At 48.1% G+C, this 243,793-nt stretch overlaps 1 protein-coding gene across 4 annotated transcripts; it reads right to left on the bottom strand.

Moving 5' to 3' along the window:
* Positions 1–1,957: 1,957 nt before the first annotated feature.
* PSD2 (pleckstrin and Sec7 domain containing 2) lies at positions 1,958–150,186 on the bottom strand. 4 transcript variants are annotated; one of them, XM_073356046.2, is made up of 15 exons: positions 149,815–150,186; positions 101,631–102,246; positions 75,183–75,671; positions 69,212–69,406; positions 59,071–59,151; positions 58,237–58,349; positions 47,802–47,860; positions 34,596–34,685; positions 32,474–32,517; positions 26,790–27,004; positions 25,232–25,302; positions 11,163–11,320; positions 9,121–9,265; positions 6,121–6,264; positions 1,958–3,687 (listed from the first exon to the last, which is right to left on the bottom strand). In XM_073356046.2, exons 2-15 carry the CDS (start codon positions 102,191–102,193, stop codon positions 3,481–3,483), a joined length of 2,574 nt encoding a protein of 857 aa, XP_073212147.1. In that variant the 5' UTR covers positions 102,194–102,246; positions 149,815–150,186; the 3' UTR covers positions 1,958–3,480. The 4 variants fall into 4 exon arrangements, with proteins under 4 accessions (XP_073212147.1, XP_073212148.1, XP_073212146.1 ...); XM_073356047.2 differs by having other exon boundaries at positions 26,790–26,980; XM_073356045.1 differs by lacking the exon at positions 149,815–150,186 and adding an exon at positions 133,724–133,790 and having other exon boundaries at positions 34,596–34,686; positions 47,800–47,860.
* Positions 150,187–243,793: the final 93,607 nt, after the last annotated feature.

Here is a 243,793-nt window from a genome sequence, read left to right as displayed (position 1 = left end):
TATATATAAACTCTCCAGTGGGGCGTGAACCCAGTGCCTGCAGCATCAGCCTCACATGCTCCAACTAAAGGATTAACTCCAGTAGTTGTCAGAAACAAGCAGGTTTTTATCCTCCCTGGGGCCAGTCACTAGAGGGAGACATAATTGCAATGGGGCAGTCATGACCCCCTGATACCTGCTTGTCACCCCTCTGGGAACCACAACCCGCATGAGGAGGACTCCTGAGCTGTCGTTTCAGGCTGTCTGCAGCCAGGAAGGCAGTGCTGCATTGGTCTATGCTTAGTTCACGCTTTCAAGGTTCTCACCACAAGTATAGGGGCTAGAAACATTTTTTTCCAATGGACAGGTAAGACAGGTAGGATGATTAACACCCCCCGCCTGCAAAACCTGTTCACACCTGTCATCACTCCCAGGTTGATGATGCATTAAGCCATCAGCTTCTTCCTACCCAGCTGAGCTCCCTTCACAGTTCTTATAAACTTTGCTACGTCTTGTGGGACGAGTGGACATCTGAGCCAGATGTGAGGGGCGGGGGCCCTCAGCTAGCTAGATAGCAACATTACCCTTATGATGGCTCCCTCCTTATAGGTCACTGGGACAAGGATGGAGCTGAATTGAGGTGGAGTAGGTTTGCCCATCACCAGCTAGAGCACCTCTAGGCTCCTGCCCGGTGAAATTCCAGGGCACTGCGGGCAGCCTGCAGGGCTGTTTTATTCTGTGATGGTTTTTGGTTTCATCAGCAAACCTTCCCCCATCACTTCCCCTACAAAAAGATAGGGGCAGATTAGCAGATTGTATGGACCCATCACCCTTGCATCTTCACTGTTGCAAGGGATTTTGCACAAGCCTGGCCAATGCACAGAAATTTAGCTATGGCACATGACTCCCTGGAAATGCATGTGATTTAGCTACCATGTGTGATGCTTACTAGGCCATGCATGGGATGCAGCCACATGCCTCCTGCTGGGAGATGCACAGGATGTGCCATTCATGAGAGGCATTGCACTGGGACTCAGGAGATTTGGCTTCAGTTCCTGGATCCCCACAGATTTTCCGTGACACTGGACAGGTCAGAAAATCTCTCTGTGCCTCCATCCATAAAATGAGGGTGATGACACTTCCTGAAACTGTCCTGTCTTTTTAGACACAGGCTCTCCAGTGCAAGGGCTGTCTTTCCCTATGTGATTGTATGATGCCTAGCACGCAGTGGCCCTAAAAAGGCCAGTTCTAAGGCTGGGTGAGCAGGTAAGGCACCCTGGGTGCCTCCTTCCAGGGTTTGGGGTTCCCCCCCCGCCTCCATTCTGATTGGTTGGCTGGTTTTGCTTCACTGATTGGTTGGGCTTTTGCAGGGCGCTGAAAACATTTCCCACCCTGGCTGGCAAAATAACACGGGCCACTCCTGGCCCTAATCTTGGTAAGGGTCTCTAGGCACCAATAATAAATAACAATAATGCAGCCACTTGATTCGCACAGGGAGAGGCATGGGCTGGAGCCACAGAGCTCCCATCAAACATGCAGCCAGTTCTGAATCCACAGAAAATGCAGCTGTTCAAGTCTCGCTGACCCCTATAGATATCTACATGTCTGCAGAGGGAACTGGGACTTGCGAAGTGACGAAAGCATAGGTTGATCATATTAAATGGACACCCTTCCTCCCTAGCACTGATGGGGCATCCTATTCAGGAGATAGGCTAATGATCCCATTGTTCACCCCAGGAGGAAACACCTAGGCAGAAAATCTGGCTCCTTTGAAGCCATGGGACTTTTGCCATGGATTTAAATGGGGCCAGAATTTCATCTAAACAAGTGGAGTTTAAGGCTACAGCGGTGACACTTCTGCGTGTGACCATGTAATTATATCTAAATTCAAGAATTCAGTACCCGGGAAGACACTGGAAATCATTACACACTATGAGCCTGAGTGAGAATGTTATTTCAGACCAATTCTCTTTCTCAACAGATTCAGCTTTATTATTATTTCTTTGTTTGACATGATTCTTAGTGCATCCTTTCAAAGAAACTATCAAACTGTACAAAGAAACAAAGAGACCAAAAGAAGAGGTGAGGTAAAAGAAGAGGTAAAATTGGGTGGGGGCTTTTTAAGTGGTAAGAAACATTATGGAAACTCAATAGTCTATAAACGCTCAAAAGTTGACAAGAGTCCAAACAAATCTCTTTTTTTTCCTTAAAAAAAAGCTGCAAAAATAGAAACTGTAAATTACTGTAATTAGCAGCTACAAGATCCTTTAAAACCGGAACTTGGTTCCTGTGAACATGCCTGGAAAACGAAATGAAAATAAATAAATAAAGTGCCATGGCCTTTGAAATGCAGTGGAATCATCTCTATTACAACAGCAAATAATTGGACCACAGACAACAGAATGAAACAGAAACACAATATCCCGTTGAAAGAGTACAGTATGCTCAGCAAAATGGAGTTCAGTACAATACAAGTGGACAGGAGATAGGTTTCCCACCTGCCCCAGTCACGTAGCGAAGCTTGTATCTGCAGGACTGCTGCTCAGATGGGGCCTCCATCCAAAGCTGCTGAAGTTATGGACACAAAAGAAGCAGTAGGTCAGCTATTTAAGTTTAATAAGCGTCAACAGTAGCGCAGTGTGGCACAGCAAAGCCATATGGAACTTCATTGCAAAACGAAAAAGAAACAGAGGCGACTGCATTTTTAAAAACATTCTGCTATGTTATGAAGCCCCCTGTAATCTCGAATCGCCTTCCTGACGATGCTTCCCAGCCATCTTGCCTTCGCAGTGTTGGACTTAGACATCCAGTTTCAAAACCCTTTTAAAGTTTCCTTATATATATTTATTTATATATATTTATATGTATAAAAACCAAGCAATAGTGCCCGGGATATCACTATTGCCATGCACAGATCACTTTTTGCACATCCATGGTAATAACACTTTTTGATTCTCAGTAAATATCCCGCCGAACCTGTATTATTGCAATATGGAGAATTTTGCTCCTTGATGTTGTGTTTCTTCCTGCTGTTTCATTGTAAGTGCTGCTGGTGCTGCAGACCTGCTGCTGGTTGTTAAAAAGGAACAGATTCTAGACTCCAAGAACTGGTTGTGTCTCCATGTTGCCAGAAACTGCAGGAGTCTGGGAACTCCAGTGACGTAGGGGAGAGCTGCTGGAGAATGAGCATCCCAGCCCTTGTACAAAGAATGTGTCCCTTTATTGCATGCACACAGGGAGCAGGAGTAAAAGAAACACTGAAGGGGGTAACAGATGTGAAGAGAAAGTAGAGAGTCAATGACACTGAAATGTCAGGGCACTGGAAAAAATTTAGCAAAGTGTAAACTAAAGCTTCTTTGATTTCTTCCGCTGGATCAGAAACCACGTCTTGTATGTCTACCGGTTTTGTTCATATGATTTCCTAGGTATAATTGTGCTCATCGATCTAGTCAAGGAGTACTAAGCCTCACTGATTGGTTTCGCCCGCACTAGCGTTACCTGTTAAGTGTTCTGCTCTATAACGTCCTTTTCCACCTTGCTGTGTACAGACAAGTGTCCCTGGCTCAGGGAAGGGCTTGAATGTGTCTTCCGCAAGGAGATGTCATCAGCTTCCACCATGAAAAGGCTGGCTTCGATTTTCTCCAGATCATCCGTTCCAACTTTTATCTTCACGCACAGCAAGTTAATGTACGTCTCGTAGCGGCTCTTCTGCAGAGGGAAACAGAACAGGACAAACAGCTGGGTAATAGGGAAGGAGTGGGGCAAAGATATGCTGAGAACACTGAAGGTATCCAAGAACAAGCTGGGGCAATCATCTATCACCGGCATACAACAATGCACCAGGCGAACCCATTTGCTTTCAGGCAGGGGAACGACATGGATTGACTCAACCTTGTGGCATACAAGCAAAGTGGGAATCAAAGCAAAGAGTGGGATCATTGTTAATAGCAATATGCTTATTCTGTGACCAATGTGCAATAAGCCTTCACCTACCCATAGGTAAATACACCAACACTGCAGTAAAATTATCCAGTAACCATAACAGTGTTTGACTCTAAGACTTGTGATGGTAACTACAATCTGTAGGAGGAAGTATTAGCTCTAATATGATTTTAGACTTAGCTGTGTGCCATTAACTGGTTCATGATTACCCTTAAATAGTGGCTTATTCTCATATTAGTATAAAAAGGAGGGACTGCTCCATTTTCCTTTTGTGCTTCATATTTAATTTCAAGGCTAGATTAGGTCAGTTTTTGCAGTTCCTTGTAATGTGTAGGTCCTTCTGCACCATCTTCACTGCTTTTGCTGGATCTTCATAACCTCTGCGAGCTGCCCAGACTGGAGCGCCATGCTCCCAGGGTGACATTCCCTTGTTTGATGAGTTAACTGATACACGGCGCTGGCTCTCTGCATAGGGGTGAAGTTCAGATGAGGATGGGCCATTCTTCACTCTAATGTCACTCTCAAGTGCTCGGTATTTTCTACCCTAATCCCTCTTTGGGCATCTTTAGTTACTGACACATGTGGCTCCATCCATCAGGGTTTTCCTTACTGGACCTATGCCCAGATACTTTTTCTTAGAGAACCCTGCATTTCAGAACCCAGCAGCGTAGGTGAGAGGTTTAAGTTAGTGGTTCTCAACCATGGGATATGAAGAGGTCTTCTAGGGAGTACACCAACTCATCTAGATATTTGCCTCATTTTACAATAGACCACAAATAAAGCACTAACGAAGTCAGTACATATTAAAATTTCATACAAACAATTATCAGAGGGGTAGCCTTGTTAGTCTGTATCCATAAAAAAAATGAGGAGTCCAGTGGCACCTTAAAGACTAACAGTTTTTGTAAGCTTTTGTGAGTAAAAAACCCCACTTCTTCAGATGCAGATAATGACCTGTTTATACTGCTCTATATACTATACACTGACAAGCAAGTACAATAGTTGTATTTCAATGGATGTATTTTATAATTACATGGTAAAATGAGAAAGCCAACAATGTTTCAGTAATAGTGTGCTGTGACACTTTTGTATTTTTAAGTCTAATTTTGTAAGCAAGTAGTTTTTCAGTGAGGTGAAATTTGGGGATATACAAGACAAATCAGACTCCTGAAAGGGGTACAGTCATCTGGAAAGGTTGAGAACCACTGGTTTAAGCCATTTTTGCCAACAAGGAAGTGTGTCCTTTTCCACTGAGGCAACCGACATTCTGTTTGTGATTGTGGGTCTAATAGATTGTACACAAGGCTAAGAGACCTGGTTTCTGGTCCTGGTTCTGACACTGACTTCCTGGGTAATCTCGGGTCACACCCAGTAAAGCTGGAAGCTCTGGCTCTCTGTGTGCTCTTCCAAGATTGCAGAATTTGTAGGTAGCCTGGAATCCTTGTAGCAGCTCTTGTGCCACTCCTCCTGTCAAATGTAGGGTGTCTGGCTGGTGGAGTGGGGCGTGACCATGGTTTTTCTATACCCAACTATTGACTGGTCCCCTGGAACTGCTGGCAGTTAGTGTAAGTGAGACCAGTTAGACCCAGGACTGGGGGTCTGTACAGGTTTCTTAAAGCCAACCTTAGCCCCCACTCTGGTCCAGACAGAGGGTCTGCCCATCTCCTTCCTGCAGGACAGAGGGACAGTTCAGGTGCCAGGACAGTAGGCTGGGGTTTGATTTCTCTCTTTTTTGTCAGTTTTGAAAATTAATAAAGAAAATCGTTTGTTTTAAATTTCAGTGCCCAAAAGAACATTGCCATCAGTATATACTGCCCTGCCTGTCTCCATGGGCCTTGCCGAGCACGCGCACACATACACACAGACACACACACACAGAACCACACACGCACACAGACACACACCCAGATACATGCAGACACATGCACGCACACACAGACGCACACACATGCAGACCCATACAAATGCACACAGACAGACACACACAGACCCCTCCACACACACGCACACAGACACATGCACATGCACACAGACCCTCCCCCCCCCACACACACAGACACACACCCATACAAATACATACAGACCCCTGCACACACACGCACACAGACACACACACACAGTAGCTATACCAGGCTTATCAACTCCCATCAGATTTGTCCAAGGACTCATTTATCACAAGAAAGACGAAAACTCCCTTACCTCGAATATTAGGTAATGCTCTTTCAGCCTATATTCTTCAGCCTCTTTTGACTTGAGGCTTTTCTCTACAGGATGTAATTTATGCTCTGTTAGTTCATCTGCAATCTGCTTCATCTTATTTTCATGGGACCTCAGCTGTTCCTCCTGTGGAGAGAAGCAAGTCAACTGTTCAGATGTACTAATATGCAAAAACAAGGGCAATGCCAGATTGCAGACGTGGGATTCTTCTTTTCAAGGACGTGCAACATCCAGCTGGAGTTGGGCTTGTGCTCAGTCCTGGAGCCAAATTAATGCATTCAATTCCCAAACTCACCTGAGAAGTAGCAGCCAAAATTTGGGCCCCTGAGGAGGATCAAAACCCATCGATCATTACTCTACCTCTGTAATGCAAACGTGAACTGGGCCGTGTCATTTAACACCTATCCAGAACGGACTGTTTCCTGAACTGAGGTCCAGCTCCTCAATGGGATTTAGGCTCCTGGCATCCATCGAGGAGCTGCCTGTGTCTTGCTCCTTCAGCAGAACTAGGCAGCCCCCTCTGAGCTGCAGGATATCTGTCCTTGTGACATGGTATCTCATTGGCTAAAGGTGATATCCCCCTCCGCGGGGCTCACTCCTGTAGAGGCCAGATTATTGCTCTGTCTCCTTGTTGCTGAGGTGTGTTTGTGTTGTATTCGCTGCTCACTGGAGAGCCCTATACAATGCTACAGTGTGTATTCTCTGTAGAGCAGTGCCAGCTACATGATATCTGCTTCTTATAAAAGCACATTTCAGAGAGCAGATACCTGCCCCGGGAGTAGCTGAGCATTTTCCAGCAGCACTGCCTCCCGGCATTGCCAGACCACTGAACCAGTTTACCCAGATCAGCTGCTCCACTTTCTCCCTGGGGCTCTAATCCCTGATGAGATGGGAGTTTGGAGTCGCCTCAGCTCCTTCGTGGGCTGGCGCTTGCAGCACTGAACAGGATCCTGCAGGCAGAAGTAATGTGCTGGTTTCAGTTCAGGGAGGAAGATCACTGGTAAAGTCTGCGAGAGTTTAGTTACTCTGATTGGCACCATACCAGGAGCAAAGGCCCAAGAACCCCAGGGATGGTTTCACAGAGCAGAAAGGCGGATGATGGCAATGGAGGGGGAGTGGTGGCTGCAGGCAGGACCAGGCTGCTAACAAGGGTCTGTGTCACTCTCGGCTAGGGCTGGCCGGAACACCAGTTCAGGTTCACAAAGGAATGGAGAGCTTTGGCATTTTGTTTTTGTTCTGCACTGGAACCAAACTGAGGCCTTTTGGAATTTTTCATGCAAAGACACGAGAGAGGCCCCGGAATGGCCAGCTGGTTCAGACACTCCTCAGGGAGCTGGGCAACTCATGTTAAAGGGCCTGTTCTGCCTGATCCCGAGCAGGGACTTGAACCTGCATCTCCTACGTTCTAGCCACTGGCTAGAGTCAGCCCCATCTCTCGCTGTCTCTCCTTTTCTCACCTATTTCACTTTGTATAGCTGATAAATATTCATTAGGACAGCAGAGACTGGCACCATAGCCCAAAGGTAAGGGAGCCAGCTGGGACGTGGTTCAGGTCCCTGCTCCAGAGCAGACAGCTGGAGGACTTGAAGCTGGGTCTCTCCTATTGCAGGTGCGGGCCCTGACCACCAGGCTGTTCTGGGGTGCTGCCTCCATCTCTGCCTCCATCTCCAAACTTTCCCATTGCCCGCAGAAAGGTCTGGTGTTGGTGGCACTTTGCAACGAAAAAATTCCTGACCACCTGAAGAGCATGATTCCGAATAGCCCAATGGGCACAGGGCCAGAGGGAGCAGGACAGAACTAGACAGCAATGGCTACAGGATGCTAAGACTGGCTAGAGCTGAGCCCATGGACATGGGAGACAGGCTGATGCAGCATCAAGGCCATGGCAGCAAATGATGGAAGAAAACAGCATGAATAGGGGCAACAAGAATGACTCTGAAATGGATCCTAGACATTACAGATGGAAAAACCCTGCTGGATCACCTTAGAACAAAATATGGCATCTGATTATTAAACTAGTTCTCAATGGGCATCTTTAAGTGCTAGTAACAATAATGTAGTCGGACATTGGCTCTATAAGATATTGACTTGAAAATTAAATGGGTCTATCTTTCAGATGCCATTCCCACAAGAGGCAGAGATGACTTCTGCATGCTGCATGGATTGCCAACCACAGGACAGCCAACAAAGCTGCCTGAAAAATAACCAGATAACCACTCCTGGCTGCACTTTACAAAAAAAGTTACCAATTACTGGGCATTGAGGGCCCAATTTGGCTCCATTGAAATCCACATGAGTTTCGCCATGGAGGTCAATGGGAATAGGGTTGTGCCCTTTGCCCCTGGAAATGGTGAGATATTGGGAAATGCACTGAGCAATGGGTGACACGCTTTCTGAGAAGGAAGGATTTGGGGGCCAGAACAACCAGCCATGAAGCCAGCAGGTTGAGTGTTCTCCTTGAATGTGGCCATGTGCACCAGTGGGCTAATCGGTCACCCTTTAGTAACAACAGGATACTCCGCTACCAAAACACATGCCCTGTGGGTATCTTATTCCTGCTCTGGGGTGGAACAAAGTGTGAGATGCATGACTGGCTGAGCACATAGGCATACCCAGGTTTTCATGAGACCGTGCCCACTCTAACCATGTCCACTGCCCTTCCAGCCTCTATAGACTTAGGCAGGCACCTTTCAGCGTATGCAGGTTGATCCAGCAGTGGCATATAGGTGCACACATTAGGAGTCAGGATCGGACCCTGTGATTTGCCATGGTGTGTGACTGGCCCTCAATCTCAGCCCTGCAGATAGGTGGGTGTGACTCACAGGAAAACATTTATCTGTTAATTGCATGAAGGCTGGGAATGAACCTGAAACAAGCAGCAGATCTACCCTGGCCACATCCAAAAGCATACCCAGCAGCCCCCAGAATCTCATGCTTGGCACTGACCTGCTTTCCAGCCCCTCCCCCTCGTGCATGCATTACCTGGCACAGCTTAGTCATTGAAGATGGCAAGAGGGGACGGCAGAATTTCTTCATGGAGCATATGGCAGCTGGGAAGGCAGGGGCAGAGAAAATGGCAGCCACTAGGTTTATTCTCAGTATCCAGGAGAGCATTTCTTCTTTGCTTCTGTGACGGGGAGAGAGAGTTTGTTTCTATCACTGCGCTCAGCCCTGCATGCATTACAGTTGGTTCTAAGGCAGCCCGTTCTCATGCAGCCTTGCTTTGAAGCCCTGTTTTTCTGCGTTCCTTGGATTTGTCAGGTTTGGAACTGAGCAGATTACCAGCTAATTGGAACTGGTTCCTTATTGTGTACGGGATTGTCAGTTTTGTTTCCCTTTCCCCCTGTAAATTGTCCCAGTGAAAGCCACTAAAACTCTAGCTCTCTGCCTCCAGTTTGTCCACAAAGACTGACCTACGCCATTCGGTTTTATCCCCAGGCCATGCAGCAATGCCAGCTTCCCATCTATGGGCTCTGCCCTGGTTCTGCACAGTCTGTCTCCTGGGCTGAGAGGGGAATTGAGTCTACGGTCCATTCAGTTCCTGGCTTTTCTGATGAGACAGCGAACAAAGGCGTGGAACATTGCGGATTGTGGTGGGGATTTTAATGCTGTGGAATCCTGTTCACTATGGACTCACTCCAACCGAGCAGTCAAGAAGATCGGTTGGTCTCAGCCCTGGTGATCGCTACCAACCTGGGCTAGATCCAGACAGACGACCCTAGGGGTGACAGACTCCATTTTCCTATTAGCAGTTGCCAGAGGCTTTAATCACATAGAGCCTAGGAGAGGCAAAATCGCCACAGGATTTGAGCACCTACTGAGGGGTTAGAAACAAATAAGCACAGCCGGGAGTGTGAGCTCTGGCTTACCTGATCACCCACGGCTGGGCCAGTCCAGTGAGAAATACATTCCATTTCCCTTCAAGTGAGGTCATGGAAGCAAGACACATTTGTAACTGAATTGGGCCTTAAGCATGGAATGTCCTGCCAAGTCATCCAAAAGTGCAAACCTAACAATGAGCTCTGCTGTAGACCCTGCCTCCTGCCAGGTGGGCATGCATCCCGGCGACTGTGTGCTGTCCGTGGTAGCTGAGGGCAAAGCACAAGAGGGGCAGAGAAGTGCGCCACATCCCAGAGCCTTATCCCGATGCTGCAGTTCCCCAAGGCCTGATTCTGATCTCACTTGCACTGGTTTTATGCTGCTGTAACTGCAATGGAAGTTACGCCTGATTTGCACTAGTGTAACAGAGATCGGAATCAGGCTCCTGAGTCTGTGCAACTGGGCCGGGACCTCTGGCTTCTGTTCTGACTGGAAATACACTGTAAACAGCCTGATTCTCCCAGGCCTTGATTCTCATCTCCCTTGCAGCAGTGTAAATCAGGAATAATGCCATGGAATTTGGTGGAGTTACCCCAGTGTAGAACCAAGTAAGTGAGACCAGAATCAGGCATACAGCATTGTGGCCCTTCGCCTTTTGGTTCTGAAAGGAACCAGCAAGTGCGGAGGCTGGAGAAAATGGCCCCCCTACACAAATGAAAACAAGACCAGAATAATGAACTGACAAGGAGTTGGGGCCTAGTCAATAGTCCTGCATGTGACTGTGGGCTCAGCACAGGCCTCACCAGATCTGGGAACTGATAAGCCCAATGACTGGAGTGGGGCACTCATGTCCTACAACCCTAGGGCTAGATCCTTCCTGAGCTCCTTACTCTTCTTCTGCTCAGTCCTCAGGTGGCTAAACCCCATCTGAAGTCAGTGGAATGGTCCTTAAGTCAGGGCTAAGGAACAGCTGAGTAAGGAGCTCAGGATCTGACTCCTACACATCAAGGATTGTCCACTACTTTGCACCATCATTTTCCCCTGTGCAAGGTGATTTAAAACACGACCATTCAATTTGATCCCTTATTACACCCCCAAAAACTGCTGGTTCCCAGAAACCAGCCTTGAGTCCCAGCTTGGTATTGTTCACATAAGGAATAAAATCAACCAAATGGGAGTCACCTGGACTGCGCTACGGTACTCACGGAGCTTGGAAGAGAAAAACTCTCCAGTCGGCTGTCTTCAGCTTGAGCACGTTGGATTTTTTGCTGTAGTCAGAGGCTTTGGTGGCTAAGGCATGGTGAACTCGGATGGCGTTTTTCAGATCCACTTCAGAGAGATCTTTGTCAGGTTTATATTCATCCTGTCACAAAGGAGCATTCATAGGATAATGACAACTCCGGCATCTGTAGGTTTCCTTAACAAACCTGCCCTTTTCTCTATCCTGTGCCATAATGACAGAGTACCGAGACCAGGAAAAGGCTCCCCTCTACAGTAAGTGCTCGGGATGATAATGCTAATAATTAACAAAATTCTGGCACCTTCTTCCATCATTACATTCACCAGGAAACTGTCAGGTGCCACATACCCACAGCCTGTCAGAGAACGGACAATATGGAGTTACATCCTGAAATTTTTACTCACATGAATAAAGCCCCTTGAAAGTGAAAGGAACTGATTTTCAGCTGCTGTAAATTGGCTTCAGCCCATGGGCTTCTGGAGCTACACTGATTTACATCAACAGAGAAGATCTGGCCCAACGCTTTCCCTTGCAATAGGAGGAAGCGCAGTATTAACCATTTGGAGCTGAAGGGATCTCTCCATTCAGATGTGCATTGAGAGTCCCTGCACTACGTTCAGACACAACCCAAGAAAGCTGACTGGAGGTCAGGTTTGAATTGCTTACCCTCCCCTCTGTGTCTTGCAGCTCTCTAAATATTAGCCCCGAGATGTTCATGCCACTTTAGTTGGCATGTTCCTTTGTGTAATCCAATACAGGAGCCCTGGCAAATTGCAACAAAGTCATTTCACTCCCTTGGGGCTCAGAGAGTTTTCCCAAATGCAGGCGATTTCAAAACTAATGAAAATAATCATAATAAATAATTAATATATCCGCATTGCTGTTGCCACTTTTGTCCTCAGATCACACAGTGCCTTACAAAGATGAGAAATTAACCCCTGTGCATTTAAATTCCCCTTCAGTCCTCAAAATAAGGCGTATATGGACCTTGACCGGTGCTGCTTGACCTCTGCCCAGGGATGAATTTCACCCTTTTAATGCATTAAGTCCCACTCACAGTGCAGCCCCTTTAGACCACAGCTGTGCACGGCAACACTGTACAGCTGTTTAGGACAGGAAGTGAGGAAGTAAACCGTATCCAACTGAAGCTGCCGGGAGTGTTCGGGAGGAAGAATGTAGTTACCCTGGCCAGAGTGTGGTAACCCCACTGTTCTTATGAGAACAGCCAGGAGATCTTGGATGACAGAGAAAAGGGATCTTGGTTTTATGGCTCAACAAGAGATGACACCTCCAGCAGCACTGAGTCCCCAGCACTTTGCTGGGACACTGAATAAGAAAGAAAGGAGCCACCTCATGAGTCAGCAGCACCTACAGCAGCGGTGCCCAAACTTTTCCTGTCACCCCTCCCCCTCGCCAGTAATGGACTCTGTCCATGCCCCCCCATTACTGCACGGTTGGCTCAGAAGGTGGAGCCGGGACGGAACTGGGGATGGGGAGGAGTTGGGGCTAGAGGGGGAGCTGGCCTCGGGGCGGAGCGGGAATGAGAGCAGAGTTGGGCTGGAGGTGGAGCAGGGAGTGGAGTGGTGCTGCGGCTGGGGCCAGAGGTGGGCTGAGGGTGGAGCGGAGGGTGGGCTGCAACTGGGACTGGAGCAGGGCTGGGTGGCGGAGTGGGGCTGGGTGGCGCTCCCTCCCTGCCCCCCGGGGCTAGCCTGGGCCCTGCTGTGTGCCCCCCCCCGAACATGCTTTCGTGTTCCCTGGGGGGCATGCCCCACAGTTTGGGGCCCACTGACCTACAGTATGATATGCTCTTTACAGGTCTGCTATCTAAATACAGATCAAATCCACTTAGCTTGTGAGTGCTCATGGAATCACACACCGGGGTGTGGTTACAGGGAAGCTAAGGGGATGCCTACACTGCAGTTATACACCTGTAGCTGGCCTGTGCCAGCTGACTTGGGCTTGCTGTCCTCAGGCTAAGGGGCTGTTTAATTCCAGTGTAGACATCAGGCTCGGCCTGGAGCCCCAACTTTGGGACTCTTCCACCTCACAGGGTCCTGGAGCCCAGGCTCCAGTCCGAACCCACATCTAAACCACAATTAAACAGCCCCACAGCCTGAGCCTGAGTCAGCTGGCATGGGCCAGCTGCGGGTTTTTAATTACAGTGTAGACTTACCCTACGAGCAAACAGGAAACACAGACAGGCAAAAGGCAACATAAAGGGACAAAGGCTCAGATCCTCAAAAGCATTTAGATGCCTGTCTCCCATTGATTTCCAAAGAATAAACATCTGCTGAGTAGGGACATAAAGCTGATGGGTAATTTCCGACACTTAAAAACTCATTTTCGGTCTTTGTTAAACTACGGCTGTGAAACATGGACATTCAAACAATTGATAATAATGAAACTACAATCCTTCCAGCTGTGGTGTTATAGACCGTGGACAGACCATGTCACCAAGGGAAAAGTATTGGAGATTACTGGAATTCAGCAAATGCTTGTCAGAGATCTTGTGAAAAGAAAAGTTCAGTGCGCAGGGCACATTTTAAGGGGTTCGGTGGGCAATGTGTGCTGAAGGGGCACTGGTGGCAGAAGAACAGGGGGCAGAAAAAGGAGATCTTGGATGGACAATGTGGTATCCTGGGCGGATCAAAAGGACCATTCATCCACAAGGAAATTGGTAGAGGATTGCACAGAATGGGCTGCCATGGTTGTGACCCGCTGCCACAAGGAGATGCCACACAAGAAGAACTCCCATTGGTTTCAGCAGGAGCTACATGCCTTTGAGGAGCCAGGCCTACTCACTGGGGAAGTCTAGTGAAACACTGAGATTAATTACTGGAGGAGGGGATGATGCAAATGGAGGATGGTCTGCATACAGCTGGCTTGGTAGGCCATATGCCCTCTTCTTTAGGTGCCTCTCTCCTCTTCCCATAACAATGCCTTTGAGTAAAAGCACTACAACCTCCTGGTTTTGCCATCACACAGTTGCTGTAAATGGACATAGCTCAGTAAAGGCATTATTAAAAACTTGGCTTTGGGCACCAAGCCTGAAAATGCTTTCCACACGTGCTTACCATTAAGTGCCCCTGATGCCAGGGGCACTGCTCCTGTGCTGAGAGTTGGGGGCAGATGTATCCATGGCCAGGCTCAGGGCCTTAGCTGGAAAAGGGGCTGCCAAGGGTCCATTGGTGGTTTCCATCTTGTAGTGTTTAAGGCCAGACAGGACGTCCAGATCAGCTAGTCTGACCTCCTGGAGATCACAGGGCTCTAAAGACTACCCCCAGACCGAGCTAACAATCAGATTGAAAGCACAGTATCTCCGCCCTCGGGAGACTAAACTATTGTGCACCACAGGCAGAGAACAGGAGGGACCAAGGTGCACCAATGTGCGAGGCTCCCTGAAATGGCAGGGAATTGATTAGGTGAGATATAATCTATATGATCCTGGCAAGTGACCCAGAGGCCCCATCTCTGGTGTCTCAAGGTGACTCTCACAACACATCACATTAGAGGCCAAAATATATTTTTCCCTAGCTCCCAGAGCTACCTATTCAACATGGGATGAAAAAATAATTCTGTGTTCTCTCTACCACTGACATCATTGCCATTCTGTGCTCAGAACCCAGCTGCTCTCCTATACCTGCAGTGGCTTTGCAGGGCTAACAGGAGTACCAGCATCTTTGTGCTTGGGAAGTAGCAGCAGTGCCAGACAGTGAGCAGATGCCAGATGTTGAGTGAGCAGGGTCCATTAATACAGAGCTGTGTTTCTGACTGTAAAAGTGCCTGAAAGCAGCTTTTCTGAAGCAGTCAGCACAAAAATATCTGGTTTGAAATGTTGCTACGTGTATGAGCACATACACCACGAGGCCTCGTGTGATGAGATGCTAAAAGGAACCATGCCAAGAAAAGTCTGGCAGCAAATTCCTACCTTGAGGTGGCTGACTCCTTAAAGGTGAACCGCAAAGAAAATCTCAGTATTGCATCACCTTGGGGCGGAAGGAGGCAGGGACCTGGCTGCATACTGCTGAATGGGATGCAATATTGAGGGGCTTTTCCCTACAGTGGTGACTTAGTGTGTGGCAATTTGATTTTCCTAAAGAATTCTAACATCACAGCACATCATGGGGCTGGTTTAAAATGATTGCAGTTTTTTTCCACCCTAGAGCTGCTGAAATCTCATGTAACAAAACCATGTAACAAACCATGGCCATATCCATACAGAGCTGTGGTCGACAACAGGAATTGAATCCAGGACCCACAGCATCAAAAAGGCCAGTGTCTATGGTCTGAGCTAAAAGAGCACAGGTTTGCTCATAAGTACATTGTATTTTGTTATAGGAAGGGATACAGCTGATCAGGAACTGTCACTATGATTTTCCAATGTAAAATGCGGTGTCTCCAAAATTGAATTTTTTTGTGGGAAATTTTGCTGAATTCCATGGGAAGTTTTGCTGAAAATTTTCAATGTTCTGTTAGGAAAATCTAAATGCAATATTTTGTTTAGCGTCAGTTTGACCTGAATTGGAATATTTTTAAATGAATTTAACCAGAAAGGCTTCCTTTCAAATTAGATACTACAACTTTCAGATACTATGGTAATAAGTATGGTATAAGAACCTGCATAGAATAGAAATCAGTTTAAAAAAATTAAACTGCATTTCTCTAGTGCATTGCTTTATGGGAGTTGTCATTTGGGCCCCCATTGTCTCTGATGAGCAAGGCTGCTGGGAAGATTACACCTCCCACAACGCAATGTGGAACCAACTGCTCAGTCGGCCAGATAGACAACCAGAGTGAGACATGACCACACACAAGGCCAATGTACTATATATACATTTTCATGAACTTCAAAAGGTCCAGGGAGCTACCCAAGTGTTCAGATGCTTCTCCAATACTTAAAACCTTTGGGTCTGCAAAACTGGGTTGGGAATCTCACAAGAGCAGGATCTCTAGTGAGATTTCCAGTAGGGCCGGAAATATGGCAAGAATAACTTCTTTGGTTATTGACACATCTGCTTCCAGTCCCTGCAGAAACAAGTGACAATGAAATTACAGTGTGTGTGTGTGTGTGGGGGGGAAGTCAAAGGGATAATCTTAAAAAGAAAGTGCGACGCTGTTCTGAAAAGGGGACTGTAACGCGAATGTCATTGGCTTCCACATTTATTGTCCCTTGCTGATTTCAGCATCAAATGTGCTTACTTCACAAGTCAAAAGATAGTTTTTCCGACTGCTGGCCCTGGGGTTTGAGTGTGAAGCTAGGTCATTTCTGGCTTGTGCATCATCATCGATGGTAGGTTCTGCATTTGGAAGTTAGGGCCAGATCCTGCCAAGTATTAGCTCTTTGGGGCCACTCTTTGTTATACGTGTGTAAAGCAGTTAGTACAACAGGGCCCTGATCCCTGACTGGGGTACATAGATGCTATCACAACAATAATAATAATAGATAATAATGGAATCCCACTGAAGTCATAGTGTCTCGATGTCACCCTAAATATACACATAGTCATATGTCTTTGTAAGACTGGCTAAGTAATAGACAATTTTGTCAGTGATGCATGAGGGAGACTAGAGTGCTCTGTCTCCCATAGCTCTGCTGGCTCTACACAACGAAGAGGAGTAATGTGCAATACAAGTTTAGTTATAGAGGGCAAATCAGACTCAGCATAGATCGGACAAGGTTTGTAAAATGCCATGTTCACACAGACACCGTCTAGAGTTGGACTACACGATAATCCTGATTCACCAAACCCCTATGCTTCTGTTTGACCTTAAACACAAATGCAATCCCACCCCAGTTCAACAAAGCACTTAAACCCTGATCCAAGGCCCACTGAAATCAATGGAAAGACTGTCAGTGACGTCAATGAGTTCAGGCCCCTAATACCATTTTGAACTTGGATTTAAGGTTAAACACGTGCTTAATCGCTTTGCTGAATTGAGGCCTGTAAATCCAAAAATTTAGTAGCAATCCTACTCAGTAAAAGATTTAAGGGTGGCAATTTTGCAACAGAAAAGCTTCAAAAACAGACTCCAACGGGAAACTGCTGAGCTTGAATTAATATGCCAACTAGATACCATTAAGTTGGGTTTCAATAGAGACTGGGAGTGGCTGGGTCATTACACATATTGAATTTATTTCCTTAAGTTAAATATCCTCTCACCTTCTTGTCAACTGTCTAAATGGACCATCTTGATTATCACTACAAAAGTTTTTTTCTCCTGCAGATAATAGCTCATCTTAACTAATTAGCCCCTCACAGTTTGTATGGTAATTTCCTACTTATCTGTATATATATATATATATATATATCTTACTATATGTTCCATTCTATGCATCCAATGAAGTGGGCTGTAGCCCACGAAAGCTTATGCTCTAATAAATTTGTTAGTCTCTAAGGTGCCACAAGAACTCCTGTTCTTTTTTCAATCAGTGTTTTTATTTAAATTTCAGTGAAAACTGATAGATATTCAGATCGAAGCATTCCTTGCAGCCTTTGGAGGAGTTTCACGCAAACATTCGTGCTGGTTGGTGCATCATCATCAGCGTTGTTGTAGCTGTGGTAGCACCTTTCTCTTGCAATTTCATACCTCCCTTTTTGCACTTGTGCTTTAGTTACAATTTCCAGCAATACAGCCAATCTTACACTGAAAACAAGCTGAAATGCCAGTATTTTTCACTTCCAAAATGACCTAGTTTTTGTTTGGAAACTGGCTTTTTCCTTAATGATAAATAGGCCAAGAGTTGGTGAGAATCTCTCTGAATTTCAGCAACCTTTTCTGTTAGAATGGGGTCAGTTTCCAGTTTGAAATGCCCCCAAACGATTGAATGATAAGGAGTTTATTTCATTTTATCCTAAATATTTTACGGGCCTTTATTTCGTGGGAATGAGCTTCAGGGTATCTCGTAGTTTATCTCATCCACTTTCCCTTTCCCTATTCTATTCAGAAATATTAAAATGCTTTAGAAAGACAATGTGGGTGCGGTAATACCTGTAATTGGACTAAATTCAGTTGGTGAAAGATTCAGGCTTACCCAGAATTCTTCTTCAGCTATGTGTAAGCTCAGAAACTTGTCTCTCTCTCACCAACAGAACTTGGTCCAATAAAAGCTATTACCTCACCCACCTTGCCCCCGTAAAATCCTGGGAACAACACAGCTACAACAACTCATTGGCTCACATTCTCCGCCGTGCCCAGTTTGTGCTGGGTGTAGCTGAGGACGGTGCTGGGACCATCGGGGAATCAGCCAGCCATTCCTCTTTGCCTGGTACGCTCTCTACAGCGACTCCACATCTGCTGGGACTCCAACACAGGAATCCCTAGTTTGGAAGCTTTTTGGCCCCTTTGCCCCAACTGAGGAGCTGGATAGGAAGAGAGAATCAGGTCTGCTGAGCCTGATTCCGCTTTCTCACACAGTGATGAAAGTCAGGAATAACTCCAGTGTGAGGCCAGAATCAGGTGCTGTTACTATGGAGATGTAGCTCAGAGAGAAAAGGGACAAGAGCTTCTCATGATCCAATCTGCTGATGGGGTGTGGATAGGCTTCCCACTGACTAAGACTCTGAGGGTACATCTACACAGCAACCACCCCCACCCCAACCCCCAGCAGCGAGTCTCAGAGTCCAGGTCAACTAACTTGGGCTCATGCTGCGGGGCTAAAAGTAGCACTATAGACATTTGGGCTCGGGCTGAGCCTGCGGGACCCTCCCCACTTGCCCGGTTCTCAGAACCTGGACTCTCTCATCTCTCCTCACAAGCCCGAGTCAGTTGTTAGAGGAGCTAAGACTCGCTGCTGTGGCTCTGATTTCACCATGTAGACATACCCAGAGGCTCATCTCTGCCCTCGCTCTCCCGTGCTGGGAACAGAATTTGTGCCTCCTGGGCTAGGTTTCCTGAAGTAATGCCCAGCCTGCTGATTCTGTGGCTTAGAGGAGTTTTACTTACCTTCCAGCCTGCTCTCACCCTTTTACAAGGAATTTGAAAACTCGCCCTTTTAAACATGCTCAGTACTGTATCTGAACAAGGGAGCGCCTCTGTAACCTGAGTGCCCACCTGTACAGGCATCGGTCAATTACTGAGGAAGCACCCCCTCTCCTGCCTAGGCCAGATCACCAGATCCACTCTGAGGAGGAAGGGCTGCAGGATCAGGCCCTCTGGACGGTCTCCAAACAAGCAGCTCTTAAAAGCAGTCCTACATAATAACACTTAGCTCTTCACACACAGCCATTAATCCTCTCAACACCCATGTGAGTGAGGTAATTATGGTTTATTATCCCCATTTTACAGCGGTGAAATTACCTGCCAAAGGCCATACAATGAGTCAGCAGCACGGCAGGGATTAGAGCTCAGGAGCTCTCCGCTTGTTCCTCAAGACCCACTAAAGGATCAAGAAATTGCTTCTCCAAACTATGCTCGGACATGCCAATCCAGCAATTAACAGGAGGGAGTCAACAACATGTGCTATCACTGAACCATTAGATCTATCTATCTATCTAGGACAAGGTGCAAGAGGTAATCTCTTTGATTGGACCAAGTTCAGGTGGCGAAAGAGACAAGCTTTTAAATGACATATAGTTCTTCAGGTCAGGGGTAGCTTGAAAGCATGTCTCTTCCATCCACAGAAGCTGGTCCAATAAAAGAGATTATCTCACCTACCTTCGCTTTCTCCTACATTGTGACCAACATGGTGACAACAACTCTGAAAACAACAAAGGAGGGTGTGTCTCTCATTACCATACTAACTGCACACCAGGGTCCAATGGGACTCTCTGTTCTTAGTACCTCATACACAGGACCAGATCCCTACTCCCTGGCCCAGCCTCTTTGTGCTGCGAGAGTGGAGTGAGCAGCTGGGGCTCGTCATTTTATAAGAAAATCCCTGGGTGACGTAGAGTCAGCTACGTTGGCTTTGTCCCACCTCTTTCTGGCTCCCCTCCAGTGCTGGTGGTATGATAGGGGCATGGCTGGACCACCTGAAACGCCAGTGATCCAGGACCAGTGGAAAGGCCCTTCGGTTTCCATTGCAGCTGGTGTAAATTAGAGCCACCCTGAGGCTGCTCTAACTTATGTCCCAAGATCAAAAGAGAGTGGAGAATGCTCTAAACCTGTTGCCATCTTCACTGATGGGTCCTGAATTGAGTGTAGCTTGGCTAGATGCGGCCCTAAAGGTCCACTTGTGTCCCTGACTGTGCATACACAGCTCCCCACTGCCTCTCCTGACAGCTAGTCTGGTGTTGCTGAGGGCAGAATCTGTGTTCCTTATTGTCATCATGGTCTGGAGGCTGGTAATATCCTCTTCACTACCATTTCCCACGGCTTTGTAGCCAAACATATCTTACCCCATTGTTATCTACAGCCAACTTGCTGCAATGTATACTTATTAATACCTTGGCAACATTGCCTATTGGGTAAAGCATAGAACTGAGCATCAAGAGATCCCAAATCTTCTAGAAATGCCCAATGTGACGGTTCAGTGACTTGCTTCAAGGTCACAATTGGGCATTTGTAGAAGAACTGGGAATCTCTTAACTCTCAGTTATGTGTTTTAACCACTAGGCAATACCTCCATTATATTAATATGCATAGATTGTTCAAGTACAGCAGCACAGTGGTGCAGGGTCAGGTAACTGTGGGGCTGCTGCTCTTAATATGTGGCATCTCAAAAGGACACCAAATGCTCTTTATAAATATAACTGGTTTATAAACTATCCATGGAGATCACTTCGTACTCTGTGAAATGCAGCTACCTCTGGGGTGAAATGTGGCAGCTACTTAACAGCACACGGCAACTATCTGCAACCATTTAGAGTGAATGTGAATAAGAATGCCATAGCAAACCACAACTGCAGCAAAGAATTGTAAATAGGCAGATTTCATTTATCCCTACTGGTGCCTACCCAGGACTTTGGGGTTAATATCGCTTATGAACTGCCATGGGATCATGGATAACTACAAGTGGCCCTGACCTCAGCTTTTCCATCCCTACCAAAAGAGAGCATCTTCTCTAGCATGGTGACCCTTCCCTTAGTTCCATGTGGGGGACTGGCTGAGTACTCACTAAGAAGGAGGTAGCTAACATCACCTCTTCCTGCAGTTGCCACAATCTCCCTCCCCAAGAGCTGCTCTAGCCAGACTCTGCTAAGCTGGAGATCTGCTGCAGTCCCAGCTGATGGCAGCATGGATGCAAAAATCCAAACTGGCTGAGAGCAACAGGCACCAATCAATTACCATCAGCCCCTGCCAGATCTCCGAGAGCCCTGTCACACATACTCCAGGATCACCACCAGCACCACACAGAGATCGTCAGGGTGTGAGCATGGGGCTGAGTCACAACTTCATGCTGCCCTGAGGGGCCCTCGTGCCTCTCTTATATAATTCACAATTTGTTTACTTCTGTTGTGTTGGAGACATTAATGCGACACACGTGGTTGCCTACCCACAGGAAGTGCCCGAGAGGCAGACAGGAGGATGCCACTGGTGACAATACCAAAGGGCACCAGGAGTGGGGTTCTACAGCTGTTCTCTTGTCATGGATGGTTATAAACTGTTCAGGAAGGACAGGCAGGGCAGAAAAGGTGGGGGAGTAGCACTGTATGTAAGGGAGCAGTATGACTGCTCAGAGCTCCGGTACAAAACTGCAGAAAAACCTGAGTGTCTCTGGATTAAGTTTAGAAGTGTGTGCAACAAGAGTGATGTAGTGGTGGGAGTCTGCTATAGACCACCGGACCAGGGGGATGAGGTAGATGAGGCTTTCTTCCGGCAGCTCACGGAAGGTACTAGATCGCATGCCCTGATTCTCATGGGTGACTTTAATTTTCCTGATATCTGCTGGGAGAGCAATACAACGGTGCATAGACAATCCAGGAAGTTTTTGGAAAGCGTAGGGGACAATTTCCTGGCGCAAGTGCTAGAGGAGCCAACTAGGGGGGGTGCTTTTCTTGACCTGCTGCTCACAAACCGGGTAGAATTAGTGGAGGAAGCAAAAGTGGATGGGAATCTGGGAGGCAGTGACCATGAGTTGGTTGAGTTCAGGATCCTGACGCAGGGAAGAAAGGTAAGCAGCAGGATACGGACCCTGGACTTCAGGAAAGCAGACTTCGACTCCCTCAGGGAACGGATGACCAGGATCCCCTGGGGGACTAACTTGAAGGGGAAAGGAGTCCAGGAGAGCTGGCTGTATTTCAAGGAATCCCTGTTGAGGTTACAGGGACAAACCATCCCGATGAGTCGAAAGAATAGTAAATATGGCAGGCGACCAGCTTGGCTTAATGGTGAAATCCTAGCGGATCTTAAACATAAAAAAGAAGCTTACAAGAAGTGGAAGATTGGACAAATGACCAGGGAAGAGTATAAAAATATTGCTCGGGCATGTAGGAATGATATCAGGAGGGCCAAATCGCACCTGGAGCTGCAGCTAGCCAGAGATGTCAAGAGTAACAAGAAGGGTTTCTTCAGGTATGTTGGCAACAAGAAGAAAGCCAAGGAAAGTGTGGGCCCCTTACTGAATGAGGGAGGCAACCTAGTGACAGAGGATGTGGAAAAAGCTAATGTACTCAATGCTTTTTTTGCCTCTGTTTTCACTAACAAGGTCAGCTCCCAGACTGCTGCGCTGGGCATCACAAAATGGGGAAGAGATGGCCAGCCCTCTGTGGAGATAGAGGTGGTTAGGGACTATTTAGAAAAGCTGGACGTGCACAAGTCCATGGGGCCGGAGGAGTTGCATCCGAGAGTGCTGAAGGAATTGGCGGCTGTGATTGCAGAGCCATTGGCCATTATCTTTGAAAACTCGTGGCGAACCGGGGAAGTCCCGGATGACTGGAAAAAGGCTAATGTAGTGCCAATCTTTAAAAAAGGGAAGAAGGAGGATCCTGGGAACTACAGGCCAGTCAGCCTCACTTCAGTTCCTGGAAAAATCATGGAGCAGGTCCTCAAAGAATCAATCCTGATGCACTTGCATGAGAGGAAAGTGATCAGGAACAGCCAGCCTGGATTCACCAAGGGAAGGTCATGCCTGACTAATCTAATCGCCTTTTATGATGAGATTACTGGTTCTGTGGATGAAGGGAAAGCAGTGGATGTATTGTTTCTTGACTTTAGCAAAGCTTTTGACACGGTCTCCCACAGTATTCTTGTCAGCAAGTTAAGGAAGTATGGGCTGGATGAATGCACTATAAGGTGGGTAGAAAGCTGGCTAGATTGTCGGGCTCAACGGGTAGTGATCGATGGCTCCGTGTCTAGTTGGCAGCCGGTATCAAGTGGAGTGCCCCAAGGGTCGGTCCTGGGGCCGGTTTTGTTCAATATCTTCATAAATGATCTGGAGGATGGTGTGGATTGCACTCTCAGCAAATTTGCGGATGATACTAAACTGGGAGGAGTGGTAGATACGCTGGAGGGGAGGGATAGGATACAGAAGGACCTAGACAAATTGGAGGATTGGGCCAAAAGAAATCTGATGAGGTTCAATAAGGAGAAGTGCAGGGTCCTGCACTTAGGACGGAAGAACCCAATGCACAGCTACAGACTAGGGACCGAATGGCTAGGCAGCAGTTCTGTGGAAAAGGACCTAGGGGTGACAGTGGACGAGAAGCTGGATATGAGTCAGCAGTGTGCCCTTGTTGCCAAGAAGGCTAATGGCATTTTGGGATGTATAAGTAGGGGCATAGCGAGCAGATCGAGGGACATGATCGTTCCCCTCTATTCGACATTGGTGAGGCCTCATCTGGAGTACTGTGTCCAGTTTTGGGCCCCACACTTCAAGAAGGATGTGGATAAATTGGAGAGAGTCCAGCGAAGGGCAACAAAAATGATTAGGGGACTGGAACACATGAGTTATGAGGAGAGGCTGAGGGAGCTGGGATTGTTTAGCCTGCAGAAGAGAAGAATGAGGGGGGATTTGATAGCTGCTTTCAACTACCTGAAAGGGGGTTCCAAAGAGGATGGCTCTAGACTGTTCTCAATGGTAGCAGATGACAGAACGAGGAGTAATGGTCTCAAGTTGCAGTGGGGGAGGTTTAGATTGGATATTAGGAAAAACTTTTTCACTAAGAGGGTGGTGAAACACTGGAATGCGTTACCTAGGGAGGTGGTGGAATCTCCTTCCTTAGAGGTTTTTAAGATCAGGCTTGACAAAGCCCTGGCTGGGATGATTTAACTGGGAATTGGTCCTGCTTCGAGCAGGGGGTTGGACTAGATGACCTTCTGGGGTCCCTTCCAACCCTGATATTCTATGATTCTATGATTCTTGAGCTGGGCTTTGTGCTTTACTTCATCCATGGGGAGACACAGTGAGCAGAGTTGTGTGGTTGCCCCCTTAGGAAATACATACACGTGTACAGTCTGCCAGGAAAGAGGGAGAGAGACTCCAGCATCGATCCCTACTAAGGACCAACTCAGTGAAGCACTGAAGCCTGTGCCTCACTTTAAGCATGTGAGTTTCCCATTGAGGTCAACAGGACTATTTGCATGCGCAGAGTTAGGCCCGAGTGAATACCTTACTGAATAAGGGACAGACTGCAGATAATGACAGGGCAGGAAAAGACTACTCTGACCCTCCACCGACCTCATCTGTGAGGGGCTACCCACTGCATCAGGCCCCACTAATATCCTGTCTGACCTGGCTGGGAATATTGGCAGTGAAAGAACTTCAGCCACCTCCCTTGTGAAGACCGTCCCCGCAAAGGCCTAGCCTCATTTCTCCTTCCTTAACCTCAGAACATTGCTCCTTGTATTTCCATTTTCTAAGGCTGGGAAGCCTTCACTACAGCATTCCCCTGAGGATATGGAAGACGATCAAGTCCTCCACCCCGAGTCATTTGATTAGATACAGTTAATTCCCTCCAGCTCTTCTTACGGGCGCCTCCTGCTCCTATGCACAAAACACCCTGGAAGTTGGCACCTGCATCGTGAGCATGGGCTCAGAATCGCTGCCTCCTTTTCCAGCATTTGCATCCTTTTCTAGGAGTCTTCCCTTGTAGCAACATTTCGTACAGCATGAAAGAATAAATATCAGCATGGGACGGAGTTGGCCATTTTTACCTTCTGCAAATAAAGAATGGTCCCTTTAAGCACAGCATAAAACTTCTTCCATCCTCTTCTTCCTCTCGGGGCTAAAACAAAGAAAAGCAGCTCATTACATGGGCCTGTTAACTATAGCTTCCTCTTCCTCACTGGTAACGCCGAAGGGCACCTGCCACATTACTTGTTCTGTAGGGTTGGAGTTGGGGGCCTGGACAGAGTAGCTCCATGGCAATGCCTGGCACTACAGAGGGGGCGTTCATCCTGGGCAGGCGGCAAAGGAGGGGGGCTCTGCGATGATGGGTGAAGATGACAAATGTGCCCTGGTGCTTAGTATAGGGCTGCTCAGAGAGGGGAGACCTTGGGCCATAACCTTAGGTATTCCTGGGGTTTTAATGGGTCTCAGTGACTAGGCCATCCATCTCCATTAACAGAAATAATCCTCAGTGGTTTTACTAATTGCCGGTAATCAACTAACAGATTCCAAACACATTTCCCTGTATCTCTCCTGCGCTCCCATTTCACCGCAGCATTACTTGGCATCCAGTTGCTAATGGAGCTCAAGCATGTATAGTGCAATGGCAGAATGGAGATGGGCCAAAGCCGCACAGTTGAGACCCTGCATCCACACTCTCCCCAGGTTGAGAGGTCTGTTGGGTCTGGGGTTTCAGCTGGGCTCATGCTAGAGAACGGATCTGGGTCTGGACCTTCTCTATAGCTCAGGGTGCTGGGATCCAGAGTTTGGGCTAAGCCCAGTATAAGGATGGGGCCAGCTGCAAAGCTCGGCCGTTCCTAATGCCTGGGGGCAGCTGGTGGCAGCAATCTGATTTTGACCCACCCCTTTTAGAGGAGTGTTTGGGGCTTTATTGGGGCTCTAATTATGGGGCCAAGCGTGGGCTGGGATGGAGATACACAGCCCCACTGCAAGCCCCAGGATGTGGGGACATGTGCTCATTGCTATACCCCTGAGCATACAGAGCATTTGCACCTTTCTGTGACCAGCCAGGTCTGCGTGCCCCACCTACTCCCCTATCCCAGCTGGTTAGCATCGCAGGGAGACAGAAGAGGGCAGGGGCTGCAACTATGGCCCTCCCTGAATGTGGTGCTGCCAGGGGAGAGCCCCTGGCTCGTGCAGGGACAACCATCACAACTCCCTTTGATTGCGATTTTACCACACCAAAGAAAAAGCAAAACCAGAAAAGGGGAGTGAAAAGCACTGAAATTAGGTGGGGAAAGTACTGAGCTGGATGGCAGAGTTCACCCCCTTGCACCAGGGGAAATATACCACAGCATAGCCCTATGCACCACTGAAATCCTCAAAACAGGACTGAAGTGGTGCATTGGCCTTGACTTGGCCCTCTGCACTGGGACACCCAGAAGTCAGTATATGGGGTCCTGGCTACCAGCCATGCAAACCAGCTAGGTTTATCTCTCTGCATACTTGTCTGCGGCATTCACCCAGCTCTGGTCTTGATGCTAGACCCAACTCTTACTGCATGTCCTGGTGCTGTCCTCTCTGCCCTAGGTGTCCCTTACTGGCATGTCACGCTACATGCTGCACTTCTCTTCTAACACATACTTCTCTTCCCATCTGTATCAGCATGGGTTTTCCGGGTGAGGACGCCGTGCTTATAGGTAATTGCATTCAGTGCCTGGGGAATGTCCAGGAAAGGATTGCTGCCGTCTACGATCCGCGTCACTTTCTTTGCACTGGCTCCTAGTTTGTCGTCCACGAGTTCCGACAGTGATTTTCTCAGCTCGTCCTCGTCACTTGGAAAGAAACCCAGAGAAAACCTTGAACAAAGAACATTAGTCTTTGACACTATGTTTTACCTGCTAGAGGGACCAGGCCTTGGTTCGAGCAAGTCACTCATTACAGTAGCGGTAGAATACAGCGGTAGAACCAGGTTGTTATATATTGAAAATCATGGTGTGCCAAGTATTGTAATATGTGGGGTCAAATTCTCCTCTTGTGAGCACTGCTGCAGCCCTGTTGACTTGAATGGCATTGAACAGGGCATAACGGCGAGAGGCATTTGACAACCCGTGATTGTTCTCATTGCAGCTTTGTGACATTACTTAGTCAAACAGGAGACATCATGGTTAATGCTAACAAAGCATATGTGGAAGGGAGATTTGGCCTAGTGCTTCAGGGCTTAGGCCCGCTATTAGAGTCCTGGGTGAGATCTAATGTGGGAGGCAAATTAGCCCAAGTCAGCTACTGTGGGGTTCTTACACCTTCCGCAGAAGCATCTGGGTACTAGACTAGACAGATCTCCAGGCTGGCGTAGAGTGGGCTGGAGAACATGGGGCTAAGCCAACCTGATTATGGAATGAGGCTCACCAGAGAGCAGAAAGTGACTGGAGCAAGAGGAATGAGAGCCAAGCTCACATGGTGATGGAACCCAGCTGGAGAAAGGGCTGCAGGGAATCATAGAATATCAGGGTTGGAAGGGACCCCAGAAGGTCATCTAGTCTAACCCCCTACTCAGAGGAAGGAAAGCTCTCCAGGAGGGAGCCCCTGGGAGAGACCTTGATGGAAGCAGGGACTGGGAAAAGCTCTCCATGCAGGGAGGCATGGGTAAAATCTTGACTAACCAGGGAAGTGACTGCAGGGTCCTACACTGCAATTAAACACCTGCAGCTGGCCTGGGTCAGCTGACTCGTGGCTCGGGCTGTGGGGCCATAGAATTGTGGCGTAGCTGTTTGGGCTTGGGCTGGAGCCCGGGCTCTGGGACCACCCCAGAACAGCCAGTGCCTAAATGGCACAACTGGGCCCACTACAAATTAGGCTGGGGCCATATCAGAGTTCAGATGTAAGCTATGCAATAATGGGCAAAAAGAGACTTCAGCTAGCAGGAATGTCACCAGGGCATCAAAGTATAAGAACATCAGAACCTAAGAACGACCACACTGGGTCAGACCAAAGGTCCATCTCTCCCAGTGTCCTGTCTGCCGACAGTGGCCAGTGCCAGGTGCTTCAGAGGGCATGAACAGAACAGGTGACCATCGAGTGAAGTATCTGCCCCCTCCACTGGCTCCTCTAGCAAATGGCCAATGCCATATTGTCATTGCACCAAGGAGTGTCATGGGGGCACTGGGGCTTTGGGTCAGGGTGGGGGCATGGCCCTTGTGCCCACTACATTTCTCACCTGGACCTCATGGATCTCCTTCCAGGGGCTGGGTGGAGCTACTTGGATGTGATAGTGTGTACTGCAGTAACACTCTTGTGAGGCACTGTGGAGAGGGATCTAGCTAAGGGCATGGGCAGAGGGGGTCAGGTGCCCGGAGTGGTGGGGAATGATCTGGTGTAGTATCTGACTCATCAGTATCTCTGAGGATGCAGCAGGTAGCCTGGCGCAGAGGGTCTATGTTGCCCATGTGAGTGTCTGTGCTCAGCACTATGGCTGTGTGATGGTACCTTATGCTCCCTGCTCCAGGCAGTACTTGTGTTAGTGCAAAGGAGGCTAGAGGTCTCTCATGTTGCAACCAGCCTGTCTGCAATAAAGCAAGGAGCCCTGCAGCCAGGCAGCATCTGCTTCCCCTTCCTCCAGGATCTCAGGCTGATACAGAGGGAGGAAGGAAAAGAGTGCATGGAAATGGGGGATGAAGGGGTGGGAGGAAGAGATCTATGAAGTACCAGCTAAATCGGGCAGGAACTGAACTGTCCCAGCCTTTGGAAGGCTGGTGCCAGGGGCTCTGTTCTCCCTACTCACTGTGTGCAAAAGAGGCTGTGCGCATGGTAATCCAGCGTTTTGCAATAACACGATAATCGCTTCGCTGTCTTCAGCTGAACTAGCTGCACTTTCTCTGAACTCTCTTATATAAAATTTCCTGCCAGATGCCAGTGCATTTGAGCAGCCTTACTGGAGCTAGAGGGCTCCCTCTAGTGGCTGATTTACAGCAATACTTTGGCTTTGCTGACCATTGCCTGCAATGAAGTCAATCAGGTTGCTTTGACCTGGTGGGATTTTGCTCGCTCACTCCCTCTCTCTCTCTCTCTCTCTCTCTCTCTCTCTCTCTCATTTATTTAGGATTGGATTTTCAAAAGCACCCAATAGAGTTCAGAGCATAATTTCCATTGATAATCATTGAACACTTAGTGGGATAGGGCCAGCTACATAAGAATGGCCATACTGGGTCAGACCAAAGGTCCATCTAGCCCAGTGTCCTGTCTTCCGACAATGGCCCAGGCCAGATACTTCAGAGGGAGTGAATAGAATAGGGCAATTATCAAGTGATCCATCCCCTGCCATCCAGTTCCAGGTTTAGGACTGGTAGTCAGAGGTTTAGGAAGACCCAAGCATGGGGTTGCCTCCCTGACCATCTTGGCTAATAGCCATGAATTTATCTAATTCCTTTTTAATTCCAGATATACTTTTGGCCATCACAGCATCCCCTGGAAATGAGTTCCACAGGCTGACTGTGTGTTGTGTGAAGAAGACCTTCCTAATGTACTTCCAACAGTCTCATCAGCAGAGCAGGGCAAAATTTTTCTCATGAAACTTTTTTTGGGGAGAAAGACTACGATTCGACAGCACTGCAACATTTTGTGAATTCATCTTGGTTTCTCTGAATTGTTCATTTAGGAAAAAATTCTTTTTCTGGTTTGAAATGACTTTTGTGTAAAAATTTACTTGTATTTTATTTTTGAAAAATTCAGAAATATTAAAAAATGGTCAAAATCCAAACAAAATGTCTTGTTTCACCCAAAACAGTTTCCCCCATTACTTTTCAATGCGCCAAATTTTTTTAAATAAATATTTTCTGCCTGCGGCAAAATGACTTCCCCCCACCCAACTTTTTCAAATTGCCAACGAACTGAAAAATCCATTATTCACTCAGTTCTACTCATCACCCCATTGCTTTTCAGGAAAAATAAAACCGGAGAAACATTTTCCAGTGTAGCCAGGCAACTGCAAGGCATGTGCAGCTGGTGTTAGGAAATGGAACCTCTCGGCCACAAGTCACTTGTGAGCATCTGGCTGCAGCTGGTAGTGACCATCTGATGGCCCCTTTGTGAAATGACTTAGTGGGTCTCAATCCTGTTCCTGATACATAGGTGGGCGCATCATAAACACCACCACCACCAGAGGTGGATTAGGGGGTTGTGGGGCCCCTGGGCCAGCGCAAGTGGGGGCCCCTCCCTACCCCTGCTGCCTGTAGTCCTGCCCGTTCCTCCTGGTGCTCCTGCTGGGGAAATAGGGTCAGGGAGCGAGGGCTTGCCCTGCTCCCCTCCCACCCAGTATTTTGTGCCCAGACTCTGCTCCCCAGCAGGACCGCTGGGTGGGTGGAAGGGTTGGGGCATTGTGGCGCCCATTTTTCCGGGGGGCCCCCAATTGGTCAGGGCCCTTGGGCACAGTGGCTAATCCACTTGGGCACAGTGGCTGGACCACATCGGCCCAGTGGCTAATCCATCACTGACCACCACAGTTGGTAATCAACTGGCCCTATAAAGAGACCAGGAACTGACTGGGCCAGGACGAAAGCAGGTCTCTCCCAAAGGACAAAGTGCATGGGGGGGAGGGGGCGTGGACTGCCCAGAACATAGCAGATCTGTGGGTAAATAAAGGGGTTGCTGCTAGGGTAAGAAGAGCCCTAAACACACATGTTTTGTTTTGTTTTTTAAAAAGGATGTTCAACCAGAGTGAGGTCAGGGCAAGACCCACTTCATGGCTCACTTGATTCTGGCCCATCAACCGACACATGAGGTCTCAAGGAGAGGCCAGTGCAGCCTGAAGAGTGTATTTCTAGCACAGCTGTTCCACCCCACCTCCAGCTTGGACAGCTAATATCTATACGCAAAGGATCTTCCCTGTTTTTATCTTGGCTGTTTTTTACCTGACACCCACATCCCCTACAGGCGTGCGAGTTTCTAATGGGAAATCAACCAAGGCTTGGCTTACTGAGCAATATATGGTTCTCTTCCTTTTTTCAATTACACTGTTTGCGTAGCTTGTACAGTAAATTTCCATAATCAAACGACTGTATGCATTGTAATGGGCTGGATGACATTGTGCTCAGGGGGTTGCAGCAGTAATTAATCCTGGTGGAAGGTAGAGAAGTTCTGGCTTCGGCAGCTGTGCACATTTTCCACATGGCCCCATGGTGGCTCTTGATGGGACGTCACCCTGAGCTTGTTTCTGCTAGTTAATCCCTGAGGACAACTGCACTGGGAGTGAGCGCTGCACACACCGTCCTCCACTGCCTGGCATTAATGGCCTGATTTGCAGTGGTGCCGCAGGCTCTCAACACCCATCAAAGCCCACTGGAGCTGCACAAGCTAAGGACTTCTGAAAAATCAGGCTACAACTGCATCAATACAAGAGCCATCAGGAATGGGAGGGGTCAGAAGGCCAAGAGCAATGGGATGGGGATGAGATGGTGCTTAGCAGAGGATGAGACAGGAGGTCTGGAAAAAGAGACGAGATTTGTAATGGGCCTCCCATGAGCAGAACCATGCACCTCCGTGGAGCCTCCCTGAGGTCAATGGGCCTCAGGGATCCAACCGCCTGCAGCTCATTGCAGGAGTGGGGCCTAATGTTGTAACAGATGGAGTTTAAAACAGGTAAAGGGACTGCGGCTGGAGTTAAGGTGTTGCAAAATTATTATTATTATTATTATTGGAGATGATAAGGATGACATTGCTGACCAGGGTAAGTATGGTATTAATTGCTCTGAGACATGTCACTGGCCCTCATGGGATGCTCATGGGTGCCTTCTGCATAGTGATGGATGGAGTGAGAGGCGTGGCTCTGGGGTGAGGAACTGCTGTATTCACCATGGTGCAAGAGGAGAGCACAGCGGCTGTCATCCAGAAGGACAGCAATGACAGCACATGTGTGATACATAAATAAACCCACCCACCAACAGGGACAGGAAGACTGGTCAAAGCCCAACTTCTGAACTGAGCAGTGAATGTTTATCGTACTGGGGAGCTCAGATCTTGTTTTCTTGGTGTGATGGTCACCCCTCCACATGCAGCTACGTCAGATACTCCAGCAAGGCAATGTGCCTCTAAAGGGGTAAAATCTCCCTCATGCAGAGGGCCAATGTTATGCCTTACCTGTTGCCTTTGCCTTTGTCTTGCGCCGGCCCTAAATGGGGTTGAATTTTACCCGTTCAGAAGCACACGTCCTTTCTGGAGCATTACCAGTCCCTGCGTATGTTAATACTGCACTTTCCTGAAGCTTCTTGAGCTAATGATCCAAGAGCTTTGAAAGAGCCCTTTCGGGTCAGAGGGCACTGAACAGGGATACTTACATGGCCCACTCCAGCTTCTCATTTTTGATGGAGTTATACAGCGTCTGAAACAAGGGCACAACATTAGCTCTTGGCAGCGCCTCCGGGCAATGGGTCCCCTTTGTGGATGCCTCCCGGGCGAAGGCCCTGTATAAGGCCTGTGCTGCAGAGCGCTCTCAGAGCGATGCTTGGTTTCTGCCCTGTTACAGGAGAGCTGTTTGGAGCAGAGGCACAGGCACCGTTTCCACAGGCACTGACTTTGACTTGTCAGGGTGGGTGCTCCACCCCCACTCCACCCCGAAGCCCCGCCCCTTCCCCTGAGGCCCCGCCCTCGCTCTACCTCTTCCCGCCCCTGCTCTGTCCCCTCCCGCCCCGAGGTCCTACCCTCCCTCGGCTTCTTCCCGCCCCAGCACCTCCCACCTGGCACCCTTCCCACCTGTGGCTCACTGATCTCGCACCTCCCCCCGAATGCCTCCCGCCAGCTGCCAAACCGCTGATCAGTGGCTGTGGGGCTGGCGGATGCTGAGCACTCACTATTTTTTCCCGTGGGTACTTGAGCGCCGGAGCACGCACGGAGTCGGCGCCTATGACCATTCTGGCGGTGCCTTTCTTGCAGTTATGTAGTGACGCTGGTGTCGGCAAGGGGTAACTGCAGTATTGCTCAGAGGGAGCAGCTTTCATTGGACTCCAGGCTCAGATCATGGGCATGTTACGGGGAGTCATTGCCCCCATAGGGGCTGAAGGAGTTTAATGCCTCCCTGCCTCCCCCAAAGGGCGAGAGCACGACTGGGGTGCTGGCATTTGGAAGGGAGGTGTCAAGGATTCTCCAGGCAGGGATAGACTCCTGGTAATTGTGAATTCCCTGCTGCACCTGTCAGCAGCAGAGCCGGGAAGGCCAGCCCTGCCTTGGGGCCCTGTGTCCCAAGCTGTGACTTTTGTTCATAAAGCACTGGGCTACATCTGTGAACTGGAGTGATTCCTGCATGAACTCCTGCCTTCTCAGAGGCTGTTGGAAGGCTCCCCGCCCAAGGTGAGGGGTGGGCATTTGGAACGACCCAGGTCTAAGAGGGGAGTCCCCACCTCTAGGGTGAGATGACAGAGCCCATCTGAGCCATGGCTACACTGCAGTTCCCACTGGTACAGCTGCACCTATTGGGACTTACAGGTTTGAAAGATACTACCATAGATGAGACGTCAGAGGGGACGTCAGTGTCTGCAGTAGGGGATTTTAGACCAGAATTCCCATTGCTATCACGACTAGCTTAGCCATGGGTGGGAGATTTGTCTGCAATTCCCTACTGCAGGGGTAGTCACCAGGCTAGTGCCTGAAAACCAGGGGATCTGCATTCTACTCCTGGTAAGTCTCTCTGTGCTCCATGCTCCCCATCTGTGAAACGGGGCAGTGATGTGTAACAGCCTCACTGAGGAGCTGGGAGACAGGACTAGCTAGCACTTGTAAAGGCCAAAGTAGTGTTAAGGCAGAGCTGTGCCAGTGGCTGGGTGAGACCTAAGGAATTCCTGGCTCTCTTCCCTGGGCAGAACCTACAAGGAGCTCCGAATACAGGGTTGGACTCACTGGCAGGGAATGTAATAAGGGAAACTGAAGCCCCACATTATTTTGGGTGCATTGCTCTGTGTTCAGATGCAGTGGCGCTGTGGGCCACGTATCTAGTGAGGCAGACAGCTACACTTTGGTACACTACGAGGATAGCGAGAAATCACAGAGTACAAACAAAAGATGGTCCCAGGAAAACGGACCTATTCTGACATGCCAAGTTATCACAAGCTTCTTGTGCTTTCTTAGTTTAGCCAAGACTGCTGCAAAGCTTCAACACTACCCTGGAATGAAAACGGAAGGTACGTTTGTACTCTGACAGTCGGGACCGCCAGAATTAACTCAGCGGCAAGGGCTTGAGGCGAGGAATCGAGCTAACCAGGTTCTATTCCTGGCTTTGCTTTGTATGAGACACTTGGCCTTTCTGTTTGGTTCCCCTCCTACCAATGGGCTATTCAAATGGTTAGCTTTTCAGGGCAGAGACTGTTTTTCATTATGTGAATGTACAGCACCTAGCACAATGGGCCCACCTTGGAGATGGTGCCTTTAGGTGCCACCCTAATAACACTAACATTGATATCACATTACCTTCAGCAGATCCTTTGCAAAGTCCTTCCCATCATTTAAGCCATCCAGGTTTGCTATAAATTGTTGGCATGACATCTTCTTTCCAATATTCTGCAATGCAAAGAAACAGAGCATTAAACCCCTGGATAGCTCCCAGTTTAATCAAACTGCTTTGAGCAACTGATTGTGGCTATTAGAATGGGACCTGATCAAACAGCCTAACGCTGAACACCCGTGAATGTTGTGGCTCCTCTCTTCTATAGAGGTTCTTCTGTCAGGCTCATCACTGTGGTATCTGATGTTTGCAATCTGAACCTGGCTCCACATTTTTCAAATCTACCCTTCTCCCCACACCAATTCGGCAGTGTTCCCAATCCAAATCTGGAGCCGGCCTTCTAACATGGGCTTACCTCTGGCAATCACACATTACTAAATCCAGATTGAGAGTCTGACACAACAGCCGAGTCCCAAAACCCAAACCCAGGTGCTCCTACTGTAGCAAATAACACTGGGCTTGATTCCCTGGAGCCAAAGTAGCACAGAGTGGCTGTGAAGTGTCTGACTGGAGGGATGGGTGGGTTATTTTTAGCAATTTTTAGGTAGATGTCCAAAAATCTGGGGGGTTCTCTTGGTATACTCTGTAGTGAGTACTGTAAAGTATATATAGTATGTACTGTAAAGAGCGATCTGTTTGTAATGTTCCCAAGGGTGCTTTCACATCAGACCGTTTCAAACAGTCCTATGTTAAAGTGCACTAGGGAACCTTTAGTGCACACCAGCAGGATCAACACAGACCAATTAATGACCAACATGTTTGTGTGCTTTGGAAATCACACTCCCCTAGTCCACATTACTGTTCCGTGTAGACAAGCCCTTAGACACAAGTACCCAGTTTTGGTGTCTTTTCAGTATTTCTTGGTTAAACACTGCTTTCATTTGCTTTGTACTGGGGGTGTTTTTCAGTTAATACCTAAAACCAGAAGTCCTAACAAGGCTTTGCTATACTATCAAAGTAGATAAAGCCAGCACCCACCCTGGGATGGAATGAGAGGGGTGGCTCTGGGGTGAAGAACTGCTGTATTCACCACGGTGCAAGAGGAGAGCACAGGGGCTGTCATCCAGAAGGACAGCAATGATGGCTCATTATGTGTGATCTGTGGGACCCTGCTTACAGTGACCAGGGTGAATCAGTGCAAAGTGAGGTGGGTTCTGGCGGTCAACAGGGTGGAAAAGAAACTCTAAAAACAAATGAAACAAGCACCTTCCCCCCAACCCTAGAAATGCTCCCCATGCACTAGAAATGAACCCTCAATTGGCGTGAAAGCCCATCAAAAAGCAAAGGAGGAGGCCAACTAGGATGTGCTGACTCCCTGGCAGATTTATCGCTGTGCACAGCCTTCACCGCTCTGCAGCACTGGTTGTTTGCAGCTCTGATGTTGCTTTGTCCCATATCACTAGCTAACACCATGTGGGCAGGCTTTGAGATTAACACGGCTAGCTTTGCCCGCTGCTGCCCCATTAGCCGTGTTTGAATTGAGGACATGTTTCTCTCTGAGTGGCTCTGGTTGCTGGTGCCACATTTGAATGACTCTGTCTGATATTCCCAATTATGCATACTATCACTAGCAGGGTTTGGCTTAGTCAACACGCAGGGGAGGTCAGGGGGGAGAGCAATAAAGCGCTGTAACAAATCTGCAGCCTCCTAGGGCTTTGCAGTCGACACCGTGGCTACGCAGAACTCCCCAGCAGCCGCAGAAACACAACTCACTCTTCCAAAAGGACAAGCCCATCTTTGCAAAGGTGGGGGCCTACATTCAGGCCCTTCAGTACATATTCATGGAACTTAATAGGGCCCAATTTTTCCAGCCAGCCGACCACCCAGCAGCCCCTATTGAAGTCTGAGCTAATATTGAAACTTAGGGATCTTATTTAGAAGCCTAACTATAGACACACATATTATAAAGTCTTGGCCACGTCCCTGCTAATAAGTTAACTCTGGGCAGCCTAGGAGCTAGAATGCAAAGCCAAGCAGTGCTGTTTCTCTCCCATAGAGGGCAGTGGGACTCATGCCCACTTGCTAGCCAGGGTATGGCAGTGCTGCAAGCCACCACCTTAACAGAATTGTGTGGATGGAGCTTGGGGGAGAGGCATAATGGACCTCCAAGAGAGGGACCTGGTGCTGGTGATCCTGAGGTGTGGAATATTCTCACCCAGAGAGGGGACGAATATCTCTGCCCACTGCGGGTGGTACCAAGTATCCTTGAATCAGCTAGTGGAGTTTCCATCTGTTCCTGCTTATACGCACAAACGCCCCATAGCCCGGCTCCGGTAGGGAGCAGCGCTGGGGTCAGCAGCCATTCTCTGAGCTAGGCAAAGGGAAGAACACATACCACTGCTCTGTCCCCTAGGCCAGGCTCCCATCAACATTAACTAGTATGGACAGGCTCATTAAATCTCTCTAGTGTAATGGGCCAGCATTATCCCTGGTGTCAGTGGGTTCTCCTGCCGCTGAGTAGTGCTTGCTCACGGCAGTGTGAGATCCCTGCCTCTTTAGGGTCCCTGAGTCGAAGCCAGGTGGATGTGGACACCACTTGTGGTTTGTTTCCTTTAGAGATAAGTCACAACCAGAATCCTGAATCCGAACCCCAAAGCTGTGGAGGTGCCTGACATCCAAAGCCAGGTTTGATTGACACACACATCCCCTGTGTTTAGAATGGGCTTTAGAAAACCACCCAGACCCCAAAGACCATTAACTGTGGAAGAGTCTTGCAGCTGGAACCCATCACTACTTCATAGAAGTTGTACCACATTCGCAAGAAGTAAATACATGTTGTTGCCCGCAGCATCTTCAGGGGCTGAATGCTCTCATGGAAACCACTCCAAAGGGTATCAGATAGTGAACATGGATGCACCAATCAGCTGCAGCTACACTAGAAAAAAACATCATTCAAAATGAGACCAAAGGAGACATTCTTGTGCCACGAAACCTGATTCAGCGAGGTACTTACGCACACTGCTTAACGTGATGCATGGAGTAGTTCCATTCAATATGAGCTTTCACATGCTTACAGTTAAGCACTTTCTTATGTACCTTGCTGAATAGGGTTCTCATTGCATAAAGGGTTGCCTGCAGAGCTTTGAAAGAGATATTTCCCTGAGCAGCTGACTAGCCACATGCACAAGGTCAACTTGCCTTTCTATGAAGCCTCAGGCACTGGCCAATGGCAGAAGGAATCTGGGCAGTGATTACTGCTATGTTCCCCTAGGAGAATGAACTTTTACCCAATGCTACATGCTCCTGGACACGGGATGAGAAGTGAAAGATCAGGTCTCTGTGTAGCTCACTCATAGAGTATTCGTTTATAGCTCATTCATATAGAGTTACCTCCCTGATGCGTGTCTCCAGCATCTGATGCAGTCAAGCATCAGTGACTCCTCTTTGCTTCTCCCACAGACCTGGTACTATCTCTTGATGGAAGGCTGGCTAGGTGCCCTCATTAGGTGGCCCAGTAGGTGACAGAGCTCTGAGCAGGAGGGTTAGCCCCGAGGTTTAGATGAGGAGGGGAAAAGCAAAGGTGCAGTGCAGCCTCCAGATTCAAAAGGCTCCTGACTCAGAAGGAAAATGAGGCACTGTGACACAGCAGGGAGCTGAAAACACTGCAGCTCTCTAAGAGCACTGCCCTCCTCGCTTGTCTCTGGGAGGTCTGATCGCATTTGATGAGCTTTAAAGTGATGCCTGAAATTGGCGAACACATCATCTGGAAAGTACAGCATCCTATTACATTCCTGGCCTTTGAAAACTCTTCTCTCTGTGGCTTCACAGTGGGGTGTGGCTTAGTTTACCCAGATTGATTTCTCAGCGCTCACAGATGCTGCCTGGGGCAGTAACTACTGGATGACAGTGGTATGCTCATGAAACCTAGCATGGGATGGCTGTCAGGAAAGTGTGTAAAGTAGGATGTCACTATGGAAGTGACAATACAACCCGTTGCAGACCAATCATAGCCACCAACACTGTTCCCTCTAAGCTGTGCGCGTGTGTGTGCGCACAGATCCTAAACCCTGTGCACACGGTGAAACACCGCACGCACAAAAATTTGCACAGAAGCACAAAAATTTGCACAGAAGACATTTTTTGCACACACGGCCTGTCAAAAATTAGAGGGAACATTGGCTACCAAGTGGCACTACGTGGTTGTGATGCTGGCAGATCAGATGCCAGCTCATGCCAAGGTCCCCATGTCTCCAATGGACACTAAGATGCACAGCTGGAATCTGTGTGGCTCACAACCAACTCTGTGGTTAATAGTGGTAGAATAGGTATCAGAATCATAAGCAAGTGTTTGGACTCTATTGAATGCTCGTGAGCTGCTGCCTGCATTAATCTCACTTGTAATGTCTGCATTCCATAGGGTAATGTAATGTTTGAGTGGCTATATTGTGAGCTTCTCTGACTGTCTGAATCGCCAGGCGGGAGAGAGAATTTAATTAGTGTGAAGAGTTGCTCTTCTACAGAAATTATTAGCTCCCTTCCCCGAAAGAGGAGACCCCCTCAATACCAGATGGGCTCGGGTTGGATCTTACAATTGGAAACTCCCTACATCTGAACTGAGAAACCATCAACAAAAGGACCAAAGACTCTGATTGTTTTCTACTCTCCTTCCCATGAAGATGAGTCCTGCAAGTGGATTTCTCCCATCAGCTGAGATTGCAGCTCAGAGTCCATGGCAGGAGGGGGATAAAAAACCCCAAACCAAAGGAACTAAGGATCTCTCTGGTGCTTGGACTCAGGGGTGTGTGGGGGGCGGGGGGGAGGGAGTCTAAGTGTTTCTAGGCATGAGCAAGAGATCCCCAGCTGCCTAGCCTGGGTTAGCCCTAAAGGTTAAATGGAGCTTGCTGATGACAGAAGCCTCTATTACCTTTAAAACCTTAGACTGTAACTCATTTGTGTGTTTGTTTGATTGCTTGAACCTTGTAAATAACTAATTTCCCTTTCCTAGTTAATAAATCTTCATTAGTTTACTATAATACTGGCTACATGCTTTGTCTTTGGTATGAGACCTAAAGCACAATGGACCTGGGGTCAGTGATTGGTCCTTTCGGATCAGGAATAACCTGAATATTGCTGTGATTCTTGGTGTAAGGGGCCATTGATCACAGAGATAAGCTCACCAGAGCGGCGAGACAGACCAGAGAACCCAAGGGGATGACTGTCTATGACTCCTTGGTCAGGCTTTTAAGGGGCCTGATGTGCAGCTGCATGGTGAAATCTAAGTTTAGAACTCATGGCCAACTTAGGGTTTGTGCCCTGGGTTTGAGCAGTTTGCCCTGTGGTTGGTACCCAGTGGCCCTCTGTTCTAGCTGGCATTGCACCATCTGTAACGTGTCATTTCTTCTTCACAGCAACTCGTAGAGCAGCTGCAGACATGGCAGATTTGGATCAATGCTGATGTTGAGTTAGAAGGGATGGGATAAAATGGCTCTCTTGGCCTTTCCCAAAATGCTCAGGGAAAGCAGTGGAGTGATGCTGATTTACTCCAGCTGAGGATCTGGCCTCTATAGCTCTTTTCAGCAGTAGCTCTGAAAGCATGACACTACAGCAGGTCAGGGTCTCCATCCCCATTTTATAGGTGGGGAAACTGAGGCACAGAACTGGGAAGTGACTTGCTGGAGGTCCCATGGAAAGGTGATGGGCAAGCTGGGACTAGGACTCAGACCTCTGCATTGGACCCTGCTGCCTCCCTCAGCAAAAGCACTAGCAGCAAAAAGCCTGTGTTGTGTGCATGGCGTTCTGGTGCACCCAAGGAGAGAAAGATGAAAGAGGGCAGTGAGGCTCGGACGTGTAATTACGGTAACTGCATCTGTCCGTATTGTAGGGGATGAGGGGGAAACCCCCCTTCCCAAGGAAACTAGTGAGGTTTTCACCAAGATTAGCTTCTCTAAGGAAGAGTTCAGGAGCAGCCTGGGAAATACAGACCCACAAACAGCCTCAAAGGCCATGAGACTGGGGCTCCAGTCACAGAGGGGTTCTCAGCAGCTGCACTCCCTGTGCCGCCTCATGAGAGGCTGAAAGGTTGGGAGGGAAGGATGGATGGGTGTGTGCCTAGTGGATCTAGAGCTATATGGATCCACTGTCCAAACCCCCTTGCTAATGGGGAATGCAGGGACCATGGATGTTATTTCACCCCGAAGGCTGTGGTAGCCCTGACAAAGTGGCTCTGCTGTTGTGTGGCCTGGGTGTGTGGGGATTCCACTCCTTGGAGAACTTCTGGGCATGGTCCATTTACATGGGCTTTGTGCAGGAGTCAGGATTTGGCCCAAGGACTAGTCGGCATTCACTCACAAGGTCTGCAATAAACAAAGTGCCTGAATCGCCTCCTACTTTGTTTAAACCAGTATGACATCAGTGACATCAGTATGACATCAGTGACTCCACTGGGTTGATGGAGTTGCTCCAGATTTACATCTACCTATCTATGGAAAAACTAAATGACGCCCAAATACTCAATGGGTTTCATATCCAAATCACATTATTGTGCATGCAAATGACTGATTAGGTGAATTAGGCACATTCAATCACCCAGTTTGCATGCACAACAGTGGTCACTGCTGGTGCAAAGTAGCTGTGAATTTTGTGCATGCATTTGCATACCTAACATTTTGAAAAAAACAGCCCCATTATTTTATGATTCATTAGTTGCTGTGTGGCATTGGCATGCCACAATGTCAAACAAAACCAACCTGAAGAAGGTAGAGTTCCTGCCCCAAACTGCTTACAAGATAGGCTGGAGAAACAAAACCATTTGGACAGAGGGTCCAATCCTGTAGGCTTCAAGCAGCCAAAACTTCTGTTGCTTTCATTTGGGGCTTGGCCTGCATAAAGCTTGCAAGATCAGGTTCCAGCTTCATCAAGCCTAAACTCAGATCCTGGATGACGCAGGGGAGTAAGGTCCAATCTCAAACAGGTGCTGATTTCCTATTGTTTTAACACTGCAGAACTGCCAACCCCAGACATTCAAAAGTCATGAATCAGGCACCCCAAGTCATAGAATCATAGAATCATAGAATATCAGGGTTGGAAGGGACCCCAGTCCAACCCCCTGCTCGAAGCAGGACCGATTCCCAGTTAAATCATCCCAGCCAGGGCTTTTTCAAGCCTGTCCTTAAAAACCTGTAAGGAAGGAGATTCTACCACCTCCCTAGGTAACGCATTCCAGTGTTTCACCACCCTCATAGTGAAAAAGTTTTTCCTAATATCCAATCTAAACCTCCCCCCCCAAGTCATGAGATTGGCTTAACAATCATGAGATTTTAGAAGAACACTAATGTGGGGGAAGGGCTAATTTTTGATCTTTTTGGGATCACGATTTCAAGCTTTGCTCTGCAACCACTTTCTTCCATGAAAGCTGAGATTACCCTGTCATTACATGACTTCAGGAGCTGGGGCTTTAAGAAAAAAACCACATGAAATATCATGAGTGTTGTGATAAAACTGCAAGATGAGGCAACACGGTGATACTTATTCATTATTGTTATGTTCTGGCCAAAAGCCTTGACCCAGGTGTAATAATAACCAGCAGTCATGCATGAGAAGGTTGTGAGATCATTGCAGACAGAATCCAAGAGGTCTCCTGCACACTGTAGCTAGCTCCTTTCCAGAAGATCTCAGGACCTGAAGCAGCCAACAGCAAAGTCACATTGTGGTGTTGCCAACTCTCATTTTATCATAAGGCTCCCATTATTTGGTATTTCTCTTAAAGCCCCAGCTACAGGAGTCATGTGATTATGTGACAAACTCAGGTGTTATTACAAAAAAATGTTTTGAGATCCTTTTGGTTACAGAGAAAAGCTTGAAAACATGATCCAAGTGCACCCAGCACTAGTCAATTCCAGGCTCACTGCACTGCACCTGCTCCAGCAACCAGCTGGGGTTAACCCCTTCCTAGCAAGTGGGATTTCACGATATCTCCCACCTCGCAGCAATGTGCAGTAATATGTTGAAACACATCTCCATTATGTCAATAAATAACGTAATAGGTGGTGTTGTTACAGCACCTGTAACCAAACAGTTACGAAGAAGGAGGCAGATCAAATCACATATTCTGCCTCCCTTAGCATTTATTTTAAAATGAGGAATGTCTATGAATCTTCAATGTATTATTAATGATGTCTTTAGAAAGGTTGCTGCCCCTAAAAGACTGTTGTACTGAGTGATCCTTGGTCAGAAGAAGATTTTTGACTCATTGAAACCCACGGGAAGGAATGTAGACTGTGGGAAACATTCAGCGTGTTTTTAGGCTCTGCTGTGATGAGGTGTCAGAGTGGGTGCTGTGAATATCAGTGAGAGGAACCCAGATGCTGATGCATGATCAATAGCATTTTAGTTTGAGGAATCCTTTTGCTATTGAAGTCTATGGGAGTTCTGCCACTGATTTCATTCAATAGGAGCAGGACTGGGCCTCTGGGATGTAGCAGGGAATCACTCCCCCAACCCCCACCAGAAATACATGCAATTCAGGTACTTTTTAAACTACATTCTTGTAATGCACAATCACGTAGGTATCCACACAAACAAAAGGACTTACACAGGAAAAAGCCAAATCAAATGCCAAAACTTCAAGCAAAGCACTACAATCACTGCACTTACCACCTGGCAAAGGGTTAAAGAGCAGAAAGAGAGGATCCAGGAGCAGAAGGAGGAAAAAAGGAGGAGAAGAAGGAGAAGAAGAAATTAATGTCACACACGCAGAAAAATATAGAAAAGAACCTTCACAGCGAAGAGAAACCTCCATAGCCCGGGAAACTCACATTGACCCTCATTTCTAAAGCCGATCACAAAATATCAATTGTTGTCCCTGGGCAGTTAGAAAAAAATATTTCTTTTGAAATTTACTATGAGCATTTTCCCAGTGAAAAACCGCAAATGCAAGTGTTTTGGATCTTTGAAAAAATTCCAGTTTTCTGTACAATTTTGGAGGGATTGGTTTTTCATCAAAAAACAGGAATATTTTGACTGAAAGGGAATTTTGTGTTTTGGCTGGAAAGCCATTTTTGGTTGAGGGGAAAAAAATGCTTTGATGAAAAAGAAAGTTGACCAGTTGTACTCAGTTCATGTAAAGGATTTGTGAGATGTTCTGTTCTTGCAGAATTCTGTTCCAAACCCAGATTAAAGACCATGAAACACCATGCTCAGTGCATATTTATTTTCCTGATGGGCATCTGGAAATCTAGCCGGTGGCTAATGTAATGCTATCCATTCTGTACGGCACATACACTACTCTTGGGAACCTATGATTCATTTGCCAGTGGGTCAGTCCTGCCAGCCCTGGGAGATCCCAGAATGTTATCTATGGTGGCCTTGTAATGCTGGGCGCTACACACATTCTATTAGGGACTCTTGCTAACGGAGGGCAATGAGACATTCGCTGTTTGTGCTGCTTGTGTCTCTGTTGCACTGTAATTTCTTTTTTCTCTGTAGCTTACTTTAGAGGTAGCTCTGACATCAGGGCTTCGAAGCCCCTCTTTTTCTCTAGCGTCTAGTCATTGTGCTGCCAGAAGCTTGGCTGTGTCATTGCTAAGCCAAGTGGGGCGCTAGCCGATGGCTTGGATTGGATTCAGAGCAAATCGTTCAGGTTGCTTATGCATTTCAATGTCCTCATGACAGCGGGGTACCTGAAAGTTGGGCACAGCAGCCCCCCATGGAATACAGCTGAGCGTGGAGCAGAGAAAATGGCACCTGCAATTGCCCCGGCGGATGGGAGGTTGAGGGCGGCCGCTAGGGGCCAAGGGCTAAGCAGGATCTTGCCCGTTATTTTTGACCTGTGTCCTGTGCCCCTGCTTAAATATCCTCCTGCCTAGCTTATCTGTTTCATGGCAGTCTCAAGCCCTGTGGTATGTTAGTTGCTCCTCAGGCCCTTCTCCTGCCCTCTGCTGCAGGATGCACCTCCATCCCAGAAAGGGGTGCAACCAGAATTTTCCTAAGGAAGGGGCCCTTTCCCTTCCTCTTTCCCTTCCCTTCCCTGCCCCCATCCCCATGCTCTCTCCCCCACACTCCCCCCAGCCCCATACTCTTCCCCTGATGTTACTCTGCACCCAGCTCTGAGCTCTCCCTGCTGCACACCCAGCCCCGTGCTCTCTCCCCCACACTCCCCACTGCCCTCAGCCACATACACTCCCCCTCTCTCCAGCTCTGCACACCCCTCACTCCAGCGGCTCAACACTGAGTCCTGAGCTTTTCCCCTCACACCGCCCTGCAGCCAGCTCCAAGCTGTCCCCTAGCACCCAGCCCTGCGCTCTTCCCCCCGACCTTATTCTGCACCCAGCTCTGAGCTCTCCCTGCCCCACACCCAGGCGCAAGCTCCTCCACAGTGATGCAGTCAGGCTGAAAAGCACCATCCCCACCAGGGGCCAGGCAGTTCTGGGAGCCCCAGCCCCCATCCTCCTTCTGCATCTCCGCTTCCCGAGGAAGCACCAAAAGGATCCAGTCCTCCCACCTTCCTGCAGACCGGGGGTGTCTGGAGCCCCTTTCTCCACTTCTCCCTGGGGGCTAGGGATGTCTGGGGCCCCTGGGTGCCAGAAGGGCTGCAAGAATGGGGTGTCCTACCCAGGCAAACGGGGTCACAGCCCCACTCAAATTTAATCCACGCCCCCCATGGCACCCTGAAGCCAAGACAGCCTTAAGCCTCTCTCTCAACCTTATGCTGGTCTGCGATTGAAGCTGAAAATCCATTGGGCTGCTAGCTCAGTCTAGACTTCTCTGGCCTCACTCCGTCTGCAGAGCATTATTTCCTTGTCCTCCCAGCTTGAGGAGCAGGAAGAAACCTCCTCTCAGCACACGGGTGGAGCTGGCCACAGAGGAGACTCTGTCAGAATTGCAACCAAATCTGATCTGGCCCTAAAAACGCACAAACTCAAACTAATAATCATCCCACAAGCAGCGTGTGCGTGAAGGAGGGAGTGGCGGGTGCAGCAGAACAGCGACCATCGGAGCGGGCTGCTCGGTCCGTGGCCTGTTAGACCCTATGGATGCCATCGGGGGTAGCGCTCACTCCTCTCCCCCCAGGCCCAGAGGCAGAGGGTGGCTGTGATGCAGCCATCAATGAGCATTTGCAGCCAGATGGTTCATTCTAGGGGCGGCGCTGGTACAAACGCCTGGTCCCCACCGCCGCACGCTGAGAACGTGGGTGTGAGAACTCACCACTCAGCTGGAAGGCCAGAGCACCAGGCTGATGACTGCACTCCAGGCGAGCCCGGCCTGCTCCTGGTAACGCCTTGGTCACACCCCTCACCCCCAGCACCTGCATTGTCTGCTGAGACACACTGCACTGCACCCACAAGCTCTGCAAGGGGGGCGGCTCATCTCCCAGCTGGATTCGCCCCACTGAGGAGGGGCTCACATGGGAGCAGGACATGGGGGCTTGCTTGCAGAAAGCTAATTAAAGATCTAAGGGCCAGGCTGCGCACTGTGGGCACAAAGTTGCCTTTCTTTGGGGGTGCCTTCGGAGGCACAATCCCTTTCCTGGCATGCTTTGCTATTACTGGGGGCTAGTGTGTGGGAGGAGCTGGCTCATGGCCACACCTCTCTGGCCCCCTGCCTGGCCCCTTGGCATAGCTGCCATCCATGGGGCTGCACAGGGGTGAAGCTGTGCTTGGCCTTTGCCAGGCTGTGCATATGGGGTGTGCAGGCTCTCTGGGCTCACTCTAGGGATGAGGGCAATCTTCCCCTCAGCGAACACCAGATTAAAACACATGGGTAGGGTGACCAGATGTCCTGATTTTATACAGATAGTCCTGATATTCAGGGCTTTGTCTTATATCGGCGCCTATTGTCCTGCAGCCAGTGTGCCGATTTCTCAGACTTGCTATCCGGTCCCCCTACCCATGGATGTAGGAAGGTGGGGAATCCTGACCCATGGTGGGAGGGGACAGGGCCAGTGACAGCCAGGTGAGCAATTGGCAATGTGGTTCTAACTGTAACAGCTGTGCAGAGCACAGACCTGCGTATGAACAGCCCCTACAGGATGCCCAGAGATCCATGCATGTCAAGGGGAATCCAGGGCCTAGGAGGCTGTACTCCTTGCCTCTTCCTAGGAGAGGTGAATGAGGACTGATTTGAGACTCACTGTCCATAGGCATTTCCTCACGCTGTGCTCCTGTGCGACATACAGGCTTGGGGTCAGCTCAGCAATGCCATGGGGATAGCCGCTACGGGGCAGACTAACAATGCTGACAACACCCTATGTCCGAGGATCGTGCTCCTGCTGGAGTCAGAGGTAACAGGACCATCCCCTTCATGGGGTAGGATTGGGATGCCAGTCATTTTTCCGTACATTTCCTGGACTCTCTGTTTTCATATGCTACTCCCCTACAGTCAGTTAGGTTTCCCCTCTCATACATGGCCTGGCTGTGAAGATGTTCATTTCTGACCTGATCTCTCCTCCCAGCAGCCAGGAGCAGGCTCACCAACCTGTGATGAACATGTCCCCCATGTGCAGCGCTAGGAATCCTTTGCCACCCGGTGAAATCGCCTTAAATACCCTCTTGCCGTTGTCAGACCAGCCTTGCCTCCAGTCAGCGGTCCCCTATACCCCGCTATCCCGCTGCCGTACGCTTTGCCGTAGGAGGTGACCCAATGCATCTCATAGTGCTCAGTGCATGGTGCTGTGTGACATGAGCTGGGAGTGGTTCTCAGTCCAGGTCCGAGTGAGCAGGGATCAGATTCATTCACGGAGGGAACTCTGCTGACGTCACTAGAGAACCAGCTGGGGTGAATTTAGCCTCAGGTGCCTCCATCGTAACAACCATCCCCCAATCAATGGCAATCTCAGCTCGCCCCCAGGAGCGAATGGTCAAGGGGAGCTGATATACCTCTCCCCCCGGCTCCAGAGGGTCCTTCCCCAGCAGGGCAGACTGGGAACAAAGGTGCACTGCCACTATCTGGGCTGGACCTGTACTATACACAAAGGGCCAGATCCTAGCCCCATTGAAGCCAATGGGAGATTTGCCATTAACTTAAGTGGGGCTTGACACAAACAGAGGCTCTGTCTCCAGGGCTATCTTTCAGGCACCACTGGGCATTCACCTGGAGAGTCCCACCTTGAGAAATGCCAGAGCGCTCTCTTCTGCCCCACCCTGCTTCTCCAGGTGCTCCGGCAGCATGGCCCACAGAATGGTAAAGACTTGGGAAGGAAGGAAAGAAGGAAGGAGGCCTCGATAAGCTCTACTTACATGGCCATGAAGATCTGTGTTTAGCAGCATCAGGGCACAGGTCAGTGTATGAATCCCATCTGAAACACACAACAAATGCAAACAGCTCTCAGCGCTCTCCAGACCATTGTCCTCAGAGCACCTTGACCCCTCTGTTGTCTCAGCTCCCCCAGTGCAAAGGAGAGACAAACTGTGGCTTTTTGTGAAAGTTTTTGTGCTGTCGGATTTAACAGTACACTCAGCAGTGCTGCTGGGTCCAGTGGGAGGGTATATAGTGGGTCTGTTACATAAGAATATAAGAATGGCCATACTGGGTCAGACCAAAGGTCCATCTAGCCCAGTATCCTGTCTTACGACAGCGGCCAATGCCAGGTGCCGCAGAGGGAATGAACAGAACAGGTATCATCAAGTGATCCATCCCCTGTCGGACATTCCCAGCTTCTGGAAAAACCCAAGGCTAGGGACACCATCCCTGCCCATCCTGGTTAATAGCCATGGATGGATCTATTCTCCATGAACTTATCTAGTTTTTTTTAACTCTGTTATGTTTTTGGCCTTCACAAAATCCTCTGGCAAGGAGTTCCACAGGTTGACTCCAGGTGAAGAAATACTTCCTTTTGTTTGTTTTAAACCTGTTGCCTATTAATTTCATTTGGTGACCCCCTAGTTCTTGTGTTATGAGAAGGAGCAAATAACACTTCCCTATTTGCTTTCTCCACATCAGACATAATTTTATAGACCTCTATCATATCCCCCCTTATTCATCTCTTTTCCAAGCTGACAAGTAACAATCTTATTAATCTCTCCTCATACAGAAGTTGCTCCATACCCCAATCATTTTTGTTGCCCTTTTCTGAACCTTTTCCAATTCCAATATATCTTTTTTTCAGATGGAGCAACCACATCTGCATGCAGTATTCAAGATATGGGCGTACCATAGATTTATATAGAGGCAATATGATATTTTTTGTCTTATTATCTATCCCTTTCTTAATGATTCCCAATATTCTGTTCGCTTTTTTAACTGCGGCTGCATTGGGTGGATGTTTTCAGAGAACTATCCACAATTATTCCAAGATCTCCCTCTTGAGTGGTAACAGCTAATTTAGACCACATCATTTTATATGTATAGTTGGGATTATGTTTTCTAATGTGCATTACTTTGCATTTATCAACATTGAATTTCATCTGCCATTTTGTTGCCCAGTCACCCAGTTTTGTGAGATCCCTTTGTAGCTCTTCATAGTCTGCTTGGGACTTAACTATCTTGAGTAGTTTTGTATCATCTGCAAATTTTGCCACCTCACTGTTTATCCCTTTTTCCAGATCATTTATGAATATGTTGAACAGCACTCGTCCTAGTACAGACACTATTTACCTCACTGCATTCTGAAAACTGACCATTTATTCCTACCCTTTGTTTCCTATCTTTTAACTAAAAAGAAAAGGAGTACTTGTGGCACCTTAGAGACTAACCAATTTATTTGAGCATAAGCTTTCGTGAGCTACAGCTCACTTCATCGGATGCATTAGCTCATGAAAGCTTATGCTCAAATAAATTGGTTAGTCTCTAAGGTGCCACAAGTACTCCTTTTCTTTTTGCGAATACAGACTAACACGGCTGCTACTCTGAAACCTATCTTTTAACTAGTTACCAATCCATGAGAGGACCTTCCTTTTTATCTCATGACAGCTTACTTTGCTTAAGAGCCTTTGGTGAGGGACCTTGACAAAGACTTTCTAAAAATCTAAGTACACTATATCCACTGGATCCCCCACACTCAAAGAATTCTAGTAGATTGGTGAGGCATGATTTCCCTTTACAAAAACCATGTTGACTCTTCCCCAACAAATCATGTTCATCTATGTGTCTGACAATTCTGTTCTTTACTATAGTTTCAACCAGTTTGCCTGGTACTAAGGTCAGACTTACAGGCTTGTAATTGCCAGGATCACCTCTGGAGCCCTTTTTAAAAATTGGCATCACATTAGCTATCCTCCAGGCATCTGGTACAGAATCTGATTTAAATGATAGCTTACATACCACAGTTAGTAGTTCTGCAATTTCACATTTGAGTTCCTTCAGAATTCTTGGGTGAATGCCATCTGGTCCTGGTGACTTATTACTGTTTAATTTATCAATTTGTTCCAAAACCTCCTCTAATGACACCTCAATCTTGGACAGTTCCTCAGATTTGTCACCTAAAAAGAATGGCTCAGGCTTGGGAATCTCCCTCACATCCTCAGCCATGAAGACATTGCTCCACAATGGCCTTATTGTCCTTGAGTGCTCCTTTAGCATCTTGATCATCCAGTGGCTTCCAGGATCATCCAGTGGCTTCCTGCTTCTGATGTACATTTTTTTGCTATTACTTTTGGAGTTTTTGGCTAGCTGTTCTTCAAATTCCTTTTTGGTCTTCCTAATTATATTTTTACACTTCACTTGCCAAAGTTTATGCTCCTTTCTATTTTCCTTACTAGGATTTAACTTCCACTTTTTAAAGGATGCCTTTTTGTCTCTCACTGCTTCTTTCACTTTGTTTTTTAGCCACAGTGGCACTTTTTTGGTTCTCTTACTGTAAGCAGTGTCAGGATGAGCTCCACCCTAACATCTGGTGGTGAGTTGTGGAAAAGAACTTCAGGGGCCGATCTCATTTGCATAGGCACACCCACCCCACCTAGAATGAGGCCATAGCTGCCCAAATGGTCACTTTGGCTGCTGTGGGATCCCCAGTGTCTCTGTTATTGGGGTAGGAAGAATAAATCGTTATTCCCCTGATTATGGGAACTGTGCTTGGAACTGTACTTGGCCTTTTGTTATGATGGAGGGACTCACCATCAACTAAGTAGTACTCACTAGGTAAGGGTCATGGGTTCCAAAACTCTGTGAATTGAGAGAGGCTGAGGGCAAGTATTAATACTTAGTGGCATGGGCCCCTGGGTGCGGGCCTTGCTTGCTAATTGCACTGCCTCCTCTCTCCACTGTGGAATATCAGAGCTAATTTTGATTTCATTAGATGTCTAGTTACAGGCTGCTGAGCTCCCTTTGGGCTAATAGTGCACCAGCACTGAGACTCCCCTACTACAAGCTGAATTCACCAAAGAGCTGAACTGACTAAGAGCTGAAATCACTGAGCGTTGTGTTAAGTAGTGGAGAAGCCTGAAGATATATTGTGGAGCAGTTTGCGGGATGGCTGGAGTGCCTGGTGGACAGGCTGGTGGAGCAGTTCATAGGACGGCGGGAGCTGCTGGTGGGACACAGAGCAGTTTGTGGACCAGCTGGTGGAGCAGTTCATGGGAAGGCGGGAGCTGCTGGTGGGATGCGGAGCAGTTCGTGGGACGGCGGGAGCTGCTGGTGGGCCGCAGAGAGGAGCTGAGCGAAGCAGTTTGTGGGGCAGCTGGCAGAGCGGAGTGGAGCGAAGGCCTATGGAGCTGTGGGGCGGTCAGCTTCAGATCATGTAAGGTGCCTCTTACCTCCACCCCCATCTCCATCCAGGTCGGGAGGTAAAGCTCTGTAGATAAACTTTTGAACTCTGGGGCTGCCCTGACCAGGGACAGAGACTTTTGGGTCATTGGACTTTTGGGACTTTGGGTGATTTGGGGTTGCTGGACTCAAGAACCAAAGGGAAAAGGGCATGCCCCAATTTGCTTGGGGTGGGTTTTTTGCTCATGGGTTGTATTATGAATCCTGTTGGTGGTGTTTCCCCAACATAATGCCACATTGTTTCTCTCTGTTATTAAAAGGCTTTTTGCTACACTCAGACTATGTGCTTGCCTCTTGGAGGCCCCCAGTGGGGGTGGTATATATTTGTCCCAGGTCACTGGGTGGGGGCTTGAGCCGGTTTGCATTATGTTATTGGAATGGATCCCCTAGATATTGAACCCGGCCCTTGTTGCTGCCAACTCTGACTGGCAGAAGGGTTACATTACTATGTTTTTTAATTTGGGATATACATTTAAGCTGAGCCTCTATTATGGTGTCTTTAAACAGTTTCCATGTAGCTTGCAGGGATTTCACTTTTGGCACTGTATCTTTGAATTTCTGTTTAACTAACTTCCTCATTTTTGTGTAGTCTCCCTTTCTGAAATTACAAATACTTTGCCTCAGTCTTTAATAAGACTAAAGAGGATCTTAGGGATAATGGTAGCATGATAAATGGGAATGAGGATATGGAGGTAGACATCACCATATCTGAGGTAGAAGCGAAACTCAAACAGCTTAATGGGACTAAATCGGGGGGCCCAGATAATCTTCATCCAAGAATATTAAAAGAATTGGCACAAGAAATTGCAAGCCCATTAGCAAGAATTTTTAATGAATCTGTAAACTCAGGGGTTGTACCGTATGATTGGAGAATTGCTAACATAGTTCCTATTTTTAAGAAAGGGAAAAAAAGTGATCCAAGTAATTATAGGCCTGTTAGTTTGACATCTGTAGTATGCAAGGTCTTGGAAAAAATTTTGAAGGAGAAGGTAGTTAAGGACATTGAAGTCAATGGTAAATGGGACAAAATACAACATGGTTTTACAAAAGGTAGATCGTGCCAAACCAACCTGATCTCCTTCTTTGAGAGAGTAACAGATTTTTTAGATAAAGGAAACGCAGTGGATCTAATTTACTTAGATTTTAGTAAAGCGTTTGATACTGTGCCACATGGGGAATTATTAGTTAAATTGGATAAGATGGGCATCAATAGGAAAATTGAAAGGTGGATAGGGAATTGGTTAAAGGGGAGACTACAACGGGTCCTACTGAAAGGTGAACTGTCAAGTTGGAGGGAGGTTACCAGTGGAGTTCCTCAAGGATCAGTTTTGGGACCAATCTTATTTAATCTTTTTATTACTGACCTGGGCACAAAAAGTGGGAGTGTGCTAATAAAGTTTGCAGATGATACAAAGCTGGGAGGTATTGCTAATTTAGAGAAGGACAGGGATACCCTACAGGAGGATCTGGATGACCTTGTAAACTGGAGTAATAGGAATAGGATGAAATTTAATAGTGAGAAGTGTAAGGTCATGCATTTAGGGATTAATAACAAGAATTTTAGTTATAAGCTAGGGATGCATCAACTAGAAGTAACGGAGGAGGAAAAGGACCTTGGAGTATTGGTTGATCATAGGATGACTATGAGCTGCCAATGTGATATGGCTGTGAAAAAAGCTAATGTCGTCTTGGGATGCATCAGGAGAGGTATTTCCAGTAGGGATAAGGAGGTTTTAGTACCGTTATATAAGGCACTGGTGAGACCTCACCTGGAATACTGTGTGCAGTTCTGGTCTCCCATGTTTAAGAAGGATGAATTCAAACTGGAACAGGTACAGAGAAGGGCTACTAGGATGATCCGAGGAATGGAAAACTTGTCTTATGAAAGGAGACTCAGGGAGCTTGGCTTGTTTAGCCTAACTAAAAGAAGGTTGAGGGGAGATATGATTGCTCTCTATAAATATATCAGAGGGATAAATACCAGAGAGGGAGAGGAATTATTTAAACTCAATACCAATGTGGACACAAGAACAAATGGATATAAACTGGCCACTAGGAAATTTAGATTAGAAATTAGACGAAGGTTTCTAACCATCAGAGGAGTGAAGTTTTGGAATAGCCTTCCGAGGGAAGTAGTGGGGGCAAAAGATCTATCTTGCTTTAAGATTAAACTCGATAAGTTTATGGAGGAGATGGTATGATGGGATAACATGGTTTTGGTAATTAAATATTCATGGTAAATAGGCCCAATGGCCTGTGATGGGTTTTTAGATGGGGTAAGATCCAAGTTACCCGGGAAAGAATTTTCTGTAGTATCTGGCTGATGAATCTTGCCCATATGCTCAGGGTTTAGCTGATCGCCATATTTGGGGTCGGGAAGGAATTTTCCTCCAGGGCAGATTGGAAGGCCCTGGAGGTTTTTCGCCTTCCTCTGTAGCATGGGGCACGGGTCACTTGCTGGAGGATTCTCTGCTCCTTGAGGTCTTCAAACTACAATTTGAGGACTTCAATAGCACAGATATAGGTGTGAGGTCTTTTTTAGGAGTGGTGGGTGAAATTCTGTGGCCTGCATTGTGCAGGAGGTCAGATTAGATGATCATAATGGTCCCTTCTGGCCTAAATATCTATGAATCTATGAATTAAATGCTACCGTGTTGGGCTGCTGTGGTGTTTTTCCTGCCACAGGGATGTTAAATTTAATTATATTATGGTCACTATTATTATCAGCTGTATTCACCTCTTGGACTAGATCCTGTGCTCCACTTAGGACAAAATCAAGAATTGCCTCTCCTTTTGTAGGTTTCAGGACTAGCTGCTCCAAGAAGCAGTCACGAAACTTTATCTCTAAAGTGAATGATTTCAGTGGTCACAGCATAAAGGCCAGCTTGCTAATGTTATCTGGCTCTAGGGTCAGGTAACCCTTCTATAACAGCACTGTAATACCCCCCAGGATCACTGTCTCTCTCATTTTTTATATATCCTAATGTTCGATCGCTTTTCGGATCCTCACTGCATATTGGGCAGAAGTCATCACTAAGCTGGTCACAGCGATGTCCAGGAGTTTCTCCTGAGTGTTAAATTAGTACCCGGATGTGGGTCTGAATGATTCAGAATCTTTCTTCCAGTCTGGATGACTCTGCATTTGTCAGCTTTGAATTTCTGTGGCCACATGGCTGCTCATTCACCTTCCGTGGGTAGGCCCCTCAGAAGTCCCTCTTCAGGTTTGACTAACCTCAATAATTTGGTGCCAGCTGCTATTTTTGCTGCCTCATTGCTCACCCCTGTTTCCAGGTCATTAATAAGTATATTATGGGACACCAGTCCTGGTATAGAGCCACGTGGGACCCCAGTGCTCACTTCTTCCAGTGTGAAAATGGACCATTTATTCCTGCTCTCTGTTTTCTGTCCCTTGGATTGTTTCCAAACATGACCATTAACCCTGTGGCTTCACTTCATTAGTGACCTCTTCAGAGGGACTTTGTCACAGGCTTTTTGAAAGTTGAAATAAATGATATCCTCCCATTCTTCCTTACTCCCTATTTTGTCAGAACAAACAAAGAGTTTGAGCAGAATATGAGCCAGTCACAATGTTCTTTTGCAGAAGCCAAGCTGGCTTGACCCATCAACCATGACCCTCTCGGTGTTTGTAATTGTCATTACTGTTTGTACCTGCTCTGGGATTCCTTCGCTGGCCCTGCGTATTCTTTTTACAGATAGGTGCTGTCCCTCCGGCCCCCTTTGGAGAGTCGCTGCTTCAAAAGAGATTGTGTACTTCTGTCATCAGCATCTTCTCCAGACCCTTCTGAATGCCTAGATTGGTACCATCTGGGCCCAGGGACCTGTTGCTGTTGCCTCCAAGAACACAAATTTCTTGTCTACGTGACACTTGTCAGAGAAAATCTTGCTGTGAAAAACTGTTTTATCTTCAAAAACACAACTCTTAGGGGCCAGGTTACCTCTGATCCAGCACCAACTTATTTGCTGTTTTGAAATATGTACAGTAATGTGTCTCATGATCATCCATGGAAGGGACATTAAACTCCAAATTCTTTACAACAGCAATTGGCATTAATTGAACAGTCATACCTTATGGGATAGTTTGGGGTCCAGTTATGAATTCCATGCAGTTTTAGGAACAATACTGGTACTTGTAACAGTCATTGTGAATGTGATCATCCATCCGGTAGCAGGAAGCTGGCAGCTATGTCTGGAGACTGTGTGACAGGGCTATCAAGGTCCATTAACATTCACTAACTCTGCCCTGGTAGAACAATGAGGTTGCTACCAACAGAACCATTGACTTTTGATGACTCTGCCCCAGCAATTCCTAGGGGTTTGGAGCATGGAAAATCTCCAGCGGAAGTATAGAAACAAACAAACAAAAGGGTCACAGCCTGCTTTGAAAAATGACATGCTCTGTAAGGAAATGGAGCCATTCCACCACTCAAACAGAACCTCCCTGGGGAAGTGGGGCTTTGCCTTCATCCAAGGACACGATCCCAACCCCAAGGACTCAGTAGCAGTGAGGATTCAAGAGTGGGGTTGTGTTAAAGATGTTTGTTGATTTGCCTAGATTGGTAAATGTCCTGTGCTCTCTAAGGGCTTGTTTACACTGGAAATTAATCCAAACTAACTAAAGATGTGAATTTAAAGTGGATTAGTTAAACCGCATTAAACCCCTGTGTGAGCACTTGCATTCAGCATTAAAATGGCCTTAATTTGTTTTAGCTTAATCTGAATTCGGATTAATTTTCCTGACCGTCCCTTTGTAGACAAGTCCTAAGAGTAAAGTGTGCATGTTTAAGAAGTTCCTTGCACAGCCACATGTCCCTGAAGAATAAAATTATAAACCAGACATCCCACGGGGCAGCGGCAGGAGGGAAGCGCTGCATGGGAGCATGCATAAGCAACTGGAGAGCCTTGGGAGGTTCAGCACTGATCTAGAGGTCTCGATAGTAGGACTCTGGAGTCTCCCATCCCAAGGAAGGAGTTCAGACATGCAGTCTGCACCCTGGGAGTGTGCCTAGAGGAGAAAGCAGAGACCGTGCCTGGCCTCTACACAGACCTAGCAGGCTGGAAGCAGCTGGGATCCAAAGGTTGGGTGACGGGTGGCTGGTGACCATCCACAAGGGGCAGACTCAGCCAGGACCATGACCTTACACAAATTGATTATAATTCACTGCACAGCATAGCTTTGTCATCATGTAACTGTAATCTTGTCTTGAGCTGGCGTTTGCCCTTCTAGGCAGCTGACTGCATTCCACTGACTGTACAGTTCACCCCATGTTTCACTTTCAGCCATCTCACAAATGTCCGAAAACCGCTCATCTTTTGCAAGCTCAATTTGGCAAGGAGCTATCCCAAATTGGAGACTGGATTTGCCAGCATTTTAATTAGCGAACGTACAATTAATGTAAGAATGTTCTCCCTTTGGATTGCCAAAGTTAGTCAGGAATTGCAGATGAACTTGAGCTGTTTCTAATAATGTTATTATCGTATTGTTAAAGGGACACGATGGTCAATTTAGGCCCAGCATTTAGAGTCTGCCAGTCTTACTCACATTGACTCACACTTACTCACACAAGCAGATTTGAAAGCACGATGTGAAGTTGAAAGGATTTGGCCCTTAGATTTTATAAAAATACAGCTTTGCAAAATCTTTTTATCAACAGAAATATTTCTGTGCAATCAAACAAGTGAAACCACTAGCCGGTTAGTTTGCGTTTAAACATTCCCTTACAGGGATTGCAACCAAGAATCCTACATGGTGAAATGCTGGCTATTCTCCCACCACCCAAAGTCTGCTCCACCTCCATTCCTGCCATCGACCTGTAACTTCACTTGAGGAGATCTCTTTTTCTGACCCCTGTGCTCCTCTCAGCAGAAGACACTAGTGCTCAGCACAAATGAGAAGCTGTCAAACTCATGTTTGCAGGACTGCGCTATAATGGGCTGTCCAGACTTCGGCTTGCAAAGTACGCCCAGGCATTTCATTGTGCACTCCCTTTGATCTTGTAGGCATCACCCACACACCTTCTGTTTTCTCACATCTTCGTACAGGGAATTGCCTGAATAAATATTTCAAATGAAACAATATCCCCCTCCCCCAACTGTGTTTTTATAGGGTTTGTTGAAACAAAGAATACAGATCATGGGAGCAGCAGTCATAGGAGGTTGCTCAAATTAAAAGCTTAGCTGTTTTCTCTACAAAATGGGACAACAAATATACTGACAAGACCATTGCACATGAAGTTGTATCATGGTAAGGAAATCACCGTTGCCAGTAATCTAGACGTGGATTCTCAAACATTTTCCCTAGTGTGGATGACATCCCAATGCAGAGATTCTCCTATGGGCCTCTCCCTTTCCATCTGCAACCACGTGAACCACCTCCTCTCCCCCACATGATCATGCCACTGATTTGTAGCATCTGCCACAATGTCTGCCACGGGGAAGTCTTAGGATAATGTATCTGTGGATTTTAGTGGCCCTTAGTGAGATAAGCCTGTTGGGTCAGACTCTATATGAAGGTTCCATTTCTAAATCGTTTATAAAAGGTTAATAAATATCTAATAGAGGTTTTAATAACCAGAGACTGCTATAGGGGCCCACAGGTTGCTTGTAAGCATGGCTTAGAACCATCTTGTTCTGCTGTGTTTATAACCACCTACACCACAGATTACTCCTGCATGTCACATCCATTAATCAATTATTAGCTATGGACTATTTATAGATGTTCCCCTCCCTGAAGTGCGACCCTGCTTTGTCCTTCAGGAAGGAGTTGCTCACACTGTCTGAGTCAGCACTAGCCAGCTCTTTGCAGATTACCAGCAAGTGGCCTCCAGGTTACCAGCAGACCCTAGGCTGCGCTTTAGGATCTCTGCTCTTGGTTGTACAGCAGACCAGCTGGTGCACACGCATTGTCAGCACTGTCAGGGAGGGTGAGGTGTCTGAGAGGAGGTGGGGAGGTACCTTCCGACGTGCTCTCTTCTGGGTTGCACTGGCAGTATCTCCGGGAGAAGTGGATAAGCACGCGCTCCCGTTCCTGAGTCTCTCCCATCAGAGGGAACGCTTTCAAGAACGTTCTGCAAATAGAAAAGGACATTTCAGCTTACAGGTCTCAATGGAAATCCACAGCCCAGGGCCTCACCTGAGCTGTGCGGGGAGCAAAGGGGCAACAGCCTTTCTGCAAGGTTATGGAGCAGCTGGGGAGCGGCTCTGTGTACTCTAGCTCAACCCCCTGGCCTGTGTGCTTCTGTGTGACCTCACTCGGAGAAGGGCAAATTCTTGCCTGCCCTGCCCGTGATGGCCTGTTCCGACTAATATCCTGCATGCTGGGCTCTGTGCCAGCTCAGCTCCCTAAATCCAGCCCTGTCTCTTGCACAGGAGAATGGTGCCAGATGGGGTTGTACAGCTGGGGCTGGGTTTGTCTCACAATCAACTGGGCGTTACTTTAATTTGGTGTTTTCCACAGAGAGATGGGTCCTAACTAGAACCTCAGGCCCAAACCCCTTCAAGCTCTGGCCAACTGAGACTCGTGCAGCTCAGACCCCGTTTCCAGTGGGAGCATATTGTGCCGATCATTAGATCACAGTCAATATTTAACCACAGCTGGGATTCCTGTTACACCAACACATCTGTCAGCCTCCAGCTGTCATTATACACACAATCAATCGTCAAACCTTAAGCACATAAGCGGGGCTGCACTAAATGGCAAATAATGATACTACACGGCAAATTGGAAACACTGGGCTTCTAGATCAATTCGTCATGGGGTAGGTCTTTAATGAAAACAGAGAGGCTCACCTGAGTGCTTTGTCCAGGGTGAGCCCAGTGAAGTCAAAGAAACTGAGATATTCTTCTGCTACCAACTTGCTAAATTCATTGCTGTAATTAAAGAGGGAGCAATCAGCTGACCCATAGGGGAAGAACACTCTCTTTATAACAGGAATCACACAGTCTCTTCTCCTGGCCAACCCAACTTCCAGCAGGTACTTGCAGAGATTCTAAAATCCCCCGCCTTTAATCCTTGGGGGAGATTTTCACAGGCACAAAGGGCAATTCAGTGACCCTCAATGGGTGTTTCATGAGAGTTGAGCACCTAGCAGCCTTTTGTGCCTGTGAAAATGGAGTTTGAGGCCTAACTCCACCAGTTGCCTTTAAAAATCTGCCCCTTTATTGCCTGTGTTGTGAACCCTGGTTGCCTACACAGAGACAAAACAGTCAATGGTGAGCATTGAATCTAGGGCCCTCAGCACAAGTTCTTGCCATTTGAGCGGAAGGAGTCATTCAGCTATGGGTAGTACAGTAAGAAGCAGGATCTTTGCTGGGTCCAGCCACTAGAGGGAGACATAGACAATGATTTAGACAAAGCAAGTGGATTAGACTTGTTGAACTGTTTTGATGATGTCATAGTGATGGAGTAACTCTCCCTAATACACAGCGGGGACCAGCTCACTGAAACACTTATTACGTGTCAGGGATGGAAGGAAATGGTGGGCAGGGAGCAGGGAAAGACAACAAGGCCCCCCCTTTGGGGATGGAGTGTGTGAGAAGAGAGGCCGGGGAAGGGGAAGAGTGACGAGGGGGCTGAAGGAGAACATGGGTTTTGGAATGGTCCTCTCGCCCGAGGTGGCATCTCAGCTGCACCTCTGGCCCTGGCCATCTATAACACTACTTGGAGATCATAGGAATTTTCACCAGCAACGATTCTCTAGGCCATGTTTTAATCTTTATGGAGAAGGTAAGTTCCTAGATTTATAGATCCAAAGGCCAGAAGGGACCATAAAATTGACCTTCTGTAAAACACAGGCCAGAGAATTTCATCTAGTTACTCCTGTACTGAACCCAATCTCTTGTGTCTATCATTATTTGTATTATTTACTATCTGTATAACCATAATGCCTAGGAACCCTAGTCATCACAGACCAGAACCCCACTGTGCTGGCGCTGTCCAATCAGAACAAAAAGACAGTCCTTACTCCAAAGAGTGTCCAGTCTAAGTATAAGACAGGAAACAAGAGATGGATAAAGATGGGCCCATGGGGGCATACAAGGAAACAATGAGACAATGTTGGTCTGCATGAGGGCAAGGCATCTCTTCCAGAAAAGCATCCAGTCTGGCTCTGAAGGTGTCAAGAGATGGAGAATCCACCACTTCAGTTGGTCATGTGTTCCAGTGGTTAATCACTCTTACTATTAAATTAGATAACTTTCTCAGTTTAATTTGTCTGGCTTTAACTTCCAGCCATTGGTCTTCCTTGTACCTTTCTCCACGAGATTAAGGAATCTTTTATTACCCAGTGTTTTCTTCCAGTAAAGGTTCTTATACGCTGTAATCAAGTCACCACTTGGTCTTCTTTTTGGTAAGCTAAACAGGTAGAGCTCCTTTTGTTAACTCTGGCTGCTAGTGCTGCGCCACACATTGCTGCTGACAGGCCGAAGAGCTTCTGAAGTTGGGTTTGAGGGGAAGGAACCCAAATGAAACTCTGGGAGCCATCAAAAAGAGCAGGTTGTAATAGATATCAAGCCACAAATCCTCTCTGCTCCAAACGACAGAGGAAAAGCATCTTTCATAGATATAGATAGATATTAAGGTCAGAAGGGACCATTATGATCATCTAGTCTGACCTCCTGCAAAATGCAGGCCGCAGAATCTCACCCACCCACTCCTGCGATAAACCTCTCACCTATGTCTGAGCTATTGAAGTCCTCAGCTCATGGTTTAAAGACTTCAACGTGCAGAGAATCCTCCAGCAAGTGACCCATGCCCCATGCTACAGAGGAAGAAGAAAACCCCCCAGGGCCTCTTCCAATCTGCCCTGGAGGAAAATTCCTTCCCGAACCCAAATATGGCAATCAGCTGAACCCTGAGCATATGGGCAAGATTCACCAGCCAGATACCCAGGAAAGAATTCTCTGTAGTAACTCAGATCCCACCCCATCTAACATCCCATCACAGGCCATTGGGCCTCTTTACCATGGATATTTAAAGATCAATTAATTGCCAAAATCATGTTATCCCATCATACCATCTCCTCCATAAACTTATTGAGTTTAATCTTGAAGCCAGATAGGTCTTTTGCCCCCACTGCTTCCCTTGGAAGGCTATTCCAGAACTTCACTCCTCTGATGGTTAGAAACCTTTGTCTAATTTCAAGTCTAAACTTCCCGATGGCCAGTTTATATCCATTTGTTCTTGTGTCCACATTGGTACTGAGCTTAAATAATTCCTCTCCCTCTCTGATATTTATCCCTCTGATATATTTATAGAGAGCAATTATATCTCCTCTCAACCTTCTTTTGGTTAGGCTAAACAAGCCAAGCTTTTTGAGTCGCCCTTCATAAGACAGGTTTTCCGTTCCTCGGATCATCCTAGTGGCCATTCTCTGTACCTGTTCCGGTATGAATTCATCCTTCTTAAACATGGGAGACCAGAGCTGCACACAGTATTCCAAGTGAGGTCTTACCAGTGACTTGTATAAAGGTACTAACACCTCCTTATCTCCTATCCTTATTGGCCCATCTTTATCTTAGCTGGGGATTGGTCCTGCTTTGAGCAGAGGGTTGGACTGGATGACCTCCTGAGGTCCCTTCCAACCCTGATATTCTATGATTCTATGATCTCTACTGGAAATACCTCTCCTGATGCATCCCAAGACTGCATTAGCTTTTTTCACGGCCATATCACATTGGCAACTCATAGTCATCCTGTGGTCAACCAATACTCCAAGGTCCTTCTCCTCCTCCTGAGTTACTTCTAATTGATAGTCTCTAGCTTATAACTAAAATTCTTGTTATTAATCCCTAAATGCATGACCTTACACTTCTCACTATTAAATTTCATCCTATTACTATTACTCCAGTTTACAAGGTCATCCAGATGTTCCTGTATGGTATCCCGGTCCTTCTCTAAATTGGCAATACCTCCCAGCTTTGTATCATCCGCAAACTTTATTAGCACACTCCCACTTTTTGTGCCGAGGTCAGTAATAAAAAGAATAAATAAGATTGGTCCCAAAACTGATCCCTGAGGAACTCCACTGGTAACCTCCCTCCAGCCTGACAGTTCACCTTTCAGTATAATCTGCTGTAATCTCCCTTTTAACCAATTCCTTAGCCATCTTTCAATTTTCATATTGATCCCCATCTTTTCCAATTTAACTAATAATTCCCCAGGTGGCACAGTATCAAATGCCTTACTGAAATCTAGGTAAATTAGATCCACTGTATTTCCTTTGTCTAAAACTCTGTTACTTTCTCAAAGAAGGAGATCAGGTTGGTTTGGCACGATCTACCTTTTGTAAAACCATGTTGTATTTTGTCCCATTTACCATTGACCTCAATGTCCTTAACTACTTTCAAAAAGAAAAGGAGTACTTGTGGCACCTTAGAGACTAACCAATTTATTTGAGCATGAGCATCCGATGAAGTGAGCTATAGCTCACGAAAGCTCATGCTCAAATAAATTGGTTAGTCTCTAAGGTGCCACAAGTACTCCTTTTCTTTTTGCGAATACAGACTAACACGGCTGTTACTCTGAAACTTAATTACTTTCTCCTTCAAAATTTTTTCCAAGACCTTGCATACTACAGATGTCAAACTAACAGGCCTGTAGTTACCCGGATCACTTTTTTTCCCTTTCTTAAAAATAGGAAATATGTTAGCAATTTTCCAGTCATACAGTACAACCCCTGAGTTTACAGATTAATTAAAAATTCTTGCTAATGGGCTTGCAATTTCATGTGCCAATTCCTTTAATATTCTTGGATGAAGATTATCTGGGCCCACCGATTTAATCCCATCTGTCACTTACTCTTTATCATCTCTCATCCTTTTATAGGAACTACACTTCAGAATGGAAGGAGACAGTGCAAACGGCCCCCACAAAGCTGCTGTTAAAGATTTGTATAGGCCAAGATGCACTGTGACATCAATGATCCATACTCTGACTGCAGTGAGCCACTGTGTTCGTAAGATATTAATGCACTTTTCAGGTGCCTGAAAGCTCCTGGCACCGATATGCTCCTGACACAGCTCCTGACAGCCTGCTACTGAACTCTCTTCATGGCTTAATGCTGTGCGACTGGGAGGGACATGGCTTGACAGAAACCACGTATTTTAACTTGAAAACCAAGCCAAATTGACAAGGGAGGCACTGAGTGAGAATAATCAGGGGATCCCATTGTGTCACTTTTAGAGGCTCCATTTTCTTCTGACTATAAAGCATGTTCCTCCCTGTGCTGTAAAGCATCTAGAAGATTGTCAAAGAGGCAATTGCAGTTGAATATAGTGTTCCATCTCCAGGGCTTGCCTATGAAAGACATTTCGGTCGGGGACGGAGGAGGAAAAGGAACGCCACACAGTAGCAAAAGGCATATTTTGAAAACGCCTTTTATGTCTGATTAACTCATCCACTGTTTGCTAGTGTCATTGCATTTCATATGAATTTTAAAATGATCTGCAGAGCCATTATGTACAATGTAGCCAGCACGTGTGGACCACAATCTATTTCCTAAAAAGCCATGTCACGCCGCGGGCTATGGAACATCGGCATAAGATGTTCAGCAGAACATCGGGGGCTAATTTTACACCTGGGCTGCCTAGAATCAGGCTCCTAACGCTCTGTCTACACTACACTCAGAGATCTGATTGCTGCATGTGTAGAGACAGCCCAGCTAGATTTGATCTAGCCTAGCTCCAATAACAATAGCCATGAAGTGGTGGCAGCGTGGGTTAGCCATTCAAGTACATAGCCAGGATCCCAGGTGGGCTTGGACATCCCTCATTCCCATGGCTCCACTGCTATTCTCATTGGATCTAGCTAGATCAAAGCTAGCTCGGCTATTTCAACCTGTGCTGCAGTCACCCCACTGAGTGCAGTGTAGACAGACCCTTCCTCCCTGTGTGAGTGGTGTATGGGGGCCATAAACGAATGCTGAGGGCCAGGGGAGATTTCCACCATGCAGGCAACACATTGGGCTGCTGTAGGTGACCCACAGTGTACGGGGTGTTCTGGGGCGGAGCTGACAGGTGTTGCAGACAGGAAGGGGAGGGGCATAGCATTCTGAAGCCTCAAAGGAGGGCATGGATCAGCGTTCACATCACCTGGGCTGGGTAAGCTAACGATCAACCAGCGGACCAAATTCGGTGCTGAATCCTGGTCATGTGCCACCTGAGGCACTTTATGCATACGCTAAGAAGAAGGAGCAGCCTCGAATCAGACGGTAGGAAGGTGTCAGAAGCTGAAAGCTACCTTTCCCCACGCACCTTGGGGCAGCAGAGAATCTCACCCTGTATTCAGGCACCAAAATAAGTGACCTGATCTTTCAAAAGTGCTGGTCAGTTGCCATGATCTTCAGCCCTGATCCCGAGCTGAGTGGTAACTGCTGGTAGACTTCTGAAAATCAGGCAACTTATTTAGGCACCTAACTGTGGGCTCAAGGGCCTAACTTCACACCTCCAGTTTTGAAAATCCTGGCAAAGGAGTTTTGTATAAAAACCAGGGCATTTCCTGTGGCTGCAGAGATACCCAGCCCTCGTTCAGAACTCTCAGTGTGGCTTGTTTGCTCTTTGCCTGTGACGCTGTAGCCGAGTGAGGCCTCCGTTAATATTTGATATTAATACCAAAAATTAATGAAAGAATAATTGATGGATGTTTGCAAGAAATGGGTAATTATCTCAGCTTAACAGCATATGCCCTTTGGAGCACCAGTAATTCATATAATGACGTCCTTTTTCAGTCTCATGAAAAATGTGATGCTTCACGCTAATTATCCTACACTGGTATAGCGCCTTTCATCTCAAAGGATCTCAAAGCAGTTTACAAACTGATATGCCAGCCACACAGGGATCATTCATCCATCATTGTAATGCTGCTGCGTCTGGAGCGAAACACTGTTCAACAACATAACACAACGGCTGAGGTCAGGAAGAGAAGAATGCCTGCAGTGAAAATTGCAGGGTTAATTTAGGGAGGCAGAATGTAATGATCTACATTGGAATTTGTCCAGGACATTGGGCTAACATCTGCATTAGCACAAAGGGGCCTTGTAGTGCTACTTAATACAAATAATGAATGATGGTATTATTTTTATAAGTCCAGTTTGCAAGGAAATTCAAGCAATAGAGGACATCACTGCCCCAAAGCCCTTACAAGTTTAGACATAAACCTCAGAGATAACTACAGACAAAAGACGGATAAGAGGAAAGGGAGAACAAGGGTTATGCTTAAGGCCCCAATCATAGAATCATAGAATCATAGAATCATAGAATATCAGGGTTGGAAGGGACCCCAGAAGGTCATCTAGTCCAACCCCCTGCTCAAAGCAGGACCAATTCCCAGTTAAATCATCCCAGCCAGGGCTTTGTCAAGCCTGACCTTAAAAACCTCTAAGGAAGGAGATTCTACCACCTCCCTAGGTAACGCATTCCAGTGTTTCACCACCCTCTTAGTGAAAAAGTTTTTCCTAATATCCAATCTAAACCTCCCCCACTGCAACTTGAGACCATTACTCCTCGTTCTGTCATCTGCTACCATTGAGAACAGTCTAGAGCCATCCTCTTTGGAACCCCCTTTCAGGTAGTTGAAAGCAGCTATCAAATCCCCCCTCATTCTTCTCTTCTGCAGGCTAAACAATCCTGCAAGTGGATCCAAAAGCAGAGCTTTCTACTCCTGATGGAATCTCATGGACTGAATAACTGAAGGCAAGCAGGGCTGTGCTAACGGTTCCTTGGCAGGATCTGAAGCCAGGGTCACGGAATTGTTGGTTTATCCATGTGGGCAACTTGCTGGATCTGCTGTGTTTTTGTTTGTTTGGATGGCTTTGGAATCTGAACTGGACTTTAACTTTTATTTTTTGTAATGAGAGCTTTGGAGACATTAGTGGCCACAGCTGGTTAGGACCTTGGCTTTCCACGTCAGACAAAGGGAGGCCGCGCCAGTGTAGCAACATTTCTGAGCCTCACCCTGGGGAATTGGCTCAGCGTTAAGTTAGAGGGAAGAGAGCCGCCCAGTTGCATCTCCAGCTCCACTGCCTACAGTGCCTGAGATTTCCGTGGAGGTCTCCCATCCAGTGCGTAATGTGTGCCAGGGCTTCCCAGGGCTGAGCCGTGGCACCTCTGGGCTCGCTGCATCAATGTAAAAAATTGCTTGCGCCCCAGCACCTCTTTCATTACAAATTAAGCACTGCTCCCATCCACATGTTGCTGTGGCTTATCTTGCCTCGCTTACAAGATATGACAGAGCCCCACCATAAAGCAAGTGGCACTTGATTTTACTGGCATTTGTATTTAATTTGAATGTACAACGTTGCGGATCCCGTGCTGCAGGCACAATACACACATTACATACATTAGAAACAGCTCTTCAAAATAGATCAGAGAGATTTCTAACGAAAACCACAACTCTTGCACAGTCATTCCTGCCATATCCCACTCCCTTTCCCTTCCCTGGGAGAGGATGCAGGTCGTGGAGCGTGTCCTTTGGGTCGTCAGATCTGGCTTTGGATGAATCAAGGCAGGACACACATTCAAGAGCCCAGGACACCCATCACTGGGAAAGCCCTGCATCAGCCCCTCTTCATTAAACCCAGAGACTATTCACTCCAGTGCCTTGGAAGATCCCAGCTTCTGCAGCATCACACAAGTTAAACATCCCCATTCCTCCCTTCTGGTTGTTTGCATCGCTTGCCACCTCTGTGCCTGGCTGGAGTAGGAGGATCTATTGCAATGGATCTCCATCCATGCATAAAAGGGGCAGCCGAAGGTACCCAGCCCCTGCAAGGAAACAAAAACCATGTTAATTAGCAAACAGGTTTCACTGACAATTATGACTCCCTCAGGGAAGATTAAGGATCAGATTTCAGACCGATTGGGAATCAATGGGAATCTTTCCACTGCTTTCCATGGGCACTGGATCAGGTCCTAAATCGATACCAACCAGGGCATACCTAGGGTATAGAGACTCCAGGCCTGGCCCTATATGAGTTCATAGTATAATTTACACAGCACAGGGGAACCATTGTCTGGAAAGCAATAAGACTCCCAATCAAGGGGTGTGAGAGTTCCCTAGGCTAGTGGGCCTGGCCAAGCCAAAAATCCCATAGGGCCAATATCTAACATCTGCCTGGTGTTTTCTCCCCCCCTCCAAAGATTGCTTCTCTTGTGAAGGAGCAGCAACTAATACAGCTTCTTAGATTGTTGTAGTCACTAATATTCTTATTCCAGAGCCAGGAGCAGAACCCAGGAGTTCTGACCCTTTCAAATATTTCTCCCCTGAGTATTGGCACAGGGTTAGAAGTGGATACATACTGCACTGGTTTAAGATCCATTCTCAAGCCACAATATTCTACATAACCAATTGGGTTATTCTCCAAGCTCAACTTTGCCCCTCTACTGTGAATTCAAAGAGATTCCCTCTTAAGAGTAAGTAACAAAGTGCAGTAAAACTACTTACATGCCAGGGGAGAAGGTCACGTTGCCACATCCAGTCCAGGTTCGAAGGGTGTGGCCATGGAGTCTCACCAGCCCAGCCCAGGGCAGCTGATGGCTCATGGTGCAGTAGAGTAGTTGTCACCTCTTTGTGTATGCAACGTTATTGTCTGAGTGGCTTTGTGAAAACACTCTGCTGGGGCCTCTGTATTCTTATTTCATGGCAGGAATGCAAGCAGCATTCTCAATCGGTGTCCAGAATGCCCTCCAGTAGGTCCCCTGGTTGTCACCTGAGATGGGGCAGCCTAAGCTACGTTGGTGTTTGTTCTTGCCCTTTCATGCAGGGGGTGACAGACAGAAGAGGGGCTGCAGGTACTAGATGATACAAACTGGTCTGATCCTTCTCTGTCCAGCACTCCTGTTCATTTCAGCAGGAGCTGTACATGTTAGGGCTGCAGGCCTAATATTCTAATTGTAGTGGAGCCTGTGAGTGACTGTGGCGCTTTTAACGTAAGCTGCCCCTGAGCTGGTGTCAGATATCAGATGGAAAGGAGAATGTGGGGTGCTTACTCTCAGGGCCAGGATCCTCCTCTTTCCCCTGTATGCAACCCCCATTGGACGTAACAGGCATAAACCTCACAAATATACAGAACAAGGAAAGAAAACATCAGCCAGGCTCAAAAGAACAGCAAGGGGAAACAGCCTGAGAACTAACCTTTACTGGAATCACCCAGGGAGATCGAAACTAACATGGTGTTGAACTGTGCAGCGATAGGAGAGATTGTCCCTTTGTAGCTTTAGCAGTGACACCTGCTGTTCATTTTCTTGGAGAGACAACTGAGTCCCTGATTTGTACATGACTGAGCTCATTGGAGGCATTCAAAAAAAAAAACAGTGATAAGAGTTTTATTGGGCTTCTCCCCAACAACCACCTCTTCTAAGAAAAGTCCCCTGAGTGGTGGCTTACGTGAGATTTCAGGATATGTTATGTCAGAAATGAGTCCTAATCAAAAAGTCCAGATCTGGATCTCAAACCCCTCAGATTCTGGGGGTGTTAATTTCAGGGGTCTTGTTTGGACCTATTATAAAGTCAGAATAAGAATTTGTTCGTCTGTGATCATCTGTGAAATTGAGATCATGATCCTGGTCCACTCTCTAAACATTCCCAAAGTTCAGGAGTGTTTGGATCTAGGTGCGTGGGTTGGGCCCATGTCAATTTCACACAGCACTTATCATCCAGAAAGATCCCAATGCTCGTAATTGAACCTGACTCTGAAGCAAGCCCAAGAGTTCCCTGGAACAGCAGATCTTTCATTTAAGAAGTCACTTCTGCTTTTGCCCTGTTCCATTTCCCCCAGTGAAGCCAGTGTTCACTTTTGTCCCATATGGTAGGGCCACTTTCATGCCGGCTTTGAGCTCAGCATTGCAAATCAGATCTTCTCAGTAGACTTCTCCCCAGATCCATATCCTCTAACACTTGCCTTGTGACCTAGTCATGATGGAAAGAGCCACTTACTTTTTCCCAAGCTGGCGTGCCACATCACAGCGCTTGAATCCTTCAAGGTGATAGAGGCGCTTGGCCAGTCTCTTGGCAGCGTCACTGTCTGCCTTGCAGCCATTTGCTAACGTGTCTGTGCTGCCATGGTCAAGCTGTTCGGTGCTGCCCATTTCAGAGTCCGAGTCAGAAAGAGCGTCTTTTAAGCTGGCATCGCTGAATGATGAACAGAAAACAATTAAAGAAACAGATGTGGTATTTTCTGGAAAGCCCAGAGCTTTGGACAATACAAGCCTCATACCAAATCCCAAACCACTCTGTCATTAACGTGTTTTTAGAGAAACACGAGCACCTTGCCTCAGTGGACTGCAAGCTTTGTCAGAAATCCAAAGGCTGTTTGATCAGACCTGGGTATGATGTTTCCTTTATCAGTCTCAGCATTTGCAAAGTTGGAAAACCTCTGAGCTCCCCATCTGGGGACCAACCAGTCAATGAACCTCATAGCTCCGTTGGTCTATTCCATGTCATTCAAGCCGCAGACTAGCTGCAGTACTTCATGCAAGTCAGGTGTTTTCTAAGCATCTTAATCAGTGTTTAGCCTTGGGTTGGGTGAAATGGTTAAGATACCATTTGCAACCATCCAGCCACCATTCCCTTCACCTTCATTCATCTCCTGTTTGGAGAAGTACTTCGGGTGTCTCTCTAAAGTGAATTCAGTACTGGGTGAAAGGTGCTGGATTGATAGCCCTGGGGATTGAAGTCTCCTGTCCAGAGAACAGGTCCAGCATGAGCGATAGTCAGTACAAGTGTACCCAACAATGCCGACCAGTGTGCTTCAGCATGTGAGAGGGGAGTTCAGCCTCTACCCCCTTTGGCCTCACTGCTGAGACGGCCAGTAAGGGGCTGGTTGGTGCTAACGGAGGCAGTGGGTTGCGAGATGTGGACATCTGTCCACTGGGAACTGGACTGAGGCCCGTGAGCTCATTTCACATTAAGGCACAGCGTTGTTGGAAAACAGATTTCCCACCTCATGACATTTTTTGAGCTTTTGAATTTTTTTATTGTCTGGAATTGGGATAAATAAGGAAAAAAAAAACACCACAAAAAACAAAAAACCAACCAACCAACCAACCAAAAAAACCTGAAATTTTTTTGTGAACTGAAAATCCAAAAAGAGAGAGGAAAAAAAATCATTTTCGGGCAATCAAAAACATAAATTCAAGACATTTTGTTTTGATGTTGACCTTTATTTTTTAACATAAAATAACAAAGTTCTAAATGAAAATCATTTCAAACAGAAAAAAATGAAATGTTTTCTTTTGAAAATGTCAAAATGGAACATTTCGAGATTTTTCCACACATTTATTTTCAAATTTTTTCTAAACAAAATATTCATCCAAGTTCCCATGGGAAATTTTGGCCTTGATGAATTGACATTTTTTGATTAAATATAGTTAGTCAAAAAATTCCCAGTCAGCTCTGCTAAAACACATAACAGCAGTCAGCGTAACAAGATGACTTCACTAATGGCTTGGGCTGCATTTAAGTCAGTAGGCTAGAGATGAAGTCTGCATACCTCACTCCAAACCCTTTGCTCATCCATCACCCTCTCCACTTCGAAATGATTCATAGATACATAGATTTTAAGTTTAGAACATCTGGCCATTATGAACATCTAATCTGACCACTTGCATAATAACAGGCCAAAAAAATTCACCCAATAATTTCTCCATCACGCCCATGACATCTCTTTGAGCTTTAGTGGATCTTTTTAGAAAGATATTCAATATTGATTTAAAGACGTCAAGTGACGGAGAATCCAACCCATCACTAGGTAAGTTGTTCCAGTGGTTAATTACATGAAAAATTGAACCCTTATTTCTGGTCTGAATTTGTCTGTCTTCTCTTTCTAATCACTGAATCTCATTATGAATTTTTCTGCTAGATTAGAGCTGTTTACTATCAGAAATCTCTTCCCTATTGTAGACTGTGACAACAGCAATTGTTTATGCTGCCTGCATTCATGAATCCCCACCAACTGTGCACCATCTATGATAAGCCTCACCGTGGGAGGTGTTTTAATCAACAGTCCCATGCTGATGGTCCTGAGCTGCCCCTGCTCTCTTCCTTGTATCTATATACTCATAAGACCCTTACCACTGTAAGAGCTGGGAAGGAGGTGATTAATATATGCTGGGCTAGCATATCTATCTATCTATCTATCTATCTATCTATCTATCTATCTATCTATCTATAAATCTCACATTACCAATATGTATTATCTGCACCATACATATATCAGTATGAATTAAGCACAAATAGCATTAAACATAAATATTATAGTAGCTGTATAACCTAAATTGGCCTATGCTTTTTATATAACCCTGCTCCTTATGCTAAAAATCCCATAATTCCTTGCATTCACTGAAGTAAGATTTGGCATACGCCGATACAAACCTTGTCAAAATCAAGATACATTCATTCTATGTCTTAGCAAAAGCTAAGTAAGAACCTTCACAGACCAGTACCTGCAATGCTGCTATCCGAAACAAAGATAAGGAAGGAACATAAAACAAATTAAGGAACTGGGACAAAGTGGTGGGTTGGATTTCAGTGACACATAAATAGATGTGTAATTTGTAAACTCATCCTACAAATACTACCATCTGAAATGTGTAACTTTGGGAGTGCACCTTCTGCGTAAGGTGAATGTAACATTGCAGCACAAGATGGCTTCCCAGAGACTGGTATCATATTGAACCTTTCTCCTGTACTATATTGTTATTGTCTTAGAGCAATAAACCTGACTGACATTAGTTATTTGGCTTTTGAATATATTTCATAATGAATCAAAGTAGGGTCAAGTAATCGACTATGCTGTTTATTCCCCGAAGTAATCCAGCTGTAATAGGCTGGTGGGTGCGGTCTGCTGGGGAATAATCTCTTTATGACTGGGCTCTGTATTCGAGTCTCAGTACAAATACTCCCTTAACCTGAACATTCCAAAACCAAATACTGGAGATGAATCATCTTCAAGTCCAAAATTATTTTCTGAGGGTGAAATGCAATTCATCTGCATAAAGCCCAAGGTCCTGGGCTTTGTGTGACAGAAGGGGTTGTGTGGGGAGAAGGTTGGGAAGGTGAGTTTCACCCGTCGAACCAAGGTCAAGGTGCAGGACTACATCTGAGCACCATCCTCTTCCCCAGCCAGTGGCTAATACACCCCCAGCAGTGGCCATATCATTCTACACCACTTGCCCCCGATGGCAGGATCACTGGACCCATGGAAATGTGGACTCTGTGGCCTTCTCTTGGTTTGCCCCAGTCCACCCTCTGGGCCAGCCTGTTTACACAGGGTTGGTAAAGCCTGTTTCAGTGGGGACCCTTGTAATTAACTGAACTTATTTTATGGCACATCCAAACCTGCTCCAGATTTCCCTTTGAGATGTTCACCTCACCAGCCAACGACAACTATCCCATGTTGCCTTATTGTGTAGCGAAGGAAGTTTTGTGCATGCAGCGTGTGCGTCACTTGCTGGTGAAGGGCTTTGCCAGAGAGTCTTGTCTTGTTGTATTTTCTGCCTCTCTGCTCTGGCGGGGATTCAGCTCTAACCTGAAGTGCTTACACGGCAGGGTGGGTGTTTGCTTTTCTGGGGATATTTTCGTCACTGCTACTTTTTCATTCACTCTCTTAATGGCACCGAGTGATCTGCTTTGATCCGGACACAACTCGCTCAGCGCGTCAGTCTGAAGCTAACTCGCTAATCTCTGCTGCTTTGCAAATTCCATTCACTGGCTCAGCTGTCCTGGTGAGTCTGCTTGCACAGATCAGCCCTTGTTCTGGAAGCAACTGCATCTGAAGTGAGGGGCTGGTTGTGCTGAGCTGGCCCCAGCAATCGAAAGGGAGAAGGGGCTATAAACTGTAATGACCCCACCTCTCCCTCTAGGGCACCAGGGCAGCAGAAGACAATGGACTAAGGGCAAGGCCAGGGTGCTTAAGTGGGTAATGCGCACCTAAACAATTTTAGAGAGACTTGCTCACCCCCATGCATTTCAATACTGTTCTGAAACTCTTGCCCCGCTTCTGTCGCCTCCCCCAGCTCTGCCAGTCTCTAGACTCCCTCTCCAGTCCCAGCCCCATAAAGGTCAGTCAATGCACCATGACCATGCCCAGCAGGCTTGTTTGGGGCTGAACCATGCCCAGTATATGGCAGGTTTGTAATGCACACAGACGGGGGCTGGAAGGACACCTTCAGACTCGTTTCCACTTGTGACTCAAATAAGAGCCAGTATTATTCCATTCTCACTCTAAGTCCAGCGTCTGCAGCTGGGGGTAATAGGGTGGGGTTAAGTTCAGTGGGTGGGAGAATGTTTTAGCCTTTTAGTTGGCATTATGTATGCCAACTTGCAATGTGTTCTAAGTACTAATTGTATATGTGCCTGCAGTCGAAGACAGAGGTTGTATAAGCCACACAAATAAATGACTGGGTGTTGAGTAGATAGATGGCTGATCCCATGGCCCATAGCCCTTTGCAATAATAAAATCACCCCCAAAATCCATAATAGGAACACAATTGGCAGACAAAGAGGAGAGCTGGCAAAGCAGGTGTCGAACAAGCCAAACAAATGCCCCTTTGTAAATGAGTCCATACAAGAGGAGGCAAGTGCAGAAAGTCCTGATCCAGGACTGAACTCCCAGAACAGCCATATGTAGGAAGCACAAATGGAAGAAGAGGTGAAACCAAGCATAAAGCGCTGATGAAACACAGCAGCTCAGATGGGGGGTTTACCTGTATTCATTTGCGTTCTCATTTCTGCGAAGCTTTAAAGTCGAAGGCCCCAGTTTCAAGGAGCGCTACAACTGCTTTTGACTACGCTGGCCGTGCAAAGCAGCCCTGAAGCTGGCAGATCAGGCCACTTGAGGCTTCCCTTTCTAAGGGACTCCAGGGTGGCACAGAACCACCATAGTGGCTCCTGTGACGCTCCCCTCCTGGTTGCTTCAGGGAATCTGAATAATCTGTGGGTGCCTTAATGACCCCGTGGAGCCATAATGTGTGCCAGGGGTCAGACTGGCACTTAGAGGACACAGAATCTGGGTAGCACAGCGGTGACCTATGTCTCCCATCTCTGGTCTTGTGCTCCTTGGCCAACCAGGGGATGTCAGCGTAAGGGCAAACTATGTCCCTATGCAGTGGATGCTCAGTCATTACATGGGCAAACCTCATGAAGTCAGTCACAGGTTTGCCTGAGTAAGGACTGACTCAATACACAGTGAAGAAATCGTGATTTGGCTGAAGGGCCAAATCCTGCCAATGGTACACAGTGCACAGTCGAACTGACTTCAATGCGAGCTGCAGGCCTATACTGGAGGGCCCCATTCTGCAGCTGCTCTGCAGGCCGCGTTCCCACTGGAGACAATGGACGTCCGGCAGCTGAATAAGCACATTTTACCCTCTGTCTCCAAAGGTGAAAGCTCAGAAACTCACCAAACCATGCGCTGGGGTGTGATTCCTTCACCCTGCCCCCTGGTGAATGGAAGAATAATGTCGCTCCCTACGCTTGCAGGACTTAGCTTCCTACGTCGGCAGCGTTACACAGCATCAGCATCTATAATTCAGACTGACCCCATTTCCTTGTGTTATGGCTATTCCTCTTGTAAGTGACTTTCCCCTTTGGATTGCAGCATCCATCATGCTCGCCAAGGACACAGTGGTCATATGGAAAATAGTCTGTATATACCTAGCCCTGATCCTGGGCCAGGGTCCTACTATAAGAGAGATAAGGATGATAGGTGTCACCTCCTGATGAATACTGATTGTACGTTGTTGTGGCATGTACACAGGGAAGCACAAAGGAGAATGCTAGCATACTGCTAATAATCTGTAGTGTCCAGGAGCTCCAGTTAGGTCTGTGGGCCCCTACTGTGCTAGGTGCTGTACAAACACAGAACAAAAAAGACACTCCCGGCCTCAGAACTCACAGTCTGCCTTACCTGATGGAGTTAATAAGCTTCAAGGCGTCTTCCTCAGCTCCATCGACGTGGAATCCATTAGGGATATTTTTCATGGATAACCGGCTGAGCACATTCTCCGACCTGCTGCTGGTAATCGAGTGCCTCAGAGGGCTCCCCAAATCCTCCTCCGCTGGCTTCGCAGCTGCCTGCTCTTGCTTATCTGCTGCCATGTGTTGCAGGGCTCCTTTCTGCTGGGCAACCAGTTTCTGTTCTAAAAGTTCTGGGCTTTCCTTGACCCGTTGCTGAATCAGCGGTGTGAGCGGAGCCTCGAAACTGACACAGCTGTCTGTCTCATCTGTGAGGGAGAGCACATCCAGGGAGTCCAGGCTGCTGTAGTACGTGCCCTTCATAAGGTCGGACTCCACAATTTTTTCAAAGGTAGAGCTGAATCCATCTCTGATGTCTTTCAATTGCAACTGTTCCTTGTCATCCTCTGTGCAACTCTGCTTGGCTTCTCCAGCTGCAAACCTGGAACACAAGGGCAGACATGTGAAATACCCAGGTTACTCTTGCGGGTTCAAGGTGTACATGACTAGAAGAAGGATGTTGCAGTGGCTTGAGGACTAGCCTAGGAGCCAGGCGCAGTTCCCTGCTCTGTCCCAGACTCCCTGTGTGACTGAGGGCAGGTCAGAGGGCACAGAAGGAGTGAGGCGACTAAGTTCCTGTTCTGAGACCACCGCGATGCACACATCTCCCACTGCAGGTACCTAAACTCACTCAGTGCCTGCGTTTTTGCAGTAGACATTCCCTCGCTGGCTGTGTTTCTGCCACTGGGCCCGTGAACCGCTGCCTCCCTCTAGGTGCCTGGGCACCTGCCTTTGCCTCAGCCCCCGAGCAATTCATTAAACGGGGAAGACAGGCACTCAGCCACCTAAGGCACATGCAGGGCCCAATCCGGTGAGTGTCCTCAGAGGCCACCACCAGATGGGGCCCCTCAGGCAAGTTCACACAAAACAGCAAGGGTGGGGGTGGGGCAGGCAGAAGGACCTCCCTCCTAGCTTTTAGCCCTGGGTCAGGGTACTCACCTGGGATGTGGGAGATCCCAAGTTCAAATCCCCCCTGCAAAGGGATCTGTGCCACCTCTGTGATGAGTGCTCTAACCACTAGGCTATCGGATATTCTGAGGTGGAGCTCCCTCTGTCTCTCCTGCTGAAGCCATTGCACCGTGAACAAATACCTGAAGAGTCATTGGAGCAGCAGGCCTGGACCCTGGGTCTCCCACCTCCTGGGCAAGTGCTCTACCCGCCAGGCTACGGAGCCATTCTCATGCTTGTGCTCGCCCTTTGGCCTGAATGACTCAGAGAGAGAGAGAGAGAGAGAGAGATTTTGAGCAGATATAGGCTCAGAGCCATTACTCCAGAGCTCCACAATCCAGAACTTCGAAATACTGGGTCCAGCTGCACAGCTGACCCCAGACTTTATAATGGGCCGAGCCGAACCCACAGATCCAAACCGTGGACGTTTGCATCTAAACTTGTGATAGGTCCCAGCTCCACAGTGGACTGAAGCTAACCTGCACCCCTGGCTCCCAGGACTCTGGTAAAGCTTAAATTTAAACTTCCCTACTAACTCTATCTCCATAACAGCACACTCTCAAAATCCTCAAAACGCAGCTTTGAAGAGCACCAGACTCTAGCTCTAGATCAGAATGCTGTGGGTCAGACCTATCTCTGCCTTCACGTGATCATGGTCTCATTTTCAAGCCAACTTAGGCTAGTTTATGACTTTGACAAACACTAATAGTGTCAGGGGAAACCTGGCAATTCTGACTAACTTTGGCTTTGAATCTTTGGGTTCATTCAAATGCAAAATTCAACACAAAACCCATGAAGTGCGGCGGAACTCCAATGGGCAAAGTGTTGTGTGCTGGAAGCCCCTGAGTGGGGAACGTGCCAGTTTTTGCACCAAGTGAGCAGAAATGAAAGTGCTGAAATACTGTTCCTGCAGTATTGCCGGCCTGTCTGAAATACCCAGGGAATCTCATGAGGGCAACAAAAATGATTAAGGGTCTGGAACACATGACTTATGAGGAGAGGCTGAGGGAGCTGGGATTGTTTAGCCTGCAGAAGAGAAGAATGAGGGGGGATTTGATAGCTGCTTTCAACTACCTGAAAGGGGGTTCCAAAGAGGATGGCTCTAGACTGTTCTCAATGGTAGCAGATGACAGAACGAGGAGTAATGGTCTCAAGTTGCAGTGGGGGAGGTTTAGATTGGATATTAGGAAAAACTTTTTCACTAAGAGAGTGGTGAAACACTGGAATGCGTTACCTAGGGAGGTGGTAGAATCTCCTTCCTTAGAGGTTTTTAAGGTCAGGCTTGACAAAGCCCTGGCTGGGATGATTTAACTGGGAATTGGTCCTGCTTCAAGCAGGGGGTTGGACTAGATGACCTTCTGGGGTCCCTTCCAACCCTGATATTCTATGATTCTATGATTCCCAGCTCATCTTCCAGCAAAAGCCATTCACACTTACTTGTGCTGGACTGGGGCCTTTTAGCACCGTGATCCAGGTGAAAAAGCCAGGGGGCAACGAATGCATTTTCCCCTCTATGTTTCTCAGCAACTGTCTCATTAGCATACCAGATCTGGCTTACATTCTAATGATTGCAGCCCAGCTTTCCAGAGGGAGCGTGCTTTCCTGAGATGGGAGTACTGTGGGTGCATGAGAGCCAAAGATCCTGCTGACTCAGGTGACCCAGAAAACTTGTATGAATGGGTGCAAGTCCAGATATCGTTATTACATTTCTGGTAATGCCCTCAAGGCACTATACAGACATCTAGGAAGATATAATCCCTGCCCTGTTGAGCATCACACCTGAACCTTGCATGGCCTGTAGGGATTTGGAATGAGTTTTCTACTACGGGGAAAACCAGGTTTGTTTGAACTATACCCTTTTCAAACCTCAGGGCCTGAGACCCAAGAGAATGTGGTTCTGACACAGATTTTTCAAACTCATTATGAGCCAAACCTGAAAGAGAGATCACAGCACTTTCCAGGAGTCCTGACTGCCAGCTCTGTTCTGTACAATGAACGTATACCATCTATAAACATCTTCTTGCGCAGAAATTGCCAATGCTGCAAGATGGCCCAGCACCCTTGTGTGATAACTTGGTTGTTGGCTTTGGGAAAGGCATTGCCACACACAGGAGCAAGCAAACCAGATTGTATATAGCACAGATACACACACAGCCACCCACAGTGGAAAATGCCAGGACATTGTTCTACAAGGCTGGGGCGGACTCTCACAAAAACATAGCCCCAAATCCAGATGTCAGGGTGAAATTTAGGGATTCAGATCTGAATGCCCCCAACCTCAAGCTTCTCAGGGCTGGCTCTGTGCCCACACCCCTACTGTGCCCATCTCTCTGAACATGCCCAGCCAGCCCTGCAGTCTGCCATTCCCCGCATAGCACTGTACTGTTTGCTCTGGGGTTAATATTTCCCTTCTTCTCAAAAAGAAGGCGATTTAGCACCAGTGTAGGCTGTGAAGCCTTAAATAAATAAGCAGTGATAAACGAGTGCTGCTCCCCAGCAGGGAACATGTTAATGAGCTACAGGCAGAGCCAGATAATAAGGAATCTGGGCTAACATTTTTCCATCAGCATCATGCTATTGCCCACTGAGCTAATGAGCAAATAAAGCCCGAAGACAGCAATTTTAGATGGGTTTAAAAATATATATATATATACCCAGCATGTACCCACCGGGTAGAATCTTTAAATAAACCCACTGCTGTCCAGGTGTACTGGAGAGAGGGTAGGAGCATGACGGGGGGCTGGAACAATTTGCACAGTGGGGGTGCTGCGAGCCATTGAATCAAACTGTAAACCCTGTGTATGATGGAAACCACTTCAAGACGGGGAGGCGGCAGCCTGCTCCCCTCCCCAGCACCCCTAGTTCCAGCACCTCTGGCAGGAAATCTCCTGTCACTGCACAAATAGAGGTCTCTGCTTTTCTCTGCTGGTTCCTGGTTCTGCTGAAGGCGAACAGGAGAGGGCAGCATTGGGCAGGAGTTTCTCCATGAGATCCAGAGCCTTTCTATGCTGACTGACCGTGTGAACAAAGGGACTTGGTGACCGGGGCCCATGGGGTCTCAAAGGAATGCATGCACGGGGCTATTACAGCGGGAGTCCCATGTATTGTAAATATCATTATTGCCCTTTGAACGGGGAAGGAAAGGGACGCCAGGTCAACACAGCACTGGTCAAGTTCAATTCCATTACTCTCCCAACAGCACTGTCGGCTGGCTCGCAATACTGGGGTCTTGTTAATGCAGTGCCATTGTTTAGTGTTGTTAATGTAGCTGGAGAGAACAGCCAGTACTCAATAAATAGATACTTGTACCTTGATCATCCGTCCCTTACCACGAATCTGCAGATTTCCAGCCTTATAGTCATGCTGGTGAGGACTTTTCAATGCACGGTTAAAATGGACTGTAGTCATTTCAGCATCCCAGGAAATGCTGTGATGCTGGCAGGCAGCTGGTGTCCATACTACGAGGCCATACCGCTCAACCCTGCTTGAAAGCTGAGAGGGCACTGTACCACCCTGAGGCCAATGTTTACCTACTAACACACTACTATCAACCTGGGACTGATTATGCCCCCGTGTGTCGTACAACTGCCCATGAGCAAACACTGCACTCGAATCCAACCCTCATCAAGTGTTTAACCCTGAGGCCTGTTTATGGACAAAGCGCCATTCCAACACCAAATCTGACAGCATGATCGGGTTTTGAAATCTTATGCCGAGGCCATGAAGGAATCAGTGGAGGCTTTTTTGCCTCTGCCTCTGTGACGGCCCTGCCAGGGGACGTGTTCTGGGCCATCTGGTTAATCGGAGCTGTTTGCACCAAATGACAAAACCAAGAACTTTTCATTGGGAGGGGCTTTCACATCAAGGGCTGTACAAAAAAGCTTGACTGAGAGTGCTGCCTCAGTGGAAATGGCTCCTGGGGGGCCACACACAGAGTCCTCTCTGCTTGCATTCAAGCCCCAGAGGTTTGAAGGAGTTCTGGTGGTGCTGTAGGATGTGCCATTTGCTACCAATGCCTTAGGGCTATGTCCCTATGACTTCAGCAGAGCTTTGTCACCTAGAGTGTCGGTTTCCCACAAGGAAAGAATGGTTAGACTCCTGCTTCAAAAGCCATCACATGCCATAAGGCTTAAATTTTGTCATGGTTTTTTTAGTAAAAGTCACAGACAGGTCACAGGCAAGAAACAAAAATTCACGGAAACCGTGACCTGTCTGTGACTTTTGCTGCTGCAGCTCCATGGTTTCCCCTGCCACCATGGTGGCTGGGAGCTGTGGGGTTCTCCCTCTGCCTGCGGCAGCTGGAAGCTACAGGGGGTGCCCCCCTATGCTCATGGTGGCTGGGAGCTGCAGGGTGCATTTCCCAAAATGAAAACAGGACACTCCCAGCCACTCACCCGAGCCTCTCCCCGTCCCTGCCGCCAGCAAGGCTGTTGCCAGAACCCTGCTGGGGCCCTGCTGGCTGCCAGCTCCAGTCCCTTGGCCCCTGGGGCTGAAGCACAAAATGTCAGGGAGGTCTCCAGACATCTCGGAATCCGTGACTTCCGTTATCTCCTTGACCAACGTAGCCTTAGCCATGAGCAATTTCTCCAGCTATCACCCCATCTGGAATATCCCATCTTTGTGGGAGGTTATGGAGAATGTGGTGGCTGAACAACCAGAAATCCTGAGATTCTTTGGGGTTCTTCAGACCTTGTATGGCACTGAGGCTGAGTGGGTGTGTGTGTGGATGGTCTCACCCCTGGGGATGGATGAAGTTTGGAGGTCCACATTCATTCTTTTAGATCTATCACTATCACCTGCCTTTCATGCCGTTGACCACAAGGTGATTTTGATACATCTCCTAGCAGGGGTTTACTATGGGGGAGGGATGCTATCAAAGGTTGATTAGTCTATGGACCCTGGCTGAGCAGGGGGCTTGAGCAGGGGCTTCTTTGAACTGGTTTTATCTCTTTCGTCTGAAAGCATCCAAAGGGTGGTCCTGGGCATTTGTTCATGGACCCCAAGGGCACTCTCCTGTGGGGTGCCTAGGGATTCACTCTGTCACCCCTCCTGATGGGGACTTTACATAGGTTAATGAGAACATGTGGCTGGTGGTAGCTTTCAGCTTTATATCTCCTTCTCTTCTAACCCAGCTGGTATGTGATGGAGGGTTTCAGCTGATGTTGAACTGAGTCTGGGGCTCAGGTGAGCGTGAGCTGCCTGAGACTTGATGCAGACTAGGTTGGGATAAAGCTTGTAGGATGGGAAGGAAATGGAGGAGATGGCAGTGATTATGCCAAAGCCCTTTACCTAGCAGTCTTGCTGGATGGCGGCTGTGATTGTCTCCTGTGCATCTTATCAGCCATGCTTGCTATGGAGATTAAATGCCTTCTTTCAGATGTGGGCCTTACTACGGTTCTCATGGCCTATGTCACCGATCGGCAGGATGGCCATAATGTGCTCCACACCCGTACCCGTGTCCGTAGTATGGACATCAAAGTGATCGGAAAACCTAGCCTGCGCAGAATGCAACACCCTCCTAGGAAGCAGCGTGCCTCCCTGGAAGAACGTAGGACCTGTGCCCTGTGAGCGGCACTGCCGACCCCAGGATTTCTAGGGGAAGAGAAAGGGGTTGGTTTTGGCCTTTTGCACCCAGCATGGTTTGAGTCCTAGAATCATAGAATATCAGAGTTGGAAGGGACCTCAGGAGATCATCTAGTCCAACCCCCTGCTCAAAGCAGGCACAAAGTAGTGACTTGAAAGGTGCCTCACTGTCTATGTGGCACCCTGGCAGGCTAGGTCAGCTCAATGCTTGAGCAAACAGTCCCTCTAGGTATAAATGGGAAGAGACTGGCAGCAGGGTGTGATCGGTCCAATACCCCTGATGCCAGAGCTCAGTTCCTCCATGGTCCCACAGCCTGCAAACCCACCTGTTTCCCCAGGCTTCTCTTGGGGGGGGGGAGGGTAGGCTGGGAAGGGGACTTGGGAGGTGGGTTGTGTGTGTGCTGGGAGCTCAGGGTGGGGATGTCGGAGGTGATCTCCTGGCCTACTGAACTGCTCTGTTAGTGATCATGGATAAAGCTCCCAGGGCACTGGATGGGCCTTTTATAAATACATGAACAGAGAAAGCAGGGAGCCCCAGACTGTACTGACAGCATGTTAGTGCTGTGTTTGCAGCAAGATGTGGCAGAGAAAAAGCCGGCATGAACAGTGGGTGTCACCATGTCCCATTGCAGGAAAAGGATACATAGGGCCATGCAGAATGTTTGCAAACAGACCATTCCCCATTCAAATTCAGGAAACAGACCATTCCCCATTCAAATTCAGGGCCAGGGCAGGTTTGTCTGTGTTTGGAGACACCAGCCCAAGTTCCCAGACAGCTTGTACAAGAACACCCAAGCAGCCAGCCTTACAAAGCAGCATCCCCCTTCCAGTGCTTCCCTCCCCCAGACCATGGCAGCCTCCCACCTGCTGCTGGCAGTCTTTGGCAGGGGCCTGAGCGACCTCCTACTCTACCCGGGGGTTAGGTAGGCCCTTTAGCACCTTTTCTGGGGCCTCAGGTGGTTCTCTGCCTCCTGCTGGCATGACTGCTGCCTCCTGAACTCCAAAGGTCTTCTGGGGCGGTTAGATAAATCCATACCCCTGGCTGCTTTGACCAGGGAGGACCATTTCCAGGGCTGGCCAGTGCCAGTACTGAGTGCAGGGCTCAGGTGCCTCAGAATCCCTGAGGCAATCGCTAAGGAATCCTGGAGTTCCCTAGCAACTGCATGCTGGCCGGGTGCTCCATAATCCTTAGCTCGTGACTGCCTAGCTACCACGTGGGGGTGATGATGTGTCTCTATCTTTGCCATCTGGAGAGCCCTGGGAAGCAGTGGGAGGGGGCACTTCCCAACTGCCAAGATGGTGTCTGGGGATCAGCTTGACCCCAAGCAGATCTTGTGAGGACTAGGGAGGCAGCAGCTACTCCAGGCAGACCCCCAAGAGTTTGCTCGGGGTATGAGTAAGCAATCACCCAGCCTCCCTACCAACCTGCAGGCGCTGAGGGGGGGACCAGCCTCAGCTGGAGAAGGAGAGGGGGCCCCTACAGACAGCAGAGGTGAGATGGGAAGGTGTGTTGGGATTGTAGCTACTGGAGATGGAGAAGGCCGGTTGTGTCACTTGGCCCACGCCCTCACAGACTCAGCCAGGGCTCATGCTGTTTTGAACACACGTGTTCAGTTCATTCGTTGGGGGACTGGACTGGCTGATAACTAGGCCAGATACTGCATGGCCATGGCATGGTTCTCCTTGACTATCCTGAATCTCTGGAGCAGTGCTTCTCAACCCACGGCCCAAACAGCACACAGCTGCGGCCCATGTGACATCCTCAGGGCCACACATGTAGTATATATAGCGTGTGGGTGAGGCCCACATAACAGAGCTGTGCAGATACAAAATTTGTATCCACATCCAATCTGTGATCCGCAAAAATGGTCTGCGGATATCTGCAGATTTGCAGGGCTCTAATCTGGACCTCCATCAAAGGTAGGACCTCTTGTATGGCTGCTAGAGCCAATGTAGTACATAAGGGCTTCTTTCCTTCTCTGGCCACCTCTTGCTTAGGGTATGGCTCAATGCCTGCTGGAGTTAGGGTGACCAGATAGCAAATGTGAAAAATCGGGCCAGGGGGTGGGGGGTAATAGGAGCCTATATACGAAAAAGACCCCAAAATAGGGTCTGTCCCTATAAAATCCGGACATCTGGTCACTCTAGCTGGAGTCAGTGGAAGGACTCCTATCGAATTCAGTGGGTCTTGGATCAGGCCCTTAGCCCCCCAGCACACAGGCTCAGCCTCGCTGACCTCCCACTGAAGTCTAAGGAGTATAATTCAAAGCAGAATCCAGGTCACTCACCTTAAATACAAAACAGTGATTACTGGGCATGAACTAGCAGGGTCTGGTATTTTGTATGCCTTTGGCTTCATGCATAACACCTAGTCTGATCCTCCTCCCACCCGGGTTCACCCCAGGGTGGCTCCATTGACCTCACTGGAGTTCCTCCTGACTTACAACACTGAGAGCGAGAGGAGAATCAGCCCTATGACAGCTTCCGTTTAAACGCCAGTTTTTGGATTCTGTGTGGCATCAGCTCCCTGGGCGCCAGGTGCCTGGGAAATACCTGAGGCTGATGGAATCCTGCCTTATGTCTGATGCCAGTGGCCACAGCCCCTAAGGATGCCCTCCCATCTTTCTGTTTCATTTGTGGAGGGTTTTCATACTCCAGGAATATTTCTCCTCTGTGGCTGGATCACTTCTCTCTCCAGTTTGGTTCTGGAGCTATGCCTGGTCATTGTAGTGTATGCCAGTAGGGGTTCGTGTGTGGGATCCATTGTCCATTTCTATACTGCATGCCTAAGGGAGCCAGATTGAGGGCTACCTAGTCTGGGGTGTGCAGGAGGAGGTGGATAGCTACAGCCTGCTCCCCCTTCCTCAATCCCACAGAAGCCTACCCCATGTAAGCACTGTGGGGTCAGGGCTCCATGGGTTGAGGGGGCTGGACGTGGGAGTGGGCTGCTCTGGGTGGAACCATCCTCCCTTAAGCACATGAAGGGTAAGAGAACGTGGACAAAGGCAGCTGATGCTGGCTGTCCCTCTGCTCAGCGAAACCCACCCTGAGTGGGGCTGGAGCACATAAGCGCAAGGGAGAGCCATGCTGTCATGGGAGGAGTGGGTGGACTGCAGGAGCTATGTGGAGGTACTAGCACCCATGAACATCCTGAGAGCTATGCACAAACCGCTGGCCTGTAGCATAGGACCTGTCCTCCCCAGGGATGTGGAGGAAGCTCTGCAAGTTGAAGGCTGGAGCGGGCCAGGGCCCATGTGCAGAGGGGACAAGCTGGACTGTTTGTCTGGCGCTCCAGAGGGATTCATTCTTATCTGCATGAGTCTGAAAGTTTCCTGCCAACTCTTTAATGCCTGGGTGAATCCAAGCTGAGAAGTCATCAAGGCCTAAATTGGTGCCTGATTTCATTCCTTCACTATTAAATTGAGGGGGCTGGCCTGGCCTGTCTCAGCTCATTGCCAAGGCTGCTGCTTCCTCTCCGGCTCCATGGAAGGGGCTTTTCATACCCACTACTGCCGCAGAATCAGGGCGAGCCCTGGGGGAAAGGTCGGGAGTGGCAGGCTGGGATCACTGAGAGGAACAGGGAGTGGGACACAGTAGGGTCTGACAGGCTGATCCCTGAGCCATGCTCAAGAGCTCCCTCCCAAGAAAGCCAAGGGGCTCGATGGTCTGAGGGGCTGAGCACACAGCATACCCATGGAAACTGATTAAAGTGGTGGGAGCTCACCTCTGACCATCAGGCTGATGAGATTGAGCTCATGCCATAATACCCATCGGCTGCCCCCCATCCCAGGGGGAGCAGCCACACACCTGCCCTCCAGCCCCACCACAGACAGCACTGTGGTCTGGACAGAGAGGCAACAAAGTGGGGATGGTGGACAGCCTCTCCTCTTCACTTCCGTCCCTGGATCCTGCCCTGCCTTTGAGCCCAGAGGCTCGGGGAAGCCGGAGCATGTCCGAATAATTGCACACCGAGATGCGCCTCAGTGAGAATGGCAGTGTGGGGCCCATGTTCATTGTGTCGCAGGGTCGCCTGGTACAGTTCCAGAGAAAGCGTTTGTTTCTAGCGTCTGGCCCTGGCTCCTCTCGCTAGGCTCTCCTCTGCTCGTGCCCCACACCAATAAGACCGGCTCTGGCTGCAGAGGGAATTCTGCCCACAGTTATGTTGCCTCCTTCAGCTGGGCCAAGGTTTGCAGAGCTGTGTTCCTCCCAAACCTTTTCTTCCCCTGCTTGTGGCTCCCAAAGGTGGGCCCTGGCCTAGTTATTATGGCAGTTGGACTCCTTGAACTTGTTTAAAGGTGGCTGCTGCCTGGCTTGAATCACCTCTGTTCTTCCCCAATGGTTACTGTCATAACCATACAGCTAAGTGTAGCCTAGAATTCCTTCTTACCTGTAAGGGGTTAAGAAGCTCAAATAACCTGGTTGGCACTTGACCAAAAGGACCAATGTGAAAAGAAGATACTTTCAAATCTTGCTGGGGGGAAGGCTTTGTTTTGTGTGTTCTCTTGGGAAGCAGAGAAGCATCAGGTTAGAAAACTCCTTCTCCTATAAACCATTCTAAAAGTCTCTTATATAACAAAAACTGTAAGTAAAAACCAGGCAAGGTGTGTTAGATTATCTTTTGTTCTGCTTGTGAATTTTTCCTTTGCTGGAGGGAGGTTTATTCCTGTTTTTTGTAACTTTGAATCTAAGCCTAGAGGAAGTTCTGCTGTGTTTTTGAATCTTTTGTTACCCTGTAAAGTTATTTTCCATCCTGATGGAAAATACAGAGGTCATTTTTACCTTTATTTAAAATAAAATCCTTCTTTTAAGAACCTGACTGATTGCTCTATTGTCCTAAGACCCAGGGGTTTGGGTCTGTGATTACTTTGTAACCAATTGGTTAGGATACGATTCTCAAGCCTTTCCAGGAAAGGGGATGTAAGGGCCTGGGGGGATATTTTGGGGTAATAGGAACTCCAAGTGGTCCTTTCCCTGATTCTTTGTTAAACCACTTGGTGGTGGCAGCGTACACTCCAAGGGCAAAGAATTTGTGCCTTGGGGAAGTTTTAACCTAAGCTGGTAGAAATAAGCTTGGGGGTCTTTCATGCGGGTCCCCACATCTGTATCCTAGAGTTCAGAGTGGGGAGGGAACCCTGACAGCCACCAAGGGCCTCAAGGGGCCTTTTAGGCAGCCTGGGATCACCAGGGAACACTGAAGCATTGGTCATTACCCCTTGCCCCAGTCACATCCCCTGCACCAGCTGCAGGGAGGGGAAGCTGTAGAGCCAGGGTGCCAGTTTCATGCCACAGGAAGGTCCCCTCCATTGGGGTGATCCTCCACTGTTGACTCTGCTGGATGTAGGGCCATTCTACACCATCAGTGCAGTGCAAAGCTGCTGCAGTACAAGGGCCTGCTAATTTTTTTGCATCGCCTGGCAGCTATCTGCATCTGTGATCAGGAGCAGGATGTTGGAGAACCGCCCTGCCAAGGGTATGCTGCTGGCCAGAGAAGACAGTGCGAAGAGGACTATGGCTTGGAAGTCTGATAGAATTGCATCCCAATTGTCTATGGCCTCAGCTGACCACAGAATGGGAAGCACAGAAAGATACAGGGAAAATACCCTCTCCCTTGCATTGGCATTGATAAGAGATGGAGAATTGGTCAAGAAATAATTGTCTCAAATTAAGGAAGGCATCCGCTCTAAAGGCCAGCAGCCTTTCACGATGTGTATAGAAACTGCTCACCCATGGTACCATTGGCGAAGCATCATGTAGACACGCTTGCTCATTAGGATCACAGTTTGTGGATGTTTTCCCGAGGAATGGCAGAATGGAACACTGACGCACAAGGAGCGTTTCCCTGTGAAAAACAGCCACAAACTGCGACTCAGGTGATACAACCCATCTGATGGTGAGAACGGCTTCCATGGCTAAAGGTTCAGCTGTTTGTGATGCTTGATTACCAAAGTGCATGCTGCAGAATTGGTGGGAATTTTCTGATGAAACATTTTTGTCAGAAGATGCTAATTCATCACAATGAAAACCGTTTGCAGGAAAGGATTGTCTTCTTCGGTGAATTTCTCCTGTCAACAATTATTTGGAATTTTTTCTTCAAAATGAATGAAAAGTCCCATTTTGATGTTTTTGAAACAAAATATTCCGTTTTTTCCATTTGAAATTATTTTTTGTTGTGAAATGTAAGCTGATTATAGTAAAACGATTTACAAAAAGGTCAACGTCTACCAAAATTCCCAAAGAAAATGTTTCAATTGACCTGAACAGATTTTTTTTTAATTGTTGGTTTGTGAAAAAATTTGAACTTTCAACTTTTCCTCCCAATTTGGGTGTGAAAATTTAAAAAAAAAATCTCAGACATTTTCCTGAGACGGGACAAGAATTTCCCACCCAGCTCTAAAGTTCGAAGCAGCACTCGGGAAGCATCTATTCGCAGCGCTGAATTGTCAGGGGGCTGAATGTGTCTATGTGCTCATCTGAAAAGGTGCCTCTAAGAATAGCTGGTTTCAGAGTAACAGCCGTGTTAGTCTGTCTTTGCAAAAAGAAAAGGAGGACTTGTGGCACCTTAGAGACTAACCAATTTATTTGAGCATAAGCTTTCGTGAGCTACAGCTCACTTCATTGGATGTATACTGTGGAAAGTGTAGAAGATCTTTTTATATACACACAAAGCATGAAAAAATACCTCCTCCCACCCCACTCTCCTGCTGGGTGTGATCACTTTAGATAAGCTATTACCAGCAGGAGAGTGGGGTAGGAGGAGGTATTTTTTCATGCTTTGTGTGTATATAAAAAGATCTTCTACACTTTCCACAGTATACATCCGATGAAGTGAGCTGTAGCTCACGAAAGCTTATGCTCAAATAAATTGGTTAGTCTCTAAGGTGCCACAAGTACTCCTTTTCTTTCTAAGAATAACTGTGAGCAGGAACGGTTGGGCAGCTCACATGAACCTCCTAAGGCTGAATCACTACTCCACTACCCCAGCTTTAAGTAAGTATAACTTTATTTGTATCCCAAGAAATGGCCAGCTGTGTAATTCAAGCCATCTGCCCCCTAGCCCACTCGTAGCCAGATTAAAGCCCTGCTTCCCTGAGCCAGCTAACAGCTGGGCTTTTCGCATCTTCAGGAGGTAGCTCCATGATTACCAGCTAGTCCCGTTCACCAGCTTGTTTGCTGCTCCCTTAAATACCTATTTCTTAAAGAGGCCATGTCATGCAATAGGATTGACTGGCGTCAAACTCCTCAAAAGGGTTAGACTGCCAGTTACTGATTTGTTTTTCCAAGGATTTTGTTTTTTCCTGCTTGATTTTGACATTAGAAATTCAGATCTCATCCGCCCTGGAAGATTATGATGCCTGGAGAACCAATTACAATTACAGGTGAATGCTGAGGACCAGAATGGGGAAAGGGTTTTCAGTCTGTTTGGGTGAGACCCTCACCCCCGTTCTGGTACCTTTAGGCTGAACAAAAGGGCCGGGGCAGCGTAACTGGGCCCTAGGAGACCAAGTGGCAGCCCTGGTACAGGAGCTCTGGTTGAGAGCCGTAAGGCCTCTTCCCGAGAACCCCCTGCATAGAGGGTGTATCAAAGGACACAGCACCCAACACTGCAGAGATTCTGAGTAGCGTTGCAGCCCATAGGGCAGCCTGCGGGGAGGCTGTCATAAATTGGAGAGGCCGCTAGAGCTGTCTAAGTTCCACCAGGGCCTCCAAAGCCCCCAGAACAGCCCAGGAGTGGGAGAGCACAAAGTTGACTTAACAGCGCCTTTGCACCCTCTCCCCAGGTTGTGAGTTCTGGACTGCACCCCTGAGCGGCTCACTACAGCATCCCAACCTTGGAGTTGTTTGGCCCCGATTTAACATCAATGACTGATTTGGTCCTGCTTTGAGCAGGGGGTTGGACTAGATGACCTCCTGAGGTCCCTTCCAACCCTGATATTCTATGATTCTATGATTATGCAGAATGGATGTCTTCATTAAAGATTCAACACCTTCACCTTTCCCATGAAGGAGGGAGAGGCCACAATAAATATCCCAAAGCCCTCTGAGATGTCCTGCTGCAATACCAGGGATGACCAGATTTGCTATACCCACAACTTCTACAGTGAACAGGGTCACATACATTCTTAAAAAGACTCCTTCCAGACCTCCTTCTCCATTATAAAGCAGCAAAAAAAGGATACAAACCCAATGCTTAAAACCCCTTTGCAGGTCACCTTTCTTTTAATTTTTCAAAGAAAAAGGGGCAAATGTTTTTACTCTCTTCCCCCTTACTTTCCTTTTACCCCTCTTAACATAAACCAGCATGCCTCATTTTAAATATCAAAGGGTTTGGCTGCAAAGAAAGCCAAAGGCTGTTGTTTCACCCTAGCCTCTGTCATTCCCTCTCACTTTCCCTCTTCTGCCTCTGTTCTCTCATCCCTCCACCCTTTCTTTCCCTCCGTTTTTGGGATGCATTCCCCTCCCACTCTCCTAAGTGCTTCATCTGATGAAACCAAATCGGGGCCCTAACCCAGCTCCCAATTCAGCTTCCTAGTTTAAACCTTCCAGGCAAAGCTGCCCAGCTGCCCCGGACCCCTCAAACAGGCTGGGAGTGAAGGAGGTGGTGTCCCATTGCTGTGATGCTCCAAAGGGAAACCAAGGCTGCTTCTAAGGGTAAACATGGGTCAAAACAAGGCTACAACGGGAGAGGTGTTAGGTCAGCAGTTCAGCTTCCTAAGGAGAGGGAGGATCAAAAGGAGGAAAGGGAGCGTGGTCCTGGGGCAGCAGGGGGCAGGGAAGAGAGGGTGGCCCTTTCAGCAGCAGTTTTGTGGCCCAACAGCCACACGATTTCCAGTGTTGACACCCTCTCTAAATTCAGTTTCTATTGACAAAACCCAACACTGGGCTCGTGCTAGAAAGTGCATGTTTGAAAGTGGCCATGTGGCTTGCAACTAATGCTGGAAGGGGGGTTATGGGGGGCTTCCTGGAGGCTGGGGGGAAGGGGCTGATGACTTCACTTTAAATACCTGAGACAAGGCCCCTGGCAGTAGTAAGCCACTCCCTGGTAGCCCTGCGTGGGTGGCTGATGCAATCTGCAATTCAGTGGGACAGGTCTGCGGCGCAGACCCTGGCCAAGGTTTCGGCACTATTCGACACTGCTGTGGAGTCCTAAGAGAAGAAGTGCTGGAAGGCGTAAGGGGAGCTGGGGCAGTGGCACCACAAGGCCTGAAAAAGTGGGGGGACCCACTGTGACTGTGGTGACTGGGTTTCCTGTAGTGGCCTTTGAAGAGCATCTGCCATGTAGAGCTGCGGGCCTTTGCTCACTGGGTCCTTGGAGCAAGAGTGAAATTCTGCAATGGCAGCAGTTACCCAAGTCTGGGGGGTAGGAAACCCAGGGTTGTGGCAGGTGCTCAGCTTGGGACCCCTTCCCAGTGCCAGAGGGTGGGTGGGTGCTCAGCACTTTCAGAACATCAGGCAGGTTTGAGGTGTCTTGGAAGATCTCGGCTGAACGCGGGGCGAACGCACATCCTGCTGCAGCTGATTGCTCTGTTGGGCTCAGACTGCAAAGCTGCATTTTTCACCACAGCCATTTTCACTATTGCACGGCCACTGCCTTCTTCACGGTAGCAAATTCAAAGAGGTGATGCTGTGCAGTGACACACTGAGGGGCCCCACCCTCTAACTCGCTCACTGACCCTTTATCGTTCTCAGTGAGCATGGGGACTGATTCCCTGCACAGCATTACTGGGTAGGCAGGTGGATGGCCAATGCTTTATAAGGCTTCATTATTATCACTAGTATTGCCCTAACACCTCAGGATCCCAGCCAGGGATCAGAGCTGCAAAGCACTGGGCATTGACATACTAATGTCTCAGTGCCACTCCCTGACCCAGAAAGCTTGCAGTGTAATAAGACACAGACAAGAGGTGACCGGTGACTAATAGACAGGCAGGTAGGAGTGGAAAGGGATCAGGGTTGTAGCAGAAACAGATGTGTGTGATCAGTGATATGAGCTGCCAGCCTACCCAATGCCAGTGATTCGTTAGGCATCCTGGCAGATGTAGGTTTTACGAAGGGATTCAAACACAGACCCAGTGACGGCTTTCTGGGCTCTAATGGGGAATTTTTCCCACGCACAAGGGGCAGCACAGGAGGAAGTGTGACGGTGCTTACAGGGGAAGCAGACAGGCAGGTGATTGAAGCTGGCATTGTTGGGAGGCAGAAGCTGGCGCTGGCATTGTGATAAGCAGTTAGACTGGAAAGGTGGGGGAGGGCTCTCTAGTGTGAGGCCTGAAAGGTGAGGACAGGAAGCGTGTGCTTGATGCGCTGGAGAAGGGGAGCCAGTGAAGGACAGCAGGCGAGGACAAACCTGGCATTGCCAACTCCAAGCACTGAAATATCATAAGACCACTCCAAAGTTATGAGATTTAATAAATAACTCTTGAGTTCTTTTAACTGATCCTCTAGCTTTTGAGCTGTCAGGGCTCACATTTTAAGCTTGTCTCCACACCCTCAAGGGCTAGAAACTTTAATTTTAAAATGAAAGCTGAGATTTTCACCTGACTCCAGGTGCTCGGGCTTTAAGAAAAACACCAATAACATCAACAGATTTGTGAGTTTTGCTGAATTTCACTCTTGTCAAACTACTTCGTATCACCCCTCATTCTGCCCTGCAGGGCGAGTTCCATCACATGGAAATGAGTTCCTGACCAGAGTGATCCCTTCCTTTTTGCAAAACAGGAGGAACGTCGGAGAGGCCATCCACCTGATCTCATATCTCTAATCAGCACCCACAATGGAGATTCCACAGCCTGCCTTGGCAGCCTCTTCCTTTGCTAAATTGTTTGCAACAATTACCGTCACAGCTAACCTAAATTTCCCCTCCTGCAGCTGAAGCCCATTTGTTACTCTGTGTTCTGTTTGTACTGACTAATGAGAAGCTCTGGGCCCTTGCCTCCTTACCGCACCCTCCCAAAAAATCAGCACACCTGTGTGGGGGTGAGAAAGAATTTTAGTTCTCAGGACAGATGGTCCTGTTGGATATGCTGGAGCACTCTGTCTACAAAGCAGTGCCAGCTTCCCCCATACTATCTTCTTTTATCCAGCCTGAACACATTCACTCCTTTTAGCCTATCCATGTCTACCTTCCAGACCTTTTACCTTTGTTGTTGGCAGCCTTTGAGCTCCCCATAGAGAGAACCCATGTGAATGGTAAGAGATAATGCAATCAGAAATTGCACTGTTGGCTACCAAGATTCATGCCGCTAAGGCTGAGTGACACAAAGAACATGCAGTGACCATCTTTTGTACTTAGGGGAAGCCACCCTGAACGTAAGCATCTGCAACCCAAGTGCAGAGAAGGAAGGTGGACATTGACTCCTGGGGAGGCAGCCTGCAACCAGTCAACACCAGTGCCCAAGAGGGAATCAAAGCGAGGTGACACCTCTCATCAGAGATGAAATGAGACCATCATAGTCAAGGTCAAAAGATTTTTATCCCTCACCAACAGGAAAGAGTTTTCACAGAGATTAGAAATAGACTCTCTAACACTCAGGCCCATTGACACGTCCTGGACCTGACTCAGCCAACACTCAGCTTTGGGCTTGTCTACATGATGCAATAGTGCGCATCAGTGGGGCGTGAATTCTAATGCACACCAACATGTCGTGCACTAACTGGCCTGCATATACACTGTTGGCGCACACTAAAAGTTCCCTAGTGCGCATTAACATAGTCCCATTCCAAACAGTACCTTGTTAGCATGCACTTTTAATGTGCACCAGCAGGGTCTACCCAAGCCAGTTAGTGGGTGAATCATTGGTGTGCATCAGAATTCACACCCCACTGCTGTGCACTACTGCGCCGAATAGACAAGCCCTGAGATTTAAGACATGGTGAGACCCTGACTCTGATTGAACTTGGTCTTGTGTGTTGGAGTGGCCTGCCCACAGAGAAGAGTTCAATACTAAGATATTAAATAGCATGGAAGGAGTTTGCTTTATACATATGCTAGGATCCATATATTTACTTGCATTACACTCATAAGTCTTTGTAACTGTACTGGTGTAATGATATATCAAATTGCCTAGGCTGTCTTTTCCAATCATTCTTTCCATCGTTAATGCTTATGGCGACACATGCAGAACAATGGTTATTTATGCAACTGAACTGAGCTGGATTTTTATACATAAAGTTGTTTACATTTCTTTTCTTGCTGGTTAATTAGTCATAATAACATAGACCCGCATTTGCTATATTGGCAGTACTGAGTCCTGTGTTTGGAAAGAACACGAGTGAAATTAGGCCTTGTTCTGCACTGAAGGCAGCAGCCTCCTGAAGAGTTGTGTTAAGGTTTTTTTGAATGGAATTGGAGCACTCTCTGGCCATTCATCTTCTGTGGAAGAAATGCACTGGCAGTGGCCAACATTTTCAAACTTAGGGGCCATGATAGCTGTCTAAGACTCTGACATGGGGCACCCCCTTTGAAAAAAGTTTGCTGAATTTTCTTTTAAATTAAAGATCCCCCTGCTGTTTTGAAGTCCTAATTAAGTGAAAATATTTCCATGAACTCAAATAACACAGATGACTTATAAGAAAAATGATTTGATCTCAGTGGTAAAGGAAACTCACTTACAGGTTCCCTAAAGGACCAAATCCTGCATTGCCTACTGGAGGTGTGCTGGGAGGGGAGAAGCAGAGAGATACTGTCAGTGTGCTATGTGTCTGAGCTGCTGTGCCAGTGCATAGGGGAAGGCAGCGTGATCTAGTGGATAAAGCACTGGTCTGGGAGTCAGGAAGAGACCTGGGCTCTGTGGCCCTGTTGTACGATCTTGGGTGAGTCATTTTGCCTCTCTCTGCATTGGTTTCCTCACCCACCCTGTGTCTGTCTTCAGTATTTAGACTGTACGCTCTTTGAGGCAGGCACTGTCTTTCACTGTGTGAGTGTTTCAGGGCAAACCCCTGTCACAGGCACCCTCCTGAAGCCAATTTCAGCAATACAGGTGCAGCCCACCTCTGTTTCCCCTTCATCTGACCGTGCAAAGGACTAGCATCTCTCAAACCCTTTATGCAGCAACACTGGCACAGTCCACAGATCCCTCATGGGGAAATCAGTTCTTCCCCAAACCCCAAAGTTACAATGCAGCAGCTCTTGAATCTCATTCAGAGGTCACCATTTCCAGGTCCCCCACCAGATGGCAAGTATGAAAAATTGGGACAGGGGGTGGGAGGTAATAGGCACCTATGTAAGACAAACCCCAAATATTGGGACTGTCGATATAAAAATCAGGACATCTGGTCACCCTGCCCACCAGAGAGTAATTAACCCCTCTGCCCCAGGGCCTCATTCTCCAGGCCATCCACCCAAGACTCCTAGGCCCACTCCTCTCCCTTGTGTCTTCTCCTGTGGCCCCAACTCAGATCTTCTGTGAGAGGACTCCCTGCAGTGTCTCACTCCCCGAAACCTCCTCCGCTGTTAGTTCTACCCTGCCCTTGGGATCTACCTTCCCGAGCCAATCCCTAGCTCTGGGCCCAGCTTACACTGCCCACACTGGCTCTTCTCATTCTTAGGGGCCACTAGACAAGCCTTCCCATAATGCAGCAGGGCTCCCCAGCCCTCCCAACTGCAGCACCTTCCTCACCCCTCTGCTCTCAGGCTGCTCTTACCTGTCCCTGCCTCACTTCTCCTCGGGTGCAGTCTCTCCTCTTTACATGGGCCAGTTGCTTCTCATCAGCCCAGTTGGGAGGTGATTGAGCAGGCCCAGGGGCTGGTCCTAAAGGGGCCAGTCATCCTGCAACAGTGCGTGTGTGTGTACAGCATGGAACTCAGTGGGGCCCGGATCGCCCCTCTGCACAGCCATGTGATAAAGAAGAAGAAGAAGGTATCAGGTTACCGGCAGTAAGAATGCGACAGGCAGCAGAGAGAGTCCTTACTATAAGCAGCTGCAAAGCATCAGGCTGGAGCTGAAAGCAGCACAGTGCTACTGGGGATATACGAGGGTGCTGTTGGTCCGAGGTACTTATCCGGCCTTGTTACTGCACTATTTGAGCACCTTGTGATGTTTGATGTAGTTCTCCTCACACCATCCCTGGCAGGGAAGGAAGGACCATTAACCCCACATTACAGATGGGGAACTAAGGCAACAGGGCGGCTATGGCCCAGATCCTCAAGAGCACATAGGCTCCTAACTTGCACTGAAATCACTGGGAGTGAGGTGCCAAGTGACTTGCCCCAGGTCACACAGGAAGCCTGTGGTAGAGCAGGGACCCTAACCCCTGGACCATCTTATTACCCTTCATACCAGCCTTGGGCTCTGCTCCTGCAGTCAGATCCATGCTGGCAGACCCATCTGCCCTCCACCCTTCCAACCTTGCTCCCATGAGAATTTCTTCACCATCTAGGCTCCACCCAGTCCTGAGCAGCTGATGGCAGAGAACTTTGCTTAGGGATAAAACACAGAGTGAAAACTTTAGTGAGGCTTGGGAAAATGAAGGCTTTGCTGAATGTTGTGTAGGGGAATTTGCATAAATCAGAGTAGAAACGTATGTAAATGGGAGTGCGCAAATGTATGCTAATGTATGCAAATGACAGCAGACACATCCAAAGTGGTTGCTGTTTCCTGGTTTGTTACTAAATATTTCATGTGAAAATGTTGCTAACACATACAGAGGTCGGGCATGGAACCAGGTCTATGGAGCCCAGAGCTCTTTTCCCAGCTCTGAAACTGACTCACTAGATGACCTTGGGCAACTCAGTTTCCCTATCTGCAAAATGGGTTAATGGGACTGACTCACCTTTGTAAAGTCCTTTGAGATTTCTGGATGAAACATGCTATATACATGCAAATGAATTGGTAATTATAAATGAATGATCAGTTAACTATTAATTACTAATTAGGATATATTAAACAGGGTTTAGATGCTCTGTGACAGGCATCCACTGCACAAAACGGGGGACAGCAAAGAACAATAAATTCACTTACAAAAAGTAAAAGAACAGACCAAATTCAGAACTGGTTCAATTCCACTGACTTCCACAGAACTTCACCTACTCCCCCCAGCTCTGAATTTGGTCTCACCTAATGAGTCACACAGGCTATTCAAGGCCAGAATATAGTGGGGGATGGCCAGCTTTGCAGTTAATGAATGAAGACACATTGGTTATGACATATCAGGCCAAATTCAGCCCTAGTGCAAGCAGATGGATCTCTGTGGATTTTAGTGGTGTTGCACCTGCTTACACCAATGATGAATTTGCCCCCACCCCAGCTGCTTCAACCTCTCATAACTATGATGCTTTCATAACTGTGACACAACAGACTGTTGAGCAGCACAAGGCAGCTGGAACAGAGGGAAAGAATCTGGCTCCCTCCTGGTAACGAAGAGGTGTTTCCTAGCAGGGCTGTCAGTTATAGTGCTGACGTTATGTAAGCATTTTGCAGTTGTTTCTGGGGTGTGTTTTTCCCTATGTACTGGGCTTAGAATTTAAGACACATTATAAATAAACCTAAGTACATACATAAATAGCAAAACAAGTTCTTGGAATACAGAACACAGTCCGACTGTATTCTCTCCAAACCATTGGTCTGCCATTTCACAACTTCACACCTTTAGCGTGCCCAGCACCTTCAAATCATTCCTCCTCCAATGGTGGATCACCGTTGCATCTTTCTTGTGCCCTAATTCTTCAGGGGAGAGCTGTTCTGCAAGTGATCTGAAAGAAGGCTTTATTCCTCCATTAGTTCGAAGCTTGCGGAATATATTCATGATTCCATTGATATTAGCATGTGTCGCTTTACACCAGTTCTTTTATTAGATTGTTAATTGATGCCCTGTATGTTCACTGAAGCCATGTTGCTGCTGCTTCTGGCTTTGGTCAGGGCAGAATCTCTCAGAGGGTCACCACTATTGCCGTTAGCTCTTGGCCAGACCTCGGAAGAGCCGTTTCAATGAACTGATGTGAAGTTTCTCCCAGTCTCAGGTTGTCAGTCCTGGTGGGCAGCACAATTTGCTGCTCTCCAGCTTGCAAAGTGTCCAGCCCGCCCTCCCTGTTGCTAAACTACCATCTAGCAGAAGGCATCAAGGAGGACAACCATGCCCTAAGACATTGACATGAATTAAAACTCATTCTTAGGGAAATGAGTAGCTACTTGGGACTCAAACAAACATCAGCCAAACACTGTTTGCTTTTGTCCATGCTGGTTCTGCATTAGTCAAGCAATGGGTTTGCCACCTCTTTTCTAAACAGACTGCTCCACAACATCATTGATCTCACATTAGGAAACTTTCCCTAATATTCACGCACATTCATTGCGTCACTGCGACCTCGCTATGCGCTGGTACCATCCTGAATAATCTGCCTCCCTGCTTGGTACCTGCACCCTTGTGAAACTGTTCTCACATTCCCATCCAGAATCATTCCAGATCTTTGTACTCTCTCCTCTCACATCAGACCGGGCACCTCACTAACCACTCTCATCGCTCTTCTTTGGACTCCCTGCAGCTTCCTGGCCTCTTTCTGCTGCTGTGATCCCACATGTACTGCAGTGCAAGAATCACCTAGGACAATGACTCTGTGCTGACTAGGGCTTGGACCACTAGTGCCCATGGAAATACCTAGGGGAGGGAAGCAGAAAATCCCATGCAGATCCCCTCGCAGAGCACTCCCCAACTCATTCCACAGGGGAGTGCAAGGGATAGCAATTCCATTAGCAAACCCGATAGATTCTGGGGGATCCTGAGGAGGTCAGTGCCATCTGCACAGAAGTCCAGTGCATCCTTATCACTTCTGGACCCCAATGTGGCTCTCCTTGGTTCCCTCCAAGAGCAGCTGCATGGTCAGAGATCCCCCCTTCCCCATCAAGTCAGGATTCCCAGCACAGAGGGGGCTGTGAAATAGCAAATCAAGCTACAGGTTGCATTAAGTCTCCATGGGTTGTTCCATGAGGGTTGGGGGTGGGCAATGCCTGCATCTCCAGTCCCACAATGAGCCCTCTGTATTGCCCCAGAACCTGCCCCCTGCAGATCTCTAACCCCCCACTGGGGGCTCCACCGGGTCCTGGGGCAGAGACAGCACAGTGCACCAGAAGTGACTGCTTCCTTCACAGAGAGCAGGAGAGCTGCACAGAGAGGAACTGTTGTTAGCCACGGGATTTATAAGGAAAAGGACCATTCCAGCCTTCCCTCTCCCCATGCACCAAACCCAGTTAATCCTGGGAAAGACACCCTCCACCAGGGCATCTGAAGGGAATGAACCTAACATCTATTGATCTAAATGTAAGGGGACTGTTGCCCCCTGACTAACATTCAGTGGGGGTGTTTTAGTTGCTAGCTCCCAGAACTAAAAAGGGGGAAGGGTCGATGGGGAATCGGGACCCTGAGACTGACAGCCCCCAAGAACAATGGGGAGAGGCCAATGCTCCAGGTCAGCCTGAAAGACAAGGGTGAGCAGGCTAATCAGGGAGTCAGGAGGTCAGGGAGGTCCCATCCTCTGTGTGAGCTGGAATTGCCTGGGTCGGACAGAGTGGGGCTGAGCTAAGGAGAAAGCAGGGGCCCAAGCTAAGCTGGGGAGCAGAGGTGTGCCAGATCCAGAGGGACCAGAAAAGCAGCCTAGAGAGAGCAGACCCTGTCCTGGGAGCAGAGCTGCAGTAACCAGAGCCAGAGGGGCCAGAAAAGCAGCCCAGGAAGCAGGTCAGTGCTGGGAGCAGAGTCACAGAAGCAGCCTGCAGAGCAGACCTGTCCTGGGAGCAGAGCTGCAGCAACCAGAGGCAGAGGGGCCAAAGAAGCAGCCCAGGGAGCTGGAGGCAGAGCATCAGCAGCAGGGCTGAGACAGAGTGGTGGAGCTGGCGGGGGCTGGAGCAGTCTGGAGCTGGGTGCAGTGAGCAGCTGGGGAGAGCGAGGGGGAACCTGGGCAGCGGGCCCAGCTCAGGGAGATGCCTCAGCCACGAGGCTCTGCAGGCCAGGCTTGGATCATAACCCCGACAGGGCGGGGGCGACACTAGAAAGAAAGGTCCTACCACTTAGAGCCCGAGAGCGTGTGGCCACCACCAGAGCAAGTGTCCAACCCACAGCATCCCTGCAGCACAGCCAGGGCCTGAGAAGGAGGCCTGGGACTTACAAGGAACAGACTGTGAACTGCTCTGACATTCCAGAGACACTGTTTGTGATGTTCCCTGCCACAGAGCGGGTTGATGTGTTTCCTTTAACCTTTCCCATTTTTCCTTATTCTTTTTAAAATTCATTGTTGATTAAATAACTTGCATTTGCTTTAAATTGTATATAGTGGTCAGTGGGTCAGAGAAGTGCCCAGTGCAGAGAGAGTACCCTGGAGTGGGGACACCCTAGTCCCTGTCCTAGGTGACCACAGCAGGGTTGGGGGTCGAGCCCCCCCAGGAATCCTGGGCCCAGCCTTGTTGGGGTTACGAGGACTCTGCCAGACAGGAGAGTGGAAGGGGAGTCCTCAAGGGCAGGGAGGCCACTGGGTAAAGGAAGTGGGAGCGAGGACTCAGATCCTTTCGCTAGCCCAGTTCACTGGGGTAGTGCAGAAGCCAGGAAAGTTCCCCACAATAGCGGGACTATTTCCCCGCTTACATAAAGCAAGAGCCGCTGTGGCATGAACTAAGGGTCCAGGGCAGGGGCTGCGCCACATCCCCAGCACCCCTCGTTCCAGTACCCTGGTCAAGGGCCAGATTTTTAAAGGTATTTAGGCACCTAACTCCCATTGACTTCATTGGGAATTAGGTGCTTAAACAGTTTTAAAAATCTGACCCCAAGTCCATTGGGACTGAGGCAGCAGCATACTCGTAAACTTCCAACCATGGGGGTGGGGGAGAACGGGACAGAAAACCACAGTACTAGCAATCGTTACATACATTGGGCCACTGGGGGTGGAAAGCAGGCATGTGTATTCCTAGAGTTTTATAACCCACTGTGGCCACGGATCTCCTGCTCTCTCATTTCTGCTCTCTCCCAGGTTGTTCCCCTCTGACCCTGTAGCAGCTATCACTGTTTGTTTTGTGGTGTGTGTTTAGGGAGATCTGTAAACTCCCTCTCTCCAGCAAGGGAAAGGCACAGTAGTGCTAAAAACCTTTTCTGGAGACTTAGGAACGATGGGAAGGAATTTGTGTCACTCAGAAAATAATCTGCATCATACTGCTATGTACAGCAATCACCTTTGGGAAAGTGAAAAGGGAAAGCTGCTTCCTTAGCCAACTGTTTTTTTCCCAGTAACAAAAGTGCATGCTAGTTTGCTCTTGCAGGGTCGCACGTAAGCGCTGGTTTGTTATTGTAGGGTTGCACAGGAATGCTGAGCCCTGGCGTTAACTTGTTCCAGGAAGAGAAGAAGCAAAACTCTTATTTACGAAACACCCCATCTACAGAATGTAAGTGTTTGCTGATCAAGTCAGCCCTTGCCAGCACTTACTGCACAGTGGTTTTCCCCTTAGAACAGGAAATACGGGCTCGATCCTGCAAGGTGCTAGATGTGCTCAGCTTCGAAGAGCCTGATCCAAAGCCCATTGAAATCTATGGGAATCTTTCCATTGACTTCAAGGAGTTTTGGATCAAGCCCCGAGCCGCTGGGAGATGGAGCGCAGAGCAGCTCCCAGGAACACTCTTGTTATTGGCAATTGTTGACTCTATAATGGTGACTGTTTGACAAGAGCTTTACAAAAGGATATGATACAACAGAAGACAGTAAAGGAGGGTTACATTTGGGGCCAAAGCCAGCCATGAGAGAGCTTTAGACCTGTTGGTTCCCCACCTAGATTTAAGGGGGGGGAAATATGATGCACATTAATCCGAGCAGTGAAACAAATTGAGAGAGAATCCCAGTTACCTTAGCTGTTCCTCTGCATCCTCAGCACTTAGCACCTCTGGAGAGTCCAGGAAGGTCTCCAAATGCACACCACTGAGCAGCTCGCTATACAGCTCCTTGCTTGGCAAGTCCCTCTTCTCCAAGTCAGCATCACTTCTCCTTGATGCCGCGCTACCCTGCTTCTCCGTTACCTCCTTGCCATCAAAGTCCCTCTCCTTCCTCAGCTCAAACTCTGTATGCAAGCCGTTCGTCAGCACCAAACCGTTGGCACTGCTGCTGTCACTCTCTGATTGCACTTGCTGTAGCCTGTTTCTCTGCATTTCACTCTGCTTCCACAGGTCTGGTGCCGTTTCCAGATGTTCGGCCCCATGGCCGGTGCTGTCATTGGCTGGGCTTCTGCGTTCCTTTGCTCTGGGTGGCTCAGCGCTATTCAGGAGGCGGCTGGGTTTTTCATTGGAGGGATTTGTGGGCTCTGCTGGCTGTTCACTCCCATTATTACAGGCTAACATGGCTAGCTGCAAGCCCGAGGTATGTGGCTCATTATACTCCGCAGAAGATAATGGACAGAGAATGTTTTCATTCATGTTCAGCTTGTTCTCACAGGGCTTGCCCTTGGTTAACTCAGGCTCAGTATTATCTACAAAGGAGAAGAAACAGAAACTCGTGAGCATCTGAAATTGTCACAGTTAACGATATTACTGTCTAACGACAGTTTCGAAGTGCAGAGGAATGAGACAAACACGTATTCCACCACAATTCAGACTCCTGGGCCACAGCTGCGTGGGTGCCACTTCTCGGAGGTGATGGCTGGAGTGGGCTGAAAACTTTGAAAACTCATGCCCTTGCCTTAAAATAGAAGCCAGGAGAGGTGGCATATGTCAAAATTCTTTGTGTGTATGGCCTATGCAACAGAGGAAAGCAATCATATGATCCGAACACAGCCACAGTCCCAAAATATCAGCCCCTCCTCACTGAGCAGCAGGAGACACAAGAAGGCACATGCGTGGCCTGTTTTCCAACATAACCCTCTCAGAAAAGTGCAGAGCCCGCGCCTGTGAGTCTGCACAGTCATATCAATAGTCAGTATGCCCAGTTCAAATGCACTTGTTCCCATGCTCATGCTGTGGCTCTGTCCTCCTCTAGTGTTTGGACCATATATAAAGATTTATGAGTCTTCTACAGCCTTTTAGTTAACAGTGCTTTCACAGGCATTAGAGCTACATGCTTTTAAATCCAGAGGTTCCCAGATTCAGCCCTGCTGAAAACCTGCTCTGGTGCCTACTGGACTGTGGGAGGTGTCCGTTATAGGTCAGAGTGGGGCAGATATTGCTCCTTTGAAGCCTTTGGCAGGGCCACATGGCTAATGGCTCACAAACAAGATCTCACAGGCTGTCACAGCACTGAGCAGGACTCAGTGGCTATTGACATGGGTGTATCGCTCTGTCCAAAACTCTGGCAGCCCCAACCATATCACCACAGCCCCTGTCACACCACACAGACAGAAAACAGGCTGGTGTTTGGAAGGTGCCGAACTAATCTCCACCCACGGCAGTGGGTATTGACAATGAGGGCTGCTCCATGCTCTAGCATCATACCCAGGCCTGGAGCTAAGGCTGCAGTCATTCAGGGAATGGCCTGGTAGCACCAGAAATGCTGCTGCCATGTTTCCCCCCTCAGCTTAAAACTCTCCTTTGCCATGAGGCCTACAACAACCTTGACAACGGTTAGGCTGGTGGTGGACTGAACCCACTGAGTGTCATGCTGACCCAGACTGTCTGAGTGTTTCCTTGTGCTCCCCCACCTGTCTGTTTCCATCTGTTGTCTCCTGTCTTATACTTGGAATATAAGATCCATGGTGCAGAGACCATTTTTTGATCTGCATTTGCACAGCAATGGGGTCTGGGGCCAGGATGAGGTCTCTTAGCCTCTGAGAATAGGACAAGAAGCCATGGTCTTAAATTGCAACAATGGAGGTTTAGGTTGGGCATTAGGAAAAACTTCCGAACTGTCAGGGTGGTTAAGCGCTGGAATAAATTGCCTAGGGAGATTGTGGAATCTTCATCATTGGGGATTTTTAAGAGCAGGCTGGACAAACACCTGTTAGGGATGGTCTAGATAATACTTAGTCCTGCTTTGAGTGCAGGGGACTGCATTAGATGACCCCTCGAGGTTCCTTCCAGTTCTATGATAACACCTAACAACAACCGTGATTATGGTTGGCAGTGGATTCATTGCCTGCCCAGAAGGCTGCTTTTCATGGGAAGGTTGCAATTGGAAGCCAGAGATTGCTGGTGCATGGGGTTCTGCTGCCAGTTAGCATGCCCATAAGGGAGTGCTGCAGCTGGCTGGCACACCCACTGGTGAGAGAGAAGGTTGGGTAGGGGAGTTTTCATGGTGGGAAGCACATCAGTAGAGAGATGACTCTGCACAGCTGTTGGTACCTGAGGATAGATGTCCCAGTGGTGAGTAGAGTGAAGCTCCAGAAGATGTCAGAATATTAGGGGAAGCACCAAGGTGGGTCTGGGCACCCACTGGTGTGGGGGAAATATTGCATTCGGTTAGCAGACTCATGGGGGGGCACAGGGCTATTTGGAAACACTGCAGCATGACAGGTTAATGTCATTGCAGCCTCGGAGGTATGGGGTACTTCCTCCCAGATGTGTCTGTTGATATGTTACCTCCCAGTTAAAAGGCTGATTCAATCCGGGGCGTGGGAATAAGAAGTGGGCTAGTTGCAATTTTTATAACACCTTGTAGTACAGCAGAGATGTGCAGACTTGCAAAATTAGTCCTGCTGACTTTCTCTATTTAAAAATAGTTCCTTCACTGCCAGAGTAATACTTCTTTCCCCTACACATAAATATTGCTGAAACATGTCATCTAGCTGCCACTTAAGACCATCACAAATGTGTCCTTTATGAATATCCTAAGAATCGCTACCCAGGCAGGACAAAAGAAGGTCAACATAGCACAGTGGACAAATTATCTATCTATCTGCCTATCTATCTACAGCACTATAAAAATGCACCTTAGTTTTTTTTTAACAGATATTGATGCCAGTCTTGCAAATAAAGTAAGTTGTTGCTGATTACAAAACTGTATTTGCATATAAAATAGTTTCAGTTTATATCCAGCCTTGGCATGCAGCTGAAAGCAGTGACCTACACACTGAACTTAAATATTGCTAAGGTTTCAGTATTGTTGGGGTTCAGGCAGAAGTGTAGAGGCATCTGAAATAATTTAGAAAGAAAAATGATTTCTTCACCCAAAGGAGGAGGATGTGACATTGGTTAGTGCAGGACCCAGGCAGCTGGGACTCCTGGGGTCTATTCCTATTTCTGCTGCTAACTTACTCACTTGAGCAAATCATTCCATTTCTCTGCTTCAGTTCCCGTATGTGTCAAATAGGGATAATGTTGTACTATCAGGGGGCTGTGAGGATTAATTAATGTTTGTAAAAGGCTTTGAAATGTTTGGATGCCACATAAGTGCAACTATTAATAATTATTGTGATTGAAATTGGCTACTCCCTCAGCACAAATGCATATTGGCTCTTGAGAACACAATACATTCAGCTAGCTCTGCTGCCTGTGTTACAAGTTCTGACCCAATGAAAGAGGTGGAACTGTGAGAATCTTTAGTCTGAAACTGGAAAAGTGATGGAGAGAATGGAAAGGCAATAAATAGAGATGATCCCCTCTTCTCCTTCCCCCTGGAGAGCAAGGAACGCTTGAAAAGCAGGAATGTCTGGCTGTGCTGCACAATGGACATTTCATAGAATATCAGGGTTGGAAGGGATCGCAGGAGGTCATCTAGTCCAACCCCCTGCTCAAAGCAGAGCCAATCCCCAATTTTTGCCCCAGATCCCTAAATGGCCCCCTCAAGGATTGAACTCACAACCCTGGGTTTAGCTGGCCAATGGTCAAACCACTGAGCTATCCCTCCCCCCATTTCACTGCACAGTGTGTCAGAGAGACCAGTGGGGGTGGCCATTGGATGCTGCCTTCCATGCCCAACACTTCCAAGCAACAGCAAGGAAATATAGGCTTATGTCAGGACCTGGAATTGGGCCCCCTTTGGAAGCCAGGGAACGTTAGATTTGAACCATCATAGCTGAACCCAGTACTGTGCTTTTGGTTCCAGGCCAGACCCAAACCCAGAAGGGGCCTTGTTTTCTGGTTCCAGTTTAGATGCAGTGGAAAGCTCATGAGAATGGCTGCTCTTGCAAGGGTTCTGCCATTCAGGGTCACAATGGCACATAAACAGCTCATGAGATTTTGGCACCATTGAATCTGAACCCAAGCCCCAGTCTTGAGTTAGCCTCAAAACTCACAGGACAGCCCAAACCCGATCTGGGTCCAGATCCCAACACTGCCTCTTTAGCCCATCTCCAATACTTTCATTAGGGAGTGGGCCCTGCCTGCCCCAGAAGGCAGGCTGTGTGGGTTACGCATACTCAAGCACTGTGCAGGACTGCGTCCGTAGGTAGGGACCAGAATCTATGCTCTCCCCACACGCTTTCATGGACTTGGGGGGGAGGGATAGCTCAGTGGTTTGAGCGTTGGCCTGCTAAACCCAGGGTTGTGAGTTCAATCCTTGAGGGGGCCATTTAGGGATCTGGGGCAAAAATTGGGGATTGGTCCTGCTTTGAGCAGGGGGTTGGACTAGATGACCTCCTGAGGTCCCTTCCAACCCTGATATTCTGTGATTCTATGACTTAGAAGGCTGCAGAGTGGAGCAGACAGAACAACCTGGAATTGGGTCAAGAGAATGAGATGGCTGAAATGATCAGGCATGGCTAGCACAGAGCTTCAGCTAGCCTACGTGTCTGCAAAAATAACATCCCATAATGGAGAAGAGATTGAAGCAGAGTAATCAGCAATTCCTAGGGGTCCTTGAAAATGACCAAGGAGAGAAGAAGGTCACATTTCTCTTAGACTGAGCTCGGCGACAGCATCTTGTTTTAAGCAAGGAACTCTCCTGAAAGCAGAATGGGCTTGGAGAGTGCCAGGCAAAGAACCCTGCTGAGAAGAAAAGCAGAGGCCAGATCCCATTATGATTTTGTGATATACCACCTAGAGGAGGGACTAGCTTTCAACACCCACACAGCAATCTCCCCTTCCTTACCCAAGCCAGTCACATCAACACCCAGACCTCAAGAGACTGAAGATTTTCTTTTTACTGAGATCAACGTGTTGAGGGATTGGCTTCCTTTTGAAAGCTGGCCACAGGTTCTGTATTTGTGTGTGTTTGGTGCTGACATCACTGAATTTGTAGGACAGAAGGAGCAAACTAGGACACCATTGGAGTGATGTCTCCTGAGGTGGTAAAGGGTTCCATGGGACGTAGCATAACAGAACTCCTCATGCTACGGCACATGATAGTCAGGGCCTATCTACGTCCTACTCACCATTACAGCAGTAAGTCTACCTTTGCATTATACACCGGCACAAAACAGCCACGCTCCCCACTCATCTGCCATGAGCAAGATCATTATAACCACGTTTAATATAAATGCTTGCTTTTTGCTGTTTTACTGGAGTTAGGTTCACACCATGACTGAATACTGCTCTAACACACTAGGGCAATTTTTAATATTTGCAGGATCACATTAACTAGAGAGATCTGATTCTTTTCCTTTCCTCCCTAGCATTTGTTTTGTTTTCTTTCGCATCACTCTGAATTGCCACCCACCCTCCAGCCCCAGGAAGAGGTGCTGAGTAAATGATCAAATAGCTAGGTGGAAATGGGTAATACCGGCAGTTGTTTGAACCAGCTTTAATGAATTCTAGTTAACCAGTACTTGGGTTAAAGCATTTTCAGGCCAATAATCTAGTTCATTTCTCTTTCTGTTGATCATCTAATCTATCCCCCTGTGTATTATTCTAGGATATATATTACTGTAGTTAACTCCCTCCTCCCATGGATATACTGTACCTCTGAATGGGAACACTGGTTGGTCAACATTGATTTTTTTAGTTCAGTGGCCAGACCAAACAAATCTACCCGCCCCCCTCAAAGCAGTCAGTTTTGAACCAAAACTGGATTTTGGGGGTGGGGTTGGTGGGGAGAGAGTGTTTCTGAACCAAACAAAAAACTGAAAAAATTTCATTCAGAGCAACCCAAATATTTCAAAAGTCAATTGAATTGACATTTCATTTAGAAAATGTTTCAAATCAACATTTCATCTCGAAAACATTGTTTTGAAACCAAATGTCAAAATGAACCATTCTGACATTTCCAAGTTAGGGTTTTTTTCCCAGCTGAATCAATTAGCTGAATTTGAATTCACAAATGGTATTGGTGCCCTGAAAAATGCACTTTGACAAATTTACTATTCTCTGAAAAAATTCACCTAGCCCTAGTCAGCATAGCTGAATGGCATTCTTCTGATCTCCATGGACTGAAATCGTAACAGACCCAACTAGCCTGTGGTACGGTTTAGTATCTAACGAGGTGTGGTTTTTTCAAGTGTGACCCTCCACAGTATAATATTTATGATTCTATTATAGGATTTAGCTTGTCTCTCTCATTGAAAGCTATGACATATAAACTGAAGCACCAGTCCTTTTTTAAGGTCAAGCTTGACAAAGCCCTGGCTGGGATGATTTAATTGGGAATTGGTCCTGCTTCGAGCAGGGGGTTGGACTAGATGACCTTCTGGGGTCCCTTCCAACCCTGATATTCTATGATTCTATGATTCCTCAGGCCAACTAAACACCACTACTGCACACATGCTCAAACTGCTAGCCACGAATCTTATTCTTAAAGGCCACGATGGAGTACACTCCCCAATCCTTGTAAATAAGAATTCACTGGACCTATGGAGAGTTGTGAAAAAGGTGCCCTATCACTCAGTCCAGGACTTGGGGCAAGGCCATTTTATTGATATACACCCATAGTGCATCCCTGTATAGCTTTCCCCTCACTACAGGCAGTCTCTCTCACTATTTGATTGATTCATTTGTGTCCCTTTGGAAATTCAAAGCCCCTCATTAGCAATATTGATGGCCATTAGAAATCAACAGAAAATGTGGATAAGCTCTCCCAATGCTTGTGGGACTTGGCTATGTTCAGCATTTCTAATGCTGCATTCAGAATCCCTTCTGTGCCTGGGTGAAATAAAGCAGCCTATGTCACTCCAGCAATGGGATGAGGTCACAAAGTGCCATGTTTCCAAACACAGGTGCCTAAGTCGCACAATGACACCAGCAGGGCATTGCGCACACACCACTGGCAGGCGTACAAGCTAAGTGGGTAAGTGTGCAGGCACTACTAATTTTTGCACATTCAGTTTTACCCAGTCTGCATCTGCATCTAGTGCCTGTGGATTTCCCCACAGTCACATATGTAGTGTACTTGGAGGCATCTGGGTTTGTAAATGTAGCCCAAACTGTCCTAACCAATGCATGACAACTACAGGCTGCAACAAGAGACCAAATAAAAGTAAGTCACAGTTTGAAAAGGTGCACTTAAGTGAGAAGTGGAGAACAGTTTGAGAGCCGCTGCCCCTGCCTCCTAGTGGAAATCCATGTTAGATGTTTTCCACTGCTTCCGGCTGACCAACTAGGACTTGGAGCAGAGTAATGGGGCTATTTGTCCAACATTTCCTGGAAATACTTGTTCCCAGAACAACTGATCTACTAATTTCATCTGCTAGATACCACTAGAAGCCAACAGAAACCAGGAAAAACCGTGGGACCTACAGAAACCAGCAGGGATGAGTGGCAGTCTGCTGAAGTTGTCACTAGAGTGCTGTTGAATTATTTTCTACCTGCCTCCTCCAGTCAGAAGTAGATTCTGGTTTTGAGCCTGATTTGTAGGCTAGATAGGCTCAGAGAGTTGCTTTTTTCCTGGGGCCCTTATCTAATCCTTAGTCCTTAGGCAAACCTCCCATTGAGTCCAAAGAGCTTTTTCTGAACAAGGACTGAATAAATACTGAGTACACACCTTACACCTGTCCTTAGACCTTGTGCAATTCCAAATTCATCAGTGGAAACCATCAGAAAAATGGTTTATTATTGTAGCACTGGGGAGCGCCAGAGCTGGACCAAGATCCCACTGTACTAAGTACTGTCCAAACAGAACAAAACAACAGTCCCTGCACCAAAGAGCTTACAATCCAAGTATAAGACAAGAGACACCAGATGGATACAGAGAGACAATGGGGGAGTACAAGGAAACAGTGAGACAATACTGGTCAGCCTGTTAGGCTGCTGGTGTGCTGAGACTCCTGCCTAACCATGGTCAAGAGTTTTGTAGGCATCAAGGCAAAGGAGAGATTTGGCCCTTACTGTGTTTTCTTTTTTATTTCATCGATTCCAAGGCCAGAAGGGACCATTGGGATCAGATAGCCTGACCCTCTGTATAACACAGGCCGTAGAACTTACCCAAAATTCCTACGGCAGATCTTTTAGAAAAACATCCAATCTTGATTTTAAATCAATTGTCCGTGATGGAGAATCCACCATGACCCTTGGTAAGTTGTTCCAGTGGATAATTCCTCTCACCGTTAAAAGTTTATGCCTAACTTCAACTCTGAACTTGTCTAGCTTCAACTGCCAGCCTTTGGATCACGTTAGACCTTTGTCTGCTGTTGGAAAACACATTATAAAATATTTGTTCCCAACGTAGGTAGTTACAGACTGATCAAGTCACTCCTTAACCTCCTCTTTATTATCCTTCGGTCTATCACTATAAGGCATGTTTTCTAATCCTTTAGAGACACAGTGGCTGAGGTAATATCTTCTGAAGTTGGTCCAATAAAAGGTATTACATTGCGCTCCTTCTCTCTGTAATATCTCAGGACCAACATGGCTAGAACAATTCTGATCCTTTAATCATTCTCATGGCTCTTCTCTGAACCCTCTCCAATTCATCAGCAGCTTTCTTGAATTGTGGACACCAGAACTTGACACAAGATTCCAGCATTGGTTGCACCAGTGCCAAATACCGAGGCAAAATAGCCTCTCATCTCTTCCTGGAGATTCCCCCTTCTCATCTTGGAATCTATCAATGTGAAAGGATCAGCTGATGTTTTACATCATCTCAGAACAGTTCCCACAGCTGATTAGTTCAGATATTCAGTGGGTTCCTAAGATGCACGAAGGCTCCATCTAATTGGAACAATAATAGTAACAGCAAGTTAACCTTCTCTCTCTGCCTTTCTCGTGGTGCTCTCAGCACTCATCGCCATTGTACTTAGATACACCCCAGGTATGTTAGATCTGCACAGGAAGGCCCTTAGTAGCTGACAAGAGTCTTCTGACTTTCTCTTTGTAGTGACTCCCACCATTGGTCATCAGGGGTCAACAAACCCAGAACCTTTGGCATTAGAAGTGTAGCCCTGTAGCTAAATGAGCCACCCCTCAGTTGGTGGCAGAAGCCAGCTCCATGGGGACATGTAACACACACTGAGCTGGTCAGTTACCCTGGTAAAGTAGGCTTTTCAAATCATTCCTACAAATCCATCTGTTCCATGAGACTAATGTGAGCTGAATTCCACAGACCCTTCCACTGTCTGCTGCTTGTTTGAGTCTTGAGAATGTAAGCACTGCAGGTTGGGGACCTGGTATTCTCTTGTTGATATGGGTGTTTCTACTTGTTGCTGCCTACACCTAAAGTGCTGTGGTATATACATTGTAATATCTACTATTCAGGATAGTCACCATTCACATGAATACTATTATTAATACCACTAATAAAATAATAATAATAATTAGTGTAATAAAATACATATTTTATGAGTCACCCTCTGTTCAAAGACTCTGCTTCCTTAATGCACTAGCATAAGAGAAATTACACCTGAGAACACAAAAACCAACAGGCAGGAGCTCAGCTCACTCTTGTCATCCCTAGATCTCAAAGCACTTCACCGAGGTCAGTACTGTTATCTCCATGATACAGAGGAGGCGGCTGAGTGATTTGGCCAAGTGGTAGAACCAGGAAAAGAACCCATCTCTCCACAGTTGTGGACCCCTCAGATCTATTGGGCCAGGGCACTTTCTTTTGCAATGTTTGATGGCATAGAATGGTGCAAAAGAGCCCTCGGCAGAGACGCAAAAAGCCTGCATTTAGAGGCCAGGTGCCTCGTTGACTCACTCGCCTGAGAAATGGACAAATTCCCTTTATTGGCTTCGTGCCACAGTCACTGTGACAGGGAAGAGAGGCAGGACTGAGATGAGTCATCCTCTGCAGGTGCTGCAAAGTCCACAGCCCCCTTGAAGAAACCCACTCTTCAGATCGTATTAAAGTTCAGGGATGGCAGAATTGGGTCCCCCTCTTCTACAAGGTAGCAGCAACGTTCAGGGCGATGCTTCAGCCCTTGTGCACAGCAGCTGCAGTGCTTGTCTGCCCTGCAGGGGCTGAAGCACAGTGCTCCCTGCTGTCCTGTCACCCTCTCAACCCAGCCCTAGGGCCTACCACAGCAGCAGCTGTTCAGAAGAGGAGCATGTGCAACATCACCATGAGGACTCAGGCTCCTCCAGTCCTCCAAACTATACAAAGGCCTCCCTCCTGCTGGTACCAACAGGGGAAGGACATCTGGTTCTCCTGCTGCTGTTGGCTGCTACTGCTGATCTCTGTGTCAATCTCATTCTTCCCCTCCCAAGATGCAGACGGGCAGGTGATCGGGCTATTGGCTCTTATAAACAAGCTACATGTCTGGAGCTTCTGAGAAGCTTCGGCTACCCAAACCCTGCATATGCCTCAAGCATTGGTGATGGTGACCACAAATCTTCTGGCTAGCGACCTGCTGGATTTGTCATGGGTCAATGTGCACTCGGTTTGCCAAGAGGCCTCAAACATGCATGGAAGCCTCCTTCCATGCATATGAAGAATATGGATCTGCACACAAAATAGTAAGAAATATGCATCAGGGATGTCTCAAGGGCTGACAGTATACAGGCTTGCTTCTTCTAGGAGATGCTCCAGGGGTGATGGGACTGGGATTTTATTCCTGGCTTTGTTAGAGACTCACTAGGAGTCTAGGGGTAAGTCTCCTGTAGTCTCCCAGGGACTGCATATTCAATCTTCCTCTAGGTATGAATGCATACCATGGAACCTTGTGCATAGTGAGTAATCATTTCCTGGTTGTTCAGCCTTCCTTCCTGACCCTTAAATCTTCTGTTTCGATGTCAGTGTAAGCTGTAATACTGCTAGGCCCTACTGGCAATGATATTGTTATATAACTATACATTATTATTACAGACAGGGCTGGTAGCACCACCTATTAAGGTTGTCCAACACTTTCTATTATAAGACCCTGTTTTCATTTGCATGTAACTTTGCCAAAGTTCAACCATTTGGGCTGAAATTTTCCATGTTGGTTGTCTGCCTCAGGCTGCATTATTTTTGGAAAGTTCAGCCAAAATTGTTTGGCTGTTTCCAAGAATGAGGCTAGGAAAACATACATTGTTATGCCCATGTTAAAGAATTCTGGTGACCTTTTCTATGAGAAGCTCTAGCACCTCTGCGCTTTGGAGTGGGGATTGAAATTTGGTAGAGAGGTGGCCTCTGTGTCAGGGCTGGGTTTTGCCATCCTGTGAAAATTCACCCACATTTAGCCCAGTTATAAGCCTTGTGGGGAGGGGGGGAAGAGAGTGAGAATTGCAATTTGCACATCCTCAGTTGAGATTTGTTACAGCTTTGTAGCTAAATTCATGAAGATTCTGTCTGCATTGAGCATGTTCCTGCCTGGGGAAGCAGGGGACTGAACAGAACTTTCCCTGCCATGAGCCAGACCAGGACCGATGAGGGCCCAAACTGAAGCAGGGAAACTGAAGCAGGGAGCCTGTCTCCCCTGTGCTTTCAGTGCCCTCCCAGCTGGGTCCAGACAGCACCACATACAGAAGTAAAATGGCCTCTCTACTCCAACTTGAGATTCCCCTGTTTATGCATCCCAGGATCATATTAGCCCTTTTGGTCAAAGCAAGCTTGTGTTCAGCTGATTATCCACCCTGACCCCCAAATCTGTTTGAGTCACAGCTTCCCTGAATACAGTCCCCCATCCTATAAGTGTGGTCTATGGTATTTGTTCCCAAAGGTATACATTTACTTTTAGCCATATTAAAAAATTGTTTGCTTGCACCCAGTTTACCAAGCAACCCAGATCCCTCCAACAGTGACCTGTCCTCTTCATTATTTACCCCTCCCCTCATTTTGGGGCTATTTGCAAACTTTTCTCAGGGATGATTTTATGCTTTCTTCCAGGTCATTGATAAAAATGTTAAATAGCAATGTTAAGAACCAGTCCCTGTAGGTCCTCGCTAGAAAGACACCTGCTCGATTATTAAGGCTAAGTTTTTGTCACAGATATTTTTAGTAAAAGTCAGGGACAGGTCACAGGCAATAAACAAAAATTCACGGAAGCCCGTGACCTGTCCCTGACTTTCACTAATCATGTCCCTGACTAAAGGGGTAGGCGGATTCAGCACCCACTGCTGCTGGGGCTCCCATGTCCCCCATCGCTGCGGTGCATGGGAGCTCTGGGGTCCCCCTGCCTGTGCGGTTGGGCTGCTGCGGGGTCCCCTCACCTCCAGGGCAGCTGGGAGCTGCAGGGTCTCCAGCTGCTGGCCACAGCTAGGCAGCTGCAGGGTCCCCCAGGGAGTCCCTGCTGCCTGCTGCTGCTGGGCAGCTGCAGGGTCCGCCAGCCCCCAGGGCAGCTGGGAGCTGCAGGATCCCCCAGCTGCTGGCTGAGGCTAGACAGCTGCAGGGTCCCCTGGCTGCCCACCATGGCAGGCCAGCTGTGGGGAGTTCCCCCGTCACGCACCATGGTTGGAGAGCTGCAGGGAGTCCTCGCTGCCTGCCACAGCAGGGCAGCAGCAGGGTCCCCCCACCAGGGCAGGGGCTGGGAGCTTTGTGGGGGGTGGGGACTGGCTGGGAGCTCCAGCCCCAGGGCAGAAAATGTCACGGAGGTCAATGGAAGTCACGGATTCAGTGACTTCCGTGACCTCTGTGACATAATTGTAGCCTTAATTATTATTATCCTTATTAGTACACATGTGCTGACAGCATGTGGTGGCAAACCTTGGATAGCTTATTTGCCACAAGAAAGCCAACCTCAACAGTTCAGGTAAGTAGCACAGCACTACAGGCTCCTCACCATACTCATTCACTTTGTAGCCCCATTCCCTACCCTTTGTCTTTTGAAGTCTCGATTGTAAACCCAGCAGGGCAGGGATTATCTCTTTTCCAAGGGTAAATCTACACTGCAATCACAGGATGTGACTGCACCCTACATAGCCAGCCACAAGCTAACTTTAACCTACCTAGCTTGGTGTCAGGATCCCAACCAGGGCAGTCAGGGCCAAGGCTCAGAGCAAGGACAAACCTGACACAGGGAGGAGCAGAGGAGTTCATAGTCAGGTTCCAGGCCAGGGTAGATGCCAAGGGCCAGAGTCCAAGTCAGGTTTCAGGAGGCAAAGTCCAAATCAAGCCAGGAGCAGGAGCACCTATTGAATTGCCGGGGAAGAGCATGCCCACATCTCAAGCCCTGCCCCCTTCCCCTAGCCTAAGGGGAAGACCAGTGATCAAATAAATCCAGGGGACAACAATTGAAAAACCCAGGGACAGGAGTAAAAGTCACAGGGATATAAACAGGGAGCGAGAGGGGGACACCGAACAGAGAACCCCAGACAGCGTCCACTGCTCCTCGAAGGTGTCCAGGGAGCCAGTGGACATGGCTCCCAGGAACTCAGCCTGGGGACGTGACTTGAGGGATGATCGGAAATAGGCCCTGCAGTCACAGAGCACCCCCGCATCCAATTTCCTTCTCCTGGTATGGTGGACAGCCACCTTGGCCAGGGGCAGGAGGAGGTTGATGAGGGGGCCCTGTGACTTCATTGAGCCACAGAAAGGGAGTGCACATAAATCAGGACGGGTGGGGAAAAGTGCAGGTAGAACTTAAGGAGGTTCTGGAGGAGCCAGAAGAGGGGCTGCAACTTGCAGGAGAAGTCATGGCAACTACAGGCAATCCACACCATTGCTTGGACACTTCCTGGAATGTCCTTGAGTTTATATAGGGCAGGGAGCCAATCAGGAGCCATATAGCTGCTGTCTGTCAAACTCTTGAGGTGGAACTTCCCCAAGTCCATGTCCACAGCAGGTCATGGGAAGTGGAGCACAACATGATTACAGCTGCTGCTGCTGCTGCATGATGGAGAGGCTAGCTGCCTGGTAACTCTGGAAACCTGGGTTCTAGATCTGTGAGGCCTTAAACTTGGGTACCAGAGCAGTGAAGCATCATCGGTGGCTAATGCTGGGAGTAATTACCCAGATCTTTACTTCTCTGGGACCCAAGTTAGCTCAGCTATGTCTGCTTCTGCTCATCCTAGTCATGGCTGTTGTCCAGAACCTCCAGTGGTAGAATATTTCACCCAAACACATACCCAACTGGTAGATCTTCCTTTAGATGGTGCGGCTTCTATGCCACTGAATTGCTCCCTTCTGAGGTTCCCATGGAGGGGGAGGATTAATGATCGATGGCTTCAGAATGAACGTGCCCTTTGTTTGTTCTCAGAGCACTGCCTCGGAGTCCTGTAAACTTCCCTGTGGTCATTCCAGGTTCTGTCTGCTTATTTCTTCCTTGTGTTTGTGGTGGAGACAAAGACTGGGGCTGCTGCGAGTTTTGGAAGAGAGTTGATTACAAAGGGAATGGTTACAAATGAGGCAAGTTTGCCTGATTTTAGTTATGGCTGGACACAACACAGCAGTTCTTTTATGAGCTTGGTTTGGAAACCTACCAGCTCTTGTTGAAGCTGAATGGCTAGTGGAAATTATTTATTTTTAATTTTCCTCCCTGTATTCAGATCTGGAAGGGTTCCCACTGCGCTACCGCACAGAGAAACTTGGAAAAGCTACTGTAGATTATTTGTATTCTTCTTCATGAAGGCAGGAGAAACATGGGGAGGGGGAAGCCTTTAGACTATGCTAAAGGCAGGCTGGGATATCTGAGGTACATGCCTCTTTTGCCTCAGTGCTCCTGGGGCTATCCTTCAGCGATGAAGGGAATGTTGCTGGGCTTGCTGCTCTTTGAAAGGGGACTGTTTATTTCTTGTTTTGTATCAAGACTCAAACAGACGAGATTGAGAGGCAGAAGGAAAAGGCAGAGGAGAAGGTCACATTGTGATGCAGCTCACGGGGCACTGGAGAGGAGGAGAAAACAAACTCACCCAGCTCCAATGTGAAAGTTCAAAGCATTGGCCTGAAAGAGGCAGCTGGGGCAAGCAAGTGGGGACAGAGGGAGAGAGCAGTTTGGCTTGGACATTCTGAGTCTGGTCCCCCACCTTGCTCTGGCGGAGGCACAGACACTGCTGCAAAGGGGCTGGTGTGACAGCATGTCTCACGCACTTTGAATAGGTGCCAGTGAGTATACAAGGTGCAACCCAGAGCAGGATCAGGCCCGCTGGGTCTCCTGGCAGTGTCCCCAGTGCATGACTAAGGGGTCCACTCCAGCCCTATTCCTTGACCCTCCAACCCCAGAGCAGTGGCAGAAACTGCATGTAGGGCCTGAGCCAAAGTCTATCAAAGCCAATGGGAGTCAGTCTGTTGATCTCAGTGTGCTTTGGATCAGCCCTTGGGGAATGGTGGCTGCTTTGCCTGGCCTAATGTCTCTTTCTGAGGAGTCTGTGATAAAAGAAAAGATTGCAGTTGCTATTAGTATACCGAGATCCATGCCATTGCTCAAGCAGTAGCAACCTCCCCTCCTTTAACCCCACAAGATACCACATAAGAACGATCACACTGGATCAGACCAGTGGTCCCGCTAGCCCAGTATCCAGTCTCTGACAGTGGCCAGTGCCAGATGCTTCAGAGTGAATGAACAGAACAGGGCAATTTTTCAGTGATCTATCCACTGTCATCCAGTCCCAACTTCTGGCAGTCAGAGACTTAGGGACACCCAGAGCATGGGGTTGCCTCCCTGACCAGCTTGCCTCACAGCCATTGATGGAGCTACCCTCCAGGAACTTATCTAATTCCTTTTTGAGCCCAGTTATGCTCTTGGCCTTCACAACATCCCATAGCAACAAGTACCACAGGTTGCCTCTGCATTATGTGAAGAAGCACTTCCTTATGCTTGTTTTAAACTGTGACAGGGTCAGGCCGGATGGCTATGGGAGAGTAATTTTTTTTTTGAAGCAAAAAAGGTGGTTTTTTATTTGCATAACGCACGTACAAAACAAAACAACAGCATATGCAATGTGTAACACAGCAACCAATCACAATTGTTTTCTCATTAGCTTCAGGGGAGGGAAGTGTTCAAGCTTGCCTGGGCCCAGAGCGGGGGGCTTCCTCGACTCTCATGGTCTTCCACCCTTCCGAGTTACCTGGTGGTCCAGAGCAAGGGGGCTTCATCAACTCTCAAGGTCTGCCACCCCCTCGAGTTACCTGGCGCCACGCCCGAGTGTCACCAACAATTCCCTCCTCTGAAAGCACCCAACAAAAGGGGCAGGCTGTGGGGTGGACAACCCGGGTGGGGGGGGCACATGCACCCACGTGTGAAAGGACCCCTCTAAGGTGGTGGTGTCCGCAGCAGCAATGGCTGGGGCTGGGGTCCCTTACTCTCTCCCCCAATCAAAGGGTCAAAACAAAGGGAGCCGGACGGGGACACCAAGCAGAGAGCCTCGGACAGCGCCCACCGGTCCTCAAAAGCATCAAGGGAGTCGGTGGACGCCGCCCAGAGAAACTCCGCCCGGATACGTGAACGGACCGAGGATCAGAAAACAGCCCCACAGTCACAGGAAACTCCATCGGCCAACCTCCTCTCTCTGGTTTTATAGATGGCCGTTTTAGCCAGGGCCAGGAGGAGGTTAACTAGGAGATCCCGCGACTTTGTGAGGCCACGGATGGGGAGTGCATAAATAAAAAGGTGAGGGGGAAAATGCAACCAAACACATAATAAAAGATTTGTGAAGAGCCGGAATAGGGGCTGCAGCCTGGCGCACTCCAAATATACGTGCGCCAGGGTTTCCCTCACACCGCAAAAGGGACAAGTATCTGGGATGGGGTTGAATCGCGCCAAGTACGTGCCCGTGCTCACAGCTCCGTGAAGGAGCCGCCAACTGATGTCCCCGACAGGCCTCGGAACCAAGGTGGAATATAGGCTGGCCCACCGGGGCTGCTCACCCTCCAAAGGTGGCAGAAGGTCTCGCCACTTTGTGTCGGGGCGGGACACTAGGGTGAGGGTGTGAAGGGTGTGGAGCATGAGCGTGTATAGATGTTTCCTTGGTGCAGTTTGGAAGCATACCAGCTACACTTCATGCAGCCGGCTTGCCATAAAGTGGTGAGGGGGTCGATTGGGTCTATGGGGCAGGGGTCCAATTAAAAGGTCCGGTGGGCCTGGGGTAGAGGGTGGGTGGGGTGTGCCCTCGAGCAGGACCCGATCAAGGTAAGCTCTAGCAGCGGACAGCAAAGCGGCCTTCACCTCCTGACGTACGCGCCGGGGGGTACAAGGTCTGGAGAGCCCCATGCGCCAAGCCCGGTTGTAGTCCAGGAGGTCTCCGACTCTCGTGACTTCTGCCAGGATCAAGCTCTGGCGCACCGAGCGGGTCTCCGCCACCTGCACACAGAGCTGGGGGTTGTGTAGCAGGGGCTCCGCAAGGAGATCTGCCCCCTCGGTGGCCGCCACGGACCTGGTCATTAAAAACAGTTTCCAAGTCCCGAGGAGGTCCTGGTAGAAGACCGGCAGCCCGGAGGGGTCTCGCGGAAGACCTCCCGGACAGAGATAAAAGAGCTGCCGGTCATATCAGAGCCCTTGGATGAGGCACAGGATGGCATGCGCCAGTATGCTCCACGCCGAACTGCCTGCACCATAAAGGAGCCTCTGTAGGGCCTAGAGGCAGAAGACGCAGACCTGAGTGTGCAGACACTTCAGGCCCTGTCCTCCTTCCTTCAGGGGTAGATGAAGAACCCCTACAGGGGCCCAGTGCATTCCTGACCAAAAGAACCCCAGAATCGATGTCCGGAGGTTGGTCAGGAAACCTGGGGCCGGGACCAGGGTTTTGAGCTGGTACCAGAGCATGGACAGGACTAGTTGATTAAGCACCAGCGCTCTCCCTCGGAAGGAGAGACATTGGAGTAGTCCCATCCATTTCCAGAGCTGCTCTATCACCCTACCCTCTCAGTTTTCCCAGTTCTCCGGCAGAGAGGGATGCGTGGCAGAAAGGTAAATGCCGAGGTAGAGCAGCGGACCCGTGCTCCACTGGACGGTCTGAAGCGCGCGTGGGAGGGAGCTCGCCTGCCGCCAGTCTCCTACCGCCAAGCCAGAGCTCTTGACCCCGTTGATCCGGGCAGAGGAGGCTGCCGAATAGATGTCCTGGCAAGCCTCCACCCGCGCCAAGTTGCCCGGGTCGTGGACCACGAGGAGCACGTCATCGGCGTACGCCGACAGGACCAGCCGCAGCTCCGGCTCCCGCAGCACCAACCCTGTCAACCTCCTGCGGAGGAGACAGAGGAAGGGATCGATCGCCAGAGCGTACAGCTGGTCCGAGAGGGGGCACCCCTGCCGTACTCCTCGCCCGAAGTTGACCGGTTCAGTCAGGGTCCAGTTGAGCTTAACCAGACACTCTGCAGAAGCATACAGCACCCGGATAAAACCCACAAACTGGGGTCCGAAGCCGAACGCCCGCAGAGTGCTCAGGAGGTACCCATGGTCCACCCTATCAAAAGCCTTCTCCTGATCTAGGGACAGGAGGGCAAACAACAGACCGTCTCTACGCCCAAGTTCCAGAAGGTCCGAACCAGAAATAGGTTATCAAAGATACTGCGGTCCGGGACGGTGTAGGTCTGGTCTGGGTGGATCACATCCGCCAGCAGCGACCCTAGCCACAGCGAGATTGCTTTCGCTACGATTTTGTAGTCCGTGCTGAGAAGCAAGACGGGACGCCGATTTCGTAAATCGCGGAGGTCCCCCTTCTTTGGCAGTAAGGCGAGCACAGCTTGCCTGCATGAAAGAGGGAGGACCCCGCTCTGCAGAGTCTCGGCCCAGACGGTGACTAGGTCTGGGCCGAGGACATCCCAAAACATGCGGTAGAACTCCACGGTCAGCCCGTCCATGCCTGGAGACTTATTAGTGGGCATACGACGGAGGGCTTCTGAGAACTCGGCCAGAGTGAGAGGCAACTCTAGCCAGTCTCGGTCACTCACTCTGACCGTAGGGAGCTCCTCCCAGAGCACTCTGCAAGCGCCAGGGTCGGTCGGATCCGGGGAGAAAAGACTTGCGTAGAAGGCTCGGGCCTTCCTGCACATCTCCATCGGTTCTGTGAGGGGGGTGTCATCTTCTGCCAGGAGGCAGGTGACGTGTTTCTTAGTCCCCCTCATTTTCTCCAGGGCATAGAAGAAGCGGGAGCCATGATCCATCTCCCAAAGGAGGCGGATGCGGGATCGAACAAAGGCGCCCCGGGCCCGATGGTCCTCAAGGGCCCGGAGCTCCTCTCACTTCTCCCTGCATGCTCCGCAGAGGAGTGGGTCCTCGGGGCTGGCGGCCAGGCGCCTCTCCAGCTCTAAGACCTCCCGTTCCAACTGCTCTATCGCCGCATTTCTCCGTCAGCTGGTGCCCTGGGTGTAGTCGCGGCAGAAAAGCCAGGCGCGCACCTTCCCCTGGTCCCACCATTGCCGCGCCGAGGGAAAGGCACGCCACTGCCCTCGCCAGGCCAGCCAGAATTCCTGGAAGGACGTCACGAAGCCCTCATCCTCCAACAGGCTGTTGTTAAAATGCCAGTAGGCCGGCCCCGGCCTCTCCACACAGAGGGAGGCTGTCACGGCAGCTAGATGATGGTCAGAAAATGGGGCCAGCCGAATGCTGGAGGAGTGGGTTCGTGAGAGATGGAAGCATGATAAATAAATGCGGTCCAACCGGGAGTGGCTCGACCGATGGGCTTCCACCCGGACAAAGGTGAACGTGGAAGTGTCATCCGGGTGGTGGTCGCGCCAGATATCCACTAGGGAGTGATGTTCGACTATCTCCCGGAGGGTGTCCGCAGCGGCCGGGCTCTGCTCGGTTCCCGAGCGGTCCTGTTCCTCAAGGGTGGTATTAAAATCCCCTCCCAGGACCAGGCACTTGTGAGAATCTAAGGTGCCGAGGAAGGCGGACGCCCACTGGCAGAATTGCAGCCGCTCCGGGCCCGATGTCGGGGCATAGATGTTAATGAGGTTAACCACGAGCCCCTCCATACGGACCCGGAGATGAAGCAGGCGACCCGGCACGGCCTCGGCAACCCCTAGCACCTCGGGCCGTAGGTCGGGGGAGAAAAGGGTCGCCACTCCAGCCTGTCAAACCGTGGCATGGCTAAAGTAAATCCTGTCCCCCCACTCCAGCCGTCAACTGCCTTCGGCGGTCAGGTCCGTGGGGGTCTCCTGCAGGAAAACCACAGAGTACCCTCCCTCCCCAAGGAAGAAGAGTACCTGGGACCTGCGGAGAGCCATCCTACAACCCCGGGTGTTCAACGTTGTGAAGGTGAGAGGTGTCATGGGCAGGGACGCTCGCATCTCCCAGCGGGCCACACAGCAGTCCGTGACCCATTCCGTAGGTGAGTAATTGTTCACGGAAGACACGGACCCGCCAGTAGACTGCGGCATCCTGCTTCCCCATCCCTTTACCTTCCCCCATGAGGGCCCTTGTGGCACAGAGGATTTGAGAAAAGTCCCCCCATCGCTGGAGAGCAAGTTGTACCTTGTTGCGGGAGCCACGGACATCCTCTAAAAACTTCCGCAGCTCTCCTCGCAGCTCATGGGGGGGTGGGGTTAAGGTTTCCTGGTTGTTCCCCAGTGGGGCCCTTGGTGCAGCCCTGTGGTCCACTAAAACGGACAAGCAGGGTGCGGACCCCTGACAGGGTGCCTGATGGGCTGGAGCTTCTAGGCCCGCCTCAAGCTCTGGGGCGATAGGGGGCGGTGGAGGGAAAATAGCAGCTCCTAATGGGTCGGGGCAGGAGAACACAAAGGCCGCTCCCTGGGGGTCATCAGTTGGGAAAGGGAAGGAGACAGCCCCGGGGGCGGCAATGACATTGCAGGAGGTAAATTGGATAGGGGCAGGGGCGAGGTTCTGGGTTTCAGGAGGCAAGCAGCTGGATGATGGCATGGAGCAGGTCCTCAAATCATGGAGCAGGTCCTCAAAGAATCAATCCTGAAGCACTTGCATGAGAGGAAAGTGATCAGGAACAGCCAGCATGGATTCACCAAGGGAAGGTCATGCCTGACTAATCTAATCGCCTTTTATGATGAGATTACTGGTTCTGTGGATGAAGGGAAAGCAGTGGATGTATTGTTTCTTGACTTTAGCAAAGCTTTTGACACGGTCTCCCATAGTATTCTTGTCAGCAAGTTAAGGAAGTATGGGCTGGATGAATGCACTATAAGGTGGGTAGAAAGCTGGCTAGATTGTCGGGCTCAACGGGTAGTGATCAATGGCTCCATATCTAGTTGGCAGCCGGTATCAAGTGGAGTGCCCCAAGGGTCGGTCCTGGGGCCGGTTTTATTCAATATCTTCATAAATGATCTGGAGGATGGTGTGGATTGCACTCTCAGCAAATTTGCGGATGATACTAAACTGGGAGGAGTGGTAGATACGCTGGAGGGGAGGGATAGGATACAGAAGGACCTAGACCAATTGGAAGATTGGGCCAAAAGGAATCTGATGAGGTTCAATAAGGATAAGTGCAGGGTCCTGCACTTAGGACGGAAGAACCCAATGCACAACTACAGACTAGGGACCGAATGGCTAGGCAGCAGTTCTGCGGAAAAGGACCTCGGGGTGACAGTGGACGAGAAGCTGGATATGAGTCAGCAGTGTGCCCTTGTTGCCAAGAAGGCCAATGGCATTTTGGGATGTATAAGTAGGGGCATAGCGAGCAGATCGAGGGACGTGATCGTTCCCCTCTATTCGACATTGGTGAGGCCTCATCTGGAGTACTGTGTCCAGTTTTGGGCCCCACACTTCAAGAAGGATGTGGATAAATTGGAGAGAGTCCAGCGAAGGGCAACAAAAATGATTAGGGGACTGGAACACATGAGTTATGAGGAGAGGCTGAGGGAGCTGGGATTGTTTAGCCTGCAGAAGAGAAGAATGAGGGGGGATTTGATAGCTGCTTTCAACTACCTGAAAGGGGGTTCCAAAGAGGATGGCTCTAGACTGTTCTCAATGGTAGCAGATGACAGAACGAGGAGTAATGGTCTCAAGTTGCAGTGGGGGAGGTTTAGATTGGATATTAGGAAAAACTTTTTCACTAAGAGAGTGGTGAAACACTGGAATGCGTTACCTAGGGAGGTGGTAGAATCTCCTTCCTTAGAGGTTTTTAAGGTCAGGCTTGACAAAGCCCTGGCTGGGATGATTTAACTGGGAATTGGTCCTGCTTTGAGCAGGGGGTTGGACTAGATGACCTTCTGGGGTCCCTTCCAACCCTGATATTCTATGATTCTATGGCGCCTCCCAATTAGGCTCAAGGGTTAAGGGATTGGGGAGGGAGCTCTCAGTGACACTGGGCGTGCACTCTGTGGTGGATTTAGCGGCCACAGCATCAGGAGGTGGATTATCTTCTGTAGGGCCCCCGCCCAGGAAGGAAGTCCATTGCTCTGCACCAACGGGGGGTGCCCCTGGCGACTCGTGTCCCGGCTGCGTGGCGCTGGCTGTCACCTGAGCAGGCTCGGTGGTCATCATCAGGGTTCCATCAGCGGCTGGGTCGGTGGAGGAGTCCAGGGGCTCCTCGGAGGTGGGAGCAGAAGCAGCAGTTAAGGGGAGGGAGCATGGGGAAAAGAGGGATGGAGTGAGGTCACCCAGATCGAGATTTCCTGGCAAAAGGTTGTCCTCCCCCTGGGCAACCGGGGTCAGATCTAAGGCCTCGGTCTCCTTGAACATGGAGGAGAGGACAACACTTTCCACCGCCCTGGGGTTCTCCTCGCCGGAACCCGCCACGATGGTTGCCTCGGGGTTCACGGGGGCTTTGGGTAGTGTCAGGACAGAAGGGGCTTCCTCGAGGGTCTCGGGGGGGGGGGTTTCCCGTGGAGGGGAAACACTACCCTCCGGTGCTGCCGTGTCTTTCCCGGCTGACACCGGTGGATGGGACGCACTCGTGGGCAAAGCGGAAGGTTCGGCATTGGTGCCCCCCTTCCTGGTCTTCCGGGGGGCCTTCGCCTCGGGTAGATGAGGCGGAGCTCGAGCCTTCCACTTGCCTCACTTCCCCTGGACTATGGCCCAGCCCTCCATGGCATCATCTGGGGGCTGGTTAGCAGGGGTCGTGTCAGGGGGTAAAGGCGATGGCTCAGGGACTTGAGGGGGGAACGGTGGGGCAGCATAAGGGAGGGAGGATTCTCCCTGGGGCAGGCTCTCTCCCATGCCTGGTGGTATCTCTGCCACACCCTTCTCCATAGGCCCCGCTAGATTGTCAGCGGCAAGGGCGGGGCTCTCCCGCTCATCTGGGCGTTGTAGGGGAGGTGCCCCTTGGGCCTGAGCGGGAGTAGCGGTGGTCCAAAGATGGGGGGGGCAGGTTCGGGTACCGGGCGGCCAGGGGCGTCGGGAATGACGGGGCTGGTGTCCTGCCGAGTCTCAGGGATTCCAGATGCCCCTCCTTGCTGGACTAAGGGGCAGTCCTTCAGGACATGCCCCGACGCCCGGCAGAGGTAGCGCCGGGCTTCCCCTGTGGAAAAGTACACCTGGTAATGGGCCACCTGGTGGGGGACTAGGAAGGACCCTTCGAGTGCCACTCCGTCACACGCCGTCGACGGCAGTAAAAGTTGCACTTGCCGGCAGAAGGAAAAAATGTGACAGAGGGTGGTGTCCTTGCAGCCCAACGGGAGAGGGCTGATAACAGAAACAGGTTTCCCCAGGATGGAAAGGGCAGGTAGCAGGGCAGCATTGGGGAGAAAAGGAGGGACAGAGGTCAGGACCAGGCGGATGCCCAGGTCCTCTAGCGGCTCTAGGGGGACAAACACTCCCCCCACCTCCAGGCCCCTCTCCACCGCTTCCTGGGCAGCGGCCTCCGATGTTAAGAAGAAGACGACCTTCCCGTACATTTTGGAGGCTGCCACAATGGCCGAGGGCCCCACCACCCTCGCCAATGCCTGCACATAGGTCTCCACATGGGGCGAGGCGGGCACCAGGAGGCATCGGACATCGTGCTTCCTTCTCATGGTGAGAAAGGGGCCCCGGACGCTATTGATGGTGGCGGAAACGGTGGGCGGGAGAGATGACGAGGTGGCAGGTGGGGGGGCTGCCGCTGCCGGGCATACGTCCTGGGGGCTGAGGGAGGGACATCCACAGAGCTGGTGGAGGGGGCAGTGGGGGAGGACGCCGTGGTCGGTGGCGGGGCCGCAGAAGTGTGGGTGGCCCTTGCCATGGAGGGCCCGGTGGTTTTAGCGGAGCCTTTCCCCTTCTTCTTGCCCTGGCCTTTCCCGCTGGCTGGGGGGGCTTCCCTAGAGTCTGGGGAGGTGATGGGCATGGCAGCGGTGGAGGTAACCCCGGTGCCCTCCATTGCCGATGCCCCAGCGGGGGCGGTGGCAGGTGGTTAACAGGAGTTCGAGTCAGATAGAAAGGGACAAGCTGTGAGGTGGACAATTCGGTGGGGGGGGCACATAGACCACCGTACGCTTGTCCAGTATGGTTGGCTGGTGCTTCTGGTCCACACGGTGGAATCAGGGCAAGCAGCTGAGTCCAGAGGCAGATGTTAGATAGCCAGCAAAGATGGTGGGGGGGGGCAGTGAGGAAGGTCATAGTGTGGGGGTTGGGAGGACACAGATGGATCGGGGGCAGCTCCGTGCCACATCCCCCGTGTCCTACAAACACAATTAAGACACAGTCAACGCCTCCCCCCACACGAGAGCATAGTTCGAAAGTTACTCAGTCTTAGGCCCCCTCCACGGCAATTTGTAGATTCCCCGGGCGGTGTTCCTCTGGTGGACGGCTTTTTCTCTGTCTGTTCCGGGCTTTCTTTTTTTCAGCAACAGCATTCCAGAAATGCCGGAGTAAGTGATAAGAATCCTCTTGACCAAAAACGGGTCCGCAGACAAACAGCAAGCAGCTGGGTCTGGGGGCTGGGTCCTTCCACTCCCCGTTTCTGGGGAGCGGGCCGGCAGGCCCCCTCCTCGGGGGGGGGGGGTTCAGCTGAAGCGGCAGGCGCGGGGGGGCTAACAGCCGGCCGGCAGCCGGCCAGCACTCTAGCAACAGCAGGAAAGAAACAAAACAAAACAAAAGAAAGGGAGGAGAAGGGGGAGGGGAGCCAAAAGCAGGGACAAAAAGCAAGGAAAGCCCAGGCCAGAGGGCAGCAGCAGGAGAGCAGGCTAAGTAGGTCCCTTTTCCCTGGGTACGGTAACAGAGAAGGTTTCAGAACAATCAGGAACCTTCTAGAGACAATTAAGACACGTTGATTAGAACACCTGCAGCCGATCAAGAAGCTGCTAGAATCAATTAAGGCAGGCTAATCAAGGCACCTGGCTTTAAAAAGGAGCTCACTTCAGTTTGTGGTGCATTTGTAAGGAGCTGGGAGCATGAGGTAATAGGAGCTGAGAGTGAGAACGCGGACTGAGGGGTACAAGCATTATCAGACACCAGGAGGAAGGTCCTATGGTGAGGATAAAGAAGGTGTTGGGAGGAGGCCATGGGGAAGTAGCCCAGGGAGGCACTCTAGACAGCTGCATTCCACAGGGCCCTGGGCTGGAACCCGGAGTGGAGGGTGGGCCCGGGTTCCCCCCAAATCCTCCCAACTCCTGGTCAGACACAGGAGGAGTTGACCTGGACTGTGAATTCAGAAAAACAGCCAAGCTGAGGGCTGCCGTGAAGCTCCAAGGCGAGCAAATCCTCCAATAAGCTCAAGACCCACCAAGATAGAGCAGGAACTTTGTCACAAAACCTATTGCCTATTAATTTCATTGTGTGATCCCTGGTTCTTCTGCAATGTGAAGGGGTAAATAACATTTCCCTATTCACCTTTTCCACACCATTCATAATTCTATAGACCCCTATTATATCCCTGCCCCCACAGTCATCTCTTTTCTAAACTGAACAGTCCCAGTCTTTTTAATCTCTCCTCATACAGAAGCTGTTCCATACCTCTAAGCAATTCTGTTTCACTTCTGTCATAAATATAAAGGGAAGGGTAAACCCCTTTAAAATCCCTCCTGGCCAGCGGAAAACTCCTCTCACCTGTAAAGGGTTAAGAATCTAAAGGTAACCTCACTGGCACCTGACTAAAATGACCAATGAGGAGACAAGATACTTTCAAAAGCTGGGAGGAGGGAGAGAAACAAAGGGTCTGTGTCTGTCTGTATGCTGCTTTTGCCGGGGACAGAACAGGAATGGAGTCTTAGAACTTTTAGTAAGTAATCTAGCTAGGTATGTGTTAGATTATGATTTATTTAAATGGCTGAGAAAAGAGCTGTGCTGAATAGAATGACTATCCCTGTCTGTGTGTCTTTTTTGTAACTTAAGGTTTTGCCTAGAGGGATTCTCTATGTTTTGAATCTAATTACCCTGTAAGGTATCTACCATCCTGATTTTACAGAGGTGATTCCTTTACTTCTATTAAAAGTCTTCTTGTACGAAAACTGAATGCTTTTTCATTGTTCTAAGATCCAAGGGTTTGGGTCTGTGGTCACCTATGCAAATTGGTGAGGATTTTTACCAAACCTTCCTCAAGAAGTGGGGTGCAAGGGTTGGGAGGATTTTTGGGGGAAAGACGTGTCCAAACTATGTTTCCCAGTAAACCCAGTTAAAGTTTGGTGGAGGCAGTAGAAATTCCAAGGGCAAAGGGTAAAATTAATTTGTACCTTAGGGAAGTTTTAACCTAAGCTGGTGAAAGTAAGCTTAGGAGGTTTTCATGCAGGTCCCCACATCTGTACTCTAGAGTTCAGAGTGGGGAAGGAACCTTGACAACTTCTCTGTACTTTTTCCAATTCTAACATATAGTTTTGAGATGGAGTGACCAGAACTGCAAGCAATATTCAAGGTGTGGGTGCACCATGGATTTATATAGAGGCGTTATGATATTTTCTATCTTATTATCTATCCCTTTCCTAATGGCTCCTAACAATCTGTTTTTTACTGCCGCTTCCCAGTGAGTGGATGTTTTCAGAGAACTGTCCACAATGACTCCAAGATCTTTCTTGAGCTGTAACAGCAAATTTAGACCTCCTCATTTCATATGTGTATTCGGATTATGTCTGACTGCAAGGACCGAAACACACTGTGTTGAAATGAAATCTGAGATTCTCATGTAATCACAGGACTCCAGGAACTGAGACTTTAAGAAAACTACCAAATGTTGCAAGACACTGCAAGAGTTGCTAACACTGTGGAGCCAAGGGGGGGGCGGGAAGACATGGGGGTCGGGGGGGAAGGAAGCAGGAAACTGGCCCAAAATGCTGCCTACAGCAAAATTTCCAGAACAAAAACAAAATAACTGACTTCCCATGTACTTTGTCCCCCCCTCATTCCCTATATTCTCCTTCCCATGTCTCCTGATACAGCTTGCCAGTGCACTAGGTGCATCACACACACCTACATGCTGATGCAGCGTTGCTTTGCTGTCATTCAGGGCCCAGGCTTTACTCCCTGGCTATGATTTCCCTCCTTTTAAAATGTTTCTGTTCATTTTTACTCTAAAATTCTCTTTCTTCAGAACATTTTTCTTTCCTAGTTTGGCTTTTCTCCAGAATCTATTTTTACCTCCAGCATATTCTCTCTCTCTCTCTCTCCCTTTCTCCTCTCTTTCTAAATTATCTGTGCCCCCTGCCCCACTCATTTCTACTTTTAGACCTTACCCTCCTCCTCCTCTGATTCTGCAAGGGTGTGGGTTTTGCTCACCCTACAAATGCCAGTGATGAGTGTTTTGGAGGATGAGAGGGCGCTGGAGTGAATGTGAAGGGGTGAGCCCCACTTGCCAGCTCGCTGACAGCCCTTTCCAGGCACTGTATGTAAATTCTGCAGTGTTTGGGGAAAATGTTTTGTCTCAGTCCCTGTGTTAGCTCAGCCAGCCTCACACAGCACACGCCTGGGTATTTGATTGTTTGAAGCTTACCCATTGGGTCATTTCCACCGGTGTTTTTAATCTTCAAGGTACATTTCCCTTCCCTCTGCCTCATTTGCTGAACTCCACAAAATGCAGATATACCACTGCCTAACAAAGCCGCTCCATCTTGTTACTGGTAAAGCTGCTGCAAGATACTTCTTAATATGTTATTTCTGAAAGTTACCTTTCAAGTCTTTTTTTGTGCATGTGAAGAAAAGGTAATTTGAAGGACCAGCCTGCATCTTGGCAAAATTAATCAGCAGAATTCCCAAGTCATAACAGGCAATTTCTTCTCCACATCTCTTCCCCTTCCCCCAAACACAAAGCACTCTGCGTACACACACGCACGTACGCTGTTACAGCAGCTTCTCCTAACCTAGATTTTTCAAACCCCCAGCCAAAACTCTACCCTTGCTTTTTTTCTAGAGACAGAAATACAAAATTGTTTTAAGTTTCATTTTTGTTTTAATTTTTTTTTTAATTATTGGATAAAAAACTGATTTAAATCCATCTTTCAGGTGACACACAACTGAGGTTGGGAGCAATTGTGATCATTAACAATTCCTTGGCATTTTCCACAAGCGTAGTTCTATTGACCTCAGTGTGCTGGACAAATTGCAGTCTGGAACGTTACATTCTGCCACCTGGATCCCTGTGTGTCATTTCAGCTAGCTAGAGTGTTCTTCACTCCCTGTCCCAACCTACTGTGTAGCATTACAGTGTGTTGTTTAACAGCTGCTGTGATCCACCACCAAGGTGGCTGCACTGGAGTAGTGAGCAAAGTGATTTTTTATGCATGTGCGCGCACACACAACCCAGATACTGCAAATGCTTACTCCTGCGAGTAATACTTGCTCATGCGAATCATTGAATCCAATGGGACAACTGCCTGTGTAAGGACTGCTGTGAATAAGTGTCTGTGGGATCTCGCCCATAGTTCTTGTCACCTCTGTGATCAGGAGAGACAGGCGCAATTTAAATGTCTGACATGAATGCTGTTACTTTAACATGTGGCCTGTCGTAAGGACCCTGAGTTTATTTTAAAGACGTTGTCCTAACTTGATCTGCGATTGAATTTACAAAGTGTGCGTTGGATATACTGTTAATGGAACTTATGGAGTGTGTGCACGTGCTAGAGAGTCAGTGTCTAGGAGGGGAGTGGAATGAGAACAGCTGAAGATCTGAGTCTTTGTCTTCCAAATAAACCTCAGTTTTGCTATAACTCTGCCTTGGCCCTCTGTCCTTCTGCTACGTCCCAGCTAACAATGACAAGTTCCTTAAAATTCTGTTTGCAGTGTAGTTGTAGCCTTGCTGGTCGCAGAATATCAGAGAGACAAGGTGGGTGAGGTAATAGCTTGTATTGGACCAACTTTTCTATTGGTGAGAGAGACAAGATTTCAAGCTTACTCTTTCAGCCCTGAAGAAGAGCTCTGTGTGGTCCGAAAGCTTGTCTATCTCACCAACAGAAGTAGGTCCAATAAAAGTTATTACCTCACCCACCTTGTCCCTTTAACATTCTGTCCAATTCCTCCCTCTCTTTGTGCATGTGTTTTGGAAGAGCAGCGTGAGGGCCACGGTAGCTGTCTTGCAGGGATGACATTTTTATAGCACTCTTCAAAATTAGGCAGTAATTTAAACCAGAGAACCTTCCCTAACAATTAGAGGGCTGTGCCTCTTTGCCCATGCTCATGGTAAAAGCTGACTCAGCAATGCCCCCTCCCTAACTACCTCCTCTGTCCTGACTCAGGGGTTTTCAGGGGAAATAGATCAGGAGTGATTGGTATTCAGCCCCAGATATGAATGGGATCGTTCTAGGCTTGACATGCCTGATGACTGGATGCGTCCACCCCTCTTGACCGCTGAAGTTTACTGATGGCTCCAAAAATAGATGGGCCAAATTCTGACCCTCCTGCTCAGCAGAGGCCTGTTCAAAAGCCCGCAGGGAGCTTTTCCATTGACTCTGATGAGCTTTGGATCAGGTCCCAGGTATAGAGACCAGCCCTGCAGTTTAGCTAGGCTCTGGGGACATGGGGCAGGACTGGTACCTCCATCTCACAGAAAGTCCTCCATGTTCTCTCACTGCGGGGCTAGGGTTTGCCTACTCCACAGAAAAATATGTGGGGCCTGTCTCAAAATCTGGCAATCCCAGGAGACCTGTGTGAGGCCACAGACATACTCCCAGATGCCCTGTACGTCTGAGACCCTGCAGCATAGCTCCACTGGAACTGTGCTAACAAGGACTTGTCCACGGCCCCTAGGAGGGTATATGGAAAAGAGAATGGAACCTGTAACAGTATTACCAGGTTCGTGTGGCTGAAGGAGGGACGATGCATGTCCCCAATGCCCTCATCCACTCCTGCCTCCAGTCTGTCCACTGCCCAGTCTCCATCCTTTCCTACAGCTGGGACCCCACACCGCATGCAGGTGGCTTCCTGGCTCTAAGGAGCTGGTGCCACATTGGAGGCTATAGCCACAGTCTGTGCAGAAAGAGGTGAAATGAGAGCAGGGAGAACAAGGGGCCTCAATCTAGTTCAGTGAGCTCACAGAGGGAGGCTGGTGCTGGGCTTAAGGTCACAGCTAAAAATTCAGGAAACCCAAGTTCTGTACCCTGTTTGCCCTTGGACTTAGTCTCTGGGCCTCATTTCCCCATGTGTACAATGGGGATAACAGCACTGCCCTACCCTGCGGGAGTGAGGACAGATCCATTAAAGATTGTGAGGTGCTCATGGCAATGGGAGCTGTATGAGAACCTCAGATATTCTGGCCATAGTTCTGACCCCTACTGCCTTCCTCAGCTCTCATGCCTCCAGGCATTGAAAAATTACTCTTTTTTTTTTTTTTTTTTTTTTCTGGTACAGGAACATATATCTCTTTGGATCCTAGCAATTGTTGCTGGCTATACCTGTCCCTTGTGGTTTAACCCATCACTCATTGTCAGTTTAAACAGCATGGCCTGCATCCTTAGTTTCCAGTGTAAATCTGAGTCCACAGATAAAACAGTCCCCCACAGCCTAAAATACACCAGTCACATGCTAAATCCCACTCTCCTCCTCCCCATACACACACCTTTTGGGTAATCAGAAATTACTATGCATGACAGTTGCTTTTTCTTGAGGCCAGATACTGCAGTTCCTTATTTTTAATTTTTATTAGAACCTGCAGAGCCATTAACGTGCATTTGGAACCAAATGGTGTGAAAATTTTCAACTTGGGAAACAATACCACTTTTCCTAGTTATAAACAAACACAATAAAACTAGGTTTTAAAATCCTTAACTGCTTTTATGCCTGCACTATTTTTGCAGTTAGTCAAATGGGAAAAATAAACTGAGCCAATTACTCTGCAAATATTCTTTCCCTTACCCTGAGTTCGCAACTACACAACACATTGTGTGCTGAGCCTTTCTCCAGCCCTTTGCATTAATGAATTAAGCAGTAAGCCTGCTTTTCGTGACCTAGGGAAGAGGGATCATCTACCTTGTGCAGATGGGGAAACAGAGCCACAGATGTCATGTGAGTTTCCCAAGGTCGGACAGAGCAAGAGTGACGGATCCAGGGCTGAGATTCTGTACTTTTCCAGAACTCACAGCCCAGGTGGAAGGGGGATGAAGGTGGCTTTAAACCACCTCGGCACCCTCCTGGTCCTGAGCTCCTCTGAGGGCTGGAGATGAGGCTGCTGGAATAACTGGGGGCCTCTCAAAGTTACAACAGCCTCCCCAGACTGCCTGATGGGCCACAATCTCCACAGTGTTGTGTGCTGAGGCCCCAGCCCAAACGCACCCTTCCTGGCCCCAGCCCCAGCCCCAGCCCTGCCCCTGCCACCTGGGCTTGGGAGGGGGCCTTCAGAAGGCAACCTTAGAGCTGTCTTCCATGGTACCTGCACCATGGAATCCTCCCAGCTCAGTTACAGGGTGATCAGGCCACTTTACATATGCCAGTCTTCTTACCTGGTGTCTAGGGGCCAGCACGGGAGGGAGGATCCCATAGCTGGTCTCCTGACTCCCTGTCTTGTGCTTTCGCACAAGATCATCTTCCAGAGAAAATCTTTTAAGTACAAGGAATCCCCAGTGTGCCAGCCTTTTATCTAATTATTCTTCCTGTATTTCCCATAAACCTCAATCCTCACCTTCTCCAGGAAGAACCTTTCACTGAAGTCCTGGTACGCTTCAGGGTGTTAGAGATACAAAATGAGCCCCTTGTATGTACATCTCGCATGCTAAATTTGAACCTGGATCACTGGCAATGTGGTACTTGTGCTGTAGGATTGGTCACCGACGTGCCATGGTTCTGATTCTACTCCCTGGTTGGCTAACGTAAGATTTATAAACAGCAGCCCCTCTCTCTGCTCACAGATTGTCCCCAGACATGCAACTCTGTCAACAGATTGTAACAGAGCCTGTCAGAATGGCTGCAGGAGCCTTTCCTGGATGAGCTGCCTCACTGACACATAATCCTGGACTCTCTTGAAATGGCTGTTTGCAGGGGTTTGAGTAAGTGGGCTTGCGAATGCCAGCGACATAGATAGGACATAGATGTCTCCCAAGGACATCTGGGAGTGGTCCTTGGCTGTATGCACCTGGCTGTGCTTCAAACTGTTTGGCTTCTGTTGAGAGGCTGGGACTCTGGGTGCACTAGACAGCCCATAATCCAGACCCAGCGCTGCAAGATGGGTGGTGGCAGGCAGGTCCCTCTTGCTCCCTGGTAGGAGGGTGAGGATTGATACAACCCAGATGGAACCAGGGCAGCTTTCACTCGCCTGAGGCTTCGCATCTCTCCTTCCCAAGAACAGGCTCCCTCTGGCATAGGGCATGTCCTTGAGCTTCTCCTGACCTGCCTGATGAAGGCCTGAAGAATGCAGCCACATTTCAGTGGGCAACCAGTGCCAGAGAGTGCTGCTGTCATTGCCTGCAAGCATTGCAGACTGGGGAGCCTTTCATCTGAAGGCAGCCACCAGACCTGGTTTGGGGGGGGGGGGTTGACAGTGTGAGTCAGCTAGTCAGAGCACCCTCCTTTACCAGACTCCCATGGGGAAAGGAGGGGGAATAGTCAGTGATGTCACTCTGCAGGAGACATTTATGATCAAGCACCTTCTTCTTCTTTCGTATGGCTGGTGTAGAGCATAAACTACAATTTCACCTGAATTTGATTGAGCCAAATGGCTACATGAGAAGTAGCAGAATTTATTTTAGTAATGCCTCCTTCATATTTATAAATTGGGCAGTAGGGTAGTGTTATGCTCGATGGTCTGTCATGGGGAACCACACTCACACACCAGGGAGTCCTTGGTTTTCCATTTGTGCATTAGATGTCTGCATCTACCATGGTTGGTTCGAATTCGGTTCAGAGTTGACCAAGATGACCATGAAAGGTCAAACCCAGGAACCTTCTGTGTGGGATCTGACACCAGGTGCTTATTTTTTAAGTCTTGTTTAGCCCAATCTGCTTTCCAAGCCTCCTTCCGATCATAGCCTGATTGCATGAGGCTAAACGAATGTTCCCAGAAAGGCTTGCGGGACTTAAGACATTGCTGGGGGGTGGGGGTGGGCTCTTATCAAGGTCTCGGTGAATAGGAAGGCATCTGTTTTCACAGGCTCATTAAGTTTCGCGGAATGTTGCAGCAGTTCAGAGTATTAGTGGGGGAGTGATGTTAGACAGGACAGGTAGCCATGGTGTTGGAGTCTAGTTAAGGGTTCCCAGGAGGCACCGCATCACTGTATTTAGCTGGGTATCCACAAGTCACGTGTGGCTGCAACTGCTCCATATTGGTGCACAATATTCAGCTACTGAATATACAAATGCTGTTGCAGATGTTCTCAACACTGATGCTAATGCACCCCAGGTTGTATCTGCTAGTTTCTGGATTTTGTTGGCTCTCCTTTTTATCTTTGCAGCTACCTTCACAAGATGATCAGGGAAGTAGAGAGAGCGGTTGAGTTTTGCTTCGTGATATGTTGGAGTGTAATCGTGTTGTACATTTTTAGCACAGAAAGCTACTTTCAGTGTGGTTTTGGCACTCTTATTACCAAGATGAAATGCGCTTACTATTGTTTTTCCAGAGTTTCATTTGAGCCTCCATTTCCAGAAATATTGTTCCATATTTTGGAGGTCCTCGGTTAATGCTTTCTCAATGTCATGGAGGTTTGTGCTTGGATTGTCATGGCAAGATCATCTGCAAATCCAAATTTTTGTAATTTAGTTGGAGGCATGTCACTTATGTAAATATTAAAAACAGTTGGCACAAGTACAGAGCCTTGTGGTAGCCCGTTGTTTATGATATGGGGCGCGCTGGTCTTACTCAGAACTGGAGGGGAATAAGCTATACCCACATAATGCACCTTTATCCTGTTAGAACTACAGCCACCCCAGGAGTTGCATCAGTATAAAGTTATCACACTCCTAATCTAGAAATATTACACCTCTAGCTGACAGAGTTATACCCGTACAACTGTCACATGTAGACTAGACCTTAGTCTGTACCGGAGCAGCTCAACATTTCTCCTTCAAAATTTTTGTTTTGTTTTGATGAAATCTGGCCATTTTTCAAAGGCTGGATGGGGGATCTTTTTGTTTGTTTTCAGTTTTTGTTTTTTTGCTCACTGTTTTGGATTTCCCATTTTTGTTTCCTTATTGCCAAGTTTGATTTGTTGGCTTAGTCACATGGTGGGAATGTTCACAATAAAAACTGCTCTAAAAAGAAAAATTTTGCTGGCAACATTTTAAAAAATGCTTTTGAAAAGTACAATTTTTGAAAAAAATCAATCTTTCAATTACAGAAGTACCAGAGCTATTTTTAAAAGAGGATCCATTCTGATACAATGGAATGAAACTCCCTTTGAAAGTTAAAAGGAAAAAATGTAAGAGTTTTGACCAGCTCAAGTTGAAGCTCCTTTCTTGGTCCCTTACTTAAGCATATACATAACATTGAGGCAAATGGGACTATTTAAGGGAGTAAAGTTATTTCATCTTAAGTGTAGCCTAGTGGTTAGCCCACTGAACTGGGACTCAAGCCCTGGATTCTATTCCTAGTTGTGCCATGGGCCTGCTGAGTGATCTTGGGCAAGTCACTTTGCCTCTTTGTGCCTCAGTTTACCTCATTGTAAAATGGGAATAAAGCCACTGGCCTCCTCTGTAACGTGCTTTGAGGTCTACTGATGAAAAGATCTATGTATTGTTCTGTGTTTGCAGGATCAGGGCCTTAGAGGGTAAGCTGTTGTAGGCAGGACAGTATCTTCCTGTGTGTTTGTACAAAACCCAGCATAGTGGAGTCTTGATTGGGTCTTTGGTCGCTACTACCAGACAAATAATAATAATTAACAATAACGTGCAACTTTATGAAGCTAGTGGAATGTTGGTCCTGATCAAAGGGAGGCCTGCTTTCCTTGGAGTTACTATGTCCCAATCTTTCAATGCTAGGGGAAGGCCAGCCCTGCATACAAAATATGTAGCTGTGCCAACTAACAGTTCAGCATTTAGCTTTTCAATACATAAAAACAGCATTAACTACTTTTTGTCTGAAGATCCCCCATTATGGCAGTTTGATGCTTTAACACCAGTGTTTGCAGTGGGGATGTCTTGTACTAGTCTTTGCCATGGAATACCAGCACCACCATGCTTCAACCACCACATCTTTTTGTGTTCATCATGCATGCAGCAGCTCCACCAAGTAACTGCCCCAGTTGGCCAATGGCTCATGCAGTAGGTACCCACCTATCTCAGCTTGGCTCCTCATGGGCTCCTTCTTGCCTCTTCCTTTATCAACTTCCTGCGTCTACGTTCTTTTGGCTAACAGGTTCTATGGTTGGACAGATGGTGACTTCACTGATAACTCGAGGCTTCATGACTCGAGGTCCCAATACCTTGAGGAACATAGGTTTTGGCTGTGTCAGCTCTCAACACATCTGCTGTCTGTCAGTTTTGGGTCACTGCTCTCCAGCTTCTGCTGTATCACTAGATCTCAGCTTGTACCTCATGGGGTTGTCCTCTTTCCTTTTTCCTTTCCAGTGGTTAGAGAATGGCCTAGTTGTTGGGACACTTCCTACAAGTGCCACCTGAGCATGCCCTTCATAGGTGGCATGACGGCTGTATACTACGCCTCAGAATAGAGTGTGACTGACTTCGCTGTGGACTGTGCTCACAGCTGTCCCTGGCAGCAGTGCCCCAGACAGAGTTTTTGCACACTCTGGAAAAACCACACTCCCTGCTGGACGAGTACTCAGCACTGGACAAGCTAAGAGGCAGTGCAGCCATCAAGATGAAGACAAAGAGTTAAATCCCTTGAGACCACAAGATTGGAGCCAAAAAAAAAAAGTATAATCTTAAAGGTCACCCTTTATATTAAAGGCACATTTATAACCAATTTATAAAGGTTTACTAAAGCATAGATGCTATCAGCATGTCACAGACAGGTGGTTATAAGCACATCAGCAGAAAGCACGATAGACGGTTATAAGCCATAGTTATCAACAATCTGTTGACCTACTGGACTGTGTGATAATTGATTAACTCTTGATTAAAACATTTATTAATCATTTATTAACGCTTCCTAACCTAGTTATAAATATACCGTCAATGAACCTGTGACCACCTTTAAACTTATGGCTGGGTTATTTACGGGATTTCTGATAGACTCATTAGCCTATCACCTCTAAGGCTGGTTTGAATCCAGTACAGGATGGGCACCACCACCTGAGAGCTGTTGGAGAGCCAGCATGAAATAAGACAATGGTCTCAGAGGGCTTTCTAGAGGGCTCTAATCAGCCTCCTTATTGGCAGATACGTCAGAGACTGACCAAGGACTGAATGGACATGGAGAGTAAACGCCCATCTTGCACCACCCGGGTGGTCTGTTCTGCACCAAGACTGGATCCCTCTGGTGCTCCTGTGCTAGACGTGTTCTGTGGATGAATGAGAGGCCTTGTCCTTCAGCATTCTCAGCTTGGTATCTTTCACCAGTGCTAAATTAACTTTTTTTAAAAAACTGAAAAAAGATCAAGACATGTTTATTTAATGGAGCTCCCTGCAGGAGCTAGAAGAGATGAGGTCATTCTCTGACTCCCAATGAAAGCTGACAGCTCTAACTAACATTAAAGCCAGAGCCGACAGGAACTGAAATAGCATGATCATGAGCACATGGCATTGAAATCAAGCTCCAGGCCAATCTGACCCAGCCACATGCTGCTATTCTGAAAGTTGCCCAGACCCCAGTGACAAATGCACCATATTAAATGTTACTTAACCGGGCTCAAGCCCACCTTTGTTCCTGACATTAGTAGAAATCATGCCAAAGTCCGGCACTGTCAAGGAAATTCTGAAGAATCTTTCAAAGTTAATGGGGGGTGATTGCTGATGGCAGGGTCAGGGGAGCACGAGCAGGAGAAGTAAAGGGGAGAAAGGCTTTGGGAGGCTTCAGCTGGGGATGTGGCTATGGGAGACTCTCTAGGAGGAAAAGGGTAAGTCCCTCCATCCTTTCTCAATGTTTTGCAAAGTGGCCTCTGATTTTCATAGAACCTAGATTTTAACACCAGACGGGCCCATTAAGATCATTGACTTTTGGATGCCCAACTGGAGAGCCCTTACAAGCATGTTATTATAAGCAATAAACTTTAGTTCTGGAGAGTGTCCCAATGCAATGTCATTCCACTGCTAGGGCATCTCTAGGCAACCAAGCACTGTCCTGGGAGCTGGAAACTGCCAGCATCTAATCCCACCGCTGCCAACAGCTGACTCTGCCCTCCACCAAGACAGGCAGGCTGGCATTCTATGCAGCGCCTCCAGCCCGACCAAGCTGGGGAGGGAGGAAAGTGGCTTTACACGACCACTTGATCCTTCAGAATCTGGGCTGCTCCAAAATAGCCCCAAATGTAAGTCAGAGGAGCCGGCGACTCTTCTAATTTATGGCAGTCCATCAACATCAGCCTATGGGCTATGAAGCAGGCCAGAATCCACACATTACTATTCATCTACCCCCTTCCCTCAGCCTATCCCTTATCCTGGGGATTAGGAGGGGGCATCAGAGTGCTGCACTTCGGGGACCTTGCAAACTAGTTGTGGTGCATTAACAGCCCCTATGTGTGATGGAACAGTTTAGAGGGGCAGATTCTGTCTTTTAACTGATTTGTGCCTCAATTTCCCCATCTGTACACTGGAGATGGGCACCTCCTGGGGCAATGGTGAGGAATGGAGCATTAACATTTGGAAGGCACGTGGAGGCTTTTCTATGAAAGGGGGTCTAAGGGGCAAAGGATTCCCGTTACTGTGAAAGCAATGGATAGAGATCGCAGCAGAATGGGGTCAAAGCCTCTCCTGCAACCTACCAGCCTTCAGCACACAGTGACCGTGATAGCGGTCCATACCTACTCATGCTAAGCTAAGACGGAAAACCTAAATGCTCATTAAAGCATCTCTTGGCAGAAACCCCATCCTCAATTACAAAAATCATTTCATTTTTTTTTATGACTCAGAAGCCTGTGAGACCTCGTAATCTAATTAACTACAGCCCCTGCTCCTGCAGCTCCACTGGCCCAAGGAATACAAATAGCTGAATCCCTGGCATTGTGTAACCCCTCCTGGCCCGCCAACCACCAGCATCCCTTCCACCGGGCCACCCCAGGCTCCCTGAGCTCTCATTGAGCAGTCTATGAACGGACAACACAGATTGGCTAGTGCAGCTCACGGAACATGCACAAAGTAATGGGGCTCCCTGCCCCTCTCCCCACATCCCCCGGAGAACTGCGCAGTAGGAACAGAGAGCTGTCTACAGATAGGCAAGGGGCGGTGGGGGAAAAAGCGCTCCATATTGCCATGCCCTCTAGGGGGCACTAGAGGGTAACTTGTCCTCAGGTGGATTATAGAGCGGGCTTCAGGCTGCATAATGACCTGGGGTAGGTGCGGGGGGCAGCAGGGCAGGCTGTCCTGAAGGCTCTAACCTCCAAACCCTTTCCTCATGGAGTAGAGAGCTGGGCTTTTTTCTGCTAACTGGAGCCAGTGAGGCCTTGTAATCTCTGGCACTCAGTCTCTAGTCTCCAAGACAGGGGGCTGTACCCAAAATTGAGCCCACAACCTCCTCCTGCACCCCCTCCTGCACTCCAAACCCTTTGGCCACACCTCGGAGCCCCCTCCTACACCCTAAACCCCTCATCCTGAGCCCCACCCCAGAGCCCACACCCCCAGCCCAGAGCCCCTACCCACACCGCAACCCCCTCCCCCAGCCCGGAGCCCCCTCCTGAACTCTGAACCCCTCATTTCTGGCCCCACCCTGGAGCCCTCACCCCCTCTTGCACCCCACCCCTCTGCCCCAGCCATGAACAAGTGAGCAAGGGTGGGGATTGGAGTGAGCTGGGGTGGGGCCTCAGGGCAGGGCAGGGTCAGGTTGTTCGTTTTTGTGCAAATAAAAAGCAGCAACCCTAGCCACCATCTCACCACCATCCCTCCCCACTGCCATTCCCCCAGTAGTAGCTGGACCCTGACTGAGTTCAGCGGCAGTACCATAAAACTGATAATCAGAGGAGCCCCATGGGCATAAGTGGCTGCTCTTCAGGGCACCAGGAACTGTTACACTGAAACATGTTCCCTCCCGGCTCCTAACAACCACACAGGTTGGGGCTGGTGCAAACTAATCCCCTGCTGAGGGGATTGGGGGGGCTTTATAGTTAATTGAGCTGACAAACACAAACCTCAATTCAAGAGTTCTCCCTAGTTTGGCTGCAGGCCCTTCCCTCCCTTCTGCTAGTTCCCTCTGCTTCACAGACACACTCAGGGCCCGATTTGTGCTTGCCCAGTGCCCTAGTGTGTGGTCAATACTAGCACAGGGACACCACGAAACAAGGGCATGGCTCAGCAGGGAATTTCCCTGGAGCTGTGGAGCAGGGGTCTCTCGCTCTAGTCCCCTGCCCTCCTGCAGGAGGCCTTGGCAAAGGAGCCTTGAGGGATGGGCATAGGGTGCTTGGAGGAGTGCCTAGGGGATTCTAGAAACCTAGATATACAGCGCCTCTATCTTGACCATAGGGACAGCCTAGCGCCAGTGCCAGGCCGAATCAGGGGCATTAGACCTTTTGTATTCCTGGGCTGGAGCAAATAGGCCCAGCTGACCTGATGACAAGAGTGATCCAGGAGAGCTGGTGGCTTTGCTGCGCAGGTTGCTATAACCCAACAGGGTGCTGCCAGCCCCAAACATTCACCAATCACGAGGCAGGGCCACCAACGTTACGAGATGGCTTAAAAATCACAAGAGTTGCAAAATAATAGATCTGGGGATCATTTTATTTGCTGTCCGGCTTCTGAACCTTTCAGGCACGCTCATGCCACATTTACACAGGTATTGTCTGCAGTCATGAGGGCTAGAAACTTCCTTTTTTTCTTTTAAGTGGATATTGAGATTCTCAAATAAGCCCATGACTCCAGGAGCTGGGGCTTGATGAAAAAATTCAAATATCATGAGACTTGGCCAAAAAAAAATCATTACAGGTGGCAGTACTGCTAACGCCCTGCTACAAGCTGGTATTGTTCCCAGAACTTCTTCCTTGCTACTCCGCCCCATTTCATCAGCCCTTGGAACTCCTGGCAAGGTTGCTCAGCAGCCTGAGCTCCATCCCTTGGCTTTGCAGCCTGTCTTTGTTGCAGTCTCCTACAGTGGTCCCAGCTTCCCCCTGGCTATGTGACAGCAGCAGCCAGCCTTATGGGATGGAGGAGCAAAGGTGTGTGCAGTCAACTCTCACGCGGACACGTGCAGGGGTCCTATTCAAATCACACTTTGTGCGTGTTGTGCCATGGAAATAATTTGGGGTAAGCACCTTCTGGCCGCTCAGCAGTGCGCATGACTCTGCATTGCACATGTGCTCAGAGCTCCCTTTTGGAGTTCATAGCAGTACCATTCAGCCTTACCGAAGGGCACACCAGGGACCATTAAACAGCCCATACACCACTTGTGGCCTGCAACCACGGTTACTGTAGGGCTCCAGCCTGTCCAGGCTCTGCTGAATTGTTTTCAGTGGCAGATGGAGAATGTCACCAGCAGAGCAGGGGGGACAGTGGCCTCCTTTTTGCAGGGAAGCCATTGGGCATCCACACCATGACTCGCTGTGGGAAAGACTGTGCTGCCCTGGCCCTGGTGGAGCAGAGGAGGAGACTCCAAGGAAGAGACCCACAGGGAAGAGTAGAGTGGTGAGAGAAGCAGTGGGGAGAGAGAAGAGCAGACATTCTGGGGAAGAGGGGAGGCAGAAAGAAATAAGGGGCAGAAGACAAAGGGCCTGAGTCTCAGTTACTCCATCCCCACCACTGGGAGGCTTTAAGCTCCTGGATTTGAATGCCTGGCCCCCAGTGTAAGCTAGAGCACCTTTGGGGCTGCTCTAACTTATGTTCTGCTTCCCATGGTCCCCTACGGTCTCTGAGAAGCCAAAAATTACCATAGTGGGTGTGCTGTAGCCACAACCCCAATCCACCCCGTCCGCCACTAGCTGGGAGCTGAGGTACCAGAGAGCCTTAAGCTAGCTGTAATTAGCGAAGGAGGGCCCAGCAGGTGTCAGGAATGAGAACTCGCAGTTGCGCCTGCCCACTCTGCGGCAGCCTACGAGCCCAGCTGAGCCACAACATGACTGCAGCTGCAAGCTCTCCTGGGCCTGCCTTGTTCCTGTGCAGCTCCACTCTGCTTCCACCCCCTCCCTCTACTGCTTCCTGGCTTCAGCTGTGACCCTGGGCTCTGACTCCTGGTCTCAGACTCAGGCTCTGACCTTCGGTGCTGTTCCTGGCCTGTGAGTCCTGCTCCAACCACTAGGCCTGACTGCCCACATCCCAGTTCGTGGCAGCAGGGGGGATTCCTAGGGGCTCTTTAAATGCACTTTAAGGACCTTTCATGCTGCTGAAGCAGCCAAATGGGGCCTGAGTGTGACGGAGCCTCAGGTGCACAGTACGGATAAAGAATGGGTGGGTGGGAAGGGCAAGCCAGGAGCAGAAGGGTGGGAGGAGAGGAGCCATTGATGAGGTGGTGCTTGGAAGAGGCAAACGCATTGAGGGGTAGTCTGGCAGGAGGGGAGCAGTACTTCCCCGAAGGAAGGGATGGCCCTGCCTCTGCTGGAGTTTTCCCCCTCCCCCGATATGGCTACCCCTCCCCCCAGTCAAGACTTGCTTCTACCTGGACTCATTAAGATTCTTCTGAAGAGCAAACTCTTTGCAATGTGCCAGCCTGCACCAATGGCTGCAGTTGCCCCAGAGGAGGAACCGCATGGACACCCTTGTTTAAGCTTCATCCCTTCCCCGAACGTTACTCACCTGAAACCCTGGTAGGGAGAATGTGGGGCAGGGGAGGATGAGCAGGCAGAAGGAGTGAAGATGACGCACCCGGAGGTGCTGATCACCACTAATGTGCCCCTCAGTGCTGCCCCAGGCCTGGAATTTGGCCACAAATCCAAATTTGTAGATTCCAAGGCCAGAAGGGACCATTGTGACCATCTAGTCTGACCACCTGTGTAGCACAGGCCAGAGACTTACCCCAGAATAATCCCTAGAGCAGAGCTTTGAGACAAACATCCAGACTTGATTTAAAAATTGTCCGTGATGGACAATCCACCATGACCCTTGGTAATTTGTTCCAATGGTTAATTATGCTCACTGTTAAAAAACGTACACCTTATTCCCAGTCTGAACTTCTCTAGTGTCATCTTCCAGCCACTGGATTGTGCTGGACCTTTCTTTGCTAGATTAAAGAGCCCATTATTAAATATTTGTCCCCCTGTAAATACTTACAGACTTCTAAATAAGTGACTAGTGCTGCACGCGAGCATGCAACAGAGACACACGGGACGGATGGCCACAAGAACAGTGGCTTTGGGGGATAATAAATAAATCTGAAGATTTTTAAGGCATTTTAACCAATACAGCTACAGTACATATACAGACCCCACCATGATTGGCTGGGTTACCTCTGGTGTTACAAAACCCTCATCCATGAGCTATCCATAAGGCAGGAGCCAAGTCCTGTAAACAGGCAAGGAAGTATTGAGGGGAAGAGGAGAAAAGCAGCCTGTCCTGTCCCATTGTGATACAGGCTCCCTCACCAGCTGGTGGTCCAGCAACGGGGAAGGATGTTAATGTGGGGCACTTGGGAGTCCCGTGGCTTCACTGTGCACGCTCACAGCTAAACTGTTGGCAGAACTAAAAGGTCTTTTGCTTTTCTGCAGTGCCCTGTCCATGAGGACTGCAGAGTGCTCTGCAAACCACAGTAACTGAAGCACCACAGGTAGGTAGGAAGTACTGTTTCCATTTTACAGTTGGGGAACTGAGACACAGGAAGACTGAAGCCCAGATCCTCCACAAAAGGATCTGGGGTCCTAACTCTCAGCGATTTCCATGGAAGTTAGGATCCTGAACACCTTTGTGGGCCTTAGTGAGTTGGCCAAGGTCACACAGGAAGTCAGTGGCAGATCCAAGAACTGAGCCTATAACTCTTGACTTCAAGGCCTGTGCTTTAACAACTCAGCCATCCTTCCTTCTGATGGACAATGGTCTTATTCTCAGGGACACCTGGCTGTCATCTGTTCCCTTTGAAAAGCACACAGAGCCTCCTGCTGTGTGATCAGAGGCTCTGGTCTCCTCCTCTCTCGATTTTCACTTTCTGGGAGAATGGAGGGTCATAGTATTTTGTTTGTCTGCACTTTGTCAAAAGGAAAATCCACCTTCTGTAACATGCTGTATGGTCAGCCCCAAGCATTCGAAACTCCTGAGACACAACACTGGTTTAAAAATCAGGAGATACTAAAGATGATGAATTTGGGCGTCTATTTTCTTGACTTCTGGGGTTGAGTCTCATATCTTCCATCTTTTCTTTGCAACCATGAGGGCTAGAAACTGACTTTACTTTTTTAAATGGCAGCCAAGACTCTTACAATCACAGGAGTCCCAAAGCTGGGGCTTTAAAACACCAAACATCATGAGACTTGCGCTAAAAGCACAGTAGTTGGCAACAGGGAGAGACACACATGACAAATAAGCCCTGGAATGGCTCCAACCTGCTGGCTCAGGAGGCAATGATGTTTTATACAACCCTCTTTCTGCCATCCCTCTGTAGGCCCACCTGCTCTGGGAACATGCACACTGGAGACTAGGAAAGTTCTGGCCAATGTCGGATATGGCCCTCAGGGGAGCTGAGTTGCGGTACTGAGTCGCTCACAGCATGGCTGCTCCAGGACCCGTATTGCCAATGGGCCAAGGAAGGCAGCACAGAGACAGAGATCCCATGGGGATTGCCCTGGCCTCCAGCAGATCCTTTGGGATCTAGGGTTTCTTTGGCCAGCGCCCTGTCTACCCGTGGGAAGAGGGGTGCACAAAGTTCACTCCCCCAACAGAAGGATGAGGAATAGGTTCCATGGACCAGATCCTGTTTATCTGTTGTGCTTATCTAGCCCCCATCACTGTGGAGTCCAAGCACCCCACTATCTGTAATGCATATCTCCTCCCGAGACCCCTGGGAAGCAGGCCTGGGCTGTTATCCTCATTATACAGGTGGGGACCTGAGGTTCTAAGTGACTTAGCCAAGGTCACACAGCAAGTCTGTAGCAGAGCAGGGATTTGAACTTGGATCTCCCTAACTATTGAGCCTTCCTTCTCTATGCAGCATCCTCAGATGGTGTGAATCAGCCAAGCCTCATTGACTTGGACAGAGCTGCACCCACTTGCACCAGCTAGGGATCTGGCCCCACGAGTGCCCACATTCAGCCCCCAGCCCACCAGGCATGTTACTGTCACATGCGGGAGGGTTTGTCCCTTACTGTTTGCATGGAACTTAATGGGCTAGATGGTACCTTTGTTGTGGGGGTGCATCTGGACCCTCTGGCAGTGGGAACCCCAGGAGGGGTTCTCCTCAACCTACACAAATGGGAGTCTGGCAGTGTCAGTGTCCCCGTCCTGCAAACAGGGGCAGCAGGAACTCAGTCAGCTCTTCTGGCTAGCATGTGCATGGGGGGACGGACACACAAATTAACCACCCAGCTCTCTTAAGGTAAGCTAGTGCCAATGCAAAGCTAGTAGTGGCTGTACTCCCTGGACACACTGCACAAGGGGAGTGGAGAGGCTCTTGGGCCAGATTTGGGCCCACTCCCCCCAGTCTGCCCTTGCCCAGCCAGGCAGGTCCTGATGCCATGAGGCCCATAATGTTGTTTTGGAGAATGCAGCGTGTGTGCAGCCAGCCTCTTGTATTGAACTAGCGCCGTGACCTTCTGAAATCTCCTCAGGAGGAGCGAGGAGCTGCTTTCCAAAGCATGTGCGCATGTGAGACAGGGATAATTAGGCAGGAAAGCCCCCGGGCTCGGAGGGGGCGGGACTCTGCAGGCCTCGCTCCCCACAGCAATGTCTCTGAGTCTGACACAATGCTGGCCCCAGCGCAATGGTCAAGTTATCTGATCTGGCTTCCTACTGGACAGGAGATGGGGAAGATGGCTCTGCCCAGATGCCTCACTCTGGTCGGCTCCCTGCTCTGTACAAAGAGATTTCAGTGATGGCTCAGGGCGAGGTTGTCACATGCAGCCAGGGCCTAAAGGGAGGGCTGATGCAAAACCACACTGTTCCCTGGGGAGCTCCCCACTTGTGCAGGAGGGAGGCAACACCCCTTCAAAGGGGACAGCCTACGCCTCCCAAGTGGCCAGCATGGGGAGGGCAGTCATCATCGTTCCCTTTACCGTCCACTTCCAGCTGAGCTGCTCCTGGACAGGTGAATGCATCTCAGTAACAGCCAGTGTGCTCCCCTGCACGTGTGCACTGTAGTTCTGGCAGGTCCATACCTGAGCTGCCCAAAGAGCCCCGGGGAAAGGCTGATCTTTACTTGGGCTACCCAAGGGGATAGGGTAAGGTCAGTTACTCCCCATCTCTCCCACTGGTAGCCCAAATCTTAGCCTTAATAGAGAAACACCATCTTTACCTCAGTGACTAGGACTCTTAGTAAAAATACCATAGGTTTTTTTAACACAGTAATGGTTCCACAGGCTGCATCTTGCAGTAGGGCCACTTTAGTACTTGTTAAGTGCCTTCTGCAATGTTTATGGCCTCGCGGATAGAGCAGCAAACTTGCACACCGGACTCCTAGGTTCTCTGCCCAACAATATCACTAATTGTGGTGTGACCTTGGGGAAGTCACTTCACCAATCTGTGCCTCAGTTTCCCCATGGGATGATAGTGTTATCGCTGGGGCAGAGGGTTAATATGGGGAGAAAGCATCCAAAGAATGGAGACAGCAAGAATGAACTCCCTTGTCATTTCGGAACCTCATGGCCCTGGACTTTGCACTTCAAAATGATCTTGAGGGGGAAAATACAAGAGATCTCCATTTATACCTGTACTTAACTTTTTGGGGGGAACCAGCTGAACAGAGAGCCATTTCGTTTGTGGCTCAGCTGACCCCGAGACATACCCTCCGGGCTCAGGCTCCCACTTTCAGCCTTTCCCCTTGTTCGCTCTGGACTTGTATAGGAAAAATCTTGTTCACAAAAATCCTAGCTGAGCTGCACACTTTGAAGTACCCACTAATGTATAAATTGATAGACACATGCAGGTTTCTTTTTTATAAAATGTCTAATGATAATATGCTACATTTTCTTGCTAAAAGTGTCATCCACTCAGATGTGGAGAATGTAGGCTGTAATACCAGCTACTGGAATGCAGGCCCAGAACACCATGCCCCATCATCCAACAGGCACAAATCTCTGTTTATCCTAGCAATTAATCCTCCCCTATGTTTGGTGATATTATAATTACAGAAACATTGCCATTCTGAAGGGCTTGTTTCCACCAATGTATTTTACTTTATTTACATCACCACAATAGGCTACAGCAAACAAAAAAAGGGGTGAAATTGTATTTAGAGAGACAATGCCACATGGATTCCCAAGCATTTTGTAGATGTAAGTCACCCTGACTCCAAATTACACGTTTATTGTGTGAGTACACAATGAGATCAGATTAAATATTGACTAAAACTGGCCTAACGCACAAAATAATGAAAAGCACAATAGTATGATTTAATCCAAACCATTAGAGAAATACATATCTGTAACATACAACATGCCTTTCCCATAGAAATACTCTTTGTATTCCAGCTAGTCTTAGGCAGGAGAATTTCTTCCTCATAAATTATGTATTTTTTTTTCAGTTGCCAACACATTCCCTTTACTGGTTGCAAAAAAATTTCATACCGTCTGGTTTATAAATGGGCAGGTGGTGATATCTCTGCATTCTCAAAACTGAGATGGGGAATCAAATATGGCTAAAGTCAAAAAGTATTTCCCCTTTGTCCCCAAAATGTAAAATATGCCATTACAGTGTAGTCATTATAGGTACCTCATCAGAAAGTACTTTCACACCTAGCTGAGGATCAGCAAACTATCCTGTCTTCTCCTTCTTGTCCTCCCCCCAAAAAATACAAAAAGCCCCACCAAAAAACAAACAAAAATAAAACCCCAGCAAGACACAAATGCCAATATAACAATTAAGATAATAATATAGTGCAGAGTGGGCTAAATACACAATCTTCCCAGATGCTAGACCTTTAAATTCTGCAATACTGTCCTGCCTCATTCAAGATTAGAAGAGAACTGTAACCTAGCAAAGACAAAAAGACAGAAGGTAAGAAAAAATCCCACTGATCAGTAAAGCCCTTCCATAGTCCAGATGCAGTCCTATCACTTCAGCTTCTCTGTACCATCTCCATGACAACTGTGTAATTTGGATGCTATAACCACTGCTGAACTGATCTTTAAATGTAGCTTTGTTATAAACCATAGTACAGAATATGTCAGAGTCTTGGTAAAGGAAACTTGCCCTATAAATGAGGGAGGTAATTAAAGAGTCCCATTTTCATGTTCCAGATATTTTAAATAACCAGGAGAATTAATGTGTTCCTCTTAATGGATAGAGGATTTGGAAGTCAATAACAGCCATCAATTGTTTTTGGTGAGTAACGTGTCCGAGCACTACACCCCAAATTCCCAGTCCAGACATCCAGCTGAGAGTTGAAAAAGCAGATTCAGAGAATGGGCATCTGGACGGACACACACACCCCACTCCCCAACTGAGACAATTCAATCCCTAGCATTGAAGCACAAAGCTGATACATCAAATAAATAATAATAATAATGATGCTGCCATGCCTAACCAAGCAAAATAGGACATAGGATGCCATGGGGATGAATCAAGTAAATGATCAACAATGATAATAGTGTATATTGTCCTTGCACTTACCGGAGCAATAAGCCTTTTTTAGTTCCCCCCCAACGCAGCTCTCTTTTCTCCTCACCAATCCATGCAAAATAATCAGCAGCTACACATAAGGAGTTGCCCCATCCCCCATACCTTCCTAGACTTTCCTTTTATTGGTTTTTTTCCCCCCTTGCAGTGGGTCACACCTCCCAGGCTTTCCTTCAGGTGTCAAGAGATTGCTAGAGATCGAGCAGGAAGGATGGAAGGGAAAGGGGACAGAAAGGGGAGGGGGGAGAGATAAGACTAAAAGGGAAGGCAGAGAGTGATTGCAGTCAATGAAAGGGTGGAGGGAAAGACCTTGCTACATAAACCTAGAGGAATAGATTGCAGCTAAGCAATCGGCTAGAAGACACTCACTACAGTGGAGTGTGAGCAAACTGCTAAGAATATTCAACGGTTTCTGAAAGCCCAGAGGGACAGATTTGCTATCGGCCAGCCAATCAAATACCTTCAAACTGGAGCTGGTAAAATCCTGCCAAACAGACGGGCCTTCTTTAAGAAATGTAAAAAATAAATAAATAAGCAAACAACAACCTTGGTAAAATTTGCAAGGCTGATTAATGCATTCACAGGGCCTACCCGGTCCCCTATTGCCACCTGGGTCCCCACCCCTCCCCCTAATGGAGCTTTCCAGGGGTTGCGTACCACCACCACCCTGCTTTGCTCCTTCCTTTCCCATCGCTGCTGTCCCCCGCAAACAGGGCCTTCCCCCTGCCAGGCTTGCTGGGGAGCTTTTTCTTGGAAGCCCCCTTCATGGCTTGGGAAACAATGTTCCAACATTTCTCCCTATCAGCGTGAGCAGGCCTCCAAAGCCTAGGCTTTTGGTTTTAATGGGTTCTTAGACCCTGTTTCCTGTTCTGATGGCATCTCACATCTCTTCTAGGGTTGCCAACCCTCCAGGATTGTCCTGGAGTCTCCAGAAATTAAAGATGAATATTTAATTAAAGATTGTGTCATGTGATGAAACCTCCAGGAATAAGTCCAAGCAAATGTGGCAACCCTAGCCAGACACATAAGGGTGGCTTCCGGAAGGAGCACCTCGGGTCTTGGTGCAAAGCTGGTTCCACTGGGAAAAGGACAAAGCTCAGAAGAATGAGGGGCTAATTCGCAAGGTGCTCAGGGTTTGCCCAGAGGGCAAAAGGTCACCACTTTCACCAGGGAAAGCAGCATGAGCACTAGTGGGAAACACAAAATTATACCCTAGATCACACTCCCAACGACTAGGAAATAGCAAGGTACGTGCTTGAGTACCAGCACGCCTTTTGTACCCTTTTGTAATGAGCATGTGCACATTCTAGTAGCTGGAGGCCCACAGAGGACCAAAACCCTGCTCTGTTACTCACAGCCAAAGCAGTTTCTCCATCAGCTATCCTGACAGAAGCCTTTATCTTGGGGGCAAAGCTCCTGACTTCTGTCTCTCCTACTCAGTGATATATGTCTGTCGTAGAGGATGACTGCACGATTCATTGTAGCTTTCATGCCAGGCCTCAGGGCATAAAAGAACCTTTCACTAAATTCCTGTTGGAAGGCTTGCCCTATAGGAAGCATGCCCATACAAAAGTCTTCTCTTGGCTATTCAAGGTATTGTGAGCAGCTTGAGGGATGGCACTAGATCTCATAGACTTTAAGGCCAGAAGAAAAGGAGTACTTGTGGCACCTTAGAGACTAACCAATTTATTTGAGCATGAGCTTTCGTGAGCTACAGCTCACTTCATCGGATGCATACCGTGGAAACTGCAGCAGACTTTATATACACACAGAGAATATGAAACAATACCTATGAATATGAAACCGGAAACCTACTGACCGCTATTCCTACCTGCATGCCTCCAGCTTTCACCCTGACCACACCACACGATCCATCGTCTACAGCCAAGCTCTGCGATACAACCGCATTTGCTCCAACCCCTCAGACAGAGACAAACACCTACAAGATCTCTGTCAAGCTTTCTTACAACTACAATACCCACCTGCGGAAGTAAAGAAACAGATTGATAGAGCCAGAAGAGTTCCCAGAAGTTACCTACTACAGGACAGGCCTAACAAAGAAAATAACAGAACGCCACTAGCCGTCACCTTCAGCCCCCAACTAAAACCCCTCCAATGCATTATTAAGGATCTACAACCTATCCTAAAGGATGACCCAACACTCTCACAAATCTTGGGAGACAGGCCAGTCCTTGCCTACAGACAGCCCCGCAACCTGAAGCAAATACTCACCAACAACCACATACCACACAACAGAACCACTAACCCAGGAACTTATCCTTGCAACAAAGCCCGTTGCCAACTGTGCCCACATATCTATTCAGGGGACACCATCACTGGGCCTAATAACATCAGCCACACTATCAGAGGCTCGTTCACCTGCACATCCACCAATGTGATATACGCCATCATGTGCCAGCAATGCCCCTCTGCCATTTACATTGGTCAAACTGGACAGTCTCTACGTAAAAGAATAAATGGACACAAATCAGATGTCAAGAATTATAACATTCATAAACCAGTCGGAGAACACTTCAATCTCTCTGGTCACGCAATCACAGACATGAAGGTCGCTATCTTAAAACAAAAAAACTTCAAATCCAGACTCCAGCGAGAAACTGCTGAATTGGAATTCATTTGCAAATTGGATACTATTAATTTAGGCTTAAATAGAGACTGGGAGTGGCTAAGTCATTATGCAAGGTAGCCTATTTCCCCTTGTTTTTTCCTACCCCCCCCCCCCCCGGATGTTCTGGTTTAACTTGGATTTAAACTTTGAGAGTGGTCAGTTTGGATAAGCTATTGCCAGCAGGAAAGTGAGTTTGTGTGTGTATGGAGGTGGGGGGGGGGGTGAGAAGGCCTGGATTTGTGCTGGGGGTGGCCCACCTTGATTATCATGCGCATTGTGGGGAGAGTGGTCACTTTGGATGAGCTATTGCCAGCGGGATAGTGAGTTTGTGTGTGTGGTTTTTGGGAGGGGGGTGGGGGGGCGAGAGAACCTGGATTTGTGCAGGAAATGGCCCAACTTGATTGTCATGCACATTGTGTGGAGAGTTGTCACTTTGGATGGGCTATCACCAGCAGGAGAGTGAATTTGTGTGGGGGGGTGGAGGGTGAGAAAACCTGGATTTGTGCTGGAAATGGCCCAACTTGATGATCACTTTAGATAAGCTATTACCAGCAGGACAGTGGGGTGGGAGGAGGTATTGTTTCATATTCTCTGTGTGTATATAAAGTCTGCTGCAGTTTCCACGGTATGCATCCGATGAAGTGAGCTGTAGCTCACAAAAGCTCATGCTCAAATAAATTGGTTAGTCTCTAAGGTGCCACAAGTACTCCTTTTCTTTTTGCGAATACAGACTAACATGGTTGTTACTCTGAAACCTGTCTTTAAGGCCAGAAGGGACCATCATGATCATCTAGTCTGACCTGCACATTGCAGGCCACAGAACCTTACCCACCCACTCCTGTAATAGACCCAGAACCCCTGGCAGAGTTACTGAAGTCCTCAAATCATGATATAAAGACTTTGAGTTACAGAGAAGCCACCATTTACACTAATTTAAACCTGCAAGTGACCCGTGACTCATGCTGCAGAGGAAGGCAAAATAAAACCCAGGGTCTCTGCCAACCTTGCCCAGGGAAAAATTCCTTCCCAACCCCAGATGTGGCAATCAGTTGGACCCTGAGCATGTGGGCAAGATCCACCAGCCGGACACCTGGGAAAGATCTCTAATGCCCCTTACTACAAATACTGCAGCAGTCTACAGTAATACCTCCAGACACTGCAGTGAGACCATTACAAGCAGTAGTGTCCTGCAGCATCATTGCAGAACACGGCTGTATATTTTCCCCCAAGGAGTTGTTCTATAGCACAACACACAGAGTTGTTTGCCAGGGTTCGTATCTGTAATGAACCATGTAATGAGTCACCCTGCAGCTATACTCATGAGTTATCCAACAAATGCAGGTGTGAATGAAGGTTACTGGGCTGTAGAGAGATATTAAATAAAGATCATGGCAATGGGCAAGACCAGTATTAGTCTGACAAATTCAGGTGTGGAAGTTTTAACTTCCCCAAGGTTTTCTCATCTAAAAGGCAGATTCAAGTTACACTATGGTGAACATCAGACCTGCTCACCTCTGCTCAATGTTAATGAATTTGTAATCAGCCAGTTATCAGGTTAAGATGCTTTAAGAAGCCATGATCAATATTCATCAGTCTGTTGCTCTGCTAGGGACTGAAGGCAAATACCAGAATCCAATTGCTTTACAGCCAGTCCTATGGAGGGATATTTTGCAGCATGACACAGTGAGGTTCTGGTTTCTAAGCGGAATACATAGGCTAGCTGGGATGCATAACAACAAGGGCTATCCGTCTTGATGCTTCAGGGAATGAACTGATCAACAGCTGGAGACAGGAAGAAATGTCTTCCCACCCATGGTAGAGAGCTGCATATTTGTCCTAGTAATTTGTGGCAAATTATTAACAATCGTTATACCTTTTCTTCGATTATAGGTAGAGCCATACTAGCTAGGTTCATGTACCCTGGACATGCTGTGATTTTTTTTGGTGTTACCAAATATCACTATTACAAACAGTTTTTACACATTCTGCTTGACTGTACAGACAGTTTAGTCTTGGAGAGTTTATTTGTTGTGGTGCAGTTCTGTTTGGAATCTGTGAACGTAACAGTAAACAGGATTTGAATGGTAATCATCTCTCAAACTGAATAATTTCTTAGGTGCCGCAGCTGCCAATAGATTGTACATCCATATCACAGGCGTGAGCTTGCAACCATCCACACAGCAATGGGGCTGTGCACGTACCCTCAAGCACACAAAGATTCTGACTGCTAGATTGAAAGGAGCCGGGGACCAGACAGCTTCACTTTCAAGCACTGTCATCGGAAGGATCTTTTGGTATCTTTTCTCTTCATCCGTCACTGATACCTTGTTGCCTGTAATGTATGTTAGTAGTTAGCTTACTTTGCTCTCAATAAAAATACAGATATTCATTTGAGCTGGTCACAGTTTTTCATTTTTCCCCCAAATTGCCTTTTTTTAAAACCATTTTTCCCCATAAAAATGAAAATTTTCATTTCTCACAACAAGAATCCTGGCCTCCCTGCCAAGAATTTTTCTGGAAATTTGTATATCAAAAATGTTATAGTGGTTATCAATATTTTTCAATAGCAAAATTATCAAAAACCATTTCAATGATGTTTAGGATACAATTTTTGTGGGGGGCGGGATGGGGAAATCACAATATATTTTGAAAAGCAAAAACCATTTCCATTTTGAATTCTTCAGAATGAAAATAAATTTAGAATTTTTTCGCAAAACTGGTTTTGGATTTTTTCAAACCATCTTTATGATGAATGGTTTTATACCAGACTTGTCGTGACAGTGCAGTCGCTTTGTTGTCTTAGTATATCATATTGCAGCTTCCTGACCCTGCTTTGGCTGGGTGCATCATCCTGGGATGATGAGCCAAAGCAGGTAGAAAGACTGAAGACAGCAAGATTAGCTTCAAATGCTGTGTTTCATCCACAGCAATGTGTATGTGAGCCACATGCTACATACCTTTTGTACCTGGGCAAAGGTATCACCCATTATGCACAGTCAACCTGTGTAACTCATTGCCAGGGGATGTTGTGAAGGCCAAAAGTATAGCTAGGTTTAAAAAAGAATTAGATAAGTTCATGGAGGATAGGTCTATCAATGGCTATTAGCCAAGATGGCTAAGCCTCTACCTGCCAGATGCTGGGACTGGATGACAGGGGATCACTCAATAATTGTCCTGTTCTGTTCATTCCCCCTGAAGCCCCGGCATTGACCACTGTTGGAAGACAGGATATGGGGCTAGATGGACCATTGGCCAGTGTGGCCATTCTTATGTTTCTCATTATCATGGTGTAATTCAGCTTGTGCTGTCTTCTCTCTCCAGGCTCAAAAATTGCAACAGAGCTAGCTCCATCTCTTGTCCTTTGAGGCAGGGCTGACGCTCTGTCAGCCAACAGTGCCCAGTTCTTCAGCTGGATGCCTTTTTCCCCAGAGATGAAGAACATTGGTGATACCTCAGCCTTGGCATGGAGACAGCTGCCTCTGCACTGGCCCCTGCTTTGCCAATAGTTGTGTTGGATCAGGGTGCTTTTTGGTTCAGGGAGTGGAGATGGAGGCCTTGGAACTTGCATTTTCTGCAGACCATGCTGGTCTGTCTCCTCAACATCACAGATTTGGGATCCCCAGGGTTTCTGAGCTGGATGGCCACTGCCCCCACTGGTCCCCCATCTCCCTACAGAGGCTAAGTCAAGTTCCTTTCAGGTTAAGTCTAAGCAAGAAGAAACTTGTAATTGATGGCTTAGTGCCAACTCAAACAGTAGTAAGATCACAGGGCCAACTTGCTTCAACCCAGCCGTAGCTGGGTGTATTATACTGGCCAGAAACTTGTCTCCTTGGGCACATGGAAAGAGTTCTAAACAGCCCAAAGGCCCATCTATCTGCTCACATCCGAGTGTCTTCTTCCAGGAAGAAGCTTCCTCCAGCCAGCGCTCTCCCTTCTGAGGGGATATCCTCTTTAGCAAGCAGTAATCAGCAACCTTCTGGTGCCTGCATTATCTCCTGTGTTACCTCTTGGGTTCATGGGTACATACACCACATCACAGGGTCATGGACTGGAGTCAAGGATTCATAAATGCATTTCCACAGACTCCCCTACTTCTAGAAGTCATCAGGTGGTCACAGTGAGACAAGGCTCATGGATGACTGATTGCTCTGGCTTGGGCTCTGCAGCACTGATCCTCTGAGCTAGACCCAATGTCAGATCCTCCACTCCAGCTTCCAGTTTTTGTGGATCTCCTTTCACAAACTCTGATCCACAAATCCCTCCATCTCAATCCTGGATCAACACACACCACTGCTGATGGTCTAGGACAGCTCTTTTCAGGTAGAGCAGTTGTTCTCAGGTGGTCACAAATCTTCCAGGGCTGTCTGCCTTCTATTTCTGTTACACTCCACTATTGAACACTACAGGAATCTAGACTGGCTATATGGCCAGCAAGAGTTCAAATGGCAGCAGTTCTGCATATCAGGCTCCAGTAACAGGTGAAACACCCAACTGTGAGGAGGTTTCTGAAGGAACACAATGGATGTGAACACTGGCCAGAAGGTTCAAAGCCACCTAAGTGGGTGCCTAAGTCCAACTTCACGCACCAGTTTTCTGTGCGCTTTGTGGCTAGGGATTCTCAACCATTTTGCGGGTGCCTGTGTTTTTTGGAAATTGGGTGCAATAGTTGTGTGGGCAGAGGCTGGGCATCTAGATGGAGCCCAGAGCTGGGGTCTTCAGAACGTTTCTATATTGTACCATGAGCTGGGGGCCTTCTCACCTTGCCCTAAACAGAGGCTATGGTTGAGATTTTCAAAGCCAGCGGGGGCATGGCATCTGAATCTCTTGGGGTTGCAAACAGGTCTCAGGGGTCATAGCTACCTTTCCTTTCTTTATGGCTAGACTGGAGAGGGAAAGGGGTTTTCTGTTGTAATGTGAGGTTATGATATGGAAGAGGTTGAAAACCACAGAAGTAATAGGAGTTGGAGCCACACAGCACTCATTGATATTAATAGGACTGGCTAAGCACCCTAGTTGGCTTTGAAAATGTCAGTCTAGACCCACTGTATAATATCAAACTTACCCGCTTCCTGGAGTTTAGTTGTATTGATAAATCATCAGCAGCTAAACCTCAGCCTAAGCTTTCACACCACAACTGCTGCTTCTTAGGATCTCCATGTTTCTGCCCCTAATTCTCTCTGATCGGAGGGGCATGCTCACCTCTCTTAGATCATGTGGAGTTAGCAAGTTGCACCTGACACAAGGAATCAGCAGAACTTGCTCAGGAGCTTTATAAAGAGTTATCTGCAAACTCTACCAGCAATGATTTTATATTTTCTTCTAGGGCTTTGCTAAAGATATTGAATAGTGTTGGGCCAAGAACCGATTCCTTTGGGACACAAAAAGATATACCTCTGTTGGATGATGACTCTCCATTTACAATTACTTTTTAAAAAAAATCTATCACCTGGCCAGTTTTTAATCCATTGACTCTGTGCTGCATCGATTTGGTATAATGCTATTTTTAATCAGACTGTTGTGCAATGCAAAATCAAATAAATTCCAACTTCTGAAGTTGGTCCAATAAAAGATATTACTTCACCCCCTTGTCTCTCTAATATCCTGGGACCAACATAGCTACAACAACACTGCAAACAATTATATAAATCTAAGCAGATAACATCAACAAAATTACATTTGTGAGCCCAACTCATCACAAAAGGTATCAACTTTGTTTGACAAGACCAATTTTCCATAAAACCATGGTGACTGGCATGGATTATGCTGCCAACGTTAGTTATTTAGTAATTGCATCTCATCTCACCTCACACTTTTTATGATTTTGTTCAGGATCAAGCTAACCTGCCTATGGCTTCCCGGGTCCTCCCATTTACCCTTTGTAAATATTGGCTTTTCTCCAGTTCTCTGGAACTTCCCCAGAATTTGTTCATTTCTTATATATCATCATCAATCACCCAGACAGCTCCTCAGCCAATTCTTTTAAAACTTTTCGGTGCCAGTTATCTAGTCCTGCAAATTTAAACATGTTTAACTTCAGCAATTGCCATTTAAAATCCCTCCTAGTTACTGTTGGATTAGAAGGTACCGGTACTTCATTATTACTCTAAGATCTGAATACATCATCCTGTTTCTTTTCAGATACTGAACAGAAATATTTATTGAATACGTCTCCCTTTTCTACATCATGATTGACAATTTTATCATACTTTTCCAGTAACTACCATTTGTAGCATTTTTTTTCTTCTTCATATATATAAAAATATCCTTCTTATTGTCCTTAAGCCTACTGGCCATTGATTTGTCATGGATACCGTTAGCTGCCTTATTAAGTCTCTGCTAATTTATAGTCATTGCTATCAACTTCCCCTCTTTCCATTTGTTATATAGTTTTATTATTGTTTCTTTTACTTCCCCTAAGAATTTTTTTTAACTGAAAATGCCTCCTTTTATGATTGAAGAATTCTGAGAGGTTTGGGGCATCCAATAAAGTTTTCTTAAACAAGTCTCAATTATAGTTTACATTGTTTTTCCTCACAGTTAATTTTTTTCATAATTGTTTCCAGCTTTGGGATGTTGCCCTTTTTAAAGCACCATGCATGTATATTTGGGACTGTATTCTTTTGGCACTGATATCACTTCATTTTTATCAGTCAGAATGAGGTCTATATAGAATTACGCCAAATTGTTTGCAATACATTTTGTTTGTTCTAAAATCATCATCTATGCTTTTTGGAAACTCCAAGGACATTTTGCTAGTGGGAGACCACTCAATGCCAACTGCGGATGGTATTTAGCGTTGCTGCTGGAATGACTGGCATTGATTACAGATGGTGTCATGCCCAGTGCTATGATCATGGACAGCACTGAATATGCCCTCATTTGGTCTCATCTTTATGGCCATGGCCACAGTTCCAGAGTGGGTTTCACATTTAGCTGGTCAGTCTAATGTGGACACATCAATTTCTTTACATTCAGAATCTGAAGGGGAGTATTTTCAGCAGGATAATCTAGCGTTTCTCAGCTGCAGATTTGTATAGGACCCAGATACAGTTTAAGTAGCTCTCCAGTCCTTGCTGGCCTTTTTTTAACTCCATTTCCATTTCCTAGCCATTGCTGACGTCTGTCTAAATGCTGATTATCTCCACGGCCACTCAGTGGTTCAGCGCGTGCAAGGGTATCATGTGAAAGAATTTGAGCTTTTGAAATAATGCAAAGCTTAAGAAGCTGCGGTTCCAGGCAGCTACAGACCTAGCATTCCACTGGCCCCCTTTTCTAACATATACATGCAAACACACACTCTTTCATGTCAGCCACCTAAGTGAATATTCACTGTAAGATCTTCCAAACAACCGAGCATTTTTAATCGAAGGGATAATTCAATTGCTCATTTCAGCCCTGCTCTGTGCAGCTGTCAGTCTCTAGCACCAAAGCTGCTGTGTCAGAAGCCATAAAGGTTTAAGGTTCATCCAGGCATCAGCATGGCACTAAACCACAAGGGACTGGGGGAGGGCGGAAATGATGGGATGGATTAAATGCATTTATTATAAATACCTTAGAAACTACCAGCCAAACCATCCTCAGCAGAGACCAACGGCATTCGTGCACCTCCAAGCATCTGCAGGATCCGTAATGTGTTTGAAAATCTCACATTTAAATAGCTCAGAGGGGAATCAAACAAAGCTTTGTGGCTGAGATGCTCAAAGCCACGTAGGGGGTTTGGATGGCCAGTTCTCATTAAAATTAATGGAAATTGGGTGTCCGAACCCTTTAGGCAGCTTTAAAAATCTCCATCTCCATTTATAATTAATGTGTCCAACAGTGCAACAAATATTTATCTAATAGGTCACGTTATGTGCAAAGGGGGAAGTGTCTAGTGGTTAGACAGGGCCCTAGGAGTTGCACTGTCTTCTTGGAAGTAAGTCTCAGTGCATGTAGTTAGTAAGTTTGATGCACTTTTACTGGCAGAAGTCCAGCAGTTTTCTCTATGTTACTAACTCATACACTAGCCCAACCTCTACCAGCACTGGGGTTCCCAAGTTACAATACAGTGACTTACTATTGGATGCCTGGGTTCTAGTCCCAGCTTTGCGCTGGGCTTGAGGAGGAGAGGACTAAAGCCTACATTTGGAGACTTCAGCTGGACAGACCGACTTGACTTGTGTAGATTTTAAGGCCAGCAACGAGCATTATTACCATCAAGTCTGAGCTCCTGCATAACACAGTAATTCTGGCCTCATGCCCATACCTGAGCTATAGCACACTGCGATGAACTGGTAACCACAAGGGATGCCCCATGGGTGGGGTCTGAAGGTTGCCAGAACTCCTTTTGGGGTTGGGGTTAATTCTGATAAGCTTGTTAGCATGCTCATAGGTTCTGGTATTTTAATGTGGTTTCTCTGTAATACTTTTTTACCTTAAGAATAAAGTGGGCTTGTGTAGGAAGTGCTGTGGGTACCTTATAATTGTACCAATTACACCTGTTAATGGTCTCTGAAGAGAAAGCAAGCAGGTGTCCTTTGGCATCCTGTCTGTGCTGAGAAATACAGTGAAGGCAGGGAGTTGTGCAGCCTGGAAATACCCCAGCCAGAAGGGAGTAAGACGTGATTCTCCACCCACGAGAGGTGATGGCTGGGGGGCCAGAAGTCTGAGAGTGAGAGCCCTGTCTGGACCCCTGAGAGGAAATACAGGGGCAAGTGCCCTGACCTGGGACATACGCCTATTAGGAAGACAGCCAAGCTTGATTTAAAGGCTTCAAGTGACAACAAATAAATCAATTGTTCAATAATTACCCTCAGTGTTAAAACTGTGCATTTTATTTCTAGTCGGGATTTATCTGGCATTATCTTTCAGCCATTTAATGTTGTTCTGCCTTTGTCTGCTACAGCCCTCTACTACCACAAATCTTCTCCCTATGTAGGTACTTATAGACTTAGGATCAGGTTCCCTTTTCACCTGCCATGGGATAAACCACAGCGTGAACTTCTCCAATCCCTCATTGTAAAGCAGGTGTGCTGTGATGGCGCAAAGTGCTTTATAAACCAGAAATGAGTGTTGATTGGCCACATGGGCTGTCAATCGCCCAGAGAGGGGGGCAGGGACAGAGTCTTCCTTTTTCTAGGTTCTGGGTAGAGAAGCCCTCTGTTAAACTCCCTGGCTTTCAGATGTGAGGGTATGAGCTGCAGGAGGGAGGCTCACTTGGAGAAATGTAGTCCTGTTGAAATTATATTATGGAAGATGTTCCTTATTGCTTTAAGTCTCTGAACTGGGTCTTGCTACTTCATTGGACAACCCTGCTGTGTACTCGGCCACCTACAGCTTGCAATCCTGTGGGCAGGTGGAGAGAGCTGTCTGTATCTTTCAGACACTGAATGTGAAGTGGTTCGACAGAGTTATCATTGCTATGTAATAGCCTGACCCAAGTTAATCTGATGGATAAGATTTAAAGTCAGATATTGAAATGGTGCCCCATTGCTTTAACTTGGTACCTGATAGCATGCCCTGGGCACTCAAGAAAGGGAAACCGCTTTGTACACACCTAAATCCAGATCTGCTTATTACTAAGTTACCAGCAGCTGGGTGTAAACTTGCTGTGCAACAACAGAAGGACCTAGAGGCTATGGGGATTAACCGACTCCAGCAGAGAGCCAGACTGAAAACTCCCTGCAGCTGCCTGTAAACTGAAACAGAATAAATTCCATCCCAGGTTTCCAGATAAAGATGAGTGGAAGTATCAGCTTTTTGGAGAGAATAGCTTATATGATGTGTATCTGCACAGGAAGGCCAAAACATGCCCTAGTCCTGAGAGAGAACCTTTTCCACACATAGGAGTCCCCTTTTTTTCTGTCTTCAGATTTATAAGACCATTTACTATACTTTGGCTGGGGGTTCATAATTGATTTATTATAGAGTGATGGACACACAGTCCCTGGCTTGGGTGGTAGGTGGGACAGTGCTTTCTAAACAGTACAGCATTATTTGTTGTTATATGCAAGAAACAAATAGACTTGTTGCAAAGCTTTGTTTCAGATCATGCTAAATTCTGAAAGGCTATTTTACCTTGAGAGAGCTGGTTGGCTTCCCCCTTGGTATAAGTGAGCTAACACCCATGAAGCCAATGCCATTAGGCCTGATTATGGCAGCTGTGAATTTGACCCAAGGTGTGTACTTTTCTCTAATGTAGAGTTGCACAGCCCAATCATTGTCATGTTAAGATAATGCCATGGCTAGGGGAGGTCAAGGGGTAATGTACCAATTAGTTTCAGCCTATCCTGGTCATGGCACCCTGATCATAGCTATAGAAAACAACCTTTTCAGTCCTCGTTCCTCACAACATTTTTATGTGCTTGCACGGTTCTCTCCTCTTACTTTAAGAGGAGGTTTTCAGCAGATCAGTTCCTGTGCATTTCTTTAGAGGGGGATTGAGAACAAATTCTTGATATGCTCTAAAAATCCCTGTGTGGACTAACTGTGTGTTCACATCGAAAATAACAATGTGCCATGAACAGTGTTATGGGGGGGGAAGAGGTCTCCAACACCTAGTGGACAGGTATCCACGTCACACAAACACAATTGGCAGCTGCAGGGAGCCTCAGAAGAGGCACTTGTAGATAGCGCTCCACGTAGACCTTCCAGATCAGGGTTAAGGTAGGTGGCAGCGCTGGATTAGCTGCTGCTGTCTGTGTGGAGTAAGCAGAGGGTTCCAGGCTCTGGGGCTGGCATCTTCCACCAGCTTTGGGATTCACTTGACAAATAAAATGGAAATGTACCTCCTTTGTAACAGGCAGGCCCCTAGCAAGTCAAAGACTGGGTTCTTCACACTGTAGCTGAGCAACACCTCATCAGCCTGCCTGCCCAACCAGCCCACTGGCCCAAAGCTGGAGCAGCTACTTAGCTTTCCAGCAGCCACACGTTAATGTTAGTTTCGCCATGTCCTGATTATTTTAAAGTCTCAGAGGATCAGAGAGGAGGGTCAGGGGATACAAGGGAGAATAATCGTACTCTGCACTAAGGTGGGGCTCAGCAAAGAGCTGCCCAGACATTGACTGTGCCTGCCAGTCCCCCTGTGAGGGAGAGGGGTATTGTACAAGACCCACCATTGTGGAGCACCCATCTGTGATAAGGCCCTGTGCTGCAGCACTGCCACGGAATTCTTCGGCCTCTGCCCACTGCAAATGTCACTGAGACCTCCAGCCAAGCTGCTGTATAGTGGCCATCCAACCCCTTCTGCACTAACAGTCACAGAAACACAGGGTGGCAGGGACTTTGAGAGGCCATCAAGTCCTGCCCTCACACTGAGGCAGGACCAAGGACACCTAGACCACCCCTGACAGTTAGAAAATTGTTCCTAATATCTAACCTAAATCTGCCTTGCTGAAGATTAAGTCCATTACTTCTCATCCTACCTTCATGGACATGAGGAACAACTGAGCACCATTCTCTATAGAGGAGCCCTTAACATATCTGAAGACTTATCAGGTACCCCCTCAGTCTAAGCTGGTCAACACCTAACGTGCCCGGTTTCTTTAACCTTTCCTCATAAACCAGGTTTTCTAACCCTTTGATCATTTTTGTTGCTCTCCTCTGAACTCTCTCATATCTGCCCACATATCTTCCAAAGTGTGGCACCTGGAATGGGACACAGAACCCCAGCTAAGGCTTCACCTGTGCCTTGAAGAGCAGGTCAGTTACCTCCCATGTCCAAAGGGCACATCAAAACAAAGGTCTTCAGCCCTGCTGGGCTCAGCCTGCGGCCCCCTCCTTCCAGGCTGGCTCCCAGTGACAATGGCCTGTCTCATTGCCTCACCACTGGCTTCTGGGCTCCAGGTAACCCAACCATCCAGATCAGGTCTATCCTCCTGTGCAGGGCATCGGACAGGCCTCAGTCAGTTCCTAGCTTGAGCCCAGCATCTTGCCTCCCATCAGAGCAGCCTGAGCACCCTCCTTCCCAGCCAGCCCCAGCTGCTGGGCTTTCCTCCCCTTGAGTCCAACAGTCAGCACAGGTGTAGCATGACAGGGCTGGCTGGCCACAGGTCTCCTGGCCCTTACATGGGCAGGCTGCCCTGTTACAGGGTACACTCACTGCTGGGGGTGCTTCCTCCTGGCCACTCAGGGGATTAGCTCCTCCCAGGTCTGGGGCCCCCTTTTGCTGCCTGCTGCACATCCTGTTGTCACTTTCTTTCTGTCTCTGCAACTCCAGTTTCTCCTTCGTGACTTGGCCTTCCAGGCAGGTCACTAGTTGGGTTTTCCCCCTTGCAGGGTATCAGTCTTTCCTCACCACCACTCTCAGGCAGTTTTCCCTATGGTCCTACATCCCCAGTAGCTGGTAGGAGAACACTGGCCCACCCTATACTCCAGGTTCTAGCTCAGGGACACATTAGTCAGCAGCCAAGGTCTGTTCCCTCCTTGCTACCTTTTCCCTGGGCCTCTTCCATACCTTCTAGCTTTCCCTCCCTACCTCTTGGTTTGCCAGCCCCACAACACCCTCTTCCCATAAAGTAACAGTAGGCTACCAACTTCTATAGCCCTAAACACCCCTCCCTTCTCCCAGGGAGTGACTGCTTCCTGCCTTTATAAACCCAGCTCGGCTGGTGCCTCTTCATCTAAGCTCCCTCATTTGCTCAGGGGATTACTTAAGCCACCTGATTCCCCTCAGCTGTGGCCTGTCTGGTTAATTGGTTCCATTCTTAGCCTACATTAACCCTTTCAGGGCAAGTGTGGGTGAACACTGCATCACACAGAGATACTTTTCATTTAGTTTTGTTTAAACCATGTCAAGGTACTGAAAGGTGCTGGATTGACCATCCCACACTTAAGTTCTCCCCTAATTATCCTTGTAACAGGTATGGCATGGGCAGTAACCATCCAAGCATCTCCTCCCATGACCAACCAAGGTGGCTCAGCAGTGCTGGAGGGAGGGGACTGCCTGTGGACGTAAGAGGGGAGCTCTGTCTCCATGGCCCTTCCACTCCTTGTCCTGTCTGCTGAGACAACAAGAGGGCCAACCAGTTCCAATTGTGATGTGGACATAACCACTAGGACATGATCTGAGACCAGGCATTTCATTTCTGGTAGGTCATCAAAGAGCCCTCAGGGGGCAGTGACTTCAGCCACTATCACCCTCAGCCCATTTGTGTGCCCAAGCTCTACAGTGTCAGTGTGGACAGAACTACGTTCACTCCTCTATGTGCTCTGTAGAACCCCGCTAGCATGTCTGCTGTACATGCTGTCGCAGTGTATCTGAGCTGGAGATAGCTACAACACTGACAGCGAAAACTTACCGCAGGAGCTCTGTTGAACCTACCCTAGATTGGAGACAATTAGTCCTTCGTTTATGAGGATAATTGGTTTAAAATAGAACAAAGTGGTTCAAGGAGAAAAAACAGACACAGGGCCTGATTCTCTGTGCCGGCACTTGGGGCAGGAGACAGAGTAAGTGGGGAAAACAGTCTCAGGGCTGCTCTAATTTACACTCTGATTCCCATGGCAGCGTATGAGCCTGGGAAGCAGAGAATGAACAGAATGGAGTGCGCTCTGACCACCTTTCTGCCATGCTTCCAATTCACCTCCGACATCAGGGGCTCTGCTGAGGACCAGCTGAGGCAATCAGGTGGAGACACATTGAGCAGAGACGGTACAGGGGGAGCTTGCACTGCCGTTGTAACCATTTTATGGGTAAATAGAGAACTTAAACCCTCACACATTTCAGCAGCACTCCATTCACTTTAAATGCAAATATAAGATCCTCTCTGTTCCTACTCTCCCCACCCCCAAGACTCTCAAGTCCCTGCTTTTATTTCCATACGGTAGGTCTCTACAGCCATTTGGCTCAATCCATCACCAGCACCTCTCTGCCAGGGTCATTACGAGAAACACCTTTCTGATCTCCAGCTGTGAAGTAAGTGGGCAAGAGCTCTGAGCTTGGAGACCGCTCATAAAGCTCCTTCTTTGGAGGAATTGGCACCGCTTTGGCTAGCGGTCTGCCAGAGTAAAGTCCAGCACACTAAACCAGACAACATAGAGCAATTAATCAGGCCAAGCTTGGCATCTTTCTCAGTTCATGCGATCAATGATTCTGCAAACAAGTATAAAAGAGGGTTCTTTCGTGGCTCGTTGCCTTTGCTGTTTAAAATTCAATAGTTCACTTTCTAACCAGCCAGAAAAGAAGCAGCATTGGAACAAATGAGCCCTTCCTCCCCTCCGTGGTGCTAGTTTGTATGGAGGGAATTGTCCAGTTTGAACTTGGCACACAAACCTCTGAGCTGTGGTGGAAGGACACCAAAAGGCTTGCAGTATATGTCAGCTGCTTCTTTGCCTTGCTAACTTGATGCTTTCCTTGGCAGAGATGCAGCATATATTCGAACCTTCCTTTTCAGCCTGAACTGAATGAATTCAGAACAAATCAGTTGCTTGGTGAATCTCACCTGTTTGTGGTCCATCTGCAAACAGGTTGCAACTTTCTCATTATTGCAAACTCTTTCACAATCTTTCCTGAGTTTCTTTTACTCTCTGGCTTGCTGTTGGAGCTTTGTTCTGATTGGTCACAGAAGCTACATCTGGTTTCATTTCTGAGTATAATTTTTTTGCAAATGCTGGCGAAAGGTGAATCTGCAACTTGCTTTCCATCAGTTCTCGAGTAAGAGAGTGTAAAATGTACTTTGTGTGAGCATTTGTACTAATAAAGTCCTCAGTGTGAATGTGCACAGAATGGAAAAACTTAAGGGACAACACAGCTGACATGAACTTGTTTAAACATAGGAGTAGATATTTGTGGACTCTTTTTGTATAGCTCTATTTTTAACTAAGAGAGGGAGCCTATTTCCTGGGGCTTTACCCAGCCACCTTAACCTCTTCAATTTTTTTTATGAGAGGCTACTCAGTGAATTTAGCAAGTTTTGTCCTTGTCTTTAGTTCCACTCCTTTCCCCTTCACCCCAAGATCAAGGGCAGAGGCAAATATTTCACAGTACATTTATTTCCTTCACTAACCCTTTGTTAAATTGTCCTTCTGCTTAGATAATTTCACCAATCCCATTCCTTAAAAGTACAATCAACCCACCGGTCACTGGGAGCTACACATCCCCCTCTGTACCACAAAGATATGCACTTGTCCACAGCTGTAGAGCCTTGGCTATAGCTACGCACGCTCTAGAGACTCTTGTTCAACCATTGCAGACAAACAGGGCGGGGTTTCTTGAGGGATAAGGAAAGTGAATCAGGAAAAATATGGGCCCCCTTTCCTTGTGGGCTCAGAGCCAGTGTTATGGGTGTGAGCCCACATATGCTGCACACATCCACCTCCTTCCTCTCCTTCTTTAACCCCATTGGGGACCATGATAGGGAAAACATTGGATTTTGTTTTTCATATATCTTTAAAAATTAGTTTAAACTAATCCGACTCTTATGATTACTGCATGACATCACTATAGGGCAGAGTTAAGGTTTTTAGGATGCCTTACATGAATTACCTGCCTTAACATATTTGGATTTTTTTTTTCCAGAGTAACCTAAACTCTGAATTTCCTGGTTTGGCAGTTGTTGGTTTGGGATCATTACAACATCCCTCCAATGTTATTTTACCCTGTCACAGGCTGCCTGGAGCTTGGCTCAGCCTTGCCTCTGAGCAGACAGCTATCCCCCAGCTGAGTGTGTAGGTAACTGGATTATAATGAGCGAGTCCTGCTATGGGGGAAATCAGAGAGATGACTGCTTAAACAGAGCTGTGAACTCAGTCAAAGGAAGCAGACCCAAGAAAGGAGAGTGAGGGAAGGTTCCCTGTCTGGGAGGGGCCTGGGGAAGTCCAGCTGAAGAAACCCAAAGGGAGTAGGTCAGGTTCTTGTCGGGTAGGATGACCAGATGTCCCCATTTTATACAGACAGTTCCGATTTTGGGGGCTCTTTCTTTTATAGGCACCTATTACCACCTACCCCGTCCTGATTTTTTACACTTGCTATCTGGTCACCCTACTGTCAGGGGGTGGGGCGGGGGCTTGTGAGGAGCTGGAAGTTCCCTGAGAGAAGCTACCAGAGTCCCCTTGGAGGGAGGCAGTGGGGAAAACCTACTGGGAGGAAACAGGGTAGGAGAAGCTCTGCAGGGGCTGGGAATAGGGGTCAAGGAGCAGAGAACTTCAAAGGAGTTATTAGGTTAGAGATTTATTTGGACCTTTGGTCACCCCAAAAGGGGACTGAACTTTCCAGTGACCTGGCTGGAGGCCAGAAGACTCGGACAGAACCAAACCTTTGAGGAGCCAAGGAAGTATCCACCAGGGGGAGCTAGAGGGGAAGGCCCCTGCAACATTGCACCCTCCTAGGAGGAGGTGCTATTGTGGTAAGAGGAACTGCTTACATACCCCTAAGGAGGAGCTGAGAATACAGATCAGTAACTTAACTGTTTTTTGTCTGGGAGTTTAATCCAACTCCCCTATAGTGGGCTAATAAGACTTCAAAGGACTTTCTCCCTGTCATCCTAAGATCTTTTCTTACTCCGTCTCCTCCATGACTCTGCTCTATTCAACACAAACTTCCCTGTTTGATTTGTTTTCTGCACACCTATTAGCCGACATGAAATGGCACTTTCAGTTTATTGACCCAGCCAGCTCAAAGACCCAAATCGCTCACAATGTGTTTGCTTTGCTCCTTGTAATTTCCTGCAGCTCTTGCCTGGCCATCAGCAAGCTTGGAGATCTTCCTTTGAGACTTGTCTAGATCAGTTTGACATGCCACAGGACAAACAAAAGGAGCCGAAACACACCAGAAAGAATGGAAGGGGATTAGAAAAGAACAACAAGAATGACTAGGGGGATGGAGGGAGGGTGGCTTAAAAGAACTACAGCTGGTGGTTGGATAAGAAAGGGTAGTGACGGCCACAGGTGGCTATTTCAAGGGTGTCAGCAGCCGCCTGGAAGGAGAGGAATAGTTTAGGGTTATTCAAAGGGAGCTAACTAGGGAGGGTGGGATGCAGCAGAGCAATGGGAAAACACTGGCTTACTAATAATCAGAGCAATTGTCCATCAAGTGAGTCTCTGTTAGTAGAACAGTCTCCCAAGGGAGGTGGCAGAACACCTTCACCTGAAATACTGAAAACCAGACTAGACAAAGCACTAGGAAATATGCCAGCGGGACCGATCCTGCCCGGGCTGAGCCAATGGAACGCTTCCACTTCTAACAGCTCTGAGTCAGACCATCTCAGTGCCCCGAACAAGGCCCTTTTTAGCTAGAGAAGTTCCACTGGGTGGTCACCCTTTGTTTCTCTCTGATCCCACAAGTTCTCCCTCCCCCGCCACACACTGTAATGGCTCATCACTAGGGTCTCTAATCTTGGAGACTAACCAGTTTTCTGCTAATATAGTGGATTATGCATGGTTGTATTTCCCCTGTCTGCCATGGCAGACATTACAAAAGAACCCCTAAAGTTAAATAAGCAAGCCTTTCCTCCTCATTAAATCATGTAGCCTGTCTACTTACATTAGGCTTTCCGAGGCATACCCTCACTAGATCCAGGCTCTGTTTACGCCACTCAAGCATCGTCCATACTAGCTGTTCTGTATGCGGGGACACTGGGGCATTTTCAGCCGGGATGCAGACAAAAGAAGAAGACTGCAGAGCCTTAGTTGCTAATGGAGCGATTCAGTGTGAATAATTAGAGAGGCTTTTGTAGCTAATTGGATCTGAACTGTACTAGATATCCAGTGCAGAAGAACGGTTTGATCCACCCTGCCCTCCCCAAGATGGCCAAACAGGCCTTAAAATAAACCATATCCTGCTATCCCCATATTCACCTCCCTTCTGTTTATAGTCTTCATTCTCCTCCCTCCCTCCCTCCAGTCAGCCTGCTCCCTCACAATAGCCCAGCTCCTATAAGGACCTGCTGTCCTAAATTAACCTTGTGACACTCTCAGTCATTTTCCACAGGTGAACTGTGTCTGCTTGACACCTGGCTTGACTGGGGGGTTTCTGGCTCTCTAGAGTTTCCCCTATGTGGAGCACAGTGCCCTTCCAACCTGCAGCCACCAGCTGCAGACTTTTCTTTTGTGATAAGTTGCTGTTTACTTTCAGCTCTCTTTTTGTACAAGCAGGGAAATGAACTATTTGTAGGGGCAGGTTGTGCTTCACCACATGCATCCCAGGGAGGGCTGAGATCAGCGGAGGCACCTGCTGGCAGGCCCTAGATATATAATCATGGCCCAGGTGGGAGGCAAGGCTGTAGATGCAAGGCATGCTCCGAGGAGGGCTCTTGACTCTGGATCTCACTCCTTCCAGTGGTTTGATCAGAACTAGGGTTTGTCATCGTCTCTGCTACTAGGCTCAGAGCAGCCAGCCAAGGCTTTGGCTAGTCTAATGTGGTCTATTCCTCCTTCTTCCCTTTTCTGTTTATATTAATCTTTCACCCAAAGGCTGGGCACTTGACACATTCTTAAAATAAAATGTACACAATGGGCAAATTCCCTAGTCACTGGAGTCTGTGTAGCTATGGGGACCCTGAACCTCACATGCTGTCCAATGGCATTTCCACTCGGTGGCCAGTAGTAGTTTTGTTATTGGCATATATGACTCTCACCACTGTGTACAAGTGAATATCATTGAATGACACAGAATCAGTAGCCTCCAGATGCAGGAGAGCTCCCATCCACTGGACATCTTCCCCCCCCCCTCCCCACCACCACAAAAAAATAAATAAACAGACCAGATGTAAACAGCTGTATGTGCTCTCTGCTGGGATGGTGCTGGGGAAAGCTGCCTGCCAGAGATGACAGCTGCTAGGACAAGTAGGAAGGCAACATCAGGAAGAAGGACATGCAGTCACCAGACTTTAGGAAAGGCAAAAATAGACCATCCTGCTAGAAAGTAGGACAAGCCTACCCAGAATAGGACATCTGGTCACCACAGCGGGCGCAGCATCTGAGTATCTCCGAGACAGCTTCTCTGTACACACAGCTATCACTTGGGGTGGGAAGCAGTGATGGGAAACGGGGTGGAGAAAAAGCAGTGTGAGGCTTTAATGGTAAAATGTTGTTGTGCTTTTCAAGTTTACTGGAATGTTGACATCTCTACTGACACAAAGTTTACATCTGCTGCTGACCGGCAAATTGTCTGTCAGGCAGAAGTGATTTCCTATACCCTGCATGCAGTCTGTTGTGCAGAGCAGCAGCTCCAGTCAGCACAATCCCCTTTGCACACCTCTGTGTGTCCTGTCCCGTCCCGGCCAATCTTCATCACATGATAAAGATCCTGGACCCTAGAATAAATGTTGTCTAATGGTTAGCTGTGGCAGAGCTAGGCTTAGAGCCCAGCTCTGCCACAGAATCACTGTGAGACCTTCGGCAAGTCACTTAACCACTCTGTGCCTCAGTGTCCCCATCAGTAAAATGCAGGTGATAGTACTTCAGTGCCTCGGGGGAGTGAGTAAGACTGAGATTCATGTTTAAGTGTTTTAAGACCCTTTTGATACAGTAGCCCAGATCCTGAGCTGGTGTAAAGCAGCCCAGCTTCACTGTAGTCCATGGAGCTAAGTCGAGTGAAACCAGCTGAAGAGCTGATTTCAAAGTGCAAAATGTGTGAATGAGTGATGGGGGCTTAGTGCTGCATTCATGTTCAGAGGCATTGCAGTGAACCAGCCATGGGTTGTACCTTCTTTCTTCTTCAATACACTCGTGAAGTAGCCAGGAGGTTTTATTTAAGACAAACTACCATAGCCACCAGAAGAGCTCAACTAGGATTTGAATCTGGGATCTTTCATCTCCTAAGCACAAATTTTACCATCGCAGTAGCAAAACACTCGCTAGCTTGTGCTTTGCCTCTCTGTAACTTAGGCCAGCAGGATGCTCTCCAGAACTCCCACAATTGTAGCAAGGGTTAATCTGACTCCTCTCACACCCAAGTGCCCCATGACACTCAGTGTTCACCTTGCGTGTTCTTCTTTCAAAGGCAAGTGTAAATCAAATCTCTAGTATTAACTAAGTATTGCAAAAACATCCTTATTTTCAACATGACCGCAAGGGCTTGTCTGCTATCTGAACCTACAGCAACATAGTCCATTCCCCTGATAGGGGTATGGACTAATTTGATTTTTTTTTCTCCTGTGAAATGGTGGCTATGAATTAAATATCAGGCAGCATGAGGAATACTATTATCTATTGTGGAATGTACAGTACATCCACAACCTGCCTCTCACTCCAAGCCCTCTAAAGAAAAGACACAATCCACGCTGCACAGTACACTACATTGGGATGGTTAAATGGCTAATGCAGTGTGACTCCAAAAGAAATACCTTAGGATAGGACTTCATGCATCTTGTATTACAGTGTTACTCAAAACCTACTTAATTATGTGACTCCATAATGTACTGTATTACAGTGTGGCATTAGCTGACTTTGTGTCTATACACTCTAGAATACGGCACAATGTGACAGTAAGCAAGGCGAGACTCGAGAGCTAATATTCCATCAAGAGGAAAGTTGTATTGCTCAGAGCAGCCAGCTGTTTTCAGTGGATAGTGCTTAATCTGAATGTCCCCATATCTTTCATCACATGTGTGTATTTTTAGGGGACTAGATGTGCCAGGTGTCTCTGACTGACGGAGCATCTTGCTGAGTGCCTCTCCAAGAGTCGGACAAGGGTAAGGAATAGCTCATTGGGACTCAGCTTAGGGAAAACGGAGAAGATGCCTACAGGGTGCGGAAGCAATGACAGATTACACGAGTTGAGGCTCTGACCCATAAACTGACTGTGCTCAAGCCCAAGACTGGACAGGGACCAGAATTTCCATTCCCCAGGAAATTCTCACCTTTTAAAAGAAAAAATGTTGTTCAGAACCAGAACAAAAAGCTAAAATTTCAAAATTTCCCATGAAATGAAAATTCCAAAAACCTTTTGATTTGGGACCACTGAAATGTGTTGTTCCGAAACGGTGTCCTTTTTTGATTTTTGTTTTGACTTCAATAGGACATTCAAATATTAAATAGAATATTATACAACTTAATATTAACTAATGGAAATATGTTAAATGTATTTCCGATAGAAGAGTCAAAACAATCTGTATCCAAAAGAAACACTACAACTTTTCCAACACAAAAATTTGGTTAAAATTGACATGTTCCTTCAAAACTTTTCCATTAAGCTGCATTTTTGGAGGGAAAGCTGTTCTGTCAAAAAGTTTTCAACCAGCTCCAGTTGACAGCAGCTGATGATCTGCCCCTATACATCACATGCCTGATTTAAGGGTTTATGTCCCCATTTGATATGCTGGTTCTCAACTAAGGATCTTGTTGGATCCTCACATGCTGCTAGAGCACTTATCTTCTCTTGGCAAGATGGTCTTGGCTATTTCCTGTAGATACAAGGGGCTGAGCACACTCACCCACGCCTTTGTAACTCGGGGTGAACTACATTGGGTACACTTTAAGGCCACTTGTAAAGTGCAGCCAGCACAGAATGTCTGTCTATAAAGAATGTTTCATATAGGGTATGTAGCTGTTATGGTCTTGTTTTCTATGTACTGCACCTTTAAATTTCTTATATTGGTGCAGCTTGTTCCAAATGAGACACACACACACAGCTCTCTTGTGAAGACTTGACCTTGATTCTATCTTGTTTTAGATCCCATCCTCGTTGCTGGAATTCTTGTTAGGATTTTCCCTGCACAAGGAGTAACTTTACTCTTTTGGTCTGGGTAGAGATACAGCCCTGGTAATATGAAAAAGCTTGTGGCACCCAAAGCTCAGCACTGCAACCAGATTTTAAAAGGCACAGCATGTTCGGCTAAAGGCTCCTGCACCCTATTTTATATTGCAGAAACAAGAGAACAGAACAGTGAACAGTTTGCCAGGCAGTGGCCTGGGGCAGGAAACACAGGAAGAAACGTGTAGGTCCTCCAAATTCAGGAACTTTCACTTCCACAGAGCTCTGTGGAAAACTGTCATCTTCCATGTCACTACAGAGAAGAGAGAAGTCTTCACAGGGTAAGTCATGGGCTGCTCGCCTGATCTGCAGAAAGCTGTCTCCAGCAGCAGCATGGGTGTCAACTCCTACAGCTGTTGCCTCATTCACCTTAATGAGGTGTTAACATCTGGGACTCCTTGGTGGCTGTTTGGTGCAACACTGCAATCGGCAGTTTTAAAATAACACTGGGCCAACTCTGGAGTTCCTGACATAGGCAAGTAGTTCCATTGATTTCACTGTGAAGGAAAGCAGGATTTAGCCCACTGGTTTTCCAGAAGAAAAATGTCTTCAGAGGAACTTTCCCACCACACTGACCTTGGTGGAAAGAGAGACAGATTCTCAGACCACTCCTTGGAATTTCTCCTTCCTCCAGCAATTTACTCTTGTGGTGGCTGACCCGGTGCACGCTGAAGTTAATGGAGTGCCTTGGAAGGTATGTCAAAACTAGGGTTGCTTTTAAATGTCAAATTAACTTAATTGCCAATTAACTCGGGGTAGTTAACATGTTTGTATGGCAAGTGTGCACACTCCCCAAACACTTGATCCAGGTGACAAAAGTTTGTGCTTTAGGTAGAGAACATTTATCATGTGGAACAAATTTCACTATGGCCTTGTCATCACAAGGGAAAAAGGTGTGTTCACTTGTGCTAGATAATGTGTGGTAAGTAACAGGAGGTAAAACCCCAGTGAAGGCAAGGCAGAGTGCAGTTCTAACATGAGTTAGCAGGTCAAAGTAAACTCTAAGGCCTGAAGTTAGGTCAATCCAGCTACACTGCTCCCTGAGCAGTGTATCCATACCAACCTAACTCCGGTGTAGACAGTGCTAGGTCAATGGAAGAAATTCTTCCATCAGCCTCGCTACCGCCTCTCAGGGAGGTGGATTGCCTATGCTGATGATTGAGAATGTAGCAAAGAAATCTTTCCTCCCAACTGTTTGTCAGGCCTCTGAATTCAATAGGTATTACCACAACACCAAAGATTTTTTTAAACAGTCTGACTAAGGCCTTGCCTACACAAGTGTTTTTTTCAGTATAAGCTAAGGTATGAATGTAAACTGATAGTTACACTGCTATAACTCTCCATGTAAATGTTCTGATATAAACTGGCTTTTCTTCTGTTTAGCATATGTCACTTGGGAAGCGGTTAAAGGTAAATGGAAGAAAAGCCAGTCTTATATTAGAGTTAGGGTTGCCACCCATCTAGATTTTACCCGGACAGTCCAGGCCTTGATCTGAGTCTAGGTGCCATTTAGGCTTGCCAGGTGCCTGGTTTTTTACTAGAAAGACCAGTCAAAAGGGGGACCTGGCAGTACACCTGACCTGACCCCAACAGTCCGGTTACCACGGGGACAGGGGAGGCACTGGGTCATTAACCCATGCCAGCCCCTGCTCAGCTGGGACTGCATCTTGCCTGCAGGCAGGCTCCTTGTCAGGCTGCAGCAGCTCCTGTCCCAGCCCTGGAATGGAGGGAGCCCAGCTAGGGAGGGGAAGGGAGGTGGAGACGATCCAGTGAGTGACAGGGGCAGGGTGAGGAAGCGAGGAACCGGGGTGGGGCCTTGAGGAAGAAGCAGAGAAGGGGTGAGGCCTCAAGGGAAGAGGTGGAGAAGGGGTGGAGCCTGGGGGAAGGGGCTGGGCAGGGTTAAGGTCTCAGGGGTCCAGTTACCAGCAATTAGAAAGTTGGCAACCCTAACCAGAGTGTCTTCATGGGGAGTTTCAGGGGTGGCAGGTTTATATAATTTTCGGTGGTGCCCAGAATGGGTCCAAGTCCTGCCCCCACCCCACCTGCCTTGTAAGCAGATATATATATTTTTTAAATAATGTAAAAATGGTCTGGAGACAGTAAGCCTTTAAGAGTTTCCCTATATTGCACAATGTGGAGGTTTGAGGGGGGATGAGGGCTCTGGCTGGGGGTGTGGGCTCTTGGGTGGGATTGGGGATGAGGGGTTTGGGAGGGGCTCAGGGCTAGGGCAGAGGGTTGGGATGCAGGGAGTGAGGGCTGCGTGGTAGGTCCGGGGATGAGGGGTTCATTGTACAGCAGGGGGCTCAGGGTGGGGCAAAGAGTTGGGGTGCAGAGGTGTGAGGGCTCTGGCTGGGGGTCTGGGGTGGGGCAGGGCTGGGGATGAGGAGTTTGGGGTGCAGACAGGCTTCCCCGGGGCTGGAGCCAGAGAGGAGGACTCCACAGTCCTCCCAGCCCACTCCCCCGGCAGCACACTCACCCAGCATGGTGTATATGCTCCTAGGGGCCAGGCCCCTCTCAGGTCCAGGAAGCCCCCTTGCCTCCACTGTGGTGGGTGCCGGGGGGGTCAGTGGGCTGCCATCACATGCGACCTCGTTCCCTGCTGCAGCCTGCTGGACCTCACCATAGCCTCATGGGGGATGGGGCTCTCCCTTGCCCAGAATGGGGCAGGAGTAGTGGCTGCGGGCAGGTAGGTGGGCACAGATCACATGGTTGGACACTCACCCAAGCCCCAGCAGCTGCTTAGGTGAGGTCCAGACTCCGGGGGAGGGAAAGGCCGGGGGAGCTGGGGCTGCCAATCATGTGTGTGCCTTCTCCTCAGGTGCAGCAGCTGCCTCAGCCTGCCAGTGGCACCGCTCTTGTGTTGTAGGCAGCAGCAGTGGGCAGCGACGAGGGAGCTCAGCGCAGAGCGGCAGGGCAGCCACCCGCTTGAGACAGGGACGCTCCGGGCCGGGGAAGAGACCCAGCTCTGAACATTGGTGGAGCTGGGCCCCCGGGCCCTGAATATTCCTGGAGCCTGGCCACCATAGGCCCATATAACTCACCACCCCTGGGGAGTTTTACCACTATAATTATACCTGTCTAACTACATCTAACACAAAACTCTGTGCTGATGAAGCCTAAAAACAATCCCTTCCTATTAGTTGTCCATAGAGTTTTCCTAGAGTAGCACAGTAGATTAGATCTGCATTTCTATTTGAAGAAAATCAGGAAAAAAAATTGTTTCTGGCTTCCTTTCTGCATAATAATAAAGCAAACAGAGACACTCTTTGGATTTCTTTTGCTGGTCACCTTTATAGAGGGCAGCAGGACTACAGGTGTAGTGAAAGTCATAGGCACCAACTCGGTGGGTGCTCCAAATAGTGGATGCTCAGCAACTACCAGACACCCATCCATCAGCTGTTTGGCAGGCCAAATCAGTCGCTTGGTGGCAGGCAGAGGGAGGCAGGAAGAGGCGGCATGAGGGTGGGGCCTTGAGGCAGAGTGCACCCACCCAGAAAAAAGAAAGTCAGCATCCGTGCTGAAGGTGACCTTGGGCATTTTTTAGTCAGAGGTGATCGTGTTATTTAGCGGGGAGAGAAGGCGGGAAACATCACCACAACCAAAGGATAAGCTCTCCATATGGAAGTTTCTCCTTGGCTCCAGCAACACTCACCCGACCCAGCCCCAGGGTTTTATTTTTAATGTAGCTATATCCTCATTCATAGAATCATAGAATATCAGGGTTGGAAGGGACCTCAGGAGGTCATCTAGTCCAACACCCTGCTCAAAAGCAGGACCAATCCCCAATTAAATCATCCCAGCCAGGGCTTTGAGGGCTCAGAGGGGCTCGTCTCTCTCCGGGGTGGCAGGGAACCACACCGCCTCACTACAACCCCACACGTAAAAATTCCAACAAAATTAAAACATTTTGTATTGATAGGTTTCAGAGTAACAGCCGTGTTAGTCTGTATTCACAAAAAGAAAAGGAGTACTTGTGGCATCTTGGATTTGTGCTGGAAATGGCCCACCTTGATTATCATACACATTGTAAGGAGAGTGGTTACTTTACATAAGCTATTACCAGCAGGAGAGTGGGTTTGTGTGTGTGTGTGGGGGGGGGAGGTGAGAAAACCTGGATTTGTGCTGGAAATGGCCCAACTTGATTATCATACACATTGTAAGGAGAGTGATCACTTTAGATAAGCTATTGTCAGCAGGAGAGTGGGGTGGGGGGAGGTATTTTTTCATGCTTTTTCATGCTTTTTCATCTTTTCATGTATAAAAGATCTTCTACACTTTCCACAGTATGCATCCGATGAAGTGAGCTGTAGCTCACGAAAGCTTATGCTCAAATAAATTGGTTAGTCTCTAAGGTGCCACAAGTCCTCCTTTTCATTTTGTATTGATGTTTTTTGGAAACATTTCATTTTTTTTAAATTCAGAAAATTGCCTTCCGTTTCAAAACTTCCTACAGTTTTATTCAAATAAAATGTTTTTAAACAGCTGGGACAAGCTAAATCTTTTGTTCAACTTGAAGTGAAGCTTGGTTTTGTTTTTTTTACTTTTTGGTTTGCTGACTTTTTTGTTTTTGTTTGAATTTCAAAACCCGCAGCCAACTCCCAGATCCGTTAGTTATTCACACAGCTCCAACCATGACGGCAGTACTTGGACGTACTGTGCCCTTGCTTTGCACAGCTGTAAATGACCACACAAGGGGGCCTGCTCTAACCCCAGAACACTGGAGAAGCTCAGAGTGCCTCTGGCATATGCAGATGTGCCTGACTCTATCTACCTACCTCAACTCTCGCAGCACTAACCCTGCATGGTGGCCTTTATTTGCCCTTAGTCAGGGGATCAAGTGCACACTCCCAGGTTGCAGTTAGAAACGGACTCTGCTCTTTCCTCCCTGCCCTTCGCAAGGTTCTTGCAGCGGCTCCTCACATTTCTGCTCTCGTTGCTGGTGCTGTATCCTTCTGGAATCCCCTGCCAGAGCCGGCTCTAGGCACCAGCAAAACAAGCAGGTGCTTGGGGTGGCACATTTCTAGGGTGGCATTCTGGCACCAGCCATGCCACCCCTAGAAATGTGCCCCCGCCGCCTCAGTTTACTTCTGCCTGCTCCCCTGAGCACACTGCCGCCGCTCCGCTCCTCCCACCTCCCTCCCAGGCTTGCCACGCGCGAAACAGCTGTTTGGCGTGGCAAGCCTGGGAGGGAGGGAGGAGAAGCCGAGTGGCGGTGCGCTCGGGGGAGGTGGCGGTGGTGAAGCGGGGGTGAGCTGGGGCAGGGAGCGGTTCCTCTACCCCCCCATTACTTCCTGTGCTCCCCGCCCCCGCTCACCTCTGCTTTGCCTGCTCCCCTAAACGCGCTGCCTCTCCCTTGGCTGAGAGGGAGGGGGGAGAAGCGGAGCAGCGACGTGTTCAGGGGAGCAGGAGGAACGGAGGTGAGCGAGGGTGGGGGGGGTTGCGGGGGGGCAGCCACAGGAAGCAATGGCTGGGGAATGCTGCACGCCTGGGGGAGGAGGCAGGGCCAGGGATTTGGGGAAGGGGTTGGGAAGGGGCGGAGTTGAGAAGGAGGGGCACAAAGAAAAAAGCGGGGGGGGGGGCAAAATTGTTTTGCTTGGGGTGGCAAAAATCCGAGAGCCGACCCTGCCCAGTCTCTGTGACATCCTCACCTGTGTTCTGAGCTCCTCCTGGTGCAGGGCATCATGCCTGATATGTCCCAGCAGGTCCATCTTTCCTAGCTGACGCTGATCCCAAGTGATCCAGCCAACTGCAGTGCTCCCATCTCCCCGTTTCTTGGATGTGGGGATGGGCAATTCCTCTTCTCACCCGCTGGGATGTCACTGATGGATCTCGTTAGCCCACAACCATCAGTTGGGTCTCTGGGCCAGTGAGTCTAGCTGGCCCCCAGCACACATTTAGTAGGGCTCAGCGGTGCCTCCTTGGGGATTCCTACCCATCTCCTTTGGGAGAGGCTGCACATTCACAGCCCTGGGCAACAGCCTGTCAAGAAAGCTAACAGTGCATTCGACCCACTGTCCATCTCTTACGGTATCTCTCGCCTGGTCCTGCGTGGCACCTTCCCTCTGCCCCAGTTCCCCTTGGTGCTGGTAAGTTGTGGCTGGCATGGAGCCCATGCTGCAGGAGCCCCGCCCAGCACTGATTAAGCAGGGAGGGTGTTTTCCCCTAGACCCCTCACTGCTCCAGAGCCCGGGTGGCCCAGTCCTTCCCGGTGCCCTTCAGGACTCTGCTACGGCTCCTCCAGCTGCATCCCAGGCGTTTCTGGTTTCCACTCACTGAGCCAGCAAGGTTCTCGGGCCCCCTCTGGTGCCCAGACCCTGAATGTGCACGGGTACAACAGCCAGAGAGCAAGGCTCAGCTGTGCCATGTGCCCTGCAGAGCAAGCCAGCCTGCTTTGGGGACATTAACCTCTCCCCCGGAGAGACACAGCATGGTAGATGGAAGGCTCTGCCTGTCACCATGCAGACACTCCCCTAGTTACCTGAGCTCTCCTCAGAGCAGGGAGCCCCCTTGTCTCTGCTACAAGGCAGAGAAACTTGGGGCCTGATTCTCCTCTTGCTTCTACTGGGGTGAAACGGGCTCCCTCCACTGCCAGCAGTTGAGTTCCATGGAGTGGGGTGGGGTGCTTGGGGGAAGGGACGAGGCAGGCCCCGCGGCAACAGTATCAGCAAACTAAACAGATGGCAAAGCTGACGGGGGGATTCAAATGAAATGGCACTGCAGAGGCTGGCGCAATCCCATGCTACCATCTCTGGTGATATTGGGTGTTTTCTCTTAAAGCCCCAGTTCCTGGAGTCTTAGGAATAAGTGAGAATCTCAGCTTCTGTTGGAGGCTAATGGGGAATTTCTAGCCCTGGTGATTCTGGAGGAAAACTGGATAAGATGACACCTACAGGCTAAGACACCGAAGGGGTGTCAAACAGAACACAAATTCATTATAATTTTTTTTCCAAATCTTGTGATTTTTAAGCGTCTCTTGATTTTGGAGGCCTGATTCCTGAGTCTTGGGGGGCTGGGTTTGGCGACAGTGCACGTCCAAGAAGGAAGAGGAGAAGGGGCACCTGGAATGGGATAATGATCACTATGAGAAAGCTACCGTCTGCCCTGAATGCAAGAGGGCTGGGAGTGTCTCTCTCTGTCACTCTGTTCCTCTCCTTTCTGTAGCTTACTCTCTTTCCTCTCCATCCTCCAGTCTCAGGGCTAGAGGGTGGCTTGGTCCAGGCCCTTACAGGGACATAAGGTGGAGTAAGACATAGGTTTGAACATGCTGGGGAAGATTGCTCTGGGCTCCTCTTCCTGGGGGGAGCAGTAGATGGACTGAGCCCCAGTGTGCCAGCCAACAGAGGTCAGCCTGCGCAGGGAGGGTGCAGATTTGCTGCTGGAGTTGGCTAGCATCAAATTGCTGCCCCCTCTCATCCATGAGGGAGTCAGGGAGCAAGGGAGGAACAGTGCCACCCTGAGACCCATTCCCTCCCTGTGCTGGTCCTTGCTCCAGGCTGGCACCTGCTTCAGTCAGACGACATGGAACACGGGCTTCAATCACGCTGGCTCTCTGGAGCACACAGCATGGTGGAGAACAGAGATGGGCAGGCAGGAAAGGAGCAAAGTTTCTGAGGGATTCAGGTGCTGAGGGAGAAAGAAGAAGGGGTTGGAGGAGGGGCTAGTGCTCTGCGTAACAGGGCTCTGGCCCTGTCACGGGGAGAGGCCTATCATCAAACCCGCTCTGCACATCACTTCTTCTCATCGCCAAATGGCAGCAGGAGCTCAAAGGGGGGGATGCGAGTCTGACAAAACCCCTCCCTGCTCAAAATGAGGTCTAGGGCCCTGGAACCCCAATGCTCCAGCCCCCCACCCAGCCAAGGGCTACAGCTGCTTAGCCTCTCCCTACCCAAGAGGAGCCCACAACACACCTGACTCTGTGGCGCCTCCAAAATGAAGACCGGTGCCTTGATACAATTCCATCTTCTCCACCCCCCCTCTCACATTGGGGCTCTGAGGGCTAAGGGGGACTATGCAAAGGATTAGTGCAAGGCCTGGGCTTCCCCAAAGCCCCACTTAGCCGTATTTGGGGGGTTTCACCAGGCCCAGTGCTGGTTCTCTGCACAGGATGAATTTCCCCCAGCGAGACCAGAAGCGGAGCCCGCTTCCTTAGCCATCTTTCCACAATGTGATCTTGCTAAGATCCCATCTCCTCAGCACCCAAGACAGAAGGGGAGACCCCAGTGAAACCCCAGCTCCTAATCTGGGTGACCCCACCAGCAAATCATGGCTCTGGGGTTGATTTGCAGTCGAGCATGCATGCAAGTTCTCTGGCCCATCCTCCCTCTGCCTTGCCTGCTCCACTGATGTGGGCACTAAAATGTACAAGCACACATCTCCCCTCACTCCCTCAGGGGTCCGATGGAGGCATGGGCGGTACAAGCATCTTGTCAATTTTAGCAAATGGGCAGCTGGCATGGAAGAGAGCCAGCAGACAAGCACGCAGGGATGGCAGACCTGGCATGATCCTGTGAGCTGGAATGTATAGGCTTCCCAGGAAGCCTGGATAGTATCAGCTGGGCAGGCAGGGACTATCTCATGTCATATTTCATTGGCGCAAGCCGAGGAGAATGGAACCGGACAATAGTGCCACACGATCCTCCCAGCAATGAAGCACTTAGCATTCTGCACCCTGCCCGTGCCTCCTTCCTGAGAGGGAGAAGAGGGGCAGTGTTGGTCCAGCACATGTATACAGCAGGCAGGGACGTGATTTCCTCTCGCACTCCAGGCAGTGGTTACCCTGTGTCCCCGGCGCGCAGCGTGATAGCTGATAGACAAGACATATTCTCAGCATCTACCTTCTGGGCAGGAGCCGTTGCTAGGAGACAGAACCCCGGGGAGTCTGTAGTGCCAGCGTGCGATCCCACAGCATCAGCGAGAATGGATGAAACCACTCAACGGCCCCGGGGGAAGGATGCCAACTCCTGAAAGGGCCAGCATGGAAAATGGGCCAGGAAGCTGCGAGACACTGGGTGGAAAACCACTCCTTGGTGCAGAGATCTTGTTTTCTGGACACTGAGAGTGGGGGGGGGAGGGGGAGAGGGGTTGCTGGGAGACAGAGAGAAATTAGGTGAATCTAGAGAGAAGAGTTCTTGAAGGGTTAGGCTCAACTGAGAGGGAGAGAGGGGGGTACTCTGAAGGAGGATTGTCCTACTATTCTTCCCCTAAGGCCTGGGGAAAGACATCTTCCCCACCCTGTCACTGAAGGAACTAAAGGAAACATTGATGTTGCTTGGCAGCTGCTTTCAGGGGAGGCAGGGCTGGCTGTTTGGGGGACATGTGGACTGGGGAGCAAAGCACAGGGACTGAGAGACACAGTGCCTTGCTGCCACACCCTGTGCTGCAGTTTGTCTCAGTTTCCCCATCTGTAAAATGGGGCTAATGTCCCCAGCCTCCTGGGTCTAATTCATTTCTCTTTGCCAAGCGCTTTGAGATACTTGGGTTACAGGGGCTATAGAAAATCAGCATGCTACCAGTTTTCTTTCATGCTGATTATTTCTACTGTGAACTCAGCAAAAGCAGAACTGTCCCTTGAATTTCCAGACTGCTGGGGCCAGTTTGGGTTTTTCTGGGACACAAAGGAAAATGATCCAGTAAGAAGAAAAAGACTAACAGAGTCCCTCTTTTCCTTGGCTTTCTGGAGCTTCAGCTTCTGGGGGACATCTGGGGAAACCTAATTGGAAACACAGCTACTCCAGGGGAGAGTTCTAGTGGCTGGGGAGGCGGGGGTGGAAGGCAAATTAGAGATGAACCTTCACTGTGAAATGGCTGGCAGGGGAGGAATGCAAGGAATAGGGTCTGGTTCTATAACACAGCCATGCCAGCTCATACTTTACATGCAGAGGTTCCTATAGATAATGCCTCTAGGGTGTTGTTACACATACCAAGGCATCATGTTGGGTGAGGTGATGTTACAGCCTATTGCCTGGGGTATCAGCAAGGTTTTGAACCTTCAGCACCACAGCTCAGACCCCTCAAGCTAAAAATGTAATTCCCTTATCTGGCAGCAGTGGTAGGCTGTTATCCTCTTGTAGTCACCCATTAGAGAGAGATGTGATACAGATTCCACCAGTATGTTCCAGTCAGACTGGAGTTCTGGGGCACCTCATCTTCAAAAAGATGTCAACAAATTAATAGGAAGTTACACAGCAGGAGGACCAAAGAGAACAAGCGACTGACTCATAAACAGAACAGGGGGGAATAATGGATTTTTCAGGTCAGTGACCAAGCTGAAAAATCAAAAATCATTGTCCTGTCAGCTTGGCCTGAAATGACAAGTTTTGGTTTTTCTTACCAAAATGAAAAAAATGATATGAGGTCAAATTAAACAGCTTGTTGGACCCAAAACGTTTTGGTTTGGATTTGGGTGACTGTTAGCCCTTTTTTCCTAGTAGTTAAATTAAATTACATAACAAAACAACATTTTGAAAAAAAAGTCTAAGCAAAACATTTCAATATTTGGGGAATCTGCCCTCCTCCCCGCCACCCCATTTTTATTCAGCCTAAACTTTTTGTCGAATTTGCAAATGGTTCCCGTTGACATGAAACTGCATTTTTCAGTGAATAAACTACAGTAAAACCTGCCAAGAGTGACTGCTGATGTCAGTTAGCAAAAATGGTTGCTTGTAAAAGATGATCTCTCATCAAAGGTTTACACACCAGAGAGTGGTGGTGTTCCATGGCCTCTGCAAGTGGTCGCTTGCGACAGGTTTTACTGTATTACCCAGAAATTTTTTGCCTAGCTGAGTAGAGATTAAAGAAAGATTAAAATAGCCAAAGGTGCTTTGCTTGGTAAAGGAAAATAATTTCAAATGGAGGGGAGATGTTAAAGTTTGGCTCCTACATCCATATTTAGACACCTCGATAAGCAGCTTGATTTTAGAAAGTGCTCAGCACGCAGCAGATCCCAGTGAATTCACACTGGGGAAGTGTGTGTATGGGGAAGAGGTCAGCATCTCTAAAGTCACCATCCTCCCATTGAGGTGTGTCCTATTGAGGTGTCTAAATATGGGCTTCCCCTGTGAAGAAGGTGACTCACTGCCAGAGCACCCCCTTGTGGCCAGGTGTGGTGTGGTGGCTCTCTTCCCATCAGGTGCTCCCCGCCAGTGGTCATTCTGGTATTGCAGTGGGCTCTCCTCCTGTAACTCGACCCTCTGGCCAGATCACAATTTAGTCCACCCCCTTCTAGGGTAACAGACAGACCAACCACAAACAGTATGTTGGCAATAAGAAGAAAGCCAAGGAAAGTGTGGGCCCCTTACTAAATGAGGGAGGAAACCTAGTGACAGAGGATGTGGAAAAAGCTAACGTACTCAATGCTTTTTTGCCTCTGTCTTCACGAACAAGGTCAGCTCCCAGACTACTGCACTGGGCAGCTCAGCATGGGGAGGAGGTGGCCAGCCCTCTGTGAAGGAAGACGTGGTTCAGGACTATTTAGAAAAACTGGACGTGCACAAGTCCATGGGGCCGGATGCATTGCATCCGAGAGTGCTAAAGGAATTGGCGGATGTGATTGCAGAGCCATTGGCCATTATCTTTGAAAACTCATGGTGATCGGGGGAAGTCCCGGAAGATTGGAAAAAGGCTAATGTAGTGCCCATCTTTAAAAAAGGGAAGAAGGAGGATCCTGGGAACTACAGGCCGGTCAGCCTCACCTTAGTCCCCGGAAAAATCATGGAGCATGTCCTCAAGGAATCAATTCTGAAGCACTTAGAAGAGAGGAAAGTGATCAGGAACAGTCAGCATGGATTCACCAAGGGAAAGTCATGCCTGACTAATCTAATTGCCTTCTATGATGAGATAACTGGTTCTGTGGATGAAGGGAAAGCAGTGGACGTGTTATTCCTCGACTTTAGCAAAGCTTTTGACACGGTCTCCCACAGTATTCTTGTCAGCAAGTTAAAGAAGTATGGGCTGGATGGATGCACTACAAGGTGGGTAGAAAGTTGGCTAGATTGTCGGTCTCAACGGGTAGTGATCAATGGCTCCATGTCTAGTTGGCAGCCAGTATCTAGCGGAGTGCCCCAAGGGTCGGTCCTGGGGCTGGTTTTGTTCAATATCTTCATTAATGATCTTGAGGATGGCGTGGACTGCACCCTCAGCAAGTTTGCTTGACAAAGCCCTGGCTGGGAATATTTAGTTGGGATTGGTCCTGCTCTGGGCAGGGGGTTGGACTAGATGGCCTCCAGAGGTCCCTTCCAACTCTGTTATTCTATGATTCTATGAGTCCAGATGTTCTCACACAAGGTCTTCGGCCTCCACTCTTCGCCCTCTGTTCCTCAAAGTTCTCTGGGGACTTTCCACTCTCTTTATCCCCCCATCTCAGGGGCCAGAACCTTCAGGACTCTCCCCGGGATCCATTAACGAAATCCCAAACTTGCAGTATATGAACTCCAAACAACTTCTGCCCTCCTGGGGCTTGACCACTTCTCCTTCTCTGCTGCTCTGTTCCTCCTCTGAGCACCTCCCACGTCTCTCTCCCTGGTAGTCCAAAGTCTGCCCTTTTAACGGGGGGACAACATGAGCTGCTCCACTTCCAGTGGCTCCTTTATTCCTTCCCAGGCTTCTTGCCAGACTTCCCTAGTCAGGAAAGGAGCCAATTCTCTCCCTGGTCTTTCTCCTCCACAATCCCAGAGAGCAACTGCAGACTCTCTCTGCAGCCCCCCTTTCTGCTCTAAGCTTCCTGCCTTTAGAATCACCACCCAGCCCTTCCCTAGATAGGCTTCATCTCTAATTGAGCCTGGCTTCTCCTCCCCCTCCAGTTGGCACCAGATAACACTTCTCGGGTCCTCATTAACCCAGGCAGGGGCTGTGTGGGGTATATGCCCCATCACACTCCACTCTGGAAACTCTTGTCTCAAATGCCAGCCAGGGGATTGGATAGGACTGAATAGCACTTGGGGAACTCGATTTGCCTCATTTCAACCCCACTTGGTCACCACTAGGTCAAGTATTCAGCTGGAAAGTGAACATTCCTGGGTTCACAGGCTGCTTAGGAGAGGTTGTGACAAAAGGAGCAGAGAGCAGGCAAAGATATATGTCCCCAGGAGAAAATCAATACAATCTTTACAGTGTATACAGGACCAGTTCAGTCTGTCTTTTGGGAGAAAGGTGGGTTCTTCTGTGCCTAATGCATAGCACAGACATCCCTTTACCCAGCATCTTTAAAAACTGGATTCTCCCTTGGGGAAACCAAAGCCCAGGCGAAATCTCTGGAATGGAGGCTCATGAGATTAAACTAGTCTTGCAAAAGCTGCAAACCTCCCAATAGTTTAAGGTGCACAGATCCTGGAATGCCACAAGGAACCCTCGCCCCGGGACATCAAAGACTACAGAGGAAGTGGCGTTGCTAAGGATGGGGATAATGAGGAGTGAAGGCATAAAACTCCAACTGGGCACCGGGAAGTTTAGCCTGAATAGCAAGACAGCAATGAGATCTTCCATCTCCTGGGGTCCCAAGGAATCAGAGGAAGCTCCATCACTTGGGCCAAAGTTAAAACTAGACTGGACAATTCCAGGAGCCCTGAAGGTCTTGGTCACCTCAGAACTCCTCTCTCCTCATGTCATACCATGGCATCTGAGGTCACTGGAGGTGTTGCAAAGATGGTTTGTCCTCCCAGGCTTCTCCTGGATGTGAGATACCTTCCTGGCAGGGGGTTGAGAATTTAAGGTGACAGGCTGAGAATAGGAGACACATCACTATGGGGGCTGAAGTATAGATTGATTGCTGCAAAATGGGGATATTCCTAACCATGCTGGGAGTATGTGGAACTCCCTGCTAGATGAAATGTCAACAGCTGCTAACCTCACAGAGCTAAATGCAAGCTGTCTCACAATAAGAGACACCAACTTAATGGCTTAAGAACTCTTAACGGCTTAAGAAAACCAACCTAGCCCTAAGCCTGTCTCTTGTCACCAGGGAAGGATGAGAGAGAGAATTGTTGTTGTTCTGGCTTGTCGTGGCATTGTAGTTCCTTCCGGTGTCACCCCCCCTGCTGACAGTGCTCCAGTTGCCCAGTGGTCCAGCTCTTCTCACAATGCGACTCTCCGGCTAGGTCACACCGTTGTCCCCCGCCCTTCTGGGGTAACTGAAAGTCCAACGGGGCAGGGGGGGGAGGCCAATCCCTCCATCTGGTAGCACCCTCAGTTCTGGGCAGAGATCTGTTCAACTTTTCTCAGAGGTTCCAATCTCCTTATTCCTGTCTCAGGGGCTACATGCCAGCTTTCTAGTGGCTAGCAAGGGAACCCACCCCCAACCCTCCCCCCCACACACACTGGGGTCCTGTTACACCCATTATGTCATAGGGAGGTTGTTCCCAGTCAGGTCCTCCCAGTGAAAACCGTGGCTATGTTCTGCTGAATGCAGAGTTCAGACCTCAGAGCTCTTTCCTGTTCCGATGTCACTGGACTGGCAGCAGGGGAGCATTTCCCTGTATGCGTCTTTCAGATACAGGATTCCCTACTCAGAGAGGGGCAGTCCCCAGGGAAGGAACTACAGGGGCACACCAATTTCATTCTGCCCCTACCCAACATAGTGCCATTAAAACCAAAAGGACGTCTCTCATGCTTACATGCTTTGCCAGATCGGGTCCTATGTCATGATCTCAGGGGAGTCATGGGATTAATAGCTGAATGCCTGCTTGTACTATTTCAAAGGGATTTGAGAAGGTCCTGCAGACTCTACATATTACAGGGCAGATGCTGAAAAGAGAGAGTGATTGATTCTCCCTTTCTCCATGCCAGCCCTAGCTCTGGTGGTCATGTTTGTCTGTAGGGACATCTGTTCCATATAGATAGGGGGACCAGATAGCAAGTGTGAAAAATTGGGACAGGTGGCGAGGGATAATAGGCACCTATATACAAGAAAGCCCCAAATATCGGGATGGTCCCTATAAAATCAGAACATCTGGTCACCCTACCTATAGAGCCAGTCTGTCCCTGTCATTCACTGCCAGCACTCATCTCTCTCTGTTTCCATTATGACATGGCCTTTGTTTGAACTTACACATAAATTCCCCATGTCCCATTTCCTTAACATAGATGTACATGAACATTCAGGATCCTTAGAAGCACAGTTGGTCTTCCCAGAAATACACCCAATCTATTGACAGGTTTCAGAGTAGCAGCTGTATTAGTCTGTATTCGCAAAAAGAAAAGGAGTACGGCATCCAATGAAGTGAGCTGTAGCTCACGAAAGCTTATGCTCAAATAAATTGGTTAGTCTCTAAGGTGCCACAAGTACTCCTTTTCTTTTTACCCAATCTGTTGATTTACATCAAGAGAGGGAGAGAATGTAATGCCATGTAATATATTAATGTTTATTATTTAGATTGCAACAGCACCCACAGTGGGCACTTTCCAAACACAGAGGAAGACACAGTCTCTGCTCTGAAAGCCATACTGTCTAAAGAACAAAGACAGGCAATTGGAGAAGGGGAGTCACAAAGCGACTGGGGGGAAGGAAAGGGGTATGGCTTGTTAATCCCATGGACAGTCTCCAGTCCCCATCTCCATCCTCAGTCTCCAGTTCAACCCTGTCCTCCTCTCCCCTGCCAGTTTGCAGCTTAAACTCCACTGCTCTTGCACCCCTCCCGCCCTGCACCAAATGCCCTCCCTTTGTATATATAAGTGGCTCAGGCAGAAAATAAATAAATGGAATAGATAAGATGGGGACTTAGCTTGAGTCTTACAGGCACCATGGAGGAGGCTGATCTTCAGGAGGGATTTAAACAAGGATTTGAATTTAAATATCTCCCTCTCATTACAGTATGTCAGATCTGAAGTAATTTCCTTTCCCAGCCGGCTCAGTACTCCCAAGGAGCAGTAGGTGTGCTTTGTGGAGCAAAGGCCATTTCAAGGAGGAACCACATCCCACGGAGGTGCACTTGACCTCCCATTGAGTTATGGCATGGAGAGCACTGCAACACAGTAGAGCTTCCTGGCTTTGTGTTATGGTACTCAATTGGACCTCTTGTCTTTGGCTGCGATTTTCAAAAACATCTGTGGGACTTGGGTACCCACCTCCATAGGATGTGAGTGCTCAGCTCCTCCAGGCTCCTTTGGAAATCCAACCCTTAGGCGTAGGCATTCATTATTCATTATTATAGTCCAGATAACTTGCATCCAAGAGTTTTAAAAGAGCTGCCCGTGGAACTCATTGGACCATTAATGTTGATTTTTAATATGTCTTGGGGCTCTGGGGAAGCTCCAAAAGACTAGAAGAAAGCTAATATTGTGCCAATTTTTAAAAAGGGTAATTATAGACCGATCAGTCTGACATTGATGCTGGGAAAAATAATGGATCAGCTGATATGGGACTAGATTAATAAAGTATTAAAGTAGGCTAATATAATTAATGCAAATCAACATGCGTTCATGGAAAATAGATCTTGTCCAATTAACTTGTTTTTTTTAATGAGATTACAAGTTTTGATTGGTGAAGACAATAGCGTAGTTGTAATAGACTTCTGTAAGGCATTTGACTTGATATTGCATGACACTTTGATTAAAACACTAGAATGATATAAAATTAACAGGGCACACATTAAATAGATTAAAAGCTGGCTAACTGATAGATCTCAAAATGGAACTGTAAACAGTGAATCATCATTGAGTGGATGTGTTTCTAGTGTGGTCCCACAGAGATCAGTTCTTGGCCTTATGCTTTTTAACATTTTTATTAATAACCTGATAAAGTTTGCAGGTGACACAAAAATTGAGGGAGTGGAAAATAATGAAGAGGACAGGCCACTGGTTCAGAGCAATCTGGATTGCTTTGTAAACTGGACACAAGCAAACAATATGTATTGTATAATATGGCTAAATGTCAACGTATACATCTAGGGACAAAGAATGTAGGTCATCCTTACAGAACAGGGGACTCTATCCTGGGAAGGAGTGATTCTGAAAAAATGTAGGTGGGCGTGGATAACCAGCTGAATGTGTGCTCCCAATGTGACACTGTGGCCACTGTGCAGGGGACTGGACTAGAAGACCTCTTGAGGTCCTTTCCAGTCCCACAATTCTATGATTCTATGAAAAGGGATAATGTGATGCTTAGATCCATAAACAGAGGACTCTTACGTCACAGTAGAGAAGTTATTGTACCTCTGTATTTGGAACTGCTGTGACCGCTGCTGGCATCCCATGTCCAGTTCTGGTGCCCACAGTTCTAAAAGGATGTTGATAGATTGGAGAGGGTTCAGAGAAGAGCCATGAGAATGATTAGCGGATTAGAAAACCTGCCTTACAGTGTCAGACTCCGGTAGCTCAATCTATTTATCTTAACGAAGATGTGGTTAAGAGGTGACTTGTACTTAGGTAAGTGCTTACGTGGGGAACAAATATTTAATAATGGGCTCGTCAATCAAGCAGAGAAAGGTCTAACATGATCCAGTGGCTGGAAGCTGAAGCTTGACATGTTCAGGCTGGAAATAGGCATACATTGTTAACTGGAAGGATAATTAACCATTGGACAATTTACCAACAGTCAAGGCAGATTCTCCATCACTGGCAATTTTAAAATCAAGATTGGATGTTTTTGTAAAAGCAATTCTCTAGAGATTATTTGGGGAGCAGTTCCCTGGCCTGTGCTATGCAGGGGGTCAGACTAGATGGTCACAATGGTCCTTTAACTAGCAAATCCGTAGCAATCTTTCAAACACTCGGATAGCTATTTACCTGTCCCGGAAGTGTATTCCCACCTGATGCTTATTATTTATTTATTGTGTGTATTACGGTATTAGCAGCCCCAGTCACAGACCAGGGCCCCCATTGTGTTAGGCACTGTACAAAGACATTCTCTGCCCTGGAGAGCTTATTGAAATGTCGTGAGCAGCTACACAGCTCACAGGAGACCTTTTATTGTTAACTTCAGCCCAACAACATGACTGTATCTCCTATAACACTGAATACTAGTATTAACTATGTATACGTTCGTGTGCCCAAAGGTCCTGTCCGGCCTGTGGCCCTGTGATGAGGGTGGGCTAATCTTCAAGGGTAGTAAGGCCTAGAGGTCAGCTCAGCCCTGTCCCATTGTCATGGCCCTTTAAGAGTTGGAGGTCTGATGTCGGCAAGAGTCTGGGAAATAGGAGATGTGGGTAGAGAAGAAGTAGTCCTGGGGGTAAGTAGTGTTTGGGAGAGAAAACTATTACTGTTCCTTTAAGGGCATAGAACCTGGAGCCTTGCAGATTGGGTGGGGCAAAACTCCCCACTCACCCAACCAAATGGGGATGAACTGGGGAAGGGGACCAGCACAGAATCATGGAAATGTAGGGTTGGAAGGCACCTCGAGAGGCCATCAAGCCCCGCCCCCTGCACTGAGGCGGGACCAGATAACACTAAACCATTCTGGATAGATGTTTGTCCAACCTGTTCTTAAAAACCTCCAATGACGGGGTTTCCACAGCCTCCCTTGGAAGCCTGTTCCAGAGCTTCACTCCCCTTAGAAAACTTTTCCTACTATCTGACCTAAATATGCCTTGCTGCAGATTAAGCCTGTTACTGCTTGCCCTACCTTCAGTGGACATGGAGAGCCATTGATCACCGTCCTCTTTAGAGCAGCCCTGAACACATTTGAAGACTGTTATCAGGACCTCCCTCTGTCTTCTTTGCTCAAGACTGAACAGGCCCAGTTTTTTTAACCTTTCCTCATCAGCCAGGTTTTCTAAGCCTTTTCTCATACGTGCTGCCTGATCTCCCACGGTGAGGATCTACAGCAGCTGCAGAAGGGTGGTTTGCTGCATTCTTCAAGCCTAAAGGTGAAGGGATGATTGTGGAAAAGAGGCCAGCTGGAGAAGACACTGTTTCAGAGCCTGCAGCAGGTCAGAAGGAGAGCCCAGCTCTGGGGGAACTCCAGTGCTAAGGAGAGGTGGGGGAGCACCATGCAGCACAACCCCGCTGCCAACAAGGCTGGGAGTGGACTTGCAGAAGCTCCTCAGTAGCTGGCTGAGAAGGACTGACATGAGATGGCCAAACCACAGAGCAGGTGCCATGGACTCGGCAGTCCAGGGAGAGACGCTGATGAACAAGGAAATGTAGGAACAACCCAGAGAGGTGGTGAGGGATTGAAAGGAGTAGTCACGCCTACCGCGGGGCCCCTGGCTGGAACCCAAAGCAGGGGGTGTGCCTGTGTTACCCAACCAGCCCTCAGCAGGAGGAGACAGTTGAAGCCTCAGGACTGAGAAAGGCAAATTCTGACAAAGTCTCAGAAGGGAGCTGAGGACTTGACGCAAAGGCCTGTGGACTCTGGGAGTATGTCTACTTGCAATTAAAAACCTGCGGCTGGCCCTGCCAGCTGACTGGGGCTTGGGCTAAGCGGCTCTAGGATCCTGGGAGGTGGGAGGGTCCTCGAACTTGGCTGCAGCCTGAGCCTGAACATCTATACTGCAATTAAAGAGTCCCTGACCCTGATTCCTGTGAGCCCAAGTCAGCTGGCACAGGCCAGCCGTGAGTGTCTAATTGCAATGTAGATATACCCTGAGCCTTGTCCTATCTCTTACCATGGAAAAGGACTAGGTTTCAAAGGTGAACTGGCCAGAGGGCCAGGACACAGAAACCGCTGGCTGAGATAAGTCTAAAATGCCAGACAACAGGGTGTGCTAAGGTAGAAAAATCCCTAAAATACTGCATCCTAGCGTGAGGGTGAGTGTGCACCACAACCACACCCTTTGTGCTAGGCGCTATACAAATATGGAGGTAGAACTTACAAGTCAGTGATCATGGTGGTGATTGGTTCACTCTGCTAGTTATATTTTCATTTATTTATTTTATAAGGAAGGGGCAGAGACTGAGTGAAGGTTAGGGAATGACTCTGAGTGAGGGAGTAGGTGATGGAAGGAAGGAGTTTAAAAGGACCCTCTTTGTGGAGCTGATCCAAAGCCCAATGAAATCAGCATAAGTTCTGCCCATTGGCTTGATTTGGCTTTGAGTCAGGCATTAAGTTCCTTTGTAGGCGCTCAAAAATGCCGCAGCGTAAGTGTCTCTAAGTTACAGGAATGGTGACATGATGCAGCTGGGCATTCACAGCAGGGAAGATGGAATTTGGACAGGCATCCTCAAGGATCTCAAAATGTAATTGTCAACGGAGGTAGAATGGGACTTTTCAGCTGGGGTGTGTTGTGTGTTTGTAGGGGGGTCCTGCTGTGATCGCCCAATGCTAGTCAACATTTTTTATCAGTGATCTAGAAGAAAATATAAAGTCTGTGCTGCTGAAGTTTGCAGGTGACAAAGGCTGGTGGAATGATAAATAATGCTGAGGAGAAGCCATTGACACAGAGTGATCTGCCCCACTCAATAAGATGGGTACAATGAAACGTGTTTTATAATGTAGTGTAGCTCCAGGCATGGCATTATATGCAAATTACAGTACTGCCAAACCCAAGTGTTCAGAAATCCGAAGCTAGCCCCCCAAATTTCATGAGAGTGATTTAAAAATCACTAAATTTTACAAAATAACAGTGTGTAGCATCTTTCTATTTGCCTTCTGGATTTTGAGCCTTTAGGGGTCACGTATTCAGGCTTTTCTCCAGAAACATGAGTGTTAGAAACTTGCTTTGTTTTTTAAAATGCAAACTGAGAATGTCACATAATTGCAGGACTCCAGGAGCTGAGGCTTTAAGGAAAACACCAACCAGCATGAAAGTCGGCAACAGTGAAATTATGTAATTTGCAGAGAGTGCAACTATTTAATACAGGGGGGTGATGAACCGCTGAAACAAATTACCAAGAGGAGGGGTTTTCTTTCCATTACTCATCAGTATGCTCTAGTTTGGTCAGAGTGATTGTGTTAAATGCAGCAGGGATCATTGTATGCACCAGGTCAGTGGTTATTAACCTGCAGCCCAATCAAGCTGCAGCTGCGGCTCAGGACCATACAGGTAGTATATATATATTGTGTGGCTGCAGCCACACAACACATAGGGAGCTGTATGTGCGGCCCACAATGGTAAATAGTCTAGTCCAGTTGTTCTCAATCTATCATCAAGGTCCCTTCTAGCCTTAAAATCCATTAATCTGGAACAGCCTTCCAAAAAGAACCGTGGGGGCAAAAAACCTAACTGGTTTCAAGTCTGAGCTTGATAAGTTAATGGAGGGGAGGCATGATGAGACTGCCTATAATGGCAAATGGCCCATCCGTGACTGCTATTAGCAAATCTCTCCAATGGCTGGAGATAAACAGGAGGAGGGGAGGGCTCTGAGCTCCTACAGAGAATTCTTTCCCAAGTGTCTGGTTGGCAGGTCTTGTCCACATCTGATCACCATATTTGGGATCAGGAAGGAATTTTTCCCCAGGTCAGGTTGGTAGAGACCCTGTGGGAGGGGGTTTGGCTTCCTCTGTGGCGTTGGGTACGGGTCACTTCCTGGTTTGAACTAAAGTAAATGGTGGATTCTCTGTAACTTGAAATCTATAAAGCAAGTTCTGAGGACTTCAGTAACTCAGCTATGGTTATGGGCTTATTACAGGAGAGAATGGGTAAGGTTCTGTGGCCTGCGATGTGCAGGAGTTCAGACTAGACCAGTGCGTCTCAACCTGCGGCCCAGTCAACATCCTCAGGTCCATGGAGGTAGTATTGGCTGCTGCCCACAATGGTAAATAGGTGAGAACCACTGGACTAGATGATCATGATAGTCCCATCTGGCCTTAAAGTCTGAGTGTACAATCTGATATTTCCTGGAATTTTTGATGTCACCAGCAGCTCATCTTGAAAATCTGGAGCAAGAAATGCATGTGAGAGACTTGATTTTCCTGTCTCCACTGCACAGTTGCATGTCAAAGTCTGACACCCTGTGGAATATAGCAGTACTGTAATGACTAGAAGTGGGAAATGCTCAGCTCTTCGGCACTGCCTTTGTTTCTGACCTGAGCTCTATATTCTAATATAAGGAGTACTTAGAATCATAGAATATCAGGGTTGGAAGGGACCCCAGAAGGTCATCTAGTCCAACCCCCTGCTCGAAGCAGGACCAATTCCCAGTTAAATCATCCCAGCCAGGGCTTTGTCAAGCCTGACCTTAAAAACCTCTAAGGAAGGAGATTCTACCACCTCCCTAGGTAACGCATTCCAGTGTTTCACCACCCTCTTAGTGAAAAGTTTTTCCTAATATCCAATCTAAACCTCCCACACTGCAACTTGAGACCATTACTCCTCGTTCTGTCATCTGCTACCATTGAGAACAGTCTAGAGCCATCCTCTTTGGAACCCCCTTTCAGGTAGTTGAAAGCAGCTATCAAATCCCCCCTCATTCTTCTCTTCTGCAGGCTAAACAATCCCAGCTCCCTCAGCCTCTCCTCATAACTCATGTGTTCCAGTCCCCTAATCATTTTTGTTGCCCTTCGCTGGACTCCCTCCAATTTATCCACATCCTTCTTGAAGTGTGGGGCCCAAAACTGGACACAGTACTCCAGATGAGGCCTCACCAATGTCGAATAGAGGGGAACGATCACGTCCCTCGATCTGCTCGCTATGCCCCTACTTATACATCCCAAAATGCCATTGGCCTTCTTGGCAACAAGGGCACACTGCTGACTCATATCCAGCTTCTTGTCCACTGTCACCCCTAGGTCCTTTTCTGCAGAACTGCTGCCTAGCCATTCGGTCCCTAGTCTGTAGCTGTGCATTGGGTTCTTCCGTCCTAAGTGCAGGACCCTGCACTTATCCTTGTTGAACCTCATCAGATTTCTTTTGGCCCAATCCTCCAATACAGTGGAGAGATTTATATACATAGAGAACATGAAACAATGGGTGTTACCATACACACTGTAACGAGAGTGATCACTTAAGATGAGCTATTACCAGCAGGAGAGCCGGGGGTGGGGGGGACCTTTTGTAGTGATAACACCCATTGTTTCATGTTCTCTATGTATATAAATCTCCCCACTGTAATTTTCAGTGAATGCATCCGATGAAGTGAGCTGTAGCTCATGAAAGCTTATGCTCAAATAAATTTGTTAGTCTCTAAGGTGCCACAAGTACTCCTTTTCTTTTTGCGAATACAGACTAACACAGCTGCTACTCTGAAACCTGTTCTAATATAGTTGTTCATTGTTTCCTTTGCAAAGACATTCACACTGAACAGTCATTTGCTCATCGCCTGGTTTGGGGCCAATACCCTTCTTTGGCATTTTACTGAATTTTGCAGAAAGGAATCTCTTCTGGCTTTTTCCCCCTTGCCTCCCAGGCAGATAAATTGGAAATAATCCCCAAATCAGAGCAAACTGCAGTAGGACTTGTGCTGGTTTGAACTGGGTTTTGGGAACACTGTTCTGTGTGAGTAACCTGACTAGCTGAATCTGAATAGCCTATCTTTTGTAAAATTTTGGCATGGGGACCTTACTTTTTGGATCATTTGCCTCAGTATAAATCTAGAATCTCCATTGAAGTCAATGAAGCTGCTCCAGATTTATATGTTTGTAAATGAAATCACCACCTGCCTTGTAGTCTCCTGCTCTGAAGATATTGCTTGTATGAATAATATCTAGCTCCCTTTTCATCAGATCTCAAAGCACTTAACTCTATTTAGAGTGTGAGTTTCCAGCCACTGAGTCACTGACAAGGCCAGCTCTACACACAGTCAGGTTCTCGGATGCAGTGCAGCAGCTTTATGACAAACCATGGGCTCAATTCTTGGTTCTGTTGAGGAAGCAATGGGGAAAGAGATTCCACTTCTCTGATCCTGGGGCCACCAAGAGCTGGAGCAGCCCCAAGCACAAGCCTAAGTACTTCTCCAAGGTACACCATCTAGAATGGTCCTATAGGTATTGATCTCAGTTCTCTCTGAGTGTCCCCTATGCACAGCTGACTGTGATGGACTCTGCCACCCAAAGATTCCTCTGCACTGGGGGGAGCCCTTGGCTGCCCCTTTGGGGTACCTTTCTTGCTGCTGAGGCAATATGAAGCAGGCAGAGCAGGGATCAAGGGTCTGGCCCTGTAGGTGAAGCTTGGCTGTGGAGCTGGTGTATCCTGCCTGGCTGTGCAGCTGATTTGAAAAATGCTGAATTTTGAATGAAAAAATATTGATTACACACCTTTTTCCATTTTTCACCCTGCTGTAGCCATGAGGCTTCCCTGTGTGAAGGGCAACAGAGCTGGGGTAAGGGCATTTCTTCCATGCCCTCACTTCCTGCTGTGGCACAGCTGGAACAAAGGAGATCTAGCCAGAGCTGCTAGATCTGTGTGGATGTCGCTCAGCCAGGCTTGTTGTGACCTACTTAGATGAGTCCCAAACTGGCTGCCAAACCATGGATGCACTTGCAGTGTGGACAGGGCCTAACATGCAATGGTAACATTACCAGCTATAAACCACAGTAACAATCTGTGCCTGATTCTCCCTTGCCATGCACCTCAGGGAAATGTTAGCCCATGAAACATGAAGATCGCCACTGACAGGCTGGGAGTTTTAAAATTCTACCTGCCCGGCAGGGTGGATCCCACTGAATAAGACTGGTTTCAGAGTAACAGCCGTGTTAGTCTGTATTTGCAAAAAGAAAAGGAGTACTTGTGGCACCTTAGAGACTAACCAATTTATTTGAGCATAAGCTTTCGTGGCTCACGAAAGCTTATGCTCAAATAAATTGGTTAGTCTCTAAGGTGCCACAAGTACTCCTTTTCTTTTTACTGAATAAGACTGAGTTCTTGCGAAGAAGGGTGCTTCATTCCAGCAGGACAAGGTACGATGTTGCAATGGCAGGGCTGCAGTGGATCCTTGACCCCATTTCCAGCAGCCTGTGATGCTGCTTCAGAATTCTTTTCATCCAAATACTGCCCAAGCCTCCACTGCTTAGCGTGTGCTGCCTGACAAGATCCTAGCCTCAGGTGCTAAACCTGCAGGACATACACATTCAAATTGCAAACTGTGCTTCTGTGGGCAACATAAAAGCCATACATCGCTGACAGAGCATTTGAACCAGGGCTTAATAAGTCTCTCTAAAGTTACCTTCCATCCAGGAAGCACGCAGTCAACAGCACTTTGATGGTTTTTGGCAAGTGGCAGAGAGAAACTGTGTTGTTCTTGTAATCTCTTCTCTTCTCCTCCACCTTGACATGCTTTAAATGTAAATGGGGCCATCTACCTATTTCTGTGTCCAGACAGTCAGTCTGTCAGCACTTTAGTGTATGAATTCATCTTCCCAAATTAAATGAGTAAACTGTGCAAAGGTAGTGGTTTGCAGCTGTATGCTCTCGGGGCTGGATTCTCAGCTCACTGCAGGGGACAATGGAACTACGTCAGTCTCTGCAAAGAATCAAGCCTATATTAGGCAGGGCAGGTGGTCCCCATGGAAAGGCTGAGTAATCACCGTCCTGTGGCTCTTTACACAAGCCTGATGGAGTAAAGAAGCTGTGAGGCTGGCAGATATGGCCACCCCAAGGAATTCCCCTCACTCCAAAGCGTGTAGGGGGCTCCCTGGATGACGTAAACCTGGTGTGATGGCTCCATGCTGTCTTCCCTTGTAGCCCCCAGCATGGAGAGATTAGGGATAAGGGTCATGGCCAGGGAGAACAGGGTGTGGCCACCGGTAGCCAAATGTAAGTTAGAGCTCCCCTGAGGTTGCCCTAACTTACGCTTGGTGAAGTGGGGGTTGTGAAGCCACCTTTGCTGCCCTGCACCTCCTGTGCCAAGCCTAGTATGGTTGGCACCGCAGCCAACCCCAGTGAGTAGCTGGAGCAGATGACATTCAAGGCTGCTCTGTGCTGTTGCATTGCCCAAGTCCCAAGGGAGTAAGAACCCTCCTTGCCTCCTACAGGGGCTCCCTGGGCTTTGGGCTCCTTTCCCACTTCCTCCATGTGGGCAGGCAATGGGCAAGCAGTGTCTGCACTGCCCCATTGCACAGGGCAGTGCTAATGTCCCCGTCACTGGAGTCCTTACAATGAATTGTTCAAGAGTAACTAACACAGACCCATACTTGCCGCTCTCTGCCAGCTAGTCTGGTTTGAGCCGTCACCCGCTGCGCCGAGGCTCTGAATGGCTGGCCTGTGGTGGCTGAGGCTATAATCAGGCGGTTCTAAGGGCAGGCGGTTTGTTTCTCTGCTTTAGGTAAGAACTGGTTCTGATTTTCCTGGAAGCACTTAGCTCTTGAAGGACAAGTGTTCTCGGAAGGCATTGTCTGGCTGCTTCATCCCCTGCACACCCTCCTGGCAGTCCCTGCGGCAGCCAGCCATGCAGCCAGCGCATACAGACAGATAGGCAGCTGGCCACCCACCCAGAGGAGCCTTTTCCCCCGGCCACCAGTGTCAGAGGCTGAGACTATGCGGGGTGGGAAGGTGTGTGCCAGAGTCACCATTCTTGGCTGGAGATGGTGGGGGTGGAGGATGCCGTGGTATGAAATAGGACAGACATTTTGGAGTGGTGGGGAGGTGGGGGTGGGGTTACCATACATCTGGGTTTTCCAGAACACGACCTCTTTTCTGATCCTCTGTCCGGGCGGATTTTTCAAATAAGAGAAAATGTCCAGGATTTCTGTAGCGCAGACATTGCAGCTCAGAAAGAGCTGTGTCTGCACCCTGATGGGTCCCTCTGCTGCAGCCACAGCTGCAGGATCCTGCCTACCCCGGCCTAGCCCGCCAGGTAAGTGAAGCCACCAAGCAACTCTTGGCTAGGCCGCTTGCCCCACTGCGGGGCCTCAGAGTCTGGCCAGGATGCGTGACAGGGCCAGATCCCAGCTCTCTGCCCTGGGGAGGGGGAGAGACCCGTGCAAAGGTGCTGACTGACAGGCTGGCCCTGAGTCCCAGGCCTGTGCCAGCTGTTCTGCCACTGTGACAGGGAGCAACATGGCCCACTACCTTGAGTGTGAGGCTGCAGGTACGTCCTCCAGCACTCCCAAATGCCCCCTCCCAGCACACCCCCACCCCACCAACACCCACCCAAATACTTGCTCCTGCACCTTCCCAAATACCCCCTCGCCAGCAGCGTCCTCTATTTGGGAACTTGGTAACCCTAGGAGTGGGGGGTTGTGGTTGGTGGTCCTGTCTGTATATTGTTCTGCCTACCACCCTCAGCGCTGTGGTGCCAGCTCCATAGCGGGGGGGTCTGTTACATTGTACTACACTCCCCCCACACACACTTCTCTCTGCTTCCTGGGACTCCAGGCTTTGCTCCAGTCCATCCCCACATGGCTTACAAACCTCGCGGCAGGCCGCAGCAGCCCCTGTCAGCATGAGCAGAGGCACATAACAATCCTTCACGTACCAGGCTCTGAACAGGAGCAGAGTCCAGTGCAAACACCTTCTGCAGGCTGATAACACGTGTGCCCCCACCCTGTCAACATCTGAGGGGAGCCTCCCTGGGCCTAGTTCACAGATCCGTTGAAGAGCTTCCCCCCGTTCCTGTTATGGAGCTGTCATCCTATTTCTGCTCTCCCTATTCTTCCTTCTTCAGGGCTGCCTGGGCATTTCTCCTCCACTGCTAGCCCTGACAGCTCATATTCTTCACAGCCTGGCAGCTGATTGAGCCCAGCAGCTAAAGCATTACCTGGTATTTATAGTCAATGCTAATTTCCATCCCCAAGGGCTCGGAGAGTGCTTTAGAGACTGGAGTGGCAGTTTCTGATCTCTTTTATTCAGGTGTAAATCAGGAATAACTCAAATGACCTTGCGGATTTACACGGAGAGCAGAATCTGACTCTTATGCTGGGCCAAATTTCTTCAGGGATGCAAGTGGTGGCGTAGAGTGAGTTAAAAATTGATGTAAGCAAGACAAAAATGTGTACATGGCAGAATAGTGTAGCATGGAGATCTGGGTACAGGCTATAGTTATGAATGTAGGCATATGTCTGTGTGTAGAACATTGTAATTGTAACCAGGATGCAACTGCAGCATCCCCTCACAACAGAGGGTGAAATAATTGGGCAGGGAAGGTCACCTCCCTGGCTAGTTGTTTACATGAAACTAACTGGAAGCACCTAGCATTGTGCAACCCAGGGAGTGACAATGATGGGTCATTAAAGTTAATCAAAAGACATTGAAACTGAAAGGAAAACCCCAGCCTTGGAATACAAGGGAGGAAGGTGTTTTCCCCCTGTGATGGGGCATCCACCCCACACGGGCACGTATGATGTTAATAGTGCCCTAGGGAGGCTGTGCGGGAAGTGGCCAATAGGAGAGCACCTGTGAGAAACAGCCAACTGAGGCCCAGCAGGCTCAGATAAGAAGAGCCACCGGGCAGAGCAGGGTCAGTCTCTGCCTGGAGCTCAAGGAGGGAGGGCTGGGTTCCTAGCAGGTGGATGGAAGCTAGCACCATGGACAGAGCAGTTGCTGGCAGGGACTGGTGGGGTGAGAGGGAGCTCCTAGCTTGCTGCTAGGTCTGGCAGTCTGAGGAGAGGGTGAAGAAGATGCTGGGGTCGTGGGGAAGTGGCCAACGGAAATGTACTCGGAAGTTGGAGGGGACACAGCACGTGCCTGCCTTCTACAGGGTCCTTGGGTCGGGACCTAGAGTGGTGGGAGGGCCTGGGTCCCCCTGACTTGCCAGTGGGGGAGTGGGTGGGCAGTTGGACTGCAGTACTAAACCCCAGAAAGGGGGAGCATAGATGGTGACATGGCTGAGGGCTGTGTTGTGAAGAGGGTGCTGCGGTCCCAGGACTGAGGCAGGTCAGAGAGCAGACACAGTGGTGAGTGAGGCACCATCGAGAAGGATGTATTGACCTGAGGAGCTAATCCCCAAGCTGGCCAGCCAGAGGTGCCAGCATGGTGAGTGGAGTCCTGTCACACCCTCACTTTGTGTAACCATGAATATGCACAGTCTGAGAGAGAAGGGGGGAAAAAAACCATTAAAAGGGACAAAGGTTTGAAATGATGACTACCCAGAAAAAGGGCCAGCATCAAAGCGGGCACTGTCCATGGAACACTGGATCTCCTCTAGCACAGACACCATGCTGAGAAACTGTTCAGAGTAGGTAATAAGTAAATTGTAGGAGAAAAGGGAATTTAGCTACTACAGATGTGTAGAGCCTGAGATTGTGTCTTCATGTTTAGTTCTTGTGGAACTTGTCTGTGTTGTTTTTCCTCACAATCACAATCTGTGATTTTTCTATTACATACATTTTATTTATTTTTACCCCAAGCAGGTCTCTGTTGTGTGGACAAAGGGAACTGATAACTGGGGGTGTGTTTTGCTCCTCCAGGGGAGACAAGCCAGAAGGGAAAATCCAACTGTCTGGTAGCTAAGAACTTGGGGAGATGAATTTGGGAGCAGAAGCGCCATTGGGGTCACCTTGCAGGGAGTTATTCGGCTGGTGGAAGCCAGGGTGAGACCTTTACACTCATAGGCTGGCAACTAGTGTCAGAGCTGTGAGCCATAGCAGCCTAGCATTAAGGCCCCCAAAGTTACAAGACAGGTGGTGAAAGAACCCCTTAAGGGTCTCAATGATCCCCAAAGTGACACAGAAGCCTCATCTCGTGCAATTCCCAGCCTTCTGTCTAGAGGTTGGGGGCCCACATAAGCTTGGATGAGCCTCAGGTAAACATCTGAACCAAACCTGTGGACCTTCACCCATTGCTAATGGCAATATCCCATTCCAGGGGTTTTCATAGTATGGACCATGCTTTGTCAGAGAGACTGTCTCTTGGGCAACTCCCCTCCCATTTGCCATCATGATGCCGGTGGCAGCTGTGCACCTGGAAAGCCCAACACAGGTGTTTGTAGCTGTCTTTAAAGCCTTTCAGACAAGTTAATCACACTCACTCCTTCCACTTTCCATCTCCCCCTCCATCACTTTGCTCCCCTGTACATGCTGCCCAGCCAGGTGGTTCTCTTCTTCACACCCCTCACCCCCAACCATTCCTCTTCTGCTAGCAGCTGAAGTCCTCGGGGTGACTGTTTCTTGAGGGCTGCTCCTGTTTTCCCTCCTCTTGTGGAGCAGTGGCCCCTGGAAGAGGCAGCTGGGCTGGTTCTTCCTTGTTTTCAGCCTCCTCTGGATGCTTTCTGGCTTCCTAGCAGTGAAAGAACCTTCATGAACAGCTGGAAAACAGAGAACCGCCAGTCCCACATGAGCAGCGAGCACTCTGCAGACCAGCGGCAAGACCTCTTCGCCAAGCCACTGGAGATAGTCAGATCAGTCTGAGAACCACTGCCCCATTGTAACGAACTGCCTCATGAAGACATACAGTGTGGCCTTCTACAAGATATAATCCAAATTATTCCACTGCATGTCGTGTTTTGCTAAATCTGGTGCTCGATCTTCATGCTTGTGCTGGTGCAAGAGTGTGCATTGGTTGATGGCTTTCACTGAGTTTCCACACAACCTTAGGTGTGCAGCAGAGATACCACCTCACCCCAGAACTATTCTGTAGAGCTATCAGCTGAATATTATGACTTGTCACTCCACACACTGGATTCAGGTTTGGTCAAGAAGGTGTTCACCAACCAAGGCTATGCCAGGGATGCTGCTTTACTTGTGGAGAAGTCAGAGAATTTCAGCCCTGCCCTCCAAGGTCTCCAAAATGCCACCTGCACTACGGGGTTGAATATCTCATGGCAGAAGACCAAGGTCCAGAACATTGGAGCTGGGCCACCAGAACCCTCGCTGCAGATGGGATCAGGCAATGATGAGTTCATCTACCAACGCTAAAGACAGTTAAATCGCAGCAAACCAGATGTTCTTTGGCAAATAGGTCGTGCTGTCTCCTGCATGAAGTGCATGTCTTGCTTGTGGATGCAAAAACTTTTTTGTGTTGAGACAAAGTTCAGGCTCAATCAAACTTGTGTACTACTGTAGTGGGGCGGATTGGCTGCCCACAGACCCGGAGGGGGGGGAGCCTCTCATTGAACCCTGGTGGGTGGAGCCACACCCACGCTCAACCCTCCCACTGGAAGTTAGCGGGCGGGACTGGAAGTACAAAAAGTGGGACAGAGAACTCAGTGGGGAGGCAGCTGCCGGAGGAGCCAGATGCCTCCTGTGTGCTCCCAAGCTGGGAGGCTGCTGCAGACCCAGAGGACTGGCCAGGACCGCCAGGGCCATTTACAGACCTGAGCATGGAAGAGCTGCAAGCGCTGACAGAGGCCTTCTTCCTGGACAACCAGGATGACCCTCTACAGAGCCAGGTACACCCTGAGGGGGAGTTGGGAAGTGGCCCGGAGTAGCCAACCCCTGTCTGGCTGCAACGCTGACCGCAAGCAAGCTAGCATGTTGTGGACGGGATCCCCGCTGACCCAGTGGCAGACCGCTCTGCCACTGCTAGGGCCCTGGGCTGGGACACAGTGGAGTGGGTGGGCCTGCATTCCCCTCCACCCCCCGCCACCCCAATCTGTGGGTGGCAGTCTCTCCCTCTCTTAAGCAAGAAGCTTGTGCTTGTCGGCTCTCTGCCAGAGCTAAGAGGCCCCACTGCTGCTCAGCCTGAGTGCTGGCCTGAGCCTGAGACTCTTTGCTGCCCGGCCCAGACCAGGGGCTAGGGCTCCGTAACTGTGTTTGTTGTTCAGCCCTGATCACAGGCCCGAGCTCACATCTCCCATCACCTTGCTGATTCCCCACGTCAGGTGACCCCCAGAGACGTAGTGGGGTGGATTGGCCGCCCACAGACCTGGAGGGGGAGGAGCCACTCCCCCAATGGACTACAACTCTGAGTCAGAAACCCTGACCCTTCTCCAGGCAGCCTTGGAGTGGCTAGAGGCATTCCATATGCACTGTCAGCATCAAATCCTGAGAGTAAAGTGGTTTGATTTTGTGCAAAATGTCACAATCTCGCAGAGATCTGGCCTCCCTTCGGTCGCTCGTCATATCCAAAAGCAGCATTGCAGGCTCTTTGGCCATGTCATCAGGATGGACAAAAACACCCCAGCACACCGTGCTCACAAATTTTTCATCGACGTGCAAAGGGGTGCACTACCTGGGGCTGCCCGTGGCGCTGCCTCAGAGATTCATGGCTTCATAGGATTGAGCCAGATTTGGGAACTTCACGACCTGCCACCTTCATCCTTGGTCACTCTGCTGGCACAACAGGTTTCTGTGGACTGTACTTGTGTCATATAGGCCAGCGGTTCTCAAACTGTGGGTCGAGACCCAAAGTGGGTCACAACCTCATTTTAATGGGGTCACCAGGGCTGGCATTAGACTTGCTGGGGTCCAGGGCCGAAGCTTGAGCCTCACTGCCGGGGCCCAGGACCGAAGCCCGAGCCCTACTACCTGGGGCTGAGGGCTTCAGCCCTGGGTGGCATGGCTCAGGTTACAGGCCCTCCACCTGGGGCTGAAGCTCTTGGGCTTGGGCTTTGGCCTCCCAGCCTGGGGCAGCAGGGCTTGGGCTTCGCTCCCCCTCCTGGTGTTATGTAGTAATTTGTGTTTTCAGAAGAAGGTTGCGGTGCAATGAAGTTTGAGAACCTCTGTATAGGCCGTATGCTGCTTCAGCTCACATCCAGGCTCCAGGTTGTGGGTTCTCTCCCTGCGGCTGTGAAGTTCTGGGTGGGCATGGCAGGCAGCAGAGTGACAGCCTGGTAGTTCTTACTGGTGGGCATGGAGTTGTTGTGGTAGCTATTGCATCCATGCTCATTGTGCAGGAAAGGTATTGGGATCTCCCAGACATACCCACAGTTGCCCTATATTAACTGCATAAAAAGATATCAGTGTGGAACGGGGGGGTTTCAATCCTACCCATCCCAGAGCCCTTTCTGTTGGGGCTCCAGTGGGGAGGAGAGGGGGTCCAGTGGAGAGAGATTGTTTGAGGATAACTGGGTTTGGCTTTAGCGAGAGGCCTTGGCTGCTCGCCATGTGACCACCAGGTCTGGGAAGTCAAACCCCCAGCTGTCAGCCTGCTGGCAGCAATTAAATGAAATATTGATTGAGGAATTGTTGTGTGCAGGTTTTAAAGATAAGATCGATGGGGACCAGAAGGTTTCAGCTCCGTTTACTAATTATCCCAGAACTTGGGGAAGGAATAATTCTTGAGTCATAAATAGGTGGCGAGAGTTCCGGGGTCACTGGCTGCTGCTTGTGTCCTCCCCACTACAATTATCCTCTCGCAGCCCTATCAGTCCATCTGCCTTGCTGCACTGCGGGTGGGCCCTGGCATCCCCATGCCAGGCACGTTCCGGCCCTTTAAATCACCGGGGCTAATGATTGCTGAGCGGCGCTGGCTGAGGCGGCTGTTTGGTGCCAGGCTGTCTGGAGGCTGGGGCTCAGAAACACACTTTGCTGCTCCCACTCCAGAAGGGGATGCAAGTGTCTCTGGGAAGTGTGCGGGGGGGCGGAGAGAGAAGATCTTTTTTTTTTTTAACAGCAAATCATCTCCCAGTTTGGTCCCTTTTCCAGGCCCTTGCATTAGTTACAGCTTCCCGTAAGCCTGGGCATATTTCTTGTCTCCAGCTGAATCCAGCCCAGTGATCTCAAGTAGCCTAATGTGCCAAAGCTCTGTTATTTTATTAGCTTAAATTTCCTTTGACGTCTTTCTATTGGGCTGAATCAGGGAAGGAAGGTGGCAAGGTTGTTAGTCCTGTGCGAGACTTTTCTGCTTGCCGTCACTGAGACTGATGGTAAATGGTCCAAATGAACACACATGCCAGTGTGCACCACCAGTGGGGCAGGACAGAATTCTCCTCTCGCCTCTGCAAGATCCTTCACTGGGGGACATCAGTGTCTTTCATGGAGTGATGCCGAGGAGCTGGCTCTGTGTCTCTTATCCCAGGATAGGTAGAAATTCTAGCTTTAAGAACAAGTGCAAAGTGTGCAACCAGGATCCATGGAGCAGCTGAGAGAGGGGAGTGCAGGTGGGGGGAGAGATTCCTGCCTTTGGTCTGTAGGATCTCTGTCCACAAGGGACCAAATCATGAGTGGAATAACATTGGGGGGTAGTTCTCTGGCCTGTATTTATGCAGAATATCAGACTACATAACCATAATGGTTCCTTCTGGCCTTGGGATCTCTGAATCTATGATCAAACTCCAAGGATGTTGCACTTTGCACGCAGGCAGACTGTCACTATGTGGATTAAAAGGCAAGTGGCACCGTGCTGGTATTAATGACACAGAGTGAAACCTGCCCTGCTCATCTCTGTCACCTAATGCAACGGCTGGAAGTGTCTCTGTCTCGGCATGAGCTGCCCTCTCCTCTGCGTTAAACCACACGGAATTATTGGGCCATCTGCGTAATGCTTTAATGGCTGTGATGTGACGCATCCAGCTATAAAACTCATTGAGATCAACCTGCTAATGCAGACAAAAATGAGAAGCACTTCAGCTGGCCAGAAACACCAGCCGCCAGGAGGAAGAGCTACCCTGCCGTGGGATGGAAAAGGATGAGACGGAGGGAAAAGAGATCAAAGGCCTCCGAACGCTGGAGGGCTGTTTTCTGAGCTCCTCACACCTTTCCACCAGTGTGATTCCACTGACCTCAGTAGGGTTACTCCTGAGTCACACCAGCATCAAAGGAGATCAGAATCAGTCCCAGTGCATTTGACATTTATGGCCCAGATCTCTGAGCCTTTTTGCATACTCCAGCCACATACCACTCATCGCTCTGATCACCTTGCCTGTGTGTCATACCCCTTCCCACCCAGCGTCTGTTGTCTGGACCATAAGCTCTCCAGGGCAGGACTATGTCTCCATAAATATCTGGACTGAGCCCAGCTGGGAGCTACTGTAATATAATTTGTAGTATTGTGTTATACAGACACTTTGGCAGTGTCCATCTGCATACCACTGGACACCCCTTATTTGGGGGAGAGGTAGGCCTATTCCAGTAAAGGTTGCAGGTTCAGGACACAAAATAGCATCTCTCTTTCTGATGTAAGTTTCCTGTTGTTGGTATAGTGTCCTAACCCTGGGTTTGCATATAGCAAATGTTTGATACAACGAACCCGTCAGTATCAAATGCTGGTTGCCCATATGAAGGGCATTGATGTGCTTGTTTGCATAGAAGTACCCAGAATGCTTTTCCTGGTCATAGGTATTGCATTCCACAGAGATACTGATCACAGAGCTAGGGAAACAAGCTTAGAGAGGTTCATAGCTGCACCGAGTGAGTTTGGATGGAGAGAAGGTGGTATGAGCATGGTGAAAGGACCCCCGGTCCATGCCCCCTCAGAACACGCAGACCCACTTGTAATTACCCTATCCACATTGTAAGTGGGCGCAGTACTCCCATCATAACACAGGGCTGGAGCGTTAACCAAAAGCAAGGTGCAGAGGGTACCCAGTTTCCAATGCAGGGGAAAGAAGAAGCACCCACTGCCAGAAGGATAGTGCAGTGGGGTTTGTAGAGCTCCCTTGGTGAGGTCAAGGAGCTGTGGATGTAGAGGACTTACGAGGATAGTATATCTTTCCAAGCCCTGTAGCTGTGGGGGAGAAATGCGTTTGCCCTGCTCCATGCTGGGGAAACCCTTGTTCCACAGGCATGGTGGAGGCTGAGTTGGCTGGGGAAAGCTGTAGCTCTGGTGGACCTACAGGGAGCCTGGGAGCAAATGCAAGCATTTCCACGCCTACCGTGGCAGGCTCAGGATCCTCTGGGGTGGCTGGGGTCAGACTCCTGCCCAATCTGTGTTGGAGGCAACCCCCCTGGCACAGTGGCTGAGGAAGAACCCAAGGAACGGTCCACCTTCCAGGCCTGATCCCTGTGGGGTATTGCCTCAGGTGGGGGTGACGGGGTCATGCACTATCCAGGGAGACCTCAATAAAAGCACGCCTCTGGTATGGATTTAATCCATAGTCTCCTGTGCCTAGTCAGTCCCCTTCTCTACCAGCAGGCTCTGTTTTCATGGTGATGGGAGTATGTACCTGCAGAGTTCTCCACAAATCGGAGAGGCATTTGTAAAGTAAATGCCAAGCCACTGAGAGGAGTGACTGTATCGGGTATTCCTGGAGGCCTTGGTTAAAAATATAACAGGAAGGTCTAGATGTTAAATTGACCACCAGAGGGTGCTCATGCTGCCTTACAAATAAGATTGCAAGGGGTAAGGGAAAAATCATTTGTAATGTGATATAAGGGCTGGAGATCAAAGTGGATTCCCTGGCATCCACCAGAGTCTCACATCGAATCTCACACAGTCTGGGCTTGGGGGCTGATTTTCCTACTGATTAGTATAAATTGCTGTTAATATAGGTGCACTGTCAGGGTCAATGGGCCTGAAAATAGCACCTGTTTCATTCTTTTTACTTGACCTCAAGCTTTGCTGAAATTGGCCATCCCTTAGACTAAGAGCTGCACCATGGTTACAAACCCAGCTTCTCTGCTGCCTTACTTATAAACAACCAAGACAAACCTGGGGAACAAATATTTTAATAATGTGCTTTTCAATCTAACAGAGAAAGGTCCAACACAGTCCAATGGCTGGAAGTTGAAGCTAGACAAATTCAGAGTGGGAATAAAGTGTACGTTTTTAACAGGGAGAGTAATTAACCATTGGAAAAATTTACCGAGGGTCATGGGTAGATCCTGACCATTTTTAGACCGAGATTGGATGTTTTTCTAGAAGATCCACTCTTGGAATTATTGTGAGGCTGGTCTCTGGACTGTGTCACACGGTGGGTCAGACTAGCTGATCATAATGCTCCCTTCCAGCCTTGAAATCTATGAATCTCTATAAGCACCATCACCAATGTTAAGTCCCCTTACCCAGCAAACACCAGAGCCTTAATGAAGAGGGAAGAATCTTGCCCAGGTGCTCAATTAGCCAGCTGTAGGACCTCACTCAGCTCCGGGAATAGATGTGAAAGAGAAACAAAGATCACGCCATCCCATTGCAATCTATCCATTAGCAAATTTGACAGGGAAGCTAGGGTATTTTCCAGACTATACCAAGCATGAATGTTATTGCCCAGGCCTGATCACTCTAACATCCTGTACAGCAAAGCTTTCTTTTGAGTGGCTCCCTGGTTATGGAGGAATGTATATGAAACCCACTGGTCAGTGTGTGCTGTTTCCGTCTGTGCCTGATCTACAGAGGACATCACTCTGATACAGCCCCTTTGCTTACAAAGTCTGGCTCTTTAGCTTTTGCTTTTAGTTCTGGACGTCCCTGGTTCAAGTCCCAGTGACTTATCCAACATGGCAGCTGTCACAAACACAAAATGATCTTCTTCCTTTCCAGCTAACTTGTGTGAAGGCAGCAACACAATGACTGAAGTGCGATCTTCATGACAGTGCCCCAGCACAAGAACATGCGCTGGTTGAACATGTAGGCCTCATGCACAATATTTTAGAGGGAATTTTTCTCTGTAAATTTCACTTTCTGTTGCACCCATGAAACCTGGTGGCTAACTGAACACCTGCAGATTGATGTAGGTCTAGAATAACTAGGCTGGAGCCATGGGTGGTCTAGTGGGAAGAGCACAAGACTAGGAGTCAGGAATTGTGGGTCCTGCTGCTGGCTAACTGTGTAAATTGGAGCAATTCAGTTCACCTCTCTGTGTCCCAGTTCCTGTCAGTTAATGGGGATGTGAATATATCCACGGATGTCTCTTCGCTTTTCTCATTCTGCCCCAGCCCTGCCAGAGACCCACTCCCAAATGTATGATAATGTGTCCAAAGAATTCTGCTAGTGTATAAGTCACATCCCTCAGCTTTTCACCAGAAACTTTCTCCACAGACAGATTTTTGCATTGTACCCCTGGTAGGTCAGTCTCTGTGCACATGTGTATACATGCACTGTACATAACACACCCTCCTTGGCTTACAATGAATACAGTGTCACTATTTGTATTTCAGACACTCCTACCAGCCCTGTGCAAACTCACAGCGAGAGACCGTCCCTGTCAAGGAGCTTACACTGTAACTAGAGGAGACTGAGACTTGGCCCAGGCCACAGGGTGGGGTAAGGAACAGATCCCTGATCTCCAGCGAGTGCCCCACCCACTCGGCCATACTGTCTCACTGCTGGCCTAGCTCCTCTTTGCTAGGAAAAGAGCTCAGGCCACATCTGCGGTTCTTTTTCAAGGTGTCACTCGCGCTGCAGGTGATAGCAGCCACACGGGACATTTAACCCCAGCCCTGAGGGGGAGGGGGCTGCAGGAGATCCTGCCACGGGAGGCACAGTCCCTTCCTGCGCTCCCATGCTGCTCCTCCCCTTGGGGCAGCTTACTGTGCTTCCTAGCTCTGTGGGCTGCTGCAGAGGATGTATCCTGCAGGTGTAGTCCACCTGCGCGTTAGCCTCTTTCCAGGCCAGCGGCGCACTTGTGGGCAGGCAGGGAGCTCAGCTGCAATGATCTCTGGCCCTGTGCATGTCGCCTAAGAAGGTGGAAGGCTCCCCCCAGCTAGGCTCTTGTCTTGTGCAATGGTCTGCACCAATCTAGCCCATACAGCATATGCAGAACAGTCGTCTTTGGCCATCCGATCTAACCCCTGCATTACTCTCTACAGGGCACCTTCTGCTCTCCGATGCATCTGTGTAACCCCATCGGCTTCACCAGGCTCACAAGGGCCTGGCTGTCGGCAGCTATTGGCTACGTCCCGCCCCCTGAAGGAATCATAGAATAGAATAGAATAGAATATCAGGGTTGGAAGGGACCCCAGAAGGTCATCTAGTCCAACCCCCTGCTCGAAGCAGGACCAATTCCCAGTTAAATCATCCCAGCCAGGGCTTTGTCAAGCCTGACCATCTGGCAGGGTGCTCAGCCATGCTCCTCAGGAAGCCAGTGGATCTCCCTGTTTGGAACTTCTCCCCTTGCCTAAACTTCCCCTTCCCTAGATTCAGCTCACTGCCCCTTGTCCTGCCAAGTTCTGAGACCGCAATTAATTCACTCCCTTCATTTATGTTGTTACCTGGGAGGTATTTCTAGCTCGTGATCATGTCCCACCGCATATTCTCTCTTCTGGACTATATACATTGCGCTCTCAGTCCCTCCTCGTAGGCTGCATTTGCTGACTGCTGTGTCATCTCTGCTGGTCTTTCGCCTTTTGTTTAGTGTGTCTGCATTCTTCTTAAATGGCAGGGACAGGAACTCTGCTCCGTATCTCAGCTGTGCTTCCACCAGGGCTATTGGCAGGGCTAGAATCCTGTTCCCCACCTCTTACGTAGAGCTCTGTCTCTCTGTCTGGGAAAGCCTGAATTATGTGAGAGTGCTCACTGCTCCCATGTACATCAACGAGACTGCTTGGGTGAGTGCCCAGAGCTCCCGTGAGGAAGGGTGTGTAGGCACAGTGTCACAGTTGGCAAGGTGTTTTAGCCACATTCAGGTTGTAAGGTGCATTGTGACTCTGCTCCCAGACAGAGATCTGTCTTGAGGAAAGAATTATATTTCCCCTAAAAACACAACATCTGTAGAATGGTAGAATAAAACAATAATAAATGCTGAAAAGTCAGGACATTATTGACATTCCACCACCACCTGTAACCCTGCCCCACAGCTTCACAGATGTTCAGCTCAGAAAGCACCATTAGGACCTTCTCATTTGACTTCCTGCATAATACAGGCCAGAGAACTTCTCTCAGTGATTCCTACATGGAGCCCATACCTTGTGGCTGGATTGGAACATACACTCTAGAGAGAGATCCAGGACAACCCTTCCAGTGTGGACCACTTATCCCTGCTACCCTGGAGGAAAATCTACATAGCCGTTGGTTAACTGCAGTCCCGCCCCACCACCACAAGCCATTGTTTAGAGTAACATGCGAGAGGCTCTCATGGAAGTTACAAGCTCTGCACCCCTAATTCATGTAGGAGAGCATGAACTTTCAGCAGTCCTCTGTCTGCTAGGAAGCCCCAGAGAAGTTACAGGCTCTGTAGTGCTAATCGGACCTCCAGATTTACCCCAACTGTGAACTCAGCTGTATAAAGTGAGTGAAAGCTCAAAAGAGGTGCCAGTACCTTATAATGACAAACATTGATGAGAAAAGGTGCACAGGTGAGACAGACTGAACTGGTCCAAACAAAAAGGCCTCCTGATGTAACTCAAGGACCATGGAAACAGCAGGCCTGGTAAACAAGCAGTGTGGGACCTGAAATCAGTGAACCAAAATTGGTGTGTTGGAAACTAGGGCTAAATGGCAGACAAAATAATGGAGGGGAGGGGCTTTTCCACCCAGAGTTCCTTTTGGGTCCCTAAAAGAAAGAGACTTTGGAGAGAAAAATAAGCTACTGGAGCAAGCTTCACAATCAGCATCTCCTGGGATCCCAGCCCTTCATCATCCTGATCCTGGGATGTCCTGACCAGACCGGGCCAGAGAGAGAGACCCAAAGGACATTGTCACCTCTACTGGCTCCAGCTGAATCCCAACCACCGCCTGGGATGAAATGGGATCAGACTGTAACAACAACCACAGCTCTAGCCAGTCTCAACTAACTTCTCCTTTCTCCATAAAGACAGTAGTTACTAGCTTCAATACCATCTACAAGACTCTCAGGCAAGAGGGAGGGGGGCTTCCTTTTAAAAACTTTCTCCAGACATAGGTGCTGGAACTAAGGGTGCGGGGGGTGCTGCAGCACCCCCTGCCTTGAAGTGGTTTCCATTATATACAGTGTGACTTTTCACTCCATATTATTTTTTAAAATATGCTTATGATATGAATATGACATAACAGATGTACTTTATGCAAGATGGGTCTTGTAAGATATAATTGGAAAGGTTATAATTTACTGAATGTGATTATCCAATTTGTATGCCTGCATCATTTCTGTATCTGAAGTTAGGAATATTGACTATGTATCTGTATTTCAGCTATGCTGCTTTGGGTGACGCCCACTGCTAACACTTCAGGTACAACAATGGAAAAGCCAGACAGGGCGGATCCAGGACAATGGACTGTGAAAAGGCTTGGCCTTCCTGTGAACGCTGTATACCACTGACTCATGGACGCTGTGATACTACAGAGTCAGGTGGTCTTGTCACCTGATACTAAACAATCACCGGGGACTTCTTGTAACTTTCCACTGGAACGGAAGTGGGGGGTCAAGTTTGGGAAACAAAGGATTCCTGCCTTATGTAAATCCTATTTAAGGGTGGGGAGGAAGGCAAACGGGACTCCTTCTCTCCATGGCCAGTCTGCCCAAGAAGAGAGACTGCTAAAGCCACTTGAAGGGAAGGCAAAGGGGGAGTCCAGACTGAAAAGGAATATAACTGGAACTCTGAACCACAGAAAATTTGCAACCTGCCTAAAATAACATTTAGGGTGAGAATTTACATTTTGTAACCTGTTTCTTAAGTATACTGCGCTTAGCTTGTGTATTTTCCTTTATTTGGTCAGTAATCTGCTTTGTTCCGTCTATCTCTTATATTCACTTAAAGTTCACCTTTTGTAGTTAATAAACTTATTGCTTGTTTATAATATAACCCAGTTTATGTAATTTCGAATGTGGGGGGAGAGAAGTTGTGCATATCTCCCTCCACGTTGAGAGAAGGGGCAAATTTCATAAAACCTTTCAGTTTGTACCCCTTAAAGGGAGTGGGCACCAGAGTGTTGGGGTGAGCCCCTAAGGCTGAATCTTTCCAGAGCGGATCTCTGTCTCTCTGTGCAGCTGGCTGGGGCCCTGCCTGTGCGCTTGGCTGGAAGAGGCTTGTGAGCCTAGCCCATCAAGGCCAGGGAAAGTGGACTCAGGCTGGCAGAATAGGCTGACTCAGTGGCATCCCAGCACATCAGGTGACACCTCAAAGGGCCCAAACCCATCACATACAGGATTTACTGTTTGGTTCAATGGCTTTCAGCACCCCCACTATAAAAATTGTTCCAGCCCCCATCTCCAGCTAAAGGGAAAGGGAACCGGGGATGTTGTTAAAAGGAAAGCCTTTAACTAATAATTTACACTGAAAATGCCTGAGCTGTTTTTCCTTCTTTTTATCTTTACTAAAGGTTAAAAGGATTTCAGCGATGTGTTTGCCATGGTGCTAAGCAAGCTGAGGGCTCTGCAAACCAAACTCCAAACCTAATGTTGGATGATAACTTTAGCCCATATAGTCCTCCTAAATCAGTGGTCCCCATAGTGTGGGGCGTGCGCCCCTAGAGGGGTGTGGAGAAACTTTTGGGAGGGTGTGGCGGGGCACAGGCCAGCCCCCACAGGGGGTGGGGAAGGAGCACCACCCAGCCCTACTCTGCCCACAGCTCCACTCTGGCCCTGCCCCAGCCCTGCCCTGCCCCCAGCCACATCTGCAGCTCTGGCCCTGGCTCCACTCCCGGCCCCGACTCCTGGCTGTGGTTCCACTCCTGGCCCCAGCCACAGCCCAGCTCTCTCTCATTCCCTCTCCACCACCAGACCAGCTCTGCCTCTAGCCCCAGCTGCTCTCCCATCCCCAGTTCTGCCCCCAGCTGCACCTTCAGCCCAAGCTTGGTGGATGAGCCAACTGTGCAGTAATGGATGGGGGTGCAGACATCCATTACTGGATGGGGGCATGACAGGAAAAGTTTGGGCACCACTGTCCTAAACTGATACAGCTCCCCTGATTATGAAATGTGTCATTCTGGTAATGTCTTTTTACTGTGGCACTATCCAAAAGCTGGCTTGCCAAAGCCAAAACAGCTTGTATGAATACTATCCAGTATCTGATAGTGGAGAGTGCAGATTATTCACAGGAAGGTATACAATCCCCCGTGATGGAGAATATACAGTCGTATGCTTATATGGGAAATTCGTTCCTAACGCCAGGCATTTAGTGGTTGACCTATGCCCTGAGCATGTGGGTTTGTATCCTTTAAACATGTTTGGTAAGAATAATGTAATTGTGGACATTCTTGTTATCTGTGTAAATGTCTAACCCTTTTTGTGGCTGGTAAGTTTTTCCCATCAGTGATCTCTCGTGGGGGTGAGTTCTGCAGGTTAATTGGGTAGTGAGTAAACAAAACTATTTCCTTTGTTCAGTTTTAAATATGTTGCCTTTCAGGGTGAGGTGCCCCTTAGTTCTCAATCCTTTCCCTATCTTCCCCATTCCATTCTTCTCTGATCTTTCCTCCCCTCCTTTCTCAGTGCCAGCCATCAAAAATGGATCAACCCTTGTTTTTTAATAATATTTAAAATTCAAGGGAATTTTAACCAATAGGGTTGCAGCAAGCAAATGAACTTGGGAGAAAACGGGGATGATGGAGAAGTGGGGAGGATACAGGAAAGGGGAGCGGGGCAGAGGAAGTTGCTGCTGAAAAGATTACTCAGCACTAATGTCACAATTCCATCAGTGAGGAGCAGACTGGGGAAGGAGGATGATTGGCTAGTTTCTCTCTGATGTAACCATCATAATGAGGAGTTGTTCCTTAAGCAACCACGGAGGGAGAGGAAAGCAGAGAAGGAGCAGAGAGGAAGGAGAGCAAAGGCGGAAGAGAAGAGGGGAGAACCAAGTGGACAAGGGCAAGAGGAGGCATGGGGAATAGCATCACCAGTGGTAGAGGTAGAACCTCATTAACACGGGCAGAAGCCTGGGAAGTGCCAAGCTGCCTGGGGCCAACATTGTAAGGAGTGAGTCAGAATGGGGAGGAGAATATGAAGTTTGGATAGTGGGAGTGCTGGGACCTGAGCTACAGCCCAGGAGCAGGTCTCTGTGGGACCGGTGACAGGGCACTGGACAAGCCCTTCCTCTCTGAGATACATGAGATTGCAAGTCACCAGCCAGGAGCTGTCATCCATTGTCATCCCGCAGCAGTGGAAGTCCAGGTTGGTGCCTGATCTCTCCTCTCACGGGGAAGGGTGCTGCGTTGAGCTGAAAGGAGTTTTCCCACTCCCATTTGAAGTCGTGCAAGCCTCCTCATGAAAGGCGGCGAGCTCAGGGGTGCCCTTAGACACAACTTTGATGCCATGGCATCCCAACACGGAGAATAGGCTTTGGACCAGTGGGAAGGTAGGAAAGAAAACACTTGCAGGAGATATTTCCTTTGACCCCAAATATGACAAGACCAAATAGTTGCTGCTGTTCTCTGAAGATATGAGCATCCAAATGTCAGGACCCAAATTTTGGGCTTTGGCCCCCAACGCTAACTGTAATAAATATTCCTTGGGCTGTAGCTTCTGCCTAGCTTGTGGGAGCTCTGGGCCTGAGGCTAGGTCCCAGGGTGGGGATGTGTTACACCAGGAAACTTCAGAAAACTGAATTTACTCACCAGCTCAGTCACACTTTATATGTAGGATACACTAATAGTTTATAAAGGGCTAATGAATGCTTAATAGACATAAATGGTGAGTCAATTGCTATAGAGTCTGACAGCCGATCAGGGTCCTTTTAACCATCTGTAACACCTTCTGCTGATGTGCATGTGATGGCTACCAGCAGGATTGAACCAGGACCTAAAAGGACCTGACAGCGTGAACTGAAGAGCTAGGCTGTAAACGAGAAGGCTGTAACAGTCTCATATCCTCTGTAGAGCTGACCAGCGGGTTATGCTTATAATTCTCTATCACACATACTGCTCATGTGTGAAACATGTTTATAGCCTTGATCAATCATTTATTAAGCCTTTAGAAACTATTTGATAAAGTACCCTTGATATTAAAAGCATGAACAACAGTCACACACCCATCCCGGCACACCCCCAAAGCAGAGACCCAAGTTTGGCTACTGCGATTCATGGGCCAGAAGTCACAAAGTCGCTTCAAGAAATCAAACGGATATGCTGACGTTTATAGGGGCCAGAATGCAACAGGTCTGTGCTGCTGACTGATAGGCAGAGTTGTTAAGAAACGAATGCAGATACTTTAGTTGTTGGTGTCTTACACTGTGGGAGAACCATGGAAAAAGGTGAATTAAAGGGGGCAGGGTCCTGAAGAAAATGTTGACTCTTTTTGGCACAAATCTGAATACTGACATATTCTGTCTGAAACCCAAACCAGATTCAGTTGGAAATGTAGTTGCCCGCTTTCCCAAACTGGTTTGGTTTTGAAGAATTAGAATTTTCCAAACAACAAAAAGAGTTTTGTCAAAAAACTCCCGCCCAGCTGTGACTGGGATGACTCCCGGAGCCAGGTGCTGGTCAGCATGAAGGAGGGGGTCCAGATTAGGCCCTTAGAATGTGGCCACGCGATGTATGCAGTCTAAGGAAAAACTCATCTGGGACCCTAAACTCAGGAATGTTCTCATTTCGATTTCATAAAGTCCCTCCTTCGGCTGTGATAAACCCTAAGTGCCTGTGCTCCAAGCAGGTGGGGAGGCGACCGAGGAGTCTGTTCATTAGTTCTCCAAAGTCATCCAATACCCTGTCTGCTATGTGTAGGGCCCTACCAAATTCACAGCCGTGAAAAATCTGTCACAGACTGTGAAATCTGGTCTCCCCCGTGAAATACGTACTTTTGTGTACTTTTACCCTATACTCAAACTGGGGGTCAAGACCCAAAAGGGTGTTGCAAGGCTATTGTAGGGGGACTACAGTATTGCCAACCTTATTTCTGCACTTCCTTCAGAGTTGGGCGGCTGGAGAATGGCAGCTGCTGGCCAGGTGCCGGCCAGGTGCCCAGTTCTGAAGGCAGTGCCTTTAGGGTTGAAGGCATGGTATGATATTGCCACCCTTACTTCTGTGCTACTGCTGGTGGTGGCACTGCCTTTAGGGTTGTGTGCCCAGCCAGCAGCCACTGCTCTCCAGCAGTCCAGCTCTGAAGGCAGTGCAGAAGTAAGGGTGGCAATACCGCCTACAATAGCCTTGCAATCCCCTTTTGGGTCAGGAACCCCCAGTTTGAGAAATGCTGACTTAAGAGCTTTATATGTTTAGGTTTTCATAGGGCTGTCAATTAATTGCAATTAACTCACACAATTAACTCAAAAAATTAATCGAGATTAAAAAAATTAATTGTGATTAATCAGAGTTTTAATTGCACTGTTAAACAATAGAATACCATTTGAAATGTATTAAATATTTTTGGATGTTTTTCTACGTTTTCAATTATATTGATTTCAATTACAACACAGTATACAAAGTAGACAATGCTCACTTTGTATTGTTGTTTTTTATTACAAATATTTGCACTGTAAAAATGGCAAACAAAAGAAATAGTATTTTTCAATTCACCTCATAAAAGTACTGAAGTGCAATCTCTTTATCATAAAAGTGCAACTTAAAGATGTAGATTTTTTTTGTTACATACCTGCACTCAAAAACAAAACTATTTAAAACTTTAGAGCCTACAAGTCCACTCAGTCCTACTTCTTGTTCAGCCAATTGCTCAGACAAACAGGTTTGTTTATGTTTACGGGAGATAATGCTGCCCACTTCTTGTTTACAATGTCACCTAAAGTGAGAACAGACGTTCACATGGCACTTTTGTAGCCGGCATTGCAAGGTCTTTACGTACCAGAAATGCTAAACATTCGTATGCCCTGTCATGCTTTGCCCACCGTTCTAGAGGACATGCTTCCATGCTGATGATGCTCATTGAAAAAACAATGTCTCCTACTCTGTTTTACCCGCATTCTGCCATATATTTCATGTGATAGCAGTCTTGGATGATGACCCAGCACGTATTGTACATTTTAAGAACACTTTCACTGCAGATTTGACAAAATGGAAAGAAGGTACCAATGTGAGCTTTCTAAAGATAGCTACATCACTCGACCCAAGGTTTAAGAATCTGAAGTGCCTTCCAAAATCTGAGAGGGACGAAGTGTAGAGTATGCTTTCAGAAGTCTTAAAAGAGCAACACTCCAATGAGGAAACTACAGAACCCGAACCACTAAAAAAGAAAAACAACCTTCTGCTGGTGGCATCTGACTGACTTAGATGATGAAAATGAACATACATCAGTCCACACTGCTTTGGATGGTTATCGAGGAGACCCTGTTATCAGCATGGCCGTCTGTCCTCTCGAATGGTGGTTGAAGCATGAAGAGATATATGAATCTTTAGTGCATCTGGCACATACATATCTTGCGACGCTGGCTACAACAGTGCCATGCGAACGCCTGTTCTCACTTTCAGGTGACATTGTAAACAAGAAGCAAGCAGCATTATCTCCTGCAAATGTAAACAAACTTGTTTGTCTGAGCGATTAGCTGAACAAGAAGTAGGTCTGAGTGGACTTGTAGGCTCTAAAGTTTTACATTGTTTTATGTTTGAATGCAGGGGTTTTTTTGTACATAATTCTACATTTGTAAGTTCAACATTCATGATAAAGAGATTGCATTAATGTACTTGTATTAGATGAATTGAAAAATATTGTTTTGTTTTTTACAGTGCAAATATTTATAATAAAAATAAATATAAAGTGAGCACGGTACCCTTTGTATTCTGTGTTGTAAGTGAAATCAATATTTAAATATTAAATATTTTTAAATGTTTTCTACATTTTTAAATATATTTTATTTGAAATATTTCAAATATAATCATGCGATTAATTATTTTTCAAATATAACCTTTAGCATCCGGACCCAAGAGCTGGGCAGCTCATCCAGGGGGGCTCTCGCTCTCCCTGGTGCAGGTGTGGAGGCCATATCACAGCCATGCCCTCGGATTCACAGCTAAGAGGCAGTTTGCTTCCATTTTTGGCACGTTGTTTCTGGAAACCAAATGGAGCCTATTGACCATAGGACAGCATCCAACTGGTATAGAATGCAAGGGATGGACAGGATGGAGGCTTGGAGCACAGACCTGGTGGAGCCACGCCCTCACTTACACGGCTTCTCTGAAAGACCTGGTGCAAGATGGTGAAAGGACTCAGCAGAAAGAAGTGGCGTGGGCAGCAAGGCCCTTCCCTCACGGGAGTATGCGTGTAACGAAATAGGCTGAGCCCAACGGTATAATGCCTGGGTCCCAACAGTGTTCTTCCTTCTCTGCAGCCCTGTGCAAGGGCGGGGGTCACAGTGGGCAAGGTTAACTCTGTGCTCACCAGAGAGCAGGGATTATCCCATTGCCCTGTCCCAAACTAGTGACAAGGGTGTGTGTTTCGGGGGGGATGTTGGTGGCTTATGGCCAGTTCCACTGCACAATTTGTTCTTCGGCTCCCTATGGATCAACTCTCCGACTGGGCTGCTTAGCAGTACCCAAAGTGGGGCTGGCTCCACCAGAGGCAGGGAAATTACCCTTGCTTTCCATTCAAAGTCGTTGTAGAATTTCAACAACAGGAGCCTGGGACTCGGGAGGGTCTAAGATCCTGCCTGACATGCCCCTGCTTAACCTGCTGTCAGATGGGACAGACTCCCCATCACGCCAGACCTGGCGACAGGGGAGAGGGATTCATCCCAGTGTCCTGAGGAGGAGGGCTCTGATTCCTATTATCAGCCCCCGAGACATGGCAGCTTCTTGTGGAAAGGCCATTTCATGCAGCGCCAAATCAGCCACAGTCGTTCCAACCTCCTTTCAGGCCCATGTCCCGGCTGCATTACATGATGCACTCTGTGCTATGAAGAATGATTTAAGAGCGTGGAAAAGGGGCTTTAGTATTTCCCTATTGATAATACAGACTCCCCATTTCATATTGTCCTTTGTGTTTTCCATTCAGGAAGGGCTGTGTATACAAATAATTAAACGGAAGAAGTGGAGTGATTAGGGCAGATGATTATTGTCAAATTATGATTTATCTTGTCATGAAATTAGTATTCCCCTCCCCCCCAAGGGCTCAGCCTACCGCGGAGAATGGCCACCACTCGTTTGATTAATAGCTTTCTTTAGAAGGTCACCTACATCTATTGCAGATTAACTCAGTGGGAAAAGTTCTTCCAGTAATTCAAGCTGTTGTTCTCACAAGCTGTCAGCTGGTAGTGAATAGGATAGTTCCATCCATTACAGGCCTGCTATTCCCCCACCCCACGCCCCCGGACACACATGGATGATATATGATGTGTAGAGACATGGATGACTGAGAAAATGCTCCATAGAAAGAAAACAAAAACAACTAAAAAAAGAAAAAGAGAAAGAAAGGGCTGGATTGTGGCTTTAAGCCAGTGTGCACATTAGGGGGCAGTGCTGAGTCCTGGCTATGCTGGGTGAGAGTTGGGTTCAGTGACTACCACAGCTCAGGGAAGGCCCAAACTAGAGCAGCCCCTGTGATCCACTTTCAAAGGCATTTGCTTCCCCCTGTGGTGAAGTCAGCAATCCATTCCATAATGACTTGATCTGGGCCAGGTTTTAGACATACTCTTTACAGGGAGGCAGGGTAGGCTGGGAATCTCTGTCTCAGCCAGCAATGATCCCTTTGCATCCATTGCCACCATGTCTTGTCTCTTCTCTGCCCCATGGGATGCTGCCCTGTTCTGCTGACTGCTGAGGAGCAGTGACCAAGCCAGGGTCCGACCCCCTCTCCCCAGTCCTTCAGCTCCAGGATCACAAGGACTGGGATAGTGACTAACGTTAAGAGACGTGCAAACCATGTGCAGAGCAATAACAACAACTTTATTAGTCCTACAAACTTAGGAACACTGTTATATGCTTATGTACCAGCAGGTGGAGCTCTTTATATTAAGTATCTACATGTGCTCACCTCTATCCAGCTCTTTATATTTTGATATAACTGCACCCTAGCAAAGGTTCTAAAACACGATCAGCCTCCTCTCCCCCCCTCCACACTCACACAATATGTCTCCAAATGGAATTTCTATACAAAGAAATGTTTTTGCACCTTTGGATTCTGGCCAGGGACTGCCCAGATGGGTAAAGCGTAAAGATTTGAAAACCCCACCCCAACATTACAGTGCTGGATGAATTGTAAACCAGGTTTTTAATTCTGTTGCGTTCAAGATAAAAGGGACAGGTACTTGGGAATCAAAGACTTCTGCATGTTAAACTGAATAACAAAAGGGTAAGGAAATTTCTATTCCATGATAAGATAATTGATACATTTGATGGTTTTAGCTTCACCTTCCTTTTTACAAATTAATATGATTTTAACACAGTAATTTTAAAAATCTTTCCCTCACATCCATCATCAATCTAAACAATATTTTGGCCAACAGGTTGATTTGAATGTAACTCGGGTATCTCAAAACGCTAATCAATCATTTGTCATTTAGTAAAGTCCAGAGATATTACATGTGTGCTACATAGCTTATTACATACAGTCCTGTTATTCATAAACGCTTTCTTCAGCATTGCTGATCTAGAGCAGTGGTGTCAGTTGATTGTGTAAGGACCAGCAGGCTTCAAACCTGGGTCCAGGGAGGAAGGAATCAGGGGAGTCCTCACACTCTAATCTTCCACCTGGCAGCTCACAGACAGAAGCTGGGATCAGTGTTCATGAAGCCCAGTTGGGGCATAAACCCTGCCCCTATGCTCTAATTGGAAGGGCTCCAAGGCTTCTGATTGGGCCTATTTAAGCCAGAGGAGGAAATTGGAAGATGTCTGTACAACTAAGCTTTGGCCTGCCATAACTGTTGGTCTGGTTTTTACCTCTTCCTGCCTTCTGGTCCTGGCCTCCTGACTCTCCCTGACTTTTGATCCCTGCCCTTCTGTTTCTCTTGATTATGATCTCCTGGTGTTCCAGCCCACCCTAGTAATTGGCTTCAGGACCCTCAGCCTGTACCTGATGCTAACCCCTGGGACAAGCTGCCCCTGCACTGGCCCTGACATGAAGGTAAGTTCAGACTTCTTTTTGCCAAATCCATAACAAGGTCTTCGTTGGTTCAGTCAGTGGATTTAGCATAGTTTTGATTAATAGATTATAGGGCCAGAAGGGAACATTAGATCATCTCGTCTGACCTCCTGTATAACACAGGCCAGTTACTCCCATATCGAGCCAAGTAACTTGTATTTGGATAAAGCATATCTTCCAAAGAGGCAGCCAGTCTTCTTGTGAAAACATTGGGAGTTGGAGAATGCTTCCCTTGGCAACTTGTCCTTGTCAAAAATGTAGGCCTTTTTTGAGAGCAAGCTTCTTCTGTGAACTTCTGGGGAGAAATCCTGGCCCCATTGAAGTCCATGGGAATTTTGCCATGGACTTCAATGGTGTTCTGTTTGATCACCCTTCTGGTGTCTAGAAAGCTTTCATCAAAGATGTACATTAACAGGTGAATCTTCAAAGGCACCCAGCGTTAGCCCAATTTAGCTCCCCACAGTGCTGCCAGTTCTTGGGATTACAGCACAATTATCACAATATGTGGTATTTTTCTTTAAGCCTCAGCAGCTGGAGTCCTGTGATTATGTGAGAATCTCAGCTTTCATTTGAAAGAAAAAACAAGCCGCTAGTCCTTGTGCTTGCAGACAGAGCTTGAAAACCTGACTCCTAATGGCTCAAAGAACCCAACACTTTAAACTTGTGATTTTTTTGCGGGGGAAGGCTGACTTATGATTTTTTTTAACTGTGGGTGAGTCAGCTCTCAGGATGTGAAGATACTAAGTGGGAGGGGAAGGAGGGGTGAGAGTCCAGCAAAAATAATGTGAGTGATTTAGCAAATCAGTGTTATGTCTCTCTCTCGTCTCCCCATCTTGGATTTCTACATCGTGCCTCTCAGCGTTGTATCTAAATTCTCATGTGCATAAGGAGAGCCAGAGGCTGGAAGAGGGGATGGATAGTGTGCGGATGGAAAGCGAGGTGACAAAGATGGCTCCTGGAAAGGGATTGACAGGAGAGCAAGCAACCCTGGTGCATTGGAAGGGGCTGGCTCCCCAAGCACAGGTGAAAAAGGCACTATCAGTTGGAAGAAAAGGGAGTGTGATTTGGGATCAGGCTGAGACTCTTGCTCTGCTGTTGTCTAAGCCTCTTTATTATTGCATGGTTGGTGGGGTCTGGGTACCGTAGTGTCTAGCTCTCCTGCTAAAGCATCTGCTGATGTGTGCAGCATCATAGTCATCACTGATGTGATTGACTGGCTGTTGAATGCATTATTACAGCAGTATTGAGGCAGTCTTGCTATATACAAGTTACCTGTGATAAACTCGGGAGCTGAAACTACATTGCCTAAGCGGGCCGTGTCTTGGGAGAAGTGAAGGCTTCCTGTGGCAGGGGTGACAGAGGAAGCCCTAATCAGCTCCTGCCACTCCAGCCCCAATCAGGGGATAAGGGATTGGGCCTAAACCACTGGCTAGGACAGGCCCCTGGAAACTGGCCACACCTTCTAGCCTCGTTATTGGGAGGAAGCCCCCTCCTCCTTTCCAGGTGTTGTTGGGGGAGGAGGACAGAGCAGACTAACCCATTGCTCACATGAGGAGAGCTGCTCTTTCTGCTCCTTCTTTTCCCGCTAAACCCAACCTCCCCCCCTCTGCTCCTGGCAGGGGGAAATGCTGTCTGCCTCCTACAAAAGCTCGGCTTGGCTGCTCGTCCCCAGGAGGAGGGCAGGGAGGAAGGCAGCCAGTGTGTGTGAGTGGGGTGGGGTTCCCCCCAGACAGAACTGCAATTTTCAACACTTCTGACACTTATGGGGAAACTCACTCCAGCAGGGCTGAAATCCAGTCACTGCAGGGAGAATCGCCAGAGCTGGCAACCCTGAAGTGTGTCTGCAATAACATTGCTAGTGTCAGCAACACGACACACTGCAAACCAGGGGCAAACTAACAGAAAAATGCATAGAAAAACTATAGTCACGGGCCAGGCAATAGCCTCCAGAATGCATCTGCAGGGGAACACATTGGTTCCTTCCGCACCCACCAAGGGGAAGAGGACGGCTCATATCCACCATCACAGCCCTGCACAGACCATGGCTGCATTTTTCACATGTGGGGGTTTAAGTATTGTAGGCCAGGGTCTCTATTACTATTATTCATTTCTTATTTCTTTAACACCAGCCATGGCTCTTCAATCTAGCAGACATCAGTCTGACAAGATCCAATGGCTGGAAGTTGAAGCTAGGCAAATTCTGACTGGAAACAAGATGCAATTTTTTAACTGTGAGAGTAATTAATCATTGGAGCAACTTATCATGGGCTGTGGTGAATTCTTCATCACTGCAACTTTTAAATCCAAGATAAGATGTTTTTCTAAAAGATCTTCTCTAGTTCAAATAGGAATTAATTCGGGGAAGACCTATAGTTGGTCAGATTCTGCAGGTCAGACTAGATAGATTATCACAGCCGTCCCGTCTTGCTTTATAATCTATGGATTCCTGCCTGAGAGAGCTTCCAGTCTAGGAGACAGCAGCAGAAAGATTAGGCACAGCATTGGACCCAGCTGTCCTATTTTCAAGGAAGTAAGGGCTCTTGGGTTCAGCAGTGTGCTGTTATGCAACATGATGAGTGATAGCGGATTCAGAGTCTGACTTGGAGAACCCCAAACTCTGTCTTCATGTCTCTCCATAGCCTGTTTCCTGCCCTATTCCTGCGGCATCCATGAGGGAGCACCATGTCCCACAGGGGAAAGGGCCGTTTTGTGGAATATTCATATGCTCATTACTGGGCTGGGCGACATTTGAGTTTTATTTTTTTTATATACATCTGACAGATAATATCAATGGCTAGTTTTAAGCATTCTTATTCATTGTTACCGATTTTTAAATTGCTACGGTTGCAGGGAATCATTGGGAAGGGGTCAGACAATTATCTAATGACAGGTGTTGAGCTTTGAAAAGCAAAAGCTTTATAATCTTTAACACACACCTTGTCAGCATCATGTCAAAACATACAATGTAACTATCCTTAAATCAACCCCTGATAGGTTCTCAAGAAGCATTTTCCTTACTTTAGCTGTACGTTTTGATTCTTATCAATGGAACTATTTTTTCATTGCTTTGTATGTATGGTGAAATCGATGTTGACTGACCAAAATCGAATCCTTCCAAGCCGACTCATTACCCAGCACTGTATTAATGCCCAGTGCGACATCCAGCCAGCAGTGGGCTCCCTGCAGCTCAGGAAAGGGAAGTACTTCCAGAGGATCAGGCTCATGGGGGAGCCAGGAACTGTATGTGAGCAGGGGCAGCTGGCCAGCGGAAGGAGCCTGGGAATTGGCTGCAGAGGGCAGGCTGGGACAGTTTGGGGACTAGAAAGCTGGGCCCAGGCCCTGTGGCTGGTAGGGAGCCTGTGCTAGCTGCAGAGGAAAGAGACAGGGCTACGGTCTACAGGCAAGAGGGCAGTGCAGAGGCATGGGAAGACATTCTCTTTATTCGTGAAGGACCGGCAATATTTCAGTGCCGGGGTGATGCAGTCAGCCCTGAGAGTTCTAAAAGGGGGCTGAAGCCAGGTCTATTGGTCTCAGTGTGGTTAAGCCCTTGCTCCCATGATCTGAAAGCGGTTACCTCAGCTTAATTATGGATGTCTGAGTCCAAGGGCAGTCTGTGACCTTTAAAACCCTCTTCCAGGGAGAGAGGGGAGAGGAGGGCTGAGAAGCAGGTTGCAGAAGGCTGGGTGCAGCAAGGGGGAAAGGCTTTCCCAACATAAGGAGCTGTCGTTCTCAGAGAAATAAACACAAGATTTCCATGTGGGGAGAGGGGCCTTGGTTCCCAGTGTAGCTGGGGCCAGAGCGGGTGGCTGGTGATCGGTGCCCAGCATATGACGAGGCAGTACTCCAGTGCAAATTAGGGAAGATGTTTTTGTTTTGTTTAACTGAGCCTCTCAGACCAACCCTGGGTCAACATTATGAATTAAACCTCTGGCACTGGACTGATTCACCCCAGACCCGTCCAACACCAGAGGGTGAAGTGCTCAGTTTTGATACGACAAAGATGCGCTTTGCTGGGCAGCCAAGAGCCGTGCTTTGAGCTAGCACTTCAATCCTGGAGAAGAGAAGTGAGACCAAAAGGAAGGAGGCATTTTACATATATTTTAACTTTCTTTTCTTAACGTCATCATTTTTCATGAAGGAGATAAATTGTTCTGGTTGGTGTAAGGGGGTGAGACCCTGACATGGAGGTAGAGAAAACATCCTGCCATGGATTGCCACTCGGCTGTGGAGGAATCACCCGAGAGAAGTAGTGGAAGCCCTGTTGCTTGGGACATTGCAACGAAATTGGACAGGGTCACTTGAACTAAACTGGACAAAGAGATCCGTCAGTATACCATAGGGAATAATCCTACATTGGCAGCAGATGGGATAAGTAATCTAAGAAGCTGAGCTATTATATGGGCCAAACTCTCTGTTGGTGTAACCCTCCATTCCTCCAGCAATGAGTCTGGCCCTAGATGACTGTGAATCAGCGTAAGAGTAATTTTTAGACCTCTGCACACAGAATGGCTGTGTTTGGTTTGCAACGTGTTTGCAAAAGTTTGCAAACCGAAAATGTCATGCAGCAAACCAGGGAGAGAGCGAGTGACAGGAGAAAGGAGGACAATTAATATGCAGCTGGTGCATGGGCTTGAGTGAAAGGAGTCGAAGACGGCCACCCGGAGCTGGCGCTTAGAAACGCACGATAAAAGCTGAATGCAAAGATGGCAAATCAAAACAGATGCAATAAGCTGAGGACAGCAAAACAGGCAGCCAGCTCACAAACAAAGACAAGGGAGCTCACAGTTGGGTGGAGGTGGGGGCAGGGAGTGGGTATGGGATTGGCACAGAGAAAGGAGAAAGTCAAAGCTAAGTGCTGATGAGTGCTGTCAAGGGAAACAAAGGCATGGTCTTTTGAAAATGGGGGATCAGGAATAACAGCAAGTGTGTTACTGCCACACGTGGTTCACCAGCAGAAAGGGCTGCCGACTCCTCTCGCAACCCCTGAAGTAACTGCTGCTCCTCCTGGAACCCACCTGGACTCAGGCTCTGATACACGCAGACTAAATTCTTTCTGGTTCAGTGCACGATTCCTTCCTCTGCTCCCACCTTCATGTTCTTCCATGTGGCCCCTATGCCAGGCGCATCTCCCCCATCCCAGAGCACCACCCTCCCCCTCCTCTTGTGCCAATCCCCCTAGCAGGCCCAACCCATGGCAGGCTGGGGCTGGCCGTGCTGCAGTGTGCCAGTGCTGATGGGGCTGGTAGGATGCTGAGTACTCCACGCACTTGGTGGCAAGCTCTGCGGGTGCGCCAGGCACTCACTGCATTCCCTGAGAACCCCAATGTACTTTGGTAAGAGGGAGGATTTCTTTACATTCTTAATTCTGTTAATCTTTCTTTCCTTCACCGCCCTGCTCGTTGCTGTTCTCTGAATTCCTTCTCTTTAGTCCTCATTTAAAAGAAAATAAATTGCTCTGTACTGATTGGAGCAGTGGTCTGGAGGTCCCAGCTTATAGGTTTGATCCCCTGTCTGCCGCTGACCTGCTGTGTGGCAATAGGTGAATTGTATCAACACCTAGTGCCTCAATTTATCCATCTGTAATATTCTGGCCATCCTCACAGGGTTGCTCACAATATGGCCTAGGGCCCTTAGAGGAAAGGGGCCATAGAAGTCATTCTCGTTATAATTAAGAACAAAGGCTGGCTCTGAATGCATTCCCAGTTCAGTGGCATAAGTTGTGTGCCACCACACACTAGTTAGCATTTGCTTGCTCAAATAGTAGTTGAGCATGCGAGGAGGAAGAGCAACATGACCTGCGGGTCTCAAACTTGGATCCACTGGGTGCCTGGGTATCATCGTGCTGCAACCTTCCACCCAGTAGCTTACTGGTATGTGCTAGAATTGGGACTCCTTGAAACCCAGCTCAAAGAGAAGGCTCCATTGTTGAGCCCCGATTGGTGGGCCCCGCTCTCTCCATATAAGTCAGAAGGCAGAACAGGAAGTTGTTTGCCCAACCGGGCTCTGCCCTGCTTTAGACTGCTTATCCAGATTTACCTGGCCTCCCGATTCCTGGTATCTGACTCTGTGTTCCAGACCTCAGCTCCTGACTTCCTGGTTCTGAACTCCAGCTGGTGTGAAGACCTGCTCCCTGCCCCCGCCATATGCTAACCAATAGGCCTGGCCACCTACATACCAGCCCTCACAGGTAGCTGGATGTTTAATTACTGGATTTGTACGCCCAGATGCCATGCACATGTGCAAATAGGTTGATGTAGCTTCAGACTTAGAGGCCATCTGTGAAAAATTGCCCCTCACTGTCCATGTTAGTGGCATGAGGAGAGGACTCCCTTGTGGGATATTGTAAACTCTCTTCCCATGTGGATACTGATTTATGCATCTGGGTATTCAGCAGGTCTGAAACCAATAAACAAGGCTGCAACATGCACAGACACTCTGCAAGGGGAGCAATTTGGATTTAAATTTCCATGTGCCTTCGTGCATCTGTAACATGGGGATAATGATGCTCCCATAGATTGCAGTGGGGTTAACTCATTCAGGTTTGTGCAGCTTTTGGAGATTACGAGACGGAAATCTCTGCAAAAGTGCCATGTTCCTGTAAGGTGACAACTCACTTATATTTCAGGTTACCTGCAGAGCACAATGGCTGGCTCTGAATGGCACCTTTCCTGAAGATATCAGCTGTATAAAACTAGGGATGGAGCATATTTGGAGAGCAGAGAGTGGCTCGGCCCCCAAACGCGAGTGCCCTATTGAAGCCACATGCCTTGTGACTGTAGAAAACACCTGTGGAAAAGTCAGATGGATGACAGGCAAAGATCAAGTGCAACACACAGTTGGGGGATTTCATTTGTCAGTCATCTTCAAATTCAGGTGAGGTGTGTGAGGAGACTGAAGTTATAGGCCACTAATGGCTCCTAAGGGTATGTCTACACTACCCGCCGGATTGTCGGGCACCGATCGATCCAGTGGGGGTCAATTGATCACGTCTAGACTAGACGTGATCAATGGACCCCCCAAACACTCTCCTGTCGACTCCTGTACTCCAGCGCCGCAAGAGGCGCAGACAGAGACAACGGGGGAGCGGCAGCAGTCGACTCACCGTGGTGGAGACACCATGGTAAGTCGATCTAAGTACATCGACTTCAGCTACGTTATTTACGTAGCTGAAGTTGGGTCACTTAGATCGATTTTCCCGCCGCCTCCCCCAGTGTAGACCAGGGTTTGGTGAGTCTAAGGTTACATCTGCACTAGGAACACTGCACTGCGTAGACACTCAGTACAGTGATAGGAGGAGTTCTCATATTGCTGTGGAGAATGCACTTCCCCGAGAGGTGGGAGCAGAGTCAATGGAAGAATTCTTCCATTAACCTACTGCTGTCTACACCCAGGGGTAGGTCAGTTTAACTATGTGACTCAGGGTTGTAACTATGCCACACCCCTGAGCGACCTAGCTGTGTTGACCTGACTCTTTAGTGTTAACTCGGCTTGAATTTGTGTGCACACAGTGCAGTGAAATGCCCATTGAAGTCATTAAGAGTTTTGCCATTGCCTTCAGTGGGGCCAGGATTTCCTGCTGAGATATCAGAAGAAGGTGTAGTGACGACAACGCAGACTATGCTGGACTTGGCTCCTCCTGACTTGTGGCCTGTACGTTGGGGATTTACACTTTCTTGTTGGTTAGAGGCTTGTGTGTTTGTCATCCAGGCCCAGAATATTAAACATAGAGTTTATGGACCCAATCCTAACTTCAGCGGGAGCTGTCCTGTTTTCCACAATGTGATGAGTGTTGTTTTTGCTTGTGTGGGTATATCCTTTAAGAAAGGAGATAAATCAGAGTGTGGAAATTATGGAGGCATTACCTTCCTATCTACAGCAGGGAAAACTCTTGCCCGTATCCTCTTAAACTGATTACTTTCCCTTGCTAAGGAAATATTGCCAGAATCTCAGTGTGGTTTTAGACCGTCCCACAGGACAACTGACATGATTTTTGTTGACTGTCAAATCCAGGAAAAGTCACAGGAGCAAAATCAGGACCTGTACATGGCCTTCATCGGTTTGACAAAGGCCTTTGACTCTGTCAATTGTGAAGCCCTGTGGAAGGTGCTGGCTAGATTTGGCAGCCCTCCAAAATTTATTTAGGTCCTAAGGCTTCTCCATGATCCAATGATTGCCACCGTTCTTGGTAATGGCCTGGAGACAGACCCTTTCATCATCAAAACTGGGGTTAAGCAAGGATGTGTTATTGTCCCAACCCTGCTCTCCATCTATTTAGCAGGCAGTTTGGTCTTCATTAAAGAGCACCTCCACAATGGAGTTGACATTCAACACAGAATCGATGGGCGGCTTTTTAATCTTTGACGTCTCCACTCAAAGTCTAAAGCCCTCAGGGCGTCCATTACTGATCTTCAGTATGCTGATGATTGTGTCATCCTTATACACACTGAAAATGACCTTCGGTCCACACTGGATTTTTTTTTTTGCACAAGCTTAATGAAGCCTAGGACTCTCACTCAATATTGAGAAGACTAAAGTGCTCCATCAGCCTGCTTCAGACCTTGCACATGACCCATCACAAATCACCATCGAGGGACAGACTTTGCCGACTTTTGCATTTTGAGAAAGTTGGCTATCAAGGAAGCAGAAGTGCTCGACTGTCTCCAAAGAGTTAAACTAACTTTACTTGTGTATGTTCAGCTTCCAAAAGGAACTACGCCATTAGTAAATAACACAGTAGTTCTTCAGGATCTAACTGCCTGTATATTTATTTAGCAAAACACATAAGATCATGCTTAAGGTTAAGCATACATTTAAGTTCTTTGCTCAGCTGGGGCCTTAAATAGAACTTGTTCTAGTGCCATCTGGTGACAATATTACTCCCCTTCTTAGAGAAGAACAAGGAAACTCACCAAGTTTACTATAAACAGGCTTGAAATTTACAAAATACCCAATATATAGTTTAACTCCCCCACCACCAATATAAATCACTATTTAGTGCCAATCAAATATTCCAGAACATTGCTATTGAACTTCAAACTATAGAACATAGTCATTTTGCAGCAACGCACTCAATCTCTTAGGTGACACTAGCTCTCAGAATGGGTAATTTAATGATTGCTCATTTCTTTTGGCTTCTCTTTGTGTTCTGTCAACAAGGCTTTAGGTGTAATGACAGGTGCCCTTCGTGTGAATCAAACTATCTTGTGGTCTGTGAAAAGACCTCTTTGAGTCATAATCAAAACCATCTGGATTGATTTCTTGGCATTTAAGGAAGTACCTTCAATTGCACTTTCCCAGTTCTCCATCACGCATTTGCTCGGGGGCAAGGGGGTGTTAAGTGTGACAGCACCAGGCTGCCACTGATATGAACATTCTGGAGAAGTAAAGTTTTGGTTGTAAGCTCTGGACTGATCGATCTGTTTATCCTTAAGCTTTTCCTGATCTGTAGCAAGACTGATGACTTTTGGCCATTGCTGGAGAGTTATGGCATCCAAAATCAAATGGAAACAAAGGCTGATTAGTAGTTGAGCAGGGGATCCCATCTCAACAGTGGGGAATTTCTGTGATCCAGCATAACCAGGTATGGCTCTCCTTTACTAGTCTTGGTTTTTACTAGTGGTGATTTCCACTCTATGCTGTGTTCTCTGATTGCCCACTTGACTGGATAGCAGGGCACTAGCACTGGTAGATGTACCATGAGGAAAACCATAGCTAGTAAAGCCACTCTTGCTATTTTGCATGAAAGTATTTTCATCCAAAAATACCCTTGCTTTTCAAAAATGAACATTTTAATGAAAAAATGTTGCCCTTATCAACACTTTCCACTTTTTATGTAGAATTTTCAGCAGTAGTTTTTTGACAAAAATGATACCAAGATCCTAGTGAAAACAGGGGGGTTGTAACTGAATTTTTTTCAAAAATTATTTTGGCAAAGAATATTGCAGAAACTTTGGCAAAATATGGAAACGCTTTTTTTGAACTTGGTGAATAGAAACAACAACTTTCCCATTTCCATCCAGCTAGAACAAGATATAGACAAACTGCTGGAATTCTTGTGAATACTGCTAGACCCTTGTCTGAGGCCAGCACCTCAGGTATTGCATAGTGGGCCAAAATAACCGGAGTTCCACCATCACTATGGAAATTTGTGTGTTCTATCAGGCTCTCCAGCTCCAAATAATGACTATAAGCACCCAGCTTTCATTACCCAGTGTGAAGAGACCTGTTGCCACCTTTTGCCATGGGTGAGATGGCATGGCAGCAGAGATCACGGGCTCCTTAGACTTTGATGTGTGATGTTATAAGCAAATTGCACATTTTTCTAATCTCTCCCTCAATTTGCACATTCAGATTCAGGATCCAAACAGCAAATTCCTGCCCTGGCACTCACATTTCTCTTCCATGTGTCCCAAATAAGTGACCTTTGACATTTCCAGTCCCAGTGGTTGTGGTACCACAAGTCCTCCACTTTTCAAAGTTAGATTGTTCATAACTGTTATTTCCTCCCAGAGAGGCCAGAGCTCTGTCATTTGTGGCACACTCAGTCATTCATCTTTTGCCCAACTAATAGGTTTCCTGCAATGTAGATAACTGGGGATCTTGCTTAATTGTAACTCTTAGGTCTGTTAATTTCTTGTATGACACAGACAAACTGACCTCTCCATATCATCATGCCTGGCCAGAAACTATCTGTTGACTTTGTCAGTGACAGGTAGATCCTCTCCTGCTCTGGGTTTAAACAGAATGTCTTATTTCTGCAAATGCAGCATTATTCTTTGTAGCTGGAAGGTTCTTTTCATGATTTCCTCCCAAAGCTTGTGGTAAGACTCTACTGTAGTGTCTCTCCCATGCACATCCAAAGAAAGCCCACACAGATGCCTCTTTTTCAATGTATACATGTTATTTCTATGGATGGGAGAGAGATGGATGCACAAGCCACTGGCTTCCCTTCATTCAGTAATACAGCTCAGATGCACCCTACTTCTTTACTCCTATCCTCAGCCTTGTCTACCATGAGACTTTATCCACCAAGGAAGCTGCACTGGTGCAGACCCCTACTGAAAACTGGTGCAATGGGATTTGCTTGGAAACCCATCCATCCAGGACCGCTTGAAAATCCCAGTTTACCAAGCCCTCAAAATTGGCTGCTCAGAAGAACCTCTGGCCACAAAGTGGAGACCTGTTGAAAATAGACCTATAAACACCTACCATACAGCACAGTCACCCATTCAGGCACAACTCAATAAAGACAGACCTTCCTTTGTGCCTTGAGAAACACCAGATCAAAGCCCTGTCAGAACAGTGGGAGAATGAATTCCAGAGGCTAAGGAGCTCCACTGGAAACAGCCTGCCTCCTGCCACCAGCCATCCACATATAGGGCCCATGACAGCAAGTTTGCCCAAGCTGTTGTGGAAGATTTTAGGAGTGGAGAGGGGCCTGATTCTGACTTGATCCTGGATTTACCCACTGGAGGACGCATGAAATTTGATGAGCGTTAGCTCTCTGTTGCAGTGAAAGCGCTGTATGTTTGTTTCTCCTAACTGGAGCAGTGCTTTCCCAATTGTCTTTATATTTCACAGCAGCTTCTTGGGGAAACCGAAAAGTGTCTTCCTGTTTTATATACACGCTGCAGGCTGCCCCTCTGCACTGCATGAGCACTAATCACTCAGAAGGATAACCCTTATCTGTCTTAGAGCAAGATCCCAGTTCTCCTCTCACACCTCCATGACTCCAGGGAAGTTAATAGAGTTACACCAGATTTGGAGAGGGAACTCTAATGGCCTCTCAAAGGCAGCAGTGTGTGCTCCCACTTACTGGTGCTGAAGATGGTGGGGCCAGGATTGCAGCCATGCCTGTGACATTCATCCAGACAGTACCCAGGGTTTTGAGGCACCTCCAACCACCACCTGTCCTTAGCCTGACAGTCTTGTCTCTCTGATGTGGATCAGCTCCCTAAACCCCCAGCCTCTGGCAGCACCAGCAACATCCACAGGCCTTGCTCTCCTTGTGTGGGTAGCAACAGATACACACCAACCCTGAGTCCTGAGAGCGTTTCCTGTAGTGTCCAGCCCCTTACCCAATAAAGATGTACAGAATTACCAGGCCTGCCATTGCCAAAGGAACAGAACACACCAGGTTGTAAGATTCAACTCAGGACCAGCACTTTGCTAGACCCACAGCTGAGATATATTTATAGTGAAAACAAGAATAAATTTCTGATTAAAGACTAGAGCAGGTGTGGCCAAACTGTGGCTCACTGAGCCTCCCACACACTCCCCCCATTCCTCGCCTACCAGACTGGGCTGTGGGGAGCTCAGGGCTTCTCCCCTGAAGTGGGGTGGTGGAACTAGGGGCTTCTGCCATGCAGGGAGGAGGGTCTTGGGGCTTTAGCCCTGTACCCCGGCAGGTGCCATCCCAAACGGCATGTTGTGCATGTCTTGCGGCTCTCACACTGCTGCACTGGGCAGTACAGTATGAGGAGGAGGTGAGTAGTGGTGAAAGAGCAGGTTAAGGACTATTTGGAAAAGCTGGACATGCATAAGTCCATGGGTCCAGATCTAATGCATCCAAGGGTGCTGAGGGAATTGGCTGATGTGATTGCAGAGCCATTGGCTATTATCTTTGAAAACTCATGGCGATCGGGGGAGGTCCCAGATGATTGGAAAAAGGCAAATATAGTGCCCATCTTTTAAAAAGGGAAGAAGAAGAACCCGGGGAACTACACACCAGTCAGACTCACCTCAGTCCCTGGAAAAATCATGGAGCAGGTCCTCAAGGAAACCATTTTGAAACACTTGGAGGAGAGGAAGGTGATCAGGAACAGTCAACATAGATTCACCAAGGGCAAGTCATGCCTGATCAACCTGATTGCTTTCTATGATAAGATAACTGGCTCTGTGGATATGGGGAAAGCAGTGGATGTGATATATCTTGACTTTAGCAAAGCTTTTGATACAGTCTTCCACAGTATTCTTGCCAGCAGCTTAAAAAAGTATGGATTGGATGAATGGACTATAAGGTGGATAGAAAGGTGGATAGATCCTCGGGCTTAACAGGTAGTGATCAACTGCTCAATGTCTAGTTGGCAGCCGGTATCAATCAGAGTGCCCCAGGATTTGGTCCTGAGGCCGGTTTCGTTCAACATCTTTATTAATGATCTGGATGATGGGATTGATTGCACCCTCAGCAGGTTTACAGATGACACTAAGCTGGGGGGTCAGGTAGATATGCTGGAGGGTAGAGATAGGGTTCAGAGTAACCTAGAAAAATTGGAGGATTGGGCCAAAAGAAATCTGATGAGGTTCAACAAGGACAAGTGCAGAGTCCTGCACTTAGAATGGAAGAATCCCATGCACTGCTACGGGCTGGGGACTGACTGGCTAAGCAGCAGTTCTGCAGAAAAGGACCTGGGGATTACAATGGATGAGAAGGTGGATATGAGTCAGCAGTGTGCCCTTGTTGCCAAGAAGGCTAATGGCATATTGAGCTGCATTAGTAGAAGCATTACCAACAGATCGAGGGAAGTGATTATTCCGCTCTATTCGGCACTGGTGAGGCCACATCTGGAGTATTGTGTCCAGTTTTGGGCCCACCACTACAGAAAGGATGTGGACAATTGGAGAGAGTCCTGTGGAGGGCAACGAAAATTATCAAGGGGCTGGGGCACATGACTTATAAAGAGAAGCTGAGGGAACTGGGATTGTTTAGTCTGCAGAAGAGAAGAGTGAGGGGGCATTTGATAGCAGCCTTCAACTACCTGAAGGGGGGTACCAAACAGGATGGAGCTCGGCCGTTCTCAGTGATGGCAGATGACAGAATAAGGAGCAATAGTCTCAAGTTGCAATGTGGGAGGTCTAGGTTGGATATTAGGAAACACTATTTCACTCGGAGGGTAGTGAAGCACTGGAATGGGTTACCTAGGGAGGCGGTGGACTCTCCATCCTTAGAGGTTTTTAAGGCCCGGCTTGACAAAGCCCTGGCTGGGATGATTTAGTTGGTGTTGGTCCTGCTTTGAGCAGGGGCTTGGACTAGATGACCTCCTGAGGTCCCTTCCAATCCTAATCTTCTATAATTCTATGATGCTATGATTCTCAAACTTCTGAAGATCATTCAGTGCAGCTGGGATGTTCCTCTGGTGGTAGCTGGATCAGTGATCTGCTAGGTCACTCCAATCTTTGACTCTGGGAGTCAGCCTTACCCTGCTCTGCTGTGAGAACCCCCACTCCTGGGCTGTTCACGCACAGCCTCTGGCATGTAAGCTGCTCCTTGGATTGTGCAACCGAATGACACTAGCCAAGATCTCCATTCCCAGACACAACCCTAGGAACCTCCATCTTGCAGTGTTCAGTTATGCCTGCTGGATGCTGCAAACTTATATGGGTTTGTCAGCTTAATAAAGAAATTGATATGTACCAGGCTTGTTATCCCAAGGGGCGTCTCTGACACGCTTCAAACCAAATGCCCTGCTTCAGGTAGCATAAACAAACAGATTTATTAACTACAAAGATAAATTTTAAGTGATTATAAGTCAAAACATAACAAGTTAGATTTGGTCAAATGAAATAAAAGCAAAACTCATTCTAAGCTGATCTTAACACTTTTAATGCACTAACAACTTAAATGCTTCTCACTACAGGCTGGCTGGTTGCTCTTCAGCCAGGCTCTCCCTTTTGATTAGCGCTTCTGTCGCTTGGTGTGGAGTCTGTAGATATAGGTGGAAGAAAGAGGAAGAGTATGGCAAATGTCTCTCCCTTTTATCATGTTCGTTCTTCCCTCTGACTTTGACCCCTCCCCCTTCAGAGTCAGGTGAGCATTACCTCATCACAGTCCCAAACTGACCAAAGGAAGGGGGGTGAGTCACTCGAGAGTCCAGCAGATCCTTTGTTGTTGCCTAGGCCAGTGTCCTTTTTTCCTGTGAGGCTGGGCTGGGTTTGTCTCATACATGCCCTGATGAGGTGTGAACTGCCCCTCTGCTCTTGGAGTTTTTGCCTCTGCTTGTTTTAAGCCATGAGGTCACATTTTCAGTCTCATAACTATATACATGCAACCTATAGCATTACTATAACAATTATTACTATAACATTACCATAACAATAATGCTCAGTACATCATGAGCCTTCCAAAGACACCCGACATGACAAATCTTGCATTAGATACCACACGATCATATTATAGGGATGAACATGGGGTGTAGGGTGTTCCCATGAGGTACAGAATGTCACAGCAGCTCAGAAGATCAGTAAGTCTGGCCACTTCTGGACTAGAGATTCAGGATATAGTGACAGGTTTCAGAGGAACAGCCGTGTTAGTCTGTATTCGCAAAAAGAAAAGGAGTACTTGTGGCACCTTAGAGACTAACCAATTTATTTGAGCATGAGCTTTCGTGAGCTACAGCTCACTTCATCAGATGTTTACCGTGGAAACTGCAGCAGACTTTATATACACACAGAAATCATGAAACAATACCTCCTCCCACCCCACTGTCCTGCTCACGAAAAGCTCACGAAAGCTCATGCTCAAATAAATTGGTTAGTCTCTAAGGTGCCACAAGTACTCCTTTTCTTTTTGAGGATATAGTGAGTAAGAATATTGAAAACAAATGGTTACATATAAAACTAAATCATAACTGTCACTGTGCCTCTGTGGGTCACAACTGAGAATACCAAATTCAGGACAAATTGCTGAGAAATAGAGCAGACACACCCCAAAGCTGGTGGTTATTCTCCTATAAGATATACCAAACCATCAAGAAAAGGAAACTTCTGTTTCACCACACTGGCTAACAAGAAGTCAGAAAAGCAGTCTCCTTAGCCATTCCAATCCTGGATTCAACATCCAGACACTAGACTTAACGATGAGTGGTTATTTAAAACCAATTTCATCAAACAAAAGGGTTCTTCTGATTCCAGAAGACCAGCCACATACTCAGGTCAATATACAACTCAGATCTTACCTAATAATCATGCTGTTGCCAATCCTTTGGTATCTAAACTCTAAAGTTTTATTTATAAATGGAAAGAAGGAAAGGTGAGAGTTAAAATTGGCTAAAGGAATCAAATACATACAATAATTGCAAAAGTGTTTGGATCAGGCTTGTAGCAGTGATGGAATAAACTTCTGGCTTGTTAAGACTCTGATTGCTCAGTCTCTTGGTTAGAATGCTCCTATTAGTGTAAGTTCATAGCACCAAGGTTTGAGCAGAAAAGAGGCAAAATGGAGATGTTTCCAGGACCTTTTATAGCTTCTGCCAAGTGAAGGGAAACCCATTGTTTTCTGTAATTTTCCACAGTAAGAACAAGATGGTGTTTGGAGTCACATGGGCAAGTCACATGCCCATGCATGATTTCGCTTAGTCACAGAATCATAGAATATCAGGGTTGGAAGGGACCTCAGGAGGTCATCTAGTCCAACCCCCTGCTCAAAGCAGGACCAATCACCAACTAAATCATCTCAGCCAGGGTTTCGTCAGGCCTGACCTTAAAATCTTCTAAGGAAGGAGATTCCACCACCTCCCTAGGTAACCCGTTCCAGTGCTTCACCACCCTCCTAATGAAAAAGTTTTTCCTAATATCCAACCTAAACCTCCCCCACTGCAACTTGAGACCATTACTCCTTGTTCTGTCATCGGCTACCACTGAGAACAATCAAGATCCATCCTCTTTGGAACCCCCTTTCAGGTAGTTGAAAGCAGCTATCAAATCCCCCCCCCCCTCATTTCTTCTCATAGCAGAGACTTTCACTGGAAAGTCCATTAAGTTTAGATAGGCATCTCCCATGGTGCATTGTAAGTTAAGTATTCCTTGATGAGCCATTTAACTTGAATAATCCTTTCAAGATCTGCAGGCTAAATACCTTGTGGGCGTTACCACAGGAGCAAACATATTTGAAATACAGGTATAGAGCTAATACTCATAACTTCAAATACAAAAATGATACATGCATACAAATAGCATAATCATATTCAGCAAATCATAACCTTTTCATAGACACCTTACTTGACATACTTTGTACAAGATTTGTTGCAATTATATAACAGTGGTAGCAACAATGATGTACATGGTCATATTTTATCAGATAATGTCACAATAACATGCTTTCTAGAGAATAAACTTAACTAACAACATTAACCTCCTGTTTGAGTGAGATAAAGTCTTCTTCAGCATTTTCAACCAAGGCTGGCTGAGACCCTGCCTTTGATGAATGCCAACGTGTTATCTGTTTGCTTCCTACATTCAGGATGCTAGTGTATCTTCCTTGGCTTCTAGAAATACCCCCAAAGTTAATTGACTTTACTCACAGATAGGATAACCCCTCGTGGCTTGTTATTTCCTATGTGCTCCTTTCCCATTGATTACACATCCCTTCAGTCACATTTGACTCTGTATGTAAATAGCCATCCATTGTCTTAGCTTAAGATGCTTAATTTACATCCCATCCAAAAGAGAGACATTTCTTACCTCCTGTCAGGACGAACTGGTCTAAGGCATGTCACATTTTGCTGACCTGCTTTTACCTTATGCTTAATGTAGTTTTCTGGTATGGCTTCATAACCCCTTCCATAGAACCCATACCTACCTTTCATAATTGCTATTGCTTACCAGTGTGATACCAGCATTCATTTGAGAGTTCATGCCATTCTTTGAACCAGAATGTAAATACCAGAATCAGGAGATGCCTTTACTTCTCTGCGCTCCCTTGTTGGTTGGCTTAAGAGGTTCTTGGGTAACAATGATCCTGTGGGGATGTCTAACTCTGCTGGAGGTAGTAGATAGCAGATTTTCTGTGCTGGAACCACAAGGATTAAGACTGTAGCTTCTCCTTGTATAAGCATGCAACTGGGAAAGACCTTCTTACACCTTGTACCCTTCTTATATTGCCACATAGGGGTAGGATGTGTCAAGCCCTAGCTATCTATCTGGATCCCTTTGTCCACCACAGAAATGCAGCCACCTCCGGGATACCTATATGGCAATTGTTTAATTACACAGCAATTTTATCCAAAAATTTAAGACAGGAAGTAAAAAAGACTACCACGTCCTTGGTAAACTGCAGGGAAAATGTAGGAAGTCAGGATCTAAATGGAAATTACCCAGAACAGGCTGGGCGAAAAGAGTTCTGTAACGTGCACAAGTGACCAGGACCTTGGTTTTTATGTCACATCCAAATACCATAAGAGCACCTGCAGCAAAGAAGCAGCTATCGGCCCTCCAAGAACTGCAAAAAGCGGCAGACCATGGCGTGGGATAGCAAATGAGAGAATCGATCCAGTCAGCTGGGACAAGTTTAACTTTATTATCTGCATGCAAAAGTTTCAGCTGCATCCATACAGAAAGGGGGGTGTGAAAGAGATGAGTATCGGTTTGGAGACATAGCCAAATAGCTCTGAAATACTCTACTGAATTACCTTTGCCCTTGACCCAAGTTGTAGGTTTAAAAAGGAAACCAGCTCTGTATGCTTTTGTACAAACTAAAAAACAAGCCAAACTTAAAATTAGTTACAATTCTCACTAAAAGACTGATTACCAATACTGCCTTATTAAATGATACAATATAGACAATACAGTTATCAGATCAAGGCTACAGGTGGAATTCTCTCAGTAAATCAGTGAATTAACAATGATAGGGAAAGGAACCACTAGTTGATCAAATGAGCAGAGCCAATATTCAAAACGTAACACACGGGCAGTTCTTACACATATTAATCCCAGCATTTTAACCAGCCATTTCCAACTTCTCAGTCCTTTGAAACAGTATCTGGACTCCTTCAAAATCACTGTTTAGTAAGTGGCTTATACAGTGGGCTCCTCCTATGGCTAATATCCCTTCCCTTTGATATAGCAGTAACTGTTCAGCAACTTTAATTCCTCTTTTATGGCAGAATGGTTTACGCTCACACATTTTTACAACCGGGGTTGACAAAGTGATTTAAGGTAGGATTAGGTTAGAATTTGAGTTGGGAAATTATGAATGGCACCTACTTAATATAACTGTATACACACACTCATTCACCCCTTACAATGGGCTAGAGAAAAATGCTGCTGCTGGGGGCAGGCATCCCTCCCCAACCAATCACAAGACAGGAAAAGCAGGAACAGGTTACTTACTAAAGAGAGATTTGCTCTTCGACTTGTGTGGTCTTTGGAGCATCAGATTCAGGGCTGCAGTGCCAGGGACCAGGTGACGTGGTCTCTAGTCAGCAATGCATGCTGGCTGTTGGACTTCCTCCAGGCACTCAGCTGGTTAGGCTGGGACAGCCTAGGAGGCAGTTGGTCTCCTCTAGGCAAAGCAGGGGCATCAGCCTTTCGTA

The sequence above is a fragment of the Lepidochelys kempii genome, chromosome 8 (genome assembly GCF_965140285.1).
Source record: "Lepidochelys kempii isolate rLepKem1 chromosome 8, rLepKem1.hap1, whole genome shotgun sequence".
Taxonomy (NCBI): domain Eukaryota; kingdom Metazoa; phylum Chordata; order Testudines; family Cheloniidae; genus Lepidochelys; species Lepidochelys kempii.
This window is presented reverse-complemented; position numbering and strand designations above follow the sequence as displayed.

Coding starts and splice junctions, on each gene's coding strand:
- PSD2 (XM_073356045.1), bottom strand. CDS start 102,193: ATGAATGAAAACATTCTCTGTCCATTATCTTCTGCGGAGTATAATGAG. Junction 75,672..101,630: donor GATGCAGAGGAACAGCTAAG/GTAACTGGGATT, acceptor CTTGTGTTCCAG/GTTTGCAGCTGGAGAAGCCA. Junction 47,861..58,236: donor AGAAGAGAGCACGTCGGAAG/GTACCTCCCCAC, acceptor TGTGTGTTTCAG/ATGGGATTCATACACTGACC.